We start from the raw sequence: 288,358 nt of genomic DNA on the forward strand, positions 1-288,358 counted from the left end.
GCGGTGAGTTATGAATGAGTTATGATTGCACAATTCCAGCCTGGGCAACAGAGTGAGACCCTGTCTCTTAAAAAACAGACAAAACTGGCCGGGCACAGTGGCTCAAGCCTGTAATCCCAGCACTTTGGGAGGCCGACGCATGGATCACGCAGGTCAGGAGATTGAGACTATCCTGGCTAACACGGTGAAATCCGCCTCTACTAAAAATAAGCGAAAACTAGCCGGCAACGCGGGCGTGGCTTCGTAGTCCCAGCTACCGAGGCTGAGGTAAGGAGAATGGCGTGGAACCCGAGGCGGAGCTTGCAGTGAGCTGAGATCTGGCTACTGCACTTCAGCCTGGGCGTGCAGAGCGAGACTCCATCTCAAAAAAACACAAAACCGCCGTGGGAGTACTAGGCTCATGAAGGCTAGTACCACTAAGGGAACATACCTTTACCTCAGTCCCAGCCTCACTCATAGCCCCTCTTCAGCTTTCATAACGATGTATCTCATCCACCTGGGCTTCTCTATGAGACCCTTCTGTTCTATTTCTGCCTCATTTCCCTTCAGCAGTCTCCATGTCTGTATTGATTTCCCATCACTACTGCAACAAATTACCTAGAACTTGGTGGCTTAAAACAACAGAAGTTGGCCGGGTGCAGTGGCTCACGTCTGTAATCCCAGCACTTTGGGAGGCCTAGGCGGGCAGATACCTGAGCTAAGGAGTTCGAGACCAGCCTGGCCAACATAATGAAAACCCATCTCTACTAAAAATAACCAAAAATTAGTTAGACATGGTGGCGCATGCCTGTAATCCCAGCTACTTGGGAGGCTGAGGCAGGAGAATCGCTTGAACCCAGGAGGCAGAGGATGCAGTGAGCCAAGATCTTACCACTGCACTCAAGCCTGGGTGACACAGTGAGACTCCATTTCAAAAAACAACAGCCGAAATAATTTGTACCATCTGGAGACCAGAAGTCTGAAATCAAGGCGTGGGAAGGGCCATACACCCTCCAAGGGTTCTAAATGAGAGTGCTTGCATCTTTTTTTTTTTCTTTTTTGAGATGGAAACTCACTTTGTCAACCAGGCTGGAGTGCAGTGGGGCGATTTCAGCTCAGTGCAACCTCCACCTTCCGGGTTCAGGCAATTCTCCTGTCTCAGCCTCCCAAGTAGCTAGAACTACATGCATGCACCACCACACCTGGCTAATTTTTGTATTTTTAGTACACAGATGGGAGTTTCACCATGTTGGCCAGGCTGGTCTTTTCAAACTCCTGGCCTCAGATGACCCACCTGCCTCAGCCTCCAAAAGTGCTGGGATTACAGATGTGAGCCACCACGCCCGCCCTTCTTTTCTTTTTTTAAATTGTGATAAAATACACATAACATTTATCATTTTAACCATTTTCAATATACAGCTCAGTGGCATTAAGTATATTCACATTGTTGTGCAACCATCACCACCACACATCTCCAACAGTTTCTTCATTTTCCCAAACAGAAACTTTGTGCCCATCAAATAATAACTCCCCGTTTCCCTCTCCATCCCCTACCCGCTCCCAACTTTTGGCAAGTACCATTCTGTCTCTATGAATTTGACTACTCTAGGTATCTCATTAAGTGGAATCATACATCATTTGTCCTTTTGTGACTGGCTTATGTCATTTAGTATAATATCCTCACCGTCCATTCATGTTGTAGCATGTTTGAGGCAGGGTCTCACTCAGTTGTCCAGACTGGAGTGCAGTGGTGCAGTCTCAGCTCACTGCAACCTCCACCTCCTGGGCTCAAGCGATCCTCCCACTTTAGCCTCCCAAGTAGCTGGGACTACCATCACACCCCACCACATCCAGCTAATTTTTGTAGAGATGGGATTTCACCATGTTGCCCAGGCTGGTCTTGAACTCCCAGGCTCAAGCAATCCACCCACCTCAGCCTCCCAAAGTGCTGGGATTACAGGTGTGAGGCACTACACCTGGCGAGAATTTCCTTTCTTCTTAAAGACTGAACAATATTTCATTGGATTGACCTGCCACATTTTGTCTGTTATCCATCAACGGACACTCAGGTTGCTTGCCGCTTTTGGCTATTGTGAATAATGCTGCAATGAACATGGGTGTACAAATATCTCTTTGAATCCCTACTTCCAGGAGAATCACCTGAACCCAAGAAGTTCAAGGAGATTGCTGTGAGGTGAGATCGTGCCACTGCACTCCAACCAGGGCAACAGAGCGAGACTCCATCTCAAAAAAAAAAAAAAAGAATTAACATTGTAACATTTCACCTAAAACATAGACACCCTGCAACTGTATGTATCCATTTATCCTTTCCCATCTTTTATGCCATAGATGTCATATGTATTATATCTACATACATTATAAAACTCAGAAGACAAAGTTATACTTTTTGCTTTAAACTGTATTGAAAGGAAAAAATAGTCTTTTATATTTACCCAGTTGTTTACCATTTTCGATGCTCTATTCTTTCCTGAATATCCAATTTTCCATCTGGTATCATTTCCTTTCATTCTGAAGAACTTCCTGTAGCATTTTTTTGCAAGGCATTACTGCTGGCAATTAATTCTTTTGTTTTTCTTTTATATGAAACTGTCTTTATTTTGTTATCCTTCTTGAAGGATACTTTCGCTGGATTTAGAAGTTTTTCTTTCAACACTTTATAGATGATGGTCTTCTGTTGTATTCATTTCCTGGGCTACCATAAGAAATTACTACAGGCCGGGTGTGGTGGCTCATGCCTGTAATCCCAGCACTTTAGGAGGCCAAGGCATGTGGATCACGAGGTCAAGAGTTCAAGGCCAGCCTGGTCAAGATGGTGAAACCCTGTCTCTACTAAAAATACAAAAATTTAGCCCGGCGTGGTGGTGGGCTCCTGTAATCCCAGCTACTTGGGAGGCTGAGGCAGAGAATTGCTTGAACCTGGGAGGCAGAGGTTGCAGTGAACCAGGATCATGCCACTGCACTCCAGCCTGGGCGACAGAGCAAGACTCCATCTCAAATAAAAAAAGAAATCACCACAAACTTGGTGACTTAGAAAAACATAAATTTATTCTCCCACAGTTCTAGAGACCAGAAGTTTAAAACCTAGGCCAGGTGCAGTGACTCATGCTTGTAATCTCAGCACCAAGGCCTTGTAATTCCAGGCCGAGGCAGGCAGATCCTTGCACCCAGGAGTTTGAGACCACCCTGGCCAACATGGCGAAACCCTGGCTCTACCAAAAATACAAAAAGTTACCCGGGTGTGACGACATGTGCCTGTGTTTCCAGCTACTCAGGAGGCTGAGGTGGTAGGATCACTTGAGCCGGGGAGGCAGAGGTTGCAGTGAGCCAAGATTGCACCACTGCACTCCAGCCTGGGTGAGAGAGTGAGACCCCATCTCAAAAAAAAAGCACAGGTAAGGCCACACTCTGTCCAGAAGCTCTAGGGAAGAACCCTTTCTTGCCTTTTCAGCCTCTGGTGGCTCTAGGTGTTCCCTGGTTTTTGGCTTCATAAGTCTAACCTCTGCCTCCTTCACACAGCCTTCTGTTTTGTGTCTGTGTCTTCTCCCTTAAGCCTTGGTGTTTCTCCTCTTACTTATAAGTATACTTGTCATGGGAGCTAGGGCCTGACTGGTTCATCCAGAATGCTTTCATCTCAAGATCTTTAACTCAATCAAACCTGCAAAGAACCTTTTTCCAAATAAAGTCGTATTCACAGCTACCAGGGTTATGATTTCATTGTATCTTTTTGTTGGCGGGGGGCAGTCACTATTCAACCTATTACATGTCTTCTGGCCTGTATTCTTTTTTTTTTTTTTTTTTTTTTTTTTTGAGATGGAGTCTCACACTTTCACCCGAACTGGTGTGCAGTGGCACGATCTCAGCTCACTGCAACCTCCGCCTCCTGGATTCAAGTGATTCCCTGCCTCAGCCTCCTGAGTAGCTAGGATTACAGGTGCCCGCTACCACACCCAGCTAATGTTTTGTATTTTCAGTAGAGATGGAGTTTTACTTTGTTGGCCAGGCTGTTTTTGAACTCCTGACCTCGTGATCTGCCCGCCTTGGCCTTCCAAAGTGCTGGGATTACAGGCGTAAGCCACTGTGCCCAGCATTTTTTTTGTTTGTTTTTTTGTTTTTTGTTTGTTTGTTGTTTTTTTTTTGTTTTTGTTTTTGTTTTTTTTGAGATGGGGTCTGGCTCTGTAACCCAGGCTGCAGTATGGTGGCAATATGTCAGCTCACTACAACCTCCGCCTCCTGGGTTCAAGCGATCCTCCCACATCAGCCTCCCAAGTAGCTGGGACTATAGGCACATACCACCACACCTGGCTAATTTTTGTATTTTTTGTAGAGACAGGGTTTCACTATGTTGCCCAGGCTGGTCTTGAACCCCTGAGCTCAAGAGATCTGCCCAGCCTGACCTCCCAAAGTGCCAGGATTACAGGCATGGCCACCAAGCCCTGCGTGGCCACCAAGCCTGACAGAGTCTCACTCTGTCACCTAGGCTGTAGTGCAGTGACATAATCACAGCTTACTGCAGCCTCAACATCCCAGGCTCAATGGATCCTCCTATCTCAACCTTCCAAGCTGGGACTACAGGGCACACCACCATACCTGGCTAATTTTTGTATTTTTTGTAGAGATGGGGTTTGCCATGTTGACCAGACTGCTCTCAAACTCCTGGACTCAAGCAATCCTCCTACCTCAGCCTCCCAAAGTGCTGGGATTACAGGCATGAGCCACAGTGTCTGGCTGGCCTTCATTCTTTCCCGTGAGAAGTCAGTAGTCGTTAGAGTTGGTGTTCTCCTCTATCTGTCATTTTTCTACGGATGCCTTCAAGATTTTCTTTTTATTTTTGCTTTTAGCAATTTGACTATAATGTGTGTAGGCATGGTTTTCTTCACATTTGTTCTGCTTAACAGTTGTTAACCTTGAATCTATAAATTGATGTCTTCACAAATTTGGGGCAATGTCAGTTATTCAAATATTTTTCATCCCTATCCTCTCTCTCTCTTCTCTTTCTGGCTATTGTCTCATAGGTCCTTTTCCCATCTTTTTTCCCTCCCTCCTGTAGATAAGATAGTTTCTTTTATTGACTCCTCTATCACCTCCTTTGTGCTATTAACCTTATCCAGTGAAGTTTTAAATTTTAGATATTGTGTTTTTTCCAATTCTAGAATTTCTTTCTTCTTTTTTCTTTTTTTTTCGAGGCAGAGTCTCGCTCTTGTTGCCCAGGCTGGAGTGCAGTGGCATGATCTCAGCTCACTGCAACGTCTGCCTCCTGAGTTCAAATGATTCTCCTGCCTCAGCCTCCCAAGTAGCTGAGATTACAGGCATGCACCACCACGCCCAGCTAGTTTTGTATTTTTAGTAGAGACAGGGTTTCATCACATTGATCAGGCTGGTCACAAACTCCTGACCTCATGTGATCCACCCACCTTGGCCTCTGAAAGTGCCGGGATTATAGGCGTGAGCCACTGCGCCTGGCCCAATTCTAGAATTTCTATTTGGCTGTTTTCTGTAGCCTCTGTTTTTCTGCTGTGATCTCATCACTTTTCATGTATTGCAAACCTGTTTTTCTTTATATCAGTGAGCATAATTGTAATAACCTCTTTAAAATTCTATTTGCAAATTTCAAAATCTGGGTCATCTCAGAATTGGTCTCCATGGACTATCTTTTCTCTAGAGAATGGGTCACATTTTTTCTTTGTATTGTAAGTAATTGCAGACTGCATCCTGCATATTCTCAAAGTCTTGTTGTAGAAACTGGATTCTGTTGTTTCTCTGAAGAGTGTTGGTTGGTTTTTTTGGTTTTTGTTTTGTTTCATTTGAACAGGCAGTTAATGTGGTTGGATTCAAATTGCAAAGTCCGTCTCCTGGGAATCAGGTCAAATCTCAGTTCAGTTGTTTTATCCTTAGCCAAGCTACTTGCAGTTGGCCCTGTAAGTGCATAGTTCAGGGGTCAACTAGAGTTTGTGCAAAGTTTATACACAGTTTGGGGCTTCTCCTCTCTGGCTCCTTTCTTTCTGGGATATCCCTCCCCACTTTGCATTAGCATAGTTGTTCCTTAAGTTTGTTCTCTGGTTTTATAGGCCAGAAAGACTGAGAATTTTCTATCATAGTTTTAGCTACCTTGCACAGCACCAACTGCTTCCTGCCCTTAGGGTAAAAGTCACAAAAATGGGAAACTCATATTGTGCTGTTCTCCTCTTTCAGTTTTAACTGCCTTCTGGGATATGCTCATTGGTTCACTCTCCAGTGTCTTCAGGTAGTTTTGTTCTTGCTTGTGTTTTCTTGTTACATTTGATCCAGAGTTTACTGTTATTTGTGGTACAACTGTATGTCAGATTTACCCATTACTTTGCTACACTGGAATATACTCGAGTTTTTTCCTCACTCATTAGTTGGATGTAGAGAACCCCTCTCCTTCAGTGAGGCCATAGACATCAGCTGAAGAGAGGCATTAGTGGGGCTCAAAGCTGGTAGCCTGCTAAGTTAGCCAGTAAATGGGTTGGAGCAATATTCCCAAGTGTAGAATGTGCTGTCTCTAAAGCCAGAAGAGGCCTCTGCCAGCACTGCGCTGCTTTATGTTATAAGCTTCACTCTGCAGCAATAATTACTATACCCTAAAGGGGATGTCCTGGCGTGGCATGCCCCAGACCATTAAACACTTCTTTATTTTTATTATTATTAATATGTATTTATTTATTTAGAGACAGGATTTCACCCTGTCACCCAGGCTGGAGTGCAATGGTGTGATCATGACTCACTGCAGCCTCGAACTCCTGGGCACAAGTAATCCTGCCACTTCAGCCTTCCAAGTAGCTGGCACTACAGGAACGTGACACCATGCCCAGCTAATTTTTTTTTTAATAGATGGGGATCCCCCCACCATGTTGCCTAGGCTGGTCTTGAAGTCCTGAGCTCAAGCAATCCTCCTACCTCAGCCTCCCAAAGTACTGGCATGAGCGACCACACCCGACTGTTAGGTGCTTCAAAACTACACTGGTCAGCCGGGCATGGCAGCTCACATGCTTTGAGAGGCTGAGGCGGGTGGATCACGTGAGGCCAAGAGTTCAAGACCAGCCTGGCCAACATGGCAAAACCTTGTCTCTACTAAAAATACAAATATTAACCAGGTATGGTGGTGCATGCCTATAATCCCAGCTACTCCGGAGGCCAAAATGGGAGGATCACTTGAGCCTGAGTGGCGGAGGTTGCAGTGAGCCAAGATTGCTCTGCTGCACTCCAGCCTGAGTGACACAGCGCGACTGTCAAAAAAAAAGAAAACAGAACAAAACAAAATTTTAAAAAACCTCCACTGATATAGCAAGGTTTTTATCTCCCTACCTCTGGAGCACATAATCTTACTGGGACATCTGCAGTAATTGCCACTTACTGTGCATCAGGTTCAGTTAATGTAATGTGTCAATATAGTGAACCAATGTAATGTTACATTGAGGCTCCAGGAAATCAAGTCTTTATTGGACTATGTTTTGATGGAACAGGGGAGTTAACAGGACAATCTTGAAGCAAGATGTAAATTATACCGTTGTCCATCCCAGGTAAATGCAAACTGTTTCTGACCTTCCTTTATGGTAGATATTATAAGGTACACATTTATTCGATCAATAGATATGTAACATGTAAGAGAGATTATTTGCTTCATTCTAGTACAGGTTAAACATTACAAATTGAAAAATACAAAATTCAAAACACTCTAAAATCTGAAACTTTTGGGGGCACTGCTATAACACTCAAAGGAAGTGCTCATTGGAACAATTCAGATTTTGGATATTTGGATTTGGGATGCTCAAATGGTAAGTATAATGCAAATGTTCCAAAACCCCAAGAAATAAAAACTACAAAACATTTCTATTCCCTGGCATTTTGGATAAGTGATAACCAACCTGTATAGATAGCATATTCAGCACAGCAATTACAGTGCCCCTGTTAAGCGGTAACTTAACAGCTACCGCTTAGTTAATTTTGTAATAAAGTTCACTGTCATCTGCCACAGTCTAGCTGATTTTGCAAAGTCTAGAGTGGGAGATTAAAATGGAATATAATGAGTACCACCACCCTCGCTTCCTTTCAGTCTTTTAAGTTTAGCATACTGTTCTACCCATGAGGCAGTGTTGTTTGTGATTTACTATCTTAGCCAGATTTATGGATAATGAAGTGGGATAGGGAAGAGCAATTCATGGGCTTTCACTGGGACTTTCTTACTACAATAGTCTTTGTTCCATAGGTTATAGAACTAATGCAAAGTTTCTCCCAGATGCTAGGTATATACAACCTGATTATACATTTGGGTACCAAGTGTATGAGTCCATTCTCACACTGCTATAAAGAACTGCCCAAGACTCGGTAAGTTCTAAAGGAAAGAGGTTTAATTGACTCACAGTTCTGCAGGGCTGGGAAAGCCTCAAGAAACTTACAATCATGGCAGAAGGGGAAACAAACACATCCTTCTTCACATGGCAGTAGGAAGTAGAAGTGCTGAGCAAAGGGGGCAAAGCCCCTTATAAAACCATTAGGTCTCATGAGAACTCACTCTCATGAGAACAGCATGGGGGTAACTACCCCATCATTCAATTACCTCCCACCAGGTCTCTCCTACAATACATGGGGATATGGGAACCACAATTCAAGATGAGATTTGAGTGGGGACACAGCCAAACCATATCATTCCACCACTCCCAAATCTCATGTCCTCACATTTCAAAACACGATCATGCCTTTTCAACAGTCCCCCAAAGTCTTATCTCATTGCAGCATTAACTAAAAAGTCCAAGGCCGCAGTCTCATCTGAGACAAGGCAAGCCCTTCCACCTATGAGCCTGTAAAATGGAAAGAAATTGGTACAGGGGGTATAGGCATTGGGTAAATACACCCATTCCAAATGGGAGAAAGCCAAAACAAAGAAGCTGCAGGCCCCATACAAGTCCAAAATCCAATTGGTCAGTCATTAAACTTCAAAGTTCCAAAATCATCTCTTTTGACTCCATGTCTCACATCCAAGTCATGCTGATGCAAGAAGTGGGCTCCCATGGCCTTGGGAAGCTCTGCCCCTGTGGCTTTGCAGGGTACAGCCCCCCTCCTGGCTGCTTTCAGGGGCTGGCATTGAGTGTCTGCAGCTTTTCCAGGCACACAGTGCAAGCTGTCAGTGGATCTACCATTCTGGGGTCTGGAGGACGGTGGCCCTCTTCTCACAGCTCCACTAGCAGTACCCCAGTGGAGACTCTGTTTGGGGGCTCTGACTCCACATTTCCCTTGTGCAATGCCCCAGCAGAGTTCTCCATGAGGGCTCTGTCCCTGCAGTAAACTTCTGCCTGGACATCCAGGCATTTCCATAAATCCTTTGAAATCTAGGCAGAGGTTTCCAAACCTTAATTCTTGACTTCTGTGCACCCACAGGCCAACACCACATGTAGGACACCAAGGACTGGAGCTTGAACCCTCTGAAGTAATGGCCTGAGCTGTACATGGGCCCCTTTTAGACACAGCTGAAGCCAGAGCAGCTTGGGATACAGGGTACCATGTCCCAAGGCTGCACAGAGCAGGGGACCCTGGGCCCAGCCCATGAAACCATTTTTTTCTCCTAGGCCTCCAGGACTGTGATGGGAGGGGCTGTTGTGAAGATCTCAGACAAGCCCTCGAGACATTTTCTTCATTGTTTTGATGATTAACATTCGGCTCCTCATTACTTATGCAAATTTCTACAGTGGGCTTAAGTTTCTCCCCAGAAAATGGGTATTTTTCTTTTTTTTGAGACGGAGTCTCACTCTGTCGCCCAGGCTGGAGTGCAGTGGCGCAATCTCCACTCACTGCAAGTTCCGTCGCCTCCCGGGTTCACGCCATTCTCCTGCCTCAGCCTCCTGAGAAGCTAGGACTACAGGGGCCCGCCACCACGCCCAGCTAATTTTTTTGTATTTTTAGTAGAGACAGGGTTTCACCATATTCGCCAGGATGGTCTTGATCTCCTGATCTCGTGATCAGCCTGCCTGGGCCTCCCAAAGTGCTGGGATTACAGGCATGAGCCACCACGCCTGGCCAGTATTTCTTTTTCTATTACATCATCGGACTGCAAATTTTCCAAGCTTTTTTGCTCTGCTTTCTCTTGAATACTTTGCTACTGAGAAATTTCTTGTGCCAGATACCCTAGATCACCTCTGTCAAGTTCAAGTTCCACAGATCTCTAGGGTGGGGGTAATATGCCACCAGTCTTTTTACTAAAACATAGCAAGAATCACCTTTATTCCAGTTCCCAACACATTTGTCATCTTCATCTGAGATCACCTCAGCTTGGACTCCATTGTCCATATCATTATCAGCATTTTGGTCAAAGCCATTCAACAGGTCTCTAGGAAGTTCCAAACTTTCCCCCATCTTCTCGTCTTCTGAGCCCTCTAAATCTCTAGGAAGTTCCAAACTTTCCCACATTTTCCTATCTTCTTCTGAGCCCTCTAAACTGTTCCAACCTCTGCCTGTTACCCAGTTCCAAAGTCACTTCCACATTTTTGGGTATCTTTATAGCAGTACCTCAGTCTCTGTTGTACCAATTTACTTATTTATCTGTTCTCACACTCCTACAAAGAATTGCCCGAGACTGGGTAAGTTATGAAGGAAAGTAATTTAATTGACTCACAGTTCCACAGGGCTAGGGAAGCCTCAGGAAACTTAGAATCATGGCAGGTCCTTCTTCACATGGCTTCACTTGGTTCTCAAGTGCATCTTCCCAGGTATCCCCATCCAAGTCTCAGGGTTCCATTTCTCCCCTATCAGGGGCCTGATTTTCATGGAGAAAACTTACTGGGACTACAAAGTTACCCATTGCTGAAGTTCTGCTACTTTTACAATACAATACAGTCCTATGCCTGGACTTCACATGGCACATGTCCTTCTTCACAAGGAGAAGTGCCAAGCAAAGTGGGCAAAGCACCTTATAAAACTGTCAGATATCATAAGAACTCACTATCACAAGAACAATATGGGGGTAACTGTCCCCATGATTCAATTACCTCCCACCAGGTCCCTCCCATGACATGTGGGGATTATGGGAGCTACAATTCAAGATAAGATTTGGGTGAGGACACCCAAATCATCAAGAAAATGATTAACAGGTGTTATCTGTGAAGTCTTATGGACCCATTGTAAGAAAGACCTGGGTCAGGACTACATTCATGCCTGACCTGTAGAATCCCTACTCTAATGACGAGTCTTTGATGGTGCTTTAGTTTTGGAACTTTTGATCTCCTTAGCACTCTGTCATGGTAGTTCCAGCATATTACCTCATTTAACACAGGCCATTATTTTTTCCAAGTACCTAAACACTATTCCTCTGTTAATTCTAACTTCAAGACCCCTTGTCAGGCTGTTGAATATTGAGTTGTGGAAGAGTATCCCCATATCAGCAAACACTCCTTTAGCCAGATAAATATTCTACCACCCCAATTTCTGTTTCAGCATCCTCAAGGTACATTTGTAAGCAAGCACTCCCTATTCTTGCTGATACATACTAGTCTGGTCCTATGGATCCTTTGGTGAATAATCCTTTTCTACCCTTAGCAGAGCCAGCACTTCCCCAGGTGGGTCATGCTGAGACTTAACCCTAGTTGTTTGCCTGCTGTCCAGGAGGGGTGTGGAGGAAGATCTTGAGGAAGGCAGATATTGTTTTGCAGGTTATCTGCCTCAGTTCAGGCCCCTGCACAGTTTCTGCAAGGAAGGGGCTGCTATCGTCCTCTAAGAAGGGGGAATGTTTGCCCAGAATGTTCAAGGGAATCTAAGAGTTAAATGTTCTCAAGTGCGTCTTCCCAGGTGTCCCCATCCAAGTCTCAGGGTTCCATTTCTCCCTTATCAGGGGCCTGATTTTCATGGAGAAAATGTGCTGGGACTACAGAGTTAGCCATTGCTGAAGTTCTGCTACTCTTACAATACAATACAGTCCTATGCCTGGTCTTCAGCACAGTTTGCTTTCCAGCTACAGTATATGGCAGTTTTTTTTTTTTAGATGGAGTCTTGCTCCCTTATCAGGGAAACCAGCTCCCAATATTTCAATGTAGGTCCTTTCTATTTTCCCTAAGTTTTGGCCGGTCTGAGAAATAAAGAGAAAGAGTACAAAGAGGGAAATTTTACAGCTGGGTCACCGGGGGTGACATCACATATTGGTAGGACCATGATGACGACCCCAAGCTGCAAAACCAGCAAATTTTATTAGGGATTTTAAAAGGGGAGGGGGTGTTTGAACAGGTAGTAGGTCACAAGGATCACATGCTTCAAAGGGCAATAAAAATCACGAGGCGAAGAGAAAATTAGAACTATTGATGAGGGTGTATGTCCTGCTCTGCACTCATTGTCTTGATAAACATCCTAACAGGAAACAGGGTTCGAGAAAAGAGAAATGGTCTGACTAGAATTTACCAGACTGGGATTTCCCGATCCTAGTAAGCCTGAGGGTACTGCAGGAGACCAGGGCATATTTCAGTCCTTATCTCAACCGCATAAGACAGACACTCCCAGAGCAGCCATCTGCAGACTTCCCCTGAGGAATGCATTCCTTCCCAGGGTTATTCCTTGCTGGGAAAAGAATTCAGCGATATCTCGCCTTCTTGCACATCCATTTATAGGCTTTCTGCAAGAAGAAAAATATGGCTGTATTCTGCCCGACCCTGTAGGCAGTCAGACCTTATGATTATCTTCCCTTGTTTCCTGAAAATTGCTATTATTCTGTTTTTTTTCAGGGTGCACTGATTTCGTATTGTTCAAACACACGTTTTACAATCAGATTTCTTTTTTTTTTTTTGAGACGGAGTCTTGCTCTGTGCCCCAGGCTGGAGTGCAGTAGCATGATCTCGGCTCACTGTAAGCTCCGCCCCCCTGGGTTCACGCCATTCTCCTGCCTCAGCCTCCCGAGTAGCTGGGACTACAGGCGCCCACCACCTCGCCCAGCTAATTTTCTTGTATTTTTAGTAGAGACGGGGTTTCACCGTGTTAGCCAGGATGGTCTCGATCTCCTGACCTCGTGATCCGCCCGTCTCGGCCTCCCAAAGTGCTGGGATTACAGGCTTGAGCCACCGCACCCGGCCTACAATCAGATTTCATATTGTTCAAGCACACATGTTCTACAATCAATTTGTACAGTAGTGGTCCTGAGGTGATGTACATTCTCAGCTTATGAGGATAACAGGATTAAGAGATTAAAGACAGGCATAAGAAATTATAAGACTATTATTAGGGAAGTGATAAATGTCCATGAAATTTTCACAATTTATGTTCAGAGATTGCAGTAAAGACAGGCGTAAGAAATTATAAAAGTATTAATTTGGGGAATTGATAAATGTCCATGAAATATTCACAATTCATGTTCTTCTGCCTTGGGTCCAGTCGGTCCCTCTGTTTGTGGTCCCTGACTTCCTGCAACACTCCGTCACCCAGGCTGGAGTGCTGTGGCACCATCTTAGGTCACTGCAACCTCTGCGTCCCAGGTTCAAGCGATTCTTGTACCTCAACCTCCTGAGTAACTGGGATTACAAGTGCCTGCCACAACACCCAGCTAATTTTTGTATCTTTAGTAGCGATGAGGCTTTACCATGTTGGCCAGTCTGGTCTCGAACTCCTGACCTCAGGTGATCTGCCTGTCTTAGCCTCCCAAAGTGTTGGGATTACAGACGTGAGCCACTATGCCCAGCCAATGCTGCTGAAGAGGCCTTCTGACTTCACGTCTTGCCTTAAACTGGTAACTGTCTCACCTGAGCCTGTCATTTTCTCTCATGCATCAACAGCATCTGGCAACAATTAACGAATTCTGCAGTCCCTTAACTTATTGCTTCCTCTGAATTGCACAAGCCAATGCGACCCCTTCCAACTGTATTCAGTTCTAATTTTCCACAGGCACATATTTCACTAATGGCAACGATACAGCATACCAGGCACAAATGACACTTCCCTTATGATCAGTAATAGGGTCCTTATTGCCATCTGGCCAGCAAGTGATTGAATTCCAAATCTCATCCTTAGAGTCCATTTCCTAGGACTATTACCAGTTCCAAATGTCTTAAGTAGGGCTATTCAGAAGCAGAATATGAAATGAGAACTTGTATGCAAGTAATCTATTAAGGAAATGCTCCCAGGAGAAATTGGAAAATGAATAGGAGAAGGAGGATAATGGAGGCAAAATGCAAAGCAAGAGTGCAATCTCAAGCAAAGTCCCATGGTGGGTAACTTCAGCCCGATCCCACAGGGGAATTTCAGAATATAAATTGTGCCTCAGAGTTTGTCCTGACTTGTTGCAAGGGAGCTGGGCTTTCATACTCCCACACCAGTCACTGGCTGAGACCCACCCATCTCAGGGTGGGTGGATGTAAATTCTCAGGCACTTCTGGCTCCAGCAGCCAAGAGCAGGCCTTTGAAGAGAGCCTCAGGTGTGGACGGTTGGAAGCAAAAGCCTCAGGAACTGGGATGAGGCAAACAGAAACCATAAAAGGGGATCTGGGTGGAGCCTGAACAGCATCCACTATGTGCTTGTTATTTTTCCTCCCCAACTCTTTTTTCACTCCTCTGACCCTGAAGGAGAAGAGCAAAGTGGCAGAAACAGTGAAGAACACAAACTACATTAGAATAGGCTAGGTTATACTAATGCTATAGTAACAACCCTAAAATCTCAGCAGCTTGTCACCATTCAGTTTACGTTTGCTTATGCCTTGTGTCCTAGGTAGATTGTGAGGGGCCCTGCTCTCCATGGTCACCAGGGCTAAAGTTGTTGGAGGTTCTGCCGCCTTGTTCTGCACCATCTAAAATTCACAGCTTCCTCATGTGCTTTGATAGGAAGAGACAGACCAGAGGGTCGTGCTTGGCTTTTCAGCGTGCTTCACCATAGGTGTGACAATCATGTCATTAGGCAGAATGGGTCACCGGGATCTGCCTGACTGCAGGGAGGCCAGAAATGCAGAGGATCTAAACAGTGCATTTGGTGAGAATTGCCCTAACCATACCGGTCTTTGTCACTATGAGCTTCTAAGTGTAGTTCGAGCTTGAGCCGGGTGAGAAAAAGGTTATTATTTTTCTGTCACCCGGGTTGGAGTGCAGTGGAGTGATCTTGGCTCACTGCAACCTCCACCTCCCTGGCTCAAGCTATCCTCCCACCTCAGTCTCCTGAGTAGCTAAGACAAGTGTGTGCCACCATGCCCCAGCTAATTTTTTGTATTTCTTATAGAAACAGAGTTCCATCATGTTGCCCAGGCTGGTCTCAAACTCCTGAGTTGAAGGGATCCACTCGCCTTGGCCTTCCAAAGTGCTGGGATTATTGGCGTGAGCCACCATGACTAGCCTGAGTAAAAGTTTTAAATCAATGTGAAAGTAAAACTTGGTAACTAGACTTTACAAAATAATTTTGGAAAAGCTATGAGATTTGGCAGATAATTTTTTTTTTTTTTTTTTTGAGGCGGAGTCTCGCTCTGTCACCCAGGCTGGAGTGCAGTGGCGCGATCTCGGCTCACTGCAAGCTCAGCCTCCCGGGTTTACGCCATTCTCCTGCCTCAGCCTCCCGAGTAGCTGGGACTACAGGCGCCGCCACCACGCCCGGCTAATTTTTTGTATTTTTAGTAGAGACGGGGTTTCACTGTGTTAGCCAGGATGGTCTCGATCTCCTGACCTCGTGATCCGCCCGTCTCGGCCTCCCAAAGTGCTGGGATTACAGGCTTGAGCCACCGCGCCCGGCCTCTGATAATTTTTTTTTAATCATCAAGGTAGAGGGAAATGGTTTTACCTAGCACAGAAGATATGTAGTTATATGAAAGAGTAAGGTTCCTAATACAAAAAACAGAAAATAGCCAGAATCCCTAACTGTATAGTACTGATTAAGTAGATAATAAACATTCATAGGTCGGTGGGTTAATTAGCCACTTAAAACGATGTTTCTGGCTGGGTGCAGTGGTTCACACCTGTAATCCCAGCACTTTGGGAGGCTGAGGTGGGCAGATCACCTGAGATCGGGAGTTCGAGATCAGCCTGACCAACATAGAGAAACCCTGTCTCTACTAAAAATACAAAATTAGCTGGGCATGGTGGCGCATGTTTGTAATCCCAGCTACTCGGGAGGCTGAGGCAGGAGAATCGCTTGAACCCAGGAGGCAGAGGTTGTGGTGAGCCAAGATAGCACCACTGCACTCCAGCCTGGGCAACAAGAGTGAAACTCCATCTCAAAAATAAATAAATAAATAAATAAATAAAACAATGTTTCCAGAGAACTTTTAGTGACATTGTTAAATGTTCATAATATCATGTAAGTGAAAAAAGTCAGCATATAAAACTGTATATGAAAATCCCTTCCCATCTTCAGATCACTGTAAGGACCCTGACCGTCAGCCACCCTCCAGCTCATGTCCCTCCAATGTGTTTTGGTTTTGTTTTTGAGGTGGAGTCTCGCTCTGTCGCCCAGGCTGGAGTGCAGTGGTGCAGTGTGGGCTCACACCATGCTCTTGCCTCAGCCTCCCGAGTAGCTGGGACTACAGGCGCCCACCACCACGCCTGGCTAATTTTTTGTATTTTTAGTAGAGACGGGGTTTCACTGTGTTAGCCAGGATGGTCTCAATTTCCTGACTTCATGATCCGCCCGCCTTGGCGTCCCAAAGTGCTGGGATTACAGGCGTGAGCCACCGTGCCCGGCCTCCAGTGTGTTTTTTTATAGTGCAGCCAATCATCTGCCTACAATATCAAGCAGAGGCCATACCTTGTTGCAGGATAAAATCCAAATTCCTTTTCATGGTTTGCGTATATCTCTCCCTGGTCAAGCCTCCTCTCCAACTTTATTTTTGTCAGCTACCCATCTTACACCGTAGTCTCAAACTTATAACCTCCCAGCCCAGATATTTCCTCTGAGCACCAGCTGTGTGTACACAAATGACATCGCTCCGTGGATGTCTCGTAGGCATCAAATTTATTATTTTACTTATTTTGTGAGATGAAGTTTCACTCTTCAGGGTCTTTCTCCCATTGTCTCGATGCATAGTACCTGGCTCCCTTCTAGCCATTTAATCTCTTTTTTTTTTTTTTTTTTTTTTTTTTTGAGACGGAGTCTCGCTGTGTCTCCCAGGCTGGAGTGCAGTGGCGTGATCTCAGCTCACTGCAAGCTCCGCCTCCCGGGTTCACGCCATTCTCCCGCCTCAGCCTCCCAAGTAGCTGGGACTACAGGCGCCTGCCACCACGCCCGGCTAGTTTTTTGTATTTTTAGTAGAGACGGGGTTTCACCATGTTAGCCAGGATAGTCTCGATCTCCTGACCTCGTGATCCACCCGCCTCGGCCTCCCAAAGTGCTGGGATTACAGGCTTGAGCCACCGCGCCCGGCCGCCATTTAATCTCTTTAGGAAATTTCCACTTAGCCATACCCTTACTATTCTCTCCCAAACTTACTTTTTCACTCTATATGGCCAAGCTGAGAACTTTCCAGATCTATTCTGCTTCTCTTTTAATTATAAATTCTGTCTTTAAGTCATTTCTTTGCTCTTGCATCTCACTATATGTCATTGAAAGCAGCCATGCGGCAGCCTGAATGCTTTGTTCCTTAACTGCTTCTTTTTGTTTGTTGGTTTGTTTTTGCCGGATATCCTAGTTCATTGCTCCTAAATTCCATAAAGTCCTAGGACACAAACACAAGTCCATCAAGTTATTTTCAACTATGTAACAAGAATGGCCTTTACTCCAGTTTCTAATACCTTGTTCCTCATTTCCATTTGAGACCTCAGCAGAACGGCGTTTACTGTCCATATTTCTATCAACATCCTGGTCATGAGCATTTAAGTAATCTCTTAGAAGATTCAGACTTTCCCCACGGCTCTTCTCTCCTGAGCCCTCACCAGAATCACCCTTAATGCTCCATTCATGGCAGTGTAGGCTTTTTCTAGCCTGCTCCTTCCAATTTTTCCAGCCTCTACCCATTACCCAGTTCCAGAGTGGCTTCTACATTTTTCACAGGTGTTTGTTATAGCAACAGACCACTACTCAGTACCAGTTTTCCGTCTTAGTCAGTTTTCTGCTGCTATAACAGAATACCGTAGACTAGGTAAATTTATAAAGAACAGAAGTTTATTTGGCTCACAGTTCTGGAGGCTGGGATGTCCAAGAGCATAGTGCCAGAGTCTGGCAACAGTCATCCCATGGCACAGAGTGGAAGACGGAAGTGAGCACATGAGACAGAGAGAGGGAATTAGGCAGACCTATCCTTTTTTTGGGGGGCGCGGGGGATGGAATCTTGCTCTGTCGCTCAGGCAGGAGTGCAGTGGTACAATCTCGGCTCACTGCAAACTCCGCCTCTTGGGTTCAAGCGATTCTCCTGCCTTAGCCTCCTGAGTAGCTGGGATTACAGGTGCCCACCAGCACACCTGGCTAATTTTTGTATTTTTAGTAGAGATGGAGTTTCACCATGTTGGTCAGGCTGGTCTTGAACTTCCGACTTCAGGCAATCCACTCACCTCGGCCTCCCAAAGTGCTGGGATTACAGGTGTGAGCCACCATGTTGGGCCAACTCATCTTTTTTATCAGGAATCCATTCCCATGATAACTAACCCACTTCTGCAATAATGGTATTAGTCCATTCATGAGGGCAGATCCCTCATGACATAATCACCTCTTAAAGGTTCCACCTCTTAATATCCTTACAGTGGCAATTAAATTTCAATGAGTTTTGGAGGGGACATTTACACCATAGCAAGGGGTCAGCTAAAAAGTCCTACTTCCAACTGGGTGCAGTGGCTCAAGCCTGTAATCCCAGCACTTTGGGAGGCTGAGGCAGGCGGATCATGAGGTCAGGAGTTCGAGACCAGCCTGACCAACATGGTGAAACCCTGTACCTACTAAAAATACAAAAATTAGTTGGGCGTGGTAGCGTATACCTGTAATCCCAGCTACTCAGGAGGCTGAGGCAGGAGAATCGCTTGAACCCCAGAGGTGGAGGTTGTAGTGAGCCAAGATCATGCTACTGCACTCCAGCCTGAGCAACAGAGCTTGATTCCATCTAAAAAAATAAAATCTTACTTCCTGGCCTCATGGAACCTGTAGTCTTCCCTTTCCTTCTGAAAGCCTCCAACCTCTGTGGGCCAAAAAACTCTTTCAATATAATCTCAGTCCTTTTCAGCTCATCTCTTGAATTGATAAGGCCATGATTTCAACTGTCCTTCCCCTGAGTGAACTCCCCTTCTTCTGACTGCCCTTGGGATAGATAGAGGTGTTTTAGCCCGGCATGTTAGTCTGGACCTGTCCATCTCTTCAGCCTCATGACCCGTAAAGCATTTACCCTAAACAATATCCCAGGCCCGGAATGCACGGGTTCTGGCACATACTAGTTTGTCTTCCAAGACTCAGAGTCACCTTCTCTGGGAAGTCTTCCCTAATTCTCCCAGGCAACGTCAGTCTGAACTTACACTCTGCTTTTCCAGGTCTGTTTCCCCACAAAGACAAGGAGACAGCGTCAGTGTCTTACTCATCTTGGCATCTCTAGCACATGGTGCTTAAGAGGTGTCAATGAATGTGGAATGATCTCATTTCCCAAGTCCCATGAACCCCCTAATGCACTGTTGTTTTGTCAGTTTCATGAATTATTTTTCACAAGAACCCCAGTCATTTTTCTAGCCCTTAATGGCAGGCAGGCCGGCTGCTTATTTCTTTGCTTCCCCCAGACAGTAATCAATGTGAACTCCACACTGACCTTGTGGCTGCGGCCTGCCCCCTGCTGGTCAGAAGGTTTCTAGGACAGAGACAACTCAAGGCTGGAGAAACAGGGGTTCTAAATCATTTTTTGTGCCATGGACTCCTTTGGCATTCCACAAAGAATATAAATCTCTTCTCAGAATAACATATATTTTTTGAGACGAGTCTTGCTGTGTCGCCCAGGCTTGAGTGCAGTGGCACTATCTTGGCTCACTGCAACCTCTGCCTCCCGGGTTCAAGCGATTCTTGTGCCTCAGCCTCCCAAGTAGCTGGGAATACAGGTGCACCACCATGCCTGGCAAATTTTTGTATTTTTAGTAGAGACGGGGTTTCACCATGTCAGCCAGGCTGGTCTCAAACTCCTGACCTCAAGTGATCTGCCGGACTCGGCCTCCCAAAGTGCTAGGATTACAGGCTGGAGCCACTGCGCCTGGTGGCTTCTCAGAATGATATTTTCAAGTGTGCAATATAAAGCACATAGATTACAAATGAAACCAATCATATGGAGTACAGGTAACAAAATACTGGAAAACCTGTATATACTATGTATGTGATATATATGCTCATGTAATGTGATCTATGGATGTATATACACATATGCACATTAAATAACAAGATCTAGTAATAGGTCTAATAACTACTGTAATTTCAAAGTGACAAAAATATTTTGAGATCTCTACAACAGCTGTAAGGTGCTATGAAATATCTGGGATTTCTATTGGTGACAGTCACAGCTACTGCTGCTACTACTAGAGTTTGTTGGCTACATCCATCATGAAAGGAAATGCTTAGTTTCAGTTAGAGGATAGTAAAACTAAAGACCAAATCTTTTGCCATCCAAATACCAAGACACCCTGAATTCTACATATGGATCCGTTGTGGGGAGAGTCTATGGACCCAAAGTTAAGAAAGCCTGAATTGTGTTTCAGAGGCGTGGCAGACAGATTAAATACGGCAGGGATGGCTAGTGGCTAGGTGTCTGTATGACCCTTGATTCGTTCAAGTGGCAGTTGAGTGAGACACAGGAGGTCTGCCAGAAACCTCCGGCAGAAGGTCCACGTTTGAATCCCATAGGCATCACTTACCAGGGTTTTGAGAACTGGCTTGACCCTTCCCTTTGCCTAGTGCCCGTTTCCTCATCTGTAAAATGACAATGAGCCTGGTGTGGTGTATGGTGGCTCACACCTGTAATTCCAGCTGTTTGGGAGGCTGAAGCAGGAGGATTGCTTGAGGCCGGGAGTTTCAGACCAGCCTGGGCAACACAGTGATCTCCCCCGCCCTGTCGCCTGTCTCCACAAAAAGTTAGCCAGGCACCGTGGCTCAGGCCTGTAATCCTAGCTACTCAGGAGGCTAAGGTGGGAGGAGCGTCTGAGCCCAAGAGTTTGAGGTTACAGTGAACCATGATCACGTCACTGCACTCCAGCCTGGGCGACAGGGAGACCCTGTCTCTAAAAAAGTAATAAATACATAAAATGGGAATGATGGTGTCTTCCTCCGATTGTTGAAAGGATTCAGTACATTAACAGGTGAAAACTTTTTGGGGTCAATGTTTGTTGTTAAAGAAGAATGATATTAAATGTCTGTAGAGAACATGCCCCATGACACACTCTCCCTCAGCCAAGCATAATGTCTTTCCAAAGAGAAACCCGACGTCTGCGCCGCCGTTGACCTGGGAGGCCCCTGTGTACTTGGAGGATAAGCCCTTTCTTGCCGGGTGAATATGCCTAAGTGTGCCCCGCTTTCCACCCCAATCCAAAAGAACAACCCGAACGGCAGATAACGTTGTTACTTTATTAGAAGCATATTTACATTCTTGTAGTTAACTTTCCAGAGAACGTTTTATAAAAATTTTGTATAAAGTCTGGAAACTACATAAAAATAATTTCATCTGTCATAAAGGGAAAATATAAGTTAGTTACATTTACTCTAAAACCAGACAGAGAAAAAGAAAACCAGTTCTGTCTGTCCCTTATACAGAAAACACTAACACAGGGCACGAGGAATACTGCGTGGACCTCTCGGAGATGGGCATTGCACGGTGGCTCCATTGTGAGGCTAGGTGACCCCACCAGTCCCCATCCAGAAAAGCACAGGGGCGCTCTGAGGGCTCATGCGGCACTGAGCAGGGACGCAGCAACTCCTTGAAGGGCAAAGGTGATGCGAAGAACAAGCCACAAGACGAATGATCACAGACTTTCACCTGAACCATGAAACTGGCATTTCACCTAACACTTTCTCACATGCCAGGCTACAAACAGAAACACTGTAAGCAAAGCCCAAAGCAGCCCTGTCTGACGGTTTCCAATGCCGGCCTGGTCTGGTAGAACTAGGTCTATGTTCTGCAGTTACACTGCTGCTAGTTCATGTTTCCCCAGCACCTGTGCACCAAAGAGACTAAAAGGAGACAATTGTTTTGCTTGTCTCATTCGTGAGAGACCTGAAAAATGTCCTATCTGGGTCAAATTCTGCAGTAGGCAAGTAAAATGCTCACTAACCTAAGAACCATTGCTAGTTCCAAGAGCATCTTTACTGCATAGTTAAGATTTGGGCAGTCCCCTTTTCCTGTTGAAGGGGGGCTGCCCCTCCCTTCCCAAGCATGTAGTTATAACCAATGTTGAGAAAATGTCCAGGGAATTGCTTTAGAAAGACAGAGTATACGGAACCTTAACCTAGCTGGGCGCAGTGGCACGTGTCTGTCGTCCCAGCTACTCTTGAGGTTGAAGGGGGCGAATCAGTTGAGCCACGAGTTTGAGATCAATTGGGCACAACATGAGACACCCTGTCTCAAATAATTTTTTTTTTTTTTTTTTTTGAGACAGTCTCGCTCTGTCACCCAGGCTGGAGTGCAGTGGCATGATCTTGGCTTACTGCAACCTCTGCCTCCTGGGTTCAAGCAGTTCTCCTATCTCAGCCTCCTGAGTAGCTGGGATTACAGGCATGCACCACCACACCTGGCTAAAAATACAAAAATAATTTTGTATTTTTAGCAAAGACAGGGTTTCACCATGTTGGCCAGGCTAGTCTCGAACTCCTAACCTCAGGTTAGCCACCATGCCTGGCTTAAAAAGAATCTTAGACCTGTAGGAGCGAAGGCGGAAAAAGTCCTCCCAGGGAGTCTCACCAGCAAAACACTACCCAGATTCAATACGCCCATATGATTACTCCAAATCATTACCAGTTTTGTGGTGGTGTTTTTTTTTTTAAAAAGCAGATATCTTCCTGGAGAAATCATACATTTTACAGCCGTTTCAATGAAACAATTAGAAATCAGGGTGAAAAAAGGTTTTCTTTGTAAGTAAGGCCACATACTAGTTCAAACATTTGCTTTTATTTCGTTATATACACTGCAGCCATAGGATCAGAATCTGGGGGAAGCCAACTGAGAACCTGAAGTCCCAGGGGTCCATCTGAGGTACAGAACCTGTGCTTCTGCCATGTTCCTGGGGCAGGGGCACTCCATTTCCCCCTGACGCTTTTCCTTCCTGAAGAGAAGTCCAAGAGACTGCCAGTCCAGGTCTGAAATGCAGGGTGGGACTCCTGAACACAGTCAGGGGGACGGAGCAGAGGGCAACAGCCCTCCTGTTTCACCTGCAGACAGGGTGGGCAAGAGTGCTATGGAGAGACTGGGCTGTGGAAGCCTTGTGTGCTGAGGAATTAGTCCCTGAACACAGGAGCCTGTGCGGGGCCAGCATGAATCGCAGCCTGGCAGTACAGCCTGTGCTTCTCCGTGCCTCCGGTGCCAACACCCCGCATGCGCCACACCAACTGCTCCACCTAACCTGCTCAGTGGCACAGGCTCAGGCAGCAAATGTGTTCCAACCCACCTGGGCAGAAGAGGCCAGGCCAGCAGACCAAGTCCTGTGTGTATGTATGCATGTGTGTGTACGTTCACACACACATGCAGGAAGGGGGACACGAGACGGCATGAAACACTGGAGAAGCAGAAGAAACATTTCAGCCGCCCTCTCCCCGGTCCCCGCCCCCCACATAGACATGGCCTTGTCTTAAGTGGAAAGCAAACTGGGAGAACAGGAAGAATGAGGCCATCTCCTGAGCAGCCAGCTGCAGGCCAGGCTCCACTGGGAACAGAAATGGCTATGAGGGACTTGATTCAGTGACTCTGCAGGGAATGGCTGCAGAGAATTCCAGCCCGGATGAACCCATGGAGACTTCATCAGCAGTGCTTTGTTCCCACACAGAGCAAAACTGGTATTTTGGCAAACAGGAGAGGACTCAAGGCCACGGAACACCCATTCCTCCTGGACCCTGACCCCACCAGCAGCCCCATCCCTTCCAGCTTGAAGGGATCTGGGGCTCAAGGAGAACCTACATTAGGGTCATCATTACACCTCACCCTCCACAGGCCAGCGAGAAGTCAGGAACACTGGGGCGGGTCTATCGGGCACAGCTGGGGTGGCACAGGGCGAAGGGCTGGATTTGAGCTGGCACAGACGCAAGAGGGAAAAGGGGTCCTGAGTTACATGTTCACAGAGAATGAAGGAGAAGGCCCTGGGGCCCACCAAGCTGCCAGCCACAGCCCCGGGCGGTTGTTAAGAAGCATCCACAGAATTGTAGGGGAAGAACTTGGCGGCCTTGCTTGGGGTGGTGGGGTTTGGGCACTCCGCCTCCTCGCTCAGCTTGAAGAACATCTCCTGCTCCCGCTTCTTCTGGTTCAGATCCTCTTCCAGAGCCTAGGGAAGAGAGGACGGATGGCGCCTGGTCAGATCTGCAGGCCACACAAGGGTCCCCCACTCACAGGACCCCCACTGACGTGGCCCTCTCTGGAACATTCCCTTCCAGGCCTCACTGCTTGAGAAACCAGGTCTTCCCTCTTTCCTACCCTAGAGCTCCTGCCACTGCCACTCAGAAGCTCCCTGTGGACCGAAGGGTACAGTTGGGGGAAATGCCAATCTAGATGGGGCAGGGAGGAAAAAAGCAGATGCAAATCTCCTGGCAGGGAAACAGCCAGATGACTGGAGAAAAACCCGAGAGAGAAGAGGGAGAGAGATTTAGCAGCAAAGGAAGCAGAGATGTCAGAGTTTTGCTTTTCTTTTTTTTGTTGTTGTTTTTTTAAATATACATTTGCTTTTGCCTAAACCCAGAGGTTCTGATTTTGAAGATTTGTGGTGGGACCCAGGGCTTCTGCACTGTACAAAGTCTTCAGGTAACTCAGAGGAGAACTCCAGTTGAAAAGCACTGCGGGAGGCCGGGCACGGTGGCTCAAGCCTGTAATCCCAGCACTTTGGGAGGCCGAGACGGGTGGATCACGAGGTCAGGAGATCGAGACCATCCTGGCTAACACGGTGAAACCCCGTCTCTACTAAAAAAAATACAAAAAACTAGCCAGGGGAGGTGGCGGGCGCCTGTAGTCCCAGCTACTCGGGAGGCTGAGGCAGGAGAATGGCGTAAACCCGGGAGGCAGAGCTTGCAGTGAGCTGAGATCCGGCCACTGCACTCCAGCCTGGGCAACAGAGCGAGACTCCGTCTCAAAAAAAAAAAAAAAAAAAGAAAAGCACTGCGGGAGGTTCCCTTGAGCACAAGCTTATCTAGGTACATTGGATCCTACTAGAAATATTTTTCTTTTCTTTTTTTTGAAATAGAGTTAAGCTCTGTCACCCAGGATGGAGTGCAGTGGCTCACTGCAAATTCAGCCTCACATGTTCAAGTGATTCTCCTGCCTCAGCCTCCCCAGTAGCTGGGATTACAGGCACCCACCACCATGACTGGCTCATTTTTGTATTTTTAGTAGGGAAAGGGTTTCACCATGTTGGCCAGGCTGGTCTTGAACTCCTGACTTCAGGTGATCCACCCACCTTGGCCTCCCACACAACAGATTACAGGCTTGAGCCACCGTGCCCAGCACAGAAAAATTTCTTTTCTTTTTTTTTGAGACGGAGTCTCATTCTGTTGCCCAGGCTGGAGTGCAGTGGTGCGATCTTGGCTCACTGCAAGCTCCGCCTCCCGGGTTCACACCATTCTCCTGCCTCAGCCTCCCGAGTAGCTGGGACTACAGGCACCTGCCACCATGCCCTGCTAATTTTTTTGTATTTTTAGCAGAGAAGGGATTTTGCCATGTTAGCCAGGATGGTCTCGATCTCCTGATCTCGTGATCCGTCTGCCTCGGCCTCCCAAAGTGCTGGGATTACAGGCGTGAGCCACCGTGCCTGGCCTAGGATTTTCTAAAGAAACTGGAAATCAAGATTTTAATGTAAAATCTCCTTATATACTTAAAAGTGGGCATCTTTTAAAAAATTTATAGGCCAGGCATGGTGGCTCATGCCTGTAATCCCAGCACTTTGGGAGGCCAAGGCAGGCGGATCACCTGAGGTCAGGAGTTCAAGACCAGCCTGGCCAACATGGCGAACTCCATCTCTACTAAAAACATAAAAGCTAGCCAGGCCTGGTGGTGTGTGCCTATAATCCCAGCTACTTGGGAGGCTGAGGCAGGAGAATCACTTGAGGGGAGGTGGAAGTTGCAGTGAGACGAGATCGTGCCACTGCACTCCAGCCTGGGTGACAGAGCAAGACTCTGTCTCAAAAAAAAATTTTTTTTTTACATCACTATGTTGGTTGGCCAAACATACCATGCCTGTAAGCCAATTCCAGCACATAGGCTATCAGTTTGGGACCTTTGCTCTAGGAATACCAACAATTTAATAATAATAGCTGCTACTTTTTGAGCACAGAATGGTTTAGTAACTTGCCCAAGGTCTCACAACTAGTAATGGAGGAGTTAGGACTTCATCCCACCTGTGTGACTCCAAAGCCTGGGCTGTTTAAGCATTACTCTGTTCTACCCCCCAACATATATTTCTCAATACAACCTTCTAAGGCTAGAGTCAGCAACCTTTTTTCTGTTATGTGACAGATAGTAAACATTCTTGGCATTGCATGACACATTTGGTCTCTATTGTGACTACTCAACTGCCACTGTAGTACAAAATCAGCCACAGACAATCTGTAAATGAACGAGCATGGCTGTGTTCCAATAAAACTTTATTTACAAATACAGGTGGTGGGCCAGATTAGGACATTGGCAGTAGTTTACTAACATCTACTTTAAGGAAATAAGTATCTACATTTTACAGCCCGAAAAGCCAGAGTTAGGAGGGAAGATTTGACTCGTTTGGGCCACATTCTGTGTTAACACTGACCCAAGCAACACTTTATTGACTCTATCAGATATTCCGTACTTACTTGAAATACATGTGATTTTTTCTAAAAATACTCCACAATGTACAATCATCTCCCTGCCTCCATACAAGGCAGGGGGTTCACAGGCTGCTGACTGTAATGCAAGAATGTAAAAGACCATTTATTCTTGAATGAAAATCATCACCTCCGGGTCACTGTTCCCGCAGAAACCCAAGTAGCTAATAACAGAAGAATTCTATAAAGAATTCTGCAAAGAGGTAGGTAGCCCCCACAGGCGAAGTCCAACGCCAGCTTCCCAAATGCACACTTGTGGTGCCTCCCCCGAGCCCAGGCCCCTCTTTGAAGCGATCTGAGACATAAGGCAATAGCTAGAGGCAACGTGATCATTCATTTTCAAACTCTCAGCATATGCCAAGGGTATAGAATCCCCAGATTAAGATAACCAGGTGAACGTTTATTTCCTGATTGCAGAACCAACCTATGTCAGCAGGAACATTATTGATCTGAGTGCCAAGTATTGAAAGTCTCAGCAGAACATGGTTACAGAAACTGATGAGCGTGGGCCTGCTAACAGGAAGTCTGGGCCCTGGCCAGCTTCCAGCCACAAAGCTCCATTAGCGCAGCGAGGGAGGCCTCAATTCAAGGACTCCCAAGGCCATTACACAGATGAGATGAGTAGCTGCCTCCTGTGCAGACCACAGTTACAGTAAGCAGAACTGATGTACGATGGCAGAACGAACCTCAGGACTTCAGGACCCACGGGCATGAGATGAAGGGTAACCTGGGCAGCTCTCTCTTCAGAGAGTTTGGGGGATGAGCATGTTCTTGGTCTGTACTATGTACTGGCGACTTCTGGCATAGCATTGCAGTATCGATAGCTTCACTGTACAAACAACCACAATGAGGACCCATGTTTGTTTGTTTTTTTTGATGCAGTCTTGCTCTGTCTCCCAGGCTGGAGTGCAGTGATGCCATCTTGGCTCACTGCAACCTCTGCCTCCTGGGTTCAAGCAATTCTCCTGCCTCAGCCTCCCATGTAGCTGGGATTACAGGCTTGTGCCACTGTGCCCGACTAATTTCCGTGATGGTTAATTTTATGTGTCAACTTGGCAAGGCCATGGTATCTATCTACCTGTTTGGTCAAACACCAGACTAGATGTCACTATGAAGGTATTTTATAGATGTGATTAGCATTTAAATCAGTAAACTCTGAGTAAAGCAAACTACCTTTCATGATGTGCGTGGGACTCCATCAGTTGAAGGCCTTCAGAGAAAAGAGAGAAGGAATTCTTCCTCTAGACAGCAACAACAACTGGGTCTCCAGCCTGCTGACCTGTCCTGCAGATTCCAGACTCACCAGCCCCCACAATCATGTGAGCCAATTCCTTAAAATAACTAAATCAATTTCCCTCTCCCTCCACACACACACACACACACGCACCCTCTCTCTATATTGGTTCTGTTTCTCTAGAGAATCCAGACTCATACAGGCCCAGAGCGGGGACGATGGCTTGCCCAAGATCCCAAAGCTGGTGACCGGCAAGAACGTCTAGAGTGCCAGCTAGAGAGGAAATGGACAAATTCCCCCCACCTCTGATACCATCCTAATCCAAGCTGCCCTCATTTCTCACCAAAGTTATCACAGTAGTTTCCTTACTGGTCTCTCTGCCTCCACTCTTGAGCCCTGAGGGAAGCCAGTGGGATCCTTTTCAAAACACGAGTCAGACCTCCGTGTCCTCTGCTCAGAACCCTCCAGTGGCTCCCATCTCACACAGAGTAAAAGCCAGGCTTTACATAGGTCCCCCCACCCCTCTGACTTTGCCTGCTGTCGCCTCCCACCATCACCACCACTCTCTCTGGCACAGGGGCCTCCTTGTTTCACAAGCAAGGTGTCCAGGCCTTTGCAGCTGCTCTTCCCTGTGCTGGGAATGTCCCCCCGAAACCCCCCACAGCTGCACGGCTCCCTCCCTCAGGTCCTTCAGATCTGGGCTCAGATGTCTTCTTCTTAGATGACATCTTCCTGCCACACTGTCTGAAGCAGCCCCGCTTTGTGACCGCCCCCCATGCTGTTTCCCTCCCTGCTTCCTGGCCCCTCACTAGAAGGTCGGTTCTTCCTGAGGGCAGGGACTTGTCCCTTTTGTTCAATGCAGTGTCTGAAACAGTGTGGGGCACTGAGCAGGCGCTCAAGAAATACGTGTTGCATTAATACACAAATGAATTAACAAATGAATGAATGATCAAGCTAAGGATGGCACACAAATGCAATCCCACGTGGTAAGTGCCATGACAGGGGTAAGGACGGGGAGCCCAGAAGAGACAGCATATAGCCTCCGTGGGGAAGGCCTGAATAATGAAGACACACAGAAGTTGGCCAAGCAAAGGTTGGCGGGTAGAGAATTCCTGGCAAGGGGAACAGGCTGGGCAAAAGCCCAGCAGAGAACGAGGGAAGCGCAGATGGTATGGAGATCTATTTGGGTACCGAAATCTGTTCAGAGCACAAGTCGGGGATGAGACTCACAGGAGATAAGGCAAGAACAGTAGTTCTCAAAGTGTGGTCCATGAACCCCTAGGGGGCCCAGAACACTTTCTGGGGGTGGGGAAGAGGCAGCAAGCTCTAGTTTCCTACTGAGACACAGTTTGCTTTTTCAGTGTTTTGATATTTGTGCTAATGGTACAAAAGCAATGATGGGTAAAACTTCTGGAGCTTCTGGAGGATTCAGACAATGGCCCCTCCAAACTGAATGAGTATTCTTCACCACCGTGCACTCACAGTGTTTATTTTTATTTTTATTTTTATTTTTTTGAGATGGAGTTTCACTCTTTCGCCCAGGCTGGAGTGAAGTGGTGGTGAGATCTTGGCTCGCTGCAACTTCTGCCTGCCAGGTTCAAGTGATTCTCCTGCCTCAGCCTCCAGAGCAGCTGGGATTACAGGTATGCACCACCACACCTGGCTAATTTTTGTATTTTTAGTAGAGATGGGGTTTTGCCATGTTGGCCAGGCTGGTCTCGAACTCCTGACCTCAGGTGATCCACCCGCCTTGGCCTCCCAAAGTGCTGGGATTACAGGTGTGAGCCACCATGCCAGGCCCACTCACAGTATTTTAGAAAGTTTTTCAATTAAAACAATAAAGCCAACTGCACTTAAAATCACCTTGAACACAAATGGTTCACTTTATTAAATCCTGACCTTCAAGGTCACTGCCCTTTAACGTCCTGTGTGAGGAAATGAGAACTATGCATAAGGCATGCCTGCTGCCCATGAAAGCATGATGGCTGCCTAGACATCTTGTTCTTGTGCCCGATCTTGTTCTTGTGCAATTGTCTTGAGTTGTAGGCTGAACTAGCCACTTTATTTTGCAGAATATCATTTTTACTAAAAAACAACTGACAACTGGGCATGGTGGCATGCGTCTATAGTTCCAGCTACTTGGGAGGCTGGGACAGGAGAACTGCTTGAGCCCAGGCAGTCGAAACCAGCCTGGACAACATAGCAAGACCCATACTCTCTTAAAAATGAACAAACTGAGCTGATCACTTCAAAGGAAACAAACTAAAGATATTTATTGCCAATGACAAAATTTGAGCATTCAAGCAAAAATGAGAACTTCGGAAAACATGTGTCCACCAGCCTGAACATGACAGCTTCTCAATTTTTTTTTTTTTTTTTTCCTTTTTGACAGGGTCTCAATCTGTCACCCAAACCGGAGTGCAGTGGTGCAATCATGGTTCACTGCAGCCTTGACTTCCTGGCCTCAAGTGATCCTCCCATCTCAGGTTCCAGAGTCTCTGGGACTACAGGCATGTGCCACTGTGCCCAGCTAATTTTTGTATTTTTTGTAGAGATGAGGTTTCACCATGTTGCCCAGGCTGGTCTCAAACTCCTGGGCTCACACCTGTAATCCCAGCACTTTAGGAGTGGTGGTGGGCGCCTGTAATCCCAGCTACTCAAGAAGGCTGAGGCAGGAGAATCACTTGAACCTAGGAGGTGGAGGTTGCAGTGAGCCGAGACAGCGCCACTCTGTCTCAAAAAAAAAAAAAAATCCACTGCTCTATCTTGCACTTGGATGTAACTTTGCCCCACCCATGATCCTGTAACATCATGCACTGGTCACTTAGAAAATATTGGTTTACTGTGTTATGCAGATCTTCCAAAAGTTGACATATTACACAATATTTTTAAAAAATTATATCCGCCAGGCACAGTAGTGCACACCTGTAGTCCCAGCTACTCAGGAAGCGGAGGCAGGAGAATCACTTGAACCCAGGAGGCAGAGGTTGCAGACAGCCAAGTTCCCGCGCCTGTAATCCCAGCACTTTGGGAGGCCGAGGCAGGTGGATCACTTGAGGTCAGGAGTTCAAGACCAGCCTGGACAACATGATGAAACCCCATCTCTACTAAAAATAGAAAAACTAGCCAGGCATAGTGGCATGTGCCTGTAATCACAGCTACTCAGGAGGCTGAGGCAGGGAAATCATTTGAACCCAGGAGGCAGAGGTTGCAGTGAGCCAAGATCACGCCACTGCACTCCAGCCTCGGGCGACAGAGTGAAACTCTATCTCTAAAATAAAAAATAAAATAAAGAAATCAACAGATGGGTCAGGAGGGACGTTGCAGAGGGGCCAGTGACAGAGAAGAAACTCAGCAGAACATGGGCCTAGAAGGACAAGGCAGGCGAGGAAGAGAATGACTGTAGCACTGACTGCCACCAGGAGGTCAAGTCCAGCAAGTCATATCCATGGGAGTCAGCCACCAGGATGCTGCTACTGACCTTGCCAGGAGAGGCTGCAGTGGGCTGAGAAAGGAATTTCTCAGTGGGCGGAGGAAGAAATTGTGAGAGGGCTTTACAGAGAAGGAGAGAGAGTGACAGGGCAGTAAAGAAAGATGTGGGACTGAGCGAGGGCATGGGTTTTGAAGGTGAAAGTATGGCAGGCACAATTCAAAAATGACCCCCGTGACTCTCCTATAACTCTCCCCACTCCTCTGAGTGTGGGTGGAACCGCTGAATGTGGTATCATTCCTGCAAGCAGGGAGGCTATCCCGTGACCCGCATTTAATCACATGAGCACAAAAGGGTTTTCTCCTGCTGGTGGCAGAAGGGGATATCAGAGACATTCAAACATTCAAAGCACAAGAAGGTCTGAATGCACGCTTGCTATTTGGAGGTGGAAGAGGCCACATGATAAGGAATGCCGGTGGCCTCTAGAAAATAAAGTAACCCCTGTCCGAGGTCAGCAAGGAAACAGGGACCTCAGACCTACAGCCACAAGGAACTGGATTCTGTCGAAAGCTGAACGGGTCTGGAAGTGATTCTCCCCCAGAAACTTCAGCTAAGAGCCCAGCCACGCTGAAAACGTTGATTGCAGCCTGGTGAGACCCTGCGCAGAGAACCCAGGTGAGCCCACCCAGACTCTTGAACTCCACCACTAGGAGGGAGTGAACGGGTGTCGGTTTAAGCTGCTTAGTGTGCGGCAGTTCATCACACAGCAACAGAAAACTAAATTGGCAAGTATTCTATCTGGTGCTGGGTTCTGACTTCTGAGAATAACTTCCTCTGAGAGAAAATCCCCACAGGCTGGGCTCTGGCCCAGCAGCATGGCTGGCTTGACTCACTGCAGCGTGCTCTGTGGACACCACATGGCAGGAGTACTCTGGTCCACGAGAGGGAGCTAAACAAGACGCTGCCCTTCCATAGCTGGAAGCTGCAGGGTGTTTAGCCATGAAGGGTTAGAAAGTTCCTCTCTCTCAGGCTGGAGATCCATTTGACGGTGCCACAAAGCAAGAGTCCACCAAAATAACGAGACCTAACATGTCCTGGCCAGAGGCCTGTGCATGGCACAGAGCAGAGCCCGAGACCGAGCCCACCAGCTCGGACAAGGTTACCTTCTTGCGCGGCCGAAGCTTGTCCCGCCATTCCTTCAGGTTCTGATTATGGCTCTCATCCAGCGCCTTCAGCTTCTGGGTCTCGTGCTCTACCAGGAGGTGGCACTTTTCATTCTGGAACAAATTCCAGGCAGAACAGGTGAGAAATCAGAAGACACAGGCCCTGAAGACTGAGACACACCTCATGCTGTGGCCACGAGGGCACCAGCATTGTTCATTTATTTCTTCTTCTTGACTATAAATCCCATTTATTCAAACTCTATATGTAAATCACATGCACCAAGAAGTGCCTGGAGGAACAGTCCAGAATATGTTAACAGTTCTTATTAACTCTGTGGTGGGGATGTGTGGTAAATTTGCAACTTTCTGTGAGGATATAGCAAGAAGGCAGCTGTCTGCAAGCCAGGAAGGGAGCCCTCACCAGAACCCAACCATGCTGGCGCCCTGATCTCAGACTTCCAGCCCCCAGAACTGTGAGAAAGAAGTTTCTGTTGCTTAAGCATCATGGTACTTTGTTATGGCAGCCTGAGCTAAGATACTCTGTATGTATCACATAGAATTTCCTCAGGGAAATCTGTGGCAAGGAATGAGGGTCACTGACATGGGTGAGACTCTTCCAACCTCACTGTTCTTTCTCTGAGGTAAGTTATCTGCTTTATAAAATGTAAATCTCTCTCATAGGCAGCAGTGACAAGTCCCTGTTGATTTCTTGCAGAGAATCAGTCTTGTCATGAGGAGCTTATAAAGCAGGAGGAAAATGCCTTTATCCAGATACCACGACCCTACTGGGTTGGGAAAGTAGAATCCTTTGGGAGACTTTCATTTTGGGTTTCATGCTAGAGGCTTCTGGGAGTTGAGAACTTGGCTGAGTGAGAAGTAATACTCGCAGCAGCGCTGAGTTCCTGTGGCCTGCCAGGAGCTGTGCTCGGCACTTCATATGGGCTCTCCCAGTGCTCACAGAAACCCGAGGCAGGGATAGGAAAACAGATGCAGAAGGTGAATGGCTTGGTCAAAAGTCACACAGTGACAATCAGCAGAGCCCTGCCAGGCAGGCCTCAACACCTGGAATGTTTCCTCCACGCCTCCCTGCCTCTCCAGAAAATGCCCGATGAGTCCAACAGCCTGAGCAGTTCCTGAGGTTCGAATCGGCCCTGTCCCAAGGGGGCTTCAGTTACTAGCTCCTGGGGCCAGGACCCTCAAGCGTGGGCCAAACCCAGGGGCCAGGAAGCCTGAAGAGGTCAGGAATTACCACAGGAAAAGCAGCCCACAAGGGGCTCGGCCACACCCCGACCACCTTTGCCCAAAACACAGTGATGACGCAGAAACCCTGCAGCAGCCCACTGCCAGCTCTGTCGCTTCACTCACAAGGCCTTGCCCCAATCCTGCACAGCAGGAAGGGTCATCCCCACACCCATTTCAGGGCTGTGAGAGCTTTGGCTTAGGAGGGTCATGTGATTTGGCCAACCTCACACAGCTCTAGAGCAGCATGGCAGGACTGGAACCTGTCCACCCCGGGCCTGTCTGACAAAGACTGTTCCCAGCTGTGGAGTTTCTGGCCCCCTGAGAGCTGATGGCCTTGGGGAAACGGAGGCAGCCTGGGGCAGGGGCAGGCAGGGCGGTACCTGCAGCTGCTGCAGCTCGCTCATGTTGCTCTCGCACTGCGCCAGCATGTCCCGCATCTGGTTCTCGTGTTTCTGCTGTTGCTGCAGCCGCTCCGACTTCTGCCTCTTCTCCTCCTGCTGGGAGAACTGCACCAGAGAGAGGGTGGGTGCCTCAGAGGGCCAGGGCCTGGCTGGTTGGGTAGGGAGCCCACCTCAGCCCTGGCCCAGGGAGACCCCTCAGGGGTACTGGTCTGTGCACAGCCCCAGTACCCAGCACCACCTGTGCCCGTGCTAAGTCCTCACCCTGAGCTGAGACCCAGCCCCTGCCCTCAAGGAGCCCCCAGGCTGGTGGGGACATGACACTGTAATTGACACATGCCAGGAAAGTGTGTGTACCAGGCAGGAATCACAAGGGCCCATGTGCCCGAGCCACAAGGGCAACACAGGATGTGGGGAAGCTGGCCAAATACAAGCGTGGGAGTGCGGAAGGGAAGGGCGCAGGAGAATCAGCAACACAGCACCAAGCTCCCTCTGTCCACACACCGAGGTGAATTCACCATGAGGCTGACGAAGCTTCCAGGGCACGCCTGGCGACTCACACACCCCCTCCCAAGACCTTATGGCAAGCAGGTCGGGGTGCATTTTTCTTTTTTTTTTTAAGATAGAGTCTCGCTCTGTCGCTCAGGCTACAGTGCAATGGTGCAATCTCGGCTCACTACAGCCTTCCAAGCCATTCTCCTCCCTCAGCCTCCTGAGTAGCTGGGATTACAGGCACGTGCCACCATGCCCAGCTAGTTTTTATATTTAGTAGAGACAGGGTTTCACCATGTTGGCCAAACGGGTCTTGAACTCCTGCACTCAGGGGATCCCCCTGCCTCAGCCTCCCAAAGTGCTGGGTTTACAGGCATGAGTCACTGCACCCAGCCTTTTTATTTTGAGACAGAGTCTTGCTCTGTTGCCCAGGCTGGAGTGCAGTGGCTCAATCTCGGTTCACTGCAACCTCCGCCTCCCAGGCTCAAGCGATTCTCCCATCTCGGCCTTCCAAGTAGCCAACACACCTGGCTAATTTTATTATTATTATTATTATTATTTGTAGAGATGGGGTTTTGTTATGTTGCCCGGGCTGGTCTCAAACACCTGGGCTCAAGTGACCCACTCACCTCGGCCTCTCAAAGTGTTGGGTTTACAGATGTGAGCCAGCCTACATCTTGTTTCATATTCTCCAAAATCGTGTAAGGCCCAGGCCCCACCAAACCTGGCCCTGCCTGCACTCCAGCACACTGGCAGACCCCGCAGGCCCGGCCCCCACCTGCTTGATCTTCTCGCGCTGCTCGGCTGCGCTGCCCCCGCCGTTGATGTGGAGGCTCTTCTTGTACATGGCCATGCGCGTCTTGCCCTCACTCCTCTGGATCTTGGGCAGCCGCGCCTTTTCCTGCTGCTGCCGCACCTTCAGCTGCTCTATCATGCGCTGGTTGTAGCGCTGCATCTGCTCCCGCTCCTGGAGAGGAATATCCAGGGGGGCTGGGGTCAGCTGCACTCCGGACTTGGAGTGTGGACACAGGCTAAAACTCCCCACACTCCACTTAGGGGCCCAGGACCAACGCGGCCCACGATGTTCAACAGAGCAAGGCTTCTGTTATTTTGCTTCTACGCTAATAACATTTTTTTTTGTTCTCACTTTAAAAATTCTTGTTAATAGTATCTTGGATTCTTACCTTCTAAATGCCTTTTCATCTAATCAATGATGGCATGCCATCATTAGCTAATATCTCAAAGCAAAATGTACACGAAAGGGGATGGTTTCTCATTAGTGATGGCAGATGTGAATTTATATTTTTAAAAACCCTGATACATCTGAATTTTTTCCTTCCCCTAACACCTATTTGTATTTCAAAGCTCAGCATGGGTATCACCTCCTCCAAGAAGCCTTCCCTGATTTCTTCACCTGGTTGGGTAGCCTTATTCTGAACTCCCATGGCCCTATACTGACTTCCATCACTGCATTTAGGTAAGAAACTGGAATTATACACAGCTGCTGTGCATCCACTGCATCCAGATCTTGGTTTGTCTGTCACTGTCCCACTATGAAGGCTGAACTGAGATAATTCCTGCAGGAGAGGGTGCTTTGGCCACACAGATCAGGGGCCCTCACCAGCTCTGGGGAGTTCAGGGAAGGCTTCCCGGCAGAGGTGGTGTTTAGGTGGAGACCTAAAAGTATTCTGAGGGAATGCACAAGAAAGAGAGAAACAAAGAGAAAATGGAAAGGGAGGACAAGAAGAGGGAAAAGAGAAGAAAGAGTAAAACAAAGACACACCGGGCGGGCGTGGTGGCTCACGCCTGTAATCCCGGCACTGTGGGAGGCCGAGGCGGGCAGATCACTTGAGGTCAGGGGTTTGAGACCAGCCTGGCCAACAAGGTTAAGCCCAACTCTACTAAAAAAAAAATACAAAAATTAGCCGGGCATGGTGGTAAGCACCTGTAATCCCAGCTATTTGGGAAGCTGAGGCAGGAGAATCGCTTGAACCCCAGAGGCGGAGGTTGCAGTGAGCCTAGATGGCGCCACTGCACTCCAGCCTGAGCAACAGAGCAAGACTCCATCTCAAAAAAGAAGAAAAAAAAAAAGACACACACAGCAAGTAACAGAGTCAGCGAGGGAGCTGCTTAGGCCATTGGCTTCCCTGCATGGTTTGCCCTATTCCTGGTCCCTTGAGCTGAAGCAGGACACCCCTGGAGAACCTCTTGGGGCCTCACTGCAGCCAGCCCTGGGTCCTCTTGGGGGCACTTGTCATCCAAAGTGTGCACCCAAGACGTGCCCCACCACATCCAGCCTCACGGTTCTCCCAGGTCGGCCCGGCAGCAGACCCGAGCCCCACGCCACCGGCAGCCTCACCTTCTCATGCTTGCGCAGCAGCTCATGCCGCTGGAGGAAGTACTGGTCTTTGAGCTGCTGCTTCACCAGCTGGTGCCTCTCCTGCAGCTGGTGCTCCTCCATCTCCCACAGGGCCGCTTCCCGGTCTGCAGAGGACATGCCACACACCTGGTGAGGTGCTGACATCCAGAGACCTGACAGGCCCTCTGCCCCGCTCCTCTGCCTGGCCTCCTCATGCTGGAGATCACCGACCTGCTAGGCTCAGGAATCGCCACATGTGCTACCTCATTAGACCATGTTGGCTGACCTGAGCTGAGGCCTAGAAACTTCCTTTAAACCTAAGGAATGATAGCTCCCAGCAGCATGGTAGAGCACGAAGTGCTCAAAGTCAGGAGCCAGAGAAACTGCAGATACAGGCTGGGATTAGGAATGGAGAGGTTCTCCAGGCCTCAGCTGCCATCTCTGCCAGATGGACACAGCTATACTATGGAGGGAGGGGATGTCCTTGGGAGACACTTTGAAGTGCAATCCACACTGCATCTCTACTTTCCTGATGCGCACGTGGGAAGGGCTCAGATGCAGACCCCATGAAGAAGACAGAATGGCCTCTTGTCACTATTTCCTCCTTTGAAAAAATGGGTGAGATCCTCTTGTCCCCTGCATGTCCCATGCATGCATTATGCAGACAATGGTATCTGGCATCTTATCACTGGAGGTCTATTAATCCACCCTTGTGCACAGCACCCGGGTGGGGACCTGGAGTCAAAGGGAGAATCTCATGCCCTTCGAGACAGGAGATTATGCTTGGCTCAGTGCGAATGTTGTTTATTTCACTGCATTCCCGTTCCATGCAAAATGGTATCTGCTTTTGGTATATCAGAATAGTGATTCTGGCTTCCACCCCAAAATCAGAACCACAGTTCCGTAAATAGGGCAGTTCTTACCAACATCATGGGATAGGAAAAGGAAGTGAGGGCTTTTCTCAAAACAACTGTGCTCTATTCAGAATATTGAAAACTCAAGAAGCCCGTTTTGCTGATCCACACCAATTAATAAGAGGTTTATGTTGCTTAACTGCACTGGTCATCAAAGGCCTGGAGGAGGCCTGTTTTATAAGCGAGCCAAAAATGGCCCTGGGATATGGCCTCATGTTGTTTACTTCGTCACAGCAGGCCCGGACCGCCAAAAGTCCACAGGCACCAAACTCAAATGTATAACCATCCTCTGTTATTTCTAAAACATAGTACGTATGGCCAGGCACAGTGGCTCATGCCTATAGACCCAGCATTTTGGGAGGCTGAGGTGGGTAGATTGCTTGAGCCCAGGAACTTGAGACCAGCCTGGGCAAAATGGCGAAACCCTGTTTCTACTAAAAATACAAAAATTAGCTGGGTGTGGTGGCGTGCACCTGTAATCACAGCTACTCAGAAGCCTAAGGCATGAGAAGCGCTTGAACAGGGGAGGCAGAGGCTGCAGGGAGCCAGTATTGTGCCACTGCACTCCAGCCTGGGTGACAGAGTGAGACTTGGTCTCAAAAAACAAAAACAAAAACAAAACCCAGGTATACAGCTACAGAAAAAAGCTCAAACAGGGCCGGGCGCGGTGGCTCACGCCTATAATCCCAGCACTTTGGGAGGCCAAGACAGGCAGATCACGAGGTCAGGAGATCGAGACCATCCTGGCTAACATGGTGAAACCCCGTCTCTACTAAAAATATATTAAAAAGTTAGCTGGGCATGGTGGCGGGTGCCTGTAGTCCCAGCTACTCGGGAGGCTGAGGCAAGAGAATGGCGCGGTGACTCACACCTGTAATCCCAGCACTTTGGGAAGCCAAGGCAGGTGGATTACTTGAGGTCAGGAGTTCAAGACCAGCCTGGCCAACATGGTGAAACCCCATCTCTACTAAAAATATAAAAAATTAGCTGGATGTGGTGGCGCAAACCTGTAATCATCCCAGCTATGAAGGAGGCTGAGACAGAAGAACTGCTTGAACCTGGGAGGTGGAAGTTGCAGTGAGCCAAGATTGTGCCACTGCACTCCAGCCTGGATGACACAGTGAGACTCCATCTCCAAAAAAAAAAAAAAAAAACAAAGTTCAAACCAAGCAGATATTTAGCCATTTGGAGCCTGCCTACTTTGCATATCGCATGAAACTGCACCTAACATATGCTAGCCATAGAGAAAAGAGACCCAAGGGCTCCAGAAAGACCCCAAGCCACCGCTGCCCTTTGCAGTTTTCTGATCTAGAGATGCCCCATCTGAGCTCCCCACGCTGGACGACATCATCTAGACATGTGAGCCCCCTCTCAGGTCCCCTTCTTGCCCAAGAGTTCCTTTGCCTTCTTCCCCTGCTGGATGGTGGCCTGCACCGTCACCTCTAGAAGGCCTCATTCTGTAAGGGACCCCCTCAGCGTGTAAACCTGTCAAAATGCCCCCCAAGCAAAGCTGCTTGTATGCTACTGCCATCTTGTGGTCATTTATTTTTTTCTCAATCAGCCCTGAAATGCCCAGCTTCCTGATATCTCATCCAAGGCCCAGCTCTATCACCCATTAACTGTGCAACCTCAGTGCTACGATCTGAACGTTTCCGTCCCCTCCAAATGTATATGTTGAAATCTTAACCTCTGAGGTGAGGGTATTAGGAGGTGGGGCCTTTTGGGAGGTGATTAGGTCACGAGGGTGGAGCCCTCGTGAATGGAATTAGTGCCTTTTTATTAATAAAAGAGACCCCAGGCCGGGCACGTTGGCTTATGCCTGTAATCCCAGCACTTTGGGAGGCCGAGGCAGGCAGATCACTTGAGCCCAGGACTTTGAGACCAGCCTGGACAACATAGAAGACCCCATTTATACAAAAAACACAAAAATTAGCCAAGTGTGGTAGCACATGCCTGTAGTCCCAGCTACCTGGGAGGCTGAGGTGGGAGGACTGCTTGAGCCTCAGAGGCAGAGGTCACAGTGAGCCATGACTGTGCCACTGCACTCCAGCCTTGGCCACAGAGCAAGACCCTGTCTCAAAACAAAACAAAACAAAAAAACCAAAACACTACAAAACCCCAAAAACCCAGAGACCCCAGAACCGGTCTCCCTCCGCTCCGCTGTGTGAGGATACAGGCCAGAAACCCCAGAGCCAGTCTCCCTCCGCTGTGTGAGGATACAGCGAGGAGCCAGGGACCCCAGAGCCCGTCCCCCTCCGCCCGTGTGAGGAGACAGCGAGGAGCCAGGGACCCCAGAGCCCGTCCCCCTCACGCCCGTGTGAGGGCAGCGAGAGCCAAGGGACCCCAGAGAGCCCGTCCCCCCTCCGCCCCTGTGAGGGAGCAGCGAAACCAGGGACCCCCAGAGCCCGTCCCCCTCCGCTGTGTGAGGAGACAGCGAGGAGGTGCCACCTATGAAGCACAGAGTAAGCCCGCCCCAGACCACACATGTGCTGGCACCTTGACTGCGGATTTCCCAGCCTCCAGAAGTGTGAGAAACGAACATCTGTTGTTGATAAGCCACCCAGTCAGTGGTATTTTGTTAGAGCAGCTGAATGAACTAAGATACTTGGCCAGAGAATAGTAACTCTCCAGGCCTCAGTTTCCTCATCTACAGAAATGGGGATAACCCAGGCCCTGCCCCACAGTGTTAGGTGAGGATTCGGTGAGATAAAGGTGGAAAAATGGACTGGCACGTGGCCTGGCAGACTGGTTGCTCAGTCCCTGCCAAGCTGTCTCCACCTCCCGTAAACCCAGCTCACTGATTAACCTACTCTATGCCTGTTCCTTTCTCCTCTTGACTTCTGGAATAATGTCAAATAGTCTTGGTGACAACTGGTATCCTTGCCTCGTTCCTTACTTCAGTGGGGGTTTTCCCCAGGTTTCACCATGAAGGATGATGTTTAGTTGTGGGGATGGAGAAGGCCTGGGAGGTTTTTCTTGCCCACCCCACTTCCCAGGGCTGGGATGTCCACAGCGACTCTGGGCCAAGACAGCGCTGCCACTCGCACGCCCCCACCTCGAAGCAGCTCCTGCTTCTTCATGAGGCACTCGCGCTCCTTGCCACAGATCTCCCGCCTGTTGTCGGTGGTGAGCCTCTTCATGGCCAGCTCCAGGTCCTCCTTCTGCTTGGCTACAAAGTCCCGGTCCTGTGGGGAGAGAGGAGGACAGGCCTTTATCCAGAGCTGGCTTGAGCACCTCAATGTCTCTTCCTATTATGGAAGAAAAGCCTGCGTGATCAGAGAAGAAAATTCAGAAACAGGAAAGAAACTGGTGGAGGGGAAATTTAAGAGAGACTTAGAGACACATCAACCGATTTCAACACGTGGGCTTCATCTGGATCCTGGATCAAAGAACAATTTTTTTTTTTTTTTTTTTTTTTTTGAGACCGAGTCTCGGTCTATCACCAGGGCTGGAATGCAGTGGCACAATCTCGGCTTACTGCAATCTCCACCTCCCAGGTTCAAGCAATTCTCCTGCCTCAGCCTCCTGAGTAGCTGGGATTACAGGCGTGCACCACCACACCTGGCTGATTTTTGTATTTTTAGTAGAGACAGGGTTTCACCATGTTCGCCAGACTGGTCTCGAACTCCTGACCTCGTGATCTGCCCACCTCAGCCTCCCAAAGTGCTGGGATTACAGGATGAGCCACTGTGCCTGGCCAAGGTTTTTTTTTTTTTTTTTTAAAGGATGACATTCATGAAACAATTGGAAACTGGAATACTGACAATATTATGTTGTTCAGCAATTATGGTTGAATTTGCTAGGTGTGTTTATGGTATGGTAGTTATTTCTCTGATGTTTGACAGGTAAAATAATATGATGTCTGGGATTTGATTAAAAATAATACCTTGGGGTCAGGGAGTGAATGAGTGGACATGAGGTGATATTACTGAGATTAGGTGATAGGTATATGGTGGTTCATTATGCCATTATACTTATTCCTATGTTTCGTTTCTTTTCTTTCTTATATTTATTTATTTATTTTTTGAGAGAGAGAGTCTCACTCTGTCACCCAGGCTGGAGTGCAATGGCATGATCTTGGCTCACTGCAACATTGGCCTCCCAGGTTCAAGTGATTCTCCCTTCTCAGCTTCCTGAGTAGCTGGGACTACAGGTGCGCACTATCACGCCCAGCTAACTTTTGTATTTTTAGTAGAGATGGGGTTTCACCATGTTGGCCAGGCTGGTCTTGAATTCCTGGCCTCAAGTGATCTGCCCACCTTGGCCTCCCTCTTCCTATGTTTTTAATTTTCCATAATAAAGAGAAAAAAAATTAAAATAAAAAAATTTAGAAACCACAGAATTAGTAAAACTCTCCACCTATCCTATCACCCAGAGTTGGCAACTGTGATATGTCTATACAAGTGTATCTATAGCTATTGTTATTGTTGTGTTACAAAAATTATTAAAAAGGGCTCAAACAGATTATGTGAGCACCTAAGTTCACAGCAGCATTATTCACAATAGTCAAGGGATAAAAACAGCCCACGTGTCCATCCACAGATAAATGGATAAACATCATGTGTTATATCCATACAATGGAATATTATTCAGCCTTAAAAAGGAAAGAAATTCTGACACATGCAACAACATGGATGAACCTTGAGGACATTACACTAAGTGAAGTAAGCCAATCACAAAACGACAAATATTCTATGATTCCACTTATATGAAGTACCTAGAATAGTCAAATTCATAGCAAAAGCAGAATAAAGTTAGCAAGGGTTAGAGGGGAAGAAACGGAGAGTTACGGTTTGATGGGTGCAGAGTTTCAGTTTTACAAGATGAGAGAGTTGTGGGGATAGATGGTTGGTGGTGATGGCCGCACAGTGAGAACGTGCTTAACACCACTATGTTGTACACTTAATAATGGGAAAGATGGTAAATTTTATGTTATGACTATTTTACCACAATTTTAAACAATTATTTAAAAAAATCTTTCCATGTTATAATGTGATCTTCTGGCCAGGCGCAGTGGCTCACGCCTGTAATCCCAGCACGCCGGGAGGCTGAGGCAGGCGGATCACCTGAGGTCAGGAGTTCGAGACTAGCCTGGCCAACATGGTGAAACCCCATCTCTACTAAAAATACAAAAATTAGCCAGGTGTGGTGGCATACACCTGTAGTCCCAGCTACTTGGGAGGCTGAGGCAGGAGAATTGCTTGAACCCTGGAGGCGGAGGTTGCAGTGAGCTGAGATTGTGCCACCACACTCCAGCCTGGGCAACAGAGTGAGACTCCATCTCAAAAAAAAACAAAAAAACAAAAAAACAAAAAAACACTGTGATGAAACTCCCACTTTTGAAACTCCATGTCAAATAAATAAATAATGTGATCTTCTATCATATGTGTTTCAATGGCTGAAAAATTTCATGCTTTGGATGTTATTTATCCAATAAACAACACGGTGTTTCCAGGTGTTATATATTTTTAAAGTAGTGCTACTTCATATCCTGGTAGTTAAGTGTTTGTGAACCTCTGTGATAACTCCTTCAGGATTTTTAGATTCCCTCAGGATTTCTAGAAGCAGAAAATCCAAGCCAAAGGATGTGCATATCTTCAAAGCTCTCCATGCAACTGCCTCCTCCAGGCCACACCATCTACTGTCCCTCTGCGTGGACGAGGGCCTGCGTGCCCCGCCTCACCAGTCCGCAGTCTCTTCCTAATCGCGCTGTAACGGGACAGCTCATGGGGCGTTCCAGGGAGAACACAGGCTTGAGGCCTCGACCCCCTCCCCGACTGTGAACTTAGCAATGTCACCTCTCTCAGTCTTTGTTTCCTCTTCTGTGAATGGGAAAATGAACAGCTCCTACCATGGTAAGCTATGAACACTGAACCAGGTAATACAGAAAGCATTTGTAAATGTGGACTCAAAGATTCTCTGCTTTGGAGGCTGAAGAAGCAGAGCACACAAAGACCCCCTCGTGGGGAAAATGGGAGCATTCCGGCACGGGATGAAAAGAAGGCTGGGGAGGCCAGCCAGGGCACAGCAAAGAGGCAGCGCTTATCTTAGGGACAATGCGGGAGCCACTGAAGGCTTTTAAGGCACAGGGCTGTGGGGGGAAGGGTGCTGTTATCAGACTTGGAATTCAAACTGCTCACACCTGCAGGCAGGAGAGAAGAAACTGCAGGGGAAAAACAGCAACAGGAAGCCTCGCTGGGAGGCCACTGGACAGTGGCTGGGGGGTCATGGAGATGGTGACAAGTTGATAGATCCAGAGACAGGAGATAAGAAATATACATACCATGCTTCAGGAGGTGATGAAGGACTGGAGGGAAAGGAGGGGACAGGAATGATGGGCCAGAAAGGAAGGAAAATGGCACCCTTCAGAGCATGACACGACCAGGTCTGGGACATCATGAGTTTGATGTCCTTTAGACTTAAAAGATGCCAAGAGGGCAGGGGAATATACTGGGTTGGTCAAGGAGATGTGACTTACAAATAAATAACCCTAGAACAAGGTAGGAGGTGCTAAGGGTTTGGGAGGATGGTCAGTGTAAAGTGTTGGGGTATCCAGAGATGGAAGAGCTCACTTCCAGCTGGAGGCGAGGCAATCAAGGAAGGCTGCATGGAAGAGGGGATAATGGGGCCATGAAGGATGAGGCTAGATTTAGGTATTCAGAACAGGGCATTTGAGGGGCAGTGACTGGGCAAAGGCAGAGAGGGGGCCTGGTCACCATTCCAGGTCTCACACCAGTCCCTGCACTCCCCAGCTGGGGCCAGGGACTCACAAGAAGCTGCTTTTTCTGCGTATGCTCCTCCATCTTTTGCTTCATGCTCTCCTTCCGCTGCTGTCGGGGGAGCTTCTCCACCTCGTTCTTCACCTGCAACAGAGACAGCAGAGAGGGGCTGGGTCAGGGTCCTCTCCATGCTTCCTGCAGTATATTCTTCAACCCAGAACTCCTGGGCCAGAGATTGAGGAGGAGGCTCAGCGTTGCAAGGGCCAGCACCCTATGCGGCTCCCACCAAACCCCTCTGAGCAGGTGCCTCCCACTGGCCTACTCCTGCCTGCTGCTGGTTTCAGCTTCCAGCTCCCCTAGAGTGGGCAGGTGCAGTTTCCAGCTGCGTGGTATCCTCCCTCTTCTGGTAACAGCGCCCGGCTTCCTGCAGGGCAGTTTTCTCCACCTTTTTAAAAAATGACAGTCCCCACAGAAGTTCTTTTAGACATTTTTTCCTAATCCCTCTCCCCCCATGAAATTAGTCCAACAGACAACACTGTCGATCTGATAAACCATTGTCACATCTCAGGTATTTGGCTTCCTTTGCAGTAATATTAGCCTGGCTGAGAATGCACATCTTTTGTTTTTTTGAGATGGAATCAAGCAATTCTCCCGCCTCAGCCTCCCAAGTAGCTGGGATTACAAGTGTGCGACACCACACCCGGCTAATTTTTGTATTTATAGTAGAGATGGAGTTTCACCATGTTGGCCAGGCTGGTCTCAAACTCCTGACGTCAAGTGATCTGCCTGCCTTGGCCTCCCAAAGCGCAGGGATTACAGGCGTGTGCCACTGCGCCCGGCCGAGAATGCATACTTTAGTATCCCCCTTGTCAGTCCCTGAGGTCCAGGTGAACTGACACCCCTACCCCCACTGGCCCTGGGCTGAGCATCTGATGCAGGCTGGCCAAGCAGCACATTCCATGCCCTTAGCCTCAGGAACTGATTCAGAGAGAAGCACGTGACCCTCACTGGTCCAGTGCGAACTTTGGGACGTTGCTGGAGCGACTGAAGGAAAGCTACCTGCTGTCCTCTGGGGTTGTTAAACTGGGGGGATGAAGGCCAAGGTGCGTCACCTTGTCAGCCCTGGAGGGGACTGCCTGAGATGAACTCGACGCAGGGAAGCAATGCCAAGAGAGGAGAACGAAGAATTCCTGCCACACTCCTGCCCTCCTGGCCAGACGCCAGCAAGTATCCTTTCGTCCTTCAGCCGGCTGGGATTGGGTTTCTGTCTTTTGTGACAGGAGGGAGAAGAGATCCATGACACTTCTCTGTAAGGACCCCGGACTTCCTCAGACATTTCCTTCCCAAGAAACCCACACCTTTACCAGTGCCTAATAACCCAAAACCTGCACTGAGAGAGGGCTCTTAGGAGCATCTGATGGGGGAAAAGGCCTGCCTGTGAGCAAAAAAAGAACATTCTGGGGAGTTCTGGCATGGTGAGGTAAGCCAAGACAGGCTGTCTCCCCTGATAATTACAGTGAAAACACTGCATCAAATACGAAAGTAACTACTTGAGGACTCTGAAAACCAAACAAAAGCAGGTGACATGAAGGGGAGTCCAAATTTGCAGACAAGACTGGTAGAGGGGATAAGTTTCCTATTTTTTTTTTTTCCATCCTTTTGCTCTCCTGGGTTTGCACCAATCCCAGACCTGCCCAGTGGTGCAGTAGAAAAGCTGGCTAAAACTCCATAAGAAACCTTGTATTTCTGGCCAGAGAACCAGGAAAAGAGGCCTGCGGAGTCCAGTGAGTATGGGATGAATCCCAAAGAGAAAGGCACAGAAGGCCAGGCATAGTGGCTCACACCTGTATTCCCAGCACTTTGGGAGGCCAAGGAAGGTGGATCGCTTGAGGTCAGGAGTTCAAGACCAGCTTGGGCAACATGGTGAAACCCCAACTCTACTAAAAATATAAAAATTAGCCGGACGTGGTGGCACATGCCTGTAATCTCAGCTCCTCGAGAAGGAGGCATGAGAATCACTTGAACTGAGGAGGTGGAGTCTGCAGTGAGCCGAGATCGCACCACTGAACTCCAGCCTGAATGACAGAGCGAGACTCCGTCTCAAAAAAAAAGAGAAGAGCACAGGAAAAGGGAAATTCCTCATTCTGTGTGTAAACACAGAGATTCACCCCTGAGCTAAGCATGAGTGAGACAGGTGCCAAGCAGTATAGCAAAAAACCAAAGAAGAAAAGACCTAACTAAACTAAGACTGAAACCACTACCCACAGAAGATCAGACAGAACCTGTGGTCTACAGGGTTTCCTGTTAAACAAAAAACATCTACATTCTCCAAAAGATTATAATACAGACCCACAGTCTACAGACCATAACACTAAAATATCAAGGATAGGCAGGCACGGTGGCTCATGCCTGTAATCCCAGCACTTTGGGAGGCTGGGTGGATCACCTGAGCTCAGGAATTCGAGACCAACCTGGGCAACATGGCAAAACTCCATCTCTACAGAAAATATTAATACAAAAAACTAGCTGGGTGTGGTGCCAGTGCACCTGTAGTCTCAGCTACTCAGGAGGCTGAAGTGGGAGGATCACTTTAGCCCAGGAGCTTGAGGCTGCAGTGGGCTGTGACTGCACCACTGCACTCCAACCTGGGCAACAGAGCAAGAAGCAAGACCCTGTCACTAAATAAATAAATAAATAAATAAATAAATAAATAAATAAAATGTCAAGGAAACAATAAAAAATTACTCTGCATACAAAGAACCAGGAAATAGAACCAGTTTTCAAAGAAAAAGACAATCAGTAGATATCAGCTCTGGGATGATACAGATGTTGACACAAAGAAACTTCAAAGCAGCTACTATAACTATACTCCATGAGGTAAAGCCCTTTAATATTTCAAATATGGAAAGATGAAAGTTCACAGCACAGAAAAACTATTTTTTTTTTTGAGACAGGGTCTTACTCTGTTGCCCAGCCTAGAGTGCAATGGTGCAATCTCCGCTCACTGCAACCTCCACCTCCTGGGCTCAAGTGATTCTCCTGTCTCAGCCTCCAGAATAACTGGGATTACAGGTACCCAGTTATTTGGGTGCCTGGCTAATTTTTGTATTTTTAGTAGAGACGGGGTTTCACCATGTTGGCCAGGCTGGTCTTGAACTCCTGACCTGAAGTGATCCACCCGCCTTGGCCTCCCAAAGTGCTGGGATTACAGGCGTGAGCCACCATGCCCAGCCAGAAAAACTATTTTTAAAAAATTGAAAAATTTAAAACTAAACAATAGAATGTCTGAGATTAAAATAAAACAATAGCAGAATGGTGATCACAGAGGAGGGTCGTTAATTTGAAGACTAATTAATAAAGATTATATAATCTGAATGACAGAGAGGAAGAAAGATGAAAAAGATGAAGGTTTCAGGGACTTATGGGAAAATTATCAAAAGCTCAATGAAACCCAAACAGGTTAAATTAAAAGAAAACCACCCTCATATATATCATAATAAAACTTGAAAACCAAACTAAAAAAATTCAGGAGAGTATTTAAGAGAAATGTGACATTTTAACACAGGATAATCATGACTCCAGTGACCACGGATTTCCCAACAGACACCAGGGAGGCCAAAAGCCACTGGAGTATCATCCTTAAAGTGCTGAAAGAAGGGCCGGGCACAGTGGCTTATGCTTGTAATCCCAGCACTTTGGGAGGCTGAGGCGGGTGGATCACAAGGTCAGGAATTCAAGACCAGACTGGCCAAGATGGTGAAACCCTGTATCTAGTAAAAATATTTTAAAAATTAGCCAGGCGTGGTGATGGGCGCCTGTAATCCCAGCTACTCAGGAGGCTGAGGCAGAGAACTGCTTGAACCCGGCAGGCACAAGTTGCACTGAGCCGAGATCACACCACTGCACTCCAGCCTGGGTGACAGAGCAAGACTCCATCTCAAAAAAAAAAAGTACCAAAATAAAAGAACAGGAAGAATAGGTATGTCTAATGGAACTATCCTTCAGAAATGAAAGCAAAATAAAGACATTTTTAGATGAAGGAAAGTAGGAAACTTTGTGGTCGGGAAGAAAGGCTACATTGGAAGTTCTTCAGGTTAAAAAGAAGTGAGCTGAGGAGAAAACTTGTATCTTCAGTAAAAAAGAAAGAGTGACAGAAATGGTAAATATCTGGATAAAAACAGTGAACAATTTTTCCCTTAAGATCTTTAAAATCTCAATGACCATTTAAAGCAAAAGTTGTCACATTGTCTGGTATGGTTTTTAATATATGTACATGTAATACATTATCCGTGATAGGCCAGGTGTGGTGGCTCAAGCCTGTAATGCCAGCACTTTGGGAGGCTGAGGTGGCCAGATTGCTTGAGGCCAGGCAAGACCAGCCTGGCCAACATGGTGAAACCCTGTCTCTAGGTATGAGAAGTGCTTGAACCCAGGAGGCAGAGGTTGCAGTGAGCAGAGAGCATACCATTACACTCCAGCCTGGGTGACACAGCAAGACTCGGTCTCAAAAAACAAACAAAAAAAAAAGGCCAAAAATGTGACAATTATAACAAAACTGAGAAAGTATCAAGAAATTTACATGCTTGTAAAGGTACATTTTACTTAAAGAATTACAATATCAACTCTAAATAGATGCTGAGATAGGTATGTATATTATAACGCCCCAGAGCAACCATTAAACACACACACACACACACACACAAACACACACACAAAGATAAACTAATTCGTGAAGTTAAAAATATTCAAATACTCCAAAAGGAGGTAGGAAAACGGGGAAGAGAGGAACAAAAACCAAAGGAGACAAAACAGGTAATAATTTAATTAAATATAAATGGCATAAACACGTCTATTAAAAAACAAAGATTTTCAGATGGGATTAAAAAAAATGAAAGCACAACTATATGCTGTCAACAAGAAATGCATGTTAAATATAAAGACTTAGATAGGTTAAATTGAAAGGACAGGAAAAGATACTGTATGCAAATACTTATCAAAAGAAAGTAGGATTGGCTATTGATTAGACAAGGCAGACTTCAGAACAAGGAATATTATCAGGAATAATGATAGGCATTATATAATCATAAAAGGAAGAGTCAGTTCACTAAGAAAATATGACTATTTTAGGCTTAGCTAAAGTCTAGGAGGCTGAGGAGGATCACTTGAGCCCAGGGGTTTGAGGGCAGTCTGGGCAACACAGTGAGACTTCCACTGCAAAAAAAAAAAACAAATAAAGAAAAGAAAATGTGACTATTTAAAATAACAAAATAATTTCAAAAGTGTGAAACAAAAGCTGACAGAACTGAATGAGAAATAGACAAATCCACAATTACAGTTGGAGATGTTAACATTCCTTTCTTGGTAACCAGTAGAACAAGTAGTCAGAAAATCAGTAAGAATACAGAAGACCTGAACAATACTATCAATTAACTTGACCTCCTTGACGTTTATAGAATACTCCACTCAACAGCAGCAGAATACACATCCTTTTCAAGTGCACATGGAACACTCAGTAACACAGACCACATCCCAGACCATAAAACAAGCCATAATACATTTTTAAAAATTGAAATCTTAAAAAATATATGGGCCGGGCATGGTGGCTCACGCCTGTAATCCCAGTACTTTGAGAGGCTGAGGCATGTGGATCACCTGGGGTCAAGAGTTCAAGACCAGCCTGGTCAATATGGTGAAACCCCGACTCTACTAAAAATACAAAAATTAGCTGGGTGTTGTGGCATGTGCCTGTAATCCCAGCTACTTGCAGGGGCTGAGGCAGGAGAATCACTTGAACCCAGGAGGCAGAGGTTGCAGTGAGCCAAGATCATGCCATTGTACTCCAGTCTGGGCAACAAAAGCAAAATTCCATCTCAAAAAATAATAATAATACATATATGTAATATATATATGTTATTTGATTTGATCATAATGAAATCAAAGTAAAAAATAAGAGAAAGATATGAGAGCCCCAAAACATTTTAAAATTAAACAACAAGCTTTTAAATAACCTGGGTCAAAGAGGAAGTTGCAAAGGAAATTAAAAAGTAATTGGTATTGAATAAAAATGAAAATACAACATATAAAGATTTGTGGAATGAAGTTAAAACAGTGCCCCATTTATAGCATTAAGTGAAATTTATGGCATTAAGTGCTTAAAGAATAGTCTCAAATCAATGTTCTAAATGAGCTTCTACATTAAGAAACCATAAAAAGAAGAGCAATTTAAACCCAAGCCTAATATAACAGCAGAAATCAATAACATTGAAAAGAAAAATCAATGAAACCAAAAGTTGGTTCTTTGAAAAGGTCAAAAAAATTAATAAACAATTAGACTGACAGGGAAGGAGAAGGAGAGGAAAAGGAGGAGGAGAAGAAGATGACAATACAAAATACCAGTATGAGGGATGAAAGAAAGAACATCACTACAGATGCTACAGGCATTCAAAGGATAGTCAGGAAATATTTAATGCCAATAAATTTGAGCATTAAAATGAAATCTACAAATTCCTTGAAAGACAGAAGCTACTAAAGCTTACTTAAGGAGAAACAGGCCAGGCGCAGTGGCTCATGCCCGTATCCCAGCACTTTGGGAAGCTGAGGCGGGTGGATCGCCTGAGGTCAGGAGTTTAAGACCATCCTGGCTAACATGGTGAGAGCCCGTGTCTACTAAAAATACAAAAAAATTAGCCGGGCGTGGTGGCACGCACCTGTAATCCCAGCTACGCAGGAGGCTGAGGCAGGAGAATGGCTTGAACCTGGGAGGCAGAGGTTGTAGTGAGCTGAGATTTTACCACTGCACTCCGGCCTGGGCGACAGAGTGAGACTCTCTCAAAAAAATAAAAGAAAAAAGAAATAGGTATTGGAAGGCCATGTAACAAGAAAAAGTTAAAAAATAAAAAAAATTAAAAAGAAGAAATAGGTAACTAAAACTGAGGCAGGATAGGTAGTCAAAAAAAATGACCAGGTTCTCTGGACACAGCAACTATGGGGACCATACAGTCAACACCATAAGCCTCAGCATTCTCATTGTAATTGAGCTCATTCAAGCACAGCTATCTTCAGTAGGGAATTTTCCCTGTAGAGAGCGTGCACATTTTGATTTTACCTGTCCTCAGACTGACTCTTTGTTCATTATTAATAGTAAAAAACACACCCCGGGTAGAGATTTAAGATGCTAATGAGACAGTGACATACGAACAAGCAGGTACAGCTACTGCACATGCGCACCCAGAGGACCACACAGAACACGCTTCCTGGCAACACCTCTTCCCACCTTCTTATGAGTCATCATGTAAGACTCCCATTAAAAGAGTCTCCCTAGTACCAGTCTTTGCTGTCTCATCCTTACAAGCAGCCCACTCTGAATTCTCTCTCTCTCAGGGTGTACTGTCTACTCCATACCTAACTTTCAAAATACTAGTTTTCTTTTGCAATAAACGACTCTATGCTGCAGCTCCTTTGCTGTGTGTCTCATGTTTAAATTCCTTAAAGCCAAGAAGACAAGAATCGAGGTGTCACAACAGCTGTCAACAAAACCAGATCAACATCCCTTATGACCACAGACCCCAAAATCCTCACCAAAATGTCAGCAAATTGAGTCCAGTAATATAGAAAAAGGAAAATATACAATAACCAAGTGGTTCTTACCCCAAAAAGGCAAAGCTGATGCAATATTTTAAAATCAAGCAATATAATTTATATCAACAGACTAACAGAAGAAAAACCATATGATTATATCAATTGATGCATGAAACCCATTTGATAAAATTCAACACCTATTCATAATAAAATCGATTAGCATACTAGGAATAGGAGACTTTAAAAAATGTTTTTCTTTTCTTTCTTTTCTGATACGGAGTCTCGCTCTGTCACCCAGGCTGGAGTGCAGTGGCGTAATCTCAGCTCACTGCAAGCTCCACCTCCCAGGTTCACGCCATTCTCCTGCTTCAGCCTCCCGAGTAGCTGGGACTACAGGCGCACGCCGCCACACCCAGCTAATTTTTTGTATTTTTAGTAGAGACGGGGTTTCACCGTGTTAGCCAGGATGGTCTCGATCTCCTGACCCTGTGATCCACCTACCTCGGCCTCCCAAAGTGCTGGGATTACAGGCGTGAGCCACCGTGCCCGGCCTCTTTTCTTTCTTTTTAACCTCAGCTTCTGCGTCTGTAGAAAGAGACTTTCTTAATCCGATGAGGGCAGCTATAAAAAGCGCTATTGCTAACATCATACTTAATGATGAAATATTGAATGCCTTCCCCTTAAAATGGGGAACAAGGCAAAGAAGTCCTCTCTACTATTCCTATTCAACATCCTGCTGAAGGTCCTGGCTAGCACAATAAAGCAATAAAAAAATAAAAAGCGCCGGGTGCGGTGGCTCATGCCTGTAATCCCAGTACTTTGGGAGGCCGAGGCAGGTGGATCACTTGAGGTCAGGAGATCGAGACCATCCTGGCTAACACGGTGAAACCCTGTCTCTACTGAAAATACAAAAAATCAGCTGGGCGTGGGGGCGGGCGCCTGTCGTCCCAGCTACTCGGGAGGCTGAGGCAGGAGAATGGCGTGAATCTGGGAGGCGGAGCTTGCTTGCAATGAGCCGAGATTGCGCCAGTGCACTCCAGTCTGGGCAACAAGAGCAAAACTGCATCTCAAAATAAATAAATAAATAAAATAAAATAAAATAAAATAAATACTTACGGGTAGCAAGTGAGCACACAAAAAGATACTCAAATCATTAGTTGTTAGTGAAATGTGAATTAAAAACCACAATGAAACACCACTTCACACCCATCAGAATGGCTAAAAAACCTGACAGTTGCAAGTGCTGATGAGGACATGGAGCAACTGGAACTCTTGCACCTTGTTGTGATGTAAAATGATCCAGCCCTTTTTGGAACACTCTGGCAGTCTCTCATAAAGTCAAACATGCACTTAGCATCTGACCCCAAAATCCCAGCAGCTGTTCTTCATTGTCTCTTCTTTCAATTCTTGGATTTTTTTTTTCATGGTCTTAGATTTGTAATCTGAATCCTTCTCCTATGTTCTTTGGCCTTAATGGTCTTAGATCAGGGTTTTGCAACTTCAGCACTACTGACCTTGTGGGTGGAGAATTCTTTATTGTGGGGGCTGCCCTGTGCATTTGTTGTGGGGGTTGTCCTGTGAATTTTAGGAAGTTAGCAGCATCCCTGGCTTCTACCTGCTCAATGCCAGCAGCACCTCTCCCTTGTTTCCCCAGTGCTGACAACCAAAATGTTTCTAGATATTGCCAATTGGCCCCTACGGAACAAAGCAGTCCCTGGTTGAGGATCATTGTCTTAGAAGTCCTAGTCAAATATCTAAAATCTTATTTGTGCCACTTCTGCTTCCACATCAAAGGGTCGCCTTGGAGATGCTATATAACCCTAGTTCAGCAGCTGGCTGTGGTGTCTGCCAAAATGCCTTTCGACAGCACCATCTCAGGCATCATACAATTTAAAGGCCTCATGAGCTTAAAACTGTGCTGTTTCAAGCATGATTTCTTGATTTTCCAGGAGAGAAGATTAGAAGCAGCAGTTTAGTAAAGGATTTCTGCCAAAGGCACCGAAAACACTAAGAAACGTCACACCATTGACCATGGAGGGCGAAGGCAAAGGAACAGTAAAAGTAGAGTCACATGGGGCCACTTGACAAAGGGGCACAGGACTTCCATCCATCGGTATCCCCCGAGGACATTCATGTACCAGCACTGCTCTCCCGCTGAGATCTACTGAGAGGCAGGAGCAGGGGAACTGCATTCTGCTGGATGTCGGAAAACCTGCATTCTAGTCCAGCTACGTGTCTTCAGAAAACTTATTGAACTCGTTAGAGTTCCTTATTTTCTCATCAGGAAAAACAATCTGGCTTTCGACTAAAATTTCTTTAGGGATCCTTTGAGGGTTACAATTCTGTGGTGTTATGGAGATCCAAACTATTTAATAGCTACATTCTGTTTAATGAGCTTTGCCTGGGAAGGCAGGGAAACAAGAGTTCTGGAAAGATTTCCTTCAAGACTGGTTAGGTTTGTTTTCCGATTTCAGTGATCTAAGGACATACAACTGTCAAGCCAGTTTTTCATGGATGCTAAAGATTACTGGGTTTATAGGAACTGAGTAGCAGACCATCAAGTCCCTTCTTACAGAGTGTGAGAATGTATCCACATTAATTGTATATGCATATATGCATATATACAGGAAGATGTAGTAAATTACTTGAAATTGACATGAATGGCCCGGCGCGGTGGCTCACGCCTGTAATCCTAGCACTTTGGGAAGCCAAGGTGGGCGGATCACGAGGTCAGGAGATTGAGACCATCCTGGTTAACACAGTGAAACCCCGTCTCTACTAAAAATATAAAAAATTAGCCGGGCGTGGTGGCGGGTGCCTGTAGTCCCAGCTACTTGGGAGGCTGGGGCAGGAGAATGGCATGAACCCAGGAGGCAGAGCTTGCAGTGAGCCGAGATAGCGCCACTGCACTCCAGCCTGGGTGACAGAGCGAGTCTCCGTCTCAAAAAAAAAAAAAAAAAGAAAAGAAATTGACATGAAGAATAAATAGGTCCCTGTTCAACTACCTTGCTAATAATTATTTTTCCTATATCCATATCTCCTTATTGAAAAGTGATTAGCATGATAAATATTCCACACCAATTGCTGTAATTCTGAAGAGAGTCCCAGGGGGCTTCTCACATTTTATTGTTTTGGTGTGTGTTTTCCATGCCTGAATTTAAATTATGACATGCTCTCTCACACTGAATGGATCGTAGGGAAGTGGACAGGTGCACTCTTCCTTGCTCTGGGCTGGTTAAAGGAAAGTGCCTGTTGCATCTGTGTATGGTCTCCCTCTCCAGCATCCATGTGTGAATTACTCTGTTATGGCACTGGAATCGCTGATGCATCTGTAGGTAGTTCAGAGGCTGCTCACCTGGGGGGGTCTCATCCCTTCTAATTTTGTCCTTCACCCCTGCTGCTGCATCCTGACCACTATGTCAAGGGCAATGAGCCAGACCTCCCATTCCTACTTGGAATTCCTACTTCCTCGCCCAGCACCTTGCAGCCCTCACAGAGGTGACCTTTGGAATAGAGAAGGAGTTCTTAGGAGTGTGGAGTAGGCAATGGCAAGACAGTGTCATCTGGGATATCTGGGGTTGCCATGGGGCAAAGCCTCTTGCTGGCCTCCTGCCATCGCTATCTGTTACACAAGTGAGTGGCAGAATCAAAGCAAGCAAGTTTGTCTACACAAAAGACCAGTACCTGGGACACCATCTTACTAAATGGTGTGAGCCCTGTCCTCCTCAAAAAGCCAAAAGAGTCTGGGTGCAATGGCTCACGCCTGTAATCCCAACACTTTGGGAGGCCGAGGCAGGAGGATCACTTGAGGCCAGGAATTCAAGACCAGCCTGGGCAAATAAGTGAGACCCCTATTCCTACAAAAAATTTTTTTTAAAACATTAGCAGGGTCCCAAATACCCAGGAGGCCTAGGCAGGAGGATCACTTGAGCCCAGGAGTTCAAGGCTGCAGTGACCTGTGATTGCACCACTGCACTCCAGCCTCATCATTTAAAAAAAAAAAAAAAGCCAAAAGAGCAAAGAAGTTAAGCTTTTTCTTTCCATGAAAACTTCTTGAAGAAAAACACCCATAGAAAAAGATATTTTAAAAAACTGAATGTGATTAGAACCCCAGGTGCCAGATCCCACACTCTGCCTCAGCATTCAGCGGCAGGCTTGAGAGCCTTCCTGGAACCCTGCTGGTGAGAAGTCCAACTTTGTTAAGGGCACGTTCTGGGAAAGGGTGAGGAAATCTGTGGCTTCCCCAACCCCCTCCTAAACTAGGCAACTTCCTCGGTCGCCTCCTCTCTCTTCCACTCTTACAAGTCCTTATACACACACACACATACACACACACACACACACACACACACACACGAGGTGTGCACATGACAGGGCGCAGAGCCAAGGAGGGAATGGGCATCTACCCAGCTCTTATTCCGAGCAGATACTGGGTCTAACCCTGAATGTACTTCTCATTTAATGCTACAACATCTATGTAAGGACTGGACGTTAACAGGATTATCAAAATAGCACACTCCTGCCTGTGGCCCATTGCCCTGCGTGAGCTGGTCTCTGCCCTACCTGTCTGATTCCACCTTGTGCCAATCTCCCCTTTGCTTCCTAAGCGCCTGCTACATGGATGGTTTTCCAGCTCTTTGAACACTCCAAGCTCTTTCCCATACCTCAGGGCCTTTGCAGGTGCTGTCCCACCCTCCTGGAAGGTTCTTAGGCCTGCCAGCATCCTTCTGTACTCAGTTTACACGTCAAACACTAAGAGGCTTTCCCAGACCCGTCTAAAGCAGATCTCTCTGGATCTCTAGTCAGCCAGTCTATATGTTTCCCTAGCATGTTGGTAGCTGTTTTATTTATTCAATATTGGACTTTTTGTTTGTTTGTCTGGCTTCTCTGGAAATTAACAAATCCAGAAATGAACAGAATATATATATATATTTGAGATGGAGTTTTGCTCTTGTTGCGCAGGCTGGATTGCAATGGCGTGATCTCGGCTCACTGTAACCTCTGCCTCCTGGGTTCGAGCAATTCTCCTGCTCAGCCTCCCGAGTAGCTGGGATTAAGGCATCTGCTATCACGCCCAACTAATTTTTTTGTATTTTTAGTAAAGATGCGGTTTCACCATGTTGGCCAGACTGGTTTTGAACTCCTGACCTCAAGTGATCCCCCCGCCTGGGCCTCCCAAAGTGCTGGGATTACACGTGTGAGCCACAGCGCCCAGCTGCATTAACATTTTTTTTATCTTGATGCCTGAGTTCTTGGGTCCTCTGAAATGTTGTGCAGGTATACCTCATTTTTTCATGCTTCACTTTATTACACTTTGCAGACACTGTGATTTTTACAAATTGAAGGTTTGTGGCAACTCTGTGTCGAGCAAGTCTATCAGCGTCATTTTTCCAAAAGCATGTTCTCACTTCCCGTCCACGTTTTGGTAATTCTCGCAATATTTCACATTTTTTCATTATTATTATCTCTATCATGACGACCTGTGATGAGTGACCTCTGACGTCACTACTCTAATTGTTATAGGGTGCCACGAGCCCATATAAGACAGCAAACGTAATCAATAGATGTTGAATGTGACCTGACTGCTCCACAGACTGGCCTTTCCCCCGTCTCTTCCCCTCTCCTCAGGCCTCCCTATTCTCTCAGACACAACGATATTGAAATGAGGCCAATGAATATCCCTACAATGGCCTCCAAGTGTTCACGTGAAAGCAGGAGTTGCCATGTCTCTCATTTTAAATCAAAAGCTAGAAATGATGAAGCTTTAGTGAGAAAGGCATGGAGAAAACTTACTGGGTCAAAAGCTAGGCCTCCTACACCAGACGGTCAGCCAAGTTGTGAATACAAAGGAAAAGTTCTTGAAAGATAAAAGTGCTACTCCAATGAACATGAATGATGAGAAAGCAAAACGGCCTATGCTGAGATAGAGTTTGAGTGATCTGGGTAAAGGATAAACCAGCTACAACACTCCCTTATGCCAAAGCCCAATCCAGGGCAAGGCCCTAACTCTTCAATTCTGTGAAGGCTGAGAGAGGTGAGGAAGCTGAAGAAGAAAGGCTGGAAGCTAGCAGAGGCTGGTTCATGATGTTCAAGAAAAGATGCCAGCTCCGTAACATGGAAGTGCAAGGTACAGCAGCAAGTGCTGATGCAGAAGCTCCAGTGAGTTATCCTGAAGACTTAGCTAAGATCATTGATGAAAGTGGCTGCACTAAACAACAGATTTTCAGTGTAGATGAAACAGCTTTCCCTGGGTAGAAGATGCCATCTAGGACTCTCAAAGCTACAGAGGAGAAGTCAATGCCTGGCTTCAAAGCTTCAAAGGACAGGCTGATTCTCTTGTTAGGGGTTAATGCTGATGATGACTTGAAGTTGAAGCCAATGCTCATTTACCATTTTGAAAATCCTAGGGGCCCTTAAGAATCATGCTAAGTTGGGCGCGGTGGCTCACGCCTGTAATCCCACCACTTTGAGAGGCCGAGGTGGGCAGATCATGAGGTCAGAAGTTTGAGACCAGCCTGGCCAATATGGTGAAACCCCATCTCTACTAAAAATACAAAAATTAGCCAAGTGTGATGGTGCACGTCTGTAGTCCCAGCTCCTTGGGAGGCTGAGGCAGAACAACTGCTTGAACCCAGGAGGCAGAGGTTGCAGTGAGCCGAGACTGCACCACTGCACTCCAGCCTGGGTGACAGAGCAAGACTCCATCTCCAAAAAAAAAAAAAAAATCAGGCTAAATCTACTCTGCCTGTGCTCTAAAAATGGAGCCACAAAGCCCAGGTGACAGCACATCTGTGTACAGCATGGTTTACTGAATACTGACTGGCTTTATTTTTTACTCACTTTATTGCGGGGGTATGGAACCAAACCCGCGGTATCTCCGAGGTACATCTGTGCTTAAGGTGACTGCCTCAACTGCTCAGCTGGCCAGGAGCCCTGGCTCCCAGAGGCAGCTGCCCACGGCCTCTGGGACGCCCCAAATGTCATGCCCACCATGGTAAAGCCTGGAATCTGGGCTCTGAGGTCCTGAGGACCACCCTCAGAGGCTGCTCATCCACTGCTCCCAGCTGGGAGACTGAGGACAGCCTGCCCTGGTGTTCCTGCTTGTCTCTGTCCTCCACAAAGGGAGGCATGGGCTGTTCTTTGACACCCAGATGCCTCTCTCCAGAGCAGCCCATGAGATGTGCCTCAGGACCAGACTCCTCCTTCCACCCTCCCCTTCCCCTTCCAACTCGGGGAGAAGGAGGAGGTAGAGAGGGTGGAGCGTAGAGGGCATGCTGTATGTGCCCACTCACCCAGCACCCACCGGCCCTTCTGGGAACAGCATCTCAAATTCCCCTGGGCCACCAGCCCTTCCTTATTCCCTGCTCTTTCTCGGCAGGGGTTGCTAAGCTGGGAGGATGTAAAGGAAGCTGCCTGAGGCCACACAGTGAGGGCCTGCCCTAAGCCACAGCAACACAGAGGAAAGCAGAGTTCACAGGATGGAGAAGTGGCTCCTCATGGCACAGCTCGGGCACACAGATCCAGCCTTACCTGCTCCCGAGCTCTTTAGCCACACCCCTTTGTTGCCAAGGTGAGGTTGAGCTGGGGCCACGATCACTTGCAACCAAGAAGGCCCTAATACTCCGAGCTGCCCCTACCCCCGCCCAGCACATACTCACCTCTTTCTTCATCAGTTTGAGCTGCTCTTGGAACCTGGCATAGTCCCGATCCTGCTCCAGGCGGATCCGCTTGGCCTCTTCCCGGCGGCGTACGGCATGGTCTTGCTCCATCTTCTCCACTTGCTGCTTCTGCTGACGCTCCAGGTTCTCTAATTCCACGTCAAAGAACTTCTTCTTGGCCTGAAAGGAGCAGAAATTCCGAGAAATTCAGCAAAGTCACTTTGTACCTAGGAGGGACATGGGGAGTGGGATGGGGAGAACTCAGAGCCTGTGATCAGACCTAGGCTTGAATCCCAGCTCCACCACCCGCTTGCTGTGTGACCCGGGGCAAGTTGCTTGGCCCGAGTCTCCATTTCCTCATCTGCAAACGGGAGACCAGACCATGTGTTGTTGCACGGTGCTCAGTAAAGGTTATTTGCCCTCTGGAGATCCTCCTGTGGGACTCGGGATCACTGTGACCTTCACAGGATTCTGTGTTAACAAGTCACCGCCTAACAAGATCAGGAAGCCTCCAGGAATTGGGCAATTGTGAATTACTCTTCACTACCCAATCATTCCCACTATGTAGCTTCCACTGAGAGAACACACAGAGGCAAGAAGCCCTCCAGGGTCCCATCTTTTCTCGCACTCACGTTGATTTCCTGTTCAAAACGTTTGTGCATTTGCTCCAGCTGCAGCTCGTGCTTGTTACTCAGCTGGGTCTGGTTCCGATGCTCTTCCTTCTGGAGCAGCCGAAGCTCTCGGAGTTCCTGGCGCCTGAAAGGTTAAAGGATACAGATATGTCACAGTAAGAAACTGGCCTCAGGGATCACAATATTTGCAGCTTGGAACACTGAGGGTTGGATCATGGAGCAAAATCACACAAGTCTTGGTCATAGGCGTGACTAGAACTCAGGCTTCATTTGATATTTATTGACAGACAAAACCTTAATAATCTTAATAAATAAAGAGTACCTACAAATCAATAAAAAGGAACACTATCCTAACCAAAAAAAGTGGCAAAGAACATGAACAGATATGAAGCAAAAGATAAAAAGAAATTTTAGAATCACCTATATAGATATAAAAGACAAATGAAAAAGAAACCACAATGTCATGATGTAGAAAACATGATGCAGAAAATTTGTGTAGAAACTACATTTTCATGATGTAGAAAATTTGACGGTAGAAACTGATACATTTCTGGAGGACAATTTGGTCATAAGTTTATGTCTTTTTGACACAGTAGTTTCACTTCTGGATACTGATTTTAAAGAAATATTTATCGATGCACAAGATCACTGAATAACAAGAGTCAGCCAGGCATGGTGGCTCACACCTGTAATCCCAGCACTTTGGGAGGCCAAAGCAGAAGAATCACCTGAGGTCTGGAGTTCGAGACCAGCCTGGCCAACACGGCGAAACCCCACTTCTACTAAAAATACAAAAATTAGCTGGACATAGTGGCATGCGCCTTTACTCCCAGCTACTCAGGAGGCTGAGGCAGGAGAATCACTTGAACCTGGGAGGTGGAGGTTGTAGTGAGCCAAGATCATGCCATTGCACTCCAGCCTGGGCTACAAGAGCGAAACTCCATCTCAACAACACCACCACAAAAAAAAAAAAAAAGAATATGCAATTATTTAAAATCAATGTTATTTAGTAAAAAATTGGAAGCAAATGTCCATCAACATAGGTCTATGTAAATAAAGTACATTGGTATGATGGAATTCCAAACAACTTTAAAAAATTCAAGTTTTAGAAAATGTTTAATTACATAAGGAAACATCTATTAAAAATAAAAATAATTCGGTCAGGCACGGTGGCTCACACCTGTAATTCCAGCACTTTGGGAGGCCAAGGAGGGCGGATCACCTGAGGTCGGGAGTTCAAGACCAACCTGACCAACGTGGAGAACCCCGTCTCTACTAAAAATACAAAATTAGCCAGGCGTGGGGGTGCATGCCTGTAATCGCAGCTACTCGGGAGGCTGAGGCAGGAGAATCACCTAAACCCGGGAGGCGGAGTCTGTAGTGAGCTGAGATTGTGCCATTGCACTCCAGCCTGGGCAACAAGAGCAAAACTCTGTCTCAAATAGTAATAATAATAATAATATTTATGAACAGATATGGAATAATCTCTAGGTTAAAAAAAAAGCAAGACATTAAAGAATAGGTCTCTTATGCCATCTAATCTGGGAGAAAAAAGGACAACAATATGTGTCTGTACACACATATATGCATTGTTTACTTTTCTAGTGTCTCTGGAAGGATTAAACCATGAAACATTAACACAGGAAAGAGAACTGGATTTCTGGTAGGAAAATGAGGGAGGAAAATTTTTCACTGTTTATCTTCTTTCTTTTTTTAAAAAAATGTTGAACCATGATCTTATACAGGTCGAGTATCCTTTACCGAAAAACCTTGGGACCAAAAGTGTTTTGGGTTTCAGATTTTGTTAGATTTTAGAATATTATACTTACTGAACGAGCAACCCTAATCTGAAAATCTGAAGTCTGAAATGTTCCAGTGAGAATCTGATGTCAGTGCTCAAAAAGTTGCAGATTTTGGAGCATTTTGGATTTTGGATTTTTTGATTTGGGATGTTCAACCTTTATTACCTGCTAAAAAATATATAATAAAAATTTTACATAGGCCATGCGTGGTGGCCCATGCCTATAATCCCAGCACTTTGGGAGGCTGAGTTGGGAGGATCACTTGAGCTCAGGAGTTCGAGAGCAGCCTGGGCAACACAGTGAGACCTCATCTCTGCCCAAAAGACAAAAATTAGCTGGGCGTGGGGGTGCATCTGTGTGGTCCCAGCTACTTAAAAGGCTGAGGCTAGAAGATTACTTGAGCCCAGGAGGTCCAGGCTGCAGTGAGCCATGACTATGCCACTTGCACTCCAGCCTGGGCAACAGAGCAAGATCCTGTGTTAAAAAAAGAAAAAAAATTGACTTAAGCCACATGCCCTAATTTTGTATCTATATTGCCAGTATGTGTATGTGTGTACTCACAGAAAAAATATTGGAGGGATAAGCCCCAAGTGTTAACCATGTTTCTTAATGAGCAAATCCATTAAAAATTGCAATGTAGGCTGGGTGCGGTGGCTCACACCTGTAATCCCAGCACTTTGGGAGGCCGAGGTTGGCGGATCATTTGAGGTCAGGAGTTCAAAACCAGCCTGGCCAACATGGTGAAACCCCATCTACTAGAAATACAAAAATTAGCCAGGTGTGGTGCTGCACGCCTGTAATCCCAGCTGCTCGGAGGCTGAGGCAGGAGAATGGTGTGAATCTGGGAGGCAGAGGTTGCAGTGAGCCGAGATTGTGCCACTGCACTCTGTCAGACTCTGCTTCAAAAAAAAAAAAAGAAAAAAGAAAAAACTGCCACATGTCATTTATATAATCAGAAAAAAAGAAAAAAAATCAAACTACTACAGAAAGAACCTGAGCATCCTGACTGAGCTGGGGGCTCCTAGCGGCCTCTCGGGGTCGGGGTCCGTGAGGCCTGTGTCCTAGTCCAATGCAGCGCCATGCTGATTCCCATGAGGCCACGCTCTGACCCCAGCGGCCTTCCTCATGGCTCGGAGGGACCATGACCGCTTACAGAACTGCCCCCCAAGAGCAGCACAAGGAGGGTTTGGGCAGTGCAGTGAGGCCAAGCACATTCTCTGGGGTCACAGCGCCCGTCTGAATCTAGGCTCAGTCAGCTTTCCAGCTGGGTGACCTCTTGGAGAGTCACTCATCCTCGTGGCACTCATTCCCTCCTCTGCAAAATGAGGCTAACGATCTTTACCTCTTGGGTCCTTTGAGGGATAAATGAGATGGCACAGGTCAGGTGCCCACGTGGCACATGACCAGCACTCTGTAAGTGGCAACTGCTCGAATTCTACCAAGGAAGAAGAGGCAATGGCTGCCCTGCCTCTGGGAACAGCCAGAGGTGCTTTCTACAGCCGCAGAGGGAAGACTGAGCCTCTGCTTCTCTGGAAAGCGAGAAGAGAAGAGGCAGTTTTTGAGAGTGTTAATGAGGAAACGGAAATCCTGACTCAAGAGAAACTAAGGTTTAGAGAAGAATTGACACAAAGCATAAAAAGGAGTACAGAAAGAAGGCCGGCAGCCAGACTCTAGCACTCCCTGGCCCACCTGTGCTCTCAGAAGAAAAGGCAGGCAAGGAGAAGACTGGGACTCAAGGGCAAGGGAACGGCAGAAGCGGTTTTAGGGAGGGACAGGAGGAGCTCTGCCCCGAAGCCTCGTCAGTCTGGGAATGTGATAAATGCTCAACCACATAGTTCAAAAGCCGAGGTGTGACCCAGTTCTCCAAAAATGCCAGGGCTCAGGTATGGCCAGGGGCCTGGGCCAGCAGGGAATGATCAGGGCCAGCCACACCCCTGGCGTCTGGCAGCCTGGCCTGGTTTACAGCTGCTCAGACCTCCAGACCACGGCAGGCAAACGAGAAAATGCTGGTTCCTGACGAGCACCTCTTCACCTCCTCAAGTCTCACCTTTTGACCCTGAGTAGCACACAGCTGCTCTGCTTAGGAGGTGGATGGGGACCCACAGCCAGGGCCAGAGAGCACTGCTTCTTCATGGGGTGTGGCCAGTCTAGAATTCTATCCCTGGGAACTTCAATTGCCCAGAGGGGAGGTGATGAAAACCCACCTCTTGAGGCTGAAGCTCAGAGTCCAGAGTGCCTCTCAGGTGACCATTAGTTTGAACAGAAGGTGGTGTCATCTGCCAAAACAACCTGTGCCCTAGCCTCCCAATCCACACAGATGACACCTGTGTGTGTGTGTGTGTGTGTGTGTATGTGTGTGTGTGTGGTGTATGCAGATACCACACTAACTAGTGAAAAATCTGTCTTTCCTCCCCCTGTTCCCAGAGGGAGAAGTGATCCAGAACATCTAAAACTACTTTTATTTGGTTTTGGCTTATTTATCTATTTATTTATTTTTATTTTTATTCTGAGACAGAATCTCACTCTGTCACCCAGGCTGGAGTGCAGTGGCATAATCTCGGCTCACTGTAACCTCCGCCTCCTGGATTCAAGTGATTCTCCTGTCTCAGCCTCCCGAGTAGCTGGGATTACACACACCCGTCACCACGCCTGGCTAATTTTTGAATTTTTAGTATTGACCAGGTTTTGCCATGTTGGCCAGGCTTGTCTCGAACTCCTGACCTCAAGTGATCCATTTGCCGAGGTCTCCCAAAGTGCTGGGATTAAAGGTGTGAGCCAATGCACCTGGCGTATGCTTTTATTTTTTACAATTCAGTTTTAAAATTTATTTTTGAGAGACAGGGTCTTGCTCTGTTGCCCAGGCTGGAGTGTGGTGGCATGATCGCAGCTCACTGCAGCCTTGACCTCCTAGGCTCAAGTGATCCTCCCACTTCAACCTCCCGAGTATCTGGGACTATAGGTATGTGCTCAGCTAATTTTAAAATTTTTTGTAGAGACACTATGTTGCCCAGGATGGTCTCGAATTCCTGGGCTCAAGTAATCCTCTCACTTCAGCCTCCCAAAGTGCTGAAATTATAGGTGTGTGCTGCTGTGCCCGGCTGCATGCTTATGCTTTTAAAAGAATATGAATATTAGGCCGAGCATGGTGGCTCACACCTGTAATTCCAGCATTTTGGGAGGCCGAGGCGGGCAAGTCACAAGGTCAGGAGTTCGAGACTAGCCTGGCCAATATGGTAAAACCCCGTCTCTACCAAAAGTACAAAAATTAGCAGGGCGTGGTGGTGGGCACCTGTAGTCCCAGCTACTCAGGAGGCTGAGGCAGGAGAATCGCTTGAACCCAGGAGGCAGAGGTTGCACTGAGCTGAGATCACGCCATTGCACTCCAGCCTGAGCGACAGAGCGAGACTCCGTCTCAAAAAATAAAAATAAATAAATAAAATTTTAAAAATTTTAATTCACATGTATAAAAACATGTGATTAATGTTCCAGAAATTTTCCCTACACTAATCATGAATTTACCCTGCAAAGGCCTGGCCCCTAGGGAACTCCGTGGCTCCATGGCCTCCCTAAGTGTTAAGCTCCCCCAACTCCTGCCAACTACAAGGTCCAGTGAAACCTGAAGGAATTCTCACACAGACAGACCCGGTTAGAATCCCAGCTTTACCCCTGCCCAGCTGGAAGACCCGGGGCAAGTGACTTACTTGCCCAGAAACAGTGTTTCCTCCTTTGTTTACAAAATGTGGAAATAGGGTCTCCCAAAGGAGGGCTGCAAGTGGGGGATGGAGAACTGAAAAGTATAAAGACGGATCCCAGCAAACAGCTTCGCCTCACACCTTCCTCCCTGTTCCAATCCTTCACCAGCTCACTGGTTTTGCCTCCAAAATGTAGGTCAAATCTGACCACGTTTTTCCCTCTTCCCGGCCACTGCCCCAGCCTGAGCCCAGAGACTGCCCAGAGAGTCAAGATCTCCCTGTCTCCCTCCACCAGTCCCCCTTAAAGAAGCTGAGTAGTTATTACTCAGGGTCTCAGCAACTGCAGTTTCCCTTGGGCTCCCCCGAGCTCTCCTCCCCTTATCCTTTAGGCCTGGCTCAGGGGCTTCCTTGCAGCAGCCTTCCCCACTCCAAGCACTCACCATCATGTCACCTGTTACTTCCTTCATGGCACGTAGGACAATCAGGGATTATCTTGTGTACTGTATGTTGGCCCATTAGGTGTTAAGTTCTACAAGGGCAATGGCCTTATCTATTTGGGTCACCACCTTGTCTCCAACCTGGTGGGTTGGTGTATACATGGATGGATAGATGGATGAATGGTTAGGTAGATAGGTGGAGGGCTGAATGGGTAGATGGGTGGGTGGGTGGATGGGGGGTAGCTGGGTGGATGACTGGGTAGACAGATGGAAAGGTAGATAGGGAGTAGGTAAATAGATGGATGGATAGATAAATGGATGGAAGAATAAACGGATGGATGGGTGATTGGGTGGATGGATAGATAAATAGATGGATACTTGGGCAGATGGAGGGAAGGATGGAATGGTGAGTGAGTAGATGGATGGGTAGATAGGTTAGTTGGATAAATGGAAGGTGAGTGAGTGGGTAGATGAACGAGTGGATGACTGGATGGATGGATGGATGGATGGATAGATGAATGGATGAATGGATGGGTGAACGACTGGGTGGATAGATGGACAGGCAGATAGCTGAGTAGGTGGATAGATGGGTGGATAAATGAATGGAAGGATGGATGATTAAGTAGATGGGTAGATGAATGGGTGCACAGTTGGATGGATGGATGGAAAGGTGAGTGGGTAGATAGGTGGATGGGTGGAGGGGTGAGTGGGTGGAAGAGTGGGTAGACTGATGGGTGGATAGATGAATAGATAGATAGGTGAACAGGTGGATAGATGGGTGAATAAATGAATGGATGGGTGGATAGATAGATGAATGGTTGGATAAATGGGAGAGTGCAGGATCTAAGGCAAAATGGGTTTCCTTTTGTCTCCTTGATTCCCCCACTTCATGCTGTAGACAGACAGCCCTCTCACCAAAAGGGCCAATGCCCACACCTCTTACCATAGCCCCACCCTCTTACCACCATTGGTGGCCCTTCCCAGGCTTGCCTGAGAAATCTCATCTCCTCATCCTTCTTCTCATCTTCGCTGATGATCTTGGAGGTGGTGATGCTCACCTCCACACCATCCACCACAAATTTGCGTGTCCGCTTGAGGGTTTTTTTGTGCAGCTTTGGGTCCTGGCCAGGGAAAACCATTAGACAAGTCTCAGAATCGCAGCTAAGGACCACCTGCCACGGCAGGTGAGGCCACAGCTCTGCTGGGCCCACAGCTTCAGCACCACCCCCAGAGAGATGTAGCCATCCATCTTTCCTCTTGCCTCAACTTAACCTAGGAGCCGGAGGGTCTGAGCTTATTCCCTTGCCTTTCCCAGGTCTCAGTCTTCGGACACTGTGCTGAGGCCTCCCCCACCTTGCTGCCAGCACCTCTCATGCATCCAGGACATGGTGTCAGAAAGAGCTGCGTTCTAACCCTCACTCCACCACTTACTGGCTCTGTGTCTCCAGGCCAGCTTCTTGTCCTGTCTGAGCCTCAGCTTCCTCACCTTTCAGGGAGGACAATCACACTACTTGCCTCCCAGGGTAGTTGTAAAGATCCAATGAGAGAACACACGGTGGATCCACAGAGCAGTGCCCACTCCCGATGCATGTTCCATGCCTGGCATTTCTTTCTGACGGTTATTACTGCAGACCACACACAACCTTCACGCAAGGTGCCAAAATCCCAAGGAGCTCAAAAATTAAAGGCTGTTTTCATAACTGGTTTGGTAGCCAAACCACTGTGAGATTATGCATCGTTGTGATCTTTTACTGTGAGGAATCACACATGCCACAAGTGGTTGTGCAGGTGCCACCCGGAATCCTGGAGGTGTCAGTGTGTCTTAATACGTGGTTCCCTCTGGAAGTTCTCAGCTCTGATTCTGAAGGTGTCCCCATAACCCTCCCGCTCTGCCCACTGCCTCTGGCCTCTTGGCTGGTTTCAAAAACTCCTTTAAGATGGCGTCTCGCTCTGTTGCCCAGGCTGGAGTGCAGTGGCGCAGTCTCAGTTCACTGCAACCTCCGCCTCCCGGGTTCAAGCGATTCTCCTGCCTTAGCCTCCTGAGTAGCTGGGATTACAGGCATGTGCCACCACGCCCGGCTAATTTTTTTTTTTTTTTTTTGCAGGGGGACGGAGTCTTACTCTATTGGCAGGCTGGAGTGCAGTGGCGTGACCTTGGCTCACTGTAACCTCCGCCTCCCAGATTCAAGCAATTCTCCTGCCTCAGCCTCCTGAGTAGCTGGGACTACAGGTGCCTGCCACCACGCCCGGCTAACTTTTGTATTTTTAGTAGAGACAGGGTTTCACCATGTCAGCCAGGATGGTCTCGATCTCTTTACCTCGTGATCCGCCCACCTCGGCCTCCCAAAGTGCTGGGATTACAGGCGTGAGCCACTGCGCCCGGCCATGCCTGGCTAATTTTTTTATTTTTATTTTTAGTAGAGACAGCGTTTCACCATGTTGGTAAGGCTGGTCTCGAACTCCTGACCTCGTGATCCACCCGCCTTGGCCTCCCAAAGTCCTGGGATTACAGGTGAGAGCCATAGCACCCGGCCCGAAGACTCTTTTTGGTGTAGCCCAGCCCTGCCCTCCTAACGAAGGGCCTCCCAGCCTCTGAAAGAAGACTGAGGAACCAGCGTGGCAGGATGCTGAGCCCCACTCCTGCTGAGTCGAGAGCGGCAGACTGTTCTTGCTCCCTGAAGTCTGGGCCCCTGTCTCCTGCCCATGGCACCTCGCCCAGGGGAGCTGGACAGCATCAGCATAGACCCAGCATGCCCGACTCTCATCTCTCTATGGTGGCCAGCTCACATGTGCCAGGACCCAGGCAGGATGGGTCAGACCGGCCGTGAGAAGTGGAGGCTGGCAGGAGCGAGAGCGGAGGGGAAGAAGGGGCATCCACAGCCACAGCCCTCTGCTGAGAACTGTTCCTGGCCAGGGGGCCTCCATCGCTGAAGGAACAGGCTCCTAGTCACGCCCAGGGGTGCTGGCGCAGCGGGGGACTCTCATTAGAACAGCTTGAGGTCCCTGACACACTGCAGTCAACCAGGAACATTCTCCACAGCCTTGAGAAGAGCAGGGGAGACCCTGCTCTCGGTGGGTCTGTCTCATTAAAAAGCCAAACAAAAAACCCTTTTGTTCACCTAGTGTCTTTAGGAAAAGTGGCAGGATGCCTGTCCGAAGGAAGACGCTGCTCATAGATAACAGCTGCTGTGCATGCTTGTCACGTGGCCTGTTGGAAATGTGCTTCCCTTCCCTGCCTAAAGCTGACTGGCCGTTGCGGCTCCTGTCACTCCCCTTTGCTTAGCAAATACGTTCGAGTCTCTACTGCGTTTTTCACCAAGTACATTTGGGAAGGAAAAACAAAACCATACAGTATTTCCTCTAAAATGAGCCTTGGGTAGAGGGTCAGGTGACCCATCGTGAGTTTAATAACACCCTGGGATTTATCGGGGAGGCCAGGAAAGGAGTCAGCCCCTTCCAGCTGCCTAAGAAGAAGGAGGCCATGGCTCCCACTGGGAGCGTTTCGAGTTCGGAGCCTAGGGTCTGACCACCTTCCCACTCCTACCTGGCCCTGGGCTGGCTCCTCACTTCCCTGAGCCTCCTCGGCTTATCTGTAATGTGAGAGGATGAAGGAGGCTGTCTGTTCTTTCTAAAGCACTTGTACAGGATTCGCCTTCCGCCCAGGCCTCTAGTGCCGTGGCTATTGTCATTCACAACACTGCCCACCTCCAGAAAGGGCCCGGAGGCAGGGAAGACAGCTTTGAGCTGTTTCTTTAGTTGGATTTACCAGTTACCAGCTGGGTCTCGTGGCTGACCTCCGGATGACAGAAATTCATTTGTAGCTAAGGCCTGAGAGTTCTCGCTCCCAAATTTCACCAGGGCATTTTACCAAGCTTTGAAATTTAAACCCAAACCAACTGCTTGACGTTCCTAAATCCCACACTGAACCCAGATATTCTGGAGATTAAACCATGAGTCAAACCAAAACTCCTTAATGAACCGCTTAAAATGCAAGGAAGCCCCTAAACGCTTTTGAAAGCAAAATGGAGCTGCAGAACATCCCGCAATGGTCTCGCTGCAAGCCCGTGGTGGGAGAGGCGGCGTTACCTTGATGGACAGAGAGCCCATCTCTTTGTTCAGCGACAGATCGGCGGAGAGATTGGTACCGTAGTCCATGCTCTCAGAGGTGCAGAGGCTGCTGCAGTCCGAGTCCCTCTTGGAAGGGCCTGGAGCTGCCTGGGCAGGGGGCTCCAGGCTGCCATTGGCCAGCTTCTCTCCACCCAAGGTCTCCAGGGCGCTGCTGTTGGGCCGGCTCTGGCTGGTCTTTTGAGATCTGTTGGCTGCTGGGCTGAGGTCCCCACCCTGCTCAGCAACTTGCTTCTCCTGGGCTACCTGAATTCTGGCATCCATTGACACAGGTCGGGACTTCCGCAGGGGCACAGGCACTGCTAGGCCGTTCTCATTTCCAGGGGCCACGACTGGGGCGCTGGTGGTTTGGGGGGATTCGTCCCCAGAGGGCTGGCTGCAGGGCTCATTCACACTGTCCTGAGACTGGCTGGGTGCCAGCGGGGTGGAAGATGGCTCCGTGAGAGGCTTGTCAGCATTGAGGCTTGGCGGACTCACCTCAGAGGAGTTCTGAGTATGGTTCTCCAGAGTCTAGGAAAAAAAAAAAGATAGTCAAGGCCATGCTGCTGTATGTTCAAGGCAAGAGTCAGAGATGCAATGGACAGAGTCAGACACTCTCAAGATGAAGTGGGCCAGGGCCAAGAAAGGAGAGCAGACATCTCCCTAGCCACGGTCTTCATCTCTCCCTACTGCCTAACCATAAAAAATTACTATTTATTTTGAGGCATAGCAATCTCCTCGCTATCTCTAATCTTAGCCGAATGTAATAGCTGTTATTCCTCCCAGGAGGCAGCTGTGGCCAGCTGGCCAGCTCATGGCCCACAGGGAGGGGTCAGTGGCCACTCCATTCCAGCCAATTGTGATAATGTGGGAAAATGGCTCCCCTGTGCCCAAACCTTCCCAGTTTTTAAATCTTAATGTTTTAATTTTATTTATCTATTTTTTTGAGACAGGGTCTTGCTCTGTCACCCAGGCTGGAATGTAGTGGAGCCATTTTGGCTCAATGCAACCTCTGCCTCCCAGGCTCCCACCTGGGAGTGGTCCTCCCACCTCAGCCTCCTGAGGAGCCTCCTGAGTAGCTGGGACTACAGGTGCGTGCCACCACACCCAGCCAATATTTGCATTTTTTTAGTAGAGACAGGGTTTCGATATGTCACCCAGGCTGGTCTCAAACTCCTGGACTCAAGTGATCTGCCTGCCTCGGCCTCCCAAAGTGCTGGGATTACAGGTGTGTGCCACCGCACCCAGCAAAACCTTCCAATTTTTAAAGACAAGTTTGAAATCTACGTTTTTAATGGACATCTCTTAACTTTTAGGTGGCAACTAACTCATATTTTTTAAAAAGTCACATAAAGGCCAAGCCAAGCCTGTCTGGGGACTGGATTCAGCCCCTGTGGCCACTAAGTTTTCAGCGTCATTTTTGTGTTTTAGAGTCTTTGTTGGGTGGAAAGTACTGGAAATGTTGCTATGCTGTGGTGAAACAGAACATCCTTCCTGTATATAAAACATAAACGTCCAACTTGGTGAACAGAGTGAGTATCCATGTAGCCACTTTCCAGGTCAGGAGGGGACCACTGCTTTGCCCCAGAGGGCCATCCCCTGCCGCCCCGTCCTTCTCAGTGGCAATGCTCTCCCACCTCTTGACGTAGTCACTGTTCTGTGGTCTCTAAGTGCTACGGGTGAGCTGTGCCTGCTTCTAAACGTGGTATGAATGGATTTATACTATAAGCATTCCTTTGGGTCTTGCCAGCCACTGGTTTTTAACCTCAGCTATGGCAGCTGGTGGAAGCAACTCCAATCTACCTTCTGGTCAGCACCCACAGTGATGGCTCAAACACTCAGATCTGATTCTGTCACCTCCAGAGTACCCAGTCCCTGCCTGAAAGCCTTCAGGGCTCCCACTACCCTCAGGACAAAGATCAGCCTCCTGCCGGTAGACAACAGGGCTGGGCATGAGCGCTTCCCGCCTCCTCCTGGAGCCAGGCCCCACTGAGGTTCTCCTACTCCACATCCACCCCTGGCCCTGTCATCTATCGGCTCAGCCAGCCACTTCACTGCATCGATCTCAGTTTTCCTGTGTGTAAGACGGAGCTTGGGTACCCTGTATCAGAGCTGTAGAGTGCCCGGCAGCCACCATGGGCTCCATGCATGGCTGGGGTGGTTGTGATGATTCTGCTTGCCCCGCCCCTCGGGCCTTTCCTTCTTCACCCTGGTGAGGGTCTGTGCCAGCCTCAGGCTTCACCCAGGACTGAATTAAATCTGAGAGAGCCGCAGTGCCGTCCACAGCACAAAGATGTGGGCCAGCTCCATCCCGTGATGGGTAAGTCCAGCCCTTGCTTCTCTAGGTACAGGGAGCCATCGGGATGGCCACCCTATCCCTGGGAAGAGGCCTCCCCCAGCAGCAAGACCAGGGACTACAGAGCAACAGCTCGGGCCAGAATCCAGCCCACAGACATGTTTTCCTTGGCTCAGAGGGTTTTTAGAAATTTAAATCAGCTTTAATTTCAATCTAAATCCAGCAAGCACTGAAGCTGCAAAAGCGTTCCAAATGTGCCCAGACATGGGTTCCCTTGGCACCGAGCACAGCTAGAGGGGGGCCAGGGTGCTGCCTGTGGCCATATGCAGCCTCACGTATTTATCCCAAAGTGAGCTAAAAACAGTCTCATTTGGGATGTGAGCCGTGACGGGAACAAAGGATGGGAAGCCATGAATCAGTTACCAACTCTTAAAAATTGGAAGATTTCATGTGAAAATCTAGATCCCTGGTATCTCCTGAAAACTCGCAGGATCAGGATCCGGCCAACACCCTCTGCCGCCAACCCCCCGCCCCCAGCCCACAGGCCAACTTACGTTACCTGCAGCATGGGCGTCTGCAACCTCTGAGCTGGGAAGAAATTGCCTGAGCCAGAGTCCCGGCTTTCCCTGCCCCTCCCACACCAGCAGGGCCAGCTGAGATCCCGTCCTCCCAGCCCCCACTAAGCCCCACTCTCCCCGGCCTTACGGAGGTGGCATCCACGGGGTCCTCCTCTTCCCCCTCATCCCGGCCGTCTTCAATCTCTTCCATCACCTCGGCCTTGGCCTCGGCCACCAGCTCCCGCAGAGCCTTGTTACTGGTGATGCTGCTGACAAAGGGATGCTGAGGGGGCAAAATGTACCTAGATTAGAACCACTCTGGGGTCAGGGTGGGGTGGAAGAGGCTGGGGGAGCTTACCCCCCAGGGCAGAAAAGGCCAGCCTCATTCCTGAGCAAATGTACACATGAACTTGGAGACCCAGAGACAGCCTGGAAAGTCCCAAGTGTGTTGGAAAAAGGGCAGATCCCAGCTCTGTCTCTCAGTGGCTATGTGACCTTGAGCATGTCACTTAACCTCTCTGAGCCACAGGCTCCTCATCTCTCAAGTGGACACGATAACAAGGAACCCACAGGGAGGTCATGCGGATTAAATGAGATCATGCACTTGAAAATGCTTAGCCCAAAGTAGGAGCTCAAGCCGTGTTTGCAGGGAGGGTGTCTATTTTCCTTTTTAAATGGTTTTAATATATAGTTTTACAAAATATGCTACATATATTTTGTTGAGGAATAACATTCCTACCGCAAAGTTCACAGATTGTAAACCTCAATGACTGTTTTTTTTTTTTTTTGAGACAGAGTTTCACTCTTGTTGCCCAGGCTGCAGTGCAGTGGTGCAATCTTGGCTCACTGCAAACTCCATCAACCAGGTTCAAGGGATTCTCCTGCCTCAGCCTCCCAAGTAGCTGGGATTACAGGCATGCACCACCATGCCAGGCCAATTTTTTGTATATTCAGTAGAGGCGGGGTTTCACCATGTTGGCCAGGCTGGTCTCAAACTCCTGACCTTAAGTGATCCACCCACCTCAGCCTCCCAAAGTGCTGGGATTACAGGCGTGAGCCACCATGCCCAGCCTCAATGACTTTTTACATATTATATGCACCCAGCGTAACTGCCACCCAGCTCAAGATACAGAACATTTCCATCACTGGGGAAGGCTCCCATCTCCCTTGGCAGGCAACCCCACTCCCACGCCGCCAGCCTCGGGAGCCTGCTCCTCAGCTTCCTAGAATCAGAGCATCGTGTGTGCAGTCTTTCGCGTTGGCTTCCTTTACTCGGCGTCATGACTGTGAGATTCACCTACATTGTCGTCTATTTCGGTAAACTGTTCCTGTTTTATTTCTGTGCAGGGTCTCACTGTACGAATATGGCAGTTTGCTTATTCATCCTACTGCTGCCGGACATCTGGGCTGTTTCCCATTTTTGGCAACTATGAATAAAGCTGCTAGAGACATTCTCGTATATGTCTTTGGGTGGACATATGTGTCTGGTTTTAAGAAAGGAAATACAAGATCTTGAGGCAGAGTGGTGTATGTTCTATTCTAGGTTTTTAGAGAAATGTCAGAGTCTTTAAAAGTGAATGTTCTTTTACGGACCTTGCAAAACACCAAAGCAAAAGGTCTTAGCGATATTAAGTCAGTGTGAGGTATCGTGGGTGAAGGCACCCGGGTGTAGCCAGGGATGTGGGATTCCTCAACCCACCATGCTCACCCAGGGCCATGGGAAAGGAGTGATGGGGTGGGGTGGGGGCATGATGAAGCTAGAATTTGCTTATTTACAATTTACAGGAAGGCTCTCAAGAAATTCACTGTTTTTACTCTCAGAAAATTTATCCGGGGAGGAAGTGTCAACAAGATTGCTGGGGAAGTATTTAAATGACTAAAAAACAAATTTCTAGCACCTGGAAAGCACATTCAGAAAGATATGTTCATCACAAATCATTCTTATCTGTTTGTTCATTTAAAACAGTTCAATTGGCCGGGCGCGGGGACTCAAATGATAAACCAGAGAATTCCAGATCTTGTATAGCTGAGGCTGGTGGAGACCAAAGTCTGCAGGCAGAGGGGCCTCATTCAAGGTCGAATTCAAGGGATATGAAGGGGTTCCCCAGGGAAAGATCTGGGCACACAGAATTCCAGGCAGAGGGAGCAGCTGGTACAAAGAAGGCCCAGAGACTGGACTGAGCTTGGCGGCAGGAGCCACAAGACAGGCGGGATGGTGGGACACAGGACGCAGAGGAACGACGGGCTGTGTATGCAGGTGAACCACAGAGACTGTCCTCACAAGCCACCAGCAGGCTGTAGTGCAGCAGTGATACTACCACCCTTTAAAGATGTCATTCTGGCTGCTCTGTACTTTTAAGAGGTCTTGAGTGGGGCATTAAGGGTTTACTAATCATGGGAGGCAAAGTAGCATAGAAGTTAAGAGTGCTGGCTATAGACGCTAGAACCAAGGCACCTGGTAAAATCCAGCCTCCACCAACTGGGGCAAGTCACTTAACCTTGAGTCTCAGTTTGCTCAACTATATACTAGGAGCAGCTGTTATAAGCATTATGGTAAATGCTCAGATATGGCAGCCAGCATCATCATCACCATCATCTTCCTTCACCACCATCACCACTACCATCACCACCATCATCACCACCATCATCACCACCATCACCCCCATCACCATCACCATCACCCCCATCACCACTATCATCACCATCACCACGACCATTACCATCACCACCATCACCCCCATCAGCAGCAGGAGCAGCAGCACAATCAGAAAAGCCTGTTCTGGCAGGGCGCGGTGGCTCACACCTGTAATCCCAGCACTTTGGGAGGCCAAGGCGGTGGATCACCTGAGGTCAGGAGTTCAAGATCAGCCTGGTCAACATGGTGAAACCCAGTCTCTACGAAAAATAACAAAAATTAGCCGGGCGTGGTGGCACATGCCTGTAATCCCAGCTACTTAGGAGGCTGAGGCAGAAGAATTGCTTGAACCCAGGAGGCAGAGGTTACAGTGAACCAAGATCATGCCACTGCACTCCAGCCTGGGTGACAGAGGGAGACTGTCTCAAAAACAACAAAAAAAGAAAAGCCTGGTTTGCATTCCTAGTCACTCCTATTCCCTCCCAAATGCCCCCAGAGTACAGCTCTTTGGAACCAAAGGTGAGAACCAAGATCTCAAAGGTTCCTAAGCTCCACATTGCACAATCTAATACAAGTGAACTTGAGCGAAATGCCACAGGACACTTCACCGCAGTGGCTGAAGCAGATGCGGCAGAAATAAATAAATGCAGACATGGGCTTCTGGAAACACCAGATTTTCATCGGGGCACCCCATGTATTGATCAAATCAGTGGCTTTTCAGCACAGCCAGGAACTCCGCTTTCTTGAGGCAGAACCATCTGCTCCACTGCCTCCCCCGACCACCCCAGCATCCTTAGGAGGAGGAAGGGGGGCATGGGGAAGAAAACCTGTGATAGGCAGGTGAGCAGGGCAGCTCTGCGGGCACCAGGGCAAGCAAGGCTGGCACACAGGGCCACCAGTCCTGTGGCTAATTAGGCCCAAACACTGTTTTACAGACTGCTCTGGGACACAAAACACAGACCACCTCCAACACTCCATCAGCTCCGCCTCCAGAGATGTGTTTAAAGGCCCATTAAAGAGATAACGCCCTGGCTATGCTGCAAGGGAGAATGCTAGCCTGCACCAGGTAGGCTGGTCTGGGCACACATGTCCCCAGTGGAAGGCTAGATGACAGAGGAACTTGACCGCCCAGTCCTCCAGTAAGAGGCACTGGCTGGCTGTTCAGTGCCATCTTTGCTGAAAAAGGCCAAAACAGGTGGCATCACACAGCTCGCCAACCAGCACCTGCCCTCTAGCCAGGGCCTCCCCTGCCATCTAAACAGACATTCTTTCCAAGAACTGGAGCCTACTTTTCCTCTATGTGCTTAGAAACCGTCAGCCAGAGGGGTCCTATACTCCAAGATGGGCTTTAAAAAACGCTGAATAGGCCGGTCATGGTGGCTCACACCAGCAATTTGGGGGGCCAAGGTGGGCAGAACACTTGAGGTCAGGACTTCGAGACCACCCTGGCCAACATGGCGAAACCCCATCTCTACTAAAAATACAAAAATTAGCCGGGCGTGGTGGCAGGCGCCTGTAATCCCAGCTACTCGGGAGGCTGAAGCAGGAGAATCGCTTGAACCCAAGAGGCGGAGATTGCAGTGAACCAAGATCAGGCCACTGCACTCCAGCCTGGCAACACAGCGAGATTCCATTTTAAAAAAATTAAAAAAATAAAAACACCTAATAATGCTCACAGTTTCCAGGCACTGGCATCTCTTTGAATCCTCTCTCCCTCTCTTCTGGTCTCCCTCCCTCCTTCTCGCTCTTTCATTCATTCGGAGAGGCAGATTGCCAGAGAGGTCAAGAGCACAGACTCTTGAACCCGAGGACCAGGTTCAGAACCCAGCTCTGTGGCTTACAGGCTATGTGACCTTGTGTAGGCTACTTCACCGCTGTGTGCCTCAGTTTTACCATCGGCTCAATGGAGAACTGAACAGCACCTACTTCAGAGCGTTGGTATGAGGATTAAATTAGGTGACATTTGCTAAGTACTTAGAGAAGTACCTGGCATGGAGGTACTACCACCATCATCACCTTCACCACCATCACCACTACCATCACCACCATCATTACCATCACCACCATCATCACCATCACCGTCATCACCACCATCGTCCCCATCACCATCACCATCTCTGGAGAAACGGTTATGTAACCGTTTGTTAGGTAAAAATAAGTCAATTTTGGCCAGGCGTGGTGGCTCACACGTGTAATCCCAACACTTTGGGAGGCCGAGGCAGGCAGATCTCCTCAGGTCAGGAGTTTGAGACCAGCCTGGCCAACATGGCGAAACCCCATCTCTACTAAAAACACAAAAATTACCCAGGCGTGGTGGCGCATGCCTGCAATCCCAACTACTTGGGAGGCTGAGACAGGAGAATCACTTGAACCCAGGGGGTGGAGGTTGCAGTGAGCTAAGATACCTCCACTGCACTTCAGCCTGGAGACACAGTGAGACTCCGTCTCAAAAAAAAAAAAAAAAAAAGTCAATTTATTTAGCAAATATTTGCTGAGGGCTCTCTACATACCAGGCACTGTTCCTGGGACCTATCGGTGAACGAAACAAAGATGCTGACCTCGGAGCGCTGACATGCTAAGCGAGGAGTTTGACAACAAACCTAATGAGCAAGTAACATCCTGAGTGCCATGGGCCATGGAAGAAGGAAGAAGTAGGGCAGGGAAAGAGGACCGGGAATGTGGGGAGTGTAGTGGGTTCACAATTTCATGTGGGTGGTTGGGGGAGGCCTCAGCACAAGGCTGACATTAGAGCAATGACTTGAAGAGGAGAGTGAGTCACAGAGGGATCCGGAGGAAGGCCATTCCGGGCAGCACGGACAGCCAGTGCCAAGGCCCTGAGGCAGGAACATGCCTGCTGTGTTCGGAGCACAGCAAGGGGGCTGGGCAGGCTGGAGCAGAGTGAGGCTGGAGTGTGGGAGCGAGAGAGGCGAGGGGGTCAGAAGGGTGGGCGGGCTGATCACACAGCACTCTAACAGCCCTGAGACTCTGGGTTTTCCCTAGAGTGAAATGGCAGCCACTGGGGAGCTTCGGCCAGGGCAGGACATGAGCTGGCCCCTGTTGAGAAGGTTCCCTCTGGCTGCTGTGCTCAGCCCAGACCCAACGGAGAGGGTAGGGGACCAGCGTGGAGGCAGCAGCTCGAGTGAGAGGTGGTGGCAGCCCAGGTAGTGGCTGCAGTGGAAGGGCGGGAAATGGTTGAAGTCTAGACATGTGCTGAGGGCAGGGACAACGGGATTTCCTGATAGGTGGGCTAGGAGTGTGGAGGAAAGAGAAGCAAGGGTGCCTGCATGGTTTGGGGCCTGAGCCACTGGAAGGGTGGAGCTGCCATCGGCTAAGATGGGAAAGCCAGTGGTGGAGCACGTCAGCAAAAAGATCCAAGTGCTCAGAGTTCGTATGAGATGCCCGCTGGACATCTGGGGAGTAAACAGCTGGACGCAGGCCGAGGCACCGAGCTGGGAGTGCTGCACGCTGGGCACGTGGAGATGGAGGGAGGGCCCTGTGCACTCTCATGCTAACAAGATGGGCCAAAGTGGGGCGAGCAACGGCAACGGAGAAGGAGAGGCTGATGACCAAGGGTGTGTGGAGGTCTGGAGGTCGAGTGCCGACAGGAGGAGGAGGAGATCGACTGGGCTGGTGCCGTTGATGGGTCCAGTGAGACAAACACCGAGGCTGACCCATGGCACAGAAATCTCTGATGACCTTGACATGAGCAGCTGTGACAGAGTGGACGGGTTTAAGAGCAAATTCAGCCAGTATCTACTCAGCATCTCATATGTGACAGCTGTGCTGTTAACAATGTTCCATACAAAATCTCATTCACTCACACAATTCTGTGCAGCCAGCACTCTCCACATCTTACAGATGAGGAAACTGAGGCACAGAGTGAGAACCATGCAGATGCTGGGGCGGGGAGGGGCGGTGGTGTGTCTGATTTCAGAGCCTGGTTACTACCCACAACTTGGTCCGGGCCCAAAGAATGTCTGCAGGAGTCAATGAATGAATCACAAACCAATGGGGGCGTGAATCACTCCGCCCAGGGCAGGACACAGGGAGACATGAGGGCCTGGCGCTTCTTGGAGCAGGCAGGCACCCTGAAGGCTGACAGCACTGGAGTAGGGGCCTGGGAAGCCAAGAGCCGGGCCCACCTCTGTCACTCAAAGCCAAGCGGCCTTGGGCCGGTCACCTCCCTGCTCTGATCCTGGTGCCCTCCCCTGAGGGGGTAACACCATGCCCACCCTCTCTCACTGGAGAGGAAAAGGTGCGTGGGTGAAGCAGCAGCAGCGCAGCAGGCATGAAACGCGCTTTATTCATCTCCAGAGATCGTCCCTTTGTTCTGCAACCCTTTCTGTTGGATGGCAAGAATCCTCTGGCAGGACGTTTTTCCAAGTACGGAGCGGAAATTCCTGGCTGAGGCTGCAGCTCCGGAGCTGCCATGCGGGGATGGGGGACAGCTGGTCTCTCCGTGGAATGTCCTGGAAGCCGGATGCATCAGGGCAGGAGGTGCCTCTTACAGGAAACAATTGGCCCCAAGAGGCTTGGACAGTGACAACAGCCCCACTCAACCCCACCCACTTCAGGGGGCCCCAGCCCACTCCCCACAATACCCAGAAAATGAGGCCTTTGGGCACTCCAGAAATTTGCTTTCAAACACATTATAGAAATGTAAAAGGAACAGCTGTGACCCCCCACCCCCGGCAGTAGACAGACCCCATTTTGCATTCTGATTCCTTTCATTTTTTAAAAAATAAATACATCGGTCCTATGCATCAAGCGTTCCTTGAGCACTGTGCTTGAGAGTTAAGCTAAGCGCTTCATAGCACCTCTTCATTTAATCCTCACAACCACCCAGTAAGGGCACTGCTGCCCTTCACTCCCATTTCAGACTGACAAGCGAGTCACAGAGAGGTTCAGCCATTCGCCCAGGGGCTCACAGCCAGTAAGTGGCAGAGCTGGGATTCGAACCCTGGACTTTCCTGCCGCAGCTCACACTCATAGTAACTAAGCTGCTACCCCAGAAGGACACATAGTGGCTCAGAATGCCGACCACAGGCCCCGTGCACGGCACACAGGAGGAAGCTGGGAAAAGCTGGGTGAATATAAAGACTCAAGTGCCTGGTGTGGCCCCTTCCTCCCCTTCCTGCCACCTCACCTTTAAGACTGTCATGCTGGGGGTAGAGCCGGAGCAGACAGAGCAGTGAAAGGGCAGACCTGTTGCATCACCCAGGCCCATTCCTCCCTCTTCCATCAGTGGCAGTGACATGTGGATAGTGGTCGGCAGATTTGCAGACGGCTGGGCAAGTGCTGTGCACAGCCTTCAGAACACTGCTGTGAACACACTGACCTCACCCAGCTGCCAGCCATGACACCCTAACACGAGGCACGGGCCCAGGCAAAGGGTGGCTCACAGCTCCCTCCAACAGTTCAAAAAGCTTCCAGGAAACCATCATCCACCTGCCCACTCTAAGACAATACTGCCAGCTAATGAGATGCTCAGAGTCTCCTGATCCTGCACACAGCAGCCAGAAGGCAGAAGGACCCTTGTAAATGGAGGTCGGATACTGTGTCTCCCCGAATGCACAGATAAAGCCCAAGACCTGGCTCTGGCTTGCAAGGCCCTGCAGGACCCTGTGTGTAGAAAATAGCACCGCAAGCTTCAGAAAAGGCCGCTAACAAGGTTGAATCCTCAGCTGGTCTCTGCAGACTAGGCGAGGGCTCCCACCATTAACTGGTAAGAGTGGCCCGCTCTGCCTAAACTGTTCTGCAAACAATATGGCTTAGGTTGAATACCTGTTTGCCTTCTAGAGTCTGGAACTTTGGTCTGTGCCAGGCAGGGCGTGCCTATGTGACCACTACCCAGTAAAAGTCCTAAGGGGCTTCCCTGGTGGACAGCACAGAGAATTAAGCTGTTCTGGTGACTGTACTGGGAGAGGGCCCTGGAAGCTTGCACCTGGCTCCCGGGACCTTTTCCCACGCGCCTCCTCCTTGGGCTGAGTTCTCTCTGTGCTTTTGCTGTCCTAAGTCTCCGGAGGGAGAGAATATGCTGAGGCCAGGTGTTCTCCTAGGGAACCACTGAGCCTTGGGGCGGACGCCCCAGTGCGTCTCCGCTCTCATCTCCCCTTCTCTCCCCTCCCCTCCCCTGGCCCCTGGGCTCCGGCTCCCCCACCTCCCACCCCCACCCCCTGGCTCTTCCCAGCATGTGCGGAACATGCTGCAGTCCCAGGCCTTTGCCTCCTCTCTCTCTGGGCCACTGGCCTCACTCCTTCCCTTCCTGTGGGCATCTGCTCACCCGGAGAGCCCTTCCTTATCCTCTTACAAGACAACAGCCGTTCCCAGGCGCCCCACCCCGCACTGTGGACCTCCTTCCGTGGCACTGACCACCCTCTGCCATGCGCACATACTTGCTTATTTGCCGCCTGTCTCCCCACTGGAGCACACGCTCCATGAGGACAGGTTCTGGGTGGCTTCGTTCCCCAAGGCACTCCCAACACAGAGCTGGCATTCAGGAGGTGCCTGGGGAATACCGGCTGAGGGACGCACAGCTGTCCATGCTGTCCCCTGGGCGGGGTGAGAACACGCCCAGCATCCAGGTCACTGGTGAGTTCATTGGGCTCCGCCCTTCAGGGAGCAGAGTGGGAGGGGAATCCACTCACCTCCAGCAGCTGCGCCGCGCTGGGCCGCGTTTCTGGGTTCTTATCCAGCGCTATCTTCAGGAAGTCACGGAACTCTACAGACCTGGGAGGACAAGCATCAGAGATAAGCACGGAGGAGGCCAGAGCAGAGAGAAGTCCCCCACGTCACAGACTCCACTGTCCCAAACAACCCCTCAAATGACAGAGGGAACTTTCACAAGCTAGAACAGCGAAAGGGCCTACACGACGCCCTTTTCATCATGGACATCCCTGTCCAGATGGGGACCCAGAAATCAGAGGGGAGCAGGGACTTGCCCAGGCTGCACAGTGAGGAGACTCAGCAGGTCCGGGATTTGAACCCAGGCCCCTGATGTCCCGCCCAGGGTTGTGCCATGTGGCTCCTACGGCTCAGCTGGGGCTCCTATTCTCCCAGTGGGAGCTGGCTTATTTGGGTGACTTGGTTTGTGCTGGTGAAGATCTCATGTCAAGAGCACAGAGGGGGCTCGGTAGCTCACGCCTGTAATCCCAGCACTTTGGGAGGCCAAGGCAGACGGATCCCTTTAAGGCCAGGAATTCAAGACCAGCCTGGGCAACATAGGAGACCTTGTCTCTACAGAAAATTAGCCAGGCATAGTGGTGGGTGCCTGTAGTCCCAGCTACAAGGGAGGCTGAGATGCGAGGATCTCTTGAGCCTAGGAGGTCGAGGTTGCAGTGAGCTATGACTGCACCACTATACTCCAGTCTGAGCAAAAGAGTGAGGCCCTATCTCAAAAAAAAAAAAAAAAAAAAGGAACACAAAGGGAAAAAGAGGCACGAAGGGCCCGGGGGGACTCAGAAAGGCCGGAAGACCTCCAGGCCCCAGTCTCCTCTTGCGGCTAGCAGCACCAGGAGAACCCTACCGCTGCACCTCCCCAGCCCCGCCCACCGCATATCCCAGCCCTAACCCGCGCAGGCACCCCGGCAGGTGGCCCTGCCCCTGCTCCTCACCACTTAGAGGGCGTGAGCAGCGTGGGAGGGTCCGACTTGGCGATCTTTAGCAGGACCCGCATGGGGTTGAGCTCGTGGTGTGGCGGCTCGATCTGGGCCATCTCAATCAGCGTGATGCCCAGGGACCAGATGTCGGCTTTGTAGTCGTACGGCGTGTCCTTCATGGTCTCACACATGACCACCTCGGGGGCCATCCTGAACCAACCAAGGGACAACATAGGGCTAAGAATCTGGCCTCCACAGGTGCTTCTTGGACATTCAGGGTCAAGGGCCACCACGAGCCACTGTCGGGGGTTGGCAGCACTCCCGAATCATGATCTGCATGACTTTGCATCCCACTGTCTTCCTTAGGACGCTCTTCCACAGAAAAACGCCTCCACGCGGCTCCCCGCCACGTCCTGCTGCAGTTCCGATGCCTACCACGAGATGGCAGCAGCAACCCGGAACACAGAGTCCTGGGGAGGGGTCGGGTGGGAGTGGAGGGAAGGTGCGGAGCAAAAAACCAGGGCGTGGAGGTGGGTGGGTGAGAAGACAACAGCACAGAGAGGAGAAACAGGTATAAAAGGGGGGAGAGAGAGAGCAAGGGTGAGTAACAAGCAAGCAAGAAAGGAGCCCAAACTCCACAATGGCAAGTAATGCACATGAAAAAACTGAAAACGAGTCAAACAGAGAGTAGTCAGGCGTGAAATTGAGTGACAGTGTTTTGTTTTTAAAGTAATAGTTCTGGAAAAGAAGGAAACACGACAGACTAGAGAAGTCCAGGAAGACTTCACATGAGGGTAGGAACCGAACTTGTACTGTTCACCTTCACGGCCCCCATCCCCGGCCCTCAATACACACGTGGTGAATAAATCACGAACTGAATCCTGTTGTAGAGATTCTAGTTCAGTTATCAATGGAGTGCCTTCTATGTGTACCATTTCATTTCATTCTCACAGTAGCCTTATTAAGTAGGGGCTATTATATCCCTAATTTTAAGGATGAAGAAACTGAGGCACGGGAAAACTAAGCAGCTCGTCCAAGGTCACATGGCTAGTAAGCCACGGGGCTGGGCGTGCGCCCACAGGCTGACCTGGCAGCTCTTGTCTCCCGGCCCTGCTCTGTCTACAGCGCCTAGTGGTCACCTTGGAGAGTTTTAACGTCCAGTTCATTCCATTTCTAGAAGCTACACGACTCACCAGTAAGGAGTGCCGATGAAGGAATCTCGTTTCTGTAGAGTCTTCAGATTCTTGGCAGACACACCGAAGTCAGCTGCAAGACAAAATCTCAGATAGCGTTTTGCACGGACATTCCTCTACCCACAGCCCTGGGGTAAAAGCCGGGGAGGTGGACTCAGGGATACACATTCCAAGTCGACTAACAGATGCCATTTTCTATCTAGCAAATTAGAGAGCATTAAAAATATGAGAATAGGCCGGGCGCGGTGGCTCAAGCCTGTAATCCCAGCACTTTGGGAGGCCGAGACGGGCGGATCACAAGGTCAGGAGATCGAGACCATCCTGGCTAACACGGTGAAACCCCGTCTCTACTAAAAAATACAAAAAACTAGCCAGGCGAGGTGGCGGGCGCCTGTAGTCCCAGCTACTCGGGAGGCTGAGGCAGGAGAATGGCGTAAACCCGGGAGGCAGAGCTTGCAGTGAGCTGAGATCCAGCCACTGAACTCCAGCCTGGGCAACAAAGCGAGACTCCGTCTCAAACATAATAATAATAATAATAATAATATATATATATGAATATCTGCTGCTGTGAGGAAGTACTGAGATGAACACTTTCTACTAACGAAAGCCTGCACTGGCAAGAGCCTTCAGGAAAGCAACTTGGCAATAAACAGCAAGAACCTTTAAAATATCCATACCATTTTAATCCAATAATTCCAAATCTAAGACTCTGCCCTAATGAAACAGTCTTAAATTTAAAAAAAAAAAATGCATAATAATGTTAATCAAAATCCCATTATAATAACAGTGCCATTATAAAATTATAATAGTGACATACTAAAAACAACCATAATTGCTTGGTTATCAGGAAGTGATTTTAAAACTTTTTATATAGATTGAGAAAAATGGAGGCCAGGCTCCCCGCCACGTCCTACTGCACCCAGGCAGCGTGGCTCACACTTGTAATCCCAACACTTTGGGAGGCCGAAACAGGCAGATCACTTGAGGCTAGGAGTTTGAGATCAGCCTGCGCAACATGGCAAAACCCAGTCTCTACTAAAAATACAAAAATTAGCCAGGTGTGGTGGTGTGCGCCTGTAATCCCAGATACCTGGGAGGGTGAGGCACAAGAATCGTTTGTACCTAGGAGGTGGAGGCTGCAGTGAGCCGCGATCGCACCACTGCACTCTAGCCCAGGCAATAGAGCGAGACTATCTCAAAAAAAAAAAAAAATTAGCCAGGTGTGGTGGCATGTGCCTATAGTCCAAATTACTTGGGAGGCTGAGGTGAGAGAATTGCTTGAACCCAGGAGGCAGAGGCTGCAGTGAGCCAGGACTGTGCCACTGCACTCCAACCTGGGCGGTATTTATTGATTACTATTTGTTTTTATTTATTTATTTATTTTTGAGATGGAGTCTTGCTCTGTCACCCAGGCTAGAGTGCAATGGCGCAATCTTGGCTTACTGCAACCTCTGTCTCCTGGGTTCAAGCGATTCTCATGCCTCAGCTCCCTGAGTAGCTGAGATTACAGGCATGCGCCACCATGCCTGGCAAATCTTTGTATTTTTAGTAGAGATGGGGTTTCACCATGTTGCCCAGGCTGGTCTCGAACTCCTAACCTCAGGAGATCCACCCGCCTTGGCCTTCCAAAGGGCTGGGATTATAGGCGTGAGCCACTGCACCTGACTTTATTGATTACTATTTATATTACTGTATAAGGTTAAGTGGGGAGAAGGGTGATATACAGTTGACTATATTGTCTGGTCAGAATTATGCCCCTCTCACCCCAAAAAGGGCAAAAATACACACTGAACTGACTTGGAGGAAATACCACACTACTTAAATGGCTGTCTGTGGGCGGTGAGACTTCCACAACTTTGCTATGATAAACGTGTATTATTTGCAGGACTAGCAAAAATAAATGAATACTTTTTTTTTTTTTTTCATGACAGGGTCTCACCCTGTCACCCAAGCTGGAGTGTAGTGGTGCAATCATGGCTCACTGCAGCCTCAACCTCCCAGGCTCAAGCAATCCTCCCACCTCAGCATCCTAAGTAGCTGGGACTACAGCTGCATGTCACCACACCCAGCTCATTTTTGTATTTTTTTGTAGAGATGGAGTCTCTATGTTGCCCAGGCTGGTCTCAAACCCTGGGTTCAAGCAATTCTCCTGCCTTGGCCTCCCAAAATGCTAGGATTACAGGCGTGAGGCACCAGGCCCAGCCAATAAGATGCATCTTTACATGCCCTCCAACACTATCAGTCTTTCCTCACACACCCACCGCAAGAGAAGAATTCAGGGATACCAAGAGAAATTTTCTCCAGGGCTCCTGCCTTCTGGGGCGAAGTTTCATCTTGACTGAAAACTAGATTCAGAATGAAACAAACTTGGAGAGAACCCGGGATGCTCCATTTGAAACTCCCGGAATGGAATTTATGAGGGGTGTCCCCTGCGAGCTGATGGCTGCCTTTGGACAATTCATCCCAAGAAGCTGCAGCATTGTGACAACTTCTGACCACCCTGGGCACCTGTGCCTGGTCTTGAGCTGTATCCAGGAGCTCCTTTCAGACTCGCAATTTGAAACGAGGAGGCAGCACAATGCCAAGAGGCTGGGCCTGAATATGGGAGAACTTGGCTCCAGCCTCTGCTCTTCTGCTTCACTGTCCACTCACCCATTCATTCATGTGCTCACCAAGCTCCATCAGGAGCGAGACATCAGCTGGGATCAGAGAATACAACGAGGACCCTCGGGGAATCCACAGTTTAGTTGGGGAAGCAGAGAGTAAGCAAATAAACAAACATCTACTCCTAACATTGGAAAGTGTTGGGAAGACAGGAGCGCGGGGCTACTCGAGAGCGCGCAGTACGGGGTGCAACCTCGAGTGAACAGTCATGGAGGGAGGACTGGGGGCCTGGGAGGAAGGACAGTTTTATTCAGCATGCACTAACTGGACATCTATTATGTGCCAGACACTGTTCTAGGCACAGAGATGAAAGTGACCAAGTCCTGCCCGACATGCCCCATGCTATCCCCATGGTGGAGACAGGCACCTGGCAAACCCCCCGAATGCCTGGCAGCGAGAAGGGCCCAGGGCTGAGAAGGCAGGGCAAAGGAACACAGTGCTGGGGTGTGGGGTGGGGAGCTACTTCAGACACAAACTCAGGATCTGGGGGAGGTATTTCCAGGCAGAGAAAACTGCAAACAGACTGGGAGGCAGGAAACAGCAGGCTGGAGGGACCAGCGGGGACAGGACACAGCCTGGCCGGAAGGAGGGGGCTGGGGGTGGAAGCAGATAAGGCAGGAGACAGGCAGGGGGCAGGGCAGTTACAAAGCCTGTGACCCTCACCCTCAGTTTCCCCATCTGTGACATGGGGGTGATACCACAGAACCACTGCGTAGGTTTTCCTGAGGATTAAATGACAAATGCAAAGCACTGTGCTGCAAGGCCCACTCGTGGCAAAAGTGAGATGATGGTGATTATTTCACCGGCCCATGAGCCAGTCCAGCCTTTTTCAGGCCGGTGCAAGGCTGAGGCTGAACTAAGATCCCCCACCACCTCCTGGGAGTGGTACGGAAAGCTGGCGTCTGAGCCCCAGTTAGTGCTAACTGGACAGCAGTTGCTATATCGGGGGACAGTCTGGCCAGCAAGAGGGGACAGGGAGCCCTCAGCCTCCTGAGGTAGGACCAACAGGTACTGCAAGTGGGGCGGAAAAGCAGGAAACCCAGGTAGAGCCTGGCTCTGCTAATGACCTGGCGGGAGGCTCCCCTGGGCCTCCAGGGTAAGAACGGGAAGCTGGCCCCGCCTTCGGGGCCCTGGCTCCCCCGCAAACACCACCAAGGGCCAGCACATCATCCCATCCCAAGAAACCTTTTGGGAACAGTGCTTGCCTCTCAGGCCCAGGGTGAGGATCCCAGAAGGTGGCCACTCCCCCACCATAGGCCCTGCTGATACCTTCCTGAGAAGAGAGAGGAAAAACAGAAGCCATCAACGTGCAATGACACACCGCAGGTCCCCAGGGCCCTCCCTCAGGCACACACCGGCCAGCTCTTCGGGTAGCTGCTACTTCCCCTTCTGCCCACATGATGGGGCCCAGTTGGGAGAGCAGGGCAGCCCCACCTTGCAGCCCAGAGAACTGAGCCTGTTTGCTCCCTGCACAGAGTTTATGGGGGGGTGTCCCTTGATAGCTGATGGCTGCCCTTGGAGCAATTCAACAGGGATTTTCACCATGCAGTCTCTTCTGATGAAAACACTCCCCCTTCTCCTCCTATTTTAAAATGTGTTAGAGACAAGGGCAGCGGAGATATGGGAAATCTCCCTTTCTCGGCTATAATTTCCATAAAGAAAGAGATCATTTCTGCTGTGTCCACAGTTGTATCCCTGGCACAGTATCTGGAGCAGGAAGCACTCAACAGGTTTATCGAATGAGCATGCTCATGAATAAACAGACAGAATTTGCTAAAGTGCCTTTACTCATATATATACAAAATAAAACTGGGTTTTAAAAACTTGTTTGCCAGCAATTCTATTTGTAGAAATCCATCTCCAAAACCAGATCTATAATATATATGGATGCTTATAAAAGCAACAGCCAAAAAGAATGAAAAACTGGAAATCATCCAAAGTGTTGCTGGAGCTTCGTTGCTGAATGGTTAGATAAATTGTGGTTCACCCCAGCTATGAAATAACATGCAGCTCTTAAAAAGAATGAGGCTGTATTTGTATGGACTAACTTGGAAGTTTATCCCTAATACATGTCCCAAAGATGTTGCTGATTGACCGATGAGTCTTATAAAATGTGTAACATGATTCCAGAAATGATCCAAGTGAAGGTACTCCAGTAGAAGATTATCTTTAAAAGAATGACATATGCATATTGTGTGTACATGTCTGCATGCATGTGCATACACACACACACACACACACACACACACACACACACACACACCGGTCTGGAAGTTTGCACATCAAACTTAATGTTCATCTCCCTGGAAGTGGGATTTTGGTGGAGGCAGTGCACAGAAGGGACCTTACATTTTTCACTTTACACACTTTTTTTTTTTTTTTTGAGACGGAGTCTAGTTCTGTGGCCCAGGCTGGAGTGCAGTGGCGCGATCTCGGCTCACTGCAAGCTCCACCTCCCGGGTTCATGCCATTCTCCTGGCTCAGCCTCCCGAGTAGCTGGGACTACAGGCGCCCACCACCGCGCCCGGCTAATTTTTTGTATTTTTAGTAGAGACGGGGTTTCACTGTGATCTCGATCTCCTGACCTCGTGATCCGCCCGCCTCGGCCTCCCAAAGTGCTGGGATTACAGGCGTGAGCCACCGCGCCTGGCCACTTTACACACTTTTATTCTTTTTTTTTGAGGTGGAGTTTCGTTCTTCTTGCCCAGGCTGGAGTGCAATGGCATGATCTTGGCTCACTGCAACCTCCGCCTCCCGGGTTCAAGCAATTCTCCTGCCTCAGCCTCCCAAGCATCTGGGATTACAGGCATGCACCACCACGCCCGGCAAATTTTGTATTTTTAGTAGAGACGGGGTTTCATTATGTTGGTCAGGCTGGTCTCAAACTCCCGACCTCAGGTGATCTACCTGCCTGGGCCTCCCAAAGTGCTGGGATTACAGGCGTGAGTCACCGCGCCCGGCCCACTTTTATTCTTTAAAATGTTTTTGATAGAGTGTATTGTTTCTATGGTTTAAAAAAACTGAAATGCATATGTAGCAGAGTTTTTTGGTTTTGTGGGTTTTTTGTTTTTTCTCTATTAAGTAAAACCCAGTAGGGGCCAGGATGTGGTGAAAAGAGAACTGCACACTCCACTGGGGGTGTGTCAACTGGTGCAACCGGCACGGAGAGCACGCCGGCTACAGGATGAACAAAACCCCGACTCACAGCACACACCCAGCACTCTGCTTCTGAGAATCCCCCTTCAAGGTATGTTACAGAAAGAGACTCAAAGATCCATGAACAAGCACAATCATCACTGCATGATTTAGTAAAGAAGATGATAAACCTCATGAGAAACCTAAGTATCCAATTCAGGGCTTTCCTCAGGGCTCTGATAGGTAAATTACATTTTGTACCTGTGATGGGTACAAGAAAAACACGAAAATAATCATGTTTCTGAGGACTCTTTAAGGATATGGAGGAATACGCTGATATTCAATGTTAAAAACCAGACTAGGAAACTGTATATATATAATGAACCTAGTTTATCTTATAAAAACTAATATTGTCACCAGACACGGTGGCTCACGCCTGTAATCCCAGCACTCTGGGAGGCTGAGGTGGGCAGATCACCTGAGGTCAGGAGTTCGAGATAAAAACCAACATGGAAAAACCCCCTCTCTACTAAAAATGCAAAATTAGCCGGGCGTGGTGGCGCACGCCTGTGATCCCAGCTGCTCAGGAGGCTGATGCAGGAGAATTGCTTGAACCCGGGAGGCGGAGGTTGCAGTGAGCCGAGATTGTGCCACTGCACTCCAGCCTGGGCAACAAGAGCGAAATTCCATCTCAAAAAAAGAAAAGAAAAACTAATATTTACTGAGAACTTACCACATGCATAGCACTGTGCAAAGAAACTTATGCATATCATGTGCGTATCTATTCCTACACATCATTTATATCTATGCCCTTAAGGCAGGGAAAATTATGACTCCCGTTTTACAGATAAGGAAGCTTAAGTTAAGAGAGACTAAGTAACGTGCAGAAGGTCACCCAGCTGTGCTCTTTCCCACTATCTGATCCGACTTTTCTGCAGACAAAAAAAAGACTTGGAGGGAAGCCCACGGCAAGTGGTGGTTTATTCTGGCAGGATTAGGAGGGACTTTAATTCTCCTTTTTGTGGGTCTTATTCCAAATTGTGTACAGGACTCTAGCTACTCTCGTGTGTGTGTGCGTGTGTGTGTGTTTTCTGATTACCAAAGTTATGTTGCTTATTAGAAACTCATTATTTTTCACATTAAAAACTATAATACTGGCCGGGCGCGGTGGCTCACGCCTGTAATCCCAGCACTTTGGGAGGCCGAGGGGGACGGATCACGAGGTCAGGAGATCTAGACCGTCCTGACTAACACAGTGAAACCCCGTCTCTACTAAAAATACAAAAAATTAGCCGGGCGTGCTGGTGGGTGCCTGTAGTCCCAGCTACTCAGGGGCTGAGGCAGGAGAATGGCGTGAACTCGGGAGGCGGAGGTTGCAGTGAGCCGAGATCGCGCCACTGCACTCCAGCCTGGGCGACAAAGCGAGACCCCGTCTCAAAAAAAAAAACAAACTATAATACTGACAGCTAAACATTTAGGGGTTTGCTGTGTATAGCTCCAGATTTATTTATATTACAATTATATATATTTTTTTTTTTAATTAAAACAACTTTTTTTATAGTGACAGGGTCTCACGATGTTGCCCAGGCTGGTCTCGAATGCCTGGTCAAGCAATCCCATCACCTTCGCCTCCCAAAGTGCTGGGGTTACAGGTGTGAGCCAACATGCCCTACCTAAAAATTATGTATAAGTAGAAACAGACAAAAATTACATATACTTAATTTTTATGTATTTGCTACTTTAAAATATGTAATCAGATTAAACATGTTATTTTGCAGTCACTTTTCCCCTTCAAAGTATGTATTATACATCTTTGTAAGAGATTACACATTTTCTGCAACTTAATTTCAACAGGTGAAAAAGATTCCACTGTTTGATAGCACCATAACCTATTTAATCCTCTACTGAAGTACATACACTTGGATCACTTCTGATTTCTTGCTCTTACAAATACTGTTGCAGGCCGGGCGCGGTGGCTCAAGCCTGTAATCCCAGCGCTTTGGGAGGCCAAAACGGGCGGATCCCAAGGTCAGGAGATCGAGACCATCCTGGCTAACATGGTGAAACCCCGTCTCTACTAAAAAATACAAAAAACTAGCCGGGCGTGGTGGCGGGCGCCTGTAGTCCCAGCTACTCGGGAGGCTGAGGCAGGAGAATGGCATGAACCCGGGAGGCGGAGCTTGCAGTGAGCCGAGATCCGGCCACTGCACTCCAGCCTGGGCGACAGAGCGAGACTCTGTCTCAAAAAAAAAAACAAAAAACAAAAAACACAAATACTGTTGCAATGTCTATCTTTGTATATATCTTTCTATACAGGTATCAATACCACAATTACCTTTATAATGAAAAAATTATATAAACAGTGTAAAATACATTATAACATGCACAAAAACAGTGAACCTAGCATGTATGCACACTTACAAGGGAGTCTCTCATCTGTCTGTCCCCTTGATCGTAGGTGACCAAAAGAATCCAAGGTAGGAGGAACCTTGTCATTCAGAAAACAGTGAAAACCATCCAGTCCAAAATCCCAAAAGTGCTCCTGTGGACAAACACTAGCCAGGTTCCCCCATGGTACAAGCAGGAAAGCAAAGGGCAGAGAGGTGCTGGGACCCCTGCTGAAACTGAGATGAGGACAGAAGAGAGCAAATGCTTCTACCCTCAGCCCCGGGATCTCCAGCTCGCAGCAGCCAGTGCACACCTGAGCTCATTAAGAAAGTGGCTTCTTCTAATGAGAGGGATGACCTGCCCTCCCAGAAGTGTCAGGGAAACAGTGCGGACAGGGAAGTGAGAAGCTTCTAGCTTGATTGTAGATAAATTGCTAAATGCCTCTGAGCATCAGTTTCTTCACCTATTAAATAGGGATCATATTATTTAGCCAAATGTGAGACGGGAAGAACTGCTCTACCATGGTAGTGAAACTGTCTTTGCAAAATTATAACTGAGGAAATGATGCCAGTGAAAGAAATCAGACCTAACCGACTCCATCTTGCTTCTAACCTTGAAGCTGTCCGTGTTCATTCCTGGGCGTGGGCCAAACTAACTATGGGAAAAAAATCAGTTCACGGTTTGACTCTAAAACAAAAGTGATAATAGCCCTTTCCCGAAAAGACCCTCTTCTTGAAGAAGAGGACCAGTCTGCCTTTGCAGGACTAGCAAATTAGCTACAAGATTAGAAATTACAGTGCAGGGGTCACGCAGCCTCTGGCTTCAAGAGTCTGAACTCCCCAAATTGCTCCTGGGTATAACATCACTATTGTCAAACCTCAGATCAGCCTTGAGTTATTTTGTAGACCCTACATTCGATGGATCAGTTGACACCACCCAGGCGGTAACCCAGCTCCACCAGTTCTTCCGTCACACCCAGGAATAGAAAACAGCCAGAAAAACTCACATTGACCCCCTACGATTCCATCTCCAACCTGACCAATCAGCACCCCCTACTTCCCAAGCCCCTACCCACCAAATTATCTTTAAAAACTCTGATCCCAGAATGCTTGGGGAGGCTGATTTGAGTAATAATAAAACTCCAGTCTCCTGCACAGCGGCTCTGCATACATTATTCTTTCTCCATTGCAATTCCCCTGTCTTGATAAATCAGCTCTGTTAGGGCAGTGAGCAAGGTGAACCCATGGCGTGGTTACAGTAAGGTTATTTTTATTTTCTTTTGTTTTTTTAGGAACCTAGAGACATATGCCCATTTGATGAGGGCTTCATCTTCCAGTCTGACCCCCCACCTTCGGCCTTCACTGACTCTCCTCCCCGCATCACACTGCACTGTCTTCCTGACACTCTCCCCACACTCATCACCAACACAGCCCTTTGTTCTTGCTTCCCATCCCTCCAGCTTCTGCCTCACTTACTTTCCCTCTGCTGGGTCTGTGTGATTGTCATAGGCTGGGCAGAGTAGGTGGACAGCAATTTGTTTTTCTGGCCAGTCCAAACCCCCCTTCCTCTGAAAAACCATCTCCCCACCCACCACACTGCCTCACTGTGGGGGCAAGGGCTACTTCCGTGTTGTCACGTGACCCCACCCTCCATGCCAGAGACTGAAGACAAGCCGGGCCTATGGGAGACACCCTCCTTCCTGGGCCTCACTGCTTGGTCCAAGGATTACTATCTGGGCCAAGGGGGGGCCAATCAGAGCCCTCCCCTGGGATTATTGATGCCAAAGCCTCCAATGGTGAGTTCAGGCTCATGCAGCAGGTGGTGATGCTGGGAAAGGTGAAACTAGATGGTATCCTGAGCTTGGTGGAGAGGGTTGGTCTGGGAGCCTAACCTACATGCACAGAAAGCCAAGGGCCAGGGAGACAGTCCTGGCAGCATTTATGTTCCAGGTTCCAACTAACTTTAAAGCCCACCCAGCTGTATTTCTTCTCCAATTTGGCTCCATGATGTACACATTTTCCTGTCTGCCTTAACTCTTAGGAAGTGGGTTTTTATCATTTGCCACTAAGAGAGGTGACAAGAGGGTAGTGGTTAAGCACGTAGGCTCTGGAGCCAGCTGCCTTGGTTTGAACCCCAGCTGTTCCTCTTATCAGCAGAGTGACTCTGGATAAGTCAGTCTTGCTAGGTCCCAAATCCGTCCTGCAAGATGTTATCAGTGGCCTTTGAGAATGGAATGAGTTAACACATACCAGATGCTGGCTCAGTGCATGGTAGCTCTAGTGAAAGAACCAGGCCCCCAGCCCGACGGTAGCAGGAAATAGCAATGCTAGGCTGGGTGAAGGCAGGAGTGACAGATGGGCATTTGGCTTCCTGACTGGTCCACCTGCCAGGGTCTTCGGCACATTGGGCAGGGCGGGGGGGTGTTGGGAGTTGGGGATGCTGAAGTAACTGACCATAGGCTGAAGTGATGGTAATGCTGGAAGTGAGTGTTTATTGAGTGCCAACTGGGTGTTTTTTTGTTTTTTTTTTTTCTCGTGAAACAGTCTTACTCTGTTGCCCAGACTGGAGTGCAGTGGCGCAATCTCAGCTCACGGCAACTTCCACCTCCTGGGTTCAAGCGATTCTCCTGCCTCAGCCTCCCGAGTAGCTGGGACTACAGGCGTGTGCCACCACGCCCGGCTAATTTTTGTATTTTTAGTAGAGATTGGGGTTTCGAGATGTTGGCTAGGCTGGTCTCAAACTCCTGACCTCAGGTGATCCACCCACCTTGGCCTCCCAAAGTGCTGGGATTACAGGTGTGAGTGATTGCGCCCAGCCAAAAATCATTACTTTCAAAAATGCATTGCAGCCATATAACTTGGTGATGCAGAAGTACACAGGAGAAGAGCTCAAAGCGCTTGTCTCTGCAGGTGCATGGCAAAAGGAGACACATGAGGAGATGACACACGTATGTGTCACTTTGGTTAAAAAAATAAAAACATTAAAAATACAAAGAGACATTTAAAGAAGAAGGTTTTGAGCCGGGAGTGGTGGTTCACACCTGTAATCCCAGCACCTTGGGAGGCTGAGGTGGGTGGTTCACTTGTGGTCAGGAGCTCGAGACCAGCCTGGCCAACATGGTGAAACCCGGTCTCTACTAAAAATACAAAAATTAGCCAGGCATGGTGGCGGGCGCCTGTAGTCTCAGCTACTCAGGAGGCTGAGGCAGGAGAATCACTTGAACCCAGGAGGTGGAGGCTGCCATGAGCCGAGATTTCGCCACTGCACTCCAGCCTGGGCAACAGAGTGAGACTCTGTCCAAAAAAGAAGAAGAAGGTTTTGATATATGTGCTTAATGTCCTACTGTTTTCCATCTGGGGATGGAGCTGGGTCATCCCTCCATCCATCACTCTCACTCGAATTCTCTTGATTAGAAAGAAGCTGGCCAGGCACAGTGGTGCACACCTGTAATCTCAGCATTTTGGGAGGCCAAGGCGGGCAGATCACTTGAGATCAGGAGTTCGAGACCAGCTTGGCCAACAAGGTGAAACCTCATCTCTACTAAAAGTATAAAAAGTAGCCAGGCATGGCGGCAGGCGCCTGTGATCCCAGCTACTTGGGAAGCTGAAACACAAGAATCACTTGAACTTGGGAGGTGGAGGCTGCCGTGAGCCGAGAACGCACCACTGCACACCAGCCTGGGTGACACAGCAAGACTGTCTCAAAAAAATAAAATACAATAATGTTTAAAAAAGAATGAAGAGTAGGAAGGGGAGAACTGCTGACATGCCAAGAGCGCATAGGTGTGAGGACCTCACACCCCCACGACGTCCACACTCCCACTGGCCTGCAGAGGCCAGGCCGACACCCCACCTTTCCCACCCTGAGTCCCTTACCCAGCCTGATGTCCCCCTCAAGGGTCATCAGCACGTTGCCAGCTTTCAGATCTCGGTGGATGATCCTCTTGCTGTGCAGGAAGTTGAGGGCTTCTAGCATCTGGCGGCAAACAACCTGTATCTGGGGCTCTGTGAGGCCTCTGTCCAGCTCTGGAAATGGAGGAGAACGGCTGTGAATTCAGGAAGCACTTGCCACAGGCAGCTGAAATGTCAGGCCCACGCCAGGGAGAAATATAAAAGCCACCAATATTAGGCCAGGCGCGGTGGCTCCTGCCGCCTGTAATCCCAGCACTTTGGGAGGCCGAGGCAGGTGGATTACGAGGTCAGGAGTTCAAGGCCAGCCTGGCCAAGATGTTGAAATCCCGTCTCTACTAAAAATACAAATTAGTCAGGTGTGGTGGCAGGCGCCTGTAATCCCAGCTACTCATGAGGCTGAGGCAGGAAAATTGCTTAAACCTGGGCAGCAGAGGTTGCAGTGAGCTGAGATCACACCACTGCACTCCAGCCTGTGTGACAGTGAGACTCCATCTCAAAAAAAAAAAAAAAAAAAAAAAAGCCACCAATATTAAGGAGTGCTCACCGTGTACTGAATTCATTTCTAAGCAGGTCATGGGCACTGACCCATTTTGTCTTCATAACAGTCCTATGAAGCAGGCACAATTATTGTCCCCATTTTACAGAAGAAGCAATTGAGGCTTGGAAAGGTTAAGCCTTTTGCTCAATGTCATGCAGGTGGGAAGTCACAGATCTGAGATTCAAACCAGGGTCTGGCTTTAGAGTTCAGGTTTGTAAACATAAGCCCAACTGAGACACAGATCTGTTGTGTCTGCAGACACTGGGAGGGCACTTACTATGTGTCTGGCTCTGTGCTTGGAGCAGGAAGGCAGAGGGGACATGGAAACAGTGAGCGACACTTGGAACAGAGTGAGGTGCAGGCATGTGGGAGGTCAGAATGCGCAGGAACCCCTTATAGCTGAGGGAACTGGGAGGCTGCCCAGGAGAAATGACATTTGGGTTGTGTCTTAAAGGAACAGAATAGGTGGGGCGAGGGCACTCTAGGTCAAGGAGCCGGCAGAGGCAACGGCTGACATGAGCTGGTGTTTACAAAATGTCCACTGGGGCCGGGCGCAGTGGCTCATGCCTGTAATCCCAGCACTTTGGGAGGCAGAGGCGGGTAGATCATGAGGTCAGGAGTTCAAGACCATTCTGGCCAACATGATGAAACCCTGTCTCTACTAAAAATACAAAAATTAGCTGGGCGTGGTGGTGGGCGCCTGTAATCCCAGCTGCTCAGGAGCTTGAGGCAGGAGAACTGCTTGAACCCAGGAGGCGGAGGTTGCAGTGAGCCACGATCACACCACTGCACTCCAGCCTGGGTGACAGAGCGAGACTCAGTCTCTTTTTTGCCTATTAAACTTTCCACTGGCTGTTGGTGGTGGCACCAGGGGATGCGGAAAGGGAAGGGCCAGAGAGGCCAGAGGGCTGGTAGCCAAGAGTCTCTTATGTGCTAATCAGCAGGGAGACACGAGTGTCCACGTGCACACGTGGCAGACAGCTCAATGCCACGGTCCTTCTTCCCTGAGGTTCGTAGGTTGAGTAGGTCTGAGCAGGCAGGGAGCAGGAAGGTGGGAAGCAGGAAGAATATTCCTGGAAAGGGGAACAGACTTGTGTGGTGGGAGGGGGCAGATGAAGGGAAAGTGACTCGAGGTCAGAGGTCAGCAGACCTTGACTCTGCAGGACCTCTGGGCCACGCTGTGGAGGGTGCATTTTATTTGAAATGCAGTGGGCAGTTCATGAGAGGTTCTGAGTGGGACAGACACAGTCTGGTCTTTGCATTTAAAAAAATTCCCATGGCTGAAAGCAGGGGCTCAATGTGGTAGGGCCAGCTACTGAGGAGGCAAAGGTGGGACAATCACTTGAGGCCAGGAGTTCAAGGCCAGCCTGGGCAACATAGGGAGATCCAGCTATGCTTGTAACATTTATTATGTTATAAATAAAATAAAATAAATAAACGACTAATTCCCTCTAGCACAGCAAAGAGCTTGCTGGGCAGCAGGGGCAGGGGCTCAGCTGGAGGTCATCACAGTGGTCCAGATAGCAGCCAAGGCTCAATGGATGATTGCGGAGGTGGAGTGAGAAGATTCCAGGGTGACAGCCTTGTGCTCCGCATCCCACGGGACTGTCCTGATTGAGTCACTGTTACTACCCAAGACCGCTGTGAGCAGGGGAGCCACCTCCCTTGGCCTGCCAGGTTCCCAGGCGGTCGGCTTCTAAGCCTGGTCACCCAAGGGCACTGCTCTGAGTCCTCCCTCTGCCTACAACAGCACTGCTGTGTCCGGCTTGCCCAGTGGTGCCTGGCCAGGAATCCACAAGGCTCAGCTCTCCCAGCCAGGCCCTCAGGAGTGGTATAATAGACATGCCAGCCAGGAATGCAAGTACCAACTGCCCTGCTCTGGGAAGCCAGGTCCCAGACCAGGGCTCCTGGACCAGGGACCCTTCTCTCTGGAGTCTGTAAGCTGCCTGCCCCCTGTCCCTGTGGCCTCATCCTGAACCTCTGTGTCTCTAGCCAGGGGCCAGGATCAGAGCCTGCATGGGCTTCAGGACCACACAGACTGAGGCTATACCCAGGTGATGCCTCTCACTAGCTGTGTGGTTACTGGCAAGTCACCCAAGCTCTCTGGCCCTTCACTTCCTGGTCTGTGAAATGGGATGATTCTAATCGACATGGGCAGGGCTCCAGCCATCAGCCATGTCCAGTTCTCAGTGTGGAAAATAGGTAATAAAAGGGGATTATTGCTATGTTGGTTCTAAGATGAGTCCAGGACTGGAATATCTGCCGCAATTTTTTTAATGGCAAAAATGTGTCTTGCTTATGTCTAATTTACTGATATAAATGAAATAGGAATGATAAAAATACTGATGGTGATGATGAAGATAATTATGATCTAATCACCATCATTTTTTGAGCCCTTATAATGTGCCAGGCATGAGGATAAGGACACAGTGCATATTGTCATTTAATCCTCATAGTAACCCAGTGAGGTGGGTACGATACACTCTTTAATTTGGTTTGGTTGTTGTTGGGTTTCCTTCCTTTCCTTCCTTTCCTTCCTTTCCTTCCTTCCTCCCTCCCTCCCTCCTTCCTTCCTTCCTCCTTCTCTCTTTCTTTCTCTTTCTCCCTCCCTCCCTCCCTCTCTCCCTTTCTCTTTCTCTCTCTCTCTCTCTCTTTCTTTCTTTCTCGAGTCTTGCTGTGTTGCCTAGGCTGGAGTGCAGTAGCATGATCTTGGCTCACTACAACCTCCACCTCCTGGGTTCAAGCGATTCTCCTGCCTCAGCCTCCCTAGTAGCTGGGATGACAGGCATGTGCCACTACGCCAGGCTAATTTTTTTGTATTATTGGTAGAGACAGGGTTTCACCATGTTGGCCAGGCTGATTTTGAACTCCTGGCCTCAGGTGATCCACCCACCTTGGCCTCCCAAAGTGCTGGGATTACAGGCGTGAGCCACTGTGCCCAGCCTAATTTTGTTTTGTTTGTTTGAGACGGGGTCCCACTCTGTTGCCCAGGCTGGAGTGCAGTGGATCATGGCCCACCGCAGCCTCGACCTCCCAGGCTCAAGCAATCTTCTGACCTCGGCCTTCTGAGTAGCTGGAACCACAGGTGCGTGCCACCACACTCAGCTAGTTTATAAAAAAATTTTTTTGGCTGGGCGTGGTGGCTCACGCCTGTAATCCTAGTAGTTTGGGAGGCCGAGGCGGGCGGATCACCTGAGGTTGGAAGTTCAAGACCAGCCTGACCAACATGGAGAAACCCCATCTCCACTAAAAATACAAAATTAGCCGGGCATGGTGGCGCATGCCTATAATCCCAGCCACTTGGGAGGCTGAGGCAGAAGAATCGATTGAACCCAGGAGGCGGAGGTTGCAGTGAGCCGAGATTGCGCCATTGCACAATTGTTGCCTGGGCAACAAGAGCAAAACTCTGTCTCAAAATAAATAAATAAATAATTTTTTGCTTTGTGGAGACAGAGTCTTAGTCTTGGACTTCTAGCCGCAAGCAATCTCCTACCTTGGTTTCCCAAAGCATTGGGATTACAGGCATGTGCCACTATGCCTAGCTAATGCTTTTTTTTTTTTTTTTTTTTGAGACGGAGTCTCTGTCACCCAGGCTGGAATTCAGTGGCATGATCTTGGCTCACTGCAACCTCTGCCACCTGGGTTCAAATGATTCTCCTGCCTCAGCCTCCCGAGTAGCTGGGATTACAGGGACCTGCCACCATACCCAGCTAATTTTTGTATTTTTAGTACAGATGGGCTTTCACCGTCTTGGCCAGGCTGGTCTTGAACTCCTGACCTCATGATCCACCCGCCGCAGCCTCCCAAAGTGCTGGCATTACAGGCATGACCCACCATGCCAGGCCTGATACACTTTTTAAAGTCAGAATTATTGAGGTATAATTTACATATGGAAAAAAATCACTTTTTTAAAGGTATACAGTTTTATAAATTTTGACAAACATATTCAGTCATGGAACCCCCATCACAATTTAGATACAAAATCCATCCATCATCCTCCAAGGTTCCCCTGTGACCTTTGTAGTAAACTCTTCCCGTTTCCAGTCCCTATGTAATCACTAATTTGTTTTCTATACCTATGGCCTTGCCTTTTTCTAAAGTGTCATATAATTGGAATCATATAATATGCAGCCTTTTGAGTCCAATACATTTTTAGAAACAGTTTTTAATTACACAGCAATGCATGAATACCTTCTCCTTATTAAAGAAACTACAACACTGCAAAGTCCCCTTTGACACCACATCTAATCCTAGCCTCTCTTCCTATCCACGATAAGAGGGTGGAGACCCAAGATGTTTAGTAGCCAGCAAGGCATGGCCAACCACATCCATTCCAATCAGAAGAGGCCCTGGGTGTTACACAGAATGGCCCCACGGTGACATACCACGTGGGCATTCTCTCCATCTCACAAAAGGGCCAGTCCTGTGCCCCAAAGCCTCCAAAAAGAGGAACCTGGAATGGACATCAGGGAATGGACCCCTGGGCCCCAAGCTCAGGCCAGTAATGCTTCCCCGCCATGCAGGGCAAAGGGGAGATGGATGGAGGAGCAGAAAGCCCCTCTAAGCAGGGCAGGCATCTGCAGGAAAGTCAACCCTAAACACACAGCTGCAACGAGGACCTGGCTCTGAACCTGTCGGCTGTTCCCATTTCAGCTTCTCTTCATACATCACGATTTCCAAAATGTTCCTTTAACTGCTGCCACCAACAGGGGGAAAGCTGCCTAGGGCTGGAGCAGTCAGGGCCACGAGGAGAACTGGAACGGGAGCCAGAGCAGGGTTTATCTGCTGGCTGAGCTGTAGTCTACGGTCACGCCCCAGCTGTGAATGAGGTCGAGGACACAGTACACTTCAATGCCTTTTCCATCTCTGATACTCCCCTCCAGCTAAGCTCATTCAGTTAAGCTGCATACCAGGGGACACAGAGGGTGGTAGCTGGCTTCCATTTCCCCCTTCTTTTTTTGGTGTCAGAACATATGGCTACCCAGCTAAAAAAAACCACATTCCCCAGCCTCCATTCCAGCTGTGTGTGATATGCTACAGCCAATGAGACATAAATCAAGGTGTCACGTGGAGCTTTTCTGAAGTCTCTTTAAAAGAGTCTTCAGTGTGGGGTAGGGATAGGTGGTTATTCTACCCTCTTGTCTTCCATCCTGCTGCTTGGAATTCAGATGTGATGGCTGGAGCTCCCATGTCATCTTGTCACCCAGGGCAGAAAACCAGCATGAGAATGGGGCTAACACAGAGGATAGGGGGCCAAGAGTTGGATAAAGAAATCAAGTCCATATCATAACTATTTATTTTTTTTATTTTTATTTTTTTTTGAGGCAGGGTCTCACTCTGTCACCTGGGCTGGAGTGCACTGGCATGATCTTAGTTCACTGCAACCTCCGCTTCCTGGGCTCAAGCAATCCTCCAGCCTCAGCCTCCCAAGTAGCTGGGCTTACAGGCGCAAACCACTAATGCCCAGCTCATTTTTGTATTTTTTGTAGAGACGGGGTTTTGCCCTGTTGCCCAGGCTAGTCTCAAACTCCTGAGCTCAAAGTGATCCACCTGCCTCGGCCTGCCAAAGTGCTAGGATTACAGGTGTGAGCCACCACACTCCACCCCTTATTATAACTCTTTAAAACTCCTGGAACAAGCTGTGCCTGAAGCTAGCCATCCTTGAAGTCTTCAGTTATTTGTGCAAATAAATTCCACCTCCCACATCCCCCACCTTTCCCCCACCTAAAAAAGTTTGGAGTATTTTGGCTCCTTATAACCTAAAGTCTCAATTCATACCAGATTATCACTTTTATACTGTTAGATTCTATCTCCCAAATGATAATCTTCAAAGGCAGTGCCTGCCTGCTGAGAGAAGGCACACCCAAGAGCCATATAGCATGTGCCATGTATCCTCCCCCATACTGTCGTCTACCTGGGAACTCGATGGGGCAGTAAGTAGCGCTGTAACAAAGGCTTGTGGGTCCTACATTTCCTTTTTTTTTTTTTTTTTTGAGACGGAGTCTCGCTCTGTCCCCCAGGCTGTAGTGCAGTGGCGCAATCTCTGCTCACTGCAAGCACCGCCTCCCGGGTCCATGCCATTCTCCTTCCTCAGCCTCCCGAGTAGCTGGGACTACAGGCGCCCACTACCACTCCCGGCTATTTTTTTGTATTTTTAGTAGAGACAAGGTTTCACTGTGTTAGCCAGGATGGTCTTGATCTCCTGACCTCGTGATCCGCCCACCTCGGCCTTCCAAAGTGCTGGGATTACAGGCGTGAGGCACCGCGCGAGCCCCTGTGGGTCCAACATTTCTACAGCCCGGGATGGGGATGGACTACTGTAAATTTCACACATTCCTGACATGGGTTTGGATCATAATCCTAAAAGACATAATCTCAAATACCATAATCCCAAATGCTGAAATCCCCAAAGATCAAAATCCCTAAAGTCTAAAATCCTAAAAATCTCAATCACAAGATAGTTGTATCCTGTTAGGCCAACTCTTATGAACGGTCTCCGTGCAACTGCCCATAATCTCTCCCTGCAATACACTTGGTCCTATGTTAAATTTGAAAAAACTAAATGGTCTTTAGCATATATAAATAAATATACGTCTATATTTCCCCACTGTTTTACATAGTCAGCATTACTTTTTACAATTCACTATGCTATGTATTTCATCTTCACATCATTTTCGATGCTGCAGGTATAAATGGTGTAGAGACTTTGAGAGAGTTCTAATTCCTTTTATGCGTTTGTTGCAAATTTGACTCTCTGAAAGTGTATTATCTCGGCATTGCCGGTGTGTAAGCATTGTGCATGTATGTAAAAATGTTGAAAGTTCCTCAATGAATATAGGGATGTCCTTTTGGTACATCTGCATTTGTGAAAGATAAACTTTCTCCAGATTCCAGCTCTTTCGGCATCTGCATATGCCCTAGTGAGCCGCTGAGGGTTTTGGTCGATCTCACCAACAGGCTTCGGTTGTTCATTACAGTATTTCAGACAACAGCTATAAAGCTGTGTGTCCACAATCACCAATCCTGGTGATATGCATTTATACATTTCCCTTTTTGACCTATTTCTTTATGGGTGTGGGTCATCTGCTCATCTTTCTTTTTTTTGAGATGGAGTCTCACTCTGTCACCCAGGCTAGAGTGCTGTGGCATCATCTCGGCTCACTGCAACCTTTACCTCCTGGGTTCAAGTGATTCTCTTGCCTCAGCCTCCCAAGTAGCTGAGATTACAGGCGCCTGCCACCACGCCCATCTAATTTTCATATATTTAGTAGAGATGGGGTTTTGCCACGTTGGCCAGGCTGGTCTCAAACTTGTGGCCTCAGGTGATCTGCCCACCTCGGCCTCCCAAAGTGCTGGGACTACAGGCGTGAGCCACCGCACCTGGCCAGTCTGTTCATAATTGTTACACCTGTGCAACCATCCTTGGTATAGCTGTTTATGCATGCAAAATATGTACGTTATTACTGACTATTTGACAGTGTAAAGTGGCCTGTGAAGCACCTTCATGTTTTTATGTTTCTCAAATTCCCCTTTAAAATATAAATAAATACCAAGAATCAAAAAAAAAGTTTTTTAGAATTATATTTTTGGGATTTTGATCTTTCAGGATTGTACTTGACAGGATTTGAGACTTTGGGCATTTTGCTCTTTTGGGATTTCAACATTCAGGTTTATGGCACTGAAGACTGTGTCAGGATTACGATTGGCTCCCTCCTGAGGTAAACTCAGGGAAAATACCTTGAATGGTATGACATTACACTGAGCACCTCTCCTCTTCTGGGCCATCCCAGAATCCTTGACATGTCACTCAACCTTCCAGGCCTCTCCTCAGCCTCTCTGCACTCCATGCAGGGTGGCATGAGCCGGGGATGCTGTGGGACGGGCCATGGTTAGGAGTGGGTCAGCCAGACCTGGGTTCACAGCTCTGCTGTGTGATCTGGGTGAGTCCCTTAACCTTTCAAGTGTCAGCCCAATCAAAAATAAATGTGATACTTACCTGTCATTCCAGCACTTTGGGAGGCCGAGGTGGGTGGATCACCCGAGGTCAGGAGTTCGAGACCAGTCTGGCCAACATGGTGAAACCCCATCACTACTAACATACAAAAATTAGCTGGGCGTGGTGGTAGCCACTTATAGTCACAGCTACTTGAGAGGCTGGGGCAGGAGAATCACCTGAACCTGGGAGGTGGAGATTATAGTGAGCTGAGATTGCGCCACCGCACTCCAGCCTGGGCAAGAGAACGAGACTCCATCTCAAAATAAATAAATAAATAAATAAAATACTCTTCCTGATTTTATACCTGAGGATTAGAGGAGGACCACATATGGGAACGTGGCTACCACACTCTCTGGCATATAGTGACTATTCACAAAGGAATAACCACTACTAACATTTCACTGTGGTCATCGTCATCGTTATTGCTCAAGCTTGCCCAGGACACTGAGACCTGACACTGTCCCCACAGAGCATTTACTGAATGGGTGGGTATCCCCACTTTTCAACAACCTTCCATGGGTATCTCGGTTTCACCTCTTGAGAGTGCTGTGGGGTCCAGCAAAGAAGGCATCACACCCATCTTAGGTCAAGAGGCCTCAAGAGGGAGAGTGGCCAGTTCAAGGATACACGGCTTCTGGAATAGGGAGTGACGGTCTTCCAGCGAATGTCCTGTATTCTCTTCAAGAACCCAAACCCCCGTCTCTACTAAAAATACAAAAACAAGCCGTGTGTGGTGGCACACACCTATAATCCCAGGCTACTTGGGAGGCTGAGGCAGGAGAGTCATTTGAACCCAGGAGGCAGGGGCTGCAGTAAGTGAGCTGAGATCGCACCACTGCACTCCAGCTTGGGCAGCAGAGCAAGACTCTGTCTCAAAAAAAGAAAGAAAAAAAAGAACCCAAACCCTGCTCCTAAAAGCAGACAAAGCAGAGAGGTGCTCAAAGAGGCCATGGGAACTGATGGAGTGGGAGAATGGAGGTCCCAGTTCCCTAGACAGAGCCGTCCACCAGTCAGGCTCAGGACTCCAAACGTGTGGTCTGGTCCCAGCAATGCAATGAATCAAGTAAGACTCACCCAGCATGATGGCGTCCACAGCTCCCCCTGGACAGAACTCAATCATGATCTGCAGAAAACACAGGGCAAAGTGACAATGAGTGGGGCTGCCTAGCCGTTGAGATGGAACCCCACAAGGCACAGCCAGGCAGGGTCCAATATGCCCAATGCCTGGGTGCCCCTGCTCCTCAGCCCCTCCTGCTCCTGCCTTGGGAACCCGTCCCCCTGCCCCAGTGGGCCTCAACCCTCACAGGAGGCTCTGACACCCAGAGGAGTTGCTTGAGTGCTTCATTTTCTGAAGAAGGAAAACTAAGTTGCTTTGAAGACCCGAAGCTTCAGCAAACGGCCTCTTCAGCCAAGCCCACACCCTCCCTCCTCGCTCCCACCTGTGCGCCTGGTGCCCACCTGCCAGCTGCCCTGTTTCCTGTGCTCCACAGCCAAGAACCTCAGGACGCCTTCCCCCCGGCCAAGCTGGCCACGTCCTCTCAGAATCCCAGCGCCTGTCTCAGGCTCCCTCCATCTTCCAGAGCCCTGGACCTTGCTGGCGCAGAACGCCAGGGCCTCGAAGATCAGCTCAGATGGAGAAACTGAGGCCAAGAAAGGGGATGTAACTGACCAAGGCCATAGAGATTGTTCCTGGACTGGAAGCAGAGCTCCAAACCCTCAGGTCATTCATTCATTCATCATACACTGACAGGCTGCAGGCAATGGGAGAAAAGCCAGGTCCAGGCCCTCAAGGGGCTCCCAGCTTAGTGGAGGGACAGAAAGGACGATTACAGTAGAAAGGCTCTTCCAGCCCTGGTTCACTCCCATTCTCACTCTTTCTGGCCCACTCTGGGCTCTTTGCATAGATGCTTTTGCTTTTTCTTTTCGCTTTCTTTCTCTCTCTCTTTTTTTTTTTTTTTTTTTTTAGACAGAGTCTCGCTCTTGTCGCCCAGGCTAGCATGCAATGGCGCAATCTTGGCTCTGCCTCTTAGGTTCCAGTGATTCTCCTGCCTCAGCCTCCTGAGTAGGTGGGATTAAAGGCATCTGCCACCACACCTGGCTAATATTTGTATTTTTAGTTGAGATGAGGGTTCACCATGTTGGCCAGGCTGGTCTCGAACATCTGACCTCAGGTGATCCGCCCACCCTGGCCTCCCACAGTGCTGGGATTACAAGTGTGAGCCACCCTGCCTGACCTCTTTTTTCTTAAAGTAGGGCTACAGGTGGTTGAGGAAGGGGGATGGCGTCACAAACTTCAGGACAGGCAGAATCACCTCTGAGCTTCCAGCTCCTGGCCCCTGCTTGTTGTGAAGTTCCTTCAACCCAGCTCAGCAGAGGCCCTGGAGAGTGGGGCAGTCCAGAAGACCCATGCTCTCTCTAAACAGGAAAGAAACCCTCAGCCATGGTCCAGCTGGACCAGAGACCGCTCTCCAGCCAGAGGAGGGTGGAGCAGACTCAGGAATCTGATGAGGCCTCCAGTTTGTGGCTTACCTTCCAGGGGCCTCCTGGCAATGTAAATATGACCCTGAGGTCATGTGGGTCCTATGAGGATGTGGTGATGTGTGGCTTTTGAGCCAGCCATGGCTGGGCCCATGGCCCAGGTCCACCACTCACTAGTGTGGCCGTGGACAGGTCACTTCAATCCTCTGAGACTGTGTCCTCAGTTGGAAAATGGGGCTGCTGATGCCGCTGCTCTGAACTGGGACCCCACCACCGGGCTACACTAGGGGTATAAGCCGGGCTGGGATGCAAGAAACCACAGTAGATGAAACAGGGGACTTCAACATGGGCCAAGGATACTAGAGATACTAGGTTCCAGGGGTAGCAACCATTCCAGGCCGTGCCAGGCTAGCCACATGCTGTGGAGGGCTGCATGCCATGGCAGAGAGCTGTGGAAGGCGGCATGGCCCACTTCCACGCCACTGCCTGCTGAGGAGGACGGAGGCTTTCTGGGTCACTCTGGTCCTGCCTGGTCATGAACGGGCCTGAACTCAGCTTCCCCAAGACTTCTCTCTAACACTACAGTGACCTGTCAGCCTTGAATAAAGTCATCAGAAATGGATCCATGCACGCATGCTGATCCTGAACGCCAAGGAAGTGGTACTTCCTCCATCCGCTTGTTCACTCATTCATTCGTCCATTCATTTGTTCACTCTTACCCAACCACCATCCAACCAGCTTGTTCCCAGAGGCAAGGGAACAGACAGAGGTGACTTGGAAACAGGAAGGCAATGACCTTCTGAAGCACAGCGTATCATTCTGCCTTGTAGTAATTCTCAGCTCCACAAAAGAGGAAGAAAAATTCTACTAACTGCTAGAAAAAAACCAAGTCACAAGAGGTGATGATGGAGAAGAGGCAAAACTTAGTCACCATGCAAGGCCACCTACTAGCTGGGCGGCCTGTGAGATGGGGATGATACACCCTAACCCTCATGGGAATGATAAGCTCATCCAGGCCTTGCCAGGTGCCTGGTTCCAGGTTGGGACTCAGTTGTGTGAGCTGTCACTATGATTCTTTCTTTGAGTTCATGGGTCTGTTTTTCTCATTTATTTTTGTTTGGTTTTGAGGCGCCATGAAAGCCATCCTCTCCCCTCTCACCCAGAAACGTTCCTGTGCCATTCTATTGAATCCTTGCATATCCTGAAGTTCCATCACCAAGCCCTGGTTGGGAACCCCTGCTTAGCTTCCCTAACACCTACCACCTGTATGGCCTTGGACAACTTCCAATCCTCTCTGTAAAATGGACTAATATTACGTGGCTCTCGGATTTACTGTAAGGAACAGATGAGGTGGTACTTATAAAGACCCAGTCCTAGGCTGGGGGCGGTGGCTCACTCCTGTAATCCCAGCACATTGGGAAGCTGAGGCAGGCAGAACACCTGAGGTTGCAAGTTCGAGACCAGCCTGGCCAACATGGTGAAACCCCGTCTCTACTAAAAATACAAAAAGTAGCCAGGCGTGGTGGCGGGTGCCTGTAATCCCAGCTACTCAGGAGGCTGAGGCAGGAAAATCATTTGAACCCAGGAGGCGTAGGGTGGAGGTTGCAGCAAGCCAAGATCACACCACTGCATTCCAGTCTGGGTGACAGAGTGCGACTCTGTCTCAAAAAAAAAGACCCAGTCCTAATACACCGTGGATATGTAACCAGGTCACACTTCCCCCTTCTCCAACAAGGTGCCAACACAAAGGAAAATGTTGTAAACTTGGGGTCGAGTCCTGGTGTGCCACTTAATTGACTATGTGACCCTGGATAAGTCAATCTCCCTGCCCCATCTGTAAAATGGCCTAATAATCTCTTGCCTCCAACTTCATTGAGAAAGTTAAAATGAGATTCCTTACATGAGAGAACAGCATGAAAGCCACACAGTTAATATGTGTTTGTTAAATCTCTAACAAATGAAATCACCAGAAAGTTTCATGCTTAGAACATGTTACTTAGGCTTCCTACAAAAATATGCCTTCCTCTCAGTCTGATTCCCAGGGAAAACAAAATAAAACAAAGAAATGCTTTCCCAGAACTACAATTTATTTATGTATTTATTTTTGAGAACTAAAATTTATGGACATGCCATCAGCTGTTCTTTTTTTTTTTTTTTTTTTTTTTTGAGACGGAGTCTTGCTCTGTCTCCCAGTCTGGAGCATAGTGGCGCTATCTCGGCTCACTGCAAGCTCCGCCTCCCAGGTTCATGCCATTCTCCTGACTCAGCCTCCCGAGTAGCTGGGACCACAGGCATCCGCCACCACGCCCGGCTAATTTTTTGTATTTTTAGTAGAGATGGGGTTTCACCGTGTTAGCCAGGATGGTCTCGATCTCCTGACCTCGCAATCCGTCCACCTCGGCCTCCCAAAGTGCTGGGATTCCAGGCGTGAGCCACGCACCCGGCCGCCATCAGCTGTTCTTAAAGAGTCAGTATGAGAAGTGACGAAACCTAGGCAGTTCCTGCATCTTTCAGTGAAACTGTCCCTTACACAACACTCTTACACAAGGTCCCTATGCCCTCTCCAGAGGTCAGCATTAGGAAAGCTCATGCATTCTGACAACCTGGCTTGCTTCCTCTTCTGCAGTTCAAGAGCTCCACAACCCCTTGAGTTTCCCTTTTATTTATTTATTTATTTTTTTGCCTTGGCTGCTGGGAAGCTCTGGGTGAAGTTCCTCAGCCTTGGTTTGACTCCCAGGTCTTACTTGCTTTTTTTAGTATCTAGGTCTTAACATTTTTACCTTCAGCTTATCAGTGGCTGGAGGACTACAGGGGACTGGTATTATAAACTTGTCCAGGTTTTTTGCAGAAATACATGGGATTTAATTAATAAAACAATAGTCTCAATAGTAACCGATAAAATAATAGTTGAATGTGTCTCCCAGAAGGCACGTGTTGGAAACTGAATCCCCAGTGTTGGGAGGTGGGGCCAACAGTAATGGGAGGTGTTTAGATCATGAGGGCTCCACCCTCATGAATGAATTAGTGCTGATTATAAAAGGGCTAGAGGCAGCCGGGCGCTGTGGCTCACGCCTGTAATCCCAGCACTTTGGGAGGTCGAGGCGGGTGAATCACAAGGTCAGGAGATTGAGACCACCCTGGCTAACACGGTGAAACCCCATCTCTACTAAAAATACAAAAAATTAGCCTGGCATGGTGGCAGGCACCTGTAGTCCCAGCTACTTGGGAGGCTGAGGCAGAAGACTGGCGTGAACCCGGGAGGCAGAGCCTGCAGTGAGCCGAGATCGGCACCACAGCACTCCAGCCTGGGCGACAGAGTGGGTGCAGAGGGGCGACAGGCTGGAGTGCAATAGCACGATCTCGGCTCACTGCAAGCTCCACTTCCCGAGTTCACACCATTCTCCTGCCTCAGCCTCCCGAGTAGCTGGGACTACAGGCGTCGGCCACCAGGCCCAGCTAATTTTTTTGCATTTTTAGTAGAGACGGGGTTTCACCATGTCAGCCAGGATGGTCTCGATCTCCTGATCCGCCTGCCTCAGCCTACCAAAGTGCTGGGATTACAGGTGTGAGCCACCGCACCTGGCTTAGTTGTTTTTTTGTTTTTTGTTTTTAATGGAAAGAACTGGCCTAGAATAACCTACTTCTACAGATATATCTATTCTTCTGATGAAGGTCCCAGTGGTCCAGCCCCCTGCTTCCTGGATAAAGGGAGGCTCCTCAGGATTCAAAGCTAAAGGCCTCTAAGCCCTCACCAAGTCAAAAGTGAATGAAGCCCGCTCCAGTGCCAAGGACTGATTCCTTGAACCTGTCAAGGGCATAAGCAGCCTATATTTGCAGGTGGCTCAGGGTTTTCCCAGGACCTGAAGAACTGAGGTTTGTGGTCAGTTTAGTGCACTGATAAGTATCAACTGAGTGTCTACCAGGGGCTCTACTTTGCTAGGCAACAGCAGGGACCACAAAAGTAGTATGTAATCAACCAGCACTATCTGAGCTCCTAGTGCATGGCAAGCCTGGGGACTGAGGACCCAGGAGAATCAAACAGGTCCCTGCTCCAAGATCACCAGCTGAGAGAGATGTAGGATGAGTGGTGCAGGCACATGGTGACTGTGTAACCCAGCAGCCTGTGGACACAGTGATTAACCTGCCTTAGAGCTATCCCAGAGGAAGCAGATATCCAGGCTGAGTTTTGAAGGGTGAATTTACCACACGGGGAAGGGTAAAGGCATTCCTGGCAGAAGACAGAAGCAGAGGTGGGACAGCACGGAAAAGCATGGAAGGGGGTAATGATGGAGCATTCCATGGGGTTCCAAAGGATGGGAATCCAGCAGGCTGGAGGTCAACTAGAACTAGAACTTGAACATCTCAAAGTATGAACCTAATCTGGAGAGCTGTGTGTGTGTGTGTGTGTGTGTCTGAGGAGATACACCAAAGGGTTTAAGCAAGGGGTGTTGTAGACAGGCTTTTGCTTCAGAAAGATCCCCCTGGATGCATTATTAAAGAAAGAAAAAACAGTGGGTTTGGGACAAACAGCAAAGAGGCCATTTCATGAGTCCTGGTGTTCTGGGCACCATGGCTACCTCCCCCTCCACATACAGCATTTCTTCCTTCCCCTTTGTGAAACAGCCATGAGAACTGGGTAGGACTTACCCATCCCCTGCAAGGGAGGGGTAGAAGCAGGGTACTAAGCCAGTCAGAAAAATTTTCTGCCTCTTGCCCTGATTCAGGGCTGGTGTCATCAGAGCTAAGCTGCTGAATTGTGCTTGCTGGTGTAGAATGCCATGTCATCTCACTCTGGAGCTAATCAGGAAGCACACTGCTCTGATGGTTGCAGGAAGCCACGCTGCAACCACAAGAGAAGTGGGTGTGAAGACAAAGCTAATACACAGAGGAAGACAGAGAATCACAGGAAAATGGAGAACAAGCCTGCTCCCTACTGACTTTTTAGGCAGAAGATGCAAACGAATTAATTTCTGCAGTTGTTCAGTAGGTTAGTTTAAGGTTTGCTGTCACTTGTTACCAGAAGTACCTGATCCCACACTTGGCAGGAGATGATGAGTAATCACATTCTCCAGGAGGCAGACTCCAGGTTGTACCAGCTGAAAATGCGACACCAGTGGCTCTCAAACTTGAACGTTCAGCAGACTGCTTGTTAAAACAGATCACTGGGTCCCACCCTACAGCTTCTGATTCAGTGGGTCTGAAGTAAGGTCCAAGAATCTGGCTTCTAACAAGTGCTCAGATGCTGCTGCTGTTGCTGGACCCCTGGTCACATTTTGAGAACTACTGCTTAATGGGAATTTATATGAGCAAGAGGCCTGGACCCTGGGACCACATCTCTCCTCCCCTTAACAAAATACACTGTAAGACGGTAGAGAAACTTGGGGGCAAACTGGCAGAAGTACTGTCTCTTTTATGCTCCTTGTTATCCTAAATTTCATCATCAGTGTTCCTTTTTCTCTTGCCTCAAACCACAGAGCAAGAGGCTTCAGTAGGATGTATGATCATCCTCATCAGTCTTTACCAAGAGATGGTTTGAGAAGCCCTGAGTATTCACATAGAAGCTTTGGGAATCTTCATTATTAAAGACAGTACTGCAGTCTGTTCCAATGAGTGTGTTTTTAAAAATTATTTCCATACCCTCCCATCTTTAAATAAAAACTTTGAGGACCTCTAAATATGTGTCAAAGGGTATATGGGGGTTAGTAAAAGACCAGATGGATAAAAATGACACCAAAAGCACAAGCAACCAAAGAAAAAATAGATACACTGGACTTCATCAACATTAAGCATATTGTGCATCAAAGGACAATATCAAGAAAACAAAGGCTGGGTGCAATGGCTCATGCCTGTAATCTCAGCATTCTGGGAGGCTGAGGTGGGAGGATCACTTGAGCCCAGGAGTTTGAGACCAGCCTGGGCAACATAGGGAGACCTCATCTTTACCAAAAAAAAAAAAAGGAAAAAAATTTTAATTAGCTGGGCATGGTGGCACACACCTGTGGTCCCAGATACTTGGGGGGCTGAGGTGGAAGGATTGTTTAAGCTTAGGAGGTCGAGAATGCAGTGTGCAATGACTGTGCCACTGCACTCCAGTCTGGGAGAACGAACAAGACTCTGTCTCAAAAAAAAAAAAAAAAAAGAAAGAAAGAAAAAGAAAGCCATAAATGGAAAATATTTGCAAATCATATATCTGATAAAGGACCAGTATCCAGAATACATAAAGAACTCATAGCACTCAACAATAAAAGAGTAAATAACCCAATCTTAAAATAGGCAAAAGATTTGAATAGATGTTTTTCCAAAGATGTACAAATGGCCAATAAGCATATGAAAAGACGCTTAACATTACTAGTCATTAGGGAAACACTAATCAAAACCAAAATGAGATACCACTTCACACATGCTAGAATGCTTAGAATTAAAAACATGAACAACAAGGCCAGGCAAGGTGGCTCATGTCTGTAATCCCAGCACTTTGGAAGGCTGAGATGGGTGGATCACCTGAGGTCAGGAGTCTCTAATAAAAATACAAAAATTAGGTGTGGTGGCACACGCCTGTAGTCCCAGTTACTTGGGAGGCTGAGACAAAAGAATCATTTGAACCCAGGAGGCAGAGGTTGCAGTGAGCCAAGATCACGTCACTGAACTCCAGCTTGGGAGACAGAGCGAGACGCCATCTCAAAAAACAAAAGATAAACAACAGTAAGTGTTGGCAGGAATATGGAGAAATTGGAACCTTCATACGCTGATGGTGGTAATGTAAAATGTGCAGTCCAGGCACTTTGGGAAAGAGTCCAGCAGTTCCTCAATATGTTAAACGCAGCATTACCATTGATCCAAATGGCAATTCCCTCCTAGATATAGACTCAAAAGAATTTTTAAAATATGTTCATTAGCTGAACAGACTAAGATAAAAACTCAAATTATGGCCAGGCACGCTGGCTCACGCCTGTAATCCCAGCACTTTGGGAGGCCAAGGCAGGTGGATCACCTGAGGTCAGGCATTTGAGACCAGCCTGGCCAACACAGAGAAACCCTGTCTCTACTAAAAATACAAAAACTAGCCAGGCTTGGTGGCGCACGCCTGTAATCCCAGCTACTTGGGTGGCTGAGGCAGAAGAATCGCTTGAACCCAGGAGGCAGGGGTTACAGTGAGCCGTGCTCACATCACTGCACTCCAGCCTAGGCAACAGAGTGAGACTCTGTCTCAAAAAATAAATAAATAAATAAACAAAAGAAAGAAAAAGAAAAAGAAAAAAACCCTCAAATTACTACAATCAGAAATGAAACAGGGGACATATTACTACTGATTTGACAGAAAGGACTATCAGAGAGTACTATGAACAACTGTATGACAACAAATTGGATAAACTAGATGACATAGAAAAATTCCTAGAAACACAACCTGGCAAGCCTGAATCATGAAGAAACAGAAGATCTGAACAGATGTAACTTCTAAGGAGACTGAACAGTAATTTAAAACCTCCAAACAGGCTGGGCGCGGTGGCTCATGCCTGTCATCCCAGCACTTTGGGAAGCCAAGGCGAGTGGATCACGTGAGGTCAGGAGTTCGAGACCAGCCTGGCCAACATGGTGAAACCCCATCTCTATTAAAAATACAAAAACTTAGCCGGGCGTAGTGGTGGGCACCTGCAGTCCCAGCTACTCGGGAGGCTGAGGCAGGAGAATGGCGTGAACTCAGGAGGCGGAGCTTGCAGAGAACCAAGATCGCCCCACTGTACTCCAGCCTGGGCGACAGAGCAATAAATAAATAAATAAAGTAAAGAAGTGAAAGAATAGCTATTCCATAGGCAGAGCATGGCATTCCAAAAAATAAGAGGAGGAACGTGCCCACCTAGGTACAATGCTTACTTATATAAAAGGTAATAAAAATCATGGAGGAGATGTGCTCTACTACAAGGGTTTGTGATAAAGGATTGCTAATCTTTGTGTAACTACTGTCTTTCACAAGAGCCTTTATTATTATCTTTATTTTTTTTAAATTATAGTTTAAGTTATGGGATACACGTGCAGAACACATAGGTTTGTTACGTAGGTATGCATGCCATGGTGGTTTGCTGCACCCATCAACCCATCATCTACATTAGATATTTCTCCTAATGCTATCCCTCCCCTAGCCTCCCAACCCCCCAACAGGCCCCGGTGTGTGATGTTCCCCTCCCAGTGTCCATGTGTTCTCACTGTTCATATATTATTATCTTTAAAGTGAGACTTATTTTAAAACTAGGAATGTTTTTGTTCTTAAGATATCAGGACATCAGGACACTTCCTGGGTCTGTTACATCCTGGGTCTGTTTCTGTTCCCTTAACCATAAACATCTTATGGCTAAGAATACCTAACCTCCTGAGAATGTGATCCAGCAGGCCTCAGCCTCATTTTACCCAGCCCCTATTCAAGATGAAGTCACTCTGGTTTGAATGCCTCTATCATACTGATGCAAAGATACTCAACAAAACACTTGCAAATCATATTCAAATATTAAAAGAGAGATTACATCATGACCAAGTGGGATTTACTCCTGGAATGTAAGGATGGTTCAACACACAAAAACCTATCAACGTAATATACCACATTAACACGATGAAAGGAGATTTAAAAAAACCACATGATCATCTCAATTAAAGCAGAAAAAGCATTTGGCAAAGTTAAACACCACTTTATGAGAAATACTCAACAAACAAAATTGAAGAAAACAACCTCAACATATACAAAGGTCTTATATTAAAAGGTTGTATACTGGGCCGGGCGCAGTGGCTCACACCTATAATCTCAGCACTTTGGGAGGCCGAGGCAGGCGTATCACAAGGTCAGGAGATTGAGACCATCCTGGCTAACACGGTGAAACCCCATCTCTACTAAAAATAAAAAAAGAAAAAGAAAATTTAGCCAGGTATGGTGGCAGGCGCCTGTAGTCCCAGCTACTCGGGCTGAGGCAGGAGAATGGTGTGAATCCAGGAGGCGGAGCGTGCAGTGAGCTAAGATCGCACCACTGCACTCCAGCCTGGGCAACAGAGTGAGACTCTGTCTCAAAAAAAAAAAAAAAAAAAAAAGGCCATATATTAAAGGCCATATATTAAAAATGCACAGTTAACATCGCACTTAATGGTGAATGACTGAAAGCTTTTCCTACAAGATCAGCAACAAGGCAAAAATGCCCACGCTCACCACTCCTATACAACATAGCACTGGGAGTCCTAGCCAGTGCACTTAGGCAACAAAATGAAATAAAAGACATCTAAATTGGAAAGGAGAAATAAAATTATTATTATTTTTTTAAATTGAGATGGAATCTCACTCTGTCACCCAGGCCTGAGGGCGGTGGTACAATCTTGGCTCACTGCAACTTCGACCTCCCGGGTTCAAGCAGTTCTCCTGCTTCAGCCTCCCGAGGAGCTGGAATTACAGACATGCGTCACAATGCCTGGCTAATTTTTTTGTATTTTTAGTAGAGAGGGGGTTTCACCATATTGGCCAGGCTGGTCTCGAACTCCTGACCTTGTGATCCACCCGCCTTGGCCTCCCAAAGTGCTGGGATTACAGGCATGAGCCACTGCGCCCAGCCAATAAAATTACTTCTGTTGGTATACAACATAATCTTATATGTTGAAAACGCTAAAGATTATGCAAAAAAGTTAGAATTAATAAACACATTTAGTTGCAGGTATGAAATAAGCATACAAAAATCAATTGTGTTTCTACATACTAACAATGAATAAACAAAAAATTCAATCTACAACAGCATCAAAAAAATGAATATACTTAGGAATATGTATATAGTATTCCTAAAAACTTAAGAAGAAATAAACTTTAAAAAGGAGGCAAAAGTCCTATGCACTGAAAACTATAAATTGTTGCAAAAAAAAATTAAAGATTGGCCAGGCGCGGTGGCTCACACCTGTAATACCAGCACTTTGGAGGCCAAGGCGGATGGATCAGGAGTTCAGGAGATCGAGACCATTCTGGCTAATACAGTAAAACCCCGTCCCTACTAAAAAAATACAAAAAATCAGCCAGACATGGTGGCGGGTGCCTGTAGTCCCAGCTACTCGGGAGGCTGAGGCAGGAGAATGGTGTGAACCTGGGAGGCGGAGCTTGCAGTGAGCCGAAATCATGCCCCTGCACCCCAGCCTAGGCGACAGAGCAAGACTCCATCTCAAAAAAAAACAAAAAAAAATTATGACACATATAAATGAAAGACATCCCAGGTTTATGGATTGAAGACTTAATATTGTTAAGATGTCAATACTACTCAACATGATCTACAGATGGAGTGTAATGCCTGTCAAATCCTGATGGCAGCCTTTACAGAAACAGAAAAATCTATCCTAAAATATTTATGGAATCTCAAGGGATCCTAAATAGCCAAAACAATTTTGAAAAAGAAAAACAAAGGTGGAGGTCACACACTTCCAGATTTCAAAATGTACTACAATGCTACAGTAATCAATACAGTGTGGTATTGGCATAAAGACAGACATATCGATCAAGAGAACAGAATAGAGAGTCCAGAAATAAGGCTGGGCATAGTGGCTCACACTTGTAATCTCAGCACCTTGGGAGGCCAAGGTGAGAGGATTGCTTGAGCCCTGGAATTCAAGACCAGCCTGGGCAATATAGTGAGACCCCATCTCTAAAAAAAAAAAAAAAAAAAAAGAGAGAGAGAGAGAGAAAGGGAGTTCAGAAATAAACCTTCACATACATAGTCAAATGGGTTTTGGCAAGGATGCCAACAAGACCAATCAATAAGGAAGGAACAGTCTTTTTGATAAATGGAGCTGGGAAAACTGGATATACATTAAAGAGAGAAAAGCTGGAGCCCTACCTTACCCCATACACAAAAATCAACTCAAAATGAATTAAAAAGTTAAGTGTTAAACTTAAGAAATTAAAGATGACACATATAAATGTGTCATAAAACTCCTGGAAGAAATCATAGGGGAAAAGCTTCATAACATCGATCTTGGCAATGATTTCATGGATATTACACCAAAAGCACAGGCAAAAACAACAACAACAACAACAAAAAACCCAAAAATAAACAAGTGGGACACATTAAACTAAAAAGTTCCGCACAGCAAAGGAAACAATCAGTAGAATGAAAAGGCAGCCTACAAAATGGGGAGAAATATTTGCAAACCATATATTTAACATGGGGTTAATCTCCAAAATACATAAGGAACTCCTACAATTCAATTGCAAAAAAACCCTAATATCCCAATTAAAAAATGAATGAAGGACTTGAATGGACACCTCTTCAAAGACGACATACAAATGTCCAACAGGTAAATAAAAAGATGCTCAACATCACTAATCATCACGGAAAGGCAAATCAAAACCACAGTGAGCGATCATCTTACACCTGTAAAAATGGCTATCATCAAGAAGACCAAAGATGACACGTGTTGATGAGAATGTGAAGAAAAGGGAGCACTTGCACACTGTTGGTGGGTATACAAAACGGTGCAGCTGCTATAGAAAACAGTATGGAAGTTCCTCAAAAATTAAAAACAGAACTACTTGGCCAGGTGTGGTGGTGCATGCCTGTAATCCTGGCACTTTGGGAGGCCAAGGCGGGTGGATCACCTGGGGTCAGGAGTTCGAGACCAGCCTGGCCAAATGGCAAAACCTCGTCTCTACTAAAAATACAAAAATTAGCCTGGAGTGGTGGCGCATGCCTGTAATCCCAGCTACTCAGGAGGCTGAGGCAGGAGAATTGCTTGAACCCGGGAGGCAGAGGTTGCAGTGAGCCAAGATCATGCCACTGCACTCTAGCCTGGGCAATTGAGCAAGATTCTGTCTCAAAAATAAATAAATAAATAATAAATAATAAAAATAGAACTACTATATGATCCAGTAATGCCACGCCTGGGTATTTATCCAAAAGCATTAAAAGCAGGATCCTGAAGAGATACCTGCACCCCCATGTTTATCGCAGCTCTATTCATAAAAGCCAAGATGTAGAAACAACCTAAATGTCCACCGACAGATGAATGGATAAAGAAAATGTGGTATGTACACATCATGGATCCCTGTTCTGCCTTAAGAAGGAAATTCTGCAGCCGGGCGCGGTGGCTCACGCCTGTAATCCCAGCACTTTGGGAGGCCGAGGCAGGTGGATTACAAGGTCAGGAGATCGAGACCACGGTGAAACCCCATCTCTACTAAAAAAACAAAAGATTAGCCGGGCGCGGTGGCGGGCGCCTGTAGTCCCAGCTACTCAGGAGGCTGAGGCAGGAGAATGGCGTGAACCCGGGAGGCAGAGCTTGCAGTGAGCCGAGATCGCGCCACTGCACTCCAGCCTGGGCGACAAGGGAAAACCCCGTCCAAAAAAAAAAAAAAAAAAAAAAAAAGAAGGAAATTCTGCAAAGTGAGACAATATGAATGAACCCTGAGGACATTACGCTACATGAAATAAGCCAGTCACGGAAAGACAAGTACTGCAGATTCCACTTAAATGAGGAATCTGGTAAAACAGTCAAACTCCTAGAATCAAGAGTGGAATGGCGGTTGCCAGGGGCTGATGTGGGGGAAATGGGGAGTTACTCATTACTGGGCACCAAGTTTCAGTTAAGCCAGATGAATAAGCTCCGGAGGGAGATCTGCTGGACAACACTATACCTACGTCTGTAACAATGTGCTGTACACGTTAAAATGTGTTTAAAGGGTAGTCTCACATTAAGTGTTCTTATCACAATAAAATACAATTTAGGGCGAGGCGCGGTGGCTCATGCCTGTAATCCCAGCACTCTGGGAGGTCGAGGTGGGAAGACTGCTTGAGCTCAGGAGTTCGAGACCAGCCTGGGCAACAAAGTGAGACGCCCGTCTCTACAAAAAATACAAAAAAAAAAAAAAAAAAAACTAGCCAGGCATGGTGGTGCATGCCTGTGGTCCTAGCTACTCAGGGGGCTGAGGTGGGAGGATGGTTTGCGCCCAGGAATCAGAGGTTGCAGTGAGCCAATTGTGCCACTACATACATTCCAGCCTAGGTGACAGAGCTAGACCCTGTCTCAAAAAACAATTTAAAAGAGAGAAAAAGAAGGTGGTCCTGCAAGGGCTGGGATACAGGTAACACATTCTGGTAAGGGAGGTGCCTGCTGTATCTGGGCCCTCTCGTCAGAGGTGTGGTCTCTGCACCCAGGAGCTCCTTGTTTCCCTGGCGACCTCAGCCCACAGGCACTCTCAGAGGGTGTCTGATGGGGGATGTCACAGCAGCCTGTAATCGCCGGCTTTCTTCTCTGGCTGAAGGCCAAAGGAAACTGGACACCTGTGTTCCATGACCCCCATCAGTTTAGACTGAGCAGCTGTTGTGGTGCCGTGTAAGGGTTGGAGCCTTGCTACGTGATCCTGGCAGGCCGCATCACCTCTAAGGTAACTCGTTCATCCATTCATAAATGTATCAGGCACCTGCCCTGTACCAGGCATTGTTTTATCTGCTGGGAATGCAGCAGTGAAGAAACAGCTTCTGTCTCCCGGGAGTTCCCATTAAGGCCAATCTCTGGGTCTGGGTGGTTATCTCTACCTGCCAGGCGGGGATAAATGAGACAGCACACGTCACGCGCCCAGCATTAGACCTGCACGCCTCAATTTAAGTAATTATTCGCCTTCTTGGCACAGTGTCCACTTAGAGCTGCCGTGGGGCTGACTACTACACAAACATCTTTTGAGCAAATGAGGAATCAGCTGAGCACTGCTCAGGACTGACAGAGCCAGGATTTTACAATCTCTCTTCTCCACCAGACCAATCCTCTGGGAATAAATATTGACACCAAAGCGCTGTGCCAAGCTGATTTCTGCCCTTCTAAGTAATGCGCACAAAGAAAATACAACGTGTGCAGGCGTTCTACGGTTTTACGTCATGTCCTTGAAATCCCCACAAGGCAGGCAGTTAGCACGTTAACCTGGGACAGCCTCGGTATCCCCATTCACGACACCTAATGCAATTTGAGAGCTTACTCTGTGCCAGGCCGTAGGCTAAGTGCTTTCCATGGATTATCTCACACTCACTATTTGAGGTAGGTATCCTAAAAACGCCTGGACCTCATAAGATTTATTGTGAGGATTAGGTAGGATAATGTATGTCAGAACAAAAGACATTGCCTGATACACAGTCAGTCAATGCCTGATAAATGTTATCAAGTATTACCAGCACTAGGTATTATTTTATTCCCATTTTACGTACGGGGAAACTAAGGCTCAGGAAGATTAAGGTCACAGATAAGGGGCAGAGATCTATTAAGCACCCCATCCCTCCTCATGTCTCAAGGAGGAAGCCACAAACAGGCTGGGTCCCAGCCCTCGGGCGGGTGGGGAAAAGGCCACTCTGTCTCTTCGCTGCAGCCCTCTCTGGGCCCTGCTGGTCAGCACACACATACCAGTGAGCTTGCTCACCAGAGATAAGGAAGCCAGGATGTCCCAGCCCAGATAAGGCTGAGCCTGAACCATCTACAGGGTTTAGACATTAACTTTCACAGCCCATAGGCAGTAGGGCCAGCAGGAATTGGGTTAGCACTGTCCCAGCCCCAGCTGTCCTCAAGAGAAAACCGAGTGCTAGGTGCAGTGGCTTATGAGCTCAGGAGTTCGAGACCAGCCTGGGCAACAAGGCCAAACCCTGTCTCTACCAAAAATACAAAAGTCAGCCAGGTGTGGTGGCACATGTCTATAATCCCAGCTACTCGGGAGGCTGAGGCAGGAGAATCGCTTGAACTGGGAGGCAGAGGCTGCGGTGAGGCGAGATCGTGCCACTGCACTCCAGGCTGAGCAACACAGCAAGACACTGTCTCAAAAAAAAAAAAAAAAAAAAAAGAAAGAAAGAAAGAAAGAAAAAGAAAAAAGAAAGCAAGAAAATTAAGGCACATTCACTCCAGAGGTGAGGCATCAATACCCAGTGACCACACCGTGCTCTGAGCCTGGGTCCCCTCACCTCCCCGGGCTTTCCTGAGGCCAAGAGCATGTCCTGGGTACACAAAGGTGCTCAATAAATAAATGTTAGCAAAACTCCTAGAACTCAAATTAAATAAGCCACAGCCAGGAGATGTGGACATGGTCCTGGGTCTGCCACCGTCCTTCTGTGGGGCTGTCCTGACCTCTTTCCTGCTCTGAGCCTCTGCTGTTTTCCCATTTGGAAAATGAAGCTCTCAACAACGATAAGGTCATTTGCAACATGGACTGTGTAGGTTCAAAGTGACAGAAGTCACTTGATCCTTGAAGAAGCAGTTTAAGTCTGAAAAACTCCCTTCATATGACCCATTATGAAAGCCCAGGACCTAGTACATCATCGTAAGTGTTTGCTGAATAAATGAATGAATAAACGTGAATGAAAAATTTCAGTAGCCTTAAGATACCCAGAAATCAGGGCAGAACAGCCAAAAGATGGCTAACAGAGACGACAGCCAGATTGTGCAAACGAAGCAGGACAAAGGCAAGTGAGTGCCTCCCTCTACTGCCAACGAAGAGAGAGGAGATGATGGCTGCCATTACTGAGCCGCTAGTGCATACCTGGCACGGCACTAAGTGTCTGCTAAGCATGCCTTCACTTAATCTCATGAGCAACTACACATATTCCTGTTTTACAGATGGGGAAACTGAGGTTTTGTGGGGAAGGGGCTTCCCCAAAGCCACTCAGCTCATAAGTGACAGAACCAGGGTACAGACCAAGGCTAGTCCTACTCCAAGACACACAGACAGCCTAACTGTGTAGCCATGGGCAAGCCGCTTTCCGTCTCTGGGCTTGTTTCTTCCTGCAGAGGCAGAGGTAGGCATGGCCATCAGCCCCCCAGGCCTCCCTGAACTGAGAGACGCTGTCAGTGGGGCGGTGCTGGGAACTTCCTTAGCCTCCCCGATACAGCCCAGAAGACAAAAGTTATCCAACCAAGGCCTCCGCCTGCAAAGCAAGTCCCTGGAGGCAGACACCAAAAAACACAACAGTCAACACAGAAATGTCCTCAGCATATCAGCAGCCAGCTGCTGTGGGTGGAGTCCCAGAATCTCCCCATCTCTGAGCTCCAGGACAAACAATGCTGCCATTGACGAGGCAGCCTACACCCCCAGGCCTCCCAGGAACGCTGGGCCGGCCGTGTTCCTCCACCCCCGGCCTCACCCACCACATTTGAAGGAAGCCTGGGGAAGGAATTAGGGCTGCCCTTGAGCAGGGTGAATTGAGTTCACCCACGGGCAAGGGCATCTGGAACAGAGGGAATGACCTTCAGGTTCCTAAGTGTGTATGTGCCATGGGGCGCGGTGGAGGGAGTCCTGCCAAGGCAAAGGGGAGGGATCATCTCAGGGATGACTTAGATACACCCCACCCCTTTTACAGATGCAGAGACTCAGGTGGTTCCACACCTAACCATGCGTGCCCAAGTCCCAAGGCACCTCAGGATGGAACCAAGGCGATTCCATTTCAGGTGGCCTCACTCCCTTGGGTACTATCTGGCCCACAGGTCGCACGCACTGGCTCTGCGGTCAAAGTCCCCTGAGCTTGAGTCCATCCCATCTTCCAGAAATGCCAAGATCAGGGCTAAGATCAGACTCTGTGCAGACGCCAAATGGACTTCAGCCCTAGCAAAGAGGCAAAGGCAGTTGTGTGTCTGCAGGGACATTTTTTCATCCATTTGACCGTCTGTCTCTCTGGCCACTGTTCTCTAAAGCCAGCTCCGCTAAGAACAGTGCTGGACACAAAGGGGAAGGAGCCAGGCCCATGCCCCTGCCCTGAGGGAAGTGACCCCCAGGGAGGAGGTCAGGAGATGGACTCACAAAACCCAGGACAAATATAAGAAGGGACAGGGAAAAGCACACAAGCTGCTAGAAGGTGGCACATTCAACTCAAATTGCTAAAGGTTTTGTAACCTTTGAGTTGATCCTTGAGGGACAGGTAGGACTCAAACCAAGAGAGGGGGTGGCAGTGCGGGATGGTGGCCACTGCAGGCAGAGCATGCGCTGGCCCACTCAGAGCCCGCTCAGGAAGCCAGGGAAGAACTACTTCCCTAAGGGCAACCCCCAGCCTTCCCGGATTCATTACTCAAGGGACATATGTCTCCAAAGAACCAAAGTACCCGCGTGAACCAAGGTGAGCACTGGGTTTCCACTCCGGGGCCAGACACACCTGGATCCCAGTTCTGGCCAGACGCTAACAGAATGACCTTGGGACAAGTAACTTCGGAGATCCAAGCTTCAGTTTGCTCATCTATAAAGTGGGGGTGATGGTAGAGGCTGCCTCCCTGGTTGTGATCACATGGGATCACACAGGGAAAGCCTGTAGCTCAGAACCCAGCGTCCAGTGAGTACTGGACAGTAGCATGTCCATGCTGTGTCCATGCTGGAAACCGAAATCACCACGCTTAGAGACAGCCCTGCACCAGCGCCTGCCCCATGCAAGGCTGGAGAAACAACAGGTGTCCTGGGCAAGCTCACACCTCCCACAGGACAATAAAACACTGCACATACACACACACTGCGTGGCGTCCATCTGTTGTCCACAGCACACGTCACCAACTCACATACTATACGCCTTACTTTTATTGTCTGTTGTCTGCCTCCCTCTCCTCCCCGCCCCCTGTAGAATGTAAATTTTCAATTTCCAGAGGGCAGGCCTTTGTGTCTGTGCCCCAGCACCTAAACTGCCTGGCACACAGTCGGTGCTCCCTGGGGAAACGTGTGTTGGTGTATGAATGAATGACTGAGTGAATCACTGCTATCCTGTCTACCCGAGGGAGGTGGGAGGCCAATCACATGAGATCATGCATGTGGAATGCCAGACACGGGTAGGTGTTATCATGACGGGGACAGAGGCCACGACAGCTGCAAGTGCTAAAGATTCCACCAGAGACAACCCAACCCCAAGTCCAGGAAGAAAGAAGCAGCTCAAGAAACACAAGGAAAACGGAACACAGCCCCACAGCCTCCCGCACCTCCCTTGTCTCCACATGCCTTCCCGTAGCACTGGAACCATCTGCTCCTATCTCGTACCAGGAAGGAGCATGCATCCAGAGTGGTCACCTGGCCGGGGCAGGGCAAACCAGGGAGCGTGTGCCGATGTAGAGGGGCAACCACACCCAGCATGGCGCACAGAGCCTGTGAGGGAATAGGGTCCGTGGGGCCAGAGCCGCTGATCCTTCAGGCCAAGTCAGACGTCTAGATTCTTACATGAAAGGTGTGGATGTATAAAGGGCCACACCAATGTATATAGTACAAAAAGCTTGCTGTTGAAGAATAACTTTCAAACCTTGTTTTTCCTCTGTTCTCATAGCACAGTCATCAACACAGAAGACGTCTGTGACCAAATGTGGGGGTTTTCCCCCTACACATGCAGCGGACACCAGCTGTGTGTTCTCCGATTCAATTCCGACACTATCTGCTGGGAGACGGCATCAGATCTCACAGGCCGAGGGCTCAGGCCTCAAGACTGCGCCCCTCCACCCCACATACCAGTTGCAAGTCCAGGCCTCTGGACCTTCTGAGACACTGGCTTCCAGTTGGGGTTCCCAAGACCCCTGCTTTGAGTTTGGTTAACTTGCTGGAACCAGCTCACAGAACTCACGGAAACATTTACTTATGTTTACTGATTCATTATAGAAGATATTACAAAGGATACAGATAAAGGGATGTGGATGGTGAGGCTGGGGGAAGGGGCACAGGGTTTCCACGCCCTCCCCGGGTACACCACCCTCCAGGAAGCTCCACTTGGTCAGCTGTCCAGAGGCTCCCTGAACCCTATCCTCTTGGGATTTTATGGAGCTTTCATTACACAGGCATGACTGACAACCGTATATAGAGATGTGATTGGAAAAAAGCACACAGTCTAAACCCAACAAGCCCTGTTGCTCAGACTTTTTTTTTTTTTGAGACAGAGTCTTGCTCTGTTGTCCAGGCTGGAGGGCAGTGGTGCCATCTCGGCTCACTGCAACCTCCACTTTCTGGGTTCAAGCCATTCTCCTACCTCAGCCTCCCAAGTAGCTGGGACTACAGGCACATGCCACCATGCCTGGCTAATTTTTTTGTATTTTTAGTAGAGATGGGGTTTCACCATATTGGCCAGGGTGGTCTCGAACTTCTGACCTCGTGATCCACCCGCCTCAGCCTCCCAAAGTGTTGGGATTATAGGCGTGAGCCACCGCATCCAGCCTCGGACTTTTCTTGGCCTCTCTGTGTGGCATTCCTTCCTCTAAGACCCCTATGGAATCAGTCACTTGACCCACAATCGGATTAGAGTCCTGCCTTAGGCAGGTGACAGGTGACAGGAGAAGGTCAGAGAGAGAGAGAGAGACTGTTTCCTGAGGTCTGCTCCTAAGGCCTAACTCACCCACCATGATAACAAAACATTGTTAACAAGGGCTATGGGAGTTATGAGCCGGGAACTGTGGATGAAAACCAATATACATGCGATCGTTTCACACCTGCAGTCCACGTAGCCTATGGGCGTGGTTCACACATCTGTTGGCTGATATGGACTATGAGCGACACGCCTGTCCTGCTAGTTAAGATGCCTGGCTTGGAGTCACATCGTGAAAACCACAAGCAGGTTTGGGACCCTCCTACACTGCTACTGTCTGCCAGCTGGGTTTCCAACCCGGGACACACTGTGGTGGCCAGCACCATCATCCCCAATGTCCAGCTGAGGAGCCTGGAGCTCAGAGGCACGAAGAGGCGTGTCCGGGGCCACACAGCAGGACAGGGTGCAGCCAGATTCCAATCCCACTCTGTGCATGATCAACTGAAGGAATGAGGGTGTGAGTGACAGGGTCGGGGCGGAGGGAAGCAGGGCTGGGAGGTGCCCGGAGAGTACTGCCGCAGGGGAAGGACACAGTCAGATGGTGCACTGACCTGACAGGAAGGGCCACATGGAGATGCTTGGTGACATGGTGGGCAAATCCCGGAATGACAATCACCCTTGCTCCTATGTATATGACACAGACAGCCCAGGCCAGCTGTTCCAACAGCAGGATCCCAGCAAAGCCCTCAGTTATCCACCTGCTGCTTCACAGCTCCATCTGCTCTGGGCCACCAGCCGCACCCACAGGGTCACTGCCCAAGGAAGCAGCTGGACAGGTCCCCTGGCACAGGCCTCCTCACCACCAAACCCTGCCAAAAACATTCTGCCAGACAATGGCTCCTCAAGCGGAAGGGTGGGGGTCACAGACTGTGTCCTTTGAACTGTTCCCAGTGATGCCCAGAGAGGGGCACTGCAGGGGGCAGGAGAGAAGGCTTGGGAGCTAGGCAGACCTGGGCTGGAGCCTGGCTATGACACATGGGACGAGCCACTTCACTCTACCTTTCTAACCCTTGGTCTTCACATCTGTAAAATGGGGGTGACAACATCTCAATCTCGGGCCAGGCATGGTGGCTCACGCCTATAATCCCAGCACTTTGGGAGGCTGAGGCAGGCAAATCGCTTGAGTCCAGGAGTTGGAGACCAGCCGTGTCTATACAAAAAATACAAAAATTGGCTGGGCGTGGTGGCACATGCTTGTAATCCCAGCTACTTGGGAGGCTAAGGAGGGAGGACTGCTTGAGCCTGGGAGGCAGAGGTTGCAGTGAGCTGAGATCATGCCACTCCACTCCAGCCTGGGTGACAGAGCAAGAGAGAAGCAAACAAACAAAACTCAGTCCCACAGAACTGTGAGGATTTGGTGAGATAGTCAAGAAAGAGCCCACCCGGCACAGGCCTAGCACAGAAAACATTCCTGACGAGGCCAACTATCCATGTCATCATGTTGCTGCCTCCTTCCTTTTGTCACCACCCTCTGTCTCCTGATTCACCCTCTGGGCCAAGGAGCTGCCAGCCTCCTCCCCCACTTTCCTCCCTGAGCCTTAGGGTATCCCCTCTGTAAAATGGGCATGTCGATACAGTAATAATACACCCAGCTCCAGAGCTGCAGAGCCTGTGCAGACTTTAAAGTGCTTTACAAAGTACTCCTGTGTGTGTGCGTGTGTGTGCGTGTGTGCGCGTGTGTGTGTGCGCGCGTGTGTGTGTGTGCGCGTGTGTGTGCGCGCGCGCGTCCCAACCACCGGGTGCCCCAAAGGCCCAACACAGGCAGAGGGCAGGGGTTGGTGAGTGCCGGGGAGCCCCAGGAGGACCAGGTCCCCACAGCCCATGGAAAGGGTCCTGGCACCCAAAACTGCCAAAAAGGGCTGCCCCGGGCCAGGTAACCACAGATCCAGACTTCAGAACTGCAGGGGTACAAGGGATGGGATAAAATGGGCAGACTCTGTTGAAAGACCTCCTTGGGATCCCCCCTTCCACGCCCCTAGAGCTATGAATTAGGAAACAGGGCCGAGGAAAGGGACGGTGCTTGCCTCGGGTCACACAGCTAGTTGGTCCCAGGTCCAGGCAGAACCCAGGTCTCCTGGGCTGGGTGCGGTGGCTCATGCCTGTAATCCCAGCACTTTGGGAGGCTGAGGAGGGTGGATCACCTGAGGTCAGGAGTTCAAGAACAGCCTGGCCAATATGGCGAAACCCCATCTATGCTAAAAATACAAAAATTAGCCGGGTGTGGTGGTACAGGCCTGTAATGCCAGCTACTCAGGAGGCTGAGACAGGAGAATCGCTTGAACCCGGGAGGCAGAGGTTGCAGTGAGCCGAGATCGTGCCACTGTACTCCAGCCAGGCGACAAGAGCAAAACAACATTTCAAAAAAGAAAGAAAGGAAGAAAGAAATAAGAACTCACGTCTCCTGACTCCAGCCCTGAATCCCCTCTGCCATGCTGAGCAACTTTCTAAAATACACAGCACTGTTAGCTACTTCTGGGTGTCACATTCTCTTTACAGTTTTGGCTGTTTTGAGGTCAGATATGCAATCTCTGTTGGTGACCAAGGATTGGCCTCTGAGCCCAGGACGACAAGCCACAGAAACCCTGGCCAGCAATGTGTGGTCATGTGGGGACACATGTGGACAGCAGGCCCATCCCGTCCATGCCCTGTTCTTGATCGTGGGACCAGTACTTCCTCTTTGCAGAATGCTCAGTTTGAGGCAAGAAGTCACACTGAGAAAGGCCCACAGTCACTCCTTCAGGGAGGGTAACCACGGTGCCAGCCAACTTCCTCATCAGGAAGTCTTAGGGAGTGTTCTGGGGCTGGGTCACCCTAAAGGGACTTTGGCTGTTCTCAACAGACCCCTGCCCCACCAAGGGCAGGCACGTCCTGTCTCCTTTCGTCTTACCAATGCACATCTACCATGGACAGATTTCATGCCACGCCCCGTGCCAGGGACCAAAGAGAACAGAAAGCGAAGGAGAGGCACGATGAAGGTGACAGCTGATACTTACCGAAGCCTTTCTGTGTGCCCAGCCCTGTTGTAGACCTTTTCTATTTGTAAACAACTATTAGCTCAATTATTCCTGCAGGCACTACTGTGAAGATCTCCATTTTACAGTTGAGAAAACTGAGGCACAACGACAGAAGGAACTGGCTCTGGTCTCATGGTAAGTGGCAGGCAGGAGAGGGATTGCAAACCTACAGGCTCCAGAGGCTGACCTTTGCGTTTTTCTTTTCTTTTTTTTTTAATTGAGTCAGAGTCTCACTCTGTCACCCAGGCTGGAGTGCAATGGCACGATCTTTGGCTCACTGCAACCTCCGCCTCCCGGGTTCAAGCAATTCTGCCTCAGCCTCCCGAGTAGTTGGGATTACAGGCGGCTGCCACCACACCCGGCTAATTTTTGTATTTTTAGTAGAGACGGGGTTTCATCATATTGGCCAGGCTGGTCTTGAACACCTGATCTCGTGATCCACCCGCCTCGGCCTCCCAAAGTGCTGGGATTACAGGTGTGAGCCACTGCACCCGGCCTACCTTTGCATTTTTCAAAGCGAAGATCTGGCACCATTTCTGGGCCCCTGCCTCTCACCTCCGCAACCATCACCTCCCAAACACACACATACATGTCTTGACGTACATGTTCAGAAGTTCACAGGCCCCTCGTTAGCCTATTTTTGGACTCCCCAGGCCAGGAGTCCTAGTTAAATGCCCTCCAGGGTAGCTAACTTATAAGTGTACTACAGGCTGCCTATAGGAAAAAAAAATGTCTTCTAACACACTTTTCCGGAACTCTTCATTACCTACTTTCCTCAGTTTTGATGGAGACATGGGGTGAGAAACATTTCATTTCCTTTTAATTTTACAACAAGAAAAATAGTGCATGGCACACACCAATGACAAACAGCCCTCAGCCTCAGTATTGGGGCACGTTAGGGAGTGGTGAGGTCTGAGGCTAACTGGAGGGCACATCTGCCTGACGGGCAGTGGCTGTTCAGCCCCAGGCAGCTGCTACCATGCAGAAACATCTCCAGATTGTTCAAGGAAAGTCAGAGGCCAGGATTTTACGTGGAATCTGACAAAATGTTAGCAACAAATTTCTAAAAACATCATGCACACTAAACAAAATAGTGCCTGCAGCCCTGATCTGGCCCAGTTGATGACCTTGCTCTAAGGGTTCATACACATAGGTCGGGGGCCCTGGCTCATAGCCTGTCTGGCATGGTAGACACGTTGCCACACCCAACAGCAAGAGGCTGTGAGTGGTAGGGAGCAGTGCTTCTCAACCAGGGTGACCTTATCCCCCAGGGAACATTCGGCAACATCTGGAGAGACTTTTGATTGTACCAACTACGGTGGAAGATGGTACTGGCACCTAGTAGGTGGAGGCCAGGGATGCTGCACAACCTGCAAAGCACAAGACAGCCCCACCGCTAAGAATCTTCCCACCCAGAATGTCCACAGTGCCAAGGCTGAGGAATCCCGGGACAGACCAGAGCCCAAAATGTCAGGAGCTGCTCTGGGGGCCACTGCAGGAGCGGGGGCTGGGAGGAGGCCTGGTACCCCAACTGAGGCAGCATCTCTGTGCTGTTTTCTCTGTGGCCCACAAGGACTTCTACATTTATTTCAACAGAAGAGGATTCTGCAGCTGAAAACACTGTGGCCCAGGTGTAGACGGTGAAAGTCGAGAACTAAGCCAGTGGGGGCAACACCACTGGCTTCAGGATCAGGAGGGGTGGGTCCGAGACCAGACTCTGTCCCCCGCCGACTGATCCTGGATAAGTCACCCTGACCCTCATCACCTCATCCCCAAGAAGACCTTCCCCAAGCAAGCATGACCTCATGGGGCCTGGCCCAAATGGCCCCATCTTGGGGCATGTCCCCCAGTAGAGGCCCTAAGATCAGGAGGTGAATTTGGGGGCTCCACACGGGACCAAGGCCGAAAGTAGTCCTCCTCAGTTTCCTCTCACCCTTCCACATCTAGCTGACACTGACACACTACACAGCCCCATCCTGACACTCTCCCGGGAGGGCTGTGCCCAGGCTGAAGGCTTTGGCAGGCAAAAGGATCAGGCTATTACTCAACGGAATCCATTCATTTTCTTTTATTTCTGTTTATGGCAAGTGGGTCCTAGTTTTCCATTTAGGGAGGAAGACGAAGGTTTCTTTTTAAATAAATATATTCAGTTTCTGAAAAGTGAGTCACCTTAATATATATATAAACTATTCAGGAGGTAGAGAGGAGAATGAATGAGTCTGAAAGACACAGCCCTATGAAGCCCTATTTTTTTTCTTTTCTTTTCTTTTTCTTTATCTTTTTTTTTTTCTGAGACAGAGTCTCACTCTGTCACCAAGCCTGGAGTGCAGTGGTGCAATCTCAGCTCACTGCAAGCTCCGCCTCCCGAGTTCACAGCATTCTCCTGCCTCAGCCTCCTGAGTAGCTGGGACTACAGGTGCCTGTCACCACACCCAGCTAATTTTTTTGTATTTTTAGTAGAGACGGGGTTTCACCATGTTAGCCAGGATAGTCTCAATCTCCTGACCTCATGATCTGCCCGCCTCGGCCTCCCAAAGTGCTGGGATTACAGGCGTGAGCCACCGTGCCCAGCCTGTTTTTTTTCTAAACAGGATCTTGCTCTGTTGCCCAGGCTGAGTGCAGTGGTGTGATCACGGCTCACTGCAGCCTCCACCTCCCAGGCTCAACCTCTAGAGCAGCTGGGACCACAGGTGCACACCACCACGTCCAGCTAATTTTTCATCTTTTGTAGAGAGGGGGTATCCCTGTGCTGCCCAGGCTGGTCTCAAACTCCTGGGCTCAAATGATCCTCCTGCCTCAGTCTCCCAAAATGCTGAGATTACAGGCCCACGCCATTATGCCTGGCCCCAAGAGGGTCTCATAAAGCACACTGTTATTGCTGATATTCAGCGGCGAGAACAGCAAGTTTCCATTCACAGGAAACACCCAGGAAGACTCCAAGGCTCCAGGGCCTTCAATGCCAAGCAAAGGACTAATTGCCTCGGTAGTCAGCAGTGAGACAGATGCCTGGGCAGATAAACCTGCTGAAAAAAGCGTCTGACCAGGGGAAGCCTGGGATAGAGGGCCTTTTGAACTTGACCTGTGCTGGGTCTCCAGGGCGGGTGGGGGCGCCTTCCTCACTCTCAGCTGATGTCCTCACCCACCCTCACCCTGGCATCCCTTTTCTTATCATTTGGGGGTGACATGATGACAGCAAAGCCTCAGAAAAGCTCACCAGGTCAAAGGCGGAGAAGCCAGAAGAGAAGGGGCTGCAGGAAACGGAGGACTCAGAGGGGGTAGTGAGAATGAGAAGACAGAGCTGGGGGTGAGGGGAGATAGGGACAGTGGCATTTCCCACGCACCCACTCTGCACCAGACACTGCTGCCCACATCCAACCTGTACTTCCCCCTTCATCCTTCAGTGCTACAGGCAGGGTTTTATCATCATGGTCCCCGTTTCAGAGATAAAGAAACAGACACTCAGAGATGAGCTAAAATCCCAGTTAGTGCCAAGAACCAGGACTGGACCCAGTTCCTCCACCACGTGGCAGGGAAGAGGAGAACAGAGTCAGAGACTGATCCCATTAATGGCTGCGGGGAGGGCAGGGTACCCGGCTCAACAACCCCGGAGGTTTCCCAACACCTACAGTGAGGTCACAACTCCACCCCTGACCTCGGCTCCTACCGCCCCACCCTGGCTCCCTCAATGTCTCTGAAGGCAGTAGGCATGCTCTGGCCTCTGGGCCTTCACGCTCGTGGTTTTCCCGATCTTCCCTCGACCACTCCCTCTCAAACACCACCTCCTCAGAGGGGCGTCCCCTGGCCCACAACCAAAGTGGCTTGTCCTGTCCCTGGACCACACTTCCCAATTTTGTTTTTGGTTTTTTTGCTTTTTGTTTTTTTGAGACAGAGTCTCACTCTGTTACCCAGGCTGGTGTGTAGTGGTGAGATCTCAGCTTACTGTAACCTCCGCCTCCTGGGTTCCAGCAATTCTCCTGCCTCAGCCTCCCAAGTAGCTGGGACTACAGGCGCCCGCCACCACGCCTGGCTAATTTTTGTATTGTTAGTAGAGACGGGGTTTCACCATGTTGGCCAGGCTGGTCTTGAATTCCTGACCTCAGGTGATCCACCCATCTTGGCCTCCCAAAGTGCTAGGATTACCGGCATGAGCCACCACGCCCAGCCTACTTCCCGATTTTATATCCATCCTGATCACTGCTGGAGTTCTGTGTTCAGGAGCTGTTAGACCGGGGGCTCCATGAGGATGAGGAGCGTCTCCCCTTGCTCACTGATGAATCCCCAGCCCTACAACGGGGCTTTCCACTTAGCAGCTTCTCAGCAGCATGTGCCGAGGACAGTCTAGCCTCCGTTCACGCTACTCTGCCGCTCTCCCTCCACCACGCGCCAGCCGCAACACCTTCTGTGGGGTCCTCTGCAGGCTCCTGCCTCAGGGCCTGTGCACTTCCGATTCCCTCTACCTGGCACTTTCTGCCCCCACACATTTGGAGGTCTGCCTCCACTTGGTCTTTTGGCTCTCAGCTAAAATGTCACCTCATGAGAGAGGCTTTCTCTGTCCATCGTGTTTACAGCACCTGCTCCTGACCCCACCCAGGAATGCCTACTGCATCTCCCCACTAAGTTTTGTTCCACTCACTTGTCAGTTGCCCAAGTCCTCTCATCTACTTCTTCACTGGCTTTCACACCATCTGTTTCTGCCACTAGACTTTGAGCTCCGTGAGGCCAGGGGCCTTCCCAACTCTGTTAGCGACATCGAGTTGGCAGCTTGAAACTGACCATAGTGGAGATATGTACATTCAGAAATGGGCCAAATGCCAGACCCAGAGCTTTTCTTCCCAAAGAACTCACTCTCGCTCCTGTAATACACGGTGGAAAAGAGACCACCGCTCCCCACCTCGCCCTTGAAAGATTTGCCCAGAGGCCAAAATCTGGCTCAGGGCTGGGGGCGGAGGATGGGGGTAGTTATGAGCAGAGGACATTCACCAGGTCAGCCCAGGCCTTCTTGCAGTCACTCATTTTGGGCCCTGGCTGTCATCTAGAGTTTCACTGTCTATGCCGTCCAATACAGGAGGCACTAACACACGTGCTACTGAGTGTTCGAAATGTGGCAAGGGTAGAGACCTAAATGTATTATTCCATTCTCTTCTAATTCATTTAAATTTGAAAACTGAGACTTGGTTCAGTTACTGGGAAACGTTTAAGAATATTGGAGGCCGGGTGCGGTGGCTCAAGCCTGTAATCCCAGCACTTTGGGAGGCCGAGACGGGTAGATCACGAGGTCAGGAGATCGAGACCATCCTGGCTAACACGGTGAAACCCCGTCTCTACTAAAAATACAAAAAACTAGCCGGGCGAGGCGGCAGGCACCTGTAGTCCCAGCCACTCGGGAGGCTGAGGCAGGAGAATGGCGTGAACCTGGGAGGCGGAGCTTGCAGTGAGCTGAGATCCGGCCACTGCACTCCAGCCCGGGCGACAGAGCGAGACTCCGTCTTAAAAAAAAAAAAAAAAAAGAATATTGGAACAATTTGGGTGTGTGAATCTACCTTTCTCGACTATAAGACATCTAAACACAGATCAAGGATTTCTGATGAAAATTTAGCTCCTGAATTGAGATGCGCTAAAAGTGTAAAATACACACTGGATTTGAAGACTTAGAATGAAAAAAGTAAAATAGCTCAATAACTGTTTATATGGATCACATGTCAAAACGATCATATTTTTATATACTGGGTTAAATAAATTATATTATTGAAACTAATTTCATCTGTTTCTTTTTGCTCTTTTGGATGTGGCTGTTAGAAATATAAAATGATACACGTAGGCCGGGCGCAGTGACTCGTACCTGAATCCCAGCACTTTGGGAAGCCAAGGCAAGCAGACCAACTGAGATTGGGAGTTGAAGACCAGCCTGACCAACATGGAGAAACCCTGTCTCTACTAAAAATACAAAATTAGCCAGGTGTGGTGGCACATGCCTGTAATCCCAGCTACTCGGGAGGCTAAGACAGAAGAATCGCTTGAACACAGGAGGTGGAGGTTGTGGTGAGCCGAGATTGCGCCATTGCACTCCAGCCTGGGCAACAGGAGCAAAACTCCATCACAAAAGAAAAGAAAAGAAAAGAAAAAAGAAATGTAAAATGATGCATGTGGCTCACATTATAGTTCTACTGGTCTAGAGCATTTTCACTTGTTTTTCTCCAACTTGCACCACTTGATATTCAAAAGTGGAAGTAGTGATAAGGAAGTACAGACGGATTTTGCCATGATTACAAATTCTGAACAAAAATGAGCTAATCTTGTCAAATTACACGTGGGGTGGGGTGGTGAATGACCTCCACCCCACTCGGGGGAAAGTCTGTCCCTGCCAGCCATGGCTACAGAAGGCACTCAAGACACTTGGGGAACAGCCAGTTTCTCATCCCAAAGTCCCTGAGAGCAGACCCCAGGTTCAGAACTGGTTTTGTCAAAGATATCAACATGGAAAAGTTGGCTCCTAGAGCCACACAGAAGCCCAGGCCTGGTCACAAGATGGGCCTGAGAACCATCACACAGAAGGAAATATCAAAGGGTTGGTGCATCCTTCAACCTGTATTTCTGGACTTCTCCCTTCTACACTTCTGCCCATTTGCTGGTCCCTCTACTTTGACTGCTCTTCCCTCTCTTATCTCCCCCAGAGGACTCCTATGCATCCTGCAAGACCCCATTCAAATGTCCCTTCCTCTGAAGCCTCCCTTGACCAGATGATGTTCCACATCACATCCTTGGGCTCCTGGCCTAGTCTATTCTTACCACTTCTCAAACTGCCTCAAGTTTTTCTCTTGTCCTCTCAAACCGGACTTCTTTCTATAACACAGAATATGCCTCTCCCCTGCAGAAAAGTACCACTAGGTCTCCATTACTGAAAACAGTAATTCTCAAGCTTAAACGCGCATCAGAGTCACTTCGATTGCTGGGCCCTACCTTAAAATGCCAGTTGCTGGGCCTCACCTCAAAGTTACTGACTCAATGGGCCTCAGGAGGGGTCTGATAACCTGCATGTCTAACAAAGCTCCAGCTGAGGCTGATGTGCTGATCCAAGGGTTGTACTTTGAGAACCACTGCAGCAAAAGATTGAGGGCAAAGTCTTCACTTTGGCATGTGGGGCCTTCTACAACATGGCCCCCAATTACTTTACCACCCTTATCTTTCACCACCTGCTGCCCTGGCCCTAGACTAGCCATCTCCCAAACGTGCTGAACCTGTCATGCCTCCACACCGCTGCCCATGCTGTCTCTCCTGTCTGCCATCCTTTCCCCCTCTTTATCTACCCAGCTCCAGGGCCACCTTCTTTGATCTCATAACGTCTAAATGGCAAATTGGAGGAGGTAGTGCCTTCTACAAAGTAACAAATGCAGGCTGTCAGGGCAGCTACAAAAGAGAAGGGTAAGAAATGGTCTTGGCCACAGCAGTGGGCCTGGAGGAGAAAGCACCAGCCTAAAGTGACAACTTAGGGACAGAAAAGTTTAGTGTATTTATTTAAATAACAGCATGATGGTCACAATCTACTTACAAACTGTGTTTGGCTCTATCTGGTTTTCCAGCTCTGCCACTTGCTAGCTGTGTGGCTTGGGGAGCAGCTCACATAGCTTTTTTGTTTCTCATTTTCTCTTGTAAGATGTGATAAAAAGCAACAACCTCACAGAATGAAGATTAAACCACATAATGCAAGTGAAACTCACAGCAAAAGGCCCAGCACACAGTAACTCTCAATAAATGCTAGCTATTATGAGTAGTATCTTTGGACCTGGGAAAGTTATGAACCTGGTATCCAGCCACAATCAATAACAGGAATAGAAACATAATAGATATTTTTCTTAATGAGTACAGAGTCAGCAGTCCAACAAACGCTGTATGCACACAGAGGAAGATGAATGGACAGGAAAGTGGGTGGCTGGGTGGGTGGGTGGGTCAATGGGAGATCTCCTTTGGTTAATATCAAAAGTGGCTCTGTGAGGCCAGTTTGTCAATAGACACTTAAGAATCTTAAAAATTCTCACCAGGCACAGTGCCTCATGCCTGTAATCCCAGCACTTCGGACAGCTGAGGCGGGTGAATCTCCTGAGGTCAGGAGTTCGAGAAGAGCCTGACCAAGATGGTGAAACCCCGTCTCTACTAAAAATATAAAAATCAGCCGGGCATGGGGGTGGGTACCTGTAGTCCCAGCTGCTCAGGAGGCTGAGGCAGGAGAATTGCTTGAACCTGAGAGGTGGAGGTTGCAGTCAGCTGAGATCACGCCACTGCACTCCAGCCTGGGCAACAAAGTGAGACTCCATCTCAAAAACAAAAACAAAAAAATCTCATAAGAAAACTCTCAAACAAGAACACAAAACAAATCCAAAAGTGTCCATCACCGAGTTGTATATAACAGCAAAAAAAAAAAAAAAAAAAAAGAAAGAAAGAAAGAAAAGGAAACAGCCTAAATGCCCAACAATAGAGAAGGGCACAGTCAGAAGATAGATTTCTTTGGAAGAATTCGAAAAAATGAAGAGGGCTGGGCATGGTGGCTCACACCTGCAATCCCAGCACTTTGGGAGGCTGAGTGAGGCTGGCAGATCACCTGAGGTCAGGAGTTCAAGACCAGCCTGGCCAACATGGCAAAACCCCGTCTCTACTAAAAATACAAAAATTAGCTGGGCGTGGTGGCGCATGCCTATAATCCCAGCTACTCAGGAAGCTGAGGCAGGAGAATCACTTGAACCCAGGAGGCGGAGCTTGCAGTGAGCCAAGATCACACCACTGCATTCCAGCCTGGGCAACAGAGCGAGACTCCGTCTAAAAAAAAAAAAAAGAAGTTGAGGGGTGTTGCTGAGTTTGGAAGACAGGGCTTGAAGCTGCATCCACACTGCTCATCAAAGGGTGAGGATGCTGATGGAGAATAGGGGACTGGTAAAGAGCCCCCCCTTTCTTTTCTTTTTTTTTTTTTTTTTGAAACAGATTCTCGCTCTGTCGCCCAGGCTGGAGTGCAGTGGTGCTATCTCAACTCACTGCAACCTCCACCTCTGGGGTTCAAGCGATCCTCCTGCCTCAGCTTCCCAAATAGCTGGGACTACAGGCACATGCGACCATGCCCAGCTAATTTTTGTATTTTTAGTAGAGATGCAGTTTCACCATGTTGCCCAGGCTGGTCGAGCTCCCTTCTTTAGTACAGCCATCGAGAAGGATCTCCATGTAGCAGCTGTAGCAGTAGCAGAAGAAGTGCTACTGTGACAAATAATAAAACAGCCAACACTTCCTGGGCTCTTACATGTGCCCAGCACTCTTCCAAGCACATATCATAAATTAACTCACTTCATCGCAGTAATCGCTCTATGAGCTAGGTACTATTATTAGCCCCACCTTACAGGTGGAGAAACTAAGGTATGGAGAGGTCAGGAACTTGGTTAGGATTATTGAGCTCGTAAACAGCAGGGCTGGGATTCGAGGCCAGGCAGTAGAGCTTTCTGCTCCAAATCACTGGTGCTACTCCCAAGGGGGAGGCACCACAGGAAGGGGAGAGCAGGTGGCCAGGAGCTCCCTATTTCACCATCTCCTTGCCCTAGCCCTTGCCCTCAAAGCAGATGCTGAGAAAAAGCTGAAGAGTTCAGGACCAGGCTAGCTCCAGAGCACCAGGCCATGGGGGCTGAGCCGGGGCAGGTGGGGCGGCAGCCTCACCCACAGCTTCCCGTCGTGATAGTAGGCTCCCAGGAGCTTCACGATGTAGGGGTGGTCACAGGTGGCCAGGATCTCAATCTCCACGATGTAGTCCTCCAGCTCCTCCTCACTCTTGGTTTCAATGACTTTGGCCGCAGCCAAAGTACCCGTCTCCTTATTCTTGGCCTGCAAAGAGGCAATACAGGAGGTCAACAAGGCATGCTCAGCAGGAAACTGACCTCTGGACGTGAGCCCGGAGCCCTGCACGAGTGTGAAAACAGAGGCCGGATGTCCAGATGCTGAATCGGGACGTACATTGTTCTTAACAATAGCCAGTGCCACACATCATTTCTGTACTTAATAGTAAGTACAATACACCCCACAACACTATGGAATAAACAAAAATACAAGAATGAGACAGTTCTACAAATACCAACATGGAAAGACTGTTGATTTGGTCAGTAAAAAACAACAACAAAAAAAACCCCAAGTCATTGAACAATAAAAATGGCACAATACTTTTGCATAAAAAAATGGAAAACTACGCCTTCATACATGCTCACAAGCGTCTGTGAACACATGGAAAACTCAAGAGAGATACTGCCTGACAGCAGGCTGGGGAGGGGCCAGAAATAGGGAGGCATTCAAAGGGTACTTTCACTCTGTTTAAAATTTAAAATCTAGGCCGGGCACAGTGGCTCACACCTGTAATCCCAGCACTTTGGGAGGCCAAGGCAGGGAGATCACAAGGTCAAGAGTTCGAGACCAGCCTGGCCAACACAGTGAAACCCCATCTGCAAAATTAGCTGGGTGTGGTGGCGTGCGCCTGTAGTCCCAGCTACTGGGGATGCTGAGACAGGAGAATCGCTTGAACCTGGGAGGCGGAGGTTGCAGTGAGCAGAGACCACGCCATTGCACTCCAGCCTGGATGACAGACTGAGACTCCATCCCGAAAGAAAAAAAAAATTTAATCTGTTTTAAAATATGTTTTTTGTTGTTTTTTGAGATAGAGTCTCACTCTATAGCCCAGGCTGAAGTGCAGTGGCACAATCACTGTTTACTGCAGCCTCCACCTTCCAGGTTCAAGCTAATTCTCCTGCCTCAGCCTCCTGAGAACTGGAACTACAGGTGTGTACCACCACACCTGGCTAAATTTTGTGTTTTTAGTAGAGACAGGGTTTTAGTATATTGGCTGGGCTGGTCTAGAACTCCTGGCTTCAAGTGATCTGCCCATCTCTGCCTCCCAAAGTGCTGGGATTACAGGTGTACGCCACTGTGCCTGGCCTAAAATTTGTTCAAATTTTTAATAGGAATGTTTGACGTGTTTATTTGCAACATTTCATATGTATTAACAGTGGAATGAAAAGGCAGTCTGAGGAAGTGCCCACCATTACAGTGGAACTGTTTCGTAGATGCACGTCACCTAGACAAAACAAGTCTCCCTTATCTGAGGAATAAGAGGGTAAGAAAACTCCACACACACTAAGATGGCTATAATTTTAAAACATGGAAAATAACAAGTGCTGGTGAGGACTGGAGAAGTTAGAAGCCTTGTGCATTGTTGGTGGGAATGTAAAATGGTGCAGCCAGCATGGAAAACAGTTTGCCAGTTTCTCAAAAGGTTAAACATAGACATACCCTAGGACCTAGCAATTCTGCTCATAGGTATACACCCCAAAAAAGCTCAAAGCAGGGACTCAGGGAGATATTTATATACTCGCAGTAGCCAAAGTGTGGAAACAACTCAAGTGTTCATCAATAGATGAAAGAATATTTGGGGCCGGGCGCGGTGGCTCAAGCCTGTAATCCCAGCACTCTGGGAGGCCGAGACGGGCGGATCACGAGGTCAGGAGATCGAGACCATCCTGGCTAACACGGTGAAACCCCGTCTCTACTAAAAAGTACAAAAAAAAAAAACTAGCTGGGCGAGGTGGCGAGCGCCTGTAGTCCCAGCTACTCGGGAGGCTGAGCCAGGAGAATGGCGTAAACCCGGGAGCGGAGCTTGCAGTGAGCAGAGATCCGGCCACCGCACTCTAGCCTGGGTGACAGAGCGAGACTCCGTCTCAAAAAAAAAAAAAAAAAAAAAGAAAGAATATTTGGGAGGCCGAGGCAGGCAGATCACTTGGGGTCAGTCAGGAGTTCAAGACCAGCCTGGCCAACATGGTGAAACCTCATCTCACTAAAAACACAAAAATTAGCCGGGTTTGGTGGTGTGCGCCTGTAATGCCAGCTACTCAGGAGGCTGAGGCAGTAGAATCACTTGAACCCAGGAGGCAGGGGATGTAGTGAGCTGGTATCACACCACTGCACTCCAGCCTGGATAACAGAGTGAGACTCCACCTCAAAAAAAAAAAAAAAAAAATGAATGCATAAACAAAATGTGGTATATCCACACACTAAAATATTCCACCAGAAAAAGGAATCAAAAGGAAGGCAATTCTGACACAAGCTACACGGATGAATCCTGAAAACATTATGTAAAGTGAAATAAGCCAGACACAAAATAATACATATTGTATAATTCCACTCACCTGAAGTAGCCAGAGTAGCTGAAATCATAGAAGTGCAAAGTAGAATAGAGGTTTCCAGGGGTTAGAAAGGGGAAATGGGGAGTTATTGTTTAGTGGGTACAGAGTTTTTGTAGAGGATAAAAACTTTGAGGTGTAGACAGTGGTGATGGCTACACACTTGTGAATGATTTAATGCCATTAAATTTACACTTACAATTGGCCAAAATGGTAAATATGATGTTCTGTATATTTTACCACAATTCAAAAGAGAGAGAAATAACCACATAAATGGAGCAGGCAATCCCACCCCATTGCACACAGGAGCTGGCGTCTGGGAAATGGGAGGTGAGGACCCACAGCTCCCCACGGGTCGTGCGGCGGCGTCAGTGGGGAATGCTGCAGCAGGCACCTCACCCACTGTGCTGCGTGGGGTTCTGGTGTTGAACAAGTACACACGGCTGGGCGCAGTGGCTCAGGCCTATAATCCCAGCATTTGGGAAGCCGAGGCGGGTGGCTTGCTTGAGTCCGTGAGTTTAAGAATAGCCCACGCAACAGAGCGAAATCCCGCCTCTACAAAAAAAAAAAAAATGCAAAAACTAGCCGGGCGTGATGGCATGAACCTGTAGTCCCAGCTGCTTGAGAGGCTGAGGTGGGAGAATCGCTTGAGCCCAGGAGACGGAGGCTGCAGTGAGCTGAGATCTTGCCACTGCACTCCAGCCTGGGTGACAGAAAAAAAAAAAAAAAAAAACAGCCAGGCACAGTGGCTCATGCCTGTAATCCTAGCACTTTGCGAGGCCGAGACATGCGGATTGCCTGAGCTCAGGAGTTTGAGACCAGCCTAGGCAAGATGGCGAAACCTCGTTTCTACTAAAATACAAAAAATCAGCTGGGCGTGGTAGCAGGCGCCTATAATCACAGCTACTCAGGAGGCTGAGGCACAAGAATTGCTTGAACCCGGGAAGCAGAGGTTGCAGTGAGCCAAGATGGCACCACTGAACCCCAGACTGGACAACGAAGCAAAACTCTGTCTCAAAATAAATAAATAAATAAAAAAGAAAGAAAGAAATCACACACACACACAAACACATTTCCCTACAAAATGGCCCCTAGCCAGGTGCGGTGGCTCATGCCTGTAATCCCAGCACTTTGGGAGGCCAAGGTAGGCGGATCAGCTGAGGTCAGGAATTCGAGACCAGCCTGGCCAACAAGACAAAACCCCGTCTTTACTAAAAAGTACAAAAATTAGCCAAGCATGGTGGCACATGCCTGTAATCTCAGCTACTCAGGAGGCTGAGGCAGGAGAACTGCTTGAACCTGGGAGGTGGAGGCTGCAGTGAGCTGAGATCGCAGCACTGCACTCCAGCCTGGGTGACAGAGTGAGACGCCATCTCGGGGGGGAAAAAAAAAAAAAAAAAAAGGCCCCTAAAAGCCCGCTGCTCATCCGGAGACCTTAACCAGCAATCTATTGCAAAGCACAGGGAAAACGAGCTCCTCTGGACTGAATGAACACATCAGAGCTTAGTCTCCACCACAGCGCCGTCCTAACGATAATATTGATCATGCTCCACCCTTGCCTTCCATAACAACTCTGGAACCTGACTACACCCGGAATTCCGGCTGGCCAAGTTATTCCTGCACATCTAGCGCCCATGGACGACAATGTGCATTCATTCCTGTCATCACAGGGACCTGAGGCTTGAGGTTTCCCCCATTCCACAGATGGATGTGCATGTCCAGGTTTAGAGGGGAAATGTGATTGGAACTACGGGAGTGGCACCAGAATTTGCATCTGGATCCTCTAACGTCAAAATTCTCCAAACTTTAAGCCACCGTACAAGGTCTCCCTATAATCTCCACCACTTAGAAGCCTCTAAGACCAGATGCCAACAGACACTTAACAGAGCACTACTGGGCCAGCCCTGCACAGGGCGCCCACAATACAGACACAGAGCGACCCTCTCACAGCCCTCTACTGAGAGTGACGAGACAGCATGCTTATGATGGGGTGAGGGAGAGGGCACCTAACCCCACCAAGGAGCCTTCTGGAAGGAAGCAACAGGCATGGTGGCTCACGCCTGCTATCCCAGCACTTTGGGAGGCCGAGGTGGGTGGACTGCTTGAGGTCAGGAGTCTGAGACCAGCCTGGCCAACATGGTGAAACTTCGTCTCTACTAAAAATACAAAAAATTAGCCTGGCGTGGTGGTGCACGCCTGTAGTCCTAACTACTCGGGAGGCTGAGGCAGGAGAATCACTTGAAACCAGGAGGCGGAGACTAGAGTGAGCCGAGATCACGCCACTGCACTCCAGCCTGGGTGACACAGTGAGACTCCGTCTCAAAAAAATAATAAAAAAAATACTGAGGAGTGGAGCAAGCAGGCAAATTCTCTGCACATTTGCTTTCTGTACACTCATTCTCAGTTTAGATCAGTATTTCTTTCATCAACTGAGCTGCAAAGTCCCCAGGATCCCATGTAGTGATAATAATATGTCATTTGTTATGCAGTACTAGTCTGTGCTGCTTATATGTGTTAGTGCATTTATCTCCTGGACCACCCTACAATATGGTGCTATCAGTATCTCACAGACAGATGAGGAGACCCACCCGAGGCAGAGTACCCGAGGAATGAGGCGGCAGAGTGGGCTTGGAACTAAGGCAGTCCCATGCCCAGGTGTGCACACTCTTGGTGGCCACATTCTTCCTCCATCCACGTTCCTTGCACGCCAGAGTCTGGGATGCCTCCCGTATCGGGCCCAGGAGCCCAGTTCAGGGAAGGAAATTTCATGATGGGCCATTTTCCAGAGCCTTGTCCTAGGATTTACCAGCTCACGTGGCTCTAACTCTGTGGGGTCTTCTCCCCTAAACTCAATTTTGACAGTTTGTTTAGGCCAGGTACGGTGGCTCACGATTGTAATCCCAGCACTTTGGGAGGTCGGGGAGGGGGGATCACCTGAAGTCAGGAGTTGGGAGCCCGCCTGACCCACACGGTAAAACCCCATCTCTACTAAAAATACAAAAACTAGCTAGGCAGTGTGGTGGGTGCCTGTAATCCCAGCTACTAGGGAGGCTGGGGCAGGAGAATTGCTTGAATCCGGAAGGTGGAGGTGCAGTGAGCTGATTGCGCCACTGCACTCCAGCCTGGACAACAGAGCAAGACTCTGTCTCAAAAAAAAAAAAAAAAAAGCTTGTTTAGAATGCTTTAGCAACCCATCAATTAAGTTATTCAGTGCGCTCACTCGCTCTCTCGCTCTCTCTCTCTCTCTCTCACACACACACACACACAGTCTTAACTGATTGTGTCCCTGCCTTTTCGTTCCTTGTAAAGCTGATTTTTGTACATCCCGACCAGAGGTCTGGCAAAGAATCCTTTCCTTCTGCACACATTCCTCTTTCTCTTCCTACTCCTCCTCTCCCTCCTCTCCAAACCCAGAAGAGAGGTTAGGCCAGCTCTGCTCCTTTCCTGAGAGGAAGGTTGAGGGCTTAGTGGAGTGGCTAGAGCCGGGCCAGTGACCAAGGCAACTACCTTGACCAAGCTGAGCTGGCCAACGGCCCCCCTTCAATCATTCATCTTTCAGTCCTGAGAGCTGGAAAGAAGGCCACATGTCACCTTTACCTGGGTTTCCTGAAAAGGGATGTTTTCTCCTGAGGGTGGAGAAGGCCCAGGGGGGACCATTTTCCAGGAGTGCACAAACCTTGCCTTGCCCACCATCCTGAAAGGCAGCATTGACCAGACAGCCAGGCCCCAGCCAGTGCCAGTGTCAACACAAGGCACACCCGCTACCCAGCACCTCACTCAGATTCCACAGAGACCAGAACCTGCCAGACAGAGGTTAGTAGGAACCGTGGACCAAAAAGTGACTTGGCCAAAATTAAATTCTTTCAAAGCCTCGTTGAGGCAGCAATCCATCACCTTGAGGCCACAGGGGATGTAATACTGCTGATGATAAAAACAGCTGACACTGAGTGCTCTCTGTGTTCCAGGACGGGACTGAAACGGAATTTCTCACTTCATCCTCCATCTAGCCCTTAAAGACAAATATGATTGCCAGTTTACGGATGAGGAAAAAGATTCAGAGAGGTGGGGTGATGTGCCTCAGGTCACACAGCGAGTAGGGGTGGAGGGTGAAGGCTGGATCCAAATTCAAGCCTTCCTTAGCTCTAAAACATTTCCCCCAAAGACCTTTCCTGAAGACTATCCAGTACTCCCCATTCTTTCTCCCTTTGTTAAAGATGAATGACAATCACAGCCAATAGCAACCACTCACAGCAAAGGAGTGCCTGCAGCTCAGGAGTGCTCAGGCAGCCAGAATGTCATCCACCAACACACCTTGAAGGCCAGCGTTAGCCTTGCTGCCCATTTCCCAAGCGAGCAGACTGAGGCCTGGGAATCCAGCAGGACTGTGAGCTGTCCCAGTGGCTTCCTGACTCCCGGCCTAGTGTTCACTACACCACGCTGCCGGGAAGCAGCTTATTCCCTATTCATTCATTCAACCATTATTTATTTGGCTAAATTCTAGTGAACAAGACAAGCAGTTTCTGCCGAGGAAAATTTGCATGAGGGAATCACTGCCCTCCCATATCATAATTCACCCTTCCCTGATTTTTCTTCAGCAGAGGCCAACCTGCCCTCATTTCCAGTCCCTAAATGACAATATCTAGAAGTGGGTAGGGACTCATCTTGGCCAATCAGAATACTGCACTCCTTCTGGTCACAGTGATTGGCTCAAGAATAGGCACGTGGCCAGGTGCGGTGGCTCACACCTGTGATCGCAGAACTTTGGGAAGCTGAGGCAGGTGGATCACCTGAGGTCAGGAGTTTGAGACCAGCCTGGCCAACATGGTGAAACCCCATCTCTACTAAAAATACAAAAATTAGCTGGGCGTGATGGCACATGCCTGTAACCCTAGCTACTCAGGAGGCTGAGGCAGGAGAATCACTTGAACTCAGGAAGCAGAGGTTACAGTAAGCCAAGATCATGCCATTGCACTCTAGCCTGGGCAACAAGAGCAAAACTCTGTCTTAAAAAACAAAACAAACAAACAAAAAAAAAAAAATTGGCACGTGATCAAGTCAGCCAATGAAATGCATTCTCAGAACAATTGCTGAGACAGCCGACATTGCTGCAAGCCCTCCTTGACTTCTAGCCTCCAGCCTAAAGCCATCCTGCCCCTAAGGAGGCCTGAAAATCAAACTAGGTCTGAGGCGCTAAAGCTGAGAGAGGACATGAGAAGACAGTTTGATCCCTTCAATTAACTTTTACAACTGTCTATTAAGGGCTTGATTTTATATATAAGAAAACCGATGCTTAGAGAGATGAAGTCGCCTGCCCAAGGTCACATAGCAGGTTCAAAGGATTAGGAATTGAATTCCGGCCAATGTGGGTTCAAATTCCATGTCTCTGACAGTTTTGCCAGAGATGCCTGCATATTCTGCAAAAGTCCCGTCTGGGCCTCAGTCTCCCCACTATATGGGGGAGGATGGATGGTGAAATGATGTCCAGCTCTCTTCCCGCTCTGATGAGGGCCGTCTTAGGGAGTGGGTGAGTCTTGGAAAGCTAAGGGTGGTCCAAGTAGATGAGGCCCACGTGGGAGTTGGCAGGCAAGGAACAGCATAAAGAACAAGTGGCTGTCTATGACCTCTGACGTCCGTCTCTCCCACCGGCTGAGGCAAGGCCGGGTTCCAGCGCACGATGAGGGGAGCCTCGGCCCAGCCTTCCACTGCTGGCCGGCAGTGACTAACGCCTCAGCCCACACCCTTGTGAGCAGATACACAGTGGCCACTTGTGTTTTCTGGCCCAAGCACCTCTGTGGGAACAATCCTCCCTCTTGTGCCCGCAAGGGGCCCAGCCCGGAGGAGGTGGGGACAACCCTCCCAGCCGGGGGCACTGCTTCACCCAAGGGGCCCAGTCAGCCCAGTCAGGGGTTGGGGGCTTCCTGAGAGTCAGCCACACAGAGGCCAGCAGGGGACCCACTCCCAGGCCATCCCCTTCCCTCCTGACTGCCCACGGATCAGTGTGTTGCTCCCGCCTCCTCCCGGGAAATAACGGATATCACAGACCTCAGGAAAATGAGAAAACTTTAGCCACCCCTCCTTAACCCAGCTCCCCAACCCTACTCTGCAGATGAGGAAACTGAGTCCACCAAGGCGAATGCGGAGACCAGGGTCCAATCTGTGACACTTGTCTCATCTGTGACACAGGTATGTCTCAAGAAGAGTAAATGAGAACACAAGAGCAAAGAGCCTAGAGGGGCCTGTTCCTGGGGGCACTCCTAACCTCAGGCCTGGGAGCCGCTGGAGCTGCTGGGAAATTGACCCTGGGGCTGAGGAGCAGTAGGGGACTTGGCCAGCATCCATTCCCCCTTGTGGATTCAAAACTCTAGTTGCCGGTCAGGCGCGGTGGCTCACGCCTATAATCTCAGCACTTTGGGAGGCCGCGGTGGGCAGATCATCTGAGGTCAGGAGTTCAAGACCAGCCTCAACATGGAGAAACCCCGTCTCTACTAAAAAAAAAATACAAAATTCGCCAGGCGTGGTGGTGCATGCCTGTAATCCCAGCTACTCGGGAGGCTGAGGCAGGAGAATTGCTTGAACCTGGGAAACGCAAGTCGCAGTGAGCCGAGATTGCACCATTGCACTCCAGCCTGGGCAACAAGAGCGAAACTCCATCTCAAAAAAAAAAAAAAAAAAAAAACTCTAGTTGCCTTTGGACACTGCCTCTCCCTCGCTCTGAGTGCAAGGGATTCATAGCGAGCTGACCTCTCCCTGGGCCAGGGGCATACCCCAGGCCCAGCCAATCAGAGGACTGAACCAAGGGTGCCTGAAAATGAAACTTGCCACGGTCATTGGTTCAGAGATGCCTGGGCATGGTCCCAAGGCAGGCCAACAGGGTCGTGCCTGGACAGCTCTTTAAATTTGTTTTTGGTTGTTTGCTTTTTTTTTTTTTTTTCTGAGCTGGAGTTTCGCTCTTTGTTGCCCAGGCTGGAGTGCAACGGCATGATCTCGGCTCACCACAACCTCTGCCTCCCGGATTCAAGTGATTCTCCTGCCTCAGCCTCCCCGGTAGCTGGGATTAAAGGCAGGCACCACCACGCCCGGCTATTTTTGTATTTTTAGTGGTGACAGGGTTTCTCCCTGTTGGTCAGGCTGGTCTCGAACTTCTGACCTCCAGTGATCCACCCGCCTCGGCCTCCCAAAGCGCTAGGATTACAGGCATGAGCCATGGCGCCCAGTCAGTTGTTTGCATTTTTGCTGAAGTTATCAGGAAAGCAGCTTTTTCTTTCTCTGGCGCTGCTAAATCGGTAGCATGATAAGGCTGGAGGGTCTTGCAGCCTATCTTTTCACTCCTTCAGAGTGGCTGCCGGAGGGTAAGGCCAAGATGGCAGAGGCAGGGCTCACAAATGGAGTGCTCCTGGCTCTGAGGAACACCTGGAGACAGCCGTACCTGAAGGCAGACTCTACCATAGACTTCTCAGTTGCATGAGCCAATAAACTCCCTTTTGGATTCCTGCCATTTGCCACCAAGAAGGAGATGAGTTCCCTCTCTCTGGGGGTGTTCCAGCAAGGAACAGATATCCAGAGGAGTGCCTCCCCACACAACACATGTGTATCAAGGGCCACCTTCATTCCCAAGCCCACCATAATCTATAAGATGACATTCACTGAGACCTCACCAAAGAGTTGACTGATAATTTAGGATTTGGAGACCTACATGGAAAACGTGTAGGACACAGGCCAACAGAAACTATGGAATTCTTCTGCCAAAAGAATCTTCCTCCAAAAAAGTGGAAAGGATCATTTTATACTTAATAAATTAGCAAAAGCATGCAGTTGTGACAACCCCCCGCCCAGCAGAGAACTAGCGTAGTAAATGGGAGTGAACTCATTGCTTGGGACCAAGAATAAGCTACTTCAAATCTTTCCAAAGAACCAACCTTAGCTTGGTTTTAAAAGTCATGAAAATACTTTTTCAGCCTATTGTCCCTCATTCCTGAGAATTTAAGGCCAGGAAATACTTTTAAAAAAGAAGACAATGGGGCGGTAGCGGTGGCCAGCCTGTAATCCCAGCACTTTGGGAGGCAGGAGCGGTGGATCACAAGGTCAGATGCAGACCATCCTGGCTAACCCAGGGTGAAACCCAGTCTCTACTAAAGAAATACAAAAATAGCCCAGGCCGAGGTGGCGAGGCATGGTCTTCTCTGGAGGCAGGAGAATGCGTGAGCCGGGAGACTTGCAGTGAGCTGAGATCGGCCCCACTGCACTCCAGCCACAAACAAGCCGAGACTCGTCTCAAAAAAAAAAAAAAAAGACAATCCCGGCTGGGCACATGGTGGCTCATGCCTGTAATTAACACTGGGAGGCAGTGAACCCAGATCAGGTCAGGATTCGAGGCCTTGGCCAACTAGGTAGAAATCCGTCTATATTAAAAATACAAAAATTAGCCGAGCATGATGGCACGCACCTGTAGTGCCAGCTACTTGGGAGGCTGGGGCAGGAGAATCGCTTGAACCTGGGAAGAAGAGGTTGTGGTGAGCCGAGATCGTGCCACTGCACTCCAGCCTGGGCACAGAGCGAGACTGTGTCTCAAAAAAAAAAAAAAGACAAAAGAAATGTACTAGGATCATGTTCAGTTTATATTAGTCCATAATAATGGAAAAAAGGTGAAATCACCTAAACACAATGCTTCAATTAACTTAATGGGATATTAAGTAACCCTTAAATGATAAACAAGAAGATAATACAGTAATGAGAAAAAATCCTTAAGCCATAATGGTAAATAGCAAAACAGGATAATGAAATGGTAACGAGGCTACAATTTTCCTTTGGGAAAACTGCATGTGCCTATGGACAAGGACGAGCTAAAACACAGCATAATGGAGTCGAGCAGTTTATAAAGAGAATTTTTACCCAGTGACATCTGGCAATTATCCACAGGGGTCCCAGTGAGGGCAGACTGGGGCAGGTGCACAGAAGCCTCCCACATAGAAAGAGACCACTTCATCCGACCTTGCCTTAAACGTTCCAGAGACAGACACCCTCGTTCTTCCGGAACTCACATGAGCTGCACTGTCTGATACAGCAGCGACTAGCCGCACTTGGCTACTTAAATTAATAGATATGAAACAAAAATGTAGTTCCTCAGTTGCATTAGCCACATTTCATGCACTCCCACACTGTGGCTACCGTATTGAACAGAGCAGGTACATACAAACACTTCCATCACTGTAGAAAGTTCAGCCCCAGCCCTCTGAAAATGCCTCTTCAGAGGTAAGGGGGTATCTACAACTCACTCCACTGTCCCAGACCCAGCCTCAGAAACATGGGTTTCTTTTTCTAGAAAGCAAAAGGGGACATGTGCAAGGAATCAGCAGAGGAACCCCACCCAACGATCATTTGCTAGGGAAGTCTCCTAGCAACCTGGCTGGGTGGCAGGCGTGAGCGAAGGCTCCCAGCTGACCTGTCAGATGAAAAGCCTGGGTGTGGGTCAGAGCCAAAGAACGGGGCAGTCAGGGCTCAGGGTTCCTATTTCCCAGACTTTATTCTGGACGGCCGTGCCAGGCATGTATCAAATATGGTTCAGGCCACTGGAACCAAAGCAGGGCTTGGTCTGGGTGTCACACAACGTACAGCTGTTCTGTCCCTGTCTGAATATAGTTAATCTTCGCATGGTGATGAATGCTGTCAATCGCAGGAAGGGCTGTGACTCTATTTAGGAGAGAGAAAATCTGGCCCCAGAGAAAACCAGGGTCACAGCAGAACTGACTATGTGCAGGAAAAGGGCCCAACATAAAGCCAAAGGGGGTGATCTGAGGACAGCAGACACAGAGCCGGGGTGGCCAGCTGACATGGGCTTGAGTTTAGAGCCCAGTAAGGCCCCTGGCTGGCAGGCATCAGTCAGCAGAGGATAGAAGCCTTATGCACCATGGGCCTGGGCCTTGGGAAGCCCAGGTCCTTGCAGGCTCAGGATGAAAAAGGCCTGCCAAAGCCTCTTATGGTCTCTTGCTGCAGGGCAATGAGCAGTCCGCCTTTCTCCAGTACAGGCACACGAAGTACACAGAGGTACCACCATCTCCTTTTATTGAAGAGAAAACAGAGGCCCAGGCAGAGAAACTGACTTGTCTCAGGTCACACAGTTAGGAGGCAGTGGCAGGCCTGGAGCTCAGCTCTGGCTCTCTGCCCAGTGCTCTCTGCCCTCAGCAGCCCACCAAAGTTGTCATGCCAGGGGTCTCCCGCCCAGCTGCTCAGTGTGACCGCCCTCCTTCCCATCTTTCCCTCCGTGGCCTTCAACCAGACACACCCAGGGTGAACCCTCAAGGGCTCCTTGCTGCTGACAAGCTAATGCCCAAGCTCCCTGGCCCAGCACTCACAGCCCTCATGACCTGCCCCTGACCACTTCCCCAGGGTCCCGCCACTCCCTCTCACTCAGCCCCATGCCTGCTCCCTACCTCCCGGCCCTCTTCATGCTCCCTCCTCTACAGAGAACGCCTCCTCCCTACCTGTGTTTAATCAGCCAGCAAAATCTAACTCAACCCCAGCCTAGCCCATGACATCTTCCCCAGAACCCCAGTCCACCTCTCCCACTAGAATTTCTTTGCACCTTGTTAAGGCTTTCATCGCAGACTGCCCTGTCCCCTGGGCATCTGCATCACAGATTCTCTGACCTGGCTGTGATCTCTGAAAGGCTCAGCCCACCTGACTCCTCTCAGTCTACCCCAGAGAGCCTGGCACAGAAGAGCCAGTGGGTAGATGGAACAGTGGGAGCGTGAGTGAATGGGAAGATGGGTGGGCAGACAAGCAGATGGAGGAGTGGATGGATGGGAGGTAGGGGCTGGAGGAATGAATGGTTGGGAAAATGAGTTAAGTGGGATGGCGAATGGATGAGAGGTTGGGTGAATGGATGGGTGGGCAGAAGAATGGGAGGGTTGGAGGAGTGGATGGATGGGAGGTAGGGGCTAGAGGAATGAATGGATGGGAAAATGAGTTAAGTGGGATGGTGAATGGATGAGAGGTTGGGTGAATGGATGGGTGGGCAGAAGAATGGGAGGGTGGGTGGATGGGCAGATGAATGGCAGGATGGACAGATGGATGGGAGAATGAGTTGGCAGGGGCATGAATGGGTGCATGAGACTAGGTGGGTGTGAGAGGGATAAAGGAATGACATGTATGTCCAGGGAGTAGACAATTATTATCTTCCCTTCTTTCCAAAAGGCACCTGAGCCCACCCCTGCTGGGTTCTATGAACATCAGTCTCTCTCCTTCCTTCAATACTGTAGCCAATAAAGTTATTGTTACAGGAACCGACCCCACTCCATCCGATGTCCCCATCTTGGCAAACTTAGAAATGAGCAAATTTCTATCGAGCAATTTGTGGAAACAGCACAGTACCTAGGCTCAAGTCCCAACTCTACTACTTACTAGCTACGTGTGCTTGCGGAAGCCAGGACACCAGGCCTTCATATCCTGATGAAGACGTAGACAATTTCAGTGACGCATGGGAAAATTTATAAACCACTATGGGTTAGCCAGTTGACTATTGGTTGTTACTGTTCTCTCTTGAAACTGTGTATTTTTTGTTTTTGAAAGCCTAAACACATGTTTATTTTGTTCATCAATGTATCTATTACTCTGTCTGGTCATGGCAGACACTCTGTGTATTCTTAAATGACTAATGAATGAATGAATAGAATCGGTGTTTGTGCTTCCCTGCAAACAGAGAGAAATGAGGTCCTCCACATAAGAGATGAAAGGAAAGTGATAAGAAGTCGACTTTCTCCATAACATATTTCTATTTCTGAATCTCTGGCTGTTCTCCAGTTTTGAAAGATGGCACCTCTTTACCTTGCAGAAGCCAAAGCCTTCAACTGGGCCAGGATGTACACAGCTGAGTTCTGCCAAGCAGAGGGAAACCACGTCCCAATCAATCATCACCATGCCAAGTTTCAGCTCAACGACAAATGAGACGGCCAAGTTTCAGAACAAGTGACACTTAAGGATGGCAAAGATTAGGAAGCCCAAAAGCAGAGGGACACGGCTTCCAAAGACGCGCCTTGAACACTGTCTCCCTCAGGGAGGAGGAGCCTGGCCAGCCACCCTGGCACAGCTCAGGGAAATGTTGAGCCGCAAAAGTTGTTGTGAACCAGCAAATAAAAAAACGGAAACCCAAACAGGATTGGTCCAAAGAAACCAAGTCTTGGCCTTGGCTAAAAACTGGAGCAACCTGTCCAACTTGGCTGGAGATATGGGCGCCCTCAGATCTCAGCTCTCCAAAAACAATGGGGAATCCAACCCACATATCACTGATAAGGGAGGCGTGAAAGGTGCCCATGGGCTCTATCTCCTTGCAGGAGACCACTCCCATCTTTCCCAGGCTCCTCTCTACCCAGAGGACAGCGAGACTCAATGCGGAGTTGCAGAGGGGAGAGTACTCCGGGGTCCACAGAAAAGAGGAGGAAGTGAGGAAGGAAGCACTTTATGGAGGGCCACCTATGGCCCCTGCCTGCCAGTGTTTAAGACACTCATTTAATCCTCACCACAACCTTGGGGGTCGTGTCCTTTCATGAACTCTGTTTTAGAGACAATATCAATCCTCAGAGAGGTTAAGGTCGGCCTGTTTATTCCATCAACAGTCCTTCTGGTGCTAAAGTAACATCTGTGCATTAAAAACAATCTTAGAAATATAATGGTACAAAGAAGAAAATCAAAACCTTTCATAATCCAAAAGAAACTCGCCTTTGGTAATCTGTGGTGTGACATTCTTGGAACTGTTTCCCAATCCCAGCTCTAACACTTCCCAGCTGTGTGCCCCTGAGGGGACTTCCTTACCCTCACTTCCCAGCCTTTTATACCTTTATATAATGACGATGTAACCACTCCTCCTCCAGAGGCTGTTGTGAGCATTTAATGAGTTCATATGTGAAAGATGCTTAGAAGAGGCTGGGTCCTTGGCTGGGCGTTGTGGCTCAAACGTGTAATCCCAGCACTTTGGGAGGCTGAGGCAGGTGGATCACCTGAGGTCAGAAATTCAAAACCAGTCTGGCCAACAGAATGAAACTCTGTCGCTACTAAAAATACAAAAATTAGCCAGGCATGGTGGCACACGCCTATAGTCCCAGCTACTTGAGGAGGCAGAGGCAGGAGAATCACTTGGACCTGTGAGGCAGAGGTTACATTAAACCAAGACCACATCACTGCACTCCAACCTGAGTGACAGAGTGAGACTCGTGTCCTAAAATAAAATGAATAGAACAGAATAGAATAGAATAGAATAGGACTGGGTCCAGAGTGAAAGTCTATAAATATTCACTCATTATAATCGCTCTGGCCACAGACATATTCTTCCATACTTTACAAAATAGGGATTAAACTGTATACACTGGTCATTCTTACTTTCACTTAACAGTATGGCATGGCTAGGCACACTGGCTCACACCTGTAATCCCCCTGTAATCCCAGCACTTTGGGAGGCCGAGGCAGGTGGATCACCTGAGGTTAGGAATTTCAGACAGGCTGACCAACATTGTGAAACCCCGTCTCTACTAAAAATACAAAATTAGCCAAGCGTGGTGGCATGCACCTATAGTCCCAGCTACTCGGGAGGCTGAGGCAAGAGAATCGCTTCAACCTGGGCAGTGGAGGTTGCAGTGAGCTGAGATGGCACCATTGCACTCCAGCCCAGGCAACAAGAGCAAAACTCCATCTCAAAAAAAAAGCAAACAGTATGGCATGAACAGCCCTTCAGAGCACAAAACACTGTTCCCCAACATCATCTCCAAGGGTGGCAGAATGTTCCACTGAGTGACGGGACCCTCCTCTATTTGAGCAGCTCCCTATCATGGAGCCATGCCACACTGTCGCGTGGTGCCACCTCCAAAAGCCTCGGTCTTGATTTACATGTTGTGAAATGCTCTCCAAATGGCAGGACCAAGCTATACCCCTGTGTTCCACCAACACTAGATTGAATTCAGATGTGATGCTGGGCTTGGGTCGGTTCTGCCACATCTGGCTGTGTGTCCTTGGCACTGGGCTCATGATGGTGCAGGTGTAAAGATGCCTATGTCCCACTGGGAGAGGCACTATTGTCCCTATTTTGCAGAAAAGAAAACCAAGGTTCCGAGGGGTGACATCACTTGCTCAGGGTTACACAGCAAGGCCAACAGCTGAGCTGTGACTTGTAAGATGAACGGCATCCCCAGGTCAAAAGCCTCTGAGGCAGCTGGGCACAGTGGCTCATGCCCAGGCCCCTGTGCCATCTCCAGACCCCTGTGCTGCCTCCAGGCTGGGATGTAGGCTTCTTTTATCTCCATAACAGAGAGAGAGCAACAAACTTCAGGCTGATCCCAGAACTCTTCACACGCCTCCACCCAGAAGCACCCTCCAGTGTAACAGGCAAGGGAAGGGTTCAGGGCCTCAAGGGAATCTGCCTCTGTCAAGCCCCAGGAAGGGGACGATCAGCTTAAGTCACCCTAGAGAAATGGTAACAATCACAGTAACAACAGCCACATTTACATCTTCTGCGTGAGGCAGGACAGTAAGGGCTGGCCACAAGCATCAATCTTCACAAAATCGGGCAAAGTGCTGTTTTGATTTAAATGTCACAGCTGAAGATGCTGAGGATCAGAGAGGCAAGGTGACTTGCCCAAAGTCACACAGCAAACAGGCAGGGAAGCTAGGAGGAAGCTCAGAATTGATTCTAGCGCCACATCATAACCACAGTGCGGCCTCCCGAGTGTAGCCACATTGTAACCACAACACTGGGCCTGTCCAGGGAGAGGGACTAAGCAGGGCCTGCCCAGGGAGAGGGATTAAGTGGGGCCCAGCATTCACTCACTTATCCTTTCATTTGCTCAGCAGGTATTTTTTGTTATTGTTATTTAATTTTTTTTTGAGACGGACTTTCGCTCTTGTTGACCAGGCTGGAGTGCAATGGCACAATCTCAGCTCACTGCAACTTTCGTCTTTCGGATTCAAGCGATCCTCCTGCCTCAGCCTCCTGAGTAGCTGGGATTACAGACACCCACCACCATGCCCAGCTAATTTTTGTATTTTTAGTAGAGATGAGGTTTCCCCATGTTGGCCAGGCTGGTCTCGAACTCCTGACCTCAGGTGACCCACCTGCCTCGGCCTCCCCAAGTGCTGGGATTACAGGCGTCAGCCACCGCACACCTGTGGCTCAGCAGGTATGAACTGAACATCTACCCTCCGCAGGCCCTGTTCCAAATGCTGGGGACACAAAGATCATTCCTTACCCTCAGGGACTTCACATCTGTTGGAGGGGACAGAAAATAAACAAGGAGACACACAAGAGAATCCCAGTTTGTTACAACAGCCCTGAAGAAAATCTACAGGCAGCTGCCACCATGGTCAGGGAGGGGTGGTCGGGACAGGCCTTTGTAAGGAAGGAATCTGAGCTGAGAGAATGAGGAGGAGCAGCTGTGCAGTCACAGGTAGAGTGGCAGGCAGGGGAACCGCCAGTGCAATGGTCCAGAAGCAGAAAGGCTCTGTGCTTCCCTCAGCTCCTCCCAGAGGCACCACCGGCCTCCACCACCCTCCACCACCTGACCCAGGCTGGCTGGAGTTAACTCTTCAGTCACCCATGCACCAGTCAAGTCCCTCCTCTTCCCCATCCTTCTCCCCAAGTCTTAGGTGTCTAATTCTGGCTCTGGTATAGCCTGTTTTTTCTTCTTATTGGTGCTTTCAGACAAGCAGTTTTCCAGTCAGGTCTTGCTCTGTCACCCAGGCTGGAGTGCAGTGGTGTGATCATAGCTTGCTGCAGTCTTGAACTCCTGGCCTCAAGTGATCCTCCCGCCTCAGCCTCCAGAGTAGCAGCCTCCAGACTACAGTTGGTGCCACCACACCTGGCTAATTTTTAAAATTTTTTTGGAAGAGATGGAGTCTTCCTACGTTTCCCAGGCTGGTCGTGAACTCCTAGCCACCCAAAGTGTTAGGATTACAGACGTGACCCACTGTGCCAGCCCTGGTGTAGTCTGTTAGTATGAAAAAATTGGTAAGCTATATGGGAAGAAGGGAAAAAATGCATCACGGGGGAAGCAGAGAGAAAGGGGAAGAGAAAGAGTGAAGTGGAAGGTGAGTGTGGGGGAGAGAGGGAGAAGGGAGAAGGAAGCGTTTCAGCCCCGCCCTCCCTGCTCTGCTGACAGGCCCCAGAGACACCCTGCACTGCAGCCTGCTGCGGTCCCAGCAGCCCCACCCACCAGGGCACCAGGAGGGGCCCCAGGAGCGCTTGGCTTCCCCGCCCTGACACCCGCCCCTTTCCCCTGCCACTTCCTGTGCTAGTCCTGCCTGCACCCCTCACCACTTCCTCTGCATGAGAGGCCACCATCCATCGCCATCCAGCTGAGGCAGGCTTGCAAAGAAGGGTTATGTTCCTGGGCACAGAAACCACAAGGCCAAGAGCAGACACCGCATTGAAGCGACCATGGACTGCCCAACAAACCTGTTTGTCTTTCTCTCTGTGCCGCAAGAGAAAAGAGACAGACTCCTGGCCACAAAGATCTGGGTGCGAGTCCCAGTCCTGCCATAAAAAAGCTATGTGACCCTGAGTAAGTCACTGTACCTCTCTGGGCCTCTGCTTCATCAGGTGTAGAGTGAGGATATTCCCCTGCCTTTCATGGGGATAAGAGAAGAATAAATGATGGACAGGTAGCAACTGAGCAAAAGTCAACTCCCTACTCATCTATCTTTTTCACTTTGGAACCCACAGGGCCTCGCACAAGTAGGTGCTCAATAAACAATCTAAAGCTAACACTTACGTGACTTCTTCCAGTGTCCTAGACTAAGTGGTTTCCATGGATTATCTCATTTCATCTTCCAACAGCCCTATGCGACTGTACCATTACCATCACCATTTCACAGCTTAAGAAACTGAGGCAGAGATAAGTAAATTCCTCAGCATCACACAACCTGCAAGAGGTAGAGCCAGGCCTGAACCGCAGGAACTCCTCCAGGTTCCTGGACCACCTCTGATCCCCAGCAGACACGAGCTTGCCTTCCTGTCTCATCCTCTCGGCTCTCTTTCCACCTCCTGATTAAGGATGCCCTAGACTCTTCCATGCCTCCCGTCTCACAAACATCCCGTTCTCGGGCTGGTCACCTACACTCCCTCGGCTCCGATTTGGGTTCCAACTATAGCTCTGGCCTTCCCTCCCACACCTGCCTGGTTCAGTCACCAGGGTTGGCCACTCTGGCTCAGCCTCCATTCAGCATGGACCTCCTTAGTCTTGAGCAGCCAGGGATCCTGGCTCTGGCACCCTGCAATTGTGTCACCTCTTTGGTCAAGGCCTCCTCCCCCATCAAAAGAGAGTCCCTCTCTAATGTTACATGGGCTGACCTGGTCAGGCTCTGGGGGACTTAAGGCAGGCAGGACATTTTTTGAGGTCAAAACTGCCAAGTCTAAATTCATCGGCTTGGCCTTCAAAGCCCTCTTGACTTGGTCCCTGCTATGGTCCGAGTTTCTGTGTCCCTGCAAAATTCTTATGTTGAAATCCCAACCTCCAAGGTGATAGCATTAGAAGGAGGGGCCTTTTGGGAAATGACTAGGTCTTAATGAGATTAGTGTTCTTGTAAAAAAAAAAAGAAAAAAAGACCGCAGAGGCCGGTGTGGTGGCTCACGCTTGTAATCCCAGCACGTTGGGAGGCCGAGGTGGGTGGATATCTTGAAGCCAGGAGCTTGAAACCAGACTGGCCAACATGGTAAAACGCCATCTCTACTAAAAACACAAAAATTAGCCAGATGTGGTGGTGTATGCCTGTGATCCCAGCTACTCTGGAGGCTGAGGCACAAGAATCACTTGAACCCAGGAGGTGGAGGTTGCAGTGAGGTTGCACTCCAGCCTGGATGAAGGAGTGAGACTCTGTCTCAAAAAAAAAAAAAAAGAAAGAAAGACCCTAGAAGGCTAGCTCTCCTGCTGTCCCTCCTACTACGTGAGGTCACAGCGAGAAGGCACCATCTGGGAAGCAGAGCAGGCCCTCATTAGACACCAACTCTGTGGGAGCCTTGATCTTGGACTTCCCAGCCTCCAAACTATGAGAAATAGAATGTTTATTGTTTGCAAGCCACTCAGCCTATGGTACTTTGTTGCGGCAGCCCAAATGAGCCACGTCCCAAATGCTATTGTGGACCTGGCCCAGCCCTGGCCCATGCCCACTTCCCAAATCCAATGACCGCTGGGATTGAGGAGGCAACAGTAGAGGTCAGATCTGTCATGCCCAACACAGTAGTCACTAGTCACATGTCACTACCGAGCACCTGGCATGTGGCCGGTGCAGATGGAGATGTGCCATAAGCGCAACACCCACCGATTTCAAAGACTGCATGAAAGAGAATATAACACATTGCTTTAATTCCGCTTTACTACATGCTGAAGTGATAAATATACCATTAAAATTCATTTCCCTATTTTTCCTCTGGTTTCAATGAGGTGACTAGGAAACCTGCCATTGCCTGTATAGCCTGCATAACGCTCCCTTGGACAGCATCATTGGCCCAGGCGCAGAAGGACCAACTTATCTGTTTTTGTTTTGTTTTGTTGAGACAGAGTCTTTCTCTGTTGCCCAGGCTGGAGTGCAATGGCGCTTTCTCAGCTCACTGCAACCTCTGCCTCCCAGGATTCAGGTGATTCTCGTGCCTCAGCCTCCCAAGTAGCTGGGACTACAGGCATGAGCCACCACGCCCGGCTCATTTTTTGTAATTTTAGTAGAGACGAGGTTTCACCATGTTGGCTGGGCTGGTCTCGAACTCCTGACCTCAGGTGATCCACCTGCCTCGGCCTCCCAAAATGCTGGGATTACAGGTGTGAGCCCAGCCCAGGATCAAATTATCTGATACTCACAGAGAAGGCAGAAATCTAGGATTTTCTGTGAAATCTCTTCATTTAAAAATACTGGCAATCAAGTCAAATTTGGTTCAACCCCCGTGGGGGCCACACCCTGTGGCCCCATTCTCAGGCCACATCAGGCCCCCACATCAGGCCCAACAGCCAGCAGTCAGCAACCTCGGGCCTCATGGGCCAGCCTCTCTCCTGGCCTGGACTTCCTTCTCTCCACCTTATCACCATCCCGCCTGCTGTACCAGGTGGAACCTTCCCCGCTCTCGGCTGGCTGCCTATTTGCCCCTGTACAACTCTCACCGCAGGCAGCACGTTCCTGTCTCCTCCCCCACAACACAAGGGAAGCAGCAGGGAGGCCGCCTTCTTATCCTGAGCACCTACTGTGGCCAACGGGATACCTGCTGTGTGAGTTACTCAGGCAGGTCTCACAACAGCTCCCGCGGGTGGACTCAGCCCCACTGTACTCATGGGGAAGCTGAGGGAGGCTGAGACAAGCCACTTGCCTGAAAGAACGCAATGGCTAAATGGCACAGCCAGGATGCAAACCCTGGCTTCTCTGACTGCAAGGCCCAACTCTTTCATTGCACACCCAGAGACCTGACAGAGGAGGTCAACAAATACTGTCTGCCGGGCTGAATAAAGGGACGCTCATCTGCACAAGGCAGTGGTTCTCAGCTGGAGCCATTATGCCTCCCTCCCCCACGGAGCACGTGGCAACATCTGGGGACACTTCTGGTTGCCACACTGCAAGGAGGCGTTCTGGCACCAAGTGGGTTGAAGCCAGGGATCCTGTGAACACCCTAGAATGCACAGAACAGCTCCATAACGAAGAACGACCCCGCCCAAAACGCCAGTAGTGCCAGGTGAGGAAGCGCTGGTATGAGGGCTATGCTATCAACACTGAAGCATCCCTGCTTTGTCCCTAAAGTTGTAGTGGCGGGTCAGGAGCTTCTCCATCTGACACCAAGAGCATCAATCATAACACCTCATCGTCATTTCCTGAGCCCTTCCTGGGTGAGAATCAGACGCTAAACATATCACCTCAACTCCCCTCAGCCCTGTGGCCAACTCCATTTTGCAGACACAAGACTCAAGTTCAGAGGAGGAGGTGGTCGCCTATTTGGGGTTCACACAGGACCAGGACTAGGACCAACATCCTACTGAATCCCAAATCTCTTCCCTTCACCACTACCCTGTTCCACTACCCTCAGCAGCAGGGGGCCTAGGAGTGACCACCCAGGGCTGTTCTGGGGGCTATGGGGTGACAGCCTCTGGAGAAATCCCCTAGTCTAGGTAACTTCGGGAGGCCACGCCATGGGAGAGTCCTGGATGGAGGGCGGGTCCGTCTGTTTGTTTCGATCCCTTCCCCCACGGCTCGCTTTCGCATCAGCCAAAAAAAATTCCCAGAACGGCCAGTGTGAAATCAGACCCACAGGGCTGTGGGCACGGCCCCACGCAGAATCCGGGCCCCCGTGAAGGGCGTCATCCACAGGAAGTTCAGACCCCCTTGGATTGGGGGCTGAGTCACGAGTCAGAAACCCACTCACAATAGCATGGACTTGGGTTTAAAAATACTTGGCTGAGCGGAAACAAGGTTACTGCCTGGGGCCAGATCTCTTTCCGGAGGAGGAGGGGAGCACTGAGACCTTCCCCATCCCCAGAGGAAGTGGAAACCCAGGCTTTCAATCTAGTAGGCAGGAGAGGAGGTGAAAAGAGAAGGCTGTGGCTCAGGGACGGGCAAGAAGGCCTGGGAGGGTTCCTACCTCACTTAACCTGGGCTTCCTCTCCACCAGGCAGGGAGGGCAGAATGTCACATCATTCCTAAAGCCAGCACACGGCAGAGGCACCCAAGCTCTGAGCAGCAGCTGCCAAGGCCCCCTGTGTGCTTGAGGTGTTAAGAGGACTTGGGGATTGGCCCTCAGCAATAGCAAGAGACAAAAGGGACCTGTATTAATTTATCTCATTTTATTTTTAAAATCACCCTCAAATAGGCATATGCTTTGACGTAGTAATTCCCTTTGAAAGTCCAGCTGAGGCCGGGCGTGGTGGCTCACGCCTGTAATCCCAACACTTTGGGAGGCCAAGGCGGGCAGATCACCAGAAGTCAGGAGTTCAAGACCAGCCTGGACAAAACGGCAAAATCCCGTCTCTACTAAAAAATACAAAAATTAGCCGGGCATGGTGGCAGGCGCCTATAATCCCAGCTACTTGGGAGGCCAGCGCAGGAGAACTGCTTGAACCTGGGAAGTGGAGGTTGCAGTGAGCCAAGATCGTGCCACTGCACTCCAGCCTGGGCGACAGAGCAAGACTTCATCTCAAAAAAAAAAAAAAATACAAGAAAGTCTAGCCTAAAAAAGTAAAAATTAGGCGGGCGGTGGCTCAAGCCTGTAATCCCAGCACTTTGGGGAGGCCGAGGCAGGTGGATCACGAGATCCGGGAGGTCGAGACCGTAACATGGTGAAACCCGTCTACTAAAAATACAAAAAACTAGCCGAGTGAGGTGGGCCCGAGGCCTGTAGTCCCAGCTACTGGGAGGCTGAGGCAGGAGAATAAGGCGTGAAAGACCTGGGAATGGGAGCTTGCAGTGAGCCGAGATTGCGGCCTGCCTCCAGCCTGGGTGACACAGCGCGAGACTCCGTCTCAAAAAAATAAAATAAAATAAAATAAAATAAATAAAAAATAAAAAGTAAATTAAAATACAGCAACAGCCGGGTGCAGTGGCTCACGCCTGTAATCCCAGCACCTTGGGAGGCCGAGGCAAGCGGATCGCTTGAGGTCAGGAGTTCAAGACCAGGCTGGCCGATATGGTGAAACCCCGTCTCTACTAAAAATACAAAAAAAAACATTAGCCGGGCGTGCGTGGTGGCACACACCTGTAATCCCAGCTACTCGGGAGGCTGAGGCAGGAGAATCACTTGAACCCAGGAAGCAGAGGTTTCAGTGAGCTGAGATTGCACCACTGCACTCAGCCTGGGCGACAGAGTGAGACTCTGTCTAAAATAAAATACAGCAAGAACTCTACAAAACTGTTCATCAAGATACAGTCAGCTCTGTGAGAACCCTTATTTTGAACCTGCCAACTTTGCTCCAACACCATCGACATACCAAGGAGTGATTCTGCTATAATATTAAGGTCATGTTTGGTTACATATAGAAACAGCAAGTGAACGCCATAGATGAATGCAGAAAACTGCACTGAGCTGACTCGGGTGCTGAAGGAATGCACAAAACACACAGGCACATACATCTGACATCCATCAACCACCTCTAAGCCACACCCATGTGCATCTGCCATCAGATTGCACGCACACCTCCTTCCACGGCGCCCCACGCTGCTGCCTTCCCAGCACCCACGTCCACCCACGTGGTGCATCTTTTTTCAGGTAAGATGCCTGCGTACTGCAGCATGTGTGTATTTCTTCTCCGTGTAACTTGCGTAAAACTGCACTATTGGTTTTGAGATTCTGAACTTTTTTTAAAAGATGCCACTGATGAAGTTTTTGAGTGCTGTGCCCTCAATCCCATTTTTCCCATAAGGCCTCTAGTTTTCACTGCATGATTTTATATAGCTCTGTGATTTTTACAAAGACATAATTGTCTTCTATTACATACTAAGTAAAGCACCTAGCACAGTGCCTGGCATACGATTATTTAATCTATTTTAAATTTTTTTTTTTTTTTGAGACAGAGTCTCGCTCTGTCACTCAGGCTGGAGAACAGTGACACAATCTTGGCTCACTGCAACCTCCACCTCCCAGGTACAAGAGATTCTCCTGCCTCACCCTCCCTGAGTAGCTGAGATTACAGGCACCCACCACCATGCCAGGCTAATTTTTGTATTTTTAGTAGAGAGCGGGTTTCGCCATGTTGGCCAGGCTGGTCTCAAACTCCTGACCTCAGGTGATCCTCCCGCCTCAGGAGGTGGAGGTTGCAGTAAGCCAAGATCGCGCCATTGCACTCCAGCCTGGGTGACAGAGCAAGGCTCTGTCTAAAAGAAAAAAAAGAAATAAAACACTACAGATACATATGATTAGAATCAGGCAGGAAAAAAAATTCATCACAACATCAAAAGTCTAGAAGGAAATACATCAAAATGTCAACAGACATTGATGGAACCCAGGGTAATTTTTTTCTGTTTAACTGTTGCTATTTGTTTGGTAAACTCCCAATTTTGCAAAATAATACATCTTTTAAGAGTTTAAAAAGGCCGGCTCGGTGGCTCACGCCTGCAATCCCAGCACTTTGGGAGGCTGAGGCGGGCGGATCACAAGGTCAGGAGTTCAACACCAGTCTGGCCAGCATGGTAAAATCCCATCTCTACTAAAAATACAAAAATTAGCCGGGTGTGGTAGTGCACACCTGTAATCCCAGCTACTTGGGAGGCTGAGGCAGAAGAATTGCTTGAACCCGGGAGGCAGAGGTTGCAGGGAGCTGAGATCGCGCCACTGTACTCCAGCCTGGGTGACAGAGCAACACTCTGTCTCAAAAAAAAAAAAAAAAAGCTTAAAAACAACAAAAAATCAAAACCAGAGCAATTTTCTAGTCTTGTTTTGTTTTGTTTTGTTTTGTTTTGTTTTGAGACAGGGTCTCAGGGTCTCACTCTGTTGCCCATGCTGGAGTGCACAGGCATGAGTGCAGCGGCTCACTGCAACTTCTGCCTCCCAGGCTCACGTAATCCTCCCACCTCAGCCTCCTGCGTAGCTGGGACCACAGGCACCTGCCACCACACCCAGCTAATTTTTTTTGAGATGGAGTTTCACTCTTTCACCCAGGCTGGTTTGCAGTGGCACGATCTCGGCTCACTGCAACCTCCACCTTCCAATTTCAAGCGATTCTCTTGCCTCAGCCTCCGGAGTAGCTGGGATTACAGGCGCCTGCCACCACGCCTGGCTAATTTTTGTATTTTCAGTAGAGATGGGGTTTCACCATGTTGTCCAGGCTGGTCTTGAACTCCTGACCTCACGTGATCTGCCTGCCTCGGCCTCCCAAAGTGCTGAGATTACAGGTGTGAGCCACCGTGCCCGGCCAATTTTTTGTATTTTTCATGGAGATGGGGTTTCATCATGTTCCTCAGGCTGGAAAGCAGTACTTTTTTTTTTTTTTCTCAGATGGAGTCTTGCTCTATTGTCCAGGCTGGAGTGCAGTGGCACAATCTCGGCTCACTGCAAGCTCCGCCTCCTGGGTTCATGCCATTCTCCTGCCTCAGCCTCCTGAGTAGCTAGGACTACAGGCGCCCGCCACCACGCCTGGCTAATTTTTTCTATTTTAGTAGAGACAGGGTTTCACGGTGTTAGCCAGGATGGTCTCCATCTGCTGACCTTGTGATCCACCCACCTCAGCCTCCCAAAGTGCTGGGATTATAGGCATGAGCCACCACGCCCAGCCAACGAAGCAATTTTTAAGAAGGATACCAGGCTCCGTGGCTCACGCCTATAATCCCAGCACTTTGGATGGCTGAGGCAGGAGGATCACTTGAGCCTAGGAGTTCAAGACCAACCTGGACAACAGAGCGAGACCCCATCTCTACAAAAAATTTAAAAATTAGCCAGATGTGGTGGCGTGTGCCTGTAGTCCGAACTACTCTAGCGGCTAAGACAGGAGGATCCCTTCAGCCCAGGAGTTCGAGGCGGAAGTGAGCAATGATGGTCCCACTGCACTCCAATCCTTGCAACAGACTAAGACACTATCTCTAAAAAGAAACAAAAAGAAGCAGAAAAATCATCTCAGCCTGCTAACCCAACTCCTTTCATTTCTCCATGTTCCCTGTCCACAGTGGGTGCATGAGTACCTGTGTTACTGCTGCTATGACAGCAAGCACACCCCGCTAAAGTCAGCTTTTCCCACTCAACCTATCATCTTTTACCCTTTCCACCTCCTCCTCAAAATGAAGATTTGCAGTGACAAGAATTTTGAAACCATATAGCTTGTTAACTTTACTTCATTTTTTTGTTTTGTTTTGTTCTTTGAGACAGAGTCTCACTCTGTTGTCCAGGTTGGAGTGCCAGTGGCACAATCTCTGCTCTCTGCCACCTCTGCCTCCCAGATTCAAGCAATTCTCCTGCCTCAGCCTCCCGAGTAGCTGGGATTACAGGCTTACAGGCGTGTGCCACCACGCCCAGCTAATTTTTTGTATTTTTAGTAGAGATGGGGTTTTACCATGTTGGCCAGGATGGTCTTGAACTCCTGACGTCAAGTGATCCACCAGCCTCGGCCTCCCAGAAGTGCTGGGATTACAGCCTGCTTTGTATTCTAGTAATTAACTAGGAATGGTTTTCTTTTGAAACCAATTTGTAGGAATGGTTTTCTTTTGAAACCAATTTGCATTCACATAGGCATTGGGTGAGAATGAGCTTGACTTTGCACAAAATCAATCCTATCCTCCTCTTTTTCTCCTGAGGCAGACAGATTAAGGCTTATCAGGGAGAGGAGGAGAGGTTTGATATCTCGGAGACCGCTAACTTGAAGACTCATCAGGAAATCTGGAATCAGAGAGTCCTCTCCTGACATCGTTGACAAATTCAGACTTCCAAGGCCCAGAAAGACCTCAGGAAGCCTTCAACACTTAGGCTGTCAGAAGAACAACAGCGCTGCTGGCAGTCCCTCCTCAGCGCCCTGACAATTGCTTTCTCAGGTGCCGTGTCAAAATGGAATCTCTGGTTCCAGCCATAAAACCAAGATAGAATTTTTGGTTTGGGTTACTTCAGTGACCAGGCCAGGGAATAACCAAGTAGGCAGGAGTCGTGGTCCTTGACTACAAGGGTCTTTAGTAAAAGCAATACCTGCTTCGACTTCAAGCAGGAGGGGTGAGTAAACAGCACCTCTTGAGTAGACAGCCTGGGTGACAGGGATCTCTGATCCAGGATGGGTCTTCCTTAGCTGGTGACTAAGGAAAGAGCGTTCAACTGAAGCCCAGAGCCCTGGGTTCTAGTCCCTTCTCTTCTCTGGGCACCAGGGCATACAGGGTTGGCTTAGGTCAGAGCATGCTAAGGCCAAGAAAGTAACAGAATAGACTGTTAGGTCTATCAGCCATCACACCACTCTCTTGGTCTGGCTCTCGCTCAATTAAGAGAAAATCGTGGATTCAGAGGTAGAAGGAGAGGGCTGTGGTGGAGCCAGCTCACAACTTAGAGAATTAAAGTCACTTTTTGTTGTCGTTTTTGAGACGGAGTCTCCCTCTGTCCCCCAGGTTTGAGTGCAGTAGCACGATCTCAGCTCACTGCAACCTCTGCCTCACGGGTTCAAGCAATTCTCCTACCTCAGCCTCCCGAGTAGCTGGGATTATAGGCATGCGCCACCACACCCGGTTAATTTTTTATTTTTGCATTTTTAATAGAGATGGGGTTTCGCCATGTTGCCCCAGCTGATCTCAAACTCCTAACCTCAAGTGATCCACCCACCTCGGCCTCCTGAAGTGCTAGGATTACAGGCGTGAGCCACAGCGCCTGGCCCTGGAGTCACTTTTTTAAAAACTGACTTTCCACATGCTTTGGAGAACCAAGAGGACACAGTACAGATTGTGAATCGGATGAGCTCCTTTGTATGAAACTTTCAGAGTAGCAGGGGAGTTATAAGGAACTAAAGCAGGAGGAAACACAACTGAAAATGACAAGAGAAAATCTTACCAGCACAAAAGCAAAGTTCTGCATCTAAGTTTAAAGGAAGATGAACCCTGTGAAGCCAGGATATACTGCAGGGAACAGGACAAGAATGCAATTGAAAGCCCCTAACGGAGAAAAAAAAAAAAACCCATACGTTTGTTTTGTGTTGTTTTGTTTTTGAGATGGAGTCTCACTCTGTGCCCAGGCTGGAGTGCAGTGGTGGTATCTCGGCTCACTGCAATCTCCGCCTCCCGGGTTCTAGCAATGCTCTTGCCTCAGCCTCCTGAGTAGCTGGAATTACAGGTACGCATCACCATTCCCAGACAATTTTTGTATTTTTAGTAGAGACGGAGTTTCATCATGTTGGCCAGGATGGTCTCAATCTCCTGACTCGTGATCCGCCCGCCTCGGCCTCCCAGCGTGCTAGGATTACAGGGGTGAGCCACCGTACCCGGCCCAAAAAACCCATGTTTAAAAGCATACACTAAAAACACCAACTGAGCCTTCTGGAGAAAGTGGGTCCCGTGGCGAGCTGACCAAGGGTCCAGCTGCCCTCACGGTAGTCAGAACACAGCTGCAGGAGCAGGCTCTAAGACAGTCAAGGACACTGGCAGTGTCCAGGGAGAGCTGCAAGGCTGAGGACCATTCTTGGGTGCCACTAGGAGGAAGATGCAGCTCTGAGGAGAATAAAGAAAAGATGTGCTGAGGAGAGGGTGAGCTAGCTGCCCTCAAATATGGGCAAGGCCCTCAGGCAAAGGAGGTCAGCAAATCGGGCAGTCCAAAAGCACTGCCTCTCAGATCACAAGACCTCTCCCCACCCCAAACAGGAAGCGTGGGCTCAGAGAAGAGGTGGTAAGGTAACAAAAGAGGCACCAGGCCAGGCTCAGTGGCTCACGCCTGTAATCCCAGCACTTTGGGAGGTCAACACGGGTGGATCACTTGAGGTCAGGAGTTCAAGACCAGCTTAGACAACATGGTGAAACCCCATCTCCACTAAAAATACAAAAATTAGCCAGGCATGGTGGCATGTGCCTGTAATCCCAGCTATTCGGGAGGCTGAGGTAGGAGAATCACTTGAACCCGGGAAGTGAAGGTTGCAGTGAGGGCCAAGATCGAACCACTGCACTCCAGCTTGGGAAACAGAGTGAGACACCGTCGCAAAGGAAAAAAAAAAAAAAAGAGGCACCAGGTGGGCCTAGTTGGTCTCAAAATTGCCACCGCTCCAGGTCAGGCAGGGTGACTCACGCCTGTAATCCCAACACTTTGGGAGGCTGAAACGAGCTGACTTCATGAGCTCAGGAGTTCAGGACAAGCCTGGGCAACGTGGCAAAAACCCAGCTCTACAAAAAATAGAAAAATTAGCTGGGTTGTGGTGTGCACCTGTAGATCTAGCTACTCGGGAGGCTGAGGCAGGAGAATCTCTTGAGACCAGGAGGCAGATGTTGCAGTGAACCGAGATCGTGCCACTGCACTCCAGACTGGGCAACAGAGGGAAACCCTGTCTCAAAAAAAAGAAGAAAAAGGAAAAAACTGCCACCACTCCAAGCCTCTAGGGCAGTACTTCTCAAACCTATTTGCTTAGGGATCACCTGGGATCTTATTAAAATGCAGACTCTAATTCAGCAGGTCTGGGTTGGGCCTGAGATTGTTCACTTCTAACAAGCTCCCAAATGATGCTATTGTAACACTGGTCATCTAGGAACTACCCTGGTAACTAGGCGATAGACTACTTTCAAGTCAGAGGAGAAGGCTGGGGAAGGCTTCTCTGTGGTCCAGCCTCATAGAAGGGCAATCCTAGGGTCAGAGTGGCCTACAAGCTACAGGAGCCCCAAGGAGGAGGATAGTGGCTTAGGAGAGAGGTGGTCTCCTGGAGGTATACGCCAATTTAACAAGAGGGAGTCTCCAGTAAAAATTTTCTTAGGGGAAAGGGGGGAGTCAAGCTGTAGGTGTTCGCTCCCTAAAACAACTCAGCACCTCAAAATTAGCTCTCAGGAGCAGAAACTAACGTCTTGCTGCCACACTTCTCTAGACAAAATCAGCTCTGCCCCACCCACTCCACAAAAGCTCTCTGCCGAGTCTTCCTCTAGGGGAGAGGTGACTGCAGGCTGGGAGACTCCCCAGCTGTGACTCAGACCTACGGAATCAAATCTGTTCCCCGAGGCTCAGCATTCACCAGATCCTGACCTCCCCCTCTGCCTGGCCCCAACCCACCTTTCCAAGCCCCACCTCTCACTCCAGGGGCCACCCCTCGCCCACCCCACTTCCCTGTCTCTGGCTCAACTTCAGATGTGTCCCCAGCTCCCAACCCTTCCAAGCGCAGCCGAGTTTCTCGGTCCACGTCGCCTCGATATTCCCACAGCATCTGTATAGTCTCTCTTTAAAAAAAAAAAAAGTGTGTGCCCCTATCGCCGTTTTACGGAAGGTCCCTGGAAGGTTCCTCGAGTGGCCCTCTCGGATGCTGAGGTACTGTCAGCGCCCCTTTGTCTCCCTGTGCGGCGCCGAGCGCAGTGCAGGACACACAGGAAGTGCTCCGAAACAGGGCTAAGGTGGGGGCGGCAGCCGTGCCCGGAGGGGGCGCCCAGAGCGCAGGGACTCGGCCGGGCCGAGTGACGTTCCCCCCAAAAAACAAGAGTCACCAGCATGAGGGCCAGGGACCCCGAGTTCAGAGCCAGGCAGCCCTCGGAGCCGGAGCCAGGCTGGCCGGGTCCCGGGCGGGCATCCCTTCCCTCCGGAGCCCCTCGACGCGCGTCCGGCCACCCACCTCAGCGCCCTCACCTTGTAAACCTTGCCGAAGGCGCCGTCGCCCAGCTCGCCCACAATCTCCCACACCTCGTTGGGGTCCAGGTCGCGGCGGACGTGCTCATATTCGCGGGACTTTCTCTTCTCGAAGGTAGACAGGCGCAGGATGCGGCGGAAATTGGCAAAAGCCATGGCCGGGGGCGCCGGGGCGCCGGCTCGGGCTCGGGCTCGGGCTCGGGCTCGGGCTGTGGCTTCGGCGGCCGCGAGGAGAAGGAGGAGGAGGAGTTGGAGGACGCCGCGGCTCTCGGGGTTCTCCCCAGACCCGCCCTTCCCTGCAGCCCGACCCCGGTCAAGTGTGCCCTGGGCAGCGCCGCGCCGGGAGCACCCGGAACCGCGCAGACGGCGGCGTCCCCGCCCCCGCCCTGTCCGGTCCCCGGGGCCGCCTCCCTTGTGCCGGCCCCGCAGCCCCCGCCCGGCGCAGCCCTGCCTGCGAGAGCCTCGGACCCGTTCCGGGGGACCGTCCCCGCGCCCGCCCAGCGGCCGGGCTCCACCTGCCGCTCCCCGGCAGAGCCCCGAGACCCCCTAATTGGCTGCGGGCGCTCCCCGGCTCCGCCCGTCGCCGCAGGGCACTCTGGAAACTGTAGTCCCCGCACACCACGCGCCGCGAGCCGCGGGCTGGGCTTTGGAGAAGCTTAGGGGACCGCTCGGTGGGACCGCTCATGGACTCAGGAGCCAGCCCGCCGCGCCTCGTGGCTCCCAGAACTTTTGTGGGAGCGAAGGGGACGGCGACTTGGCATTTCGCGAGAGCCCACGGATCGCTGTCAGCGCCCAGAAGGTGAACCTGCACTTGTTCATTTAATCCTCCCGCAGCGATCCCGCGAGGCTGCCCTCGCCCCCACTTTTCCTATGGGGACGCCCGGAGGCGAGGGCACTCGCCCCGGGTACACACGCTGGCTGCTCGTCTCCTGCGGGTTCCTCGGCGCGGTGCTGCCTCCTAGTGTGCGACGGGCAGCGCCTGTGGAGCCGCGGCCAGTCCCTGCAGGCCCCGGCTTCCTGGCGCGGTCCTGCTTTCCAGGGGCTCCCCGTCCGCGATCCACAAACCTGCGATCCACAAACCTGCCATGATTAAAGAGCTGGAAGAAAGAGCTCCTTTGGCACTGATTTATCTTATGCTTCATGATGGGTTTGCAGATGTATTTGCATATTAAATAAAAACTTTATTCTAATTTTTAATTTCCTGGTTTCCAAAAAGATGAGCGCACTACATACAGATCAAACTGAAGTCTTCTTTGAGCACCTTTCTCGATCCTGGCCACCTGAGTCACTTCACTGCTACTGTTGCCTGTTTGTCCTATAAACGGTTATAACATGCTTTTAGCTGAATCTAAGGAGAGTGCTGGGGGCGGGCAGTCTGCAAGGCTTATTATTTGGACCCTGTGTCATAAACAAGTTGAGTCTTCGCGAATGTCACACTTCAGTAGCTCCAACCCCAGAGAACGGCTGCGTTGAGGTGTTTTCGCCCCTTCTTCGGTGCTTTGTTGGAAAATATCTCTTGAGCAGTGTTCAAACACCAAGCATGGTTTTCCACTGGGAAAGCCAGCTAAAGAAGCCTGCGATGCTGGTAGTGGTCGGCACAGTGTGTCCTGAGTAAAGGTTGCTAAGCCGTTCAGAATGTTTCCACAGCTGCAGGAGTGCCTGGAATTGTAGACGGTCTTTAAAAGAAGGAAATGCTGCTCATCGCTGACCGTTCTCATTGAGTCAGGCGCTGTCTGAACCTCCTAGAACACGCTGAAAGCCATACCAAAGGGGTGGGGAGACCAAGAAGGTTGTTCCATACTAGGAGATGAAGGCTCTGACTTCCCGAAAGCTGTAGGCCTGGAGGGCTGTGAACGTCAGAGGTCTCTGACCAGCTCTAAGAGCTTCAGGGGGGAGAGAGAGAGAGAGAGAGAGAGAGAGAGAGAGAGAGAGAGAGAGAGGTTCATTCATTCAATAACATTAAGTGAAAGAAGCCAGACACAAAATCCTGTGTTCTATAAATTTCCATTTATATGAAATGTCTAGAAAAGGCAAATCCATACAGACAGAAAGTAGATTAATGGTTGCCTGGAACAGGGTATGAAATGCGAATTAACTGTACATGAACAATAAACAGTCTAATTGGGGGTGATGAAAATGTTCTGTAGTCCCAGCTACTCGGGAGGCTGAGGCAGGAGAATGGCGTGAACCCGGGAGGCGGAGCTTGCAGTGAGCTGAGATCCGGCCACTGCACTCCAGCCTGGGCGGCAGAGCGAGACTCCGTCTCAAAAAAAAAAAAAAAAAAAAAAAAAAAGAAAATGTTCTAAAACTGCACAATGGGGACAATTTCATAACTTAGTAAATTTGCCAAAAATAACTGAATTTCAAACTTTCATTTTTGTAAATAAATGAATTTTTTGTGTATATTATACTTCAATAGCGTTGTAAAATACATTGAGGTTCAATAGAATCAAAGCTACTTCTTTGAAATAACTAATAGACAAGACTAGTCAAAGAAAAAGAAAAAAAGGGTTGGGCACAGTGGCTCACACCTGTAATTCCAGCACTTTGGGAGGCCAAGCTGGGTGGATCACCTAAGGTTAGGAGTTCAAGACCAGCCTGGCCAACATGGCAAAAACCCAGCTCTATGAAAAATACAAAACTTAGCTGGGCAGGGTGGTGCACGCCTGTAATCCAAGCTACTTGGGAGGCTGAGGCAGAAGAATCACTTGAACCCAGAAGATGGAGGTTGCAGTGAGCCGAGATCACACCATTGCACTCCAGTCTAAGCAATAGAGCAAGACTCCATCTCAAAAAAAAAAAAAGGAAAGAAAAGAAAAGAAAAAGAAAAAAAACTGGTGAAAGAAATATTCACTGGAAGAAATAAAAATGAAAAGGGAACATAATATTAGATACTGTAGATATTTTGATAATCATAAAGTGATATTTTAGACAAATTTATGTGAATAAATGTTTTAATTTACATAAAATGGGTAATTATTGAGAAGAAAATATAAATGATAGGTAAAAGATAAATAATTTCAATAAGAAATAAAGGCCGGGCGCGGTGGCTCAAGCCTGTAATCCCAGCACTTTGGGAGGCCGAGACGGGCGGATCACAAGGTCAGGAGATCGAGACCATCCTGGTTAACACGGTGAAACCCCGTCTCTACTAAAAAATACAAAAAAACTAGCCGGGCGAGGTGGCAGGCGCCTGTAGTCCCAGCTACTCGGGAGGCTGAGCCAGGAGAATGGTGTAAACCCGGGAGGCGGAGCTTGCAGTGAGCTGAGATCTGGCCACTGCACTCCAGCCTGGGCGACAGAGCTAGACTCCGTCTCAAAAAAAAAAAAAAAAAAAAGAAATAAAAACCTAAATAAACTAGTAACCAATAAAGAAATCAAATCAAGAATCAGGCCAGGCACAGTAGCTCATGCCTGTAATCCAAGCACTTTGGGAGGCTGAGGTTGGTGGATCATGTGAGGTCAGGAGTTCGAGACCAGCCTGGGCAACATGGTAAAACCCAGTCTCTACTAAAAATACAAAAATTAGCCGGGTGTGGTGGTGCGTGCCTGTGGTCCCAGCTACTCATGAGACTCAGGCACGAGAATCCCTTGAACCCAGGAGACGGAGGTTGCAGTGAGCCAAGATCATACCACTGCACTCAAGCCTGGGAAACAGAGTGAGACTCTGTCTCAAAACAAAAACAAACAAAAACCCAAAAACCAACAATGAAAATAAAGAATCAAAAGCTTGTCCTTGCTGAAAGACATTAGTCTGTGTGATTTTACGAATAATTGCTTTCTTTATATAAATTATTTTAAGAGATAGAAAATGGGCCGGGCGCGGTGGCTCAAGCCTGTAATCCCAGCACTTTGGGAGGCCGAGACGGGCGGATCACGAGGTCACAGGATCGAGACCATCCTGGCTAACACGGTGAAACCCCGTCTCTACTAAAAAATACAAAAAACTAGCCGGGCGAGGTGGCGGGCGCCTGTAGTCCCAGCTACTCGGGAGGCTGAGGCAGGAGAATGGCGTGAACCCGGGAGGTGGAGCATGCAGTGGCCCGATCTCCGCGCACGGGAAAAAAAGCCGGACCCCCGCGCAAAAAAAAAAAAAAAAAAAAAAAAAGATAGAAAATGAAGGAAATCTGCCAATTTATTTTATGAGATGAGTTTTACTATTACTAGATAAGGACAGTAAAAGAAAATTGTAAGCCAGGCACAGTGGCTTATACCTGTAATTCCAGCACTTTGGGAGGCTGAGGTGGGAGGATCACTTGAGCCCAGGAGTTTGAGACCAGCCTGGGCTACAGAGTGAGACCCTGTTTCTACAAAAAGTCAAAAAATTAGCCAGGCGTGGTGGTGCACACCGGTGGTCCCAGCTACTCGGGGGGAGGGGGTTGAGGCAGGAGGATTCCTTGAGCCCAGGAGGCTGAGGCTGCAGTGAACAGTGATTTCACCACTGCACTCCAGCCTGGTCTCCAGTGAGACCCTGTCTTAAAAAGGAAGGGGAGGAAAGAGAAAAAGAAAATTGTAGATTAATTTCATTTCTTTTTTTTTTTTTTTTTTTTTTTTTAAACAGAGAGTCTCGGTGTGTCGCCAGGCTGGAGTGCAGTGGCGTGATCTCACCTCACTGCAACCCTCTCTCCCAGATTCAAGCAATTCTCCTGCTTCAGCCTCTCCAGTAGCTGGGACTACAGGCACACGCCACCATGCCCAGCTAATTTTTGTATTTTTAGTAGAGATGAGATTTCATCGTGTTGGCCAGGATGGTCTCAATCTCTTGACCTCGTGATCCGCCCGCCTCAGCCTCCCAAAGTGCTGGGATTACAGGCATGATCCACCATGCCCAGCCTAATTTCAGTTCTTAGAAAGACAGGGAAAATATCAATACTAGCAAGATCAAACGAGAGGTGAATAAAAATATCACAACCACAAAAGGTTAATCCAGAAATAAGAGAATGGTTCTCCATCAGAAAATCTACTACAATAGCACTGCATTGGCAGAGTAAAGGAGAAAAATCAGTTTTAATAGTCACAGAAAAAGCATTCGATAGTATTCTTAGGTTGGACTCCTTTAGAGACTGACCCTGAAGCAAGGATTTGAGTGTAAGTGGTTTATTTGGGAATGAGTAGGGAGTGGAAAATTAAGACAGAGGAGGGGCTGGGCACCATGGCTCACACCTGTAATCCCCAACACTTTGGGAGGCTGTGGTGGGAGGATAGCTTGAGGCCAGGAGTTCAAGACCAGCCTTGGCAATGTAGCAAAATCCCCTATCTCTCCAAAAAATACCAAAGTTAGCCAGGGGCGTGGTGGCACATGGGCATAATCCCAGCTATCAGGAGGTAGAGGGGGGAGGATGGCTTGAGCCTGGGATTCAAGGCTGCAGTGAGGTATGACCACACCACTGCACTCCAGCCTGGGAGACAGAGTGAGACCCTGTCTCAAAATAATAACAATAAGAATAATCATGGCCAGGCACAGTGGCTCACACCTGTAATCCCAGCACTTTGTGAGGCCAAGGTGGGCGGTTCACTTGAAGGCAGGCATTCAAGACCAGCCTGGCCAACATGGTTAAACCTCGTCTCTACTAAAAATACAAAAACTGGGCTGGGCACAGTGGCTCACGCCTGTAATCTCAGCACTTGGGGAGGCCGAGGCGGGTGAATCACGAGGTCAGGAGTTCAAGACCAGCCTAGCCAACATGGTGAAACCCCGTCTCTACTAAAAATACAAAAAAAAATTTAGCCGGGCATGGTGGTGGGTGCCTGTAATCCCAGCTACTCAGGAGGCTGAGGCAGGAGAATCACTTGAACTCGTGAGGCGGAGGTTGCAGTGAGCCAAGATCGTGCCACTGCACTCCACCCTGGGTCACAGTGTGAGACTCCATCTCAAAAAAAAAAAAAAAAAAAAAAAAAAACTACAAAAATTGGAATGGGTGCAGGGGCTCATGCCTGTAATCCCAGCACTTTGGGAGGCCAAGGTGGGTGGATCACGAGGTCAGGAGTTCAAGACGAGCCTGGCCAAGATGGTGAAACCCTGTATCTAGTAAAAATACAAAACTTAGCAGGGTGCGGTGGCAGACGCCTGTAATCCCAGCTACTTGGGAGGCTGACGCAGGAGAATTGCTTGAACCCAGACAGCAGAGGTTACAGTGAGCTGAGATCGCACTACTAAACTACAGCCTGGGCGACAGAGCAAGACTCCATCTCAAAATAAATAAATAAATAAATAAACAAATACAAAAATTAGCCGGGCATGATGGCAGGCACCTGTAATCCCAGCTACTCAGGAGGCTGATGCAGGAGAATTGCTTGAAACCAGGAGGTGGAGTTTGCAGTGGGCCAAGATCGTGCCACTGTACTCCAGCTTGGGTGACAGAGTGATACTCTGTCTCAAAAAAAAAAAAAAAAAAAAATTAATGGCCGGGGCAGTGGCTCATGCCTGTAATCCTAGTACTTTGGGAGGCCAAGGCAGGTGGATCATTTGAGGTCTGGAGTTTGAGGCCAGCCCGGCCAACATGGCAAAACGTCATCTCTACTAAATATACAAGAATTAGCCAGGTGTCATAGCACTTGCCCATAATCCCAGCTACTTGGGAGGCTGAGGCAGGAGAATCACTTGAATCTGGGAGGTGGAGGTTGCAGTGAGCCAAGATCACGCCACTGCACTCCAGTCTGGGTGGCAGAGTGAGACTCTGTCTCAATAAAAAATAAATAAGTTAATTAATAATAATTATTAATAAAATAAAAACAAATTAATTTTTCAAAAAGAAGAGTTCGAAACCAGCCTGGGCAACATGGTAAAACCCCGTCTCTACTAAAAATACAAAAATTAGCTGGGTATGGTGGTGCGTGCCTGTGGTCCCAGCTACTCATGAGACTCAGGCACGAGAACCCCTTGAACCCAGGAGACAGAGGTTGCAGTGACTCTGCAACCTTTACTGACTTCATCAGTAAAGTCAGTAAAGGATGCAGTTGGGAGCAGATTACTGCTGTGGCCAAGAGTCACGGTAGGCTCAGTCACACTAGGAAACTCTCGAGGTCAGTATGTAAACACGTGACAGAGTCAGCCCACCTGAGAAGCAAGGAAATAGGAAGTTTCCCTCTCAGTCCCATCTGTCCTTGGCCAAGGGTTGCTCCCTAGGGCACTAACTCCTCAGGACTTCAGCCTGCCCTGCTTAAAGGCCAAGAAAACACCTGTAAGTCCACATTCAGCTTCTGTTACAACAATCCTTACATTTCTTAGTTTAGGGAGGGAGTGAAGGATAAATAAATTTATTTCTCATGGGTCTAGAGAACGGGAAGTCCAAGATCAAGGTGGCAGCAGGATTGGTGTCTGGTAAGGGCTGCTCTCTGCATCTAATAGGATGCCTTGGTACCATGTCCTCACATGACAAAAAGGGACAGAAGGACAAGAGGGTACTTCCTTCAAACTTGAGTACCTTTTATAAGAGTATTAATCCCATTCACCTCCCAAAGGCCATACCTATTAATAGTGTTGTTTTAGGGATTTTCAACATGAATTTTATTTTTTGTTTTTTTTTCTTCTTTTTTTTGAGACAGAGTCTCACTCTTCACCCATGCTGGAGTGCAGTGGCATGATAACTTCATAAGAAACTGTGCTACTACTTTATAAAGTGGTTATATACATATATTTTATTATTATTATTATTATTATTATTATTTGAGACAGAATCTCGCTCTGTCACCCAGGCTGGAGTGCAGTGGCACGATCTCGGCTCACTGCAACCTCCACCTCCTGGGTTCAAGAGATTCTTCTACATCAGCCTCCCGAGTAGCTGGGACTACAGGAGCATACCATCATGCCCAGCTAATTTTTATGTTTTTAGTAGGGACGGCATTTCACCATCTTGGCCAAGCTGGTCTCAAACTCCTGACCTCGTGATCCACCCGCTTCAGCCTCCCAAAGTGCTGGGATTACAGGCGTGAGCCACCACACCCAGCATGGTTATATTATTTTATGTTCTCACAGTGATGTCAGAGAGTTCCAGTTGCTTCAATCACATACTGATATCATCAGTCCTTTTTATTTATTTATTTATTTTTTTTTTTTTTTGAGACAAAGTCTCACCCTATCGCCCAGGCTGGGGGTGCAGTGGCATGATCTCGGCTCACTGCAACCTCCACCTCCTGGGTTCAAGCGATTCTTCTGCCTCAGCCTCCCAAGTAGCTGGGATTACAGGTGCACGTCACCATGCCTGGCTAATTTTTTTTTTTTTTTTTGAGACGGAGTCTTGCTCTGTGGCCCAGGCTGGAGTGCAGTGGTGTGATCTCGGCTCACTGCAAGCTCCACCTCCCGGGTTCCCGCCATTCTCCTGCCTCAGCCTCCTGAGTAGCTGGGACTACAGGCACCCACCACCGCGCCCAGCTAGTTTTTTGTATTTTTAGTAGAGACGGGGTTTCACCGTGGTCTCGATCTCCTGACCTTGTGATCCGCCCACCTCGGCCTCCCAAAGTGCTGGGATTACAGGCATGAGCCACCGCGCCCGGCGCTAATTTTTTATACTTTTGGTTGAGTCAGGGTTTCACCATGTTGGCCAGGCTGGTCTTGAACTCCTGATCTCAAGTGATCCACCTGCCTCGGCCTCCCAAAGTGCTGGGATTACAGGCATGAGCCACCATGCCCAGCCTAGTCTTTTTAGTTTTAGCCATTTTAGTGACTGTAATTATCAGCAAAAATTCTTGTTTTCTCTCTACACTCTAACTCAAAACACTCAATATTTCAGTTCTGGCCACCAAATGTATAGGGGTTTCTCCCACACCAAGCAATTCTCGTATTCTCTGCAGACACCAAGATGTGCTGTAATTCAATTCAACTGACACTACATGCAGTTAGCACAGACCCCACAGGTTAAGGACTCAGTCCCATAAGACTTTCCAGTCTCTCAGATGCCAGGTGCAAATCCAGTCCAAATTGTTATCTGGGTTTCTGACCGGTTGCCCGTAAGTCAGAGATTCTCATGATCCCCTCCTCCTCCTCAGTTTCAGAAATTTGCTAGAAGAGCTCACAGAACTTAGGAAAAGTTTACTTACTGGATTACTGGTTTACTATAAAAGGATGCAAGTCAGTAACAGCCAGGTGGAAGAGATGCATAGGGCAAGGCTTGTGAGAAGGGGTATGGAGTTTGTTTGTTTGTTTGTTTGTTTGTTTCCTTTCATGGTTAATTTTTTTGTTTGTTTGTTTTTTTTGAGACGGGGTCTCGCTCTGCCACCCAGGCTGGAGTGCAGTGGCCAGATCTCAGCTCACTGCAAGCTCCGCCTCCCAGGTACACGCCATTCTCCTGCCTCAGCCTCCCCAGTAGCTGGGACTACAGGCGCCCGCCACCTCGCCCGGCTAGTGTTTTGTATTTTTTAGTAGAGACGGGGTTTCACCGGGTTCGCCAGGATGGTCTCGATCTCCTGACCTTGTGATCCGCCCGTCTCAGCCTCCCAAGTAGCTGGGACTACAGGAGTGTGCCATCACGCCCGGCCAATTTTTGTATTTTTAGTAAAGACGGGGTTTCACCATATTAGCCAGGTTGGTCTTCAACTCCTGACCTCGTGATCTGCCCACCTCAACCTCCGGAAGTGCTGGGACTACAGGCGTGAACTGCCACACCTGGCAAGGTTTGTTGTTGTTGTTGTTGTTGTTGAGATGGGGTCTTGCTCTGTCACCCAGGCTGGAGTGTAGTAGCTCAACCATAGCTCAGTGCAGTCTCAAACTCCTGGATTCAAGCAATCCTCCTGCCTCAGCCTCCCAAGTAGCTAGGACTACAGGCCTGGCTAACTTTTTATTTTGTAGAGATGGAGTCTCACCATGTTGCCTAAGCTGGTCTCAAACACCTGGCCTCAAGTGATCCTCCTGCCTTGGCCTCCCAAATTGCTGGGATGACAGGGGTGAGCCACCTTGCCAGCCTGAAGCTTCTTTGCCCTTTCTAAGCACACCACTGTCCCAGCAACTCCACCTGTTCACCTGCTCTGGATTCACCAACCCAGAATCTCTCTGAACCCCATCCTTTTTGCTTTTTACAGAGGGCTCATGCCATAGTCATGATTGATTAACTCATTGGCCATTACTGATTGAGTCAATCTCCAGCCTTTCCCCACTCCCTGGAGGTCCATTGGGTGGGAGGCTGTAAGTGACAGCCTTTCAATCACGCGGCTGATTCCCCTGGCAGCCGGCCTCCCCATTTGATGATTTCCAAAAATCACCGTATTAACATAAATTCAGGTGTGGTTAAAAGGGACTTTTTTTTTTTTTTTTGAAGCGGAGTCTCGCTCTGTCGCCCAGGCTGGAATGCAGTGGCCGGATCTCAGTTCACTGCACGCTCCGCCTCCCGGGTTCACACCATTCTCCTGTCTCAGCCTCCCGAGTGGCTGGGACTACAGGCGCCGCCACCTCACCCGGCCTAATTTTTTGTATTTTTTAGTAGAGGCAGGGGTTTCTACCATGTTAGCCAGGATGGTCTCAATCTTTTTTTTTTTTTTTTTTTTGAGACAGAGTCTCGTGGCTGTGTCACCCAGGCTGGAGTGCAGTGGCGGCGATCTACCGGCTCACTGCAAGCTCCGCCTCGGGATTCGAGCCATTCTCCTGCCTCCCAGCCTCCCGAGTAGCTGGGACTGCAGGCCACCGCGCCCGGCTGGTTTTTGTATTTTTTGGTAAGAGCCGGGGTTTCACCATGTTAACCGGATGATGCCGATCTCTGACCTGGTGATCCGCCGCCTGCGGCCTCCCAAAGTCACTGAGACTCCCAGAGCTTGGCTCCACCATCCGGCCTGATCTCAATCTTCTGACCTGCAGTGATCCGCCGTCTTGGCCTCCCAAAGTGCGGGATTGCAGGCAGCCTGCATGCAATGGCCTAAAAGGGGCTTTGCTGGGCACAGTGGCTCACACCTGTAATCCCAGCAGCACAAGCGAGCAGATGGATCTGAGTCAGGAGTTCGAGACCAGCCTGGCCAACACGGTGAAACCCCATCCCTACTAAAAATACAAAAAATTAGCTGGGCGTAGTGGTGGGCACCTGTAATCCCAGCTACTTAGGAGGCTGACGCAGGAGAATTGCTTGAACCCGGGAGGCAGAGGTTGCAGTGAGACAAGATTGAGCCATTGCACTCCAGCCTGGGCAACAAGAGGGAAACTCCATCTCAAAAAAAGAAGTGGGGGGGCTTTTTATGAATGAAAACAAAATGGGCTTCTTTCACCTTTCTAGCTCTTATCACTTAGGAAATTATAGGGTTTAGGAGCTGGGTGCCAGGAACCAGGAGAGAAGACCAAATACATATTTCCTTTTTTTTTTTTGAGACAGAGTCTCACTCTGTCACCAGGCTGGACTACTGTGGCACCATCTCGGCTCACTGCAACCTCCGCCTCCCAGGTTCAAGTGATTCTCCCGCCTCAGCCTCCCAGGTAGCTGGGACAACAGGCGTGCACCACCACAACCAGCTAATTGTTGTATTTTTAGTAGAGACGGGGTTTCACCATCATGGCCAGGATGATCTCGATCTCTTGACCTCGTGGTCTGCCCGCCTCGGACTCCCAAAGTGCTGGGATTACAGGCGCGAGCCAACGCGCCTGGCCGACCAAATATAGGTTTCTTATAATAAATCGCAATGTCACAGTGGTGGTTTCTTATTCTAGGGTTTTGCCATGTCTTAAGTTATTTAGGGAGCCTACTTTATCCCTGAGAACTTAGAAAAAGAGGCCAAGAAATCAAACAGAGCCAATAGGCTCACAGGCTAAAAAGTCAAGCAGAGCTCAGATTGTTACCTCCAAATACAATTTTTTACTAAATGATACCATGGTTCCTTGGAGAAGTGTGCTGTGGGTCTGAGATAGGAAATGTCTGTCCTGTCCTCACATTACTCCCCGTACCTCTGTCTTGAAAGAGAATAGACGATGTACATAGATGGCAAATGTGCACATGTAGCAATGCTCAGCATTACTAGTCATTTGGGAAATGCGTGTAAAAATCACTGAGTTTGGCCGGGCACGGTGGCTCATGCCTGTAATCCCAGCACTTTGGGAGGCCGAGGCAAGTGGATCACCTGAGGTCAGGAGTTCAAGACCAGCCTGACCAACATGGTGAAACCCCATCTTTACTAAAAATACAAAAAATTAGCCCGGTGTGGTGGCGGGCACCTGTAATCCCAGCTACTCTGGAGGCTGAGGTAGGAGAATCGCTTGAACCTGGGAGGCAGAGGTGGCAGTGAGCCAAGATTGCACCATTGCACTCCAGCCTGGGCAACAAGAGCAAAACTTCATTTCAAAATATAAAAATAAATCAATGGAAGAAAGTAGTGAGAGTATGGAGACTTATTGCAAAGCAAAAAGTACACACTCAAGAAAGGGGAGTGCAGGTATCTCGAGAGAGTTGCATGCTAGGGTGTTAGGGGCTGCGACCTTTATGAGTTTCTTTCTTTTTGTTTTTTGAGACGGAGTCTTGCACTGTCACCCGGGCTGGAGTGCAGTGGCACGATTGTGGCTCACTGCAACCTCCGCCTCTCAGATTCAAGCAATTCTCCTGCCTTAGCCTCCCGAGTAGCTGGGATTACAGGCACCTGCCACCATACCCAGCTAACTTTTGTATTTTTAGTAGAGACGAGGTTTTGCCTTGTTGGTCAGGCTGGTCTTGAACTCCTGATCTCAGGTGATCCACCTGCCTTGGCCTCCCAATGTACTGGGATTACAGGCATGAGCCACTGCGCCCGCCTGATTCCTACTTTATTTACTGTCCTTAGTGAAAGAACATGTACTCACTATGAATCCTGACTTTAGATCAAAGCAACCTTGATATTATCATAAAAATTACAGGCCGTGATGCACATAGTTTTCTTGCCTTTTCTGAGGGGTTGCCTTTCATTGTCTCTAGAGCACATACCTCCTTTCCCCATAGCATGTGAGCCCCGGGTCTGCGTCGTAGTGGGGCGGAGTTCTGTTTGTCTGTGGCCACCCAAGACCATGCTTCTGTCTATAAGTTCCCCAGTAAATCACCTCCTACTGTCAAACGGGATTTGCCTTGTTCTTTGGTTTCTCAGTTTCTTCTGTGTTTAGGGGTCACTTTGCATAGGCAGCGCTTTCACAGAACAAGTACTCACCCTAACTACTATACTGGAGAAATTCGGTAAATGTAACACCCTTCTCCCCACCCCCTTAGTAGCAATGCATCTCTTCCCTGTGTCCTGGGAGAATCGTGTATTTTTTTTTATTATTATTATTATTTTTTTTGAGAGGGAGTCTCACTGTCACTCAGGCTGCAGTGTAGTGGCATGATCTCGGCTCACTGCAACCTCCACCTCCTGGATTCAAGTGATTCTCCTGCCTCAGCCTTCCGAGTAGCTGGGACTATAGGTGCACACCACCATGTCCAGCTAATTTTTGTATTTTTAGTAGAGATGGGAGTTCACCATGCTGGCCAGGCTGGTCTTGAACTCCTGACCTCGTGATCTACACGCGTCAGCCTCCCAAAGTGCTGGGATTACAGGCATGAGTCACTGCGCCCGGCCCAAGAACCATGTATCTTTACCTGGACCCTGGGAGTGAGGAGTTTTGTTCCCCTCTGCCAGCAACCTAAGGCGGCTGTTGTAAAGGAGAGAAGCCATCTGAAGAAGAGGCTTTGTATTCATCTCGTGGAAGCCAGTCACCTCCTTCACCTGTGCTCCAGTAAGGAGTGGTAATCTCCAATGTCCTCCCCTGCTCCCAGTTTTTCGCACAAGCATCCACTGGAGAGCTGTGGGAAAGAGCTTACAAGTGGGAGTGATGAGCCCTTGTAGTTGGGATCCCCAGATATTCCACACTGACACATTATCCCAAGTTTTGCCATTAACAATTTGCTAAAACTTTACTTGTTTTCTTCTTATCTGCTTGTATGGTGACCACCAGTGTCAGCCATGTTCTGCCAAAAATGAAACAGTGGATCTGCCCTGTTTCCCCTTGCAGAAATTTGTTCCTTTTTAGAGTTTGGGTTAATTCATTGCCTTGTGACCTCAGTATTATGATATACTTAAGAAAAGTTACAATTTTGTTGATCGTCTAACTTTTTTCTCACTAAGATGGGTGTAACATTCTAACTTTCTATATCCTGAGTAGAAGTGCAAGCTCTTTAGGTTTGTTGTTGTTGTTGTTGTTGTTGTTGTTTTTGAGATGGAGTTTCCCTCTTATCACCCAGGCTGGAGTGCAATGGCATGATCTCAGCTCACTGCAACCCCCGCCTCCAGGGTTTAAGTGATTCTCCTGCCTCGGCCTCCTGAGTAGCTGGGACTATAGGCACCGCCACCACGCCCAGCTAATTTTTGTATTTTTAGTAGAGACGGGGTTACGCCATGTTGGCCAGGATAGTCTCGATCTCTTGACCTCATTATCTGCCCACCTCAGCCTCCCAAAGTGCTGGGATTACAGGTGTGAGCCACCGTGCCCAGCCTAATTTTTGTATTTTTAGTAGAGATGGGATTTCACCATGTTGGCCAAGCTGGTCTTAAACTCCTGACCTCAGGTGATCCTCTGGCCTCGGCCTCCCATAGTGCTGGGATTACAGGCGTGAGCCACTGTGCCTAGCCTTTAGCTTTTTAATTTAATTTAATTAATATTTATTTATATATTTATTTATTTTGTGGAGATGGAGTCTCGCCCTGTCACTCAGGCTGGAGTGCAGTGGTGTGATCTCGGCTCACTACAACCTCCACCTCTCAGGCTCAAGCAATTCTCCTGCCTCAGCCTCCCAACTAGCTGGCACTATAGGCGCATACCACCATGCTCGGCTAATTTTTGTATTTTAGTAGAGACGGGATTTTACCATGTTGGCCAGGGTGGTCTCAAACTCCTGACCTCAGGTGAGCCACCCGTTTGGCCTCCCAAAGTGCTGGGATTACAGGTGTGAGCCACTGCGCCCAGCCTATTTTTAAATTTTCATTTTTTTTTTGAGACGCACTCTTGCTCTGTCGCCCAGGCTGGAGTGCAGTGGCTTGATCTCAGCTCACTCGGATTCATGCCATTCTCCTGCCTCAGCCTCCCAATTATCTGGGACTACAGGTGCCCGCCACCACAGCCAGCTAATTTTTTTGTATTTTTAGTAGAGACGGGGTTTCATTATGTTAGCCAGGATGGTCGCGATCTCCTGACCTGGTGATCCGCCTGCCTCGGCCTCCCAAAGTGCTGGGATTACAGGCGTGAGCCACCGTGTCCGGCCTCCTATTTTATTTTTTGAGACGGGGTCTCGCTCTATCACCCAGGCTGGAGTGCAGTGGTGCAATCTCAGCTAACTGCAACCTCCACCTCCCAGGTTTAAGTGATCCTCCTGCCTAAGCCTCCTGAGTGCCTGGGATTACAGGCATGTGCCACCATGCCCAGCTAATTTTTGTATTTTTAGTAGAGATGGGATTTCACCATGTCGGCAAGGCTGGTCTGGAACTCCTGACCTCAGGTAATCCACCTGCTTCGGCTCCCAAAGTGCTGGGATTACAGGCATGACCCACTGTGCCCAGCCTCATTCCTGGTTTTTAGTTACTCTTATGGTTATTGGTTGATTAAAGTTTTAAATTCCTTCATAAGTCAGTTTTTCTAGAAAAAATATTCTCTATATCTTTTTTTTTTTTTTTTTTTAGACGGAGTCTTGCTCTGTGGCCCAGGCTGGAGTGCAGTGGCAGGATCTTGGCTCACTGCAGCCCCCACCTTCCAGGCTCAAGCAATTCTCCCACCTCAACCCCCGAAGCAGCTGGAACCACAGACACGTGCCACCGTGCACGGCTAACTTTTGTCTTTTTAGTAGAGATAGGTTTTCACCATGTTGGTCAGGCAGGTCTCAAACTCCTGACCTCATGATCCGCCCACCTCGGCCTCCCAAAGTGCTGGGATTAGAGGCGTGAGCCACCATGTCCGACCTCTATTTTTTTTTTAGATGGAGTTTCGCTCTGTCACCCAGGCTGGAGTGTAGTGTCACAATCTCACTTCACTGCAACCTCTGCCTCCCAGGTTCAAGCAATTCTCCTGCCTCAGTCTCCCGAGTAGCTGGGATTACAGGTGCCCACCACATTTTTGTATTTTTAGTAGAGATGAGGGTTTCACCATATTGGCCAGGCTGGTCTTGAACTCCTTACCTCAAGTGATCCACCCCTGTCGGCCTCCCAAAGTGCTGAGATTACAGGTGTGAGCCACCGCATCCGCCTCATCCCCACGATTCAGGCTGTGCTGTCCGAAAGGTGGAGGCCACTCAACCATGAGACTATTAACCACTTCGAATGTAACTAGTCCAAATTGCGATGTGACATATGTAAAATACACACTGGATTTTAATTTTTAAAAAAATGTTGATTACAAATTGAAATAATATTTTGGATATATTGGGTTAGATAAAATGTTATTAAAATCAATTTTACTTGATCATTTTGCTTTTTATTTTATTTTATTTTATTTTTTTTTGAGACGAGTTCGCTGCCAGTCACCTTAGGCTGGAGCAGTGGCACGATCTCGCTCACCGTAAGCTCCGCCTCCCCAGGTTCAGGCCATTTCGTTCACCGGTAGCGCCCGCCACCACGCCCGGCTAGTTTTTTGTATTTTTAGTAGAGACGGGGTTTCACCATGTTAGCCAGGATGGTCTCGATCTCCTGACCTCGTGATCCGCCCGCCTCGGCCTCCCAAAGTGCTGGGATTACAGGCTTGAGCCACCGCGCCCGGCCCATTTTTGCTTTTTAAAAATGTGATGACTGGGCACAGTGGCTCATGCCTGTAAATCCAGCACTCTGGGATGCCAAAGAGGGTGGATTGCTTGAGCCCAGAAGTTTGAGACCAGCCTGTGCAATATGGCAAAACCCCACATCTAAAAAGAATGCAAAAATTAGCTGGGTGTGGTGGCACGTGTCTGTGGTTCCAGCTACTTCGGGGGCTGAGGTGGGAAGATTGCTTGAGCCTGGGCAGTGGAGGCTGCAGTGAGCAGTGATCGCCCCAATGCACTCCAGCCTGGGTGACAGGGTGAGACCCTGTCTCAAAAAGAAAAAGGCTGGGCACAGGGCTCACACCTGCAATCCCAGCACTTCAGGAGGCTGAGGCAGGCGGGTAACCTGAGGTTGGGAGCTTGAGACCAGCCTGACCAACATGGAGAAATCCCATCTCTACTAAAAACACAAATTTAGCTGGGCGTGGTGGCACATGCCTGTAATCCCAGCTACTCGGGAGGCTGAGGCAGGAGAATCGTTTGAACCTGGAAGGCAGTGGTTGCAGTGACTTGAGATTGTGCCATTGCGCTCCAGCCTGGGTGATAAGAGTGAAACCCTGTCTCAAAAAAAAGAAAAAAAAAAAAAAAAGGAGGCAGGGTGCGGTGGCTCACACCTGTAATCCCAGCACTTTGGGAGGCCAAGACACAGGGATCACAAGGTCAGGAGATCGAGACCATCCTGGCCAACATGACGAAACCCTGTCTCTACTAAAAATACACAAAATTAGCCAGGCGTGTTGGCGGGCGCCTGTCACCTGTAGTCCCACATACTCGGGAGGCTGAGGCAGGAGAATGGTGTGAACCCGGGAGGCGGAGCTTGCAGTGAGCTGAGATTGGGCCACTGCACTCCAGCCTGGGTGACAGAGTGAGACTCTGTCTCAAAAACAAAAACAAAACAAAAAAAAAGAAAGAAAACTTCCTCTGTTTGGCATTATTATACTGTAGCTATTCTAGGCTCTTTTAGTACTTTTCCATGTGTTTTTCAATTTTTCTTGTTTCTAATAAATGATTTAGGCTATAAATGCTCTGAAAACCACTTGGGCTGTGTAGCAGTTTTCCTGTGTAGCACATTCTCTCATTCGTTTCTCAACAGCCTGTGGATCTCTTTCAGAACTGATTGTATTTTAGTGAAACAAGGATAATCACATTACCAAGAGGTTTCGGACAACAGATATCTATCTATAGCATAGCTGGAAAAATGAAGAAGCAGCAATTTTAATTTTTGACTGTTTCCTCTGATGTGTTTACCTTTACTGCTGCCAGATCTCAGACACCCTATCCAACATTCTACTTCTGAGGCAGAATTCTGTATTCTATTTCTGGTTGCCAGAGCCTTCAGTTTACAGAGTCCTAAGATGAGACTGAAGAAAGGATCGTTTCTGTGGTACCTCTATCTGGACAAAATATACTGTTTATTATCCGTGAGAAACGTGAAGGCTTTGGCGGAATATTTCCACATTCTGGATGTGCACGGCAAGAACACCTTGAATGGTCAGTACTTTCAGACACGTCTCCTCTGGGTCCTTACCTGGGTTTAGGTAATGTGCAGGAAAACTTGCAGAGCCAGAAACTATTTTGTTAGTACTTTTTTTTTTTTTTTTTTTTTTTTTGAGATGGAGTCTTGCTCTGTTACCCAGGCTGGAGTGCAGTGGCACGATCTCGGCTCACTGCAATCTCCGATTCCAGGGTTCAAGCGATTCTCCTGCCTCAGCCTCCTGAGTAGCTGGGATTACAGGTGCCCGCCACCACGCCCGGCTAATTTTTTTGTATTTTTAGTAGAGATGGAGTTTCACCATGTTGGCCAGGCTGGTCTCGAACTCCTGACATCAGGTGATCCTCCCGCCTCGGCCTCCCTAAGTGCTGGGATTACAGGTGTGAGCTACTGCACCTGGCCTGTTAGTAAATATTTTATCTTCTAGTTGAAGCACAGAGAGAAGTTGCCAACTCAGAATTGACATTGAGGACAGGTCAGCTGGGAGGAGAAAATTGCAGACTCTGGTGGAATCCTGGCTCCACACCCATTATTCCTTGGTGATGTGGATAATACAACATCACCCTCTCTAAGTCTCATTTTCCTCATCTAGAGGTGAGGCTTCTCATAATGGAGTCCATCTCATAGTTGGAAAAAAAAGAAGATAATGAGATAATGTATGGCAAATGCTTAGCACAGTGATGCATCGTAAGGACTTAATAAGTGTTTGTTATTATTCTAATTATTATTCTTGGGAGCTGAGCCCCACTCAGGCACTAACTCTGGAGACCCCTCAGCAAGACTCTTCTTATCTGTCATAGGGGACGTTTGAATCTGATGAGCTGCAGGGTCCCTTCTACTCACTGCTACTTGTGAATGACCAAAAAAAAAAAAAAAAACTGCAGATCTCAGCCGTGCTTGTTGAGTTCACAAAATAATAGACGTCCAATTAAAACACTTTAGGTTATTTTTAGGACTGAGTAGAAATAAGGTATCCTATCCATTCACTCGTTCTGACCTCAGAGAGAGAAATGTCATTTGTGAGTAAGGGGCTCCTCAGTCATGATTTTAAGGAGCTCATTCAATTTTTAAAAACAATAAAAAGAGGACACCTTCTTTTTCTCTTTACATAGAGATTTACATACAGTGCGTTGCCAAATCTTCGCAATAACCCTGCCCTAGATAAGACAGCTGCCGGGGACCTAGCGGTAAATAAAAGGCTGAGATGGAAATGCTGGGCTCTCTGCCTGCAAAGCCCACGCTGAGTCTTGCTGGGATGCTTGAGGAGTCTAAGCTCCCTGGCAACCAGATCACTCCCTGCTGATGCAACACCCAGGAGGTAACGCCATGCTCATGTCTTCTGGTCACAGAGGGACTGGAGAGTGACCTGGAAGGGTGAAGGCACAGCCTTAATGTTTGCCTTCCTGTGGGAGAATGACTTAAGGCCTTGGAGACTTGGGTGAGCCAGAGTCCACCAGTTTCAAAACAGTCTCTATTTATTTATTTATTTATTTATTTTTATTTATTTACTTAATTTATTTATTTGGGACGGAGTCTCGCTCTGTCGCCCAGGCTGGAGTGCACTGGCCCAATCTTGGCTCATTGCAGCCTCCACCTCCCGGGTTCAAGCGATTCTCCTGCCTCAGCTTCCTAAGTAGCTGGGACTACAGCTGTACACCACCACACCAGCTAATTTCTGTATTTTTAGTAAAGACGGGCGGGGTTTCATTATGTTGGCCAGGCTAGTCTTGAACTCTTGCCCTCAAGTGATCCGCCCACCGCAGCCACCCAAAGTGCTGGGATTACAGGTGTGAGCCATCACACCTGGTCTCAAAACACTCTTTGTTAAGTAGCCACTAAGTTGCACCTGGAAACATTTCTCAAGGAGCAACTACACAAACATCACTGTGTATACATGTGGTGTGTTGTTTCCAGGTGCTCATATCCAGGGAGGTGTGGAGAAGGAACATCAAGAGGCGGTCAGAAGCCCCCAAATCATGACATTGTATTGTGACTACTGATTCACTGTGCCTTTAGCTGGCTGCAGTTGGGACTCCACATTACACAGATATGTTTTACGTATTCAGTGGAGACATTTTTTTTTTTTTGAGACCCAGTCTCGCTCTGTCGCCTAGGCGTGATCTTGCCTTACTGCAAGCTCCATCCCCTGGGTTCACGCCATTCTCCTGCCTCAGCCTCTGAGTAGCTGGGACTACAGGCGACTGCCACCATGCCGGGCTAATTTTTTGCATTTTTAGTAGAGACGGGGTTTCACCATGTTAGCCAGGATGGTCTCGATCTTCTGACCTCATGATCCACCCGCCTTGGCCTCCCAAAGTGCTGGGATTACAGGCGTGAGCCACCGCGCCCGGCCTTTTTTTTTTTTGAGATGGAGTTTCACTCTTGTTGCTCAGGTTGGGGTGCGATGGCGCGATCTTGGCTCACTGCAACCTCCGCCTCCTGAGTTCCAGTGATTCTCCTGCCTCAGCCTCCCGAGTAGCTGGGATTACAGGCATGTGGCACCACATCTGGCTAATTTTGTATTTTTAGTAGAGATGGGGTTTCTCCATGTTGGTCAGGCTGGTCTCAAACTGCTGACCTCAGGTGATCCTCCTACCTCGGCCTCCCAAAGTGTTGGGATTACAGGTGTGAGCCACCGCACCCTGCCAGTGGAGCCATTTCTTATGCAGGAGATAGTTTCTGTAATCAGTGAGTAAGGGGAAACACATGTAGATAAATGTAAAAATCCCTCATTACTGTGATTTGTACATACAACTGTAGACAGCCACACACCACTGTGTAAATGTATTGCCATGTTTGTTTTTTTCATCTTTTATTCATGATTAATGAGTAGAATGGCAGGCAAAAACTTCTATGTACTCGGTATGCAACAAGATCTTGTAAATGAAAACAAAAAAGAAAACAAAAAACTTTCCAGTTTTTAAAGAGTTTTTCAGTATTTTTTCTTCTGAACGTATATGATTAAATATGCATTAACTAATGCACGAAAGAGCTTCACCGTGGAAAAAACACCACGGTCAGGCAAATCCACACTCAAATCCCAGCTCTGCCACTCACTATGTGAGGCACAACCTTTTTTTTTTTTTTGGAAACAAAGTTTCACTTTTGTCATCTAGGCTGGAGTGCAGTGGCACAACCTCGGCTCACCACAACTTCTGCCTCCCGGGTTCAAACAATTCTCCTGCCTCAGCCTCCCGAGTAGCTGGGATTACAGGCATGTGCCACCATGCCTGGCTAATTTTGTATTTTTAGTAGAGATGGGTTTTCTCCATGAGGTCAGGCTGATCTCCTCCCGACCTCAGGTAATCCGCCTGCCTCAGCCTTCCAAAGTGCTAGGATTGCAGACATGAGCCACTGCGCCCAGCGTGAGGCACACCTTTGCTGTTCAATGTGTGGTCCTCAGATTAGCCGCAGCCACATCACCTAGGAGCTTGGAGAAATGGGCAGTCTCAAGTTCCATGCCAGATTTATTCAATCAGAATCTGTAGTTTTACAATATCCCCCAAGTGATTGGTATCCCCATTACAGTATAAGAAATGCTAATACACACTAATTGATATTTGAGACTTACTATAAAGGGTATTGTGTCTGGAGTTGGTTCCTTCTGGTGGGTTCAAGTGGTCTCCCTGACTTCAAGAATGAAGCTGCAGATGCTCGCAGTGAATGTTACAGCTCTTAAAGGTGGCCCAGACCCAAAGAGTAAGCAGCAGCAAGATTTATTGTGAAGAGCAAAAGAACAAAGCTCCCATAGCGTGGAAGGGGACCCAAGTGGGTTGCCGCTGCTGGCTGGGGTGGCCAGTTTTTATTCTGTTATTTGTCCCTGCCCACATCCTGATTGGTCCATTTTACAGTTCTAATTGGTCCATTTTACGGAGTGCTGATTTGTCTATTTTACAGAGTGTTGATTGCTGCATTTACAATCCTTTAGCTAGACACAGAGTGCTAATTGGTGCATTTTTACAGAGTGCTGATTGGTGTATTTACAATCCTTTAGCTAGACATAGAGCGCTCATTGGTTTTTTTTACACAATGTTGATTGGTGCATTCACAATCCTTTAGCTAGACACAGAGTGCTGATTGGTGTGTTTTTACAATCCTCTTGTAAGACAGAAAAGTTCTCCAAGTCCCCCACTCGACTCAGGAAGTCCAGTTGGCTTCACCTCTCAGTATGATGCCACTTTCTCTGTAGGGTTATCAGGATTTAGTGACATGTGGCATTTAAAGTGCCTAACATGGCTGGGTGCACTGGCTTACACACACACATATATATTATTTTATATAAATATAATCTCAGCAGTTTGGGAGGCAGCGGCAGGTGGATTGCTTGAGCCCAGGAGTTCGAGACCAGTCTGGGCAACATAAGGAGACCCCATGTCTACAAAAAATTAAAAAATTACCTGGACATGGTGGCATGCACCTGTGGTCCCAGCTACTTGGGAGGCTGGGGTGGGAGGATCATTTGAGCCTGGGAGGTTGAGGCTGCAGTGAGCTATGAATGTGCCATTGCACTCCAGCCAAAAAATAAATAAAAAATAAATAAAGTGCCTAACACATAAGGTGGTAAATAAGGTTTGTTCCCTTCCCCCTACAGCCAAATGCATTTGCTTTATACAAGCATGAGGCATATCAAGGCGTTTATAGATGGGGAATGACTTTTGTTGTTGTTTTTGAGACAGAGTCTTGCTCTGTTGCCCAGACTGGAGTGTGGTAGCACAATCTCGGCTCACTGCAACCTCTGTCTCCTGGGTTCAAGCAATTCTTCTGCCTCAGCCTTCTGAGTAGCTGGTACTACAGGTGTGTGCCACCACGCCTGGCTAATTTTTGTATTTTTAATGGAGACAGGGTTTCCCCATGTTGGCTAGGCTGGTCTCGAACTCCTGACCTTGTGATTCACCTGCCTTGGCCTCCCAAAGTGCTGGGATTACAGGCATGAGCCACCGCGCCTGGCCGAGGGGGAATGATTTTTTTATTCCTCATTTTAATTATCTCAAGAGAAAGGCTCAGGAAAAACATCAGCATCTCCAAGAAAGTGTTCTCAGTCCCCAGTGAGAATTACGCTCTCCCTTTCATACATGAGGAGCACTTTGTGCCCGTTTTATATGTTAGCACTTTGCCTTTTATTAGTGCTGTGTGCACATCTGTCTGCTCCATGCAGTGTGTGAGCTGCGGGCAGGAGCCAAGCCCTGTCCACGATCTCATTCTCCACAACTCCAGGTCCAGTGCTTTTCCACAAGCTCAAGGGCGATGAAGGATTGAGGAATTGTAGAAAGTACAGTGGCAAAGCCAGAAACAAAATGTTATCATCATTCTTCCTAGATCAACAAGCTTCCAACATCACTACCGTTTACGTGGCTTCTAGCTGTTTAGCATTTTGGAGCTATATTCAAATAACACATCTCCTCACCTGTCCACCTTAACAGATGTGCTGTTCTATCACTTCCTTCATCATGTGACTGACTTGAAAAAGGCACAGATCAACATTGTGTTTGACATGCTGGACTGGAACGCTGTGGGCGAGATCGGCTTTGAGCAGTTCTACATGCTGGTGTGTATGCTGCTGGCCCACGAGGCAAGTAACCGCACAGCTGCTACCATCCTCTTGCTAATGGGAGCACTGAATTAGGAATACATCAGTTTTCCTCCTTTCACTAAAAAGAGGAAGAAAAGATGGGTGGGGAAAATGAGTTTTGGTTCCCGAATGATTCAGGTTTTTCAACAGCCTCTCCCTGCTTCAGCCCCAGCCTCTTGGCCGCCCTCCTACTCTGCCCTTCCTCATAGAGGACAGATGTGGCCCATTGCATCCCTTCTTGGCATTCCTTTCCTCACTCGCTCTAGCTGGTGATTTTCAGAGAATCACCAGCTAGCTCAAGCGCCTCACTCCTTCTGAGGTCTTTTCTTACCATATATACATTTCCAGTATGTACTTACCCAGTTCCTTTTTTTTTTTTTTTTTTTTGAGACTGAGTCTCGATCTAGCCCAGGCTGGAGTGCAGTGGCGTGATCTCGGCTCACTGCAACCTCCACCATCTGGGTTCAATAGATCAAGTAGCTGGGACTACAGGTGCACACCCCCCCCCACTCCTGGCTAATTTTTTGTATTTTTAGTAGAGATGGGGTTTCACTATATTGGCCAGGCTGGTCTCAAAGTCCTGACCTCAAGTGATCTGCCCGCCTTGAGCCTCCTGAAGTGCTGGGATTATAGGTGTGAGCCACCGCACCCGCCCTCAGTTCCCGTTTTTTTGAGGGAAGGAGGTCATCATTTTATCACCCATGCCATGATGTTCCACAAGACTTTCACTGAACGTAAGGAAATGCATTATAGTAACCAGAGTTCTGTCTAGCAGAATTGATCATTACAGGTGGCAGAATTCAAGTTCCTTTTGAATGCAGACACTGAAGTAAGACTTCCTGCATCGATGATAGAACCCTTTCAGCCCTGAGCTTCTGATTTTCTCTTTTGCTTTTAGCTCTCTAGGGAAGGGGCTGGTGAAGATACGTCTTGAGGAAACAAGTTAGAAAGCAGCGTTGACAACACTGTTGCTCATCTCACCTATTTCTCTTGCACTAGAACCATTTGGAAGGACAGTTTATGTACCGTCATTCCCGGCCTGTCTTTGACTTGCTTGACCTGAAAGGGGATCTGAGAATTGGTGCAAAAAACTTTGGAATGTACAGATTTCTCTTCAATATTCACAAACAGGAACTCAAAGATCTCTTCCATGACTTTGACGTTACAGGTGACAATGTAAGTACAGACCAAAATGTGGCATCTGTGTGGCAGTCCCTTTCCTTCCATAAGCAGAGAAAAATGTCTTACTACATATAGAAGAGATGGGAGAGGAGGAGGGCGGGAAAAACCTACTCAAATAAGCATATTGCATGGCACTAGGATCAGAAAAAAACTTAAGACTTATGGGCCCTTGAAGAGAAAGGGTGGACTAACTGCTATATCATGGCCAGGCTCAGGGGCTCATGCCTATAATCCCAGGACTTTGGGAGGCTGAAGCGGGAAGATCACCTGAGGACAGGAGTTTGAGACTATTTACTAGCCTGGTCAACATTGTGAAACCCTGTCTCTACTAAAAATACAAAAATACAAAAATTGGCTGGGTGTGGTGGCTTACGCCTATAATCCCAGAATTGGGAGGCTGAGGTGGGCGGATCACCTGAGACCAGGAGTTTGAGACCAGCCTGACCAATATGGAGAAACCCCATCCCTACTAAAGATACAAAATTAGCTGGGCGTGGTGGCACATGCCTGTAATCCCAGATACTTAGAAGGCTGAGGCAGGAGAATCGCTTGAACCCGGGAGGCGGAGGTTGCGGTGAGCCAAGATCATGCCATTGCATTGTACTCTAGCCTGGGCAACAAGAGGGAAACTCCGACTTAAAAACAAGAACAACAAAAATTAGCCGGGCGTGGTGGCAGGCGCCTGCAATCCCAGCTACTCGGAAGGCTGAGGCAGAAGAATCGCTTGAATCGAGGAGGTGGAGGTTGCAGTGAGTTGTGATCACACCGCTGCGCTCTAGCCTGGGGGACACAAGGAGACTCCGTCTCAACAAACAAACAAACAAAAAATGCTACATCATATAATATGGATACAAAATTATACTTTAGAGGAAATTTAATCATATGGTAGTAGTTTGGTGTTGGGGGAAGAGTTTGTAGATTTGAATTAAACAGGAAGAGATTATATGATGAATGAGAGCATGTGAGCATAATCCTAAGGGCTGGGGACTGTGGTGCACACCTGTAGTCACAGCTCCTTGGGAGGCTGAGAAGGGAGGATCGCTTGAGCCCAGGAGTTCCAGGCCAGCCTGGGCAGCATAGTGAGATCCTGTCTCAAAAAAAAAGATTCCTAAGAGAAAGCTGTGGTGAAGAGAGTTAATTCTGCCTATTTAAAGAGGAAATCCACTTTGGGGAAACAAGTGGCAGCTAAGGTTGAAAACAATGATCACACTGTGAACATCCTTAGGTGCCAGCCTGAAACCTCTGGACTTGACATGGCAAAGGTCGGTGAAAAAAGTAATCGCGGTTTTTGCCATTGAAAGCTGGCAGGCTGGGGCTGGGCGCGGTGGCTCACGCCTGTAATCCCAGCACTTTGGGAGGCCGAGGCCAGTGGATTATGAGGTCAGGAGATCGAGACCATCCTGGCTAACACAGTGAAACCCTGTCTCTACTAAAAATACAAAAAAATTAGCTGGGCGTGGTGGCGGGCGCCTGCAGTCCCAGCTTCTCGGGAGGCTGAGTCAGCAGAATGGTGTGAACCTGGGAGGCGGAGCTTGCAGTGAGCCGAGATGGCGCCACTGCACTCCAGCCTGGGCGTCAGAGCAAGACTCAGTGTCAAAAAAAGAAAGAAAAGTAATGGCAAAAGCCACAATTACTTTTGCCTTTTGTACCAACCTAATAGAAGAAAGTGACCTTTGTGCTGGGCACCATGGCTCATGACTGTAATCCCAACACTTTGGGAGGCTGGGGTGGGCGGATCACTTGAGGCCAGGAGTTTGAGATCAGCCTGGCCAACATGGTGAAACCCTGTCTCTACTAAAAATGTAAGAATTAGCCAGGTGTGGTGGCACATGCTTGTAAGCCCAGTTACTCAGGAGGCTGAGATGGGAGAATTGCTTGAACCAGGGAGGCGGAGGTTGCAGTGAACTAAGATCATACCACTGCACTCCAGCTTGGGTGACCAAGTGAGACAACGTCTCAAAAAAAAAAAAAAAAGAGGCCGGGTGCAGTGGTTTACGCCTGTAATCCGAGCACTTTGGGAGGCTGAGGCGGGTGGGTCATGAGGTCAGGAGTTTGAGACCAGCCTGACCAACATGGTGAAACCCCGTCTCTACTAAAAATACAAAAATTAGCCAGGTGTGGTGGTGTGCATCTGTAATCCCAGCTACTCAGGAGGCTGAGGCAGGGGAATCACTTGAACCTGGGAGGCGGAGGTTGCAGTGAGCCGAGATAGCACCATTGCACTCCAACCTGGGTGACAGAGAGGGATTCCGTCTCAAAAAAAAAAGTGACCCTTGTTCCTTTAGCATCTACAATAGACTATTCCTGGGTACTCGACTACAATCAGACTATAATTATGCCCCAATTACTGAGTGTCTTTAATTTTCCAAGTTTTAAAAACAAAAATGAATACAATCCTGCTATCATCTGAAACAAAGTATCAAGTTTTTCCTGAAATAATTTTTCTTTTTTCCCCCCCAACCCAAAGCTTCTTAATTATCAGGAATTTAAGCTGTATACAATCATCTACATTGACAAATTACAGAGGAGGCAGAAAACAGAGGAGAAAGAAAAAGAAGACGGAAAAAGTAGAGAGAACAAGAAGTCTCTACTCGAAAAGAAAATGTCACATGAAGTAGATGTAAGCCGAAAGAGTCTCTTGGAAAAAAATGAGATCTGAAAGTACAGAACATGAACGTTGATGAAGACTGTTAACATGTCTAAAAATAAATTCAGAGCATCAAAGTGGATATCTTTATAATTTTTTTTTTTTTTTGAGACACAGTCTTGCTGTATCGCCCAGGTTATAGTGCAGTGGCATGATCTGGGCTCACTGCAACCTCTGCCTCCTGGGTTCAAGTGATTCTCATGTCTCAGTCTCCCGAGTAGCTGGGATTACCACCATATCCAGCTAATTTTTTGTATTTTTAGTAGAGATGGGGTTTCACCATGTTGCCCAGGCTGGTCTCAAATTCCTGACCTCAAGTTATCCACCCACCTTAGCCTCCCAAAGTGCTGGGATTACAGGTGTGAGCACTGTACCCAGCCAAGTTCTGAATTTTAATAACCTCGTGACCTCACACAGAACTCACAATAATGTAATGTGGAATAACCACTTTCATATTGTTGACATGTCTCAATTCTGCTGCTGCTTTTCAGATCAACCCTGATCAATAGCTTCCTCTGTATTCAACTAATTGCTAACACAACATACTGGAGCCAGGTAGGTGAAAGAAGCTGCAGCTTTCCTGATATTGGTCATTAGTGGTCCAACAGCCTCCTACTTCTTAGGCTAAGGCCACTTAGGTGCCTGAGATTTCAAATTAGCCAATGGTGAAGTGCTCCAACCACACAGTAGTTGACATTTAAGGATATGGAGGCTATGTTCTTCTTAGAATCTTAATTATTCTGAGTTAAGTACTTAAACAAGTGTACCAAATTTACTAGGGTAAAATAATAATTATTATTTTTTGAGACCAAGTCTTGCTCTGTCACCCAGGCTGGAGTGCACTAGCGCAATCTCGGCTCACTGCAACCTCTGCCTCCCGGGTTCAAGCGATTCTCCCTGCCTCAGCCTCCCGAGTAGCTGGGACTACAGGCGCACGCCACCATGCTCGGCTAATTTTCGTATTTTTAGTAGAGACGGGGTTTTACCGTATTAGCCAGGTTGGTCTCAAACTCCTGACCTCGTGACTCGCCTGCCTCGGCCTTCCAAAGTGCTGGGATTACAGGCGTGAGCCATCGTGCCTGGCCCGGTAAAATAATTATTACATGCCCTTGCATAATTTTAATTTTTTGATGCCTTGAATAATTTAAAAATATTTTTTGGGATGGGACTTATGACTCCTCTCTACCCAACTGTACTGTAATGTTATTGATGACAGCTACCATATAATCATGTGCTTGCTATGGGTTAGGTAGTTCTTTAAATGCATGATTTATTCTTATGGCCCTACGAATTAGGTATTATTATCCTCAATGTGCAGATGAGAAAATTGAGACCTAGAAAGATTAAGGACCTTACATATAGCTCGCAAGAGGGAGGACCAGGATTCAAATTCAAGGTCAATTAGATGCCTGTGCTTAGAGCCAGTATCTGAGTAGCTCATTTTAGTTTCAGCAGATTCAAGTTTTAAGCTGGGATTTCATTGGCTTGGAAATCTATTCTGCATAATATTATTAATCACCACATCTCCTGCTACCATAAATTCCTCAGGAAAGAAGTTAAATACAGCTCAAAAAATAAATACAGCTCATTTACTATAAACCAAGAATTTCTTAAGGATACATTAAATAATATAACTGGCCTTAAGGAATTCCATGAGTTCCAAAGTACTTAACATCAAAAATAGAATTTAATTACGCTTTGTCAATGTGCAACAGACAAGAATACTGCTTATCTAAGATTGTCATTCATAAGTTAAACTTGTAAATAACAGCAAATAATTACTCTCTCTCTATATGTAATAGACATGGGATTTTGATTTCATGCTTTCAAGTGTGACAAATGTACTTAGCAGCCAAAACTTCTCTTCCCCACAATGGTACCAGAAAAGCAAACACAACTCAAGACACTTGACCTCTGATACAGGGATAATGGTATGTATCTCACGAAATTGTGAAAAACGAAAAGGTGCAAGGCATCTCACTACAGTGCTCTTCCCTTCCTTTGATTTGGTGAAGAGTTTGCAATTACTCTCCAAGGAGAAACTCTCTGGCAAGCAAGTATGGACACTACTACACCTACCCACTGTACTGAAAGATGAGCACTATCTGTTCAGAAAATGGCAGCTAGAGATTAGCCATAGTTCCAAAGTGACCCTCTAAGCTCATCTTGGTATAAACTGTTTCTGCTTCTTGTGGCAGCCTCCATGGCTTTTGCCACCAGATAGCCTTGGGATCTAGGCATGGTTTTGGGAGAAGAAATTTCAGTGAGGTTTCAGGAAGGCTTCTCTCTCCTATTTTCCAGAGGGGTCCTGAGATATATAAAGGGTAACCATGGCCGGGTGTAGTGGCTCAAGCCTGTAACCCTGAGGCCGGTAGGTGGATCACTTGGACCAGGAGTTCGAGACCAGCCTGGGCAACATGGTGAGGCCCTTGCCCCATTAAAACAAACAAGGCCGGGCGCTGGTGGCTCAAGGCCTGTAATCCCAGCACTTTGGGAGGCCGAGACGGGCGGATCACCAGGTCAGGAGATCGAGACCATCCTGGCTGACACGGTGAAACCCCGCCTCTACTAAAATACAAAAAAACTAGCTGGCGAGGTATGGCTTCGTAGTCCCAGCTACCCGAGGCTGAGGCAGGAGAATGGCATGAACCCGGGAGGCGAGCCAGTGAGCCAAGATCACGCCACTGCACTCCAGCCTGGGCGGCAGAGCCGGTGACTCTGTCTCAAAACAAACAAACAAAAACAAACAAAAGGGTAACCATGGATATGTATTTTTTCAGATATGGTCTCTCAAGCAATGAAAATACTATACTCTTTAATGTTTCAGGATGGGGGCATGGAGAAAAGATGGCCAAAGATAATAGGTACATACAGGTACTGATTTAGGATAATTTAAAACCACATCAAATGACTGAAGTTTCAGGAATGAGCAGTTTTGTAAGTTTTCCCCTCCACTCTGGAAACCATTAGGGTGGCTATAAAAAGTATAATTAATCAACTATCAGTTTTTTTTTTTTTTTTGAGATGGAGTTTCGCTCTTGCTGGAGTGCAATGACGCAATCTCAGCTCACTGCAACCTTCACCTCCTAGTTCAAGCGATTCTCCTACTTCAGCCTCCTGAGCAGCTGGGATTACATGTGCCCGCCACCACGCCCAGCTAATGTTTGTATTTTTAGTAGAGACGGGGTTTCACCATGTTGGTCAGGCTAGTCTTGAACTCCTGACCTCAGGTGATCTGCCTGCCTCAGCCTCCCAAAGTGCTGGGATTACAGGTGAGTCACCGTGCCCAGCCCAACTATCAGATTTTTAAAATGTTCTTCCTTTTAAGAGCATCTTCCTAAACTGGATGCTTCTAGAATGGTATCAGTAAACTGAGCATCTCTCTGAATTGCTCACACTGAAACTTAGTGTCAAAACGAAAATTCAAATGCACAATTTCAGTGATACTCTTTTGGGACTTAGTAGTACAATTTATAAAACAATCTACTAATGTACACTTTAGGACTTTTTTTTTTTTTTTTTTTTTTTGAGAGAGTCTTGCTCTGTCGCCCAGGCTGGAGTGCAGTGGTGCCATCTTGGCTCACTGCAAGCTCCACCTCCCAGGTTCAGGCCATTCTCCTGACTCAGCCTCCTGAGTAGCTGGGACTATAGGCGCCTGCAACCACGCTCAGCCAATTTTTTTGTATTTTTAGTAGAGACGGGGTTTCACTGTGTTAGCCAGGATGGTCTCGATCTCCTGACCTTGTGATTCGCCTGCCTCGGCCTCCCAAAGTGCTGGAATTACAGGCATGAGCCACCGCGGCCGGCCACTTTAGGACTTTTTCATAATTACATTTTATGATAAAAAATTTTAAATGTGTTTGTAGGTATGTATTAGATGCTTCAATGTAAGTTTCACTATTTCCACAGTGAAATAGCCCATCAGATTATGCTTTTAAGGGTAGAGTTTACTCTTCAATGTACATTTAGGTATGTTTTTGGATGGTACCAACACTCTGTATCATTACTATGTCACAGTTGCACTGAAATGTTTTGGTCAACCAAGTGTGTTCAGGTGGCCTCAGCCTTGGGGAGAGAGCAGCACCTGCAGAGGTAGAGGAATGCAGGCCTAATGGGAGGGAGGGCTTACCCAGCTACAGTTTCAGCCCAGGCCAACAGACTGGTTCCTCCACAATCTACATCCACTACAAAGAGGGAAGACATTTGGAGGAAGCTAACCATAAATAAAGTGAGATCATTTATTAGGTTGGTGCAAAGGGGATTGCAGTTTTGCCATTGCGTTTAATGCTTTTAATGCCAGTGGCAAAAACTGCAGTTCCCTTTGCATCAACACAACATCTTCCACCAGTCCTTAGAGTTCACGTCTTATCATCTTAAGCCTCATACTAAAGACAATGATTAGAAAGAGACAAATGCACTGTGCTGACATCTGCTGAGTGGGACAGTTACCCACCTTCACAGCCTACAGAACCAGGAGGATCAGAGGAGCCACAAGAGGCCCAAACAGACATCACAGAAGATTGGCTATAGCAAGGGAGGTTATCAGCTTCATTCTTTCCTCTCCATAAGTAAAAACACTAAATTACAGTATTTGAGAGTTGGAGGTGGACACAATGTATATCTGCTAATTTGTCCAATTAATAAGACCATTAAAACACTATAGTGTCTTAAAAACTTGTCATAAAATAAGGATTTTTTTCACATTAATGGGGAAAAGATAGATAAAAGTTATTCAGTAAGTATTATCCAGAAAAGTGACATAGCTATTTGAAAAAATACACGTGGATTGCTACCCTACTTCTTTCACCAGAATAAATTTCACATAACAATGAAACCAAAAAGGAAACACACGAGAAATATTTTTTAACCTTGGATTGGGGAAACATTTTTATAACCTCAGATTGGGGAAGATCTTTTGAGGTTAAGAAAACCCTGAAGCTGTAAAATAAGAGACTGACAGATCTGACCATGAAAAACTTAAAATTTGCACACGGTAAATTCCACACAAACAAAAGACATGGCAACACATGATAGAAAAGAACTAATTTCCTGAATATAGAATGGGTACTCATAAGTCTTGAGAGTCAAGACCAAAATGCAATAGGAGTATGGGCAAACAGAACATTCACAGAAAAACAAAACAAAACAAAACAAAACAAAACGAAAAAAAAAGTGGCCTTAAAATATCGTAAAATGTGAAACTTCACTCATAAGGAAAATACAAAGCAAAACCACAGGACAAAGTTCTTATCCAATTGTCAAAGATCAGAAAGGTGGTCAGGGTGCAGAAAAATTAGAGCAGTCATACTGCTGTAGTATAAGGATTAACTGGTAAAATCGCTTTGGAGGACAAGTCACATAAATCTATAGAATGCGATTCCTACACCTATGTATACAGACAAAGATCTTACCTATGACAAAGGAAACTCACTGCAGCACGGTTCGTATTAGCAAAAAAATTGGAACAGCAAAGCCTACCAGAATAGACACTGATGTAACTATGGTATGCCCAGACCATGGAGTACCACTGCACCTATTAAGAGGAATTATGCAGCTCTAGATCTGTGTATGCTGAATGATCTCTGAGGTTTACCATTTTAGAAAAAAAACAGAGTGCAGAATAGTATATGTATTTACGGGAAAAAACGAGGTGGAGTGAATATAGCCATATACACTAGAAGAGTGGTTCTTGAGTGCACCTCCCAGATCAGCAGCAGCAGCAGCACAACCCGGGAACTTTTAAGCATGCAAGTTATAGGACAACACCCAGATCTACTGACTCAGAGCGTCTGCGGGAAGTGTCAAGCAACCTGTTTTAATAAGCTTCCACGTGATTCTGATGCATGCTCAAGTTTAAAGATACCAGAAAATGGTCAAAGTTGTTACCTCTGGGGAGGAGAAACAAGAGCGACAGGAGTGAAAGACTCTTTTCACCTTGATATATCTGGACTCTTTTTCCATGGGTGTGTATTGCCTACTTCATAAAACTATGAAGTATCACCTACTTTCCATGAAATGTACCCGGGCTGGAGTGAAATGGCATGATCATGGGTCACTGCAGCCTTGACATCCCAGCTCAAGCGATCCTCCCAACTCCGCCTCCAAAATAGCTGGGACTACAGGCGTGCTCTGTCACGCCTGGCCAATTTTTAAATTTTTAGTAGAGATGGGGTCTCCTCTACGTTGCCCAGGCTGGGTCTTGAACTCCTGAGCCCAAGCAGTCCTCGCGTCTTAGTGTCCCAAAGTGCTGGGATTACAGGCATTAGCCACGGCACCCGGCCAGCATGATTCTTATAAAACAAAAAGAAAAAGAAAAACACAACAACCTATTTTAGACCAAGATTTCAACGTAGAAGATGAAGCACATTTATAAATGACCATGTATGACTTGGCATAGCAGAGCCTAAGTTTGGTGATAATGAACCTGTTATTTATTGAGCAAAGGTTTTAAAAAGGAGGAAAACCTTCATAATTCTCACTTAGAATGAGGCAATTACCCTTATATAGAGAGTAAAAACAATTAGAAACCAATTATAAAGGCAAAGACAAAGAGAAAAATTGAACCTTTTTTTTTTCTTTTAAAAAAAAGCACATAAACCCTATGTACTAAAATTATACACATCAAGTACTGGTCCAATCTTATAGCAATCTATTTACAATTAAACAGCACCATGGTTTTCCCATCTAGGTTAGTTAAACATGCCCAGAGAATTGTTATTCAAAGTATATGTTCCTTTAAAATAAAATAAACTCTTAAAAAAGAGAGCTCAAATCCTCAACAAAGACCTTTTACCAATCGATATCATAAATATTGATGACATCACCAAATTTGCTTAAGAAAAAATAGTTTTAAACACTTATTCTTTTCCAGTTGACAAACTTGGAGAAGTGCTGCTATTCGATGTGGCACACAAATGAACAAAAACTTTGATGACAGGAGCAATACACTGAATTACCCTAATATCTCCACTTCTAAACACAAAAAAAATTCTCCTTTGGGATTAATGCTGTGGTCTTTGCTTGAATTTAGATTCAATCATCAGCAAATTTAAATTAGATATAGCCACAATCTTTAAAATGATTACATAAAAATAAGGAAGTAGTTAAAGCTCTCAGAAACATGATGTTACAATTACAGATTTAATCAGGCTATAGGAAATTCAATACCATTTAAACATTACATTTAAACTAATTAGCAGTTTCATTTTGTCATTAAAATTAATAATGCACTTCACATCCAAGTAGGTGTGGAGGGCTGACATTTTCCGACTGAGAACAGCGTTAAGTGCCTTCTTGCCTGTACTTTTCCATCTCATGGATTCTCAGGGGCACAGTGGTCATGTTAGCCCCCCTTCTCACTTATGGAACCAACTTTTAAAAGGCTCCAAATTAAACCTAACTCTTGGCAGCTTTACTCCAGTCATAGTAGAGAAGATCAGGTTATCTCCCTGGATTTTTCAGTCCCCTAATCTATTGCAAAAGACTCTTAATTTGCTTCTTTGCTACAAAAGATGAGGGAGGAAAATTGTCATCTACCATGACTAGAGGTAACAGTGAACTGGAAAGCACTAAGGTATAAAGCAATGTTTCATTATTTGGTCTCACTGCTAATGTTTATGTGACACCAGTAAACTTTTCACACTTAGAAATTTTGAGTTGAAATTTCCCCTAAAAGATTGAAAATAGGCACAGTTCTCCCAGGCACAGATAGAATAGGCTTTCCTTACACCCCTCCATGCAAAGTGGAGGAGATCATTTACTTTATTAACTTGTAGTGGGAACAGCTATACTTGATTCTGGTGTTTCCTGGCCCAGGAACCATGCATTTGGGGGTTATACTTAGCTATGAAAAGTTCCAAGCAGAATAGATAGATCAATGAAGGTACTATATAGTAGTGAACTTCTAAGCCTGGATATAAAAACGGCTTCATTATATAGACCTTTCAAAATACTTATGCAGCAAGATGACAGCAACCTTTCAACTGAGTATCGTTGAAAATCAGAGACCTGACTGTATTGACAAAATTATTGCCTAGTGTTCCAGAAAGGTGCCTGCCACTAATGTGCTGGAAGGCACCAAACTTTAGTGTGAATGTAAATAAGGAGCTCGACATGTGGGATGAGGAAGCAACACTAAAGCACAATTTGCCAGTCTCTTTTCATTTATGGCTAAATATTAATTGAGCTAAGAATAAAAAACCAGAACAGAAGCAACCTCAAATACTGCTCTTTTCAGTTTCCATTAACAAAAAAAAAAAAAAAAAAGAAAGAAAACTTAAGTTTTATATCCATTATTTATGGTTTCTGGAAATTATATAATTTGATATATTTTTCTAAAAAAATTCTGTATTCAAAAAGGTGCTTGGTGCTGTCCTTCATGGATGCAATGTTTCATTTACAGTCCAAGTCACTGAAATACAGCCATTACATAGTTGTTGAGTGTTTTAAAATAAATGGTTATCTATTTCTTAACTGCCTTTCAAATTAGAAATTGTAATTACATGAGTCTCAAAGCCTGGCTCTTTGTGTTTTATTATTTTTGTTGGTCTCCATCACAGATGGAATTTTTCACTGGTAATTCCTCAGAACTAAATCCATTCATAGGGAATTTAGAGCAGTGAAATAAATTTCACGTCGTAGAGTAGGAAATTACAACAATAACAATAAAAAGGAGCAGACGGATGTGGGAGCCAGCCAACAGGGCTCAGTTCAGTTCTCCACTGGTGTTGGGTTCTGCACAGGTTGGCTCACTATAACCTGTACAACATAGTCCTTTGGGATCTTCAGCTCTTCAAACTTCATTTTGTCAGTGAGAGGTCTGCCAGAAAAGAACCACCGCTGACTACCTGGTTCCACTCCCTCTGCTGCATGCAACCGTCTCTTCATGTGGAATACTGTGTCTGTGCTGCGAACCACAAGCTTGAGGTCTTTGCCTGTGGAAAGGCGCAAACGAAGCTGACATTCATATCCAGAATTGGGTGGTGGCTCAGGAATATCCAGAGTCTCTATGTCGCTCTTTTCCTCTATCATGTTGATTGGTGGTGCCAAGCAATACACTGGAAGCTGATATCTGTTCCCCAGTTCATCATAGCACTCTGTAAGTGCACCTTCAGAAAGAGAAGATATGAATAAGAACTTAAAACTTAATGAATACATTTTTGTTTATACCTCACAAAATGCTTAAGCTTCTCTTGCTAGCATGGCACTGTAGAGAAAAAAACATAAAACAATGCCAATCACTGTCAGCTGATCATCAATGATGATTATCAAATCCTATGCCCAATTATTTGAGTGTTTAATTTTATATTAACCAGAATGCTGATCCTTACCCCACACTCTTCTAAGTCATTTCATATCCATTTCACAATTTCATTAAAACAGAAGTGAAAGCACATACAACTCGAACGTACTACTAATATTATTAATGTTTACACAAGACTTAGATAACATTTAAATTACATTAGGATATCTTTTACAGAAATGAATCCGCTACCTTAAACAAGCAAGCAAATAAAAAAAAAAAAAAAGGATTTCTAAGCTTAACTCACCACAAGTGTTCTACAGCGGTTTTCTTTTATTTTTTCTTTTTATTTAGACGGAGTCTCGCTCTGTTGCCCAGACTGGAGTGCAGTGGCGCCATCTTGGCTCACTGCAACCTCTGCCTCCTGGGTTCCAGCGATTCTCCTGCCTCAGCCTTCCAAGTAGCTGGGATTACAGGTGCCCGCTACCACACCCGGCTAATTTTTTGTATTTTCAGTATAGATGGAGTTTCACCATGTTGGCCAGGCTGGTCTCGAACTCCTGACCTCAGGTGATCCATCCACCTCAGCCTCCCCAAGTGCTAGGATTATAGGAGTGAGCCACCATTCCCGGCCCTAGAGCAGTTTTCTTAGTGCCTGGACTTCTTTTTTTCTTTTTGAGACAGAGTCTCGCTCTGTTGGCCAGGCTGGTGTGTAGGGATGTGATCTCGGTTCACTGCAACCTCCATTTCCCAGGTTCAAGCAATTCTCCTGCCTTAGACTACTGAGTAGCTGGGATTACAGGCACACACCACCACGCCTGGGTAATTTTTGTATTTTTGGGAGAGACGGGGTCTCACCATGTTGGCCAGGCAGTCTCAAAACTCCTGACCTCAAATGATCCACCTGTCTCAGCGGCCCAAAGTGTTGAGATTACAGGCGTGAGTCACCATGCCCAGCCCAGTGCCTGGACTTCCTAAATTGAAGCACTTGGCAAGAAGTCCTTAGTCCAGAGAGATCACAAATTAGAGATGATAGCTTTAGCAGCTGCCACAGATTCACTGCTTATCTATGAGTCTCATTAGTAAAATTACCACAGAAATGACTGAGGTGTTTTATTTAATCCCAATTAGTCTATCTAGTACAGAGAAGCTATGGATTAAAAAGGAAAAACAAAAGGGCTATGACATAACGAGCTAGCTCAGGGAAGGGAAAAAGCACTCATGGTTTAAAAAAAATGTATTAATGGTTAATTTCCTTACAAATCATATGTTGCCCAGGCTGGACTCAAAACTCCTGGGCTCAAGCAATCCTCCTGCCTCCACCTCCTGAGTAGCTGAGACTAGGTGTGTAAACTACATTATAGTTACCAGGACTTCCTTGGGGGAACTTGAAAGCATAACTTTTTTTTTTTTGAGATGGAGTTTCGCTCTTGTTGTCCAGGCTGGAGTGCAATGGCGCGATCTCGACTCACCACAACACCCGCCTCCCGGGTTCAAGCGATTCTCCTGCCTCAGCCTCCCGAGTGGCTGGGATTACAGGCATGCGCCACCATGCCCGGCTAATTTTGTATTTTTAGTAGAGATGGGTTTTCTCCATGTTGGTAGGCTGGTCTTGAACTCCTGACCTAGGTGATCTGCTCACTTTGACCTCCCAAAGTGCCAGGATTACAGGCATGAGCCACCGGGCCTGGCCAAAAGCATAACTTAATGAACGTTTTAAGGTTATACATAACATATCCTTTCCTCAAACTAGAATATGATATCAGCTTATTATCAATTTGGATAAAAAAACTGAAATGTCTACCAGATCCAGAACACTGAGAAATGGTTATCAATGAACAAATGAGTTAATGAACTGATATCTGTGTTTAATGTCAATAGGATGAAAATATAAAGAATGAAATGAAATATGTGAAATGAGTCTGGAATGGTCACCAACCCACCACAGGTTCAATCTGGTCTGCCTTCTCAGTTACATAAGATGTGCTGGGGTGATAGCTTCGTTGGAAAGCAGAACACACACGAATCTTCCCTCTTCTGTGTTTAGCCTCTGTGTATTCACTAATACCATTGTAGAAATGGACCTACTTCAAGCACCGTTGTGATCACTAGCAGTCCCTATACCAGTAACTTCACACTGCCCTTTTCCCTTCTGCCCTTCATCCCAGTGAGTCAGGGTTTAGTTTTCAAATCTCTAGAAGGCAAGAGAGAAAAACTCCATGAAGAGTTAAAGCTGGCTGGTGTATCTTCTTAATCATGCTCTGCCAGCGCTCAATCCGTAACGCTGGAAGTAAGCTATTTAGACAATTACAGAAGCTCCCATATTTCAGTATTTTTAGAAATGGTAATTTGTTTTTTATTTAATATGGAATTTTCTAGTTTATTTATTCTTTCTGGCACTTCTTTCTACAAAATTATAATCTGAGTTGTAAATATGCTCTAGTTTTACATTAAACTAAAAATCACACTTCCTGTTTCTAGTCTGGCATGCAAAAAACGTAGAAGTCACCACTCCATCCTAACAAGTAAAAGGCTGAGCAAACTGAAAAATCAACAGATATTCTTAGATCTGTGGGAGAAGTAAGGTCACAGGGCAAACCACTGCCCCCAAAATAGGACAGACAGGCAGGCTAATACAGACAATCACCATTTACCAGAGCAGACGCCCAGGAGCTGAAATCTCTGCGGAAGCAGTGCAGGGTAGGGAAACCTCAAATGTAACTAAGTGAATTGCTAAAGGCTCAGTGTGGGCAAGTCTTAGAGAGAAAACTCCATGGGGACTTGGTGAAGGGTGTCTGGGGAGAGTGATACCTTCCTGAGTTTTACCTTCTGGACCTCTACAACTTCCTCGTAGTGACAGTCAGAATAATTCCCTGGGTTGGAGGAGGGTGCAAAAGGAACCATTTTTAAATATGCCGGAGCGTTCTGCCCTCAGAAGAAACTAACTAGAGTCTATCCTGCTGGGGTTTTATCGAGCCTAACTAATTTGGGAGAAGAGAAATACCCAGCTCTAGCCCCTTCTAACCATCTTGTCCCACCTAAGGTAGAGACTATGACTGAACAGCACTGGTCAAGTCATAGTCTTTTTGTGAGGCAGAGGCTCACAAAGACTAAAACCTCCACATTACTGAAGGCCCATTTCACACAGCTCCCATATATTATATCCACCTTTCCCAAAAAATTACAAGATGTACCAAAAGGCAAAAAACCAGTTTTTTAGAGCAAGCACAAAACTAGACTCAGATATGGCAGAGGTGTTAGAATGATCAGACTGGGAATTTAAAACATGATTAATATGCTAATGGCTCTAATGGATGAAGCAGACAGCATATAAGAACAAATGGGAATGTAATAAGAGATGAAAATCCTAAAAAAGAACCAAAAGAAATGCTAGAGAACAAAACCACTGTAACAGAAATAAAGAATGCCTTTGATGGGCTTACTGGTAACTGAACATGAATGAGGAAGGAATATCTGAGTTTGACGATATCTCAGTAAAAATCTCTAAAACTGAAAAGCAAAGACAAAAAAGACCAAAAAACCTTGGGAGGTCCAGGTGGGGGTATCACCTCAGGTCAGGAGTTTGAGACCAGCCTGGCCAACATAGCGAAACTACGTCTCTACTAAAAGTACAAAAATTAGCCGAGCGTGGTGGCGGGCGCCTGCTACTCGGGAGGCGGAGGCAAGAGGAACTGCTTGAACCTGGGAGGCAGAGGTTGCAGTGAGCCGAGATTGAGCCACTGCATTCCAGCCTGGGCGACAAGAGCGAGACTGTCTCAAAAACAAAAACAAAACAAAACAAAAACAAAAACAAACAACAAAAAAAACGCAAAAAACCCCACGAAATCCAAAAACAAAAAACCCCACCACAAAACAGAGTATCCAGAAACTGTGGGACAAACCAAACTGTAACATACACATAATGGGAATAGCAGAGAAGAACAAGAGAAACAGGAAAAATATCTGAAACAATTATGACTGAGAATTTTCCAGAGTTAATATCAGAAAAACTACACACATCTAGGCATATCATTTTCAAACTTCAGGAAATCAAAGATTAAAAAAAAAAACAAAAACAAAACCAAAAACAAAAAAACCTCCTGGTCAAACATAGTGATTCATGCCTGTAACTCCAGCACTTTTGAGAGGCCAAGGCAGGAGGGTAGCCTGAGCCCAGGAGTTTGAGGCCAGCTTGGGCAACATAGGGAAACCCAATCTCTACCAAAAACAAAAAGCCAGAGGGGAAAAAAACAGTTTACCCACAGAGGAGCAAAGAGAATAATTAAATGGCTGGGCGCGGTGGCTCATGCCTGTAATCCAGCACTTTGGGAGGCTTTGATGGGCAGATAGTTTGAGATAGCCTGAGCTCAGGAGTTCAAAATCACCCTGAGCAACATAGTGAAACCCTGTCTCTACAAAAAATACAAAAATTAGTTGGGTGTGGTGGTGTGTCCCTATAGTTCCAGCTACTCTGGATGCTGTGGTGAGGGGATCGCTTGAGCCTGGGAGGTCTAGGGTGCAGTGACCCGAGACTGTGTCACTGCACTCCAGCCTTGGCAACAGAAACAGACCTTGCCTCAAAACAAAAACAAAAACAAAAACAAAACAAAACACACACACACACACAACAAAAACAGAATTACATATCCAACTTCAACTTCTCAGAAACAATGCAAATATACAGTGAAGTGAAATATCTAAAGCATAGAAAAACCCACCAACCTACCATTCTGTATGCTGTGAAATTATCCTTCAAAACTGAAGGAGAGGCTAGGCGTGGTGGCTCATGCCTATAATCCCAGCACTTTGGGAGGCCAAGGCGGGTGGATCACCCGAGGTCAGGAGTTTGAGACCAGCCTGGCCAACATGGTGAAACCCTGTATCTAGTAAAAATACAAAAAAAATTAGCCGGGCCTGGTGGTGGGTGATTATAATCCCAGCTACTCGGGAAGCTGAGGCAGGAGAATTGCTCAAACCCGGGAGGCGGAGGTTGTAGTGAGCCGAGATTGCGCCATTGCACGCCAGCCTGGGGGACAAGCGCAAGACTCCGTTTTAAAAACAAAAAAACAAACAAACAAAAAAACCAAAAAAAAAAAAAAAAAACACTGAAGGAGAAATAATGACTTTCTCAGATAGACAAAAATTGAGTGAATGTGTTACTCACAGACCTGCCTTGCAAGAAATATTATCAGATCTACAGATAGAAAGGAAAAGCACTGGAGAAGAAATAAGTGAAGGTAAAATAAGAACCTTTAAAAACATTTTTTTTTCTTATTTATTTTTAGAGACAGGGTCTTGCTGTCACCTAGACTATAACACACTGGTGTGATCATAGCTTACTGCAGCCTTGAACTCCTTGGCTCAAGGCTATCCTCCTGCCTTAGTCTCATGAGTAGCTGGAACTACAGGTATACTCCACCAAGCCCAGGTAATTTTTGTATTTTTTTGTAGGGGCAGGGTTTTGCCATGTTCATGTTGTCCAGGCTGGTCTCAAACTCCTGGGTGCAAACAATCCACTTACCTCGCTTGCTGGATTTACAGGCATGAGCCACCATGCCTGGCCCAAGAAGAAATAATAATGTTTAATGTGTATGCACCTAACAGCACAGCATCAAAGTATGTGAGGCAGAAACTGACAGAACTACAAAGAGAAAGAGATGAATCCACTATTATAGTTGAAGCCTTCAACACCCCCCAATCAGAAATGAACAGATCTAACAAGCAGAAAATCAGAAATGACATACTTGAATGCAACAATACCATCAATCAATTTAATGTAATGAATATGTTTAAAGTACTTCATCCAACAACAGCAAAATACACATTTTTCTCTCAAGTTCACATGGAACATTCACCGAGACAGACCACATTCTGAAACATAAAACATACCATAACAAAATGAAATCATACAATGTCTGCTTACACCATAATGGAAATGAACTAGAAATCAATACCAGAAAGGTAGCTGAAAATCCATAATACATGGATATTAAACAATACATTTCTAAATAACACATGGTGTCAAAGAAGAAATCAAGATAAATTAAAATATATTTTAATTAAAGGAAAACAACTTATAATTTCAGGATGCAGCAAAAGCAGTGATCACTGGGAAATTTATAATGCCTGTATTAGAGAAGAAGAAATATCTAAAATCAAACAGTAAGTTTCCACCTTGGGAAACTAAGAGGATTGCCTGCCCCGGGGAGTTTGAGGCTGCAGTGAGCTGTGATCTCACTCCAGCCTGGGCAACAGAGTGAGACCTTGTCACAAAAAAGAAAAAAAAAAAATCAACAAAACCAAAAGCTGATTAAAAGGTTTTATTGACCAAAAGGTCAATAAAATCGGTAAACCTCTTACCCAGGTTAATCAAGAAAAAAAGAGGACACAAATTACTGAAATGAAAGAGAAGACATCACTACAGATCCCACAATGTTGAAAGGATAATAAAGGAATATTATGAACAACTCTATGCCTACACATTTGATAACCTACATAAAATGGACCCATTCCTTGAAAGACATGATCTGCCAAAACTCATACAAAACAGACAATCTGAATAGGCCTACATCTATTAAAGAAATTGAATCAATAATTAATAACTTTCCAAAACAGAAAAGCACCAATTCCAGATGGATTCACTGGTAAATTCTATCAAACATTTAAGAAACAAATTATAACAATTCTCTACAATCTTTCTCATCAGACAGAAAAGGGAATACAGCATTCCTCCCTTTACTCACAGTTTGGTTTTCTGCAGTTTCAATTTCTCTTGGTCAACTGTGGTCCAAAAATATTAAATCGAAAAATCCAGAATCACACAATTCATAAATTTTAAATTGTTTAATTTTCTGAGTAGCATGATAAAATCTCTTGCCATCCTGCTCCCTCTGGCCTGGGACATGAATCAACCTTTTGTCTAGAGTATCCATGCGGTATACACCACCTGCCCATTCATCACTTAGTAACCATCTTGGTTATCAGATCAACAGTTGCATTATCGCAGTGCTTATGTTAAAATTACTCTTATTTTAATAATGGCCCTAAAACACAAGAGTAGTGGTGCTGGCAATTTAGATATGCTAAAGAGAAGCCATAAAGTACTTCTTTTTAAATGAAAATGTGGAGGTTCTCAAATAAAGAAAAACATCTGAATGTTGATATTGCTAAGATCTAAGATAAGAACAAATTTATCTGTGAAGTTGTAAATAAGGAAAAAAATTCATGCTAGTCTTGCTGTGGCACTTCAAACCGCAATAGTTAAAACACAGTGAATGACAAGTAATTAGTTCAGATGAAAAAGGCATTACATTTGTGGGTGGAAGACAAGAAAAGAATTATGTTCCAATTGACAGCATTTAGGTTCAGTACTATCCACAGTTTCAAGCAGCCACTGGGGGTTCTGGAACATTCCAAGACCATATCCCCCCACAGATAATGGGGGGCCACTGTACTTCCTAACTAATTCTATGAGGCCAACATTACCCTAATACCAAAACCAACATTACAAGCAAAGAAAACTACAGACCAATATCCTTCATGAACACAGACTGAAAAACCCTCAACAAAATATTAACGAATCAAATTCAACACTGTATAAATAATTATACACCATGACCAAGTAGGCTTTAGTCTCAAGTATTCAAGACTGGTTCAACATTTGAAAATCAATTAATTAATATAATCCATAATATCAATAGGCTAAAGAAGAAAAATCACATGATCACATCAATAGATGCTGAAAAAGCATATAACAAAACCCAACACTCATTATCAGTACTAGGAATAGAAGGGAACTTCCTCAACTTGATAAAGAATATCTACAAAAACGCTATAGCTGGCCAGGCACGGTGGTTCATGCCTGTAATCCCAGCACTTTGGGTGGCTGAGGTGGGCAGATCACCTAAGGTAGGGTGTTCAAGACCAGACTGGCCAACATGGAGACACCCCATCTCTACTAAAAATACAAAATTAGCCGAGCGTGGTGGCACATGCATGTAATCCCAGCTATTCAGGAGGCCGAGGCAGGAGAATCGCTTGAACCTGGGATGTGGAGGCTGTGGTGAGCCAAGATTGTACCACTGCACTCCAGCCTGGGCAAGAAGAGCAAAACTCCATTTAAAAAAAAAAAAAAAAAAAAAAAAGGCTCATGCCTGCAACCCCAGCACTTTGGGAGGCCGAGGTGGGCTGATCATGAGGTCAGAGGATCGAGACCATCCTGGCTAACACGGTGAAACCCCATCTCTACTAAAAAATACAAAAAAAATTAGCCAGGCATGGTGGTAGGTGCCCGTAGTCCCAACTACTTGGGAGGCTGAGGCAGGAGAATGGAGTGAACCCAGCAGGCGGAGCTTGCAGGGAGCTGAGATCGAGCCACTGCACCTCAGCCTGGGCGACAAAGTGAGACTCCGTTTAAAAAACAAAAACAAAAACAACAAAAACCTTATAGCTAAGACATACTTAATGGTGAGAAACTCAAAGCTTTCCTACTAAGACTGGGAAAAAGACAAGGATGTCCCCTCTCATCACCACTTTTTAACACTGTACTGGAAGTCCTAGCTAATGCAATAAAACAAGGCAAGACAAGAAAAGGTATAAAACTGCCTTTGTTTGCAAATGATATACTGTCTAGGTAAAAAATATGAAGAATCAACATAAAAGCTACTGGACCTAATAAGCAATTATAGCAAGGTTGCAAGATACAAAGTTAATATACAAAAGTCAACTGCTCCCCTATACATCAGCAATGAGCAAGTAGAATCTGAAATTTAAAACACAATTTACATTAGCACCTCAAAAAGAAAATAGGTATAAGTCTAACAAAGTATGTATAAGAAATGAAACAATGACAAAAAAAAAAACCTTGATAAAATAATTACTAAATAGAGAGAGCGTACATGTTCATAGACAGGAAGGCTTAATACTGTCAAGACGTCAGTTCTTCCCAGCTTAGTCTATAGATTTGATGCAAATCCCAATCAAAATCCCAGGAGGTTGGGCACAATGGTTCATGCCTGCAATCCCAGTGCTTAGGGAGGCTATGGTGGTAGGATGGCTTGAGGCTAAGAGTTTAAAACCAGCCTGGGTAACAGAGCAAGGCGCCATCTCTACGAAAGAAATAAAAAATTAGCCAGGCATGGTGGTGTCTGCCCATAGTCCCAGCTACTTGGAAGACTGAGGAAGGATTTGCTTGAGCCCAGAAGTTTGAGGCTGCAGTGAGCTATGTCTGGGCCACCATACTCCAGCCTTGGTGACAGAGTAAGACCCTATCTATAAATAAATAATAAAATAAATAAGTGAGCTAGTGAGTCATGAAAACACATGGCAAAAACTTAAATGCATATTAGTTAAGTGAAAGGCAAAACCACAAAGACAATGAAAAAGTTCAATGGTTGCCATGGGGTTAGGAGGGAGAGAGGGATGAATAGGTAGAACACAGAGGATTTTTCAGGACAGTGAAACAATTCTGGATGATACTATTAATGATGGATACACGTCAATATAAAGTTGTCCAAACCCACAGAATGTACAACACCAAGAGTGAACCCTACCAGCACTTTGGGAGGCCGAGACTGGTGGATCACGAGGTCAGGAGATCGACACCATCCTGGCTAGCTGCAGTGAAACCCGTCTCTACTAAAAAAAACAAAAACAAAAACAAAAAACTAATAGGCGAGGTGTGAGGGCACCTGCAGTCCCAGCTACCAGGAGGCTGAGGCAGAAGAAGATGGTGTATGAAACCGAGGCCGAGGAGCTGCAGTGAGCTGAGATCATGCCACTGCACTCGAGCCTGGAAGCGACAGAGCAAGACTCCATCTCAAAAAAAAAAAAGTGAACCCTAAACTATGGACTTCTGAGTGATAATGACGTTTCGGTGTAGGTTCATTTATTTTAACAAATGAACTACTCTAACGGTGAATGTTGATACTGGGGGAGGCTATGCATGTGTGGGAGTAGGGGGTACATGGGAAATCTCTGTTTCTTCCACTTAATTTTAATGTGGACTTAAAACCACTCTAAAATAAATAAGGGAAAAATCCATACCATTTACTCAAATATGATTTGATTTCATTTTAAGTCTATAGGTTTATGGGTTACCCTCTTCCCGAATTAAATATCTGGGATCACAAAATATCAATAAAAGTAATATTTTACATTGTAGTCCATAACTATTACCGCAGAATTACCTATTCAGAGCAGACTGGCTCCTTTGTGGCCTAGACTCTTGAACAACATAATCCTAACCCTCCATTATTTAATGGCCCCAAATCTCTACTAAAGACAAACTGCACTGATAGTAGTGGTTTCTACCACACGACCTCTTTAGGACCTAACAAGGATCAATAGGAAACAATTCTTACATTCTAGAGTCACTGCATAGACATTTACTGATCATCTTGAAGTGTGTAGGGCATGTCACTGACACTGAGAAGGTTGTAAGAGAACCAAGGCTGTCCCTGATCTCCAGGAGCATATACTCATGAGCAGATACAGCATACCCGTCACAGATTTTAGTACAAACAGATACAATGAAAATCAAACACAGGTGCTGAAACATCGCAGAACAGAAAAGTGACTAGAGTTGGTAGAGCCAACATGGAGGAATTCTGTAGAAATGGTGTGTTCTGGGCATGATTTTAAAGACACGGAATAGCAGTGAAGGGCATCCCAAGAAATAGAAATGATATGGAAATAATAATTACAAGGTAAACAGAGAATACCATGGGACCTTTTTGAAGTAGAATACAGAATCGATGATGTAAAAGTACTAAATAGGCAGTAATAGTGAAACCTGATAGTAGGGTTCAGGAGTTTAGGCTTAATACTACAGGAAATTACCAGAGGTGGCTAAAACAGGTAAATTAGATATTCAACATTCACCACCTTTTATATGCTACCAGATATTCTAGGTGCTAAGGTTGTGTTGGTGAACAAGACAAAGCCTGCTGACTGTTTTATCATCTATGTGAAGAGAGAAAGAATGACTGGAATCATGACTGCCTGACTACAGAAATGGAAAAAAAATCAAACTGAGAGATTTGAAGGTAACTGGCAGAACCAAATGATGGGTTAGATTTGATGGAAAACCAAAAGGAAAGAATCATGTAACTGGAAACTAGAATGACATAAAAAAATCATTTAGGGTTACAAGATTCTTTGCTTAGCTTTTAATTGCTCCAGGTTCCATGAGATGCTTCAGTTGAATTAGCTACAAGTAACTAAAGCAGATTGGGAAAAGTCAGGGTAAAAGAAGTTTGGAGAGTAATAATTTCCAACATACAAGATTTAACATAAAAAAGCAAACACTTGGCTGGGCACGGTGGCTCACATGGTCAGGAGTTCGAGACCGGCCTGACTAACATGGTGAAACCCTGTCTCTACTAAAAATACAAACATTAGCCGGTTGCAGTGGTGTGCTCCTGTAATCCCAGCTACTCAGGAGGCTGAGGGAGGAGAATCGCTTGAACCTGGGAGGCAGAGGTTGCAGCGAGCTGAGATCATGCCACTGCACTCCAGCCTGGGCAATGGAGTCAAAAAAAAAAAAAAAAAAAAAAAAAGCAAACACTCAGGAGTGTTTACTACTGCTAACCTTGTCTAAGCACTTTACATATATTAACATTTAATCCTCACAAATGCACTATAAGCTAAGTCTATTCTACCCATTTTACAGATGGAAAAATTGAAGTAGAATCAAGTAACTTGTGTCCAGGGTCACAGAACTAGTAAGCAGCCAAGTGTATAATGTATAAGAGGTACAAGGATTGGTTCTCAGATTAGTTAATGAGAGGGAGAAAATGTACTTAGAACAAAAGGCAGAGGACAAATGCAAGGGATAAAAAGTCAAGAAATGAATCACAAGGAGCAAGAAACCAACAGTGCCCAGTGGAGCCCAACAACGTATTTGCTAATGATGCCTACGACAGCTAAAAGAAAATGGAAGATGAGCCCAAGTTGGTCCAGAGGAAATGGTGGTGACTGAGAGAAGTTTCAGTGGTATGAGGCTGTCTCATCTACAGTATTTGAGAGGAGGGTGTGAAAAAAATGAGGCAGCAGAAGACAGACAGTGACATGGTTTGGCTGTTCCACCCAAATCTCATCTTGAATTGTAACCCCCATAAACCCCACATGCCTAGGGAGAGGCCTGGTGGGAGGTGACGATCATGGGGGCAGCTTCCCCCAAGCTGTTCTCATAATAATGAATTCTCACGAGATCTGATTTTTTTTTTTTTTTTTTTTTTTTGAGACAGAATCTCACGCTGTGGTCCAGGCTGGAGTGAGGGGGCGCAATCTCGGCTCACTGAAACCTCTGCCTCCCAGGTTCAAGCAATTCTCGTGCCTCAGCCTCAGCCTCCTGAGATTACAGGCGTGCACCACCATACCTGGCTAATTTTTGTATTTTTAGTAGAGAGAGGATTTCACCATGTTGGCCAGGCTAGTCTCAAACTCCTGACTTCAAGTGATCTGCCTTGTCTCTGTTTCTCAAAGGGCTGGGATTACAGACGTGAGCCACTGTGCCCGGCCAAGATCTGATGGTTTTTTTTTTTTTTTTGAGACGGAGTCTCGCTCTGTCGCCCAGGCTGCAGTGCAGTGACCGGATCGCAGCTCACTGCAAGCTCCGCCTCGGGTTACGCCATTCTCCTGCCTCAGCCTCCCGAGTAGCTGGGACTACGAAGCCACCTGCAGCCCGGCCTAAGTTTTATTTTTTAGTAGGGAGGCGAGGGGTTTCACGTGTCAGCCAGGATGGTCTGGATCCGCCTGACCTGCGTGATCCGCCCGTCTCGGCCTCCCAAAGTGCTGGGATTACAGGCTTGAGCCACTGCGCCCGGCCGATCTGATGGTTTTATAAGGGACTCTTCCCCCTTTGCTCCTCACTCTTCTCTCTCCTGCTGCCATGTGAAGGCCCTGCTTCCTCTTTGCCTTCCATCGTGATTTAAGTTTCCTGAGGCCTCCCCAGCCCTGTGGAACTGTGAGTCAATTAAACCTCTTTTCTCTGTGAATTGCCTAGTCTCCGGAAGTTCTTTAAAGCACTGTGAAAATGAACTAATACAGAGAGGTTTGCTTAAAGAAACCCAGTATATTTAAACACAAAAGGGAAGGAACACTCTAAAAGTTGACAACATAGGGATTTTTCTATTTTTCCAAAATCACTTTTAGCTACATTTACAAAATATTTTACAAAAGGTTTTAATTACCACCCACTGGCCACCAAGGGTGCAGTTCATTTAGCAATCACTAGTTTTAACAAAGTTCTAATTAGGATTGCTCAGATTGCTCACCTAACATCCTCTGTGGAAGGACAGGTTTTTTTTGTTTGTTTGTTTTTTGTTTTCTTCTCATAAACCTATTGTAGGCTTCATGTCCTAGCAGAGACAGATGGCCACTAGGCTAAATAAGTGCCAGGGCATCATTTCCCCAGGCCAGGAAGCCCTGAAAGCTCCCCATGGTAGGAAGAAAGCTGCCAAGTCTCCACCTTCTGTTCTGATTTCATACATAATTTTCTTCTATTTATCTTTTATCTAGATGATTGGCTCAGATGTTTCTATTTTCCTTGGTCAACTGTTTTCTTCCACGATTATTTTAAATTATGCCTCAAAATATTCCACTAGAAAATTAGAAAGATAAAACTAAATTAGATGACAAATAATACCTTTACTAAATGTCATTAGGTCTAATGCTTTATACTCTTTTTCAAGCAATCTTTCAGGTTAGAAAGAAAGATGTATTTTTCAGCATTTAAAGGCCTGCTTATCCCTCTGTGCTCTCACTCCCTTAAGACTGTAGCTCAGTGTGAAAAGTTTTTACCACGTGAGACTTGCATCACTACATGAACAGGTTTGTAAAAGTTAAAAATCAATGTTGGCAAGGGTATGGAAATGTTTGTTATCTTGATTGTGGGGAGTTTTACAAGTATATACATGTCAAAGCTGATAAGATTGTCCACTTTAAACATGCTGTTTAGTGTACTTCAATATACCTTGATAAAGTTAACAAATTTAATATTTAGATCACATTGGCAATCTGGTATAGAAAACCATCCTCTCAAAATGAAAGAAGGGGGCAATGTTCTAGAACGCCAAGGTTTTTGTAGCACTATGGGTCTCTTCCAAAGCCTGTAGGAATAAATGTCTTTGCTCCTGACTTCTCTTTTCTGACTCAGAAGGCTTATTTTTTATTTATTTATTTTTTTGAGATGGAATCTTGCTCTGTCGCCCATGCTGGAGGACAGTGGCATGATCTCGTCTCACTGCAACCTCTGCCTCCTGGGCTTAAGCAATTCTCCTGCCTTAGCCTCCCCAAGTTGCTGGGACCACAGGCGCGTGCCACCAACCCTGGCTAATTTTTGTATTATAAACTCTTCTACTTCTTAGCAACCATGCCCTGCTATGGCAAAGGAAAGCCTTAACATTTGAGTTGGAAATTGCTTTAGAAAGAATGAGAACACTTAAATGATAGAATGAATGTAAAGGAATGAAAACAGTGGGGTTCAGGCAGTGCACTCAAGCCTGATAGAGGGACATAAGATTCCAGGAGAAGCACTGAGATGTGACAGGAGCAATGGCTTTGGAGTCAGTCATACTATTTGAATTTAGACCCTGATTTTGGACATGGTGGGTCTATTTCCTCAAGAATTATAGTACCTCCCTGATGAGGTTGTTGTAAAGATTAAATAACATGCACGTGAAAAATTGCCTAGTACATATAACAAATCCATAGAAAACACACAACAATGTTGGCTCTCTTCTCACAAGTTTTAAATCTCAGAATCAGACTTACAGGGGAACACTCACCAACAGCAATGTCACAAAGGATCAAGGTTTCATAAAATTTGAGTCTATGGCTTCATGTTTCACGGTGATTTCCACAAACCTGAATCACGCTAATGTCCAAAGGGCCATCAAAATTATCCTCCACCCAGATATTAGGTGCAGTTTTTCAGGATTGTAGGGATGCTAACAAATTACAGGTTCTCTCATGCAAACACTTTGCTAGGAATTACATATATCAAGTTTATATTTGGCAATCAGGCTTTAGAAGCAGGAGGTCTAGCTATCTCAAACTACCAAATCAGCCATCAAGACTGTGGCATTCAGAAAACTAAGTCTATCATCTCTTGTAGTAAACATAAGTGAAAGGTGGCTTAACCTGTATACGTATTGTTGATGTCATATGACAGTCAAATCATGATTAAGAGCTTGTGTAACAGTTCGCCACAGTTTTAAGGGGGACACTGATCTTTAATTTTCAGTGCTCTAAAAGGGGCAACGGAGCAGACTAGAAGCACCTGAACACAGTGTTCTGTGTAAAGCTGATCTGGCTTTACAGAAGTAGAAGTCAGTATAATATACTCCCTGGGACCATGTTAGAAATAGAAACCCTGTGTTCCTCTACCTCCACTATCCAGAATGGCATACAAAGGAGGTCTTTTTCATTTCTAAACCCTACAATAGTCCAGCAAAAATGCCATCTCCTTCTTTCTTCATGCCTTCATTCCTAAGCTTTATGTTTATGAATTATCAATTAATTTTGTTAAATGACAAATTCTTTTTTTTTTTTTTTTTTAGTAGAGATGGGGTTTTACCCTATTAGCCAGGATGGTCTCCATCTCCTGACCTTGTGATCTGCCTGCCTCAGCCTCCCAAAGTGCTGGGATTATAGGCATGAGTGACTGTGCCTGGCCAAATGAAAAATTCTTTTTTTTGAGACAGTCTGGCTCTTGTTGCCCAGGTTGGAGAGCAATGGCACACTCTTGAGAACCTCTGCCTCCCGGGTTCAAGCAATTCTCCTGCCTCAGCCTCCTGAGTAGCTGGGATTACAAGCATCCGCCACCACGTCCAGCTAATTTTTGTATTTTTAGTAGAGACAGGGTTTCACCACGTTGGCCAGGCTGGTCTCGAACTCCTGACCCCATGATCCACCCACCTCGACCTCCCAAAGTGTTGGAATTACAGGCATGAGCCACCGCGCCAGGCCTGAAAAATTATTATGTGAACCTTTAAAGTCCACACCAAAATTCATGGCCTGCTTCTTAATGGGCATCTGAAACACCTAAGGAAAATAGAAACAAGACTTACACACATGGATTTCCTGTTTATGTCTTAAGAGAATCTGCTTTTTTCCTTTTAATATTAACAGTTTACCATTTTAAAGTATTCTACATAGTGTGCAAGGGAACTAAAACATTAGACATAGACCAAATACTGAAGATTACTTGTGCAATCACTTTACAGAACAGGGAGATGAAATGACTTCTCCGGGGCATTGAATTGCGTTAGTTACTGTTAGATCCAAAACTTGAGTTCAAATGCCAATTTCATGACTTATACTTTGGAAGAATGATGCAACCTCTCTGTGCTTCAGTTTTCTGATCTGTGCAAAATGGGGATTGTTGTAGGTGATTATTACAGGCATAAGAATTAAATGTTAATTCAAAACATGAGGCTGGGCACAGTGGCTCATGCTTGTAATCCCAGCACTTGGGGAGGCCAAGTCGGGTGGATCACTTGAGGTCTGGAGATTGAGATCATCCTGGCCAACATGGTGAAACCCAGTCTCAACTAAAAATACAAAAATTAGATGGGCGTGCTGGTGCACACCTGTAATCTCAGCTACTTGGGAGGCTGAAGCATGAGAATTGCTTGAACCCAGGAGGCAGAGGTTGCAGTGAGCTAAGATCGTGTCACTGCACTCCCGCGTGGGTGACAGAGCCAGACTCCATCTCCAAAAAAAGAAAAATAAAATAAATAAATGAATACATACATACATACAACATGAGTTTCGAGTATTTTATTACTGATTCTCAGTCCAATGTTCTTTTCATACGTTGGTTCCTTACACATAACATGCTCTTTATACTATTTGTAAGTGCCTTTGTTGTTTAAAAAATTAAATTTTATTATACATAACGCACATTTAATATATTTTGAGATAAAGAAGAAAACATTCTGGGAAACTCCTTTCCCACCCATGTAACAAACTCTGTGAAAAGAGAAATAAAAAAAGTTAAGTCTTCTAAGAATTAAGTTTTTCTACCTCCCATACCCCTTAAGGGTTAAGGACAAAAGAAAACAGGTCCTCAAAAGCTGAACTGAAGAACTGGCGACATTTAGCTATAAGAAGTATGAATAAAATCGGGGTTAAATTTCTGTTTCCCAGTAGAAAAGCATGTTTGAGTAATAGGGAGCAGCTAGCTACTCCATCTATTCAAGGAGGGTAAGAGGACAGCTTTTACATTTGAATCGCTGGGATACGGAAAACATGTTAGAAAAAAATACTCTCACTAAGAATTATGAGATAATTGTAGCTGCTAAACAAATCAACAACTACCTTTCTAGAAAACCAGGAGGTAGAGGAAGGGAGTAGGCAATTCCTAAAATCTTTTTAAATCTTCTATATCATAATTACAAAAAGCATTAAGTGTTTATCTTTACTAGATACAGTTTCTGAATAAGCTTTCACTGAAAATTACTGAATAGTATACTATTCACTACACAGCAAATGTGTGAGAAGTGTAAACACTACTTGTTTTTTCTTACCCTGTTTATGCTAATTTGGCAAATCACTAACCTATAACCTGGTTTCACTGGTAAACTACTATATTAAGAATGTTTTTAGGATTTCTAGGTAATGGCAAAATAGCAATCAATGAGAAAAAGGAAATAAGCTCTTTAAGAAATGTAAGACAAGGAGTAACAACATGCTGTGCAAATCATGAACAATAAAGCTCATATAGGACAGGAAAACTGTGAAAGGGGAACCAGGAATCAAAATCACATGGGGAGCTTTTTCCACAATATATGTTCATACCATTCTCAATATGAGTCAATTTCCAGAATGAAAATATACCGTATGTGTAAATATAACATTAACAGGTAGTTATGACAAGTTCCCTCTTACTCTCCCCATTGCCACTTGAGAATAAACTGAAGACTTATTGTTATTAACAGAGGAAGATAATTAAAAAGTGTAATGTTATTTTGTTCTCCAGCCTGGGTGACAAAAGTGAAACTCTGTCTCAAAAAACAGATAATTTAGAAAATGATCAAAATCTATAAATTCAGAATTTTGGTGCAGGGAACTGGGAATTTACGTGTTAATTTCAGAGTTCAAGAAATAAGATCAGCACTACTATTTATTAAGTGCTTTTTGGATACCCAGCACTCTGATCAGCAACTTACATGTATTACTACTACATTTAATCAACATAACCATCCCAAGAGGTAGACAGTTCTTATCCATATTTTACAGATGAGAGAACTGAAGCTTACAGAAGATGTGATTTGCTCAAAGTCACACAGTTGCAAGTAATACAGTAGGGACAGAAGTAAGACGAGATCTGATATCAAAACCTGAACTAAGTCAAGTCTATGCAATAACTTAAACTTAAAATACAAAGTGCTTTGGGTAGCACAATGCAATGTGCCCAAAGTAAAATTTCTATTTTTTTCTTTTTTTTTGAGACAGAATCTCGCTCTGTCGCCCAGGCTGGAGGGCAGTGACACGATCTTGGCTCACTGTAAGCTCCGCCTCCTAGGTTCATGCCACTCTCCTGCCTCAGCCTCCCGAGTAGCTGGGACTATAGGCGCCCGCCACAACACCTGGCTAATTTTTTGTATTTTTAGTAGAGAAGGGGTTTCACCGTGTTAGCCAGGATGGTCTCGATCTCCTGACCTCATGATCTGCCTGCCTCGGCCCCTCAAAGTGCTGGGGATTACAGGCGTGAGCCACCGCGCCTGGCCCAAAGTAAAATTTCAAACATGTAATTACACAAAAAAGATGGAAAGAATTTCAGCAATACCACTAAGCCAGTCTAGGTAAAAGCATGAAATAGCCTAGTTATAAACTGACGGTGAGCTAGAGTGTATGACAAAACAAAATTATAAGGTCCAAGAAATATTGACAAGATTCAGATATGAACAAAAGAATTCAATCAAGGGTACCAATGACAATATTAATACCCAGAAAGTTATCACAGAGTTCTGAAAGAGAAAAACTCAGACATTGGCTTGATTATTCCACACTTAAGCAGAAAATATTCCTTAAACACAGAAGGGGAATAGAGGGGCATCTAATAATTCTCGAATTTCTGAGAGTAATTCTCCCTGATCTGTTGGTAGGTAGGGCTGCCGGGAACATTTTCTTGGCAGTTTACATAGATAAGCAGAAATGAGGGACTTTGGTCTTCCGTGATCTGAGCCCACATCCGATAGGACATGCATAAGCCCCGGCCTTATGTGCAACAGAGTTATTTTGCCTCCATGAACTTTTAAACGAGGGTACAATATACAGAATGCAACCAGGTATTCCAGCAGGTAATTATAAGTACAAAATAAGAAATTAAAAGTTCCAACATTCTGGATCTCACGCAATCACACATACACGACTCTTCTTCCACCCACGTGTAGGTCTATACAACATATATTCTCCTCAAAAAATAGAAGATATAGACATCAAAAAGAGAAGGATGATAAAACTATTTGTAAAGGAAGACCCCTTCCCTTTATATTATATAAAGGTGGTAGATGAAGACGATAATTACAAAACTGAAAAAGGTAAATGGACTAAGATGATGCCTACCACCTCCCAACTCACAATCACATAAAGATAAAGAATTTAGAGACTACCCATGAAAACTGGGACTAAAGAGTCATACTGAGGCCAGGTGCAGTGGTTCACGCCTGGAATCCCAGCCCTTTGGGAGGCCGAGGCAGGCAGATAGCTTGAGGCCAGGAGTTCGAGACCAGCTTGGCCAACATGGTGAAACCCCGTCTCTACCAAAAAAATACAAAAATTAGCTGGGCATGATGGCGAACGCCTGTAATTCCAGCTACTTCGGAGGCTGAGGCATGAGAATTGCTTGAACCTGGGAGGTGGAGGTTATAGTGAGCCAAGATCAAGCCACTGCACTCCAGCCTGGGCAACAGAGTGAGACTCTGTCTCGAAAAAATAAAATAAGTTCCAAACAAACAAACAAAAAAGACTCACGGTCATAAAAAAAGTCACACTGAAAATGGCATTCTATCATAAATCCTCCAAATGTAGGAGGGATCACTTTTACACATGTATAGAAAAAGTGATCCGTGGGTGCTCAATAACATCAGTACCACAAGACTATGCTAATAAACTTTCATAATAAAGAACAGTCAGCTATAAAAAAAGGAATGTTTCTTGGAATCACAATTAATCAGAAAATTAATTTGGAATTAATTTTGGTGATTTGGAGTCTGGCAAGGATATAGTAAGTTAAGTATCTTTTGGCCCGGCACAGCAGCTTATGCTTATAACCTCAGCACTTTGGAAGGCCAAGGGAAGAGGACTGCTTGAATCCAGGAGTTCGAGACCATCCTGGGCAACACAGTGGGACCATGCCTTTCCAAAAAACAAAACAAAACAAAACAAAACAAAACACAAAAAGCAAAACGTAGCCAGGCATGGTGATGCACGCCTGCAGTCCCAGGTACTTAGGAGGCTGAGGTGGGAGGATCTCTTGAGCCTGGGAGGTCGAGGCTGCAATGAGCCATGACCATGCCAGTGCACTCCAGCCTGGATGACAGAGTGAGACCTGTCTCTTAAAAAAAGGGACTTTGGGGCCGGGCGCGGTGGCTCACGCCTGTAATCCCAGCACTTTGGGAGGCCGAGGCAGGTGGATCACAAGGTCAGGAGATCGAGACCATCCTGGCTAACATGGAGAAACCCCGTCTCTTCTAAAAATACAAAAATTAGCCAGGCATGGTGGGGAAGCTGAGGCATGAGAATCACTTGAACCTGGGAGGCGGAGGCTGCAGTGAGCTGAGTGCACCACTGCACTCCAGCCTGCTGGGCGACAGAGCAAGATTCTTATCTCAAAAGAGAGAGAGAGAAAGAACAGAATAAAATAAAATAAAAATCTGTCATTTGACATAGAGTGAAAGGACATAAAGCAGGTGGTTAAACAATGAAAGTCACTGTTCCTCTAAGAATATAGATAAAGGGAGATACTGGGGATTAAAACAATGAAAGTATCATAATGAATAGAAATCAATGCAAGGTGGTTATTACATAGATCTGAAAAGACAACCTTGAAAATATTAACTTGAAAAACTAAAGAGAATACTGAGAATATTAATACAGAAATAAAAAAATGTAAATACAAAATTAACACCTAAATCTCAACATAGCATGAAAAATTTTCGTATGTTTCTCATCAAGGAGAACAAACAAGAGTATGTACATGGCACCAGCATATGCACATCCCTGGAAACACTCAAAGCTTATGGTTATCCTTAAAAGAGTCACATTCCTACACCAAAGACAGAAGTTTCTAATAATGCTCAGGGCTACAATCATGGAAAATTGTCCTTAAAAACATGTGGGACTCACTTCTAAGTTTGGGTTTGCTTATTACGCCAAAAATAGGCTTGACAAGGAAGTATAACGACTAAAAGGAGCAACCTCTGAGTCTCTCCAGCTCACAAAATCTAAACTGAGACTCTATCTCTAGCGCTGCTAGGAGGAAACCAGTGAAGTGGAAGCTCCAATAGATTGGCAGGGGGATGAGGCTGGTGAGGTGGGGGTGGGAGGGTGGAGAGAAGAGGTATTCCTGGAGAACTAGGTTACACGGAAACTTTTTAGATGATCAAGAGTTCTTTTCTGAAATTAACACATATTAAAAAATATATATATATATATAAACACACAAAGTAAAACCTGTCTCCACTTGAAAGATGTACAAGAAAAAAAGAGGAATGCTATTCCTTGCTACATTAAAAAAAAAGAATAATTCATAGCAAAGGAAAAAAAACTCTCCCATTTGGTTTCTTGCTATCAGAAACAAAGCTGATTATGTTCCTTCTGTCCTTGAGGAACACCAAACCTACCATGTGGTAATGTTATGTTTGCACCATCAATGATTGCTTGTGCGAGTTCATGATCATTGCTCTCAAAAGCATGTGCAGCAGCCTTCAAGGCATCCCATATCTCTTTCCGGCCTTCAAAAGCTGGTGCGGTATCCCAAAATTCATCCCTCTTGCTGCGTAGTTGTCCATCTGTCATAGGGTAATCGCTTTTCCATTTTGGTTTCTCTTTTTTCAAAGGCTGGTTACGACCTAGAGCAACTGAGAAGAAAAATAAAAGACTGAGATCAAAACCAAATTTTATAAAATACGTATCAAAAGTTATCTGGTCATTCCTCTTTTGGATTATTTCATCAAAATTGCAGCCAAAAATTTGCCTGCTAATTTGTGCATTCTGAAATTCCTCTAACACATTTTGGAACTACAAAAGTGAATAGAGACATTGGATTGCTCTATGCAAAACAAATTGGTAGCTCTTTTCCACTCAGTACACCCTCTCCACAGGATCACTAAAAGAATTACAGGCTGAGTGCAGTAGATCACACCTGTAATCCCAGCACATACACTGTATGTGTAATACAGCACATCTGTAATCCCAGATGCTGAGGTAGAAGGATTGCTCGAATCCAGGAGTTCGAGACTAGCCTGGGCAACATGGTGAGACCCCATCTCTACAAAATACACAAAAATTAGTCTGGCATGTTGGCATATGCCTGTGGTCCCAGCTACTTGGGAGGCTGAGGTGGGGGGATAACGTGAACCTGGGAGGTTGTGTTTGCAGTGAGCCATGATCACACCACTGCATTTCAGCCTGGGCGAGAGTGAGACCTCATCTCCAATAAAACAAAACAAAACAAAAAACCCCCAGAGAATTATAGTTGTAACGAATGTACCACTCTGGTGGAGGATGTTGATAATCAGGGAAAGGAGGCTATGTATGTGTAGGCACTGAGGGTACATGGGAAATCTTTGTGCCTTCTTCTTAATTCTGTTATGAATCTAAAACTGCTCTAAAAATTTTTTTTAAAAATACAATGAAAGTTTTGTTTTGTTCATTTTAAAAGAACTGCCTAGAAGATAAGTGTTTCATCAGGCTGTAAGAGCAGGATATGAGTGTCAAGAGACACCATAAAAGAGAGGCAAGATACACTGGGGAAGCCAAACGACAATAGTAGCTTGGACACATGAAACCAGGAAGTAGGAACTGAGAAAATCCAAAGAAGCAAAAGACTGCTTTTCAGTTTCCAGAGAAAGAAGAGCCAAACCACCAGAATCATGAACAAACTGATTAGAGGAATGCTTCCTCTAGCATTCTACTCTCTGGACTTTAGTCAAGGAACTGTAAGTACCTTTCTCTGGAACTCAAACAGGAACTAATTTACAAAGGGTAGAATCAGTACTTTAGTTTTTTTGAGGAACTGGGAATAAAAGAGATAATCTTTGATGCTAGGCGAAGGGATTAGGTCCGAACCACAAGGAGCAGAAGAACTACAATACCGTACCGTAGTTTCAACCCAAGAGAAGAGGAAAACAGAGGGCAAGTGGCAGCATCTCCCCTTAGAGAATGTTACGTAGTAGTAGCGCTGAAACAAGTCTGATGCAGCATCCTTGCACCCAGACACCTATCTGGTGTATTATCTGTGATCTATTTCCATGGGTCATACTGACCTACAGAGCCATTCTTATTTATGGCTCTGTAAGATTATACAGTGCCATTGATAGGAAATAGTTTGATAGATGGGATAGAATATAAAAAGAAAATTGAAGCTGGATGAAAAGATAAGAGTGTTGGAAAAGAGTGGGTGGGAAATAAATGACAGAGCGGGTGGGAAGGAGAGAGGGTGTGTGTCAAAATTCAATGTTCTATATTTAATTGCAGAAAGAATACCAATTTTAAAGAAATTACTCTCAAACTGGTTCTAAAGCATCCATGAAATTGACTACTCCCTCATTGGCCCAGGGCCAGATGAAATTTGGGCTCCGCAAAACAGAAAATAAAATGACTCCAGACCCTGGGCTGTCTCTACTCTCCAGGCTATACTCTCAGATGATAAGATCAATAAAGACTGCCATGTCAGGTCTCTTCTGTCCTCTCCCCTCAGGGTGGCACACCAAAGGACTAGCTGTTTTCCACTTAAAACACTCAGCATTAACTCAAATACTTTTTGCCCTCTAACTTGTCCTAGTGAAATGCAAAACAGGTGAGTTCTGCAAAGGTGAGGAAGCAGAACAGGAAATCCATCCATTTAGTAGCAGAGCTGGAAACAGAATCCAAGTCTCTTTATTTAATCAACAAATACGTACTGAGTGTCTACTGGGAGTAACACTACAGATGCGCCTATTTAATTCAAATGTGAGAAACACAGTCTACACTAATGATTTTTCCCTACCTCTTCCAAATAATACAGATAATGCAGCTAGAGCATAGTTCTCTAGAAGATGTTCAGAATCTGGTCTGATAACAACCCACTGATTGCACCAACACGATGGAATGCAAGGTAGACTTTATTTTCTGCTACATTATCATTTAGATGAGTTAGAGACAGTTTACGGACAACACTCAGCTTACTGACCAGGAAGTGGAAGATGGCACAGTAAGCAGGTAGACTCAGTAAGATATTTATCTGAATAAAGTTTTTGTCTTCCTATTTCTACAGAATTATCTGGCCTAATATGCATTAAATGCACGAGACATAACTCAGTATAATCTTTCCTGTCATTCTGAGAGAATTACAGAGCACGGACAAAAAACAACAAAACCTCTACAGAAGAATCTCAGGACCTAAAACTAAAGTAAATGAAAGGAAGAGGCCTTTGAAAAGAGGAAGACAACAGAAAAACAATCATAAGGGTTCAAAGTACCTTGGAAAAATTGTAAAACACCTTCCTTACAAATGTGAGGTAGGTTCATTTCACCTCTCTCCATTTGTACTAAGCATAGAAGAACAAAGTCCCACAAAAAGAATAGATGATGCATTTATGTTGCTTAAGGGAAATCATTCCAAATGCATTTTCTTTAATTTTAAAATTTTATTTATTTGAGACAGAGTCTTGCTCTGTCACCCAGGCTGGAGTGCACTGGTACGATCCGACTTACTGCAACCTCCGCCTCCTGGGTTCAAGTGATTCTCCTGCCTCAGCCTCCCGAGTAGCTGGCACTACAGACCCATGCCACCATGCCCAGCTAATTTTTGTATTTTTAGTAGAGACGGGGTTTCACCATGTTGGCCAGGATGATTTCAATCTCTCGACTTCATGATCTGCCCACCTCAGCCTCCCAAAGTGCTGGAATTACAGGCATGAGCCACCACGACAGGCCCCAAATGCATTTTCAAATCTACATGCTGTCAAAAGTTTCATAGTAATCATCCTGCAAAAGACAAAATAAATGTTTATGACATGAAGGAAGATTACTTTTGTTTGCCTATTTCTGCCTGTATCATAAACATAAGTAATACAGAATATCTATCTATAGAATATCCACTATTAAAATGATTAAATCTTTGTAACATAATTACTTTAGTCAAACCACAGAGCAGTGCAGAATTTTCACTACAAAATCTGAGGTTTCAAGCTTCATGTTAAACTAAATGATTAACCCTTGTTAAATAAGTAACTGGGAAAAAACTTAGCATTTGGCAAAAGCATTTGAACTATCCTCTTGTGAAAACATGAAAATACTAGAGTTGTTAAGAGGACTTAAGTTCATATTCATAAACCACCCATAAAAACTGCAAATAAATGTTTGCTAAATAAGTAAAAATGAACTTGGCGGTACTGTATGAAATAACATCTGTAAGTCCTTTGGCAAAAATATACAGGCTTTCTTCTTTTCATAATTTCCAAATCCCTTCCTTAAATGTTAAATAAATGTCCTATGATTGCCATGCACTTCCTTGTGCCTTATCAGAGTACACTTTATAGGCATTTGTTCACCAAATCTTATCCTCTGAGTTCAGGTGGTGCCACAAACCTGTATTTCTGAAAATGCAGTACTTGGACATAGATTATCAGCCTGGCAGCTAAGTACCTCATGTTTGTACCAAGCCAACATTTTTGTAAGATGTGGAATATATATATACTCAACTGGATTTCATTTTATGCTCTGAAACTTTCCGTTTTATCTGCTTCACACATCTTCTGACTGTTGATACCAAAAGAGAGATGCTTGGTATCATTCATAGCATACAGGACTAGGTACCATGCTCTCTAACAGTGAAGAATTTAAAGACAGGAAACATCTTTTATTCCCCAAATTTCTGCTTCTCTATCCTTAAATTGCAGGTAACCAACCATCTTTAGTTCTCTATGAATTAACATGTGAGAAATAAAAAATCAATAAAGCAATCTAATGTTAAACTGCACAATCTATTTTAGAAAATATCCTTTCCCCTTTCAATCCACATTTACCACTTCTTTCAAAACGTGTCCAAAAGTCATCTTTTTCTCAGAAGCCTCTTAATCATATTCACCCACTCTTTATCTTTCCTTGTAATCTTTAAACACTTCTTCCCACTCTGTAACAAATAAATAGATCTAACACACAGAAAACCCAAGTAAGGCTTGTTTCTCAGATCTAAATAACACATAATTTAAAATATTTTTACTACATAATTTAAAGCATTCTACCAAAAACTCATTTTAACATTGGTAAAAAACAATCAATTTTGAAGCTAAGTATGATTATAATTGTTTTCCTATTTTGGGTTCCTCTTTGAAAAACCTTGATTTAATGAAGGAACTCTTCAAATGAAGAAAGAAGAGGCCATAATGCATGGATAAGGTAAAAATATCAAGATGACTCAAGCAACAGCTTTTAACAGGTTGAAAACTGGAAGCATCAGTTTCCATAAGACAATAGCATGAGGGAAGAAATGGAATATTAGAACTCTTCCGTAATAGACGGTGCTAAACTAAAAGGACACTTGCAAATATTTTCACGTAAATTTAGAATGCACTATATATACACATATATACATACATGCATAATACATATATTTCCTTTATCTAAAGCAACTAACTGCCAAAATAAAAATAGGGATATGGGAATTAAAATGCCTAAAATGCCAACATCAATATGATATCCAAATCTTCTCTACTGTTTGAGAATTTAAAGGGAGAAGAGACCTTAGATTGTACAATCCAACCTTACTGACAGATAGGAAACTAAGATGCAACAAGGATGGCTTAAAATAATGAGCTCGTACTAGAACGCACATGCCCAAATTCAAAGTCCAGATCTCACTGGGCGCAGTGGCTCACATCCCAGCACTTTGTGGGGCTGAGGCAGGAGGATCACTTGAAGCCAGGAGTTCGAGACCAGCCTGGCTAACACGGTGAAACCCTTTTTTTTTTTTTTTTTTTTGAGATGGAGTTTCACTCTTGTCGCTGGAGTACAACAGCATGATCTCGGTTCACTGCAACCTCTGCCTCCCGGGTTCATGTGATTCTCCTGCCTCCGCCTCCCAAGTAGCTGGGATTATAGGCACCTGCCACCACGCCTGGCTGATTTTCATATTTTTAGTAGAGACAAGGTTTCACCATGTTGGTCAGGCTGGTCTCGAACTCCTGACCTCAGGTGATCCACCAGCCTTGGCCTCCCAAAGCGCTGGGATTACAGGTATGAGCCACTGTGCCCGGCCTGGTGAAACCCCATCTCTACCAAAAATACAAAAATTAGCCGGGCGTGTGGTAGGCACCTTGAATCCCAGCTACTCGGCAGGCTGAGGCAAGAGAATCACTTGAACCTGGGAGGCAGAGGTTGCAGTGAGCTGAGATCACACCATTGTACTCCAGCCTTGGCGACAAGAGCAAGACTCCGTCTCAAAACAAAACAAAACACAGTAACAACGAAGTCCAGATCTTTCTTTCCATTACAGCACTTCATGTCTTACTGGGCTGCTTGTTTTTACACAGCAAACCAAGAACAAAGATTCACTCTAAATAAAGCATATGCTGAATTGTTTTTCTACAGAAATGATCCATCCATGGGCTTCACTATGGCCAACGGAATGGTTATCACCGGACAAAGGTACTTAGCATCTATAACAAATTAGAGACTAAGGATCACATGTAGGAATATCTGCCTAGACAGGTTAGATACACCATCTTCAGTGCTATAATTGTATTAAAAATGAAATAAAAATGAACTTCTGCCATGCTTATATCCTAAAGCTTACCAATTGAAGCATAATAATTTTAAAGGCATTTATATAATTTCAATGTTTTTGAGGTAGCTTTATTGGGGAGAAAAAAAAAAATCAACATAACTTCATAATGACTTCCTAGCCCTGATCCTCAAGAGTGTAAGTCCCCTTACCAATGATCTGAGCATACAAACAGGCAACATTTTGTAAAGTCTACTGCAACATTGTATGTTCTGAGACTTTCCCCCCCACTTTTTTTTTTAACTATAGTTCTCAGATTTTACAAGACTTTTTATTTTTTATTTTTTATTTTTTTTGAGACAGAGTCTTGCTCTGTCCCCTAGGCTGGAGTGCAGTGGCGCTATCTCAGCTCACTGCAAGCTCCGCCTCCCAGGTTCACGACATTCTCCTGCTTCAGCCTCCCAAGTAGCTGGGACTACAGGCGCCCGCCACCTCACATGGCTAGTTTTTTGTATTTTTTAGTAGAGACGGGGTTTCACCATGTTAGCCAGGATGGTCTCGATCTCCTGACCTCGTGATCCACCAGTCTCGGCCTCCCAAAGTGCTGGGATTACAGGCGTGAGCCACCGCACCAGGTCAAGACTTTTCTTAATGGGTGAGTCTTATTAAAAGTATTATGAAAGCATACAATTAAGTCTTCCCCACCCCACAAAACAACTTTACTGAGAAAGATAGTATATGAAATTGGGACTAAGAATATGGTCGCCTAGGCAGTTGGGTGTGGTAGCTCACGCTTGTAATCCCAGCACTTTAGAAGGCCAAGGTAGACAGATCACTGGAGACAAGGAGTTCAAGATCAGCCTGGGGAGCATACTGAGACCCTCACTCTATCATAAATAAATATATATATTTATATATTTAGATTTATATGTATAAATATGATCACCTAACATGAGACCACTGCAACTTTTAAGTAGTATATAAACTCTAAGATGGTTTACTTTACTGGTTGGGGGCAATGGCTTTATCATGAGTTACATTTTTTTTTGGATTGTAGAGAACTTTTTTTTCTTTCAATTCAAGAGAAAGAAGGAACACACATAAATCAAGGATGTTGGCTGGGCACGGTGGCTCACACCTGTAATCTCAGCACTTTGGGAGGCCGACGTGGGTGGATCACCTGAGGTCAGGAGTTCGAGACAAGCCTGGCCAACATGGCAAAACCCTGTCTCTACTAAAAATACAAAATTAGCCAGGCGTGGTGGTGCGCCTCTGTAATCCCAGCTACTCAGGAGGCTGAGGCAGGAGAATCGCTTGAACCCCAGAGGTGGAGGTTGCAGTGAGCTGAGATCACGCCATTGCACTCCAGCTTGGGTGACAAGAACGAAATTCTGCTCAAAAAAAAAAAAAAAGCCCACTATCTCCACTTTTAACACTATTTGGAAACAGTGTTAGATGCAAAATGAGACAGAATAAAACAACTAGAAGTTTAAGGACCAGAAATAAATAAAACTAGTTCTAGTTGCAGATAATATATTAGTTGCAGATAACACATCACATCTGCAATTAGATATAATTAGATTATATATATAATTGCAGATGGTATAATATAGTTTGATATCTGGTAGGGCCGGGTATTATAAAACCTCTATAATTGAAAGTATAAGGCTTTTCTGACACTTGTTCTCACTATGGTAAATAAAAAAGTCTTTTTGAAAAGAAGTATAAGGCTGGCTGGGTGTGCTGGCTCATACCTCTAATCCCAGCATTTGGGGAGGCCAAGATGCAAAGATCACCTGAGCCCAGGAGTTTGAAACCAGCCAACCTGGCCACCATGGCAAAACCTCGTCTCTGCAAAAAATACAAAAATTAGCCAGGTGTAGTTGTGTATACCTGTAGTCCCAGCTACTTGGAGACTGAGGTAGGAGGATCACTTGAGCCTGGGAGGTCAAGGCTGCAGTGAGCTGTGATGGTGCTACTGCACTTTAGCCTGGGCAACAGAGGAAGACCCTCATGAATGGCTTGGTGCCCTTCCCATGAGATCTGGTTGTTTAAAAGAATACAGCACTTCCTCCCCATTTTTTCTCTTGCTATGTGATGCAATGGTTCCCCCTTTGCCTTCCGCCATGATTGCAAGCTCCCTGAGGCCCTCAACAGGAACAGAGGCCAGTGCCATGCTTCCTGTACAGCCTGTAGAACCATGAGCCAAATAAAACTCTTTTCTTTATAAACTACCCAGTCTCAGGTATTCCTTTATGGCAAGGCAAACAGTCAGATTAATACACTATAATATTGTTGTCATACCTAAGAAAAATTTTAAAAAAATTATATCATCTATCACAAAGTCTTATTTAGATTTATCCACTGTCCCAAAATGGTTTTCACACCAAGTTCCAATCAAGGCTTATGTGTCGTCATTTGATGTAGGCCAGTGTTTCTCAGCTGGGGACGGTTTTGCCCTCCAGGGGATATGGCAATGTGTGAAGACATTTTAACTTGTTCCTTTACCCTTTGTATTAATCTACAAATAGGAAGTTAGGTTTAGAAGCTTTATTAGAGTCAAGTAAAACATTCTGAGTAAGAATTCCTCAAATATGTCTCATACTCTTTATGTTGCCACACACGAGAAGGCGAAGTTTGGCTACTTGGTTAAGGCAACTGAATGTCAAGCCTATGATATAATATAATTATGATATAATTTGTCCTTGGCAATTACCAGTACATGGGGTGATCTCTGACATCTTGAATATTCATGATGCTTTAGTGTATCTACTGATGATCCTTACCTGAAACAGCTATAGGGTTATAAAAGGGTGATTCTTCTAAGTAGTTTATATAATTGAAGTTCCACAACACGGCTACAGACTGCATGTGTGTCCTCACAAAACTTGTGTGGTAAAGATCTAATACTCAATGTGATAGTATTTGGAGGTGGAGCACTGAATGGGACTAGTGACCTTTTAAGACTAGAGAGGAGACATGGTTTTACCTTGCCAAGTGAGGACACAGTAAGAAGATAATTGTATGTAAACCAGGAAGATGGAGGCCCCCACCAGATACCAAATCAGCTGGCACCTTGACTCAAACTTTCCAGCCTCCAGAATTGTTAGAAACAATTTTTAAATTTTTATTTATTTATTTATTTGAGAGGGAGTTTTGCTCTTGTCACCAAGGCTGGAGTACAATGGTGTGATCTCAGCTCACTGCAACCTCTGCCTCCAGCGTTCAAGTGATTCTCCTGCCTCAGCCTCCTGAGTAGCTGGGATTACAGACGCCCACCAACATGCCTGGCTAATTTTTGTATTTTTAGTAGAGACGGGGTTTCACCATGTTGGCCAGGCTGGTCTGGAACTCCAGACCTCAGGTGATCCACCCACCTTGGCCTCCCAAAGAATTTGCATTGTTTAAGCCACCCAGATAATGGAATTCTGTTAGGCAGCCTAAGCTAAAGCAGATATTGGTACCAATAAGTAGGGTGCTGATGTAACAAATACCTAAAAATGTGGAAGTGTCTGCTTAACGGATGGAGACTGGAAGAGTTTTAAGGTACAGGTTAGAAAAAGCCAATAACACCATAAAGGGACTTCTTAAAGGCAATTCTGGTGAGGGCGCTGAAGGAAAACATGAGAGCTGGAGAGAAAGCCTCAATCTTCTTAGAGAATATATGCATAATCATGTGTGTATTCCCTATGAAGAATACACGAACAGAATACTGATAAAAATATGAACAGTAAAGGCCATTCTGATGAGGTCTCAGATGGAAATAAGGAACATGTTATTGGAAATTGGAGGAAAGGTCATCTTTGTTATAAAGTGGCAAAGAACTTGGCTGAACAATTCAGCCAAGCTGTTCATGTTTGTGTCTTTCAATTGTTCATGTCTGTGTCTTTCAATTGTTCATGTCTTAGTGTTTTGTGGAGGGTAAAACAAAACTATTCAGCTGAGTTCATTTCTATGCCAAGTGTTGAAGGAGCAGCTTGGCTCCTCCTGATTGCATATAGTAAAACGCAATAAGAAATAAAGGCAGAAATGTTAAGGAAAAAGGAACCAGAACATAGATTTGGGAAATTCTCAGCCTGTCCATATTATAAAAAAAAAAAAAAAAGAAAGAAAGAAAGAAAGAAAAGAGAAAGCATTTGGAAGAGTACACCCAGGGTGTGGCAGACCAACCGTTTGATAAGGTGATTAGTGTGGGTGTGAATCATGGATTTAATGAGCCACCCCAGACGGAACATTGGGAATGTGACGTGGAGCGGATGCAGATGGGTCAAAAAGAAGACAGGATGACAAACTTCTCTTTTTACAGGATAGGACCACAGAGTTATACAGCTGAAAATATGCACTATTTTTCAAAACATGGGAAGAATGACTCTGAAGGCAAATCAGAGATCAACAGTGCTGTCTCCTTGGTTTCAAAAAGGGAGACCATCATCTTGGGTTTCAGCATGAAGGAAACATTCATCTAGTTGCAACGTTCTACTTAGGCCCATGCCTAATCTTCCTACATATTCTCGGGCTCCTTGAACATGCACTCTACAGTCAGACTTCAATGACTGAATGGATATATGGAAAAAATATCCTCATCTATGGGGTAGTGCTTATTTGGAACAAAAACCTGTTAAGTCAGCAACAGTTACTTTAAAAGAATGCTAAATTTTATTTGATAAATCAATTTATAGCAAGACTGTTTCCCCTTCCCCCCCCTTTTTTTTTTTGAGACAGAGTTTCACTCTTGTTGCCCAGGCTGGAGTGCAGTGGCGTAATCTCTTGTAATCTCATCTCACTGCAACCTTTGCCTCCCAGGTTCAAGCAATTCTCCTGCCTCAGCCTCTTGAGCAGCTGGGATTACAGGCATGCGCCACCACGCCCAGCTAATTTTTTGTATTTTTAGTAGAGACGGGGTTTCTGCATGTTGGTCAGGCTGGTCTTGAACTCCCAACCTCAGGTGATCTGCCCACCTTAGCCTCCCAAAGTACAGGGATTACAGGTGTGAGCCACCGTGCCCGGCCCCTCCCAGTTTTTGGTGTTAAAATGTCCTAGACACTTGGTGCAGGTCAAGATGTTATAAGCCCACTAGAGCCTATCTCCCTCACTGATTAAGCCCAAAAACTTGGGAAGTGAGGGAAGAAAATCTTTTTTTGTTGTTGTTTGTTTTTTGTTTTTTGAGACGAAGTCTTGCTCTATTGCCCCAGGATGGAGTGTAATGGCGCAATCTTGGCTCACTGCAACCTCCACCTCCCAGGTTCAAACAATTCTCCTGCCTCAGCCTCCCGAGTAGCTGGGATTACAGGCACCTGCCACCACGCCCGGCTAATTTTTGTATTTTTAGTAGAGATGGGGTTTCACCATGTTGGCCAGGCTGGTCTATGAACTCCTGACCTCCTGATTCGCCTGCCTTGGCCTCCCAAAGTGCTGGGATTACAGGCATGAGCCACCAGACCCAGCCTGTTTGGTAGTCTTTTAAAAGTTCCTAGCAATACTGGTGGTAGGGTGGACACATAAAACTCAGTAAGAAAATCTATTCTAGACAAACCAAGAGAAAGGGTACTGTGGAATATGAGGGAAGAATGTTTTTCTCCCTTTGCATTTTACCACTTTATTACTGCCACTTTACCCCAAAGGCAGTTCTGGTTACATGGAACTAACTGGCAGTGCTGGCAGTAACAACTCTTGAGAGAAGCTTGTCTTTCTAGCCATAAGGCAGATAAAAGATCTCCTTGGTAATGGAGATCATGGGGGAAATTGCAGAGCAGACAGCTAAAGAAGAGAATACCCTAAAATTCTGTGTTTGAACTGACCCAAGTTCCACGTTCACCTCTAACCTGTGCATGCATGCAACAGTATCAAAACAATACAGCCATGGCTCTCTGAGAAATAAATTCTGTTTGGGAGGCCAAGATGGGCGGACTGCTTGAGCTCAGGAGTTCGAGACCAGCCTGGGCAACATGGTGAAACCTCGTCTCTACTAAAAATACAAAAATTAGCTGGGCGTGGTGGCGCATGCCTGTAATCCCAGCTACTTGGGTAGCTGAGGCAGGAGAATCGTTTGAACCCTGGAGGCGGAGGCTACAGTGAGCAGAGATCACACCACTGCACTCTAGCCTGGGTGACACAGTAAGACACTGACTCAAAAAAAAAAAAAGAAAAAGAAAAAGAAATGAATCTGATATAAACCACCACTCTAGCCCCACAGTAACCTAAATGGTGTATGTGCTGTGCACAAAGCAAAGTCTTTGAAAAGTGAACTGACATCAGAACCACTAGCAACAAAAGCAGGGGTAGAACATGCCGGCTGAACCTAGCAGGGTTGATTGCCTGCTAAAACAAAACAAAATCAAAGTTCTCCAGATTTTTATAAGGAAACAGATTCTCACATAATATTCAAAATGTCCAGGATGTAATCCAAAATTACTCAACACACAAAGAGCCAGAAATATGTGACCAATTTTCAAAGGAAAAGACAATCAGCAAATGGAAAATCTGAGATGATCCAGATGTTGAAATTATCAGACAAAGACTTCAAAGCAGTTATTATAACCATGTTCCATGGTGGGGTGGGAGAGGAAAGGGAACTCTCTTGAAACAAATGAACGTTTTTAGCAGAGAAACTGAAACGCTAATCAAGAGCTAAATATAAATTTTATAAATGAAAAATAGAAAATCTATTTTCCATTTCTCAATAAATAAAAAATAGAAACATTTAATCCAAAATGAAGGCAGAAAACAGAAAGCAAAGGAACAAAAACCGGAGGGAACAAACAGAAAACACATAACAATGTCAGACCTAAATCCAATCATATCAGTCACTATATGGTCTAAACAAACCAATTTTAAAAAGAAACATATTGTGAGATTCCCTTTTTTTTTTGAGATGGAGTTCACTCCGTTGCCCAGGCTGCAATGCAGTGGTGAGATCTTGGCTCACTGCAGCCTCCGCCTCCCAGGTTCAAGCAGTTCTCCTGCCTCAGCCTCCCAAAAGCTGGGACTACAGGCGCACGCTACCACGCCTGGCTAATTTTTGTATTTTTAGTAGAGACAGGGTTTCCCCATGTTGGCCAGGCTGGTCTCGAACTCCTGTCCTTAAGTGATCCGCCCTCCTGGACCTCCTAAAGTGCTGGGATTACAGGTGTGAGCCACCACGCCCAGCCGAGATTGCTTTTTTTTTTTTGAGACAGTCTTGCTCTGTTGCCCAGGTTGGAGTGCAATGGCTCGATCTTGGCTCACTGCAACGTCTGCCTTCCAGGTTCAAGCCATTCTCCTGTCTCAGCCTTCCAAGTAGCTGGGATTGTGCCACCATACCCTACTAATTTTTGTATTTTTAGTAGAGACGGGATTTTACCATGTTGGTCAGGCTGGTCTCAAACTCCTGACCCCATGATCCACTTGCCTTAGCCTCCCAAAGTGCTGGGATTACAGGCATGAGCCACCGCATCTGGCCCGAGATTGTATTTTTAAAGATTCGACTACATGCTATCTACAAGAAATCCCTGTAAGTATGTTAACATAGAGAAGGTAGAAGTAAAAGGATGATAACTAGCATTACAGGATGATAAATAGCATCATGCAAATACTAATCAAAAGAAAGTTGAAGTAGCTCTACTAGTACCAGACAAAGTAATCTTCAGAACCTAGGAAGAGCTCCAGAAATAAATGATAACAGTAAAAGAAAATTCACTAAGAAGACATGGCAATATTAAGTATGTACCTAATAACAGACATCAAGCAAAAACTGAGAGAATTACAGAAGAAATAGGACGGGTGCACTGGCTCACACCTGTAATCCCAGCACTCTAGGAGGCCGAGGTGGGAAGATCTCTTGAGCTCGGGAGGTGAAAGTAAAACTATGATCACACCACTGCACTCCAACCTGAGCAACACTTTCTCAAATAAAAAACAACCACCACCACCAAAAACAAGAGGACTACAGTGGCTATATCTGTAAACAATAAAATAGACTTTAAGACAAACATTTTTACTAAAAAGAGATTTTTATAATTAAAGAGTCAATTCATCAGAAAGACATAACAATTACACACAACAAAACCCCAGAATATTTGAAGCAAGCACAGAATTGAAGGGAGATACAGTTCTACAAACAATACTTGGAAACCTCAATATCCTACTTTCAATAATGTATGAAACATCTAGACAGAATAGCGATAAGGAAACAGGAGATTTGAACACTATAAACCAACTAGACTTAACTGACATAAAGAACATTCTACCCGAAAGGAGCAGAATACACATTCTTCTTAAAAAACACATAGAAATTCTCTAGGATAGACTATATGTTAGACCACAAAACAAGTCTCAATCAACTTTAAAAGACTGAAATCATACAAAGTTATCTTCTATGATTACATGGAATAAAGGTAGAAATCCGTAACAGAAGTGCCTGGCCTATAAGCAGTAATTTCATAATTAAAATGTATATTCTTTAGCTGGGATTACAGGCATGTACCACCAAGCCCAGCTAGTTTTTCTACTTTTTGGAGAGATGGGGTTTTGCCATGTTGCCCAGGCTGGTTTTGACCGCAAGCGATCAGCCCATCTTGGCCTCCCAAAGTGCTGAGATTACAGGCGTTGAGCCACCAACCCAGGCCAAAATGTATGCTTCATTGCACAATCAAGCAAAGAAAAAAAAAATGTTGGCTGGGCGCAGTGGCTCATGCCGTAATCCCAGCACTTTGGGAGGCCGAGGTGGGTGGATCACCTGAAGTCAGGAGTTCAAAACCAGCCTGGCCAAAATGGTGAAACCCCCGTCTCTACTAAAATATAAAAATTAGCTAGGCGTGGGGGCATGTGCCTGTAATCCCAACTACTCATGAGGCTGAGGCAGGAGAATCACTTGAACCTGGGAGGCAGAGGTTGCAGTGAGCTGAGATCACGCCACTGCACTCCAGCCTGGGCAACAACAGTGAAACTCCGTCTTAAAAAAGAAAGAAAGAAAGAAAGAAAAAGTTACTATTCTTTGAGAACTCAAAACATTTTAGACATGTTAGAACTACATAATATACAAAAACATCAATTAAATATATAAAAAATATATATATATCAATATAGAAACACACTACCTACAATGCAAGTAACTAGGCTCACCTCAAAGCAGGAGTTCTGAGACATTCAAAATCTTAGAGCATAGTTTGTCATTGTGTATGATAGTATAACTATAAAGTAATGAGACTGTATAACAAATGCTACATCTATAACTAATTATGTATAATCACTATATATTTATACAGATACATCCTGAGTAGGTAAAGGTTGATGAGGCATCCTAAGTCCCAGGAATAAACAGAAGTATATTAACATTTCACACAAATAAAAAACAAATTTACCAAGAGGGAAAAACTAAAATGGAATACAAATAGAAATAAATGAACCTAACTGTATTTCAAGTGAATACTGTAACTACACTGAAAGGGTGTGGACCTAACTCAAATTTTCCAGTTATTTTACTCCCAGTCCAAGGAAAAAAAGAATTATAAACAAGGATTGAACTTTATACAGTTTTGTTTTTCACAATGATACGAATTAGCAGTTCCAAAACTGTGTGTATTCTTGGGTTGAACATCTAAGTAAATACGCTGTGGAAATCAGGAGCCAGGTTTTTACTAGGGAAGAGAGTTATAAAAACGACAAAAGAATATTAGAAAGAAGCGTGTAGTGTTAAGCTGTAATTAGATATATTAGTATGAAATCCACTGTGTTTTCTCTTTTTTTTTTTTTTTTTTGAGACAGAGTCTTGCTGTTGTCCAAGCTGGAATGCAGTGGCACGATCTTGGCTCACTACAACCTCTACCTCCTGGGTTCAAGTGATTCTCCTGCCTCAGCCTCCCAAGTAGCTGGGATTACAGACATGCACCACCACACCCAGCTAATTTTAATATTTTTAGTAGAGACGGGGTTTCACCATGTTGGCCAGGCTGGTCTCACCTCAGGTGATCTGCCCACCTCGGCCTCCCAAAGTGCTGGGATTACAGGCGTGAGGCACCATGCCCGGCCATAATTTTTGTATTTTTAGTAGAGACAGGGTTTCACCATGCTGGCCAGGCTGGTCTCAAACTCCAAGTGATTCAACCCCAAGTGATCTCGGCTTCCCAAAGTGCTGGGATTAAAGGCATAAGCCACCACGCCGAAATCCAGTTTTTAATATATAAACACATGTAGATATGTGTTATATATGTGTGTGTGTGCGTGTGTCCTAGCTCTTAACAACTGAGAGAACCTAGAGGCAACGACACTTCAGTAGTACCGAGCACATCACTTAAGTCTAGATCATGGATTTAAAATATTGTTCTCCATTAAAAGAAACCAAAGATCCCTGGCTGAGTTCAGGTCATGGACAAGTAAAACATTAGATGAGTTTGGGACATTTGTTATGGCAGAAAGCAAGTAAGTGCTCAAATAATGAAGGCATGTCAAAATATTACAGGGGTCAGCTTGGAGGGGCTCCCTCTAACTAACATAGCACAATTTGAGCCTCAAAATACATAACAAGGCCAGGCACAGTTGCTCTCACCTGTAATCCCAGCACTTTAGGTGGCCAAGGCTGGTGGATCTCCTCAGGAGTTCGAGACCAGCCTGGCCAATGTGGTGAAACCTCGTCTCTACCAAAAATACAAACATTAGCTGGGCGTGGTGGTGGGCACCTGTAATGCCAGCTACTTGGGAGGTTGAGGCAGAAGAATTGCTTGAACCTGGTAGGCGGAGGTTGCAGTGAGCTGAGATCGTGCCACTGCACTCCAGCCTGGGCAATAAGAGTGAAACCCCGTCTCAAAAAAAAAAAAAAAATTACATAAACTCAAATTTTCCCATAAAATGCTTATCATTTGCATTAGGAAAAACAGTTAACTTTACAGTGAAGAAACTTGGCAGTCGCCCTATGTGATTAAAGTTAACATCACCAACAATGGGAAAACAGACGTTTTGTGACTCCTGATATGCTGCACTAAGGACACAATTTACTTCCGTAATATTCCTGTGTAATAATGAGGAATCTAAACATTCAAATTTATAGACGTGTACAAAATAACTGGCCTGTCCTCAAAATGCCAACATCATGAGAAGACAAAAGAGTCTCAGGAACTGTTCCCGAGCAAAGCAAACTAAGGGGACATAACTAAACAATGCATGATCCTGGATAACTCTGACTATTAATGGAGATAACAGTGAATTGTGAATAAGGCCTATACAGTAGATATTAGCATTATGTCAATACCCACCTTCCTGATTTTGATAATTATATTGTGCTTATCAAAGATAACGTCCTTCCAGCCTGGGCAACGTGGTAAAACCCTGTCTCTACAAAAAATAAAAAATTAGCCAGGCACGGTGGCATGCACCTGTAGTACCAGCTACTCAGGAGGCTGAGGTGGGAGGATCACCTGAGCTCAGGGAGGTCGAGGCTGCAGTGAGTTGTGATCGTACCACTGCATTCCAGCCTGGACGACAGAGCAAGACTCTGTCTCAAAAAAAAAAAAAAAAAGAAAAAAAAAAAAAAAAAAGGAAGGAAAGGAGGGAAGGAGGGAGGGAGGGAGGGAGGGAGGGAGGGAGGGAGGAAGGAAGGAAGGAAGCAAGGAAGGGAGGGAGGGATAAAGTCTTTATTCTTAGAAAATAGCCACTAAAGTATTTAGAGGTAAGAAGGGTTCCTGCCAGAAATATGATCAAACAGTTCCACAGAGAAAAATCTACAGTGTCCAATCATATTCAATCCAAACACGGCCCCAAGACATTATAATCAAACTGTCAAAAAAAAAAAAAAAAAAAAAAAATCAGAGACAAAGAGAAGATCCTGAAAGCAGCAAGAGAAAAGAAGCAAACAACATATAAGGGACTTCCAATATGGCTAGCAGCAGATATCTCAGAGGAAACCTTCACGCCCAGAGACAGTGGGATGATATGTTGAAAGTGCCAGATGAAAAAAAAAATGGCAACCAAGAATACCGTATCAAGCAAAGCCGTTCTTCAGAATGAAGGAAAGATAAAAGGGTTTCCCATACAAAAGCTGAGTGAGTTCTTCATTACCAGACCTGTCTTACAAGAAATGCTAAAGGTAATTCTTTAAGCTGAAAGAAAGGATGTTAATGAGAAACACAAAACATCTCAAAGTATAAAACTGACTGGTGAAAGTAAATACAGTAAAATTCAGAATACAGATGGTCCCAAAGTATAGGGTATATTTGACTTTGGAAATAAAGAGGTCAATTACCTGGGGTAAAGGTGGGATGGAGAGGAAGATGAGGGAGATGACAATAATATGTGTCATAGGACTGTTACAAAGACTTAATGAGGTAATATTTCTCAAACAATTAGAATGGTGCCTGTCACAAAGAAAACATACAAATTTACACTGAATTAGAAGAAGTAACTATTTCTCAAAGATCATAGAACTAAACGGTGTAACAGGGATTCAAACCAACACTGACTCCAAAGTTCACGTTCTTAACCAGTAGGACTAGTCTGCCTCCTGGCTTTAGGAGTTACTTGAAAAAATGTTTAACATGGATCTGGATTTTCACCTACCCTTCCAGAGTGAAACTGCATTATCAACCCATCTGAGAGGTCTTAAGACTCCATAAGATTTCAAAGATGTGAACCCATGCTTAGGATGGCACAGCAAGTTGGTCCTTTTTTTTCCCCCCTCTGCGTCCTGGTGCCTGAGGTTAGAAATGGCAGACAGGAAGCCACCAGCACCAAAGACATGATGCCCAGGGCACTGGAGCGCTTTCCCTCTGCCTCCAGACATGATAGGGAACGTACATACCTGGTCCTTGTCAAGAAAGGGAGGGCGGCATTGACCTTTAGTTGTTTGTTGACCAAACAACAAAATAATTCCTAGGCAGCATACATCAATTATCAGAAGCATATTGCTGCCTGTCCTGAGACCACAGCCAAGGGAAGGGCTGTTTCCTAAGAAATACACTAGGAGTACAAAGGACTCTTTCTTCAAGGTGGTCTCCCTCTTCAACCTGAAGTTTCCTCTGCTTGAAAAAGTCTAATGTTAAAAGCCTGGCAAAAATGTGTATAAACATACTTTACTTGAAGTTGCACTCATTTGTCAAGTCCTTCTCCTTCAATGGGTTTTTGCAGTCAAAGCCCTCTTGCTTTAAAGAATGGACAAGAATCAAAAAGTAGGTTCAACAGGACCATAAAACATATTGGTATGTTAGCTTGTGCAAGATTTTGCTATGAAATCAATAAAGCAGAACTGAGACTAAAATGTTAAATTCTATCCAGTTATAAAGAAAAATATTTTGACGTAAACAGAGAAAAACTACTAGAAACTATTCTCTTGGGGTTAGATTCATGGGCAAAGACAGAAATATCTTAGATGTCACTTAATCCTTTTCTGTTGTTTTTCGAGATAAGGTCTCATTCTATCACCCAGGCTGGAGTGCAGTGGCATCACCAGAGCTCAATGCAGCCTCAAACTCCTGGGCTCCAGTGACCCTCCTACTTCAGGATCCCAAAGTGCTGGGATTACAGGTGTGAGCCACTGTGCCTGGCCATTTACTATTTTTAAATTTTATCTACGACTACCATCACTACAAAATTCTAAGCTTTATTTTTAGCTTACTTAAGTGCAATGTTCAGAAAGAATAAGAAAGAAATACTATATTCTTGCAAACTATGCTCATAAAAGCTTTGAGAAACTTGCCCATTACTAGCTGGGTATTCCTTTTGCTCTAATACTGTATTTCCTCAAATTAAGTCCTGAGATATAAATCTCTCAAATCAATTGACAAAACTGATATTGTCAATATCAGCCCTATGAATTCCTTTTTTTTTTTTTTTTTTTTTGAGACAAGAGTCTCGCTCTGTCACCCAGGCTGGAGTGCAGTGGTGCAATCTCAGCTCACTGGAAGCTCTGCCTCCTGGGCTCACATCATTCTCCTGCCTCAGCCTCCCGAGTAGCTGGGACTACAGATGCCCGCCACCACGCCCAGCTAATTTTTTGTATTTTTAGTAGAGACGGGGTTTCACTGTGTTAGCCAGGATCCTAGTCTCGATCTCCTGACCTCATGATCCGCTCGCCTTGGCCTCCCAGTGCTGGGCTTACAAGCGTGAGTCACCGTGCCCAGCCTTTTTCTTTCTTTTTTTTTTTTTTTTGATGGAGTCTCACACTGTTGCCAGGCTGGAGTGCGGTGGTGCTATCTCCGCTCACTGCAACCTCCACCTCCTGAGCTCAAGCAATTATCCTGCCTCAGCCTCCCAAGTAGCTGGGACTACAGGCATGCACCACCACGCCCAGCTCATTTTTGTATTTTTAGTAGAGATGAGGTTTCACCTTTTTGGCCACGATCTCTTGACCTCATGATCCACCTGTCTCAGCCTCCCAAAGTGCTGGGATTACAGGCATGAGACACTGCACATAGCCCTAACCCTATGAATTCTTAACTTTTTTAATTATTATTTCTAATAAATTTACCCTGACATTCTTTTGAGGAATACATGGAGAACTGACAATTGGTTATGTTAGTTTACATGTTCCCTTGTTCTTATTACATCAGATGTATCTATAAGAAGGGTTTGCTCAGCAGCCCCGGGGGGGGGAAAAAAACGTTCACATTCTTTAGGTCTGACCCATGGTAAGGAGAGGCAGGATTAGAGAACATTTACTGACCATATGGAAATTTTAGATGTTATAAATTCAGAGATTCAGACCGACTGAATCAAATTAAAATGTTTTAGATAATGGGAGGCAGGACACAGAGGCATTCAAACTAGCATGTGGCGTTTCCTTTTTTCTTTTACTTTTGAGACGGAGTCCCGCTCTGTCGCCCAGGCTGGAGTGCAGTGGCGCAATCTTGGCTCACTGAAACCTCCGCCTCCCGGGTTCAAGAGATTCTCCTGCCTCAGCCTCCCAAATAGCTGGGATTACAGGCGAGCACCACCACACCCAGTTAATTTTTGTATTTTTAGTAGAGACAGGGTTTCACCATGTTGGTCAGGCTGGTGTCGAACTCCTGACCTCTGATCCGCCAGCCTCGGCCTCCCAAAGTGTTGGGATTACAGGCGAGAGCCACTGCCTCCAGGTGGCATTTCCTATGGAAGGCAAGATGGTCAGATCAGGAAAAGCTGCGGTTATAGTCTGGACACTGTAAAGGTTTTATTCCAATATGTTTTCCTAAATGTCTTTTTAGTTCATCAGACGGAGCAAATGTCCATGTGCATCCTTCCCATGTACATTTGTAGGGTTTTTCTGTGTGCTTTCAAGTGGGAGCTTTCAGTGCACATTTTATTGCATCCATTGTAATCACATCTGCATATCCTCCACTTCCTTTGCGTATCCGGGAATTCCACAGGTACAAGTCTCTTCCCAGGTTGCACGACGACCAAAGGGTGATTTTCTTGCAACAATGCTTGCAGGGGGACACTGAGTTCATTAAGGGCGGGTGACATTTCTTCAGGATAATCTGTTCTCTGTGGTTCGATCCCAGGTTCTATTTTAATTTTTTTCTGTGATACAGGATTTTCTTATGATTCAATTACAGGTAGGCTACTACTAGACTTTTGCGTCTCCTCCATAGAAGACCTCTTCCTACTCCTCCTCAAGGAGACCATGAGGCCACGAAAGGCTGCTGGAGGTGACTCGTGTACATAAAGGGGATGGGCTGCACCACCACGGGCTGGATGACCAGCAGGATCCCGGGCTCCATATTCTGTGCCACGAGAGGGCAGCTGCCATTACCCGTAGCATGGACAGTGGCATGTCGAAGGTCTGCCAGTCTGGAGAAGGGGGTATTTTTTCATCAGTGGGCTGGAAGAAGGCATGCTCAACCTAGGCGATGCTCCCTGGTGTGAGGATGGGAACTTCAGAGAGAAGTGCAAATTCCCAGCCAAAAGAAGTGAACTCCACTTGCTCACAGTGAGGTCCACTGGCTCCATCTGTATTCCGTGCGACAGGCCTTCAAGGGTCTGAAAGAACTTATCAGGCAATTGTGTGGAGTAGATGACCCCATACTTGTTGGGCTTTATGGATTCCATGTAATTAGATGAGTAAGACACTGGACAGGGTCCATGGGCCTCTTAACAGGAACTGGGTCAAACATGAGCATTCTTTTAAACCTTCTAGGGTGCTCTGGTGTTTGGCTTTGAGAGGTGCGGTCAGGGATGCCGCCGACGAGAAATAAAGGCCCAGATCCGGGCTGCCTGGAGCCTCCCAAGCGCAGTAATGTCACGGTTCCAGTCTGGGCGGCTTTGGCGGCAGCGGTAGGGGACAAGGACGGGCAGGTGTGCAGCGGGCGCTCTCCCTGGGCTCCGGCTTGGGCCTGGCTACTCGCGGCTCCCCTCTGGCTCCTGTCCCCAACTCCAGGCAGTCACGTGATGCCAGCGCTGCTCACTCTGCAAGCCTCGCTGCTCACTCTGCAAGCCTCCCGGGGATGGAGGGGTAAGTAGAGGCTGGGATCCAGGGTGGGAGGGTCAGGGTTGAATTCTTTAGATAGATAGCAAGGAGCTGGGTGCAGTGGCTCATGCCTGCAATCACACCACTTTGGGAGGCCGAGGCAGATGATTACCTGAGGTCAGGAGTTTGAGACCAGCCTGGCCAACATGGTGAACCCCATCTCTACCGAAAATACAAAAATTAGCCAGGCTGGTGGCGGGTGCCTGTAATCCCAGCTACTTGGGAGGCCAAGGCAGGAGAATCGCTTGAACACAGGAGGCGAAGGTTGCAGTGAGCCAAGATCGTACCACTGCACTCCAGCCTGGGCAATAAAAGCGAAACTCTGTCTCAAAAGAGGAAAAAAAAGAAAAGGATAGCAAGGTCAAAAAAATACTGAGAATCCATCCTATAATGAAAAGCTAACAATGACATTCCTGTTACATTCCCAAACCAGAACACTGGTAAAAGCCACTCTAGTCATAGCTGTGATAACCTCAATAAGCACTTTACATTTCTCTGAACATGTACTCCCAACACCCACCCCCAACACACACACACCTTGAGTCTGAAAGGGTATACACAAAAATGTTTACGTTAGGAGGAAGGATAAATGTGGTTTTTCTTACACTTTTTACACTTTTTTTTTTTTTTTTTTTGGAGACAGGGTCTTACTCTGTTGCCTAGGCTGGAATTCAATGGCACCATCAGGGCTCACTGCAGTCTCAAGTGATAGTCCTATCCAAGTAGCTGGGACTACAGGTGCATGCCACCATGCCCAGCAAAATTTTTTTTTTTTTTTTTAGTAGAGATGTGGTTTTGCTATGTTGTCCAGGCTGGTAAATATACTTTTTGATATTTTTCTGATTTTTTTCACAAAAAGTTTCTAAAAGTGGCCGTTATGTCACCCAGGCTGAAGTGCAGTGGTGCCATCTCGGCTCACTGCAACCTCCGCCTCCTGGGTTCAAGTGATTCTCCTGCCTCAGCCTCCCCAGTAGCTGGGACTACAGGTGCCCACCACCACGCCTGGTGAATTTTTGTATTTTCAGTAGAGACGGGGGTTTCACTATTTTGGCCAGGCTGGTCTTGAACTCCTGATCTCGTGATCTGCCCGCCTCAGCCTCCCAAAGTGCTGGGATTACAGGAGTGAGCCATCACGCCCGGCCCTGTTGAGAGCTTTAAAAATGACTATAAGACTCTGTCTGTTCCGCCTCCCGCCCCCATCCCCTCACAAAAAAAAAAAAAAAAAAAAAAAAAGTAAATGCAAAGACAAATAATGATCATTAATCATCATTATTCGTTAAAATTTTATAATATTTCCCTGAGATTCTGCTGCAACAATAACCTGCCAATGTATTTTATACTTCCTACTTTTTATTAAATCAGAACTATTTCTTGGTGGAAACTGAATTTTATTCTATTAATACATCTTAATTTTCTTTATTCTCTCTTAATGTTTTATCTGAAAACTTCTTTCCTCCCTCTTCGAGCAATTGTGAAACTTCCTACAGATAAGACTTTTAGTATTCATCCTTGTCCCCGCTGAAAAACCTGTCTTTACCACTGAAGCATAAGTTCTGTTCCTACTCATTATTCCCTTCTTAAAATGTTTAAGGATTGCTTGTTACAGAAAAAAGGTTATTTTTTTCACTTACGTGCTTGTCTTATGCAGGGCATATCATAAGTTCTAGTCAGCAAATTTAATATTAAAATACAAAAAACAAAAATACAAACACCCACAATAACCTATTCCTACCCTACAACTGATACAACGCAGAAAGATGGTCTCCTTGCTTCCAAGACTATTACATGTCATTTCATTCAATAACAGATAAGCAATTCTTCCCATTCTCAGAGCTCTTGTTACAGATTAAGTGTCTCACTCGATGTTCATTCCAGAAGTACTGGGTATCATTTCATTGTTTCCAAAGTTCCTTTTCACTGTGTCCTACTTGTTATATGTTGTGGCACATCTCAACTTTCAACTTCAAAATTACGAGAATTTAAAGAGAATATGAACCAGTCTGATTCATTTAGGAAGAGCATCTCTGTGACATGATGCAGCCATCACAAACCCAGAGCAGTGAAAGCCAGGGTCTGTTCAACAGGCCCTATGTGTTAATGTTTAGCAATACAACAATGATCAAAGCCTTAAAAGCTCTTGAATCACCATCAAGTTTAAACGATTATCCAGGTAACTGCCCAATACAAAAATGGGTGACTATCAGAAAAAGCACAAGCTATGATAACGAAACTCTGTATTACAGGACCACTGTAGGTTCCCCCCGCCATCCACTTCTAAGTAAGATACTTTAGGAAGCAAGAATGTCTCTGCTGCCTTTATCAACTATAAAACCAGAAGGTGACCCCAAATGACCATATGCTGATACTCTAAGTGCAGGAGAACACTTTCATGTAATCTCCTTCAACTTACCCCTTGGAACAAGCACCACTTTATAACAGATAGATTTTCCAATACTCCACTAAGTGATTGAAGAGCACAGGCCTAGAAAAATTTTATTAATCTTTCTACATATTAAACAATGCCTTCCTTTCTTGTACCTCAAGGAGCTCAAGGAAACTTCTTTCCCCACACAGTTCAACTGCTAAATTCAAATCAAGTTTGAATGGAGTTTTAAGCTGAAAACATTCAGCCTGGGATAAAAGGCAAAGATAATGAGAAAGAATACAACCAACTAAAGGGGCACAAGGATTATGCCTTTTTCTACTTGATCCAGTTAGATAATAACTGTGTTTACTGTCACGAAGGAAAACAATTACATACACTATTTTTTTTTTTTTTTTGAGACAGAGTCTCACTCTGTTGCCCAGGCTGGAGTGCAGTGGCACAATCTCAGCTCACTGCAAGCTCCACTTTCCAGATTCAAGTGATTCTCATGCCTTAGCCTCCTTGGTAGCTGGGATTACAGGCATGCGCCTGCACATCCAGCTAATTTTTGTATTTTTAATAGAGATGGGTTTCGCCATATTGGCCAGGCTGGTCTCAAACTCCTGGCCTCCAGTGATCCGCCTGCTTCTGCCTCCCAGAGTGCTGGAATTACAAGCATGAACCACCACATCCGGCCTCACTCACATACACTTCTACTGCAAGGAAAGAAAAGCCAACCAAAAACCCCCACCATCTGTAGAGAGAATACTGAACCAGACAACAGAAGACAAAGCTTACAGTTTTGGCTACTCTTTTTCTCTTTCAGATCAAAATCAGAACTGAGGCCCTGTGCCTCAGTTTCCTCTACTATAAGATGTCAATATTAATATCAGTCTTCATCAAAGTCAGTGGATCTTTTTAAGAATCAAGAAAATGTGGCCGGGAGCGGTAGCTCACACCTGTAATCCCAGCACTTTGGGAGGCTGAGGCAGGTGGATCACGTGAGGTGAGGAGTTCGAAACCAGCCTGGCCAACATGGTGAAACCCCCATCTCTACTAAAAAGGCAAAAAATTAGCTGGTCATGGTGGCACACGCCTATCCCACCTACTTGGGCAGCTGAGAGAGAAGAATCACTTAAACCCAGGAGGCAGAGGTTGCAGCAAGCCAAGATCGTGCCACTGCATTCCAGCCTGGGTGACAGAGAGAGATCCATCTCAAAAAAGAAAAGAAAAATCAAGAAAATGTATATGAAGATTCTTCAAAAATAAAAATGTACAATAAAATCTATCATTAACAGCCAGGCATGGTGGCTCATATCTATAATCCCGGCACTTTGGGAGGTTGAGGTGGACGGATCACTTGGGGTCAGGCATTCTAGACCAACAAGGTGAAACCCCATCTCTACTAAAAATACAAAAAAAATTAGCTGGGTATGGTGGCATGTGCCTGTACTCCCAGCTACTTGGGAGGCTGAGGTAGGAGAATCGCTTGAACCTAGGAGGCGGAGGTTGCAGTAGGCCAAGATCACGCCACTGCACTCCAGCCCACATGACAGGGCGAGACTCCTCAAAAAAAAGTGTCATTAACAATCACAGTTCTTTTCATGTCTGTTAATTGTACTTGTGAAACTTAAACAACTGAAAAGCTATTAATAACTTCAATAAGATACACTCATATGCATTCAACTAGTTTTTTTTGTTTGTTTTGGTTTTTTTTGAGACAGGGTCTCTGTTGCCTAGGGTGGAGTGTAGTAGTACGATCTTGGTGGCTCACTGCAGCCACCACCTCCAGGCTCGAGCGATCCTCCCACCTCAGCCCCCCAAGCAGCTGAGACTACAGGTGCACACCACCACACCCAGTTAATTTTTTTCTACAGGCAGGGTTTTGCCATCTTGCCCAGGCTGGTCTTGAACTCCTGAGCTCAAGCAATCTGCTTACCTTGGCCTCCCAAAGTGCTAAGATTACAGGTGTGAGCCACAGTACCTGGCCTCAACTGGTATTTTATTATGTACCCATTGTTTATTAAATCACTGTTGAGATACTTACATACAAGTTCAAGTATGTCTCTAGGTGTATTCAGGGTAATTTGTTGTGAAAATAACAAGAGTTGGGGAGACTTTTGTAAGTAAAAATAAGGATGAAAGTTGTGAAATATATCTGTATTACTAAACATCTCATAATACAAAGCATGTATTATAAAGGCATAAACATGTTATAAAGTTTAAATTGTATGTTATATAAAGTTATAAAAAATTGAGTAATAAATTCTCCCCAAGATACAATGCACACACATGTGTGTAATTTTTTTGAGATGGAACCTTGCCAGATTGGGCTCAAGCACTCCTCCCGCCTCAGCCTCCAGAGTAGCTGAGACTACAGGTGCGCAACAACACACCTGGGCTCTAATTTTTATATGGTGAAATGTGGTTTCAAATAAAAAGATAAAGGATGAATAATTCTTTTTTTTTTTTTTGGAGACAGAGTCTCTCTCTGTCGCCCAGGCTGGAGTGCAGTGGCATGATCTCAGCTCACTGCAAGCTCCGCCTCCCGGGTTTACCCCATTCTCCTGCCTCAGCCTCCCAGGTAGCTGGGACTACAGGCGCCCGCCACCTCGCCCGGCTAGTTTTTTTGTATTTTTTAGTAGAGACAGGGTTTCACCGTGTTAGCCAGGATGGTCTGGGCCTCCCAAAGTGCTGGGATTACAGGCTTGAGCCACCGCACCCAGCCAAGGATGAATAAGCCTGACCCCTGAAATAAAATTAGTCTTTAGTATTTTATTTACTTTTATTTTTTTTGAAACAAGGTCTTACCATCACCCAGGCTGAAATGCAGTGGCTCAATTACGGCTCACTGCAGCCTCGACAAGTATTCTAAAAATCAGTACCAGCAATAACTTGTCCTCAGATTCTTCTCCTCCTCCTCCAACATCCTCTAAAATGTCTGCTTAAAATAAAGCAACCCGGCCAGGCGCGGTGGCTCACACCTGTAATCCCAGCACTTTGGGAGGCTGAGGCAAGTGGATCACTTGAGGTCAGGAGTTCAAGACCAGCCTGGCTAATGGTGAAACCCCGTCTCTACTAAAAATACAAAAAAATGGCCAGGTGTGGTGGCACACGCCTGTAATCCCAGCTACTTGGGAGGCCGAGGCAGGAGAATCACTTGAACCCAGGAAGCAGAGGTTGCAGTGAGCCAAGATAGCGCCACAGAACTCCAGCCTGGGAGACAGAGCAAGACTCTGTCTCAAAAAAGAAAAAAATTTAAAAATTAAAAAAAATAACCCAAGGGGCTGGGCACACATGGTGGCTCATGCCTGTAATCCCAGCACTCTGGGAGGCTAAGACAAGAGGATCACCTGAGCCCAGGAGTTTGAAACCAACCTGGGCATGGTGAGACCCCCAGTTCTACAAAAAATAAAAAAATTAACCAGGCATACTGGCATGCGCCTATAGTCCCAGCCACTCAGAAGGCTAAGGTGAGAAGATGACTTGAGCCCAGGAGGTCAAGGTTGCAGTCAGTTGTGGTTGCGCCACTGCACTCCAGCCTGGAAGATAGAGGGGGACCCCATCTCAAAAAAAAAAAAAAAAACAAAAAAAAAAAACAAAAAAAAACAAATAAAAAAAATTCAGAGAATTCTTAAAAGTTGTTGTCATTACTTCCTATTTATACAGTACTCAGTATAGGCTGCACATGAAGCCTAAATTTCTGCTTCATTCAACATAAGTACAGATCAGCCCAAGGGCAACCTAATTCCACTGGGCTGAATAGGCTATACATGCAATTAACCCTCTGTTCACCTCCAAAGCAAGTCAGGTCACCACTAGGTTTGCTAAGGATGACAGAATAAAATACACAAACACAAAATAAGTAGGAAACTCTTAACAAGCAAATTAGATCACTGCCTCCTTTCACCAGGCAAATAAGAATCTATCTGAGTTAATTACTGTGAAGAGTCTCTCTAAAGATAATAGGCTTCTGTACAACTAAGGAACCAGTCAGTAATAAAATAATTTCACCCAAAACCCAAATGAAATAATTAAAGCCAAGTAGCAAACTTTTCATTCTCCAAATGATAAAAGAGCCACAACTGTCTATTCATTATTTCACTTATTTACTCAAGCAACAACTATTAGGCACTATACCAGATACCAGGGATATATTAAAGAACAAATCAGACAAAATCCTTGCCCTCACAGTGCTTACAATATTCTGGGGGAAGACGGGAAGCATATAAGTAAAGAAATAATTTCTAAAAGCAATTTTTTAAAGCAAATGGGAGGGGCATGCTAGTTTTAAGAACTATAATAAAAAACACCACTTTTTTTTTTTTTTTTTTTGAGAGTCTTGCTCTGTCAGCCAGGCTGAGTGTATGGCAAGATCTCGCCAACCTCTGTCTCCCAGGTTCAAGTGATTCTCCTGCCTCAGCCTCCTGAGGCTAGGGATCACAGGCATGCACCACCATGCCGGGCTAATTTTTCTATTTTTAGTAGAGATGGGGTTTCACCGTGTTAGCCAGGCTGGTCTTGAACTCCTGACCTCAGGTGATCCACCCACCTCAGCCTCCCAAAGTGCTGGGATTACAGGTGTGAGCCACCGTGCCCAGCACCACACATTGTTTAGATTCCAAGTAAAGGGAACAGCATGAAAGCCCTAAAACGGGAAGAAGCTGTGCGTGAGTCACTAGATGTAAAGACTGTATCAGCATCCCACTTGTTTCATCTGAATCTAATCCATTCTTCATAAGCAACAGTCAGATTTTTAAAACAACAGCAGAGCAGACACCAGACTTTACCTACCAGGTCCTTCTTAGCATGCCATCTATTCTGGTTCCTACTTCACAAGCCACAGCCAAACTGTCAAACACATCTCATCCACTGGCCCCTTTTCCATGCAGTACTTCCCGTCTGAATTTCCTATGGCTAAACATAATATAAGTCTGCTCCAACTGGAGGCAAAGAGATGCAATATTTTATGCCCAAGAGAGAAAGGAGAAAAGTAATGTCAGGTGAGAGATAGGGAGAGTAGGCCTAATAGTGCTAAGTCGCATTTCTAGCTTCAAATGGGCTAAGAGGTAAGGTTCACATCATAAACAAACAACTTCACTTACAGTACATCAAGTAGCCAAAAGCTGGCCGGCTGCAGTAGCTCATGCCTGTGATCCTAACACTTTGGGAGGCCCAGGCAGGGCAGATCACTTGAAGTCAGGACCTCAAGATCAGCCTGGGCAACAAAGCAAGACACCATCTATACAAAAAAACTTAGAAATTTTAGAAAAAAGCCAGGTGCAGTGGTGTGCACCTATAATCCTAGCTATCCTAGAAGCTGACTGAGGCAGGAGGATTGCTTGACCGCCCAGGAGTTTGAGACTACAGTGAACTTTGATCACACCACTGCACTCCACTAGGTAACAGAGTGAGAGCCTCTCTCTAAAAAAAAGATTTTCCCTAGGATCTTACCATATGACTTTAAAAACTGGTTCCAAAGAACCCAAGAGAACAAAAGAAACACTTGCTTCAGAGATCCATAAACATAACTGAGATTACTCTGTAAAACACATTTTTGCTATTTTTAAGAACTACAATAAAAAGTTCCACAAATGTTAAGTTTCTAATATGAAGACCATCATGAGACACGTTAGCTTATGCCACCAGGTCAAAATGATTGTAAAGGCACTGGAATGAAGTTTCTCTTGTCATCTTTACGAATATATGAAATTTGGGAAACTTCCTGCAAATGTGTTACTGACTGGGAAAACCACAGGTCTGCATGGTGTATACATCCAGTCCTGTAAAACTGTACAAGTGAGCACATTAACACAGTACATGGATGTCTAGGTTCCACTAAATGTCACAGCAAGCTCAGATGCATCTGCTAAGTATATGCTCTCATCAACATAAAGTAAACAAAAATACTCAGAGAAAATATAACTTAAATCATAACACTGCTTGACATGATGTGTTTAACTTCTGAGTACAGCTGATGATGCTGGTGATTCAAACTTAAAATCTCCTACAGAACTTTATGAGACTCTAAATCAGGTTTAAAAATTTTTTTGTGTACCAGGACTTTACTGATTCCATACCATCAAAATAAAATATAAAGAAATCAAATAGTGAGGCTGATATGTTAGTGTTCAATGTCAGATTTTAAAAAAAGAAGATTCCATGTTAACGTCTGAATCTACTGATTTCATCTACCATACTTAAAAACGAAAGCTGGGAAGTCAATTGACTTGTTTAAGGTCACAAAGAAATGGAAGATGAGAGGAACTAGCACTCAAGGGTTCTTCTGACTCCCAGATCTTTTCATTACACTATATGGTCCGATTTAACAAAGCTCCTGTTCTAGAACTAAGAAAGCCTTCTATTAAGGGCATATTATTTTCTTTCCAATGCCATTAAAAAGTCAAAGATGTGTTCCACACAAATGATAATTGAGCCTAAAGCATTATGAGAGAACCAGTACTCTGCCCCAGGTCCAATGCAGCTTACATTGTGTGAAGATAAGTAATGTATAAAAACAGCCATGATAGAAATTTTTTTTTTTTTTTAAATAGAGTGGGGAGGATAAGTACTATAAGAATAGTATTAAGGAAGTTCAGAAAATGGCAAGATTATTTATGGGTAGAAAAATGAGAAAAAGGCTCAGAGTTGGTCAATAATGAAAGATTATCCTAGTTGGAACACAGAAAAAGAGAAGTGGGAAGAGTGTGGATCTACTGTAGCCTGGAAAAGAGTTAAACCATCCTCTGTAGAATTAAATCTACCTAATTTCCAGGGAAAACAGAGGCTACAGCACACATCAAATGATACAAGGCCACATTCAGACAAATCCAGATTGTGGTACATTCTACGAGACTCTTCAAAAAATCAATGTCGGTCGGGCACGGCAGACCACTTGAGGTCAGGAGTTCAAGACTAGCCTGACCAACATGGTAAAACCTTGTCTCCACCAAAAAATACAAAAATTAGCTGGGCGTGGTGGTGCGCCTGTATTCCCCAGCTACTTGGGAGGCTGAGGCAGAAGAATTGCTTGAACCCGGGAGTCAGAGGTTGCAGTGAACCGAGATTATGCCACTACACTCCAGCCTGGGCAACAGAGTGAGATCCCATCTTAAAAAGAGAAAATGTCATAGGGATGAAGAGGAGGAGTAGTTCTGGATTTTAAAAGACTGAAGTGACAAATGCAATGTCTAAATGCTGATAAGATCTGATTGGGGGAAAATCCCAGCTATAAAAGTTTTTTTTTTTGAGACGCCTGTACCAGGCTGGAGTGCAGTGGTCAACTTCGTCACTGCGTCTTCCGGTTCACTTATCTTTCCTGCCTCTGCCTTCCTCGGTAGTTGGATCACAGCCCGCCACCATTTGGGTCAAGGCCGGGTGGCTCACGCCAATCCCAGCATCTTTGGGAGGCCGACGGCGGATCACGAACTGAGATCCAGACCATCCTGGCTATCGCGAAACCCCGGCTCTGAATAAAAATACAAAAACTAGCCGGCTGCGGGTGGCGTGGCGCCATAGCCCCGCCATCGGGAGGCTGAGGTAGGAGAATGGCGTGAACCCTCGGCGGAACTTGCAGTGGGCTGGAGATCCTGCCACTGCACTCCAGCCGCCTCATGACAGATGAGACCACCCTCAAAAAAAAAAAAAGACATTTTGAGGACAATTAAGGGATCTGGACTATGGACCCGATCTCAGAGGACATGAAGATATAATAGTTAATCCTTCTTAGTAGTGATAATGGTACTGTGGTTACGTAGGAGAACAGCTTTATTTTTAAGAGATTCATGTTGAAGTGTCATGATGTCTATATTTACTTTCAAACAGTTAAGTGCAAAAAAAAGATATACAAAGGAATATATATCAAAAAAGATATATAAATATGACAAAATATCATTTGTTTAATATAGGTGACAGGCGTTCAAGTGTTTCTGTACTAGAGTCTTCCAACTTTTCAGTATGTTTGAAAATTGTCATTTAAAAAGTTTGGGCAGGGTGGGGTGGCTCATGCCTGTAATCCCAGCACTTTGGGAGGCCAAGGCGGGTGCATCGTTTGAGGTTAGGAGTTGGAGACCAGCCTGGCTGACATGGTGAAACCCCATTTCTACGAAAAATACAAAAATTAGCCGGGTGGTAGTGGGCGTGCACCTGTAATCCTAGCTCCTCGGGAGGCTAAGGTTGCAGTGAGCCGAGATCGCACCACTGCGCTCCAGTCTGGGCAACAGAATGAGGCCCTGTCTCAAAAAAGTAAAAAAAAAAAAAAAAAAAATTAAAAGTTTGTAAAAACGAATTGGATGTAACCTTGGTAAAGATGGTCTAATCCATCCACTCCTTTCAACAATGAAAGAAATTGAGTCAAACACAGCTAATGGAGGCCTCTTTCCATAACAAGATTAAAACCCAAGTGCTTTGAAGAATCTTAGACCAAATTCTTTCCATATGCCAGAAAATTGGGACTTAAGAGACTCAGACTGATTCTGTAACAAACATACAAGTGCATGTAAAAAAAAAGTTAAACACATTTTTTTAAGAGTCAGGGTAGGCCAGGCACGGTGGCTCACGCCTGTAATCCCAGCACTTTGGGAGGCTGAGGCAGGCAGATCACGAGGTCAGGAGTTCCAGACCAGCTCGGCCAACGTGGTGAAACCCCGTCTCTACTAAAAATACAAAAAATTAGCTGGGCGTGGTGGTGCACACCTGTAATCCCAGCTACTCAGGAGGCTGAGGCAGGAGAATCGTTTGAACCCAGGAGGCAAAAGTTGCAGTGAGCCAAGATTGCATCATTGCACTCCAGCCTGGGCGACAGAGCAAGACTGTCTCAATTAAAAAAAAAAAAAAGAGAGAGAGTCTTGCTCTGTCACCCAGGCTGGAGTGCAATGGCACAATCACGGCTCATTGCAGCTTTGAACTCATGGGCTCAAACAGATCCTCCCACCTCAGCCTCACAAGTAGCTGGGACTATAGGCACAGCCACCACCTGCCCTAATTTTTAATTTAAATACATTTCTTATGCTTAATCTGTGATAACACAGATTGAGTAGCTCTTATTCAAAAGTTCTGAAACTAGAAGTATTTAGAATTTTAGATTTTTTTTTTTTTGAGATGGAGTTTTGCTCTTGTTGCCCAGGCTGGAGTGCAATGGCGTGACCTCGGCTCTTCAACCTCTGCCTCCCGGGTTCAAGAGATTCCCTTGCCTCAGCCTCCCGAGTAGCTGGGACTACAGGCGCCCACCACCACGCCAATCTAATTTTTTTGTATTTTAGTAAAAGACGGGGTTTCACCATGTTCACCAGGATGGTCTCGATCTCCTGACCTCATGATCCGCCCACCTCAGCCTCCCAAAGTGCTGGGATTACAGGCATGAGCCACCGTGCCCAGCCTAGAATTTTAGAGTTTTTCAGATTTGAATACTTGCAGCACACATAGTAAGTGAGTATCCCTAATCTGAAAACCTGAAATCCTCTAATTTTGGATTAGGGGTGTCCAACCTGTAGCATTAAAATTGTAACAGAATAAAAATCTGTTAGACTATAATAACTTAGTACATTAGAATTTTATATAAAATAACCTTGCAAAATGCAGCATTACATGGGAACTGTCTGTTAGAAGCACAAAAAACAAAAATTTTAAACTACTTAACTAATATCACCTATAATATAGTCTCACAACTTGGTCTGATTATGGCAATCCTGCCTTCCCAAATCTAATAACATATCTTAATAACTTCGCATTTCACCTATCTCCTCTACAAGCTTCTTAGCAATCCACCTAAATGCTACGTTTTTTTTTTATGCTCTCTCTGTACAAGTAATTTCCTCTACATACAGAATGATGCCCTTCTCTGCCTTTTCTTCATCTAATCCTCTTTTAACACCAACTTCTTGGGCTGGGTGAGGTAGCTCACACCTGTAATCCCAGCACTTTGGGAGGCCGAGGCAGGTGGATCACAAGGTCAGAAGATCAAGACCATCCTGGCTAACACAGTGAAACCCCGTCTCTACTAAAAATACAAAAAATAGCCGGGCATGGTGGTGGGCACCTGTAGTCCCAGCTACTCGGGAGGCTGAGGCAGGAGACTGGTGTGACCCCGGGAGGCAGAGCTTGCAGTGAGCTGAGATCGCGTCACTGCACTCCAGCCTGGGCGACAGAGCTAGACTCCATCTCAAAAAACAAAAACAAGACCAAGTTCTTGTATTACTGTTTCAGTGACGCTTTCTGACCCTGCTCCCCACTCCTCCTTGAACTTATATAATATATTGATTGCTGTAGAGACTTTTTAAACTTTACCTAAGTTCTACCTAAATGCATGATTCCGCCAGTAGGCCATAAGGTACTTAATATCACACAGCAGGTCTTATTTGTATCTCTAATTACAGCTAGGGTCAAGTGCTGGGAGTTGGAATGATGGAGACTATTTTTTAAAGTTTCAGGAAGAAGCATCTTAACTCACTGAAGAAATAAAGGGCCTGCCCTAAGTTGAAGGCAGATTCATAACTAAATGAACTGAACTATTTGTTACTCCACTCCCTTGATATTGTCACATAGCCCACAAGCATGGAAACTACGAACCAATGCAAAGAAATAGTCTGACCTTGCTTATACCTAAAAGCCCACTACAATAAATGCAAAAAAAAATTAAAGGTTTTACTGTGAGGGTAAGAACTCAATCAGAAAAGCCCAATAGTCACTAATTAATTACTTAGTCAAGTTTTGAGCAAATGTAAATATAATTATGACCTCACACTCAAATAAAATTCATTTAGAATGATTTTCACATGTAAATATTTCATTTTTCTTAGATGTCTAACTTCAACAGAAATTCCACTTCAGAAAACAGCAATAATGGAAACTTCTAAGTTTCACTGCAAACATGCAAAAATATGGCATTACAACACCCAATGTACACTCAGCAGTATTTAACTGCTCAGCTCAATATACGGATATATTAAAAACCAAACTCGATTCTTGCTGATGGCATGTCAAAGTAGCTGATGCAAGACAAATACACGCTGATTGTTCCTGGCCAACACACATGCATCTTTAAGTACATATGCATTAGTAAAGTCTCAGCCTATGGTCCTTGAATTACCAGTGACTCAAGAAAAAGCTTGCTGACAGCCTAGTTCTGCCAGATAAGAAGCGGAAAGATGCGAGGGATGAGGAGGGGCATGAGGAGAATCAGGTGCAGTAGCCCCCCAAATGAAGATAACCACTCAGGTGGTCTGCAGTAAGGAAAAAATGAGAATCATTAAATCAGCAAATTGATCATGTCCAGTTAATTTGATCATGTTGCGTAAACTAAATAAACCTAATGTTTTCCTGCAACAAGGTAAGAATGTGCTTTGGTCAAAAGCCACAAGAGATAAATGCATCAATGTAAAGGCAAAATTTTGTTACTAGTGATTTAATACTCAATAATCATTCTCATTAGAGGACTCACCTGGGTAAAGTAGTACTAACAAGGTACTGCCACAGCTTTGCATATACAGTAAGAAAATCAGGCAGATTTAAAAATAAAACCCATCTATTAAAATCTGTCCAAAGAAGAGGCATTATAGACTAGGGCTATCAAAAGTCAGAAGAATAAAAATTGCTATCATGTCTAATGGATTAAAGTTTCTGTCCATAAAATGCAGCACTAATAACTGATTCCTAAATAAATTTAAATTAGAGATGAAAAAAATCCTCACATAATGTTCACTGCAAGATTCTTCTTTTAAAATGCCTTCTGGCTGGGCACGGCGGCTCACACCTGTAATCCCAGCACTTTGGGAGGCCGAGGCGGGCGGATCACCTGAGGTTAGGAGTTCGAGACCAGCCTGGCCAACGTGGTAAAACCCCATCTCTACTAAAAATACAAAAATTAGCCAGGCATGGTGGCAGGCGCCTGTAATCCCAGCTATTTCAGAGGCTGAGGCAGGAGAATTGCTTGAACCTGGGAGGCAGAGGTTGCAGTGAGCCAAGATCCTACCACTGCACTCCAGCCTGGGCAACAGACTCCCTCTCAAAAACAAAACAAAACAAAAAAAACTTCCAACATAAATTCCAATCCTTTATTGATAGAAAATTGAAAATGGAGTGGGACTAGCCCAATGGAAGGTAGATGATCAGGGAGCAGCTACAATGGCCCATGTCAGTTTTTAATGTAAACACTAATGCTAAAACTTTTCCCAAAGAGGATTCAGCTCTCCCCATGTCCAATATTTTCCAACTGTAGCTTCCTTGACCTATATATTAAGTTCCCATACCTGACAGACCTGCCTACCCAGAGTACCACTGTATTTTCAACCTGTGTCTTCTTGCTGCCCATTTTCCTTTTGGTCCCCTCCCCACAACTCCACTTATCCCTAGTAAAATTTGCTGCCTTCTGCTTTCTATCAAGTAAATATCCTACAAGTCTCTTGCCAAAGTGGTATGAAATTTTAGACACCTCTCTCATAACGCCCCGGAGTCCACCGACCCAGAAAATACGAAGGATTTTTACTTCCACTGTCACACTAGGCGTAAAAGGAGACTAAATCTTTAGTCCTCCTCATGCTCAATTTTGCTTTACCTTTTTTTTTTTTTTTTGAGATGGAGTCTCACTGTGTCGCCAGGCTTGGAATACAGTGGCGCAATCTCAGCTAACTGCAACCTCCACCTCCCAGGTTCAAGCGATTATCCTGCCTCAGCCTCCTGAGTAGCTAGGACTATAGGCACATGCAACCACGCCTAGCTAACTTTTGTATTTTTACTAGAGACAAGGTTTCACCATGTTGGCCAGGATGGTCTTGATCTCCTGACCTCATGATCTGCCAACCTCAGCCTCCCAAAGTGCTGGGATTACAGGTGTCACCCACTGCACCCGGCTGTTTTACTCTTTACTATTGGCACAACCCAAAGAACAGAAGCATAAGAAAATTCAATAAACCAGTTAGATGATGTGTAGAATATAATGGACACTGAAAATACATAAGAAAGAAGTACACACGACATTCTTGGTGAAGAAAGTCTTATAGAGAATGTGTTTGTCCTGAACCACACCAACCTCAAAAGGGCTACTGGTATATTCTGGAATTGCATACCCAAGAAATCTACCTTGTTTTAGGATATGAGTAACAAACTACAGCTAGAATTTTTGCAAACATCATGTATTAGTCCATTCTCATGCTACTATAAAGAACTGCCTGAGACTGGGTAATTTATAAAGGAAAGAGGTTTAATTGACTCACAGTTCCGTAGGGCTGGGGAGGCCTCAGGAAACTTACAATCACGGTAGAAGGGGCAGCAAACACGTCCTTGTTCACATGGCAGGAGGAAGAAGTGCCAAGCGAAATGGGGAAAAGTCCCTTATAAAACCAGATCTTGTGAGAACTCACTCACTATCACAAGAACAGCATGGAGGTAACCACCCCCATGATTCAATTACCTCCCACTGGGTCTCTCCTATGACACGTGGAGATTATGAAAACTACAATTCAGGATGAGTTTTGGGTGGGAACACAGTCAAACTATATCACACCATAGCTAGAACCAAGTTACTGAACCAAATTATTTTCTGAAATTACAAGAATGATGTTCTAAATGCAACCAGATTAGTTTTACAAGCAGAAACCTGCTTCCCTATTTCCCAATTCAACAAAATTCAGTATACTAAGTACCTACTTACTATGTGTCAGGTCTGATTAGAGGTGATTTTCTTATTGCTTCACCCTTTATGAAACTCTCATGACTCAATTCTTAGTATTCGTCTCCTCTTTCACTTACTTATTGGCAGTCATTCACTTTTACACCTTCAGTCAACTCACCCCAGCTGATCCCAAAATCCACGATCATAGCCTAAGCATCTAGGAGTTCCCTATCTAAATTTCCATGCCACACTAAATGGTGACTCCACTTAAACATTCTTTTGTCACCTATACCTTAACATATACTGAATGCTAAACCAGGGCTTCTCCCAGATATCTTTCTTATTCCCCAAAACCTGCCAAGCTACCTCAATATTCCTGGTCACTCAGGTTCATAAACATCGTATTATTTTACTTCTCTTTTTCTCTTCTGTATCCCTACATCCAATAAATCACCAACTCATGCTATTTTTTCCCTGATGGGTTCCTTGCCCTAGTCTCTTCCCACTTTAGGCAATCCTATACCAGTGCTTCTCAAACATTAATGTACATAGGAAATCACTTGAGAATCTTGTGAAAATGCAGATTCTGTAGGTCTAAGGTGGGGTTTGAGGCTCTGAACTTCTAACATGCTGCCAAGGTGATGCCAATATTGCTGATCCAGAGACAAAACTTTTTGAGCAGCAAAGTACTAGACTGTAAATTCCTTTGAGGGCAGAGATTTTTTCCCTCTGTTGTAATCCCAGTAATTAGTACATAACAGTGGTTCAACTAATATTTAGTGAATGATATTTAGCAGTCAGTACACTCTTTTCATCAGATGATAAGCTCTTCAAGAGTCCACAGTAACATCCTACTCAATACCTGTCCAGTTTCTCTATCATTTTCTCTCACACGCACTGCTCAAGCCAAAGCAGCCACTTTATCAACCATTACCCCATGCATGTATTATTTACAACCACTTCCAAGCTTTACTTCATAATAATTCTTCTATCTGGTATGATTTTAAAAACATTATACAGGCCAAATAAAGCATGTTTGTTGACTGGATGTGACTCACGTACTATCAGTTTACAAACTGAGCTAGATAATCAACTGGGACGAAGATCAGTCCCCCAAGCCTTCTGACCCCGTACACGTGGGCCAGTTGCATTATGTTCTCTTAGGACAGATGCTTTCATTTTTAAGGTTCATTATTGGGGTGGAGAGACAAAGAAAGGGAGGGAGGGAAAGAGGGAAGAAAGAGAAAGGGGGAGAGAAGGGAGGGAAGGGAGAAGACAAAAAAAGGAAACAAATGGCCGGACACAGTGGCTCACACCTGTAATTCCAGCACTTTCAGAGGCTGAGGTGGGGGATCACTTGAGGTCAGGAGTTCGAGATCCTGTCTCGAGATAGTGAAACCCTGTCTCTACTAAACATACAAAAATTAGCCAGGCGTGGTGGTGCGCACTTGTAATCCCAGCTACTTGGGAGGCTGAGGCAGGAGAATCGCTTCAACCTGGGAGGCTGAGACTGCAGTGAGCCAAGATCATGCCACTGTACTCCAGCCTGGGTGATGGAGCAGATTCTGTCTCAAAAAAAAAAAAAAAAAAAAAGGGAACAAAAAGACGAAGTACATTCATTAATTACTTTTGTCAACTTTTTTTCTTTTTTAGCTACCCTGTTAACTGAATTGTCGACTTTTATGAACCATTTCACTGCTAATAACCTTTCATCAGATCCATCAGATCAGACAGAGGAAATAAAAGTTTTCTACTTCTTGTTGAGAAAGCAAATGTTAGCTGTGAGATTTGCAAATTAATTGGCTATAGCTCTATTCTATATACATCAGTGAAAGGTTACTTCATATTTAAAACTGAAACTAAAAGCACAAGCAACAGAAGAAAAAATAGATAAATCGGACATCATTAAAATTACAAACTTCAGGTGATGCACGGTGGCTCATGCCTGTAATCCCAGCATTTTGGGAGGTCAAGGAAGGAGGATCACTTAAGCCCGGGAGTTTGAGACCAGCCTCAACAACACAGGAGGACCCTGTCTATACAAAAAATTTAAAAATTAGCTGGCTGTGGTAGTGCACACCTGTGGTCCCAGTTACTCAGGAGGCTGAACCAGGAAGATTGGCTAAGCCCAGGAGGTTGAGGCTGCAGTAGGCCATGATTACACCACTGCACTCCACCATGGGTAATAGAGCAAGAGTCTATTAAAAAACAACAACAACAACAAACCTTTGTACATGAAAAGACACCATCAAGAGAATGAAAAGACAACTCACAGAATGGGGGAAAACATCTGCAAATCATATATTTGATAAGGGTTCAATATCCAAGATACATAAAACTCTTACAACTCAAAAAAAAAAAAAAAAAAAAAAAACGAAACAACTCAAAAAATGAGCAAAGAGCATAAATAAATATTTTTCCAGGGAAGATGTATAAATGGACATGAAAAGAGGTGCTCAACACCACTACTCATCAGGAAAATGCAAATCAAACTACAAGATACTACTTCAGAATTGCTGTAATTTAAAAAATGGAATATAAGAAGTGATGGTGAAAATACAGAGAAACTGGAACCATCATACATTGCTGGTAAGAATAAGTGGTAGAAAATAATCTGGTAATTTTTCAAAAAGGTAAACACAGAATTACTATATGATCCATCAATTCCACTCCTATACAGCTGAAAGAACCGGAAACAGAGACTGAAAACAGATACTTGTACACCAAAGTTCAGAGCGGCATCATTCACACCAAAATGTGGAAGCAGCCCAAATGTCCATCAACAGATGAATGGATAAAAAAAAAAGTGGTATATACATGGGCAGGAGTTCGAGACCAGCCTGGCCAACATGGTGAAACCCCATCTCTACTAAAAACACAAAAAAACAATTAGCCAGGTGTGGTGGTGCGTGCCTGTAATCCCAGCTACTCGGAAGGCTGAGACAGGAGAATCGCTTGAACCTGGGAGGTGGAGGTTGCAGTGAGCTGCAATGGAATGGCACCATTGCATTCCAGCCTGGGCGATAGAGCGGGCCTCTGCCTTATGGAGAAAAAAAAAAAAAAAAAAGCGGTATATACATACAATGGAATATTATTTAGCCATAAAAAGGATAGATGCTACCACAGGATGAACACGGGAGACATTATGGTAATTAAACCACAAACAAAAGCAAATATTACATGATTCTACACCATATAACTTTGTGAATATAATCAATATCACTGAATTATACATTTAAAAATGGTTGAGATGGTAATTCTGTTATACGTTTTGCCACAATTTTATTTTTATTTATTTTGAGATGGAGTCTCGCTCTGTCACCCAGGCTGGAGTGCAATGGCGTGATCCTGGCTCACTGCAACCTCTGCCTCCCATGTTCAAGCAATTCTCCTGCCTTAGCCTCCTGAGTAGCTGGGATTACAGGCACTTGCCACCATTTCCAGCTAATTTTTGTATTTTCAGTAGAGATGGGGTTTCTCCATGTTGGCCAGGCTGGTCTTGAACTCCCGACCTCAAGTGATCTGCCTGCACTGGCTTCCCAATGTGGTGGGATTACAGGCGTGAGCTACTGGGCCTGGCCAATTTTGCCACAATTTTAAAAAAGTAAACTAGGGAAAAACAGAAAACTAGCATTCTTTATAGCAGCTCTGGGTTTAAGCTCTGCCTGCCAGTTATAAGCTATGTGATGATGAGCAAGTTATTAAAGGTTGGCGCAAAAGTAATTGCAGTTTTTGCCATTAAAAGTAATGGCAAGGAACAAAATTATTTTTGCTCTAACCGAATAATAGCTCTAGGCTTCAATCTTTCTCTGTGAAACAGAGATACTATTCACCTCATAGGGTTGTTAGGACCTGTTATATAATAAATACTGGATAAATGGTAGATGCTATCAAAAACCATTGTTACTCATTGAGTAGGTGTCTGTAAGGTTGCTATAAGGTATCTGAAAGAACTCCGTGATGTTCTCAAGACATTCTGGAATACAGACTACTAAAGGAATGAATGTCCAGCATTCAGTTGTTCTCCGTAAACCTGAAAACTTGTGACCACCACGGTCAATTCTCTTAGGACAGCACTGAATGTACAAAATAAATGACACACTCAGAAGGTGAGAAGTTACTTTGTACATCACTATACTTTCATTTAAGAGGTGAAAAAAAGAAAAGCTTGTTGGCTGTCTTCAATTAATACAATTTTATTGGATTTTCTGCCCACATATTTATTTTTAAAAATCATAAAGGATTTAATTCCTTAGCAAATGCCATGGCTAAAGGCTTGTCTAGAGGTCCTAAGTGCCGACTCCAGCATCACAACGTCATTATAAGATGGAGAACCAAACAGAACGTCTAAAAATGTCAAAACAGGCTGGGCAAGGTGGCTCACGCCTGTGATCCCAGCACTTTGGGAGGCCGAGGAGGATGGATCACTTGAGGTCAGGAGTTCAAGACCAGCCTGACCAACAAGGTGAAACCCCGTCTCCACTAAAAATATGAAACTAGCCAGGCATGGTGGTGCACGCCTGTAATGCCAGCTACTTGGGAGGCTGAGGCAGAACTGCTTGAAGCAGGGAGGTGGAGGTTGCAGTGAGCCGAGATCACGCCACTGCACTCTGGCCTGGGCAACAAGAGTGAAACTACGTCTCAAAAAAAAAAAGTCAAACCAATGGGAAATTCTAGGAGCATGGAAGCTTAGAACTGTTAAATAATCTTACATAACTTCTATGACATACCTGCCTTGATTAAAAGTAGGCATTTAAAAAAAAAAAAAAAAAGCAGGCTGGGCACAGGGGCTCACACCTGTAATCCCAACACTTTGGAAAGCATAGGCAGGCAGACTATTTAAAGGTCAGGAGTTCAAGACCAGCCAGGCCAACATGGTAAAATCCCGTCTCTACTAAAAATACAAAAAAAGTAGCTGGACGTGGTGGTGGGCACCTGTAATCCCAGCTACACCTGAGGCTGAGGTAGGAGAATCTCTTGAACCTGGGAGGCAGAGGCTGCAGTGAGCGGAGACTGTGCCACTGCACTCCAGCCTGGGCAACACAGCAAGAGTGCATCTCAAAAAAAAAAAAAAAAAAAGCAGCCTAACTACTCAAGTGGCTGAGACCAGAGGACTGCCTGTGCCCAAGAGTTCAAGGCTGCAGTAAACTATAATCATGCCACAGTACTTCAACCTGGGTGACAGAGCAAGACCCTATCTCAATAACAAAATATAAAAATAAAGTTTTTTTTTTATTTAAAAAAAGCCTAAGTAGCTGGAGCTCAAAAACTAAATTTTAGGCAAGGTATACGCCAGAGGAAAATACAACAATTAATTCCAAAACAACAGATAATGCAAAGCCTAGAATGTGAATTAAGCCACTTCCACATTCTACAGTCTCTTATAAAAATCTCCCAAACTCCTTCAAAGAAGTAATATACCTAGTGAGGAAGCTTTTATTGATATATACATAATTACTTGCATACGTAAGAGATGGATTCAGAGGGAAAAAGGAAAGTATAGTATTTCAAATGGTCAAAAGACTTTTTAAAAAATCTTTTTCTTACTAAGGCTGGCTGATATTTAGAAAGGGTCAAGCTATTCCAAAATGGTGATGTTTGCAAAACCCTGTGAATGTAATTATTTTGTTTATTTTTTTAAAGACAGAGTCTCACTATGTTGCCTGGGCTGGTCTCCAACTCCTGGGCTCAAGCAATCCTCCCGCCTCAGCATCCCAAAGTGCTGGGATTACAGGCATGAGCCACCCCGCCTGGTTGGTGAATGTAATTAAATCTGTCATGAAAAGTTTAAACCCGTTATAAGAAGCATGTGAAGACTCCATATTGATACAACAATTTTCATAACCAAATACATTCAGATTAAAAACACGGCAAAACCCGCCTCTACTAAAAATTTTAAGAAAATAAGCCGGGTGTGGTGGAATGCACCTCATGGTCCTAGTTACTCGGGGGGCTGAGGTACAAGGATCACTTGTACCAGGGAGGTCAAGGCTGCAGTGAGCTGTGATTGTGCCACTGCACTCCAGCTTGGGCGACAAAGCAAGAACCTGTCTGGAGAAACCAAACCAAGCTCCCCACAACCCCCCCAAACCTAACTCACTACCACAGTATGTTTGAAAAGCTAGGGATCTGCGCCAACACCCTCAGGAAAAAGTCTTTCCCTTCCCAACAATCTACTTAATAAGCAATAATTTTTTTTATATGTTAACCTGCAACACACCTGAGTTAATTTCACTAAACCACAATTAACTCTTAATTATCACGACAATAATGGAGAATAAAAGTGTCCATAATCAAATTCCAGAAATAATCCTTTAGCCCAAGAGCCTCTTCCCCAACCCCAGTTACATCAGGGCCCATGCACTCTCTCCAAAAGAATATAAAGACGTTTGGTGGCTGATGTTCCTTTTTCTAAACTTTATGTATAGCACAGCTTATGGTCCAGAGAACTCAGTCCTCAAAGAAACTGATACTATAGCTATCTAACTGGATACCACTGGTAATAAATTACCCAAAGCTAAGATTTCACGCTTTTTAAAGCCCATATTAATAATCCCTGTCTGGTCATAAGTCACACTACCAAAAGCCTTAAATAAATTAATCCACATGCATTACCGAGAAGAACAAAATGCTGACAATATTAAAATGAGTGTGAAAAAATTTAATTAAAACCAAACACTAGCTATAACAAATACTAATATATTTCAGAACCATTAATGATCACCACAATTAGAGGAAGATTCATTTTGACCCCCAATTTGACCTTAACCCAAGGCTGTTTTAAATCATGCCCTTTTTATCTTCCTGCTTTGTTGTCACTGAGGGTCTCAATGTGCCAGTAATAATGCTACGACATAAAATACACTATAAAGCATTTTCATGGACTTTTTCAAGATAACTTTCACTGAGTTCTCAAGTTATTTACCCAGGATTTAGCCATACAGGATACCCATAGATTTTAATAAAGTGGCATGGCTAACCATCATGGAAGCCAGGAAATCCATCAGTCAAAAAACTTAGGTGTACATGGTTTGTGAAGAGAGCTTAAGTGACATGGCAAGCAACTGGTCTAAATGTCAGTATGCTAAGAAACAGTTGTAAACCCTCCCATACCCAAACAATTTAAAAATTTACAAACATGCACATTTTAAGGCGGCTAACATTAGGTCAAAAATCAAACCAACGCTATCATCTTTGCCTAAAGGCTGTTTATAACTAAAATATTTTACAGAATGGACGTAACCAAAGGTCAAATAAAGGTAGAACTAATTTTATTATTACACTGCCATACTACAACTACTACTGATTGAATTAAAATACCTATCCTCAGCACGCCTTTACTATAAAGTAGATGTGCGTTCCCGTGTTAGAAAACTTTTAAAGTACTGATCTTACTGGGGTAAGTCAGAGTCCAACTGCATTTGTACTTTTATCCTGCATAACTTTCCTTCTACGTAAGCCAGATGGGAATTTGATTAGCCCACCCCGACAGCACACCGGCCTAACACCCCCAAGCTCTAGCAAGAAGCCACGTTTTACCCGGGAAGACCGTTTCCCCTCCCCTCCTTAATACAATGCCTGCGGCCACTGGAGTCTCCCCCAGCCGAGCTCCAGAAACTCGCGGGTTTAAATGGCCAATATGGAACCAACCGGGGCAGCTGTCATCTGAAACTCAGGAAAGCTGAGACCAGCCAACTCCACTGAACAAGGAAGGGTGAGGAAAGATGTGGCGGGGCCCGTCGGAGAGAACGCATCAAGCTCCCTCCCCCCGCTATCAATTCGCTTTTCCGCAACCCCGGCGCCGCCATCCTGTTTCTCAATAATTAAACGGGCTGGAGAGGGAGTGAGGTGGCCAGAAGGGCAGCTTCGGGTCCGACTTCCCCGAGCCGAGCGGAGCGATCGGCGAGGCCGAGGGCTACGTCCCCGGCGCTCAGAGGACTTTTCTTCGCAGCTGGGGCGGGAAGGGGCGATCCCCGCGGCCGGCAGGGCAGCCGGAAGCGGAGCGCGGGGAATGACGTGGAAGAGGGGATGACAAAGGGGCGCGGGGGCCCGGCGGGGCCCGCGGGGGTCGGGACAGGTGGCCGGGCCTGGCCGGGAACAATGGGGGGCCGAGGCTGCCCCCTGGCGCTCACCTACCTCCGGTGCCCTCCGAGTTCTCGTTGAGGCTGCCCGAGGAGTCGTGCTGGGCGCCCACACACCCGCCCATGGGGGCCCCCGGCGCCTCGTCCGCCACCTCCGGACGCTCGTCCGGGCCGCCGCCGCCGCAGCCTCCTCCGGCGCCACCGCCGAGCTCCGGACAGGCGCGCCGCTCCGCTCGCCCGCCGCGGCCCAGCCTCCGCCCCCCTCGCCGCTCCACCCACCGCCTTGGCTCGGCCCCTTCCTCCGCGCCCACTTCTACCTCAGCCCCCGGGCCGCCCGCTCTGCAGGCCTGGCCCGCGCGCCGCCCTCGCCTTCGGCTCAGCCCCGCCAGGCCAGGGCTGGCCCATCCCGGGCGGGCCGCAGCGCCCGCCTCGCCCCCTCACAGCCCCGCACACCCGCGTCCAGGCGAGCCCCGCGCCGGCGCCTCCCGTCCGCCAGGACCCATCGGCCCCCGCCCCGCGGCGCCGCCCTCCGCACCCACGGCCTGGGCTCGGCCCGGCCCGCCCGGAATCGCCGGGGAAGGGCGGGGCCACTGGAGGCCGCGCTCTGATTGGCTGAGGGCGGGGCTGCGAGCGCAGCGGGGCGAGGGTGAGGCGGGGGAGGGGACACAGGGGGCTCGGTGGGGGGAGGACTGGAGGGGAGGGGAGGAGGAGAGAGGGAGGACGCGAAGAAGAAAGGAGAGAAGGGAGGGAAAGCAGGAAAAGCCGAACAAAAGTGAGAAAAGAGGAGTGGGAAGGGGCGAAATCGAGTTCCTGGCTCCTCGGCCGTCGGTTTCTTCTTGCCGGTGGAAGCGGGTAGCACGGGGGAACCGAGAAGTAGTCGTGGAAGACTCGCAGGCGGGGACGGGGCGGTTTCCCAAATAACTGGGGCTCGGGGAAGGGTGTCCTGGCCGAACGTTGAGGTCCCAGCACCTTTTGAATTTGTATGGCGCTCTGTGGGTTGGTACCCCGAATCTGGGCTTCCTCTTGCCTGCCCACCCGTGTCTTCCCTAAAATCATGGGACCCCATTATTAGGGGTGGAGGCGGTAGTTGTGGCAAACCGAACTGAGATTAGAGGCGAGGCGTCCTTATGGAACGCCTGGAAAGAAGAGATAAACGCTGACCTTAGTTCAGGGGGCGTGGATTTCTTTCATTTTCACGGGATTACTGATTCAAACAATACTACTTATCAAGATCCTGCCTTTGGGTATCTTAAATCGTCCTTAGGCGAAAGTGAAGTGTAAATGAGTGAAACACCGTGCTTTTTCTAATCTAGAATTTGGGACATTGACCACGCCCAACATTCTTGGCGGTTACTTTTCCAATCTCAGCCAAACTGTTAATGGTCCCTTTAGAATTGTGCTTCGTGCTATGATGCCTTAAAATTTTTATCATCCTGCTTGGGCCTTTCGAAAGCTTATTTCTGCCTAAGAAGCTGTTTTAACTATCTGCTCCATTTTTATGTCAGACTTTCTTTTTTTAACATCCTGGGTCAGCTTTTGCTTAGCACGAAAAAAAAAATTTTTAAGTTGAAATACCTAAGAAAGAGATGTTCTGCAGCTTGGGATTTGCATTTAAATATATTCTCATACACTGCTGGTGGGAGTGTAAATTGGTTCAATCTTTTTTGCAAAGCAATTTGGCAATGCAGATCAAGAGCCTTAAAAATGTTCATATCCTTTGACTCGGGATTATTCCACATCTGGGAATCTAGCTCACAGAAATAGACCAAGATATTATACAAAGATTTAGATCTCCGTATTCATTTGATAATCAGACATTAGACAAACAAAACCTACACTTAGGTTAAAACACAGAAATGTCGTGAGATGTAGAAATCTGCTACATTAAACTCATCCTGAAGAATTAGTATTGTCCTCAGTTGTGGTCCTGAACATTCCAAAAAGAGCTTATGCAACCGATGTTTTTATGAGTTTTCAGAGGTTGCTCTGACATCAGGGGCTGTGTCACAAAGCCTTCCATCTGATCATTTTCAACTGAGTATACACGTTGGCAGACGCATCACTTCATCACTTCCCTGTAGAGAAGCTGCATGCTGAATATTTGCAAGGAGATTGCTTTGTCCTGAATTTCACTCTAGAAATTGCAGAAACCAAGACTTCCACGATGTCTATTAAACAGATGGTAGGCACCCAAATGATGAGGACTCTCCGATGAGCACTGAGGAGTTGGCACTAGGAAGAGAGCAATCTGGGGGAGAGATTCTCAGCAATAGATGTTCTCCACCCTGCCTTTATCTTAGAGACACATGTTCCCAGGAGGCAGTGTAGTGTAGCAGTCAGGGCCCCAGCTTGGCTATTAACTTCCTGGATTGGAATCTGGCTTCCATCGTGTGCTAGCTATATGGTCTGAAGTTTCTGGCAGGCATGGTGGCTCACGCCTGTGATCCCAGCATCTTGGGAGGCTCCTCGGTTTCTTCTTGCCGGTGGAACTGCTCTGCTCACCTGAGCCCAGCAGTTTCAGACCAGCCTGAGCAACACAGGGAGATCCTGTCGCTACAAAAAATTTAACACAGGGAGACCCTGTCTCTACAAAAAAATGAGCGGGCCGTGGTGGTGAGCGCCTGTAGTCCCAGCTACTCAGGGGGCTGAGGTGGGAAGATCACCTGAACCCAGAGAGGTGGAGGCTGCAGTGAGCTATGATCGCGCCACTGCACTCCAGTGTGGGCAACAGAGCAAGACCCTGTCTCAAAAAAAGAAAAAAGAAAGTTTGGCCAGGCATAGTGGCTCACGCCTGTAATCCCAGCACTTTGGGAGGCTGAAGTGGGTGGATCAAGAGGTCAGGAGTTGGAGACCAGCCTGGCCAATATGGTGAAATCCCGTCTGTATTAAAAATACAAAAATTAGCCAGATGTGGTGGCTCACACATGTAGTCCCAGCTACTCAGGAGTTTGAGGCAGAAGAATCACTTGAACCCGGAGGGCGGAAGTTGCGGTGAGCCAAGATCTTGCCACTGCACTCCAGCCTGGGCAATAGAGTGAGACTCCATCTCAAAAAAAAAAAAAAAAAAAAGTTTATGTGGAGTTCAGTTTCCTCACCTGTAAAATTGGGCCAAAAATAATGCTCCAAACTCTGTGGGGCTCTTCATCAACTCTTTTATTTCATGTCTAGCATCATCCGTCTAAACTTACTGCAGGCGGGCATGGTGGCTTAGGCCTGTAATCCCAACACTTTGGGAGGCTGAGGCGGGCAGACCACTTGTGGTCAGGAGTTCGAGACCAGGTTGACCAATATGGAGAAACCCTGTCTCTACTAAAAATTCAAAAATTAGCTGGGCGTGGTGGCAGGTGCCTGTAGTCCCAGCTAATCAGGAGGCCGAGGCAGGAGAATCACTTGAACCTGGGAGGCAGAGGTTGCAGTGAGCCGAGATAGCACCACTGCACTCTAGCCTGGGCCATAAAGCGAGACTGTCTCAAAACAAAACAAAACAAACAAAAAGAAAATTTTACTGCATAGCACCTTCTATCAAAACAATTCCTTCTTTGTGTGTGTGTGCGCATGTGCTTTTCTACTGTTTTATAATACCTTTATTAAGATATTCCTATGCCATGTAGTTCACCAATTTATTTTTAATTGACAAATAACTGTATTATGAGGTACAGTATGATGTTTAGATGCATGTTTACAATGTGGAATGACTAAATTAGGCTAATTAACAAATCCATCACCTCACGTATTTGTCTTTTTTTTTTTTTTTTTGAGACATAGTCTTGTTCTTGTCGCCCAGGCCGGAGTAGAGTGGCACCATCTCAGCTCACTGCAACCTCCACCTCCCAGGTTCAAGCAATTCTCCTGCCTCAGCCTCCCAAGTAACTGTGATTACAGGTGCTCGCCACCACGCCCAGCTAAGTTTTATATTTTTAGTAGAGATGGGGTTTCGCCATGTTGGCCAGGTTAGTCTCAAATTCCTGACCTCATGATCCACCCGCCTTGGCCTCCCAAAGTGCTGGGATTACAGGTGTGAGCCACCATGCCTGGCCCACATGCTTATCTTTTTTGTGGTGAAAACATTTAAGATATACTCTGTTAACAATTAGGAAGTACAGTGCATTATTACAGTCACCATTCTGTGCAGTAGGTCACTAATGCCTATTCCACCTAACTGAAACTTTGTACTCCGGAATCAACATCTCCCTTTTCCCCATCCACCCCCACCCCTTCACCAATTTACATTGTACAAGTCAATAGTTTTTAGTATATTTACTAAATATCAATAGTCAATGAATTTTAAAACATTTTTGTCATCCTAAAAAGAAACCCTGTATCTATTAGCAGTCACTCCCCATTTCATTCCATCCCCTGTCTCACCCCAGCCCTAGGCGACCACAAACCTTTCTCTTTTTTTTCTTTTTTTCTTGTTTTTTGAGACGGAGTCTCCCTCTGTCACCCAGGCTAGAGTGCAGTGGCGCAATCTCAGTTCACTGCAACCTCGAGGTTCAAGTGATTCTCCTACCTCAGCGTCCCGAGTAGCTGGGACTACAGGTGTGCACCACCATGCCCAGCTAATTTTTTGTATTTTTGGTAGAGACAGGGTTTCCCATGTTACTCAACCTTCCAGGCTCAAGCAATCCTCCCACCTCAACCCCCTCCCTCCCCACCACATACACACAACACCCAGTAGCTGAGACTAACTTCATTCCTCGCCATGGACAATGTTCCGTTGTGTGGATGTACCACATTTTGTTTATCCTTTCAGCAGCTGGTGGTTGTTTGGGTTGCTTCCACTTTTTGGGTATTGGAATAAAGCTGCTATGAACGTTCCTGTACAAGCTTTTGTGTAGCCATATGTTTTTAATTGTCTTGGATTTATACCTAGGAATGGAATTGCTTGGTCATATGGTAACCTTGTTTAATTTTCTGAAGAGTTGGCAAATTATTTCCAAAGTGGTTTTGACTTGATTTTCCTAATGGCTAATAATGTTGAGCATCTTTTTATGTACTTATAGGCCACTTGTATATCTATTTTGGAAAAATGTCTACTCAAGATACTTGCTTTTTTTTTTTTTTTTTGAGATGAAGTCTCGTTCTGTAGGCCGGGCTGGAGTATAGTGGCGTGATCTTGGCTCACTGCAACCTCTGCCTCCCAGGTTCAAGTGATCCTCCCGCCTCAGCCTCCTGAGTAGTTGGGATTGCAGATGCCCACCACCACGACTGGCTAATTTTTATATTTTTAGTAGACATGGGGTTTTGCCATGTTGGCCAGGCTGGTCTCGAACTCCTGACCTCAAGTGATCTGGCCTCCTCAGCTTCCCAAAGTGCTGGGATTACAGGTATGAACCACCACGCCCAGCCTATTGTAGGTTTTTTACTTTGTGTGTGTGTGTATGTGTCTGTGTGTGTGATGGAGTCTTGCTCTGTCACCCAGCGTGGAGTGCAGTGACGTGATTTTGGCTGACTGCAACCTCTGTCTCCTGAGTTCAAGTGATTCTCCTACCTCAGCCTCCCGAGTAGCTGGGACTCCAGGCACTCGCCACCATGCCCTGCTAATTTTTTTTTTTTTTTTTTTTTTTTGAGACAAAGTCTCACTCTGTTGCCCAAGCTAGAGTGCAGTCATGCAATCATAGCTCACTGCAGCCTTGAACTCCTGGCTCAAGCAATCCTCCCACTTCAGCCTGCTGAGTACCTGGGTCTACAGGTACACACCACCATGCCCAGCTAACCTAAAAAATTTCTTTTTGGGCCAGGCGCGGTGGCTCACACCTGTAATCCCAGCACTTTGGGAGGCCGACGTGGGCGGATTGCCTGAGGTCAGGAGTTTGAGACCAGCCTGACCAACATGAAGAAACCCCATCTCTACTAAAAATCCAAAATTAGCTGGGCGTGGTAGCACATGCCTATAATCCCAGCTACTTGGGAGACTGAGGCAGGAGAATTGCTTGAACTTGGAAGACAGAGGTTGCAGTGAGCCAAGATCTCGCCATTGCACTCTAGCCTGGGCAACAAGAGCGAAACTCCATTTCAAAAAACAAAAAAATATTTTTGTAGAGATAGGGTGTTGTTATGTTGCCCATCTTGAACTCCTGAGATCAAGTGATCCTCCTGCCTCAGCCTCCCAAAATGCTGGGGTTACAGGTGTGAGCCACCACACCCGGCTTAACTTTTTCTTTTTTTTTTTTTTGTTTTAATTTTGGAGACAGGATCTTGCTCTGTTGCCCAGGCTGGAGTGCAGTGTCACGATGTCAGCTCACTGCAGCCTTGATTTTCCAGGCTCAAGTGATCTTCTCACCTCAGCCTTTCTAGTAGCTGAGACTACAGCTGCATGCCACCATGCCTGGCTAATTTTGTTTATTTTTTGTAGAGATAAGGTCTCACTATGTTACCCAGGCTGATCTTAAACTCTGGCCTCAAGTGATCCTCCTGCCTCAGCCTCCCAAAATGTTGGGATTACAAGCATGAACCAATGCTCCTTGCTTAACCCTCTTGATAGTGCCTTTTGAAGCACAAAAGGTAGTTTCCTTTTTTTTTCTTTTAGAGATGGAGGTCTCACTATGTTACCCAGACTAGACTCTGACTCCTGGACCCAAGCCATACTTCCACCTCAGCCTCCTGAGGAATTGGAACCATAGGCATGCAGCACTGCACCAGCTGATTTTAATGAAGTCCATTTAACCTATTTTTTTCTTTGGTTGCTTGTGCTTTGGGGCTCATATCGAAGAAACCATTGTTGGCTGGGTGCAGTGGCCTGTGCCTGTAATCCCAGCACTTTGGGAGGCAAAACGACTTGAATCCCAGAGTTCAAGACCAGCCTGGACAACATAATGAGATCCCGTCTCTACAAAAAATTTAAAGAATTAGCTAGGCATGGTGCTGTGTGCCTGTTGTCCCAGCTACTTGGGAGACTGAGATGGGAGGATCACTTGAGAATGGAAGGTCGAAGCTTCAGTGAGCCATGATCATGCCATTGCACTCCAACCTGGGTGACAAAGCAATATACCATGTCCAAAAAAGAAAAAGAAAAAACAAACAAACAAAAAGAAACCATTGTCTAAGGCCATGGAGATTTACACTCGAAGCGTTTTATACTTTTAGCACTTACATTTAGGTCTTTGATTCATTTTGAATTAATATTTTTATTGTGGTAAAATACATATAACATGAAATAACTTATTTATTTTTATTTTTTATAAATTTATTTGAAACAAAGATGGGGTTTTGCTATGTTGCTTAAGCTGGTCTTCTGGCCTCAAGCAATCCTCCCACCTTGGCCTCCCAAAGTTCTGGGATTACAGGTGTGAGCTACTGCACCTAGCCTGACTTAATATTTATAAATGGTATAAAGTAGGGATCCAATGTCATTCTTTTGCATGTGGATTTCCAGTGTCCCAGCATCATTTGTTGAAAAGATTATTCTATCCACCCCCACCCACCACCTTTTTTTTTTTTTTTTTTTTTGAGACGGAGTCTCGCTCTCCCTGCCTCGAGTGCAATGGCACAATCTTGGCTCACTGCAACCTCCGCATCCCAGGTTGGAGTGATTCTCCTGCCTCAGCCTCCCAAGTAGCTGGGATTACAGGCATGCGCCACCATGCCCAGCTAATTTTGTATTTTTAGTGGAGAAACCCAACAGGGTTTCACCATGTTGGCCAGGCTGGTCTCGAACTCCTGATCTCAGGTCATCCGCCTGCCTTGGCCTCCCAAAGTGCTGGGATTACAGGCGTGAGCCACCGCCTCTGGCCATTCTTTCCCCATTGAATTGTCTTGATACCCTTGTCAAAAATCAATTGACCATAAATATTAGTGTTTATTTCTATCAGTTTTATCTCACTAATCTTTTATGTCATGATTATGCGAGTACTACACTGTCTTAATTACTGTAGTTTTACAGTAAGTTTTGAAGTTGGAAATTCAAGGTTGTATTGTGCTCTTTGTGTACTATTGGATTCCATTTGCTAACTTTTTTTTCCAGAGTCATTAACAGCTCTTTTATTTCTATATTAAAACAATTTTTGTAGCATATTTAGCAATTTTCAAAAATTGTTATTTTAGGTTTGAGGGTACATGTGAAGGTTTGTTACATAGGTAAACATGTGTCATAGGGGTTTGTTGTACATATTATTACATCACCCAAGTATTAAGCCTAGGACTCACTAGTTATCTTTTCTTCTCCTCTCCCTTCTCCAGTAGACCCATGTCTGTTGTTTCCTTCTTTTGTTTCCTTCCTTTTTTTGAGACAGCGTCTCGCTCTGTCACCCCTGGAGTGCAGTGGCATGGTCTCAGTTCACTGCAACCTCTGCCTTCCAAGTGCAAGTGATTCTCCTGCCTCAGCCTCCTGAGTAGTTGGGATTACAGGTGCCCCCTATCATGCCCGGCTAATTTTTGTATTTTTAGTAGAGATGGAGTTTCTTTTTTTTGTTGTTGTTGTTTTTTTGAGACGGAGTCTCACTCTGTCGCCCAGGCTGGAGTGCAGTGGCGCTATCTCGGCTCACTGCAAGCTCCGCCTCCCGGGTTCACGCCATTCTCCTGCCTCAGCCTCCCGAGTAGCTGGGACTACAGGCGCCCGCCACCTCGCCCGGCTAGTTTTTTGTAGTTTTTAGTAGAGACGGGGTTTCACCATGTTAGCCAGGATGCTCTCGATCTCCTGACCTCGTGATCCGCCCGTCTCGGCCTCCCAAAGTGCTGGGATTACAGGCTTGAGCCACCGCACCCGGCCTAGAGATGGAGTTTCTACATGTTGGCAAGGCTGGTCTCAAACTCCTGACCTCAGGTGATCCGCCCGCCTCGGCCCCCCAAAGTGTTGGGATTACAGGCTGAGCCACCGCTGTTCATAAGTTCTTATCATTTAGCCCTTATAACATTTTGTTCTAAATTATTGCATCTCTGTTTATGAATATTTGTCTATAGTTCTTTTTTTTTTTTTCCTTTTAGACGTAGTTTCGCTCTTGTTGCTTGAACCACCTCCCAGATTCTCCTGTCTCAGCCTCCCAAGTAGCTGGGATTACAGGCATGTGCCACCACGCCTGGCTAATTTTTTTTTTTTTTTTTTGTAAGACAGAGTCTCGCTGTGTTGCCCAGGCTGGAATGCAGTGGCACGATCTCAGCTCACTGCAACCTCCGCCTCCCGGTTTCAGGCAATTCTCCTGCCTCAGTTCTTTTTTTCTTTAAAGATCTTTGTCCACTTTTCGTATCAGGTATTATTTTGATTTTATGGAAGAGTAAAAGGAATTCTAAAGAACGGAGGAATGCAGATAAGAAGCAGCAGCAAACCTAGGGCTGAGACAGTGCACTTAAGGAAGAGGCCCCTCTAGGGCTGAGAGCCAGTGCCCCGTTGCTGGAGGGGATATGGCCTTGGTTTGGTGAATGGCAGAGAAGTTCCTCTTGTACCATACCAGTGGAAGTTGCTGGAAATCCCCTCTCTAGGACCTGCTGGCGATATGCCCTGTAATGCTGAAAGACTGTTTATTATAGGAGGTACCCCACTTAGAGCCATTCTGCTGTGAAACTCCAGGTACTATGAAGTACCTGGAGGAACTGCCGGTTGCTAGGTGGTGTAGGCTTCTGCATATTGCAGGATCTGGGCCTTGAAGAAGCTGCCCACCACCACAGGAGCCTGGTGCTGGAGCAACATAGTGAAGGAGCTACGCTAGAGAAGCTTGTTTGTGCCGCAAAAGCTAGCCACTTAGAAAGGCTGCACACAGCGCAGGAACCTGGCACTGGAGAAGCCACCCAGGCCATGGAAACCTACTGAATGAGTGAGCCTCCTGCAGTGTCTCTCCAGTGCCCTCTACTGTCAAAGCTAAATATTGTGCCAGCTGGCAAAGAAACAATGTTTAAAGGGCCCATATTCATTTTCACAGAGCAGGCAATGAAGATTGAGTTTGCATCTGAAATGCAACAGTTTGATAACTGGCATAATGTTCTACCTGAAAACTTTAAAACCTATGCTTCACAACTCTTGGATATAGGGAATTACAGAAATTAAAGAATTGTTACAAATCCAAATCTATGGGATATATGTAAAGCACATATCCCAAGAAAAACTCATATATCGAAAGAAAATTCATAGCCCTGTTAAAATTTTTAGACAAATTATATTAAAGCAGAATTTATTTAAGCAAAGAATGATTCATGAATCAGGCAACCCTCAAAACCAGAACAGGTTGAAAGATTTGTAGCCTGCAACGTGGGCGGGCAGCATTTATGAACACCTCAGGTGATTACAGCTCAGCATTTGCTTTTTTTGAATATGGTCTGATCAGTTGCCCAACTGTGATTGACTGACACTTGGCTGGTGTGACCGGCTGAGACTTACTACTGTTACAAAAGTATACTCCTAAGTTAGGCTTGTAGTTAGTTTATGTACTGAGGTTACAATTTGTTCCATAAGGACTCAAGTACAGAGGCATTCTCAAGCCAAATTTAGTTTAACAATTCCTCCATTTTGGTCAGCCTCTCAATTTTTGAGAGATTGACACTCAATGGATGGCTTCATACAGACATTTAAGATGACATTTAAGACGGGCATGGTGGCTCACGCCTGTAATTCCAGCACTTTGGGAAGCTGAAGTGGGTGGATCACCTGAGGTCAGGAGTTTGAGACCAGCCTGACCAACATGGTGAAACCCTGTCTCTACTAAAAATACAAAAATTAGCCAGGTGTGGGCCGGGCGCGGTGGCTCAAGCCTGTAATCCCAGCACTTTGGGAGGCCGAGATGGGCGGATCACGAGGTCAGGAGATCGAGACCATCCTGGCGAACACAGTGAAACCCCGTCTCTACTAAGAAATACAAAAAATAGCCGGTCGAGATGGCGGGCGCCTGTAGTCCCAGCTACTCGGGAGGCTGAGGCCGGAGAATGGCGTGAACCCGGGAAGCGGAGCTTGCAGTGAGCTGAGATCCGGCCACTGCACTCCAGCCTGGGCTACAGAGCGAGACTCCGTCTCAAAAAAAAAAAAAAAAAAAATTAGCCAGGTGTGGTGGTGCATGCCTGTAGTCCCAGCTACTCGGGAGGCTAAGGCAGGAGAATCGCTTGAACCCAGGAGGTGGTGGTTGCAGTGAGCTGAGATCACGCCATTGCACTCCAGCCTGGGTAACAAGAGCAAAACTCTGTCTCAAAAACAAACAAAACAAACAAAAACCCAAAAAACCAAGAGGATGTAGTGTACTAGGGGGATTATTATGATGACTGTCAGGAGGATAATCCCAAAAGACTGAAGAGTACTCTTCAATAGGAGCCCCTATGAACCAAACATCCAAATCAAACAAGTCAAAGTTCACACAATATAGGCATCTGACCTCATTTGGTCATAGTCCTTATTGGGGCACAATGGCAACTGA

At 46.6% G+C, this 288,358-nt stretch overlaps 3 protein-coding genes, 1 long non-coding RNA gene, 1 other non-coding gene and 1 pseudogene across 7 annotated transcripts; 1 reads left to right on the top strand and 5 right to left on the bottom strand.

Moving 5' to 3' along the window:
* Positions 1-22,981: 22,981 nt before the first annotated feature.
* STK10 (serine/threonine kinase 10) lies at positions 22,982-172,299 on the bottom strand. Of its 2 annotated transcripts, XM_009209570.4 has the most exons (19): positions 171,816-172,299; positions 140,115-140,279; positions 106,724-106,772; positions 97,080-97,229; positions 85,018-85,090; positions 83,840-84,034; positions 82,874-82,955; positions 73,740-73,874; positions 70,721-71,269; positions 67,625-67,755; positions 60,704-60,827; positions 60,072-60,251; positions 44,887-44,979; positions 41,172-41,301; positions 37,203-37,327; positions 35,622-35,810; positions 34,334-34,459; positions 32,712-32,825; positions 22,982-24,366 (listed from the first exon to the last, which is right to left on the bottom strand). In XM_009209570.4, the coding sequence occupies exons 1-19, from the start codon at positions 171,969-171,971 to the stop codon at positions 24,226-24,228; spliced, it is 2,907 nt and encodes a 968-aa protein (XP_009207834.1). In that variant the 5' UTR covers positions 171,972-172,299; the 3' UTR covers positions 22,982-24,225. The 2 variants fall into 2 exon arrangements, with proteins under 2 accessions (XP_009207834.1, XP_031522460.1); XM_031666600.1 differs by lacking the exons at positions 140,115-140,279; positions 171,816-172,299 and adding an exon at positions 140,051-140,092.
* A 17,489-nt stretch (positions 172,300-189,788) lies between these two features.
* EFCAB9 (EF-hand calcium binding domain 9) lies at positions 189,789-199,472 on the top strand. The gene is given in 5 exon segments (XM_003900520.5): positions 189,789-189,991; positions 195,413-195,561; positions 196,561-196,737; positions 199,211-199,300; positions 199,302-199,472. Coding segments are annotated over 5 exon segments (612 nt in total). The 5' UTR covers positions 189,789-189,855; the 3' UTR covers positions 199,362-199,472.
* Positions 199,473-205,798: 6,326 nt separating this feature from the next.
* Positions 205,799-277,547, bottom strand: UBTD2 (ubiquitin domain containing 2). Of its 2 annotated transcripts, none has more exons than XM_003900521.4 (3): positions 277,084-277,547; positions 230,486-230,722; positions 205,799-208,497 (listed from the first exon to the last, which is right to left on the bottom strand). In XM_003900521.4, the coding sequence occupies exons 1-3, from the start codon at positions 277,151-277,153 to the stop codon at positions 208,100-208,102; spliced, it is 705 nt and encodes a 234-aa protein (XP_003900570.1). In that variant the 5' UTR covers positions 277,154-277,547; the 3' UTR covers positions 205,799-208,099. The 2 variants fall into 2 exon arrangements, with proteins under 2 accessions (XP_003900570.1, XP_009207836.2); XM_009209572.4 differs by lacking the exon at positions 277,084-277,547 and adding an exon at positions 234,549-235,405.
* Positions 210,483-224,222, bottom strand: LOC103885583. Its single transcript, XR_648735.4, has 2 exons — positions 221,909-224,222; positions 210,483-210,825 (listed from the first exon to the last, which is right to left on the bottom strand). It is a non-coding gene; the product is annotated as an uncharacterized LOC103885583 (long non-coding RNA).
* On the bottom strand, positions 249,214-249,358 carry LOC116275137. The gene has a single exon (XR_004184096.1). It is a non-coding gene; the product is annotated as a small nucleolar RNA SNORA57 (small nucleolar RNA).
* LOC116274991 lies at positions 251,504-253,112 on the bottom strand (annotated as a pseudogene).
* Positions 277,548-288,358: the final 10,811 nt, after the last annotated feature.

This window comes from Papio anubis, chromosome 5 (assembly GCF_008728515.1).
Source record: "Papio anubis isolate 15944 chromosome 5, Panubis1.0, whole genome shotgun sequence".
NCBI classification, from domain to species: Eukaryota; Metazoa; Chordata; class Mammalia; order Primates; family Cercopithecidae; genus Papio; species Papio anubis.

Excerpts from the sequence above, each read along its gene's own strand:
- STK10 (XM_009209570.4), bottom strand. The coding sequence starts at position 171,971 with ATGGCTTTTGCCAATTTCCGCCGCATCCTGCGCCTGTCTACCTTCGAG. Across the intron at positions 67,756-70,720 it reads TGGGCTCTCTGTCCATCAAG|GACCCAAAGCTGCACAAAAA; the intron begins GTAACGCCGCCT and ends TTCCCTGGCCAG. Across the intron at positions 60,252-60,703 it reads GTTTTGAACAGGAAATCAAC|GCCAAGAAGAAGTTCTTTGA; the intron begins GTGAGTGCGAGA and ends TGCTCCTTTCAG.
- UBTD2 (XM_009209572.4), bottom strand. The coding sequence starts at position 234,639 with ATGATACCAAGCATCTCTCTTTTGGTATCAACAGTCAGAAGATGTGTG. Across the intron at positions 230,723-234,548 it reads AGAGCATAAAATGAAATCCA|TTGCTCTAGGTCGTAACCAG; the intron begins GTTGAGTATATA and ends TTTTCTTCTCAG. Across the intron at positions 208,498-230,485 it reads AAACATAACATTACCACATG|GTGCACTTACAGAGTGCTAT; the intron begins GTAGGTTTGGTG and ends CTCTTTCTGAAG.